Source organism: Papio anubis, chromosome 13, assembly GCF_008728515.1.
Source record: "Papio anubis isolate 15944 chromosome 13, Panubis1.0, whole genome shotgun sequence".
NCBI classification, from domain to species: domain Eukaryota; kingdom Metazoa; phylum Chordata; class Mammalia; order Primates; family Cercopithecidae; genus Papio; species Papio anubis.
This window is the reverse complement of record NC_044988.1, coordinates 11,811,669-12,088,452: the sequence shown is the minus strand read 5'-3', so window position 1 is coordinate 12,088,452 and position 276,784 is coordinate 11,811,669. Positions and strand designations below refer to the sequence as shown.

The following is a 276,784-nucleotide window of genomic DNA, read 5'->3' as shown; positions in this document are numbered from 1 at the left end:
TCCCATTGTCCCCATGTGTCATAGGAGGGATCCAGTGGGAGGTGATTAGATCATGGGGGCTGTTACCCCCATGCTACTGTTCTCATGACTGTGAGTTCTCACAAGATCTGATGGTTTTATTAGGGGCCTTTCCCCCTTTTGCTTGGCACTTCTCTTTCCTGCCATCATGTAAAGAAGGACATGTTTGCTTCCCCTTCTGCCATGATTGTGAGTTTCCTGAGGCCTCCCCAGCCATCCAGAACTGTGAGTTAATTAAACTTCTTTCCTTTATAAATTACCCAGTCTCAAGCAGCTCTTTATAGCAGCATGAGAATGGGCTAATCCATGGATCATCTTGTGAATTTCTTTGGTTCAGCAAGTTACCATTTATATTTGTATTTAATATTCATATTTTAATGTACCACTTTCCTATTAAAAAGGGAGAGGTGATGGAAAGCAGTGATGGAAAGTGGTCCTGGCCAGCTATTCATCAATACATGCTACCTTATGATTCTCCTGACAGTCTTAGAAGAGAGCAGGACAGACCATATTCCTATTAGATGATTAAATCAGGTAGCATTTTGGTACATGATAAATCATTTCTTTACATTATGGGCTCCCCATTGCTTTCAAAAAAAAGCATAAGAGGTTATCTTCATAATTCCTAGCCTGACACACTTTTTTGAGTCTTTACTTGTGTCTGCTCATGTCTTCTATAGTTACAAATGTTTCAGTTTTTCTCACAGTAAGTATCTAGGATTTGAGACAAACAAAAGCAATTGTGCAATTATAAAAAAATATATAAATAGATATATTGTGTGTATATATAGTGTGTAGGTATATATTATATATAGTGTATAGATAGATGATAGATAGATGCTAATATGTGAGTTCTGTATTCTATAGTAAGAACATTTGAACAGAGATGTGACTATGGGCAAAGATAAATGATCAATAAGAACTGCATCAGTAACTTACAATACTGTCTTTCCCAGAAGCAGCTAATATGCAGAAACTCTGGGGGAAAGTCTTCTAGTTAGGAGATCTTTTACTTTAAATCTTACATGAATGACTAAATAATTAATGAATATCATTTACCAAACATTTGTAAAATGGTTTCTGTTTTATATATATAAACCCAGTGTTTCTATAAATGTGAGAGATACTCTTTGACCAAGCAGTGATGAGGTAAGTTTAAGAAATGCTGTATCCCCTTCTTGGAGGCAGATGACATCTTTAACGAATAAAAGGCTCTGAGAAGTCCTATAGTAAATATGCTTTGCCTATCCTAGAATTTGTTGGAATTTCCCAAACATATTTGACCGTGAAACCCTTTTTCCTTTGCCATCTACTAATATCTTATGGAACTAGTGTTCCTGGGACTGTACTTAAGGAAGCTTTATGTCCAACTTCAAATAAGGAAATTGACCATTAGAGAGGCTGGGTAATGTACCCAAGATTTCACAGCTGGCAGGAGGCACAACTGGAATAGGTACCCAGTCTTCCGACCCACATCCCATGCCTTCCTGTGATAGCTTGTCCCTCTCACCTGCTTTACTATTAATAATAAAATATCCCAGTGAAAAGAAACCTATGAATCGCTATTTAAAATATATTTTCCTTGTTTTGGGATCTTTCATTTTTCAACTGAAAATGGGTCTGGTCTTGTCAATAGTCTAGATTATTAAAGAAAAAACAAGCTATTTATAAAAATAATAATAATAAAGTGCCTACATGAAAACTGAAAAAACAATGAGTGGGTACTTTTTTCTGAATATCATTAATTCATTAATTTTTCTTTCCTTTAAAAACTTGAATTATGAGCTTTCATTCAAATAATAAAATGTGCAAGATAAATTGAAATTTTACTTTATACCCCAAAACCAATCTTGAAACTATATAATGGCAAGAACCATAAGAAAAATCACTATGCAAATCAGTAGGCTTTTCTCATATATTTCTTACCAAATGGCTAAAATAATATTAACATCTTTGTAGTTCTTGTTAAAAAGAAAAGCAAAATAATTTTAAATACTAGTAAAACTCTTATGGCGTTCCTGTGACATACCAAGTACTTTATGTACACTATCTCATTTAATCCTCAGCATGACCCTGGAAGATACACTCATATTCCCATTTGAAAGATAAGAAAATAAAGGTTCTGGGAGTTAGTACAGCGCTTAGGAGCTCGGGCTCTGGAGACAGCATGCCTCGCGTGAAATCCTTCCTCTTCCTTCTAACAAGGTAAGGGTCCTTGGCAAATCACTAGGTTTCTCTGTGCCTCAGTGTCTTTTTCTGTAAAATGGGGATTATAATCCAAGAAGAGAAGTCATCAGGATTAAATAAGCCTCAATAAATGTAGATTCTTCTCATTTCCCCAGCTTCTGAATTTGCTATCTTGTAAATGCTTTCTATCTGAAGTCAAAGGCAGTCATATGAGTGACACTTCAGTCTGCTTCAACCAAATCATAGAACAAGCATGCTTACTTGGCACCCAATACCTGAAGCACATCACTTGTATATGCTGCAGGAAGCTGCAGTGCCCAGAGGCCTGGTTCTGAAACTGAGCTGGGATGCTGTGGACACATCCCTGAAACACCTGGATTACAAGGTTCTAAAACCACCAGCTTCCTAATTGCTTCAGATCCCCCCCATATTCTGCAAAGGTGTGGATCAACGGAGCACATGTCTGAAAACGTGGTCAATCCAAAAGCAAACATTTCTAACGAGAAAGGATGGAGAAGCTTGTCTTTGACATGAAAAAGTTTAATGTGCTTATTCGTGAAGCTGATAAGGAAGAAACAACAGAACAGCATCAGAAAAGCTGAATGTGACCACAAGGAAAATCCACTTCTGAAGAGCAAATATTGATTGAGCATATACTTGTTCAGGGCCTGGCGGATGCAAAGGAGAGTGGGGCTGGGGTTTTAAGTAGTTTGTCATTGAACTTCCCCCAAAACATGGAAGGCTGAACAACTGTGTTTCCTCCCTGAATCCCTCTAAAGTGACTATAAAAAGAATTTTTCAAACAGGAGGAATAAAGTAAGCTTAAATTCACCCTTCTCAGCTCACTGTCATCCTCTCTTTCAGCAAACGACCTCACATCACACTCCATGAGAACCCTGAAGCCATCAGAAAAAAACTCCCCCCGTCACCCCATCTACAATTCTCCCACCCAACATCTGTATGTGTCCATCCTCCCCTCCCTCCCTCTCTCCCTCCTTCCCTCCCTCCCTTCCTTCCTCCCTTGCTATTACAAAAATGAGCTGAGCTTCATTACCTAAGGTCACCCCCAATTGTATCTCCCCATGCTGGGAGCTACTCCAGGGAATGCAGACAATTCTCCCAGCTCCTGCTTCCTCATCTCCCCCTCCACTGGGTCATCCCATCAGCATACAAACAAGCTGTTTGTCTCCTTCCTCCTTCAGCCACTGTCCCATTTCTCTATGCAAAAGCACTGCAAAACTATCTGATACCTTATTTTATTCCAAGTCCTCTCCCTCCCCTTCTCTTTCAAACCCACACCATTCACGGTTTTCAGCCCACAGTCTTAGCATGGTGAGCAGTGCCATCCCTGTGCTCAATCCAACAACCAATGCCCTCCTTACCTGACACAGGATATGACTGCCTTCAGCTGGATGCATTTGCCTTCCTCTACTTCTCTAACACCACACTGGGAGTTCCCCACCTCACTGATCACTTCTTTCTCCGTCTCCTTTGCAGGTTTCTCCTCCCCATCCCCTAGAGAGCAGTCTTGTGCCTCTTCACTCCTCTATCCGCATCAACCCTTCGGGCCTCTCATCTAGTCCCGTGGCTTCCAATGCCTTCCCTATGTTCAAAACTTCCACATTTATCTCTACCATAGACCTCTCCCCTAAGCTCCAAACTGATAGCCAACTGCTTCTTTTGACAGCTTCACTCAGATATCAGACAGACATCCACACTTAATGTGTCCAAACCTGAACCCCTGATCTTCCCCCACAAAACTTGTTCTTTCACAGCCTTTCCATCAAACTGGTGACAACTCCATCCTTCCAGGTGCTGAGGTCAACAACATTGATGTCATCTTCAAACTCTGCCTGTTTCTCATACTCACAGCCAGTTGCTCAGGAAAACCCAGTGGCTCTACCTTTAACACAGACACAGAATCCACTGCTTCCCAGCACTCCACTGTCCCGCCTCGGTTCAACCATGCCCTCTCTTGCCTGGATTATTGTGATCACTTCCCAACCACTCTCCCTGCTTCCATCCCTGCTCCGTTGAGCAGCCAGCAGGACTGTGCTAAAGTCCAAGTCCCGTCCTGTCCCCACTCTGCTCAGGAACCTGCCAAAGGCTCCTCCATTCCTCCCGTAGTCAAAGACGAAGTCCTTACGATGCCTTCAAGGCCCTATCTCACCTGGGCCACCTGGCTGGCCTCATCTCCTCCTTCTCTCGCCTGGCTCCTCTGTGCCCCTCGTGGGCCTCCTCGCTGTGCCTTGATGGGCACGGGCGCCGCCCTCACATCAGGGCCTCTACACTGGCTGCCCCTTCTGTTCCAACTGCACTTCCTCCCAATGTTCCCAAGGCCTGCTCTGTCTCCTCCTCTGAATGTTGCTCAGATTCACCTTCATAACGAGGCTCTCTCAGACCCCCTACATTAGAACTCCACCTTCACAGCCTTCCTAGTCCATATTGACTGCTTGCTCTATTTTCCTATTGCATCAATCTATATTCTAACATACAATTATCTTTCTTTTTTCTCTTTCTTCCTTTCTGCCTTCCTTCCACAAATAACTGAGATCAGAAGGAAGGAAAGAATGGAGTGAGGGAGAAAGGGGAAAAATGGGACAGGACAGAGATATCAACACATTTTTGGAGTAGAAAGTAGACGAAGGAATGAAGAATGAGGAGCTATGCAGTTGAAGTGCCTGCAGAATGCTATAGTGAAAAGGACGGAGCGAGTTCACTTCATCAGCCCCCAGAAAAGTTCAGAGGTTAGCGCTTCAAGTACTTCTGAGGCATTCACTGTTTACAGAATAGTTCAATCACTTGATCACCTCCCGGTCCCAACAGTCCAGTGGCACCACCACCCTGCAGCCCTTCCATGCTGCATAATACAGGAGGTTTCTCTCTGGAAATAAAATGAATGAGAGTGACCACAAGGTGGGGGACATAGGCAGGGCGGGGGGCAGGGTGAGCAGGCTTGCTCCCTCCACCATCATCCCTTTCCCCACAGCAGCCACGGGCAGGTGGACTCCTCCACCTTCCAGGAATTGGAGGCTTCTTCCGTGGAAAAACTTCCACATGGAAGGGACTCACCGAATAATCAGAAAAACAATGGATGTTTAAATGATCCATGCTGAGGGAAACAATCTTAGGATAATTTCAAATTCTCAAGGATGAGAGGATTTGAAAGGCTAGTAAAGCTGGGGGGAGGGTGTAGTGAGTGTCACATATTTCAGACGTCTTAATAGAAAAGCAGTAAACTAGACAAGGGAGCAATGCCTAAAGAATCCTGAGGGAAAATTATCTTCAACCTAGATTTGAAACAAGCCAATATTTATTAAGTATGACAGTAGAATAAGAAAATCAAGCATACAATAACTCAAAACGTATCTCCCATGTACCCTTTCTCAGGAAACTCCTGGAAGATAAAGGGAAGTTCCTGGATTATTACTACACAGTGAGTGGCTAGGGCAACAGTGGGGCACTATGGATTGATCAAGCTAGAAAACAAGTGGGAGACTCCTTAGGAAGGTGGAGATGGAACTGATGGGTTATCTGTTGCCCTGCATTGTGTGGAGGTGCTATTGATAGGCACTTTACAGCAATGGTTGAGTGTTTGGGGAAGAATTTTAAACTGTTGTGTAAAAGCAAAAGAAGATTTTCAAAAAATAGATGTACAAAAAGGGGACATAATCTCAGTACACTAGTTGGCTCAGCAGGGAAAAACAGTTCAATAATCACTCAGATGCAAACGTAGAATACTAGCTCAACCTAAAACTGAGTTATGATTTTAGGATAGGGGAAGGATACAGGAAAGAGCAGGAACTCACCGTGGCAGAGACAGTGGTATGCGTTCACCAAACCCAGTTTCCTGCCTCACTGGACACACAGCTAAATGTCCAGATCCTCAGCAAATAGCTTGGCATCTTGTGGTTGAGTTCTGAACAAGGGAAAGTGGACAGAAGTGATGATGTGCCACCCCTTGGCCATAACATCTCTCACATTTAATCTTCTGTTCACTCTTCCTGTTCCAGAGAAAACTTGGAGGTCATGTGTTGAAGATGGTAGCATCAAAGGATGGCAAGAGCCTGAGTCCCTGAATGTGGGGAGAACAACTTTGTACCCTCCCTCAATGACCTACACTGAGAGAGAAAGAAAACTTTATTTTGATAAGCTACCATTATGGAAAGGTTGTTCATTATAGCAGCTAGCATGACTTATCCTGACTAATATACTCAACCACTTGTAATAGGGAGACAATGAAAAATCTGAAATTGACAAATCAAGAAATAGATGTTGAAGCAAATTATTTAGAAATATGTAGGTATGTATGTGTATATATGTATGTATAGACACACACACACATATGAAACATGTAAAAGAGTTCAAAGTAGTGCATTAGAGAAGTGGAACTGGGAGAAGAGAGTGGGATGAAGTAGTTGACTACTTAAATGTATGGATGAATAAACTTTGGAAGGTCAACCTTACTCACACTAAGGAATGTTTTTCTTTATAAGCCTAATGGCAACACTTAACTTTCAATTATATGTTGCATAATTTATATAAAAATATAAGTTATTGATTTAAAAGACAGGCTTCTAGGAAATGCAAATATGAGCATAGATAATTACAGAACACATAATATAAATACCCAAAGTGAAGCTTGGTGTTGTATTATGAGTGAACCACAGAAGTTCTTTGAACAGATCAAATACATTTGAGTACAATAAAAGTTGCATTCAATTTGCTTCCATTGTTCTATGGTAGATTTTGGGTATGATGGCTCATAGAGAATAGACATCACAGGAACGTTTTCTTTCCTTCCTTTCTTCCTTTCTTTGACTTTTTTCATTTCCTTTCTTTCTGTTTTTTTTTTTCTTTTCTTTTCTTTTCTTTTTTTTTTTTTTGAGGGATATAAGAGGAAGATGTTTTAAATAGTAAATGGAAGAAGGCCAAACATCAGAGCTCTGCTAGCACATCCTCTTCCTTTGTGCAAATTTTTTTAAAGCACCCTTCCTCGAAATACTTTCATCCATTGGAAAATGTCTTTAATATATTTATCTTGTTAGACTAAGACCCTTTGCTGACATCTGGTGGATATTCAAGTGCAAATATTCATACCTGCAAGGTGACTTGCCCCCATTAGATGTGTGATTTGTTTCATGCTCAACTCACGTTTTAAGCATCATCATTCCTAAAATGTCTGTTGACAGCCGTGGCCTTGTAGATCTTAGCCTCTCAATTTGTTCTGTCTCTAGCTCTTTTCTTGCACCTTCTCCTTCTTCTCCTTTTCTTTCTCTTTAGCCTTCCTGTTTAAGAGTGCCTCTCCTCTCAAAAAAAATTATCCCCTTCTTGTGCAGAGCAAAAGCCACAGTTTCAGCAGACACCTAAATCCTAAGAGCTTCACCTTCTACCCAGGGCTCTATCCAAAATTTAGACATAATTGCAGAGCCTGTTGTTAATAAAATAAACTACTTTCCACCTCAATCTAAATGTAGGCCACAATTCGGCATGACTTTTAGTGTAAGGCCTACACCATACAACAGGTGAGTGGTACCCTGAGGGGTGATCAAAAGAGAATCTCGCCCTGAGACTTGTGGCTCCACCATGAGCACCCCACCTGGAATGAACTCTCCTTGCTTGGAGCTGATAGTTGCCATGCCCATTAAGATCATGTTCGAGCCCTTGACTCAACCAGGTGCCAGAAAATCATGGGGTGTGCTTTCATCATCCAGGGAATCTGGGCTTCTTTTGCTGATGGTGGTTCAGAGCCCCTGATTCAGCTGAGTTGATTAAAAGGGAAGCCTTGCCTACTTTTTCTCTGCCCCTTCCTGTTCTGATTTACTCAAAAGATTGCCTGATACACATCTGGAAAAGGAAAACAAAACAAAACAAAAAAAACTTCAATACTTTATTCTCTCTGTGCTTCTTTCCTCTTTTGCCCTTTGTGGGAAATTGAACAAACCAGTCTATGATTTGAGAATATGATCCCCTTTGCCTACATGCATGGTTCGATACACCAATTCTCTGGATTACTTTCTAAAACCCATAATCCGGGGCTGGATTAAAAGATTTATCTTCAATGAATCCTTTTCTTTCCGTCCACCTCCCCTAACACTACTAGAGGGAAATGAGGTGCTTTCAAGCAGGCAACCCACTGTCAATGACTAGCCTCTGAATCATTTTGATTCTTACACATGCTAAACTATAAGACAAAATCAGTCTAGGAAACATTGTTTTGAAACCAAATGCAGTATAAATTCAAATGTCTTTAGCCAGTTTCATCATATTCTGTTGGGTTTGAGTCCTGGGAAAATTTTAAGGAATTCTGATAATTTAATCCAGAGAGAAGCTAAAGAAGGTAGGAATGTGTTAAAATACAAAAGGATTATTAAAAGGGTCATGCCATAATTTATATCCAATAAAATTAGCTTAACCTACAATTATATAACAGTGAAAGATGTTAAATGTATGGATGAATAAACTTTGGAAGGTCATCCTTACTCACACTAAGGAACGTTTTTACTTTGTTGCAAGCCTGCTAGAGGCAGGAGAATGAAGATATAAGCTGCTGATCTCCCTAGAGCCAAAAGATTCTACACTACTCATCCAACAAGCACTAATTGGGCTTCCCTGTTTGTCAGACACCCGTGAGGTATTAAGAGTACTAATATCAACTAGAATCCTTGCCCCTAAGGAGCTCACCATCTGCCGGTGAAATCCAGGTTGTGCAATGCATTTCTGCTGTAGCTTAGTTTATCCAACAGGTAAGGAAAAGTCAGTCCCTTAAGCTAAATTCCTGCTGATCTGAGATTCTCTCAGGCTCACCTGCCAATGTGAAAATGTGAGTGGCATTAGATTTAGCCCAAATCATTGAACACCAGAAATCTGTCCCCCTCCCTGAGAAGACCCATTGGCTCTCTGTTAACCAGCCAGAGTGAAAGGAAAGAGGATTTTTTAAGTGTCCTAGAAGTACCTGCAATTACATTACACACTAGGGATGATTTAGGAATAATGTAGAGAAGACATTCCAACCTCACATTGGAAAATGTAATGCTGATCTCTCTGTTCTGCAGCTTCAGTCGAGACTGTGTGTGACTGTTCAAGAACACAAGATTTGTAAGAAATCAGAGCTTCTGATTCTGAAAATCCAGACTGCATACATTAAAATGTGGAAATGCATCATATATTATCTGTCCTTCTTTGTCCTCTTAGAATTAAAAATATTAATATCATAATTAATGATAATTTTTTAGAATCTGTACCAGTCAGGCTTTCAGCAGGAAAGAGACAACACACTCAGGAAAATTCAAGAAATATAAGTAAAAGAACCCTTTAAGGCCGGGCGCGGTGGCTCAAGCCTGTAATCCTAGCACTTTGGGAGGCCGAGACGGGCGGATCACGAGGTCAGAAGATCGAGACCATCCTGGCTAACACGGTGAAACCCCGTCTCTACTAAAAAATACAAAAAACTAGCCGGGCAAGGTGGCGGGCGCCTGTAGTCCCAGCTACTCGGGAGGCTGAGGCAGGAGAATGGCGTAAACCCAGGAGGCGGAGCTTGCAGTGAGCTGAGATCCGGCCACTGCACTCCAGCCCGGGCGACAGAGCCAGACTCCGTCTCAAAAAAAAAAAAAAAAAAAAAAAAAAAGAACCCTTTAAGATTGCATGGGGAAACCACAAGAAATTGTGTGGTCCCTGGGGCTAGTGTCATTGACACTAGACACTGGGGACTCACAGGTGGACAGGAAGGAGTGCTTAAGACCAGAGGGAGAAAGTTATGTGAGAGGCATTGTGACCTGTCAGAGGGTACAGTGGTCCAACACAAGCCTGCAGGGAGACCAGGAGAAAACATACCCCAGCCTCATTCTCCTCCCTCCTTCCCATTCTCCTCCCTCCTTCCCATTGGCTGAGGCCAAGTGAAAGTGAGAGGACATGAAAGCCCATGTCCCCTAGCTTGGTTCAGCCATCGCCCCTGGGTAAAGAGAAGGGTAAAGTAGAGTTGAGAGTGCAAAGAAAACATCCAGCCCAGAGCCCGAGTCTCAAGACCAACATCCACTTCCCTAGAGACCCCAAAACAACTTCAAAATGAACTCAGTAGACCCAAGATAATTAGAAAACAGATGCAGCCAATTCTTAGTCCAAATTGGACCATCCTCCTGACCTACCCAGCTGCTGTGCTCTTTTTTCCTAGCCCTCTATCATCAGATGCCAATTGGCATCCTTAATAAATCATCTAATAAGATAAAGATATGGGTAACAATTTAGTAAATGCAATTAAGATGTAGCGTCAGAAGTATGATTCATGAATGGGAACTGGAGCATCAATAAAAATTCAAAATCATCCACTACTCTTTAAATATTGCTTGCTTGCTTTTCTTCTCATTGTTATATATTTTAGGTATAAAATACCTATGTATTATTTACATAGATACAGAAGATATTCTATAACAATAGGACAAGACTTGCCATTAGAGATCACCAGCTGAATACAAATAATTACCTTTGCTTTCTACCACATCCCAATGAAATAAAAGAAATACATATTACGAAAACAAATTCATAGCAATTCCCACCAGCCAGGGGGTGCCACCAGAAGACAAGATAATGATCCATGTGGAGATAAAGCAGAGGCGAGCAATTGATGCCAAACTCAACAGACTCAAGGAACCCGTCAACCCTAAGTCAACAGGGATATCCAAAACTTGTGAGGCTCGTCCTTCAGAACCTCTGAGTAATCCCACATCAGCAACAAAGGCCTGGAGAAGGAGCCTTTAGGGTGCTACATGCTGACAATTGGCTTTGATTTCTAAAATTGCCCTTCTGATGTGGCAGCAACCTGGGGTGGTTGCTGGGGGTCACCAAAGCTGACTGTTATAATAGACAGGTGGGCCTTGTAACCCAGAAGACTACCAGCATACCTGCCTCACCATGGCCTTGGCCAAGAGAAGAAGCTCACCGTGACAGCTGAGGGCTCTGGGACCCCACTGGGGACACCACAGTCACAAAGACATGTATGTCATCAGCAAGACTGAGCCTGCAGAGAATCCGGTTCTCAGGAACCCAAGTTAAGTACAGAGCCATGGTGGTGAAGGCATGAGCTGAATGTCAGAATGGTGGGGCCCTGGGCCACTCTGCTTTGGAGCACATTACAATACCTTTTAAAGACTGAATGGACTGCCGAAGGAACCATATCCTTCTTACTGTGTGAGAGCAGATCTGGGGCGCAGCCACAGCTGTTTAATCACATGCTTCTGGGCCTGCCGATCCTCTGTTACACCAGCCGGTCAGGGCTGCCACATCAAACATCCTAACAGCTAGCATCAAGCCCCAGAGGAACGCTGGGGTATCTGATCCACTAGCAAATGTGACTCTTAGAAAATTAGGGGACAGGGGATATGATGGGGGATTATGAGAATAATAGGGTAGAAGTGGCCTCAGGAAAAGATTGGTCTCCCTGCCACACTAGGTTAGGACTCAGACTCATCATAATACAGGTATTAAGGCACAAGTGACCTAATCTATTCTTCCAAACTGTTTTCATCTTTTACCTCTCTTGTATGCTACTTTTTTCTACTCCATCCCCTCATTAGAAGGAAGAAAGGAAGGATTATATGTGTGTATGTGCGTGTGTGTATGTGCGTGTGTGTTTGTGTAAAGGAAGGATTGCACATATATTTACAGCTATGTATCTTTGTATATATTCCCACACATCTTTATCTATTTATGCGTCTCTGATTTGCTAACTCAGCCCTTATTCAATTTCTTCATAATGCATATCCCATCAGAAATTATTTCCCTTTTCTAACAATTGCTTTCTTCTCCCTTCATCCCATAGTGGATTATAATCTCCATGAGGGCAGGAAGCTGGGCTACACTGGAGTGGGAGCAAAACAAGCCTCTGGGATGAATGGCCATGTCCCAGGCAATAAGATACTGGGCCTTGAGTCACTGAAAACGAGGGAGGGGGCTGTCAGACCCTAAAAGAAAGCCAGGATGCCCAAAGTGGCTACATATTCATTGAAAGGGTGGATGGGCAGGACATCAGCCAGAATCGAAAAGGACCCACAAGGAAACCTACCTGTCTCTCCCTGAGACTCTGTAACCTTAGGCCTGTTCACACAAGAATCTAAGAAACAAATTCACACCAGCTGTGGTGGCTTTGCAATACGTCCACTTGGCTTGGCTGGACCACACATCCCAGGATTCCCTTCCTTCCGTATTTCCGGTTAGGGTGGGCAACAAGTGACACACTTACGGAGCTTTGGAGGGCCAAAAGAAGCAGCCGCCATGTTGCAGCTCCCCTGCCTCTCATTCACCTGCTGGGTAACCTCTATGGCCTGCAACTGCTCCATCTGCCTCTGGACCCTCCTTCAGCTTCTCTGACTCCTGGACCAGGGGTATGTGTTTAGCTTCAGGACAAAGGGCCCATGCCACTAAGATCAAAGGCAAAGGGAACTAACACAGACTCCTGTCTGTCCTCATGGGCTCCCACTTGTACTGGGGCGTTCCAGATTGTCATTGGTCTCCCCCACTACACAGTCATCTTTCCTTTCCAACCACCTGCTGGACTCCAAGCCCCAGCATCAGAAGCAAAGACAGCAACCCTACAGAGCCTGATTAAACAGCAGCCACCACTGCATAAGGGCAGCTCTAGTAACAAATCACGTGCATGTATATGTCCTAGTTTTTCTGCTTCTCTGGTTGAACATTTCTTTTCTGCATTTGTCTCAGACTTAAGCAAATGCCTGATAGTGGCTTGGTTAGAAGATTCACAAAATGCCCCAAGTGTCACTAAAGCTTATGAAAATGGGCTTGGTTTATGTTCTTATAAAACAAGACGGTTTTTTTGGTTTTTTGCTTTTTGTTTTTAAGACAGAGTCTTGCTCTGTTGCCCAGGCTGGAGTGCAATGGCGCAATCACAGCTCACTGCAGCCTCCGCCTCCCACATTCAAACGATTCTCCTGCCTCAGCCTCCTGAGTAGCTAGGATTACAAGCATGCACCAGCACACCCAGCTAATTTTTGTATTTTCAGTAGAGACGGGGTTTCACCATGTTGACCAGGCTGGTCTCAAACTCCTGACCTCAGATAATCCGCCCAGCCTGACCTCCCAAAGTGCTGGGATTACAGGCTTGAGCCACCGCACCCGGCCAAAACAAGAGTTTCTGACAAACCGCAGTACCTCCAGACAACGGATTATTATTCAGTGCTAAAAAGAAATGAGCTATCAAGTCATTAAAAGATATGAAGGAAACTTAAATGCATATTACTAAATGAAAGAAGCCAATATGAGAAAGCCACATACTCTATAATTCCAACCATATGACATTATGCAAACAGCAAAATTATGCACTCAGTAAAAATATTCAGTAGTTCCCAGGGGTGAGAGGAAAAGGAGGGATGAATAGGCAGATGACAGGATTTTCAGGGCAGTGAAAGCACTCTGTGTGATACTAACAATATAGGAGTCCGGCAGGGAAATGCTGGGTAGAGAAGGGCGGGTTCCCGGCGACGGTTCCACCCTTGGGCCTGGGCCCACGCACCTAGGTGAGGACGGGCTTTTCTGTTTCGCACCCTAGTGTTACGTTTCTGACCACTCCTGGGCTCCACCATTCCCTCATCCTGTGCCCGTGAAAACCCCGAGACCCTCACGGGCACGCACAGAAGCGGCTGGACATGGAGAGGAACACACCAGCGGAAGGACACACCAGCGGAAGGACACACCAGCGGAAGGACACACCAGCGGAAGGACACACCAGCGGAAGGACACGTCCAAGGGGTTCAAAATATTTTCATAATGGGCGGGATGTGATCGGGCACCAAGGGGAATTTGGCAGGGGCGGTCAGAGGAGAGTCCAGCCACTGAGCCGCCTGACTCCAGGGAAAAACCGCCTTCCCACTCCATCTTCCTCCTGGCTCCCCATCCATCTGCTGAGAGCTACCTGCACCATTCAGTAAAACCTTGCACTCATTCTCCAAGCCCACCTGGGATATGAGTTTTTCGGTAAGCCAAGGCAAGAACCCTGGGATACAGAAAGCCTTCTGTCCTTGCAATAAGGCAGAGGGTCTAATTGGGCGATTAACACAAGCCGCCTACAGGTGGCAAAACTAAAAGAGCACACGGTAGCACATGCCCACTGGGGCTTCAGCTGTGAACTGAATGGGGAGTTTACATCTTCACACCTAGACACTGCCATGGGGTCGGAGCCCCACAGCCTCCCCATCTGCATGCTCCCCTTAGAGGTTTGAACAGCGGGGAACTGAAGAAGCGAGCCACACCCCATCACATGCCCTGCCAGGGGGACAAGGGAACGTTTACCCTTTCACTATAATGGTGGCTACATGTCATTACACATGCATTCAAACGTGTAGAATGCACTGCACCAAGAGTGAAGTCTAATGTTATCTATGGACTCTGGGTGATAATGATGAATCAATGTAGGTTCATCAGTTGTAACACATGTACACTCTGGTGAGGGGCATTAATAAAGGGGGAAGCTGTGCATATGTGGGGTCAGGGAAATCTAAGTCTTAAAAAAACACACAAGTCTTCTTTCCATTTCAGGAGTGGAAAGGCCAGATATATCAAGTATTGCTGCCTCAGAAGTTATCGTTTCACCAGAGAGAGAGAAAAAGAAAGAAAGAAAAAATTATTAGCAGAGATATTGTCTCTGGGAAATATTTGGCAAATATCAAAGATTCTAGTCTTGGCGCAAGTTGGCATCCCATCCTTCACTTCACACGCATCCTGTGGGACTTTGTCAGCTAATATGCTGCCCTCCCAACAACCAGAGGAAACACTTCTTCCTCACAGAAGGGCCCTCAGAAACTTCAAATACGGAGAAAAACATCTCAACAACAAGGATTTTAGAGGAAGTTTACAGAGGAAAAGTTTATGCAAGAAACAAATCCACTTTCATTAGGATCTTTGTAATATTTTTTACTAGATAAAACTCGAACTTCAAGCATATGCTCTATTATGGGAAAATATATTTAAAGATACAGAGAAACTCCACTGGAATCATAGTTGTGTTTGTCAGATACTTCTGAATTCTAAGCTATTTAGGGTTAAGATAATTTGAAAATATTATATTCACTTTTCACTGATACTACTTTTTTTAGCCATAAAAAGTAAAGTACAGCCATTTCAAAAATTGAGAACAGGCCAGGCATGGTGGCTTATGCCTATAATCCCAGCACTTTGGGAGGCCGAGATGGGTGGATCACTTGAGGTCAGGAGTTCGAGGCCAGCCTGGCCAGCATGGTGAAACTGCATCTCTACTAAAAATACAAAAATTAGCTAGGCTTAGTGGTGGGCACCTGTGATCCCAGCTACTAGGGAGGCTGAGGCAGGAGAATAGTTGAACTCGGGAGGTGGAGGTTGCAGTGAGCTGAGATCGTACCACTACACTCCAGCTTGGGCAACAGAGCAAGATCCTGTCTCAAAAAAAAAAAAAAACATTGAGAACAATGTATACTATATTTCAAAATGGTATGTTTGTATATTCTTCCAAATATAAAAACAAAAAAATGTATTTGTATTTACTTATAAAAAATTAGATGGACAATGGAGCTGCTCTTCAGAAATCTGTGCCTTTGGAAGAACACTGGGACAAAGAACATTTGAATGGTACCCAAGGCTGCAGAGAAGGAAACAGAAACCAGTGGGCAAATAAAGATAAGGCTGGGGCCGGGCGCGGTGGCTCACGCCTGTAATCCTAGCACTTTGGGAGGCTGGGCGGGAGGATTGCCTGAACTCAGGAGTTCGAAACCAGCCTGGGCAACACAGTGAAACCCTGTCTCTACTAAAAATACAAAATAATTAGCCGGGCATGGTGGCATGCATCTGTAGTCCCAGCCTCTCAGGAGACTGAGGCAGGAGAATTGCTTGAACCCAGGAGGCGGAGGTTACAGTGAGCCGAGATCGCGCCACTGCACTCCAGCCTGGCCGACAGAGCGAGACTCCGTCTACCAAAAAAAAAAAAAGATAAGGCTGGAAGCTCCACTATGAAGTTACTTGGACAGGAGTTGGACTTGCTAAAAAATGGAACACATCACACATCTGGAGCAAGTGTTTGAGACCCCTAAGTGAATGTACCTTGTGATGGGGCTTTGTGAACAGGGAGAATTTGAAGAAATTCTGAATAGGAGAGGGCACATCCAGAGAATGAGTCAAGGTAGGTCATCCTAAGCCTCACATCTGCTGTAGCGTATCTTCACAATAAAGTACATAGAAATCTGAAACTGGAGAGCATAATGGTTCAAAGCAGCTTTATTGATGCTAACAACAAACTGAACTTCAACATAAAGGTAATTTTGGCTTAGCAGGGAGGAAGCCATGCTGCGCACCACATGTGGGGCTCCCGTCTGCATGACCCCTGAAGTTATCAATGCCCATAGCTATAGCCAGCAATGTGACATTGGGGCCATCAGGTCACAAGGACATATCATTATGTGGGAACCTCCTTTATGGCAAGTTCAGAAGAGACATTTTTGAATTAACAAAAAGAGAGAACTACATTTTGAAGATCCACTTTGGGATTCTATAAGTGATTGCACTAAAAGCATTTTGAAATGACTTATCAAAGTGGATCCTGCTCCCAGAATCACAGCTAAGGAACTGCTCGGTGCCCAACGGCCAGCAGGCCATCCACTTCCTTTGGCGAGATCAACCAATGTGAAAGAAATGATTTAAGAATGGAAAGACAACCCAGGAACCGATGAGGAAAACACGGCAGGTCAAAAGAAGAGCAACCGCTCCATTCAAAGATGGTTGAGAAGCTACCAACCCGGGGAAATGCCACTGATGTCCTAAGACTTCAACTGAGGAAGAGCAAAACCAGCCCTCTTGTGAAAAGATATCTTCTGTGGTCAGTAAGAAGGCAAATATGGACAGAAGGCAAATATGGACAAGCAAATAAGGACCACATGTAGCAACCACTTTCTGTTGGGCTCAGTGGAGACATAGAGAAACCCCCTGTGACTTCAAGACAGAGAATAACAACCAAATGCATTATTAAATCAACTGCAATGCCCTGTGTAGAACCAAATAAGGAAAGTTCAAGGTTTCCTCCAAGGCTGAACAGTACAAGGACAAGCTATTCTTCCTTGTGCTAAAATGAGAGGATGAGAGGAAGAAAGGACAGGACTATTCTGAGCCTGTCAGCTCCACTGAGCCTTGTAGCTGCTTGCATCAATTTAAAATGAAAGCTATGGCTGGGCACTACGGCTCGTGCCTATAATCCCAGCATAGCACTTTGGGAAGCTGAGGCGAGCAGGTCACGAGGTCAAGAGCCCGAGATCATCCTGGCTAACATGGTAAAACCCTGTCTCTACTAAAAATACAAAAAATTAGCAGGGTGCCTGTAGTCCCAGCTACTTGGGAGGCTGAGGCAGAAGAATCGCTTGAATCCGGGAGGCGGAGGCTGCAGTGAGCTGAGATGACGCCACTGCTCTCCAACTTAGGTGACAGAGCAAGACTCTACCTCAAAAAAAAAAAGTAATTAATTAAATTTAATTTTAAAAATAAAATAAAATGGAAGCTCTTTATCTGCAAAGCAGCATGAACTGTATGTGGTGTTACAGCACAGTCACCAATGGGCCTGATAGCAGGCTACAGCCAGAATCAACTCAAGACCAATCACAGGCCAAAGTTGTCTAATGGACAGATGCCCTCAAAGCCATAGGACCAGTTGAGAAGACTCTGAGTTATACTTGCTCAGTTTTCCTGACTGTGACAGCTAAGTTTATGCATCAACTTGAATGGTCATTGACCATGAAGCGGTCAGCTTAAACATTATTTTTGGATGTGTCTGTGAGGTTACTAAATTACTTGTATATATCCAATTAAAAACAGATATTAACCCTGACCTTCATTCACTGACCTCCCCCACCCGCCACACACACACACACACACAAAATGAATTCTACAAGAGTGTGGTGAGATTCACTGCTCATGGTAATGTCAATCAGAACAAATTTTCTTAAAAGTAATGCAGTTATAGCAAAAGTCTTTAGGACATGCATATTCTTGGTACAGTCATCCTTAGCCTCAGTCTTCTCATCTGTAAAATGAGGACAATGATACCTCTGTATGACAGCTGAAATTCTGTATGCAGGCCATCTGAAAGCTACAGTTGCTTAATAAATGCCACTTCCATTTCTCTCTTTCCTCTGGTAAAACCCCATCTTGTTCACTATCCAAACAACAGCATGGTTAATACCATGGTTACCTATGTTATTATTTAGAGCTGTTATCTTGCAAAATGCACTTCCACATGGCTTTTAAACAAGGATGATAACCAGAGTAAGTCTGAGACCAAGAACCCAATTGCAATCACCTTATCAGACATTAAATTCATGATGTTTTTATGTGGTTTGATGTGTGTTCTGACCAAAGAAGCTAAGCAGGATACAGAAAATGTACCATGGCCATTTGTTGTGGACCCAGGACTGTCCCATGCGTGACTTTCCTTAATCTACACAACAACTGGCTAAAATAAAGCATTATTAACTCCACTGGATAGATGAAGAAACTGCAGCTCAGAGAAAATAAGTGGCTTGTGCAAGGGCTCAGAGGTACAGCCAGCATTTAAACCAAGATCTTCTGGCTCTAAGAAGCATCTATGATCTTTCTTCCAACATGCTACCCCAGGGGAACTCCTGCCTCCACCTCTGACCCAAGTACTCTCTGACCAAAATCAAGTAGAGCCTACAGATGTCTCTGTATGGCATCACAGAAAGGGCAGCGGACTCTTTTCATTCATCTTTCAACAGGTATTCATTGAGCATCTTCAATGTGCAGGCTCCATGATAGGGTCTAGGAATGCAGAGGTCACCAAGCAAAACCCCTGCTCATGACATTGACTTATGTTTTAGTTAAGAAGCCCGCTTGAGGTGAATAAGTGAATGTAATGAGGTAAGCACAAGAATTGGTTGGCCAGAAGATCCAAGGACATCATATTGGAAATAAGACCTGGTAGTGCCAACGCGGCAAAGAACTCAGCGTTGGAGGTCGGAGGGTCTATGCAGAAAAGCAGAAAGAGAAAAGAGCATTGGATGATATCAAGATTGTGAAGTAGGAAGCCCTGGAGCCTCCGTCCCCCTACTAACACACTGATTCAACAAAATTCACAGACAAGTTCCCTTCATGAGAAACCCAGAAGCTAATTGAAAGACAAAAGAACTACAAGACTGACAGTAAACAAATCACAAAATGGCAATAGTAAATTCATCCTTATCAATAATTACTTTAAATCTAAATGGATTAAACTCTCCAATCAAAAGATACAGTGGCTGAATGAATTTTTTTAAAGACCCAACTATTTGTTGTCTACAAGAAATTCACTTTGGATGTAAGGACACACAGACTGAATGTAAAGAGATAAAAATAGATATTCTATGCTGCAAATAAACAAAAAAGAGCAGGGTAGCTATATTTATGACAAACAAAACAGACTTTAAGTCAAAAATTGGCATAAGAGATAAAGATACAATGATAAAAGATCAATACAACATCAGAACACATAAATATATAAAGCAAACACTGACAGAACTAAATGGAGAAATAGATACAATAATAGTAGGAGATTTAAATATCCTACTTTCAATATTTTTGATAGAACAGCAAGTCAGAATATCAATAAGAAAACAGCAGACCTGAACACTACAGACCAAATGGACCTTAAAAACATCCAGAATATTCCACCCAAAACCAGCAGAATATACATTTTTCCAGCTCACACAGAAGTTTCTCCAGGATAGATGACATGGTAGATCACAAAACAAATCTTCATAAATTTAAGAAAATTGAGGCGAGGCATGGTGGCTCATGCCTGTAATCTCAGCAATCCCAGCACTCTGGGAGGCCAAGGCAGGAGAATCACTTGAGGCCAGGAGTTGGAGACCAGCATGGACAATGTAGTGAGAACCCCTCACTATAAAAAGAAAGAAGAAGAAGAGGGAGACAAGGGAGAAGAGGAGGAGGTGGAGGAAGAGGAGGAGGAGGAGGAAGAAGAAGAAGGAGGAGGAGGAGGAGGAGAAGGAAGAGGAGGAGGAGGTTCTGAGTCACCTTGCTGATGAATTGGGTATGTGACTATCAGCATGAGGGTAGGGATAAAGGAAAGACAGAAATCATGAGTGAGCTCTTGTGTGTTTACTTAAACAACAAGGTGCCATTAACTGAAGTGAGGAGGCCAAAGGAGAAACAGATGGAAGGATTTGATGTTGTCTGAGGTAAGTTTGAGCTGCTGGTGAGATATCCAAATGAATATAAGAAGTTGGTAGTTGAACTTAGAAGCCTTTGGTTCCTTGCAGTGTTCAGGGTTGGACTGGATTAACTAGGAAATGAGTCTAGAGAAGAGAAGAGGGTCTAGAGACAGTCTGGCTCCTCATTTAGAAAGTTAGAGCAATGATTCCCACCTAGTCTACCATGTAGGGTCTCCACTAGGATTCATTGAGGAGAGGGCAGAGCTCTGTTCTAATTTCAAGGATTCTAAGTTGCAAACACCACCCCACTATTCCTTCTTCTAAAAGGTAAGGAGGTTGGAGAGGAATTTCCGATGTGGGAAAGCTCTCCAATGACACTGGAAAGGTTGCTGAAGCCTCCACCCCCACCTCCAGGACAGGCTGGTTCTCCTAAGCCTTAGCCTCATTTCAACGACACTGAGACAACCAAAAATGATACCTGGTCTTCTTCCCCATCCTTCCCATTGTTATTGTGAAGCCCGTCACCCCTTCATCAAAATACATAGCACAGAAGAGCCCACTCTGTTGTTGAGATGCTCATGAAACCCTTGGGCAGTTGGCCTGAGAAGTTTGAGAAACACCAGTGCCTCCTTTTCTCGAACTGTACAGGCACATTTTTCTTCATGCAGAATTTCACATGTGGAAGATTTCACTTTGTAATTCCCAGATGTTCTTCTGTTATCTATGAGTAAGATAAATTCTTTTTTTCTTTTCTGCATGTTACACACACACACACACACACACACACACACACACACAACCATCCTTCCATCTAGCAGCAAAGCAGAAAACATTTTTTCATTGAATTGTATCTCTCCCCTCCTTTTGAATGCAGAACAAACATGGAAAAGTTTCAAAGGAATAACCCCTCCCAAGTCTATGATGTAAATAAAGAGGCGATGATGACGATGTACCCTGGACGCAATGCTGACCGCTCCTCACTATCACCCAGGGGGCAAACGCTGCCGGCGCAAGGCCAGCCACCTGCACTTCATCCACACCTCCACAACTTGTCCAGCCTTTCAGCTGCCTTGGCCTTCATCTCCCATCTTTCCAGTGAAGAAGATGAAAGCATTCATTCCCTCCCTAAGGATGATGTGGAAAGAGTATGTAAGAATCCACTGTGTGTGGCTGTGTGGTCGGAGTTACTCTAAAATGGAAAATATAATAATGGAAGTATAGAAAAGATGAAATCCTTGCTTTAGGAAAGAGGCTCCTTTGATCTCACTTGATGATTAAATAAATCAGTATCATCGACACAATAACAAGTGTTTCCTACTCCCTCAAAAACATTCTTATAAATATGTTGCATGAATCTATGTACCTCTGTTTACATAGACACACACATACTTCTACACAGTTACACATAGGAGGCTGTAGGTTGCATGTATAGTACACATGTACAAATCTTCTCAGAACTCCTACTGTGTGCCAAGGTCTATGCTAAGTGCTATGGACGTGAAAATGAATAATGCACAAAATACCTTTCCTTGTAGAGCTTGCTGGCTAGTAGTGGACACAGACTTCTAGACAATCTCAGCCTGCCTATCAAGTAAAACAACAGGCATTTTCTCAGATTTGAAGAATTTCAGAGGACAGACAGAACATCACTTTCTGGCAGAAAGTATAGGAGGCTGGATACTGGTCCCCAAAGATGTCCATGTCACAATCCCAAAGCCTGTGACTGTCATCTTGCGTGGCAAAGAGACTGTGCAGATGGGATTAAATTAAGAACCTTGACAAAGGGAGGTTATCCTGGATTATCCAGGTGGGCCCAAGGCAATCACAAAGGTCCTAGAAGAAGGAGGCAAGAGGATACAAGCCAGAAAAACAAAATGTGATGATGGAAGCAGAGGTTGGAGTGATGGGTTTTGAGGATGGAGGAAGGGACCACAAGCCAAGAAAGCAGGAGGACTGTAGAAGCTGGAAAAGGCAAGGACATGATTCTCCCCTAGAGCCTAGAAATTGGCCCTGCCAACACCTCCATGTTATGCTCTGACCTCCAGAACTGGAAGAGAATACAATTGTGTTGTTTAAGCACTAAACTTTGGGAAACTGGTACAGCAGCAAGAGGAAACACACGGGTTAGGAAGAGATTAGCAGTAGAGATCAGATTTAGGCTTTGAAAACTAAGTAGGAAGTTTCAGGAGGCCAACACAGGGGTGACAGGCGGGAGCACCCGGGCGTGGGGACCATGCAAGCAGTAGACAGAGGGTGCACATCCTGCAGCATCGCAGAGGCTCTGCTTTCCTTTGTCTTTTGTTCAGACGGTAGAGGGTAGTGGAGAGGAGGAGGATGTGATACTGAGTGGACTGTGCAAGGCCTTAAATGGGGAATATCAGCTACAGCCACAATAATGCTGTGTAACAAACCATCCCGAAACCTGTGGCTTCACACATCAACTACTATTACTTCTCACAAACCAGTGGTCCGCTGGGTGGTTCCGCTGATCTGAGCCGACACACCGGTGTGGCTGGGCCTGCAGACACATCTGTGGTCAGGAACATGTGGGCTGGTTGGTCTGGGTTGGCCTCAGCTGGGAGGCCTGTGGCTCTCTTCCCTATCTCTCTCACATTCTTTTAATGGGCTACCCTGGGTTGGATCTCTTGGTGGTAGCAGGGATGGAAAGGGAAGAGCAGAAGTTCACAAGCACTTTTTCAATTTGCTTGCATAAAGTTTGCCACACTCTCACTGGCAAAAGTAAGTCACATAGTGTATTGGTTTGCTAGAGCTGTCAGAACAAAGTACCACAGATGGTGGCTAAAACAACAGACATTTATTTTCTCACCCTTCTGGAGGCTGGAAGTCTGAGATCAAGGTGTCGACAGAGTTGGTTTCTTCTGAGGCCTCTCTCCTTCGCTTGTAGATAGCTGTCTTCTCCCTATGTCTTCAGATGGCCTTTCCTCCATCTGTCTGTGTCCTAACTTCTCTTTCTTTCTTTTTTTTCTTTTTTTTTTTTTTTTTTGAGATGGAGTTTCACTCTTGTTGCCCAGGCTGGGGTGCAATGACGCAATCTCAGCTCACTGCAACCTCTGCCTCCTGGGTTCAGGCGATTCTCCTACCTCAGCCTCCCGAGTAGCTGGGATTACAGGCCTGCACCACCATGCCTGGCTAATTTTTTTGTATTTTTGGTAGAGACAAGGTTTCTCCATGTTGGTCAGGCTGGTCTCGAACTCCTGACCTCAGGTGATCTGCCTGCCTCAGCTTCCCTAAGTGCTGGGATTACAGGCGTGAGCCAGCACGCCCGGCCTCCTAACTTCTCTTTCTAAGGACAGCAGTCATATTAGATTAGGACCCACCCTAATAACCTCATTTTAACTTGGTTACCTTTTTAAAGACCCTATCTCCAAATTCAGTCACACTCTGGGATACCTGCGGTTAGAACTTCTAGACAAATTTGGAGGAGGGAGGACACAGTTCAGCCCACAGCCTATGGCCAAGTTCAGAGTCATTAAGGGAGAAGAACGCCAAGAGGCATGGAGCCTGAGAGAAATGAAAAATTTGGCACCACTAAGGTCATCAATGTGCTAATGAAGAATTAAGAATTTTGATTTAGATTCATTAAATGATGGGAAGCCTCTAGATTTTTAGCTGAGGAATATAATGATGAAAATTGCATTTAAGGAAATTATCGTTCCAGATAGGTGTCCTGTGACACAGAACATGGATTTAAAGAAGATTATTAGAAGTGGATTCTAAATATCATGGCTCTGATCCAACATACTGATTTCAGTTATCTATTGCAAAGTGTCTCAAAACTTTGTGGTTTAAACAACCATTTTATTAGATCTTGCAATTTTGTGGGTAAGGAATTTGGACTGGACTAAGCTAGGCACTAGAGAGTTCTCTAAGAGCGAGAATGTGGGAACATGAAGTCTTTTTTTTTTTTTTTTTGAGATGGAGTCTCGCTCTGTCACCCAGGCTGAAGTGCAGTGGCATGATCTCAGCTCACTGCAACCTCCACCTCTCGGGTTCAAGTGATTCTCCTGCTTCAGCCTCCTGAGTAGCTGGGATTACATGCGCCCACCACCATGCCTGGCTAATTTTTGTATTTTTAGTAGAGACAGGGTTTTGCCATGTTGGCCAGGCTTTTCTCAAACTCCTGACCTCAGGAGATCCACCTGCCTCGACCTCCCAAAGCACTGGGATTACAAGCATGAACCGCCGCACCGGCCTTTATTCTTTTTTTTTTTTTTTTTTTAAGAGAGACAAGATCTCTGCATGTTGCCCAGACCAGAGTTCAGTGGTTATTCACAGGTACAATCATAGCACACGACAGCCTCAAACTCCTGGGCTCAAGTCATCCTCCTGCCTCAGCCTCCTGAGTAGCTGGGACTAAAGGCATGTGCCACCTGGATCAACTTGCAGTCTCTTAATGACTGGACTCAGAAACTGGCACAGAGTTAATTCAACTGCATTGTGTTGGTCAAAACAGTAACAAGCAAGATCAAGCTATTCATGTCTAAAAGCCATGCTTCCTTGGGAAGGCAGGGTGTGAGTAGCCGAATTTACATGTTATCTTTTCTTCACATATTTAAAAAGGGCTTTGAAAGAACAAGGGCAACATTTCGAAGCTAGGTGATAACTTTCCACCCAGAACAGCATCTGATGTGGAAGGCAGGCTTGGTCACCCATTCTCAGTCTTGCTGTAGATTCACATTCTAGAGGACAAGCCAAAATGCCCATGCACTGTACCCCGACCCAGGGTCTCCCAGCATGCGCTTCTGTGCGTTTGGGTGCAACCAGCAGTAGCAGATTCTAAACCCTCCCAGGAGTGGAAAGAATGCAAAGGGACTGACTGCTGGCCCTCTTCTCTTGTGTTGTCATTCTACTGGCCCCCTCCAACAAAGAAGCGAGGGAGAGTGCACTGTGCCAGCCCCTCCAGGCAGTGAGTGAGAAAGAATTGCCACCTGTTCCAAGCGAGTCTATGTGAATGTGAAACACCACTCGTGGAACGGTGAAGTGAGACCGGGAAGGGAAGGATGCCAAGAGGATGTGCTAGTGAGGAGATTGCCTCTGTGAGCACTGGGGCTCACTCTGGCTGGGGGCTTCCGGGGGCTGCTGTAGAGCACAGCGCTGAGTTGGCCCATCCGTAGAGTGGAAGTGGGATCTTGGCCTTGCTGCCCCTCTCCATCATGGCTGAGGGTTGTTCCCAGGGCACGGACTGCCTTGTACATCCAGCCTGCTCCATGCATGGTTCTAGCAGCCAGAGAAAGTCGAGGCAGAGAGTTACAGATGCTCATAGTAGAAGGGCAGGAATGGCGGGTATTCAGGGGATCCAGATGAGGCCCCAACAGCGTGTGCTGGAAACTCATATCAGGGCACCCACCTTGGACCTCACATCATGGCCATTTTCACCAATTACACCGTTGAGACATTTTTATCAAATAATCAAAATATGAATGTAGCATGGATGCTCAGCAAATAAAATACAATGAAGTAAATTCAAACAGTACAGAAATGTGTATAATCAGGGCACAGTGGCTCATGCCTATAATCCCAGCACTTTGAGAGGCCGAGGTGGAAGGATCACTTGAGCTCAGGAGTCTGAGACCAGCCTGAGCAACAAAGTGAGACCCCGTCTCTACAAAAAAACCCACAAAGATTAGCCAGGCGTGGTGGCACAAGGCTGCAGTCCCAGCTAGTCGAGAGGCTGAGGCGTGAAGATCACTTGAGCCTGGGAGGTGGAGGTTGCAGTGAGCAGAGATCACACCACTGCACTCCAGCCTGGGCAACAGAACAAGACCCTGTCCAATCAATCAATCAATCAATCAATCAGTGAAAGTACTATCATGTCTTCCTCCCTCTACCCATTCCACAGAGGTGTCCACTCTTGCAATTGTTTCTGTTTTAAACTGTTGGTTACAATCATCCTTCTAAATAATATACTTCAGAGAATAGGTCCTCATTATCCAAGAAAAATTGGCACTGGAAAAAAAAAGCCACTTAAAGTGAATCCATTTAAAACAGAGATCAAGATTTCACAGTAAATGGTGATTAGGAGATTATCTGGAAAACTGAAACTAAAATTATAAAAATGAAAGTATTTTTATTCAATAAAACTTAGATTATAATGGCAACTGTGCATTAATTCTTAGAAAGAGTAAAGAATAAATCAAGTATTTAAAGAGTGTGGGGAGTAATTTTTATACAAAATTGTACAATAGCAGGATGCATCAAGAGGGAAGGAGGAGAACAGAAGGAACTGACATTTCACACGCATGTTTCACACACTCACTGCTGCACCAGGCTCTACATATATTATCCCCTATCACCCTTACAACACCATCAAGCGTGAGTATTCCTGTTTTACAACTACTAAAACTGAAGCTCAAAGAGGTAAAGCAAATGATCCAGGTCATTTAGCTTATAAGTGGTAAAAACCAAGATTTGAACGCATGCAACTTGAGTCAACAAGACCCTTTCTGGGCACAGGCATGCAGAAGAGAATATTATGGCTAAACTGTGTCCTGTTCCCAAAATGTGTATATTATCGCCCCCCACCGCCACCCCATGTACCTAGAATGTGACTGTGTTTATAGAGAGGACCTTTGAAGAGGTAATTTAAGTGAAATGAGATCATACGGGTGGACCCTAATACAATTTGACTGTTGTCCTCATAGGAAGAGGATATTTGGACAGAGAGACACCAGAGCTACACAGGCATAGTGGAAAGGCCATGTGAGGACACAGTGAGATGGCCGCCGTGTGCAAGGCAGAAAGAGAGCCCTCACCTGCAATTGAATTTGCGGCACCTTGATTATGGTCTTCCAGCCTCCAGAACTGTGAGAAAAGTCATTTCTGTTGTTCAAGTCTGCAGTACTTTGTCCTGGCAGCCGTCAGGAACTAACATACAGGGAAATGGAAAAGGAAAGAAGGCAGAGGTGGGAAAGAAAAATAAGAGTAGAAAGGAGGAGGTGAGAAGAGAAGTATTCAATCTCAATTTACCTTGGGATTTGGGAAGGAGCTTGCCCGTATGAATGAGTGAGAGGAATACAACAGTGAGCAAAACTTTGCGAAAACTTCTTAGAACCATTGTCAGGGATGCCTCTCCAGTGAGCTGCGCATAAACACAAGCTCTAGCCACGCACCCACCGTCATCCCTCCAGGGCAGCCTCTGACTCCCAACAAGGAACAACCTTTGTGTTACCAGCACCTACATTCTCAATGTGACATGTTACCACCTCAAGGGAACCGTCCAAAGGAAATCCTATTAGATTCCTACTAAATGGTTGGGTTCAGTTTTTAAAAAGTTTCCAGATGAATAGTGAGGAAGTGGTTGTGATCTGCATGTTTTTCCAGACCTTGGAGTTTTTCCACCCTGGCTGCTTCTAGTTCTGCCTTCAAAGGGCCAGGGAGATGAACTGAAGGGAAGATAAGCTCCTTTGTCTCCATCAAAAGCAGATGCCACAAAGCAGGGAGCAGCACTCCCCACAGGGCCTGTCGATCCTTCAGTGTTTTACCGTTTTCCTCGCAGTTAAAGGCTTGTCAACTGGGGAGGGGTCCACACTGGGGGGCAGTGGCACCTGCCAAGGTATGTTTACAGCAGATGCTTAGATCTTGTTTTAATGTCATCTGATCTTTAGAGGGAGCAGAGCTTGAAAGAGTTTCTGTCCAAGGATGCAAAGAACTGAGAACCTCACACTAGCAGCTGAGAAAGCAATGTTTTGAAAGATGGGATAAATTGGTGACCACAGAGGAAAGTTGTTAGAGCTGGGGAAGGGCAGATTTTCTTTAACCTTTCATAAGTGATTCTGAAGTAACAGATGGAACAGGGCCGTCGACTGCATTATTAGTTTGTTCTGTTTTCGTTGTATTTCCCCACTCTGAGAACCAGGAAAACAGCCAAGCTTTTTCTTGGTCCCTGACTTTAGAGAAAGATTGTGTTACAGGGCAGACAGCAGGGGCTGCCTGCATGCCATTTGCTTCTTGTGTCCCTGAAACATGGCATCCTTGAAGAGGTGTCTCTGAGTTTGGGAACCTCCAAAACAGCCCCCTGGACAAGAACGTCAGTGCATAGAGTTTATTTGGGAGGTGAAGTCAGGACCAGCACTGGGGCAGGTAGGGAAGTGAAGGAAGACGAAGAAAGATCCCACTAGAGGGAGACAGCCAGTTATCAATGTGGGCAACTGGGGCTCAAGCCTGTTGGGAACTCTGGGAGACAGTGTAGACGATGCCCCTGAGTGATCCCAATCAAGAAGCAAAGAATCTGGGGTATTTATCCATCAAATCCCACATAGCATTTGTTGAGATTGCTCCTGGCAGGACATTGACTGCCCCGTCCTTCAGCCTGGCTGAGCAGGCCAGAGGGCTGCAGTGGCCAGAGGAGGGCAAAGAGCCCACATGGTCTTGCAGGTGGATGTGGACTTCCAGTGGGCTTTCAGTCAATGGACTTTGAGTCAATGGGCTTGGGAAGGATGAGGGATTGAGAAGGCATAGGTGGAGCACCGTAGTCTCTGCCACAGTGGTTGTGCTAAGAGAAGGATGGGGAAAATGCCTTCTAGGACCATGAGAAAGAGGAGGAGAATTCCAAAAATGAAAGGGTGATGATGAACTCACAGGTTTTGCAAGTAGGATTGTTAAGACCTAAGACTCATGCCTTCTGTGGACTTCGTGGAAGTGACAGGACTGGATTGGCCACCCAGTGTTTGCTTCCACACCTGGGGCCCACAAATTACTCCTGGAGCTGGAGTCTAGTCTCCTTACATGCACTTCACAACTGCCAATCAGAACAAATGCCCATCCAATTATAGTGGACATTCAACCAATCAGAATAGATTCCCAACAAGTTAGAACTGATCCTCAGCCAATCAGAACCAATGCTGGCCATTAACAATGAGTTCTGCTGATTGTACAGACCAAATAGCTTTAGCTGGGGGTAAACCCAGGCCTAAGCACAGACTTGCAGTCAGTGAGCCTGGACTTCAGCTTCCAGCCTCCACCTCTGTATCCTTTCCTCTCCCTCCTGTTATATTTCTTTCAGCAACCCAAAACCTTCATGTGGCCCAGTCCTCTTGGCTTCAGAATTCTCACAAAGGAAAGGCTCGTGTATCAGTCATTTACACCATAGTATAAATTCAAGACCCTAAAGCATCTAAAGAGTAAACTTCGTATCTGACTGTTGAAAAAAGACAGAAGCCCCAATGAAAAGACACATCCACAACAGGGATAGGTCTTTGCCCCTGAAATAACTCCACAGTAGCAGCCCACATGAGTAGGCTATAAAGCAGCCCATCTTACTTCAGTGCTTTTAGGGAGACTACTGCCTGCCTGTCCTCCCAGATGTGTCACAGCAGTTGGTCCTTGTGTCCCTCACATGTCAAAGTCTGATTTGACATGTCTGATGACCACCTTTGCTATCCACTCAGCTGCTCCTGAGGGCTCCATCCACTCACCCATGCATAACCTAATGGTCCGTGAGGAACTGCAGGCTGAAATGAAGCTGAAAGCCCTGCTTTTTACAGCCTGTGCCAGCCAGGTTTCAAAGAACATCATGTGATATGGGTTATGTGGGAGTTGGGCTGGAAGCGGCAGAGGTGAGGAGGGAGCCCTGTCTGTTCTTGCACAGCAGCATCTCTTGCAATGGCCCTTCCTTTCTGTACCTGCAGCCACAGCTCACCTGAGATCGCTTCTCATGGAAAGCAGCCCAAAATGCCCTTCATCAGTCTCCCCGTCCCACCCTCCAGCCACCAGCCACCACTTTGTTGGTGGATTTTGCTGCTGATTCCTCTTCTGAAAGCACAGCCTGAAGTAAGCCATTTCCTCCAGCAGACCTTCTAGTGGGTTCCCGCTGCTGGAGTCTCCTGGGCTGGGAGGATGACTAGGACTAAGGACTGCCCTCTAGAGCCCCTCGGTGTGGCTGTTCCTCAGTGTGGCTTCCCTAGGGCGTGGCCGGCGCAGGGTGGTGGGATTCTCACGTGGGGACTCAGGGCTCTGTGCGAGGATTCTCACCCTCAACGCGGAAACTGCAACTCCTTCACTGCCCCCACCTTGCAAGTCCCACAGCATCACTTCCACTGGACTCCACTGGCAACATACAAGTCACCAGCTGCGCGATTCAGAGGGAGGGGAATTCAACTCCACCTCTTGATAGGGAGAAAAGTGTGTGGCGTGGGAGACATTGTTGGGATCATCTTGGGAAAACAGAATCTGCCCCATAGCTCAAAGCCAAATAAAGCACTGGCTCTACCCAAGCGTGCCCACACTCTCCCAGGCCATGTTCATTACGCCCACCTGTGACCCATCCTTCAAGGCCCACCACAATTGCCACCTCCTTCAGGAGGCCAGCATCCCAGCCAGAAGCAAGCTCTTCCTCCTCTGCCCACTTACCATACTGCAGCTGCTCCTTCCGGCACCTACCCTCTTCCATCTTGCATCCTAGGGCATCTGGCCTGCCCTGGGTCCTTCCAGTCACGAGGACACATGCCCCAAACCTCCCTGTGGCCCCACTGTGTCTTCAAACTGCCCTGCCACATAATATACTCAAACCCCACACGTTTTCCCTCAGCGCACCATGAGAGGCCAGCAGAATCGGAACAGCGCGTGCTGGGGACGTTTCTGTCCGTGAAATGCATCTCTGGAAGGTTTATCAGCCTTTGAATATGGCCCCGGGCCCTGGCCCAGCCCCAGCTGGCAAGCTCTGGAGGATGAGCTGGATGAGCTGACACCGTCACTAATACTGTCCAAGCCCACATTTCCAGCGTGGCTTCTTAAATATGATGCCCTAAAACAATGTTCCTCAGCCTTCTAGTCCAGACAGACGTCGCCTGCGGGGCTGTGTGGGGCTGACGGACAGGCTGGCACACACAGCTCTTGGCTGTACAAATTCTGCCTGGGGGTCCTGTGGAGTCCAGGGTCTGTTGAGACATCTTTTCCCCGTGAGCAACGGCATTCACCTGCCAAATGTGGCTGCTTCACCTTCTTGACCCAGTTCAACAAACTACAGTTCAGGGAACCCAGTCCAGCCCCCTGCCTGTCTTGATAAAGTTTGATTGGAACACAACCTCGCCCATCCATTATGTATTGTCTATGTCTGCTTTCACTCTACCATGGCAGAGCTCAGTCGTGTGACAGACAAATCATACCACCTGCAAAGCCTAAAGCATTGCTATCTGGCCCCTCCCATAAAAGATTGCCCACCCCTGCCCTACACACTTGTAAATGACCTCACTGTTCCACAGTCCAGAGATGGGCTTAGGGAAGAAAGACATTCCCCATTGGCATGTCCCACCTCCTGCCCATTCAGTCTGAGACAGCCCGGGAAGACAAGCAAGGGAGGAAAGAGCTCCAGGAAGACCACAAGAAAGAGGCCCATGTTACAGTGGGTCAAAGGCACATCCAGAAGGAAGCAAGAATCCTCCTGGGTCCACCAGGCCACCCCAGCCTCTGCTTCTCCAGTCTCCTCCTGGGCAAGGTCCTTTCTTCTGCCTCCACTAAGAGCTGGGATTGGTATTGTATTCAAGGAAGACCCAGACAAACAGAAGGGAGAGGACATCAAGAAGCTCAGGAATGGCCTTATCTCCACACGGAGAGCCACGCTGCTGCTGTAAGGAAAGTGCACCTCCAGTCTGCCCACAAGAACTGCCCCAGGCTCACAGCCCTGCAGCCTCCTCTTAGCTAGGCTGGGGCACGGTCACTGGCTGGCCCAAAAGCTGGGTCCCAGCGTGAGATTCGGGGCCACCATACAAGGTTTTTGCTCTCTGGGATCCTTTCTCACCTCAGATCACTGCTGACACCCTTGACGGGTGGGAACCTGTAAACTCATTCCCCCCAGTGAACCACCTTCTAGGTGACTCTGCAAAGGGACACCTCTATCCTCACCCATCTGCAAGAAAGAAATGTGGACCCTACCCCAAGCATAGAATGGACAGACGCTTTTCCTTCTCTGGTGACCAGTGTGTAGCCGCAGCTTGCAGAATTCTAATTCATAAGACTTTCAACATGATGAGTTCCAAGAATGAATCTATCACTTGCCAGCTTCATAAACTCGAGCAAATTACTGAAATCTTCTGAGCCTTAGTTTTTTTATTTTATTTTATTTTATTTATTTGTTTATTTTTTGAGACAGGGTCTCCCTCCATTGCCCAGGTTGGAGTGCAGTGGCGTGATCATGGCTCACTGCAGCCTCGACCTCCTGGGCTCAAGCAGTCCTCCTACCTCACCCTCCCAAGTAGCTGGGAGGCACGCACCACCACGCCTGGCTAATTTTTGTATTTTTTGTAGAGATGGGGTTTTGCCCTGTTGCCCAGGTTGGGCTCAAGCGATCCACCTGCCTCAGCCTCTCAAAGTGCTGGGATTACAGGTGTGAGCCACTGCACCCAGCCCAGTTGTCTTTTTTTTAAATGGGACAATAACCCCAACCTCACATGGTTAAAGGATATATATGAGGCTCTTACTATGGTGACTGGAGCACAGGATAAATAAGGGCTTTGAACAAATGAACGATGATCGCACATGCGGCAAAGGAAGTCTCATTCTCTCACAGAACCCCTTGGGAATAGACCTAGTTTCTCCCCTTTATCCTGTCGCACTCAATTTACCCTTATTTATCTTCATATAAATTTCTTCCCCTTTCTATTCCATTGTCAAGGCAATAAAGAATAAGAAGGCATACTTGTAATTGAACTTACATTTACTTATTTTGAAATACAAAATTTGGCAGGACAATCCCATATTCCTGCTTTCTGTCTTTCTTACCTCAAACCAAAACCAGCCTTCATCTACAGAGCCAAATTTACATATGCCCCGTAAACATATCTGTGTGCACCTGGTTTGCATAAGGAGGTAACGAAATAAAAAGGTTTAAATACTGGGACTGAGTAGGTAACCACCAGACTCAAACCTTTGCTTTGCCATAAACACTGTGTAAGCTTTAGAGGTACGTGACCTGTGTAGATCTCAGTTTTCCCATCTGCAACCATGAGGGATTTAGACACAATTCTATTATGCCCGGCTGTATTATGGGATATATGATATGAGAAAAGGGTTGAGACAGAAGGACCTGAAGGATCTTTTTAGTTGGAGTCAATTCGCCATTGGTGAGTCAGAGCTGGCAGGCTCCCAGGCATCAGAAACCAATTTTTAATCTGATTTATTTGTATGTCAGTTCTCCTCCTTACTGCTCTACCCACTAGCCATGTATAATTCCCTGTGAATTCACTCTCAGTCATCCTTCCAAAGAAAATAAAGTTTTAAATAATCTGAAAAAAAAATCGCTGATTATCTGAAGTAATTCATCCGTGGGCATCAGGTTTCTTGGCAACATACTCCAAGAATTGGGACACTCAGGGGTGGTCATCTGTCTGCCACGGAGCCAATCTTATATGTGGCTAATGGATACGTGTATGCGCATTTGGTTTCCATAAGGAAGTAGCAAAATAAATAAGTATTATTCCCATGGCATCCTAAAAGTCATTTATGGAAACTTCCAGAAACCACTGGAGTAGGCAGGATTAGGCCCCAGTCACCAATCAGTAGGTCCAGGCCAAAAGCATCACTTACTCTTCAGAGCAGTATCAGGCCACAGACTGCCACCCTGCCCAGTCATCCCTCCAGCAGGTCACGGCGGCAGGAGAGCCCTGCCAGGGTGGTGAGCAGCCTCATGGGCGTCCGGGGCTTCTGCTGCCTTCCCCGCTGTATGGCTCATCCTTCCTGCTGTATGGGACAGGCCAGACTGGAACCTGAATGCCAGGCTTAGGACTCAAGGCCCCACCCCCTCTAGTCACTGCTTCCAAGACTGCAGCTGGCTCCCTGCAGAGAGGCCAAGGCTGAAACTCCATGACCGTCTCCTCTCGGGCCTCCCTGCAGCCCCTGCCTGCTCCCATCAACCTTCCACACTGCTCAGCGATGAGCTCTGAATTGCGTAAATGACCTGGTCACCCTGTTTAAAAATTCCTGCTGGTCACATGAAATTCAGTCTGCAGCACCATGGCATTCAAAGACTCAGCCAGAGCTTCCCAGCATCATTTCTATGCCACAGATGCCTTCCCTGCCACACACACACACACAAACACACACTCATGCATACAACACACACAGAGTTATAAACATATACTCATACCTGCACACACCACCATGCCCAGCGAGGTGGATCACACCTGTAATCCCAACACTGGGAGGCAGAGGCGGGCGGATCACCTGAGCTCAGGAGTTTGAGACCAGCCTGGCCAATGTGGTGAAACCCTGTCTCTACTAAAAATACAAAATTAGCTGGGCGTAGTGGCAGGTGCCTGTAATCCCAGCTACTTCGGAGGCTGAGGCAGGAGAATTGCTTGAACCTGGGAGCCGGAGGTTGCAGTGAGCCGAGATCACACCATTGCACTCCAGCCTGGGAAACAAGAGTAAAACTCCGTCTCAAAAAAAAAAAAAATCATTGAACTATACACTTGAAATGAAAGAAGCATATGATATGTAGAATATACCTGAATAAAGTATTTTTCAGTTCTGCAATTCATACGCCTGTATTTGAAGACCATTTTGTTTTGGCATGACTGTCTGCTGCTTTAGTAAGCCAATCAGGTGAACCACATACATCTGCATCTGATGACTACGGAAGGTTTTACAATAGAGATGCGGACACTTCAAATGCAGAGCTGAAACTGTAAATCCCACAAGACCTACCCAGAAAACTTATTTTAAAAATTGGCAGTCTCCAGTTTTGACTCACCTGCAAGATGTTCATATTTCTGTATATTGGGTTCTGATTTGATCAGAATTTTATCCTACTGTCTTCTGTCTTCTTCCAGAATCTCCTGGGGGCTGGGAGTGGGGCAGGGTGGAAAGAGAGTGAGACTCAGAACCATGCAAGGCAACCTCAGACAGCAACCCTATCAGTTTCCGCACTCCCCATCACCAAGCGCATAGTAGGAGCTCAATCTGTGCAGGGCTGAACCGAAGCCAGGGCATTTGTGTCTCATTTGGGAAACAGACATGGCCCAGTGCCGAGCACCTCCAAGCGGAGCAGCTGGCTAAACACAGCACCAGTGAGTCAAATTTGCGTTTGCAGGGGGAAACAAACAATTAAAGCAGATCAAAGGCTTGATGTGATAATTAGAAACACGCTCATCGCTGTTCAGAAGCTGCCGAGGCTCTCCACGCTCCAAGATGGAGAAAAAGCAGCAGGCACCGTTTTAAATCCATCCTCACCCTCTACCAGCATCCCTTGGATTTACTTTTATTTTTTTGCTGAGGGGGGTTGACGTTTCTGCTTGCCAGATTTGCAACCAAAGGATGGTCCCCTTTTTTTCTCAGTCTGTTGGCCTCCCTATATCCGTTAAGACAACTCAAAGTCCATGTCCTCTGGGAAACTTCTCCTGGTCCCCCACTGCGATGCTCACGGTTAGTTGTTGGAGCACATTCTGCATTCTGCTTTGTTCTCATAGCTGGGGGTGAGTCTGCCTGCCTCCTGGCCAGACTGTCAGCTCCATGAGGACAAAATGCAACTCGGCACATGCTCAGTAAGATGAAACACACGCCTTTGGCTATGTGCTGTGTATTCCCCTCTTCATGGGGCCTTCAGCACGCCCTGCACTGCTGTCGTACACCTTCAGCCTCCACTAGCCCCTTGATTCACAGAGGAAAGAGAAACATTTGGTTCTAATAGTCCCTCCGCCTCTAAATTTTTCACCTGTACCAGCTCTCGCCTCCTCTTTTGAGTGTGAAAACCCAATCAGGGAGGTAGATGGAGGTGTGGATTCTAGATCGGCCAGTTTGTTTTAAAAGTACACTCCCCAGAGGAGGCAATGAAGGGGCAGGAGTCACCCAGGCAAGGTGACTCAGGCGTATTAGTGGGTTGTCCAGAGCAAGGTGTATACTGCATAGGAATGCAGGGCAGATGTGAAAGCATCGAGTTTACAGAAACAGGGTATGATTAATACAGTAGATGCTGGCTGGGCGCAGTGACTCACGCCTGTAATCCTAGCACTTTGGGAGGCCAAGGCAGGCAGATCACCTGAGGTCAGGAGTTCAAGACCAGCCTGGCCAACATGGTGAAACCATGTCTGCGCTAAAAATACAAAAATTAGCCAGGCATGATGGCGCCTGCCTGTAGTCCCAGCTACTCGGGAGGCTGAGGCAGGAGAATCTCTCAAACCTGGGAGGCAGAGATTGCAGTGAGCCAAGGTCGTGCCACTGCACTCCAGCCTGTGAGACAGAGCGAGACTCCATCTCTAAAAAAGAAAAAGAAAAAAAAAATAGAGTAGATGCTTACAGTAGCATGTGAACTGTCTGTCCACCCATCCATCCATCTATCCATCCATTCAAATGAAGTGGAAAGAATGACCAAATGGATAGATGGATGGAGGGATGGATGGATGGATGGATGGACAGACAGCTCATATGCTAGTAGTTTCAGGTCATCTAGAGAAGTGACTGAAGCACTTCCATTTTCCATACTTTAGTTTTTCACATATTCCAAATATGAGAGAATTGGGATTTGTCCATAAGACAATTCTCAGGCAAACTTGAGAAATAACAAGAGTTTTCTCCCATAGCCTGGCTATGGTAGAGGTATTTTACAGGTGCCATTTATTCACAATGTTTTCTTCTAATTAGGGTTAAACACAAAATTCATATTATAGTTCTAGGGAGGGAGGATGGAATTTGCATTGACCATCCCAGAAAATGCAATAAAAAAGGCAATATTCTGGTTTTGAAGAGCTCATTTGTGCTGATGGAGTCCCAGATCTGGAGCAAGATGTCCAAGGTCGGAAAAAAATAGAGCGTTTGAGGGAACCCAGCCTCAGAGTGGGTGGCTTCAGAAATAGCTAAATTGAGACTGAAACCCCAAGACCCTGATGCCTAACACCTACCTCACCTCTCTCTTCCCCCTCCCTCTGTTCCCCCCTCTCTCTCCCTCTCTCTTCCCCCCCTCCCTCTCTCTTTCCCCCCTCTCTCTCTCCCTCTCTCTTTTTCCCCTCTCTGTCTCCCTCTCTCTTTTCTCCCCTCTCTCTCTCCCTCTTTTCCCCCTCTCTCCCTCTCTCTTTTCCCCCTCTCTCTCTCCCTCTCTCTTCCCTCTGCTACAAATACCGAATTGTAGCCACTGATTAACAAATGACTGATGATTTCAAACCGAAGGCAAAGACATTTCAAAAGGAAGCCACACTTTGGAAAAGAACAAAAATCGAACGCATCCCCCGTCTCCCTGTGGGGCATCCCCTACCTTGCTCTGAGTTATATGTGATTACAAGGAGATTTTAACTCTTTTAGGTTTGGCATCACCAACCTCATTAAAAACACTCTGCTAGCTTACATAATCAAAATTAATATAAATCCAAAAAGATATTTAAAAAATAAGACTACATTCTAAAACAGAAGACAGCAAACCACTGCCACAATGGAAATCCTATTTTCAATAATTTTTTAGTCTACCATTGGAACAGTGTTGGAAGACATTTGAGGAGCTCAGAAGATGAATGTACAGCCGAGTTCCACCATTCCCAAAAGGAAGGTCACGGGGGGCTCATGTAGCTTGGTCTTTAGCTGGAAGCTAATAAAAAGTGGGAAAATAAAACACATGACTGTAGTCAGAACAAGAGAGACGATACTCGGGTAAGCAGGCCAAGAAGTTTATTGCCTATTTCGTAGGGCCCAGTTCATTAAGCGTCCTACTGAAAACCGTGGTGGTTCCAAGTTCTAAATGAAGTGAACTCTGCTGGCAATGAACGATCCGGGTAACTTCAGACTAAACTGCCATTGTTTTTTCCGCAGGGCATCAGAAACAAGACTAAGCCTTGGAAACGTCGGCGACTGGGCACAGGGAGTAAGATCAGCATGCCCAGGCCCTGGTCAAGGGAAATTCATAACAATCTTGGACTCAGAAGACGGCTTCATCGGGAGCCTGCGGGACCCGTGCACCACCATCGTACTCTCTCCAGCCCCCAACACCCAAATCACATCTCCTGAAATGCTGTTAGCTCACTACTACTCACTTTCCTTGTGCTGGACAAATTGTGACAACAACACCGTGCTGGAAGTCACCAGTCCTGTCTTCTTTCTGCCCTGCCACTGCTCGTGTACCAGGGGCCTGTCACTGGATAAGTTTGCTAACTTGCAGGAAAATTTCCCATCAAAAACATTCTACCCCTTCCCTGACTCCCAGTTCTCTGCTTTCTGTAGGATCCCACATACAGCCAAGGCTGGGCTGAGCCAGGATGGCAAGCTTCTCAGTCCCGGGAGGGGCCGTCTAACTCTCACTCTCCCGCCACGCCGCTCCTCTCCTCTGACCCTAGGAAACAGTGGGCATCAGAGGGAGGGCTAGGGTCTTCACTGTCCTTCTCTTCTGGGATGCATGGCTTGTCCCTGGGTCCCATGACACAAATGCTCGTGGCAAAAGTCTCTCCTCATCCGTCTTTCCCCACATGATCAGTCCCTGAAGCAATACGGCCTCTGCATTGGCCCAGTTTTGCCATTAAACTGATCCTCTAGTCCCCAAATCCCAATTCCCATCTCCACTAGATGGGATCTATGACCTCTCTACCAGAAGAACTTTTTCTTTAATGGTTTCCTTCAAGAATTTTGATTTCAATCCCCAGCACTTGTTAAAAATATAGTCCCAGATGGTTCTGTTGCATAAACCAAGATGGAGACCCCTGAATAGAATCTCCACATCTTCTGTAGTAGCTGTTCTGTGGAAATACTACTCTACATATACTGGGTCAGTTTGACTATGCACTAGGCATTAGATGACATTATATAATTGTTGATAAATTCCGTTAGGTGCAATCAAAGTGTTGTAAGAGTACTGAAAATTTAAATGCCTAGAAAGAATAGCTAAATTATATATAGCAAAAGTAAATAATTGATCTAGATGGAGGATATATGGATGTTTATTGTACTACTATTTCAACTTTCTTCAACATTTAAACATTGTCATAACGGAAAGCTGAAATAAGAAAGCAGACAACCAATAAAATATTTCATATAACCGCAATTTATGTTACTAAGAAAAAATAAAAACTTTATTATATAAAGGTTTTCCATGTCAAGTTATGCTAATCATTGGGAAATCTAAGAGAAAATCACTCCAGAAAGTGACAAAGATTTGTGCCCTGAGGTGATAATGAGGGTGTGAAGCTGGGGTCAGCTTCATCAGTGGCAGGGGTGGGTGTCATTCACACAGACTTTGGGGAGGGCAGTTCAGGAATGTTGATCGAATGCATTTCTCCAGCAATTCCACTGCTAGAAGTTTACCCAAAACAAATGGGAAAACAAAGGGAGTAAGACATACACATGAGGATGTTCAACATAGTATAGTTTTTAAAGAAAAAAACAACCGGTAACCAACCGTCTCTCAATAGGGGGCTGATACAACTGCATGGTGGAATAATATTCAGCTATAAAAATGAAGGTATAGATCTCTATATGTGTACTTGGAGAGAACCCTATGGCTGCAAAAGGCAGGTCAGTTATAGACAGGCAGATAGATAAAAATCAAGAAGAAATTATAGTCCTCATGGAGTTCTTTTTTATTTGGTGTGTTGTTTAGTCTTGAGTGTTTTTATTCCTGGAAAACATTTAAATGACCATTTATTACTTTTGTAATTAGAAAAAAAACTCTAGCCATTTCCCTTTGGGAATTCAAAGGACACAACCCCGTCCAGCCAGAGTGAATCAATGTGGCACAGCATGTGTCATGTGGCCCCGCCTGTCCCCAGGGAGAGGACAGATAGCTTTGACAGAGTCCCCTTCCTGCTTAGCCACGGCTGATGGAACACATCCACCAGGGTGCCTTCCAGGGGCTGATGAGTTAACCACGTGTGCAGTCCTCGGCTTCTCAGAAAGAAGAGTACACACTGTTATGATCTTTCTCTCCAGGCATGCCAGCCTGCATTTCATAGTTTGATTGAAATTGTGCCATCCAGTCTGTCTCTTCACAAACAAATGGAATATTCTGAGCTGCCAGCATTTGGAGGCGCACAGCTTGCATCTTTTTATGAAGAAAAATAAACACTGTGTATCGTAACAACCAAGTCATGATGGATAAAACATGCCTGTGATCGAGAACCACTTGCACGGCCCACGCCACAGACTCGAGGCAGGTGGGGAACGGCTGGACAGTGATGGAGAACAGGCTGCGGGCGGCTGGCCGAGAGAGATGAGTGGGAGCCGCGTGTGGACGTGCCATCAAGGAGAACTCTCTTTTCTGGTGGCATCCCCGCCATTCCTGAAGAACGCAGGCACGTGTTGTTTACTCCATGGGTGACAATTAGTGGTGGCGTCCAGCTCCCTTTGTGCTTCCAGTCATTACTCAAATGCTTCAGACTTGTCCCATCTCCTGGACATCCTTAGGTTGTTTTGTGGACTGGAAAGAATTTTAAGCCACTCACATGTGATTTGCCAACTCATTCCTTTGGACAACTGCTTTTCATAGCCCCAGAGTCCTAGAGCAGTGGTGCTCAAGGCGTGGTCCCCGGAATATCAGCATCAGCGTCAGTCAGGGAACTTGGGAAACATGAAAATGCTTAGGCTCAGCCCCAGAGCTGCTTAAGGGGGATGGGCAAAGGGCAAAGAGCTCACGTCAAGTGAATTTACACCCGTTTACACACTTTCTAGAAGTTTCATCCAGTGAGCTCTACTTAGGTCTCTGGCCGGAATGGTGTCATATGGCCACTACACACTGCAGGAAAGACTAGGGAATGGAGCTTTTGCCTTGGGCCTGTTAGCATCTCACCAGCCCTCTGGACACACACACACACACACACGCACACACGCACACACTCACGTGCGCACACACACTGCACACGCGCACATACAAACACGCACATTAACCAGGGTCCTGTCAGCAAGAAAGGCAGGCAGGCAGGCTGTTGAGCAGGGAAGTGGGAGTGCCCGCCGCCGTTCTCCTCTGTCCCTACTTCATCCTTCCTCTCTCACTGTCTTCCAGCAAAGGACTCAAGAGAGCGCGTTCGGCGCCTGCGCGGCCAGGCCCGGGTGCTGGGTGGCGGCTTCCCGCGGGTAAACCCTGTGGGTCCGCGATCCCCGTCTGCGGAAGGCCAGGAGAAGGCAGTTCCCGCTCTTGTGTCCTCTCCCTTCCCGCATCCGTGGATAACTCTCCCCGCATCGGCCTCTCTCTGCTGACATTAGAAAGACGTCCCTACCCCGCGGCGAGCTTCCTTTACCCCCAAGAGCACTCCCTTTCTGTGTGCGGGAAACGCCCCCGACTCTGCGCGATCGCCCTGTGCACGCAGGAGTGACAGGCGCCCCCGCTCGGCCTCTCAGCCCGCCAGGGCTCGGCTTTGGCAGGCCCGAGGCTCCTGACCCGCCCTGAGGGACGGGTTGTACTTCCTGAGAATTGATGCTTAGTAAGCTCAAAAGCCCCAGAAAGGAAGTCTGCACAGTCCTTGGTGATCCAGTCAATTGTCGCTGCATAACAAACCACCCAGAACCGGTAACTTGAAACAATCACTTATTCTCTCGTATAGGGTTCAGGGGTTTTCTGGCCTTACCTGGAAGTTCTCACCTTACCTGGGGTCTCCCACGAGGTTGCGGTGGTCAGATGGGGTGCATCGTCTGAAGGCTGGGGTGCATCGTCTGAAGGCTCAGGTGCCTCGACGTGGCAGATGGCTCCCTCCCAGGGCAGGTATGGGTGCTGACTGACAGCTGAAATCTCCAGGGCCGGAGACTGAAGTGTCCGTTTGCACATGGCTTCCCCATGTGGCTTGCGGTTTTCACAGCATGGTGGCTGGGTCATGAGAGAGAATGTTCCACGAGGCCCACACTGAAGCTGGAGGGCTGCTTCTGAGCTTGCCTCAGCCAAAGTCCCAGCCACATCACATGGGTTAAGCAAGTTACTTAGGCTAGCCCAGTTTCAGGAGGCGTGGAATTAGACGCCACTGGTCAATGGGAACTTGTGGCCATCTTCAGTCTACCACACTTTGTTTCATAAATAAGGAAACTGAGGCCCAGGAAGGTCTAATCCATAGTCACTCACACTGTTAATGGCAGATTCTGGGCTGATACCTACTCCCCATCCACCCCTACCCCAGCCCCGCAATCTTCATCATTGTTGATAAAGGTGTACAGTAGTTTTTTTCTTATAAACACAAATATTATCATAATTAGAAGGGGAAAACCCCTCCTTTAGGTCAAAATTCCAGGCTTTGTTTTAGGGACTACTCATCGAATATAGAATTTTTCACATCGAATATAGAATTCTACTTTTCGAATATAGAATTTTCATCGAATATAGGGATCTTCATAAGATCCCTCCCTATTTCAAATGTGATAGGGATATGTGGCTGTCTATATAGATATAAAATTCATTCATAACAAATAAAAGCAGCCATAGCCTCCCGTGGCCAGTCAACTCAAAACTAGATCCTGGGGAAATTCTCAAATTATCTGTGACAAGTATTTGCCGAGCCTCTGTATTTTGAGTATTTTACCAAATACACCATAAAGAAGGTATCCCCTTGTGGAAGTTTGTACTTTAAGGCCAGAAACAGAATAGAATGGGTAGTGCTGTCTTAGAAAGCCTACTACCCCAAAAGATTCCCTCACCACATCCTTCCCGGATACTCCACTGTCAACCCGAAGCAATAGAATTTCTGCCAGAGTGTCTTCCTCATCATCTGTGTGGCAGAGACTTGAAGATATCCAAAAATCTTTCCTCCAATTTTTCCCACAAGTTTTATCTGGCCATATGGCTGTTTGCATAAGAACTCTAATTCCCAGCTGCTCATGCACCACATTCGGACCAATAGGAGATGCACTGAGGTAATGTGTGCAATGTCTGGACCTGGACCTTAACGGGAAGCAGTATAGCCTCCATCTCTCTTCTGCCTTTTCTGCTGGCTGAAATGCCGATGTTCCAGTCAGAGGCAGAACAGTCCTAGCAGACCCACAAGATGCAAGCCTGCTGTAAATGACAGTGTGACAGCCACTGGTGCTGCTTGCCGTGTTCAGTTCTCATTGCTCTGTGGGAACACCTGCAGGAAGATTTCTGGCCACTGAGTTGCATGTGTCACTTCCAGGCTCAACATTCTATTGCTGATGTAAGGCATGTGCTGTGGCTGCCAGAAATGTTACAGAGAGTGGCAGTTCCTTCAGCATGACTCTCAGAAAAGGACAATGCCCCTTTGTTGATCTGCAATAGACAGCTAGCACCAGGGAGAAATAAAACCTTGCTGTTTTCAGCCACTTAGATGTTTAGGATTGTTTGTTTCTGCAGCATAGCTAGGCTTTCCTGACTAATACACCAGGCAGCAAGATAGAAGTGTCTTGGGTCCCTAAAATCATAGCACCACGATCACTTCTGCACTGGTGGTTCTTTAGCGACCAAACTATCTGCTTGCCAATATAATCATCTTTAAGGGATCAAATTTGGAAGGTGTTCTGGCTCCTGGTGATTAAAAGGGCACCAGAAACCTGAGCTTTGAGTGCTGAGCATAGTTGAATGTCCAAGTTTGAAGAAATAGAGTTTAATCTCAGAAGGGAAATTCTGAAAGCCAGTGTCAAACCCACACTCCAGTTATTCCACCCAGCATGGTAAGGGAGCTGGGGTCTTTATTCATCAAATCCTGAGACTCATCGGTTGAGTGTGGCTCCTAATTTTTTAGCATTTCCAGCCTGATGTGTTGGCAGCAAGAAAGTCAATTTGGAAGACAGAGAAAGCCTTCAGGTGAAGCAATGTAAGTGCCGGCAGCATTGAAAATTGACCTGTGTGCACCGAGGAGGTAAGAGCAAGAAGATATAGACAAGGCTCCTCCAGCAGGTGCCATGTTCTTCTAGTTTCTCCCCCCTATCCTGAGCAGGAGCCTCTGTGTGCAGGTGCTGACAGAAAGAGCATCTACAATCCAGCAAGCACAGCCACATCTGAGTAAAAGCCCAGCACAGCCCAGACCCTGCTCCCCTTTCTAGCCTTCTTGTTTATCCTTTACATATTCTGCACTAACCAGGCTGAACATCTGTAGCTCATCCAATATTTGTGCCTGTCACTCTCTAGCCTTTAGCACATTCTGTTCCTACTGCTCAGAAGTCTCTTCTCTGGCTGCAGAGGATGAAATTCAGACATCACTTCCCCCAGAAAGACTTCCCTAGCCACTCAAGTCCAAGTGAGATGCCCATCTTCTGAGCTCCCTTTGCCCAGGTCTCCCAGTGTCCACCCCAGTTTACTTGTCCCCTTGCCCCTAAACCAATAACCCCAGACAAAATCTTGACTAGCAGATGAAGCAAGCAGGTCTGAATACTAACACTGCAGTAAGCAAGAATCTCATTCTTGCAAGAGGTGGACACTCCTCCCATGCCCACACAGCACCTTCTGTGAAATAACTGTCCCCAAGCACGTTGATCGCTGGATTGGCCATTTTTGAGATTCTTTCTTTCAAAAAAAAGAAGTCCCAGGGTGGTAGTTCTACATGAACAATAAACAGAAGAGGGCAGCAAGCTGGTCAATCTATAGGTTTTGTATAATGATAGAGAAATTACCATCCACCCCTTCACACCCCTCCAACCCAAAGCTGACCCAATGCTTCCTCTGCCTGGAACGGGAAGCTGTGGCTTCCTGCACCATGTTCTAGAAGCAGTGTCTTGTCTCGCCCACTCAGTGCTTCCTCTCTTCCTGCTGTCTTGGGAGCTTCCTGGGAAAGCATCATTTTCCCCCTAAAATCTTAAAATGATAATCAACTGCCTCCAGCCTCCCTATCATAAACAAATAAAGAAGAAACACAGATAAAGGAGCAAACATGAAATAAGATGTTAAAGAATACAATTCTCACCAAGAGCCCAGTGGACTCCCTAGAGCTTCCCGGGTTGCAGTGGTTTGAATGATGGCTTCCACTCCAAAATTCCTATTGAGACTTCATCTCCAGTTTCATGGTATATTAAATTATGAGGGCTTTGCCCTCATGAATGGAATTAGCGCCCTTATAAAAGAGCTTGAGGGAGCCCTCTCTTGCCCTTCTGTCCCTTCTGTTGTATGAGGACACAGCGTTTGTCCCTTCCAGAGGACGCAGCAATGGGATGCCATCTTAGGCACAGAGCATAGCCCTCACCAGAAGCCCACAGGCCGAACTTGATTTTGGGCTTCCCAGCCTCCAGAACCATGAGAAATAAATTTCTATTGTTTATAAATTGTCCATTCTGTGGTATTTTATTATAGCAGCACAAACAAAGGTATCTTTTGTCTGAAAATCTAAATTCTAAAAGCAGGCCTGGGTTATTCTGGGAGTATTTTTGGCCAAAGAAGGTTGGACCTGCCTCTATGAGACAATTTACAACCCCAGGTGAAAAACCCAATCCCCAGTGTCCCCCGCCAGTGCATGGACTACATCAGGGTCTCACTCATCTGGAAGTAGCACCACCATTTTCTGAAGAGAAAGAACTCCCATTCCCAAAGGGAACAGAAAAAAAAAATCACAGCTATACTCTTTCTGCCTCTTGACCACACATTCCTCTGACTTTCTTTCTTCTTTGTTTTTTTCCTTACTTGAAAGCGGTAGGGAAGAATTCGTTTGAGGGAATACTTGTAACATTTCTTCCCTAGCAAAAAATAAGGAAAAACAAAATATGGTCATAGAAAAACACAGTCAAAGGAAAGGAGAGAAGGGAATCAGTATTTGTTTAACACTTAGTATATGTGCCGTATTGTAATAGCTGTTTTTATCTTATCATTACCCACAATCTTCTGAGGTGGGTATGACCCTAATTTACAGATGAGAGGAATGAAAATCAGAGAGGTTCAGAAATTTGTCCAAGATCCACAGCAGAGGTAGAAAACTCTAGTATGATCACTCTTCTTTTTTATCGCTTTAACACGGCCAGCCATCTGCTCTCTCCATTGCCAAGTCCATCTGCTGTCTGAAGGCCTCACCTCCCCTATCACAAGCTCACCCAGGTTGATCCAGGCACCTAGTTTGCAGAAGCTTTCATGTCTATTTGACAAAACACAGGAAAGAAAGGCACTCTAGGCACAGTGTGAGCTGCAGAGCTTTCTGGAACAAAGGGTTTTAAACTCACCTTTTTTGAATGCTCTCAATTCTGAGAGAAACAAATAAAAACAAGAATTTTTCAGCTGTGGTCTGTTGGAATAGCTGGACACTTTTCTCGGCACGTGACACCATTTTCCTTCCAGACTTCCGTGATAAAAATAGCCCGGCAGACCCTTTGAACCATTGTCTTCCTGAAACACAATGTGGATTGTGTGTGTGTTTACCACTTTGAAGAAACACTGCGACATAAGCCATGCTGACAAGCTGTTCCAGGGGCCTGACTGACACACAGCAGGACCTGTACACTTGTTAGGCTTACACTGAGCAGACACACACACACAACACACACACAGATGCTGCTCTTACGGGGTCCAACCGTCCCACACTCAGCACGAGGCCCCCATTCTCTCTGGCCTAGGCAGGTAGGTCAGGAAGATGCCTGATCAGAATTGTAAGAAGCTGCCATCTTAAATTTCCTAACTGCTTTCCTGTCTGGGTGGACTTAGCACATCCCGTCTGTGGACTGTGTCACTCAGGTGACCTCTCTGGGCTCTGGAAAGGTGAGGCGAGTAGGCCTCCTCTGTCTTGAGGCCTTGACAAGGGCTCCCCCTTATAGTAGCACTTTAAATGGAGAGCTGGTTGCCGGAGAGGAAGTGAGGACACTCACTGTGCAGCATATTTTTGGGAGCGCAGGGAAAGGAAACAGACCGGTGTCCATGAGACTCACAGTATTAGAGCCTCTCAGACTGAAACATTCTGGCCAAGACCAGCTGCTCCACCCCTCCCCCAAAATCTTCAGATCAACAGTCACCAGGGCATGAAGCCACTTGACTAAGTCTCATAGTCACCTGTCAGCAGCCCCCAGCAAGGGCTCCACACCCAAGCCCTTCCCACATCTGGATGTCCATGGCTACCCCGTATCCACAGGAGAGACGGCAGGACCGAAAGGGTGGAGTCATGACTGGCCCTCCCATCAGAGCAGCAGCAGGGTGGCCTAAAGGTCTCCAACAAAAGTGAATCTAAGTGTTCAAGGTGTGTACCCTGTGGGTGGCAGTCACTCCTGCACTCCCTGTCAGCGTCCTTGGTCAGACCCAATGTACCACCTAGTTCAACTTTCTCTAAGCATCATCAGGCCCATGACCAGCAGGAAGTGGTGACCAGCAGATGAGCCTGCCTTTAGTCTAGTGCAAGGGCAAGTGGACCCCCAACCGGAGGAGTGTAGCCCCACCACCACCCCTACCTTCATGCACAGGCAGGCCCCAGGGCCATCAATCAAGAGGCAGCATGGCTGCAGACCACCACCAGCCTGCTGTCTCCTCCTGTGCCGCCTCCAGCCCCCACCTCTCCCAAGGATCTCTGGAGAGGAAGAGGAGCCCCATGTTTGAAGTGACCTTAAGGAGTATCTGTCTGCTGCTTTCTCTGCAATCGCTGCCTGCATCCTTGCATAGATGGGGAATGCACTCTTCCTTGGTCAGCTTATTCCACCTCCAGCCTTTTCCTTACTTCGACCTCATACTTCACACAGAACCTCCAGGGCCATGTGGAGCCAGTGCAATCCTTTGAACACTTGGACCTACCAATTGCGCTGCTCTCAACTCTATATGGATATGGGCATGAAACAGATTTCTTTTTCTCCAATGATTTTCTTCAGTCCTACCTTGTCAGATCTGCCATTTCCTTCCCTTGATGACATCTTGCAGATCTAAGCTCAAATTCTGTTTAAGCCTTATCTTCTTCCTTCCTCTAATACCTGCTTCAGAGAGATCCTAAATGTATACAGGGAGAGGGTCATGGTCTACCTCTGAGTCCTTCTTCTTCGGGGCAGTACTCTTCAGTCTATGTCAGGGTGAGGGACTGAGAGAGGAAAACCAACCACTGTTTCTTTAGTTGCTTGCGTCCCAGCACAGTCCTCTCCCTGCTAGTTGCCTCTGCTTCCCAGGCTGAGAGCTGGGGGCTAGATTTGGCCTGGCTGCAAACCTCCCTATTGGTTGGCACAGCTGTTGGCACCCCTGGGACAGGTGTTTCAGGTGCTGTGTGTCTGAGCCTCAGAAGACCCTGCCGAGCCCTTTGGAAGGCACAGTTCCTTGCAAGGGCAAGTGGACACCCCAGCCAGAGGAGTATAGCCCCACCACCACCCCTACCTTCATACGCAGGCAGGCCCCGGGGCCATCAATCAAGAGGCAGCATGGCTGCAGACCACCACCAGCCTGCTGTCTCCTCCCATGCCACCTCCAGCCCCCACCTCTAGTGCCCTCGGCTGGAGTCACCGGCATGGAGCCCATGGCCTTGCAGGAGCACTGGCCCATCCACTGGGCAGCAACTCAAGTGGGACACAGGAGAACCATCTCAATCCCAGCTGCCTTCCACAAGATGTCGCCCCTGGGCCCAGGGAAACTCTTGCATTCCTGCCTGCCTCACCTTTCCTTTAGGGCCCATCGGCATTTTGATCATCAGTAATCCCATATCCGCTGAAGGTGCAGGTGAGAACACAATTGGTGAAAACAGCCTGAAAATTCCACCTTTCTGACATTCAAAAGTGAAGATGGACAAAATCATGCCCAAAAAATGGCACCTTGTAGTGGATTCAAAACTGTTGGAAAAGGAGAATATGTGGCGGGGAGTGCTACGCAGTGAGAACATCCACATATTGTGAATAGCTCCGTGCAAATATGGGCACCAAAATTGGCTGAGCTAAGTGTTCCCCCTTGGGTCAGGCAACTTCCCTGACCACCTGGCAGTCATCAAGGACAGCACTGGGCTGCTTAACAATCTCATTTTATTACATTTTATCTCTTTTTCTCCAAAACTGAAACCAAACTATCACTCCACACTGAATATCAGCCACATGGAAAGCCTTAAAATTCAACCCATTCTCAATAATTTGACTTTTTTAAATGGGGAAGGTATATTGTTCTTATTTTCCTAATTCTCATACTCAATGGGGAATTGAAACAAACTTTTCATACACTTGCAAAAAATATATAAAAAGTATCACCCTGAAGCTGAAGCCAAACATCAAATGTTCAACTCAAGCATTATGAAAGGTTATCAGTTTTGCTCATGAAAGCAGTCACGTCAGTTTCATAAGCAACGTGTAGAACTCATCGCACGATAGCATGGCGGCTGGCATTTGGTTGTTTTCTGTTCTCTTCTTTTTCCTCCAGTTCCTCTCCACTGTATTTGTGTTCTTTTGAGCCCCCAAAATGACTATAAATTTAGCAGATTTAGCAAATTTAGCACCATAAATGTACTATCTCACAGTTTCTGTAAGTCAGATGTCTGGGCATAGCATGGTTCTGCTGGTTCTCTGTGTGGTCTCATAAGGCTAGAGTCAAGGTGGCACCCCTTTCTGGGGGCTCTGGGGATGAACTGACTTTCAAGTTCATTCAAGTTGTTGGCAGAATTGCCTTCCACATAGGACTGAAGTCCCGTTTCCTTGCTGGCTGTTGCCCAGGGTCATTCTCAACTTCTAATTGCTTTCTGTGGCTTGGGGACTCCTCTTGCATCTGTAAATCTTTCTGGCTGAGTCTTCCGCATTGAAGGGTTCCTGTCAGTACATTGGGCCCACCCAGATAATCCAGGGCAATTTATTCTAAGGTCATCTGATTAGTAACCACCTCTGACAGCGTGCTGGGCCCCTGCCAAATGTCAAAGGCCAAGGACATGGGCTTTGAAGCAGCCCGAAGGAAACCAGAATCTTCTCCGGGAAGAAAGCTAATGATGGGTATTCCTGGGTATCCCTTTGCTGATCACACACATCCCACCTACATCTCTTTTTTTTAGATTTATTTTTAACCTTCCTACTACCTGCTATGCAATGTTTCCCACCTCAGTTGAAGGTTGCACCTTCAGGTCCCCAAAACTGAGCATAAAGATTGATTTCTCTTTATTTCTTATGCCTCCATACACAAATCAAGTCTTGTTTTCACCTCCAAAAGATCACTCAAATCCCAAACTTAGGAAACTCCAGTCCTTTACCAAGACTGCATGAACTTTTCCTCAGAGATTGATGTGGTTTTTATTCTACTGGTCAGCAAACAAATTGGCTCTCTGTTTGAAAAGAAGACACTATTCTTATGTTCCCGAAGCTGTTTGCTTGAGAAAATAGTCCAGAACAGAAGCTGCAAGTGCCTCTGCTTACATGATATGCAGAAGCAGAAAAGATACATGGAAAATGTCTCCCAGGGCTTCTTTGAACCGTGTGAAAATTAAGGAAAAAGTAAATCAATGTAAATGTTAGGGTGCATTAGGCTACAAGTAACAGAAATCCCCACTAACAGTAGCCTAAGCAATAAAGTACAGAATAGGAAGTCCAGAGCTGGTTTGGTACCAATGTCAGTGGCAACAGGGACTCAGGCTATTTCTGTTCCACCATTCTCAACTTGTTTCCTGTTGGTCCTCATGTTCTCAAGATGGATGCTGCAACTCCAGGCATCACAACCACTTTCAAAGGAAGGAAGTAATAGCGTTGCCAGGTGCTGAAAAGGTGCCCTTTTTGTGTGTCTTTTTCTTTTTATCAGGAAGAAATATTTCCCAGAAGCTCTGCAGAAACCTTCCCGGTGTGGCCCATTGGCCAGAACTTGGTCCCTTGGTTACCTCTCTCTCTAAGGAAGGCTGGGGAAGCATTTGGTAAAGGGGAATAGGAGGCAGTGTTTGGTTTGGATCCATTACGATCTCTCCGAGGATTTACTGCCACCCTAAATAAAACCAGAATTCTGTAAGGAGAGCAGAGAATGTTTCCTGCTCCACCAGCTAAGTGCTATGCTGTGCAGGGATAGTATCTCACACTAATCAGTGAAACTCAAACTTATCTCAAAGATGGCGGGATCGTCGGGGACTGACGCCAGATGCCGCCGGAACCGGACTATCCACTTATCGATGGGTTGGCGTTTTGGGATCATGACATCCACTCAATGGATTATCGTCGATACCCGCCTGCCTGGGATCATGCCGCATCACGCATGCATCGTAATGCGCTTATCGTACCGCCAGCGCCTCGTACGTGCTCCGTACCTTGCGCGTAATGCACGTATCCGCAATGCTCATTGCTGCGATGCGCACTCATTGCACCACGATAACGTAATGTCTGCAATACTATCCACATGCCGCATGCCTGATGCGCATCGTGCGTGCGTATGTGCGGCCATTATCGTACGTGCAACTTCCCTTCCACCTTCCTTCCTTCCTCCTTCCCTTCCACTACCACTATCCACATACCACCTACAGTCCTTCCTTCCATTCCACATATTACAATACACTCATATATCTGTCTTGCAATGCATCTACACATAAACACCACATAAAACCACCTGCGTGCACTCCACATGCACCTTCCACCAATAATGCACCACCACCTGCCCACATATACCTGCATGAGATGAGACCACCCTGAGCTCATGTACACAACAAGGAATAAAAATTCAAGAGACTTTGGGATGGGAAAAAATGTCATTTGTTTCAAATAACTTGGTGAATAAGGAAATTCTTTTAATAGGCAATTTTTCTCAAGGAATGTGGCCAAATAGCAGGAATACACATGGCCCTAGAGATGCAGTGAGGTGGTCAGGAGCAAGAAATTCGTCCTAGTGGGGGCAAGTTGTGTTTGTCTTTAGGTGTTTTAGACTCAGGGAGTAGATAGCCCAGCTGAAGCCGCCGTCTTCCTCCTAGCGCCCTATTCACAGGACTAGATCTTTCTACTACCCCACTCGGGATTCAGCCAGCATCCTTGGATGAAAGCTGAAGACTCTGAGGATATGAGAGAATATTGGGGGTCTGGGGTCTCTGCACTCTGGCTAAGGGGTGGCCTGGGGCCAGGACAGGAGAGTGGGGGCACCGGGCAAGACAGACACAGAAAAGGAGGCCACTTCCCTGTGGGCTGCCCTGAGAAGGCCACACAGGAAGGTCTTGCCCCTTGCTCAGGCTCAGGAAGTGGGTGAGGCAAGCCACGGGCTCAGTTCCTACTTTTCTCATCTCCCTTTGAATCCAGATCTACAGGGCACGAGCACACTTTTCTGAACCCCTCGGTGAAGAAGTTTTCACACCTCAGCAGAACCCAGGTGCGCTCCCATTGGTGCACGATGAGCCAGGAGGAGGCCCAGCAGGTGCTGACCCAACTCGAGGGGGCCAGAGGCCAAGTCCCCCAACTGTCCTCTTGGTGGGACACAAAGGAGGCACCCTGCCTCACAGATGTCCCAAAGGTGAGCAGGATGTGGACCCTGGCCTGAAAAGAAAATGGTAGATTGTTAAGATACAAACAATGGGAACCCCTAGAACCTGACTTATCCTCCCTCTCTCCTTCTCCTCTCTCTCTTTCCCTCCTCAAACAGACTGTAAGGCCTCACTGATCCCATCTAATCAATCCATGTACATTGATTCAACATTTCCTTTCCCATCCCACTAGGAGGCTTCTAGAACTTTGGTTTGGTTAAGAGAGACAGTGAGCAGAGTTCAATGTGGGACTAATGATAGTAACAATTATTGTAGTAATAAGCCAAAGTCCTGCTTGGCACACTTTACATACTTCATACGTCAATGAATCCTCACTTCCACATAAGGAGACGGGTGCTCCGGTTTTCTGCCAGGGCAGGAATCAGTCAGCTATTGCCTGGACACAGCCTTGTAACAAACCACACCAAAGCTCCTTGGCTCTCAGCGAACACTTACGCCCATGTTCACGGGTCTGCAGGTCGACTCAGGTCCAACCAATCTAGCCTGACCTCAGCTAGAGCGGAGTGTCTCTCCAGACTGACTCTCCTCGGGGAGGAACTACTCAGCAAATTTATTATTTGGGAATTTGTTTGCAGTTCTGTTGAGAAGGAAAACGAATCGTCAATGTATAGAAGATCTCCTAACTACCCTCCCCAAACTGTGATTCTGTGACAATACTGATCCCAGCCTAGAATCCTTAGTTGAAATTTCAAGATTTATCATTTGCATATGCTTGTTAAATTCAAGAATGTGATGTCTTAGAAGAAGTGGTAACCTTAGTTTGCTAAATGATTACAGCTGTCTGCCTTCCTCTGGGCTTCGGGAACAGGCTGCCACAGGCTCCGGCCCCGCGAGAGGCGGGTCCTGTTTCTGCGAGCTTGGGGTGGATGTGTTGCCCGGGGGCAGCTATCAGCCAGAGGGAGATGGGGATCACATATGAACTCGTCCCCAAGGAGGGGAGTTGAGGGGCAAACCTAAGAAACTCAGCTGATTGTGGAATCAGAAGTGAAATCAGAGGTTTCTACCACTCCAATCCATTCCCTGTCTTTCTACAACATAACTGTAATCCCATTACTTAACTTGCTTAAGACCCATCCATAGCCCCCCACTGACCTGTGGACACAACACCATAGCATGGCTTCCAAGTCCTTTCATGAAGGGACCCTATTTACCTCTCCTCGCCTACCAGCCTCCACCCTCTGCTCAACTTGTTTTCTTTGCCTGGAATCCCTGCCCTTCTTCTACTCTCTCTCTGCCCCCATCTCCCCGCCTGCCACCTTTTCCCTGTGTGTTATAATCCCCACCTTCTTTAAGATCCAGCCCAGCCTCCCAGCATCACGACACCTTTCCCACAGGCCCATTTCGGGACTAGTCATTCCTTTGTTCCTACCTTGGCACTCTGTCCCTCCTGGCACATCATGTTCTGTCTTGCATCATTGTTTATGGAAACCAGGCCTATCTCCCCCATGGGACTCTGAATTCCTTGAGGATAAGGACCACATCTTACTCACTCTTGCATTCCTCTCCCCTTCTCTGCTGGCTTGCACATCAGTACTCCATAAAAGTTTGAAAAATGAATAAGTGAATGAATGCCCTACATGAAGAGCTGCCACACTAACCGGCGGGTTTTCTCTATGGCCCAGGCTAAGGGCAGCTGGTGTTTCTACTCCAAGAACTAAACAAATCATTTAGGCAACAGGAAAGAAAAACTTTCTTTTGTTTTTTGTTTGTTTGTTTGATAGACCTACAAACAATAGAAACTGTAACTTCTAAACAAAGGACAGGAACATTGAACATAAAATTTTGGGGGAAAATGTCAATCCTGAGGTACTATGCTACAATTCTGCAAAATAATCAAAATCTTAACCAGAATTTGGGCAATGACCTGACATTTTGCGCCTTTCAAAATACAGAATGTACCAGGATAACCACAGACCTGCTATCAGACAACTCGTGTCACTGCAAAGTCCATTACCAAATCCCATTTGCTCCAATTTCTCATTTCGCATGAGCTATCATCTTGCCGCTCTCCTGTGCCACCACTTAAGAGCCTCATTATTAGGAGTGGGGAGTACACATTTGGATGGGCAGAGTGTTTGCAATTATATTTTAAGGTGCTTCCTAAAGCTATAAAGTCAGAGCTCTCAATGGCATGATGGACAATGTAATTGTCAACAGACTACGAAACGAGTCTGAAAATAGAGTGAGCACTGCTCGGCCTAGAAGGATGCGCCCGTGGAGCAGACACATCCAAAAGAACTGATGGGGGCTTCGAGGAGCAGGGTCAGAAAGCTGAGTGGCCTCAAGCAAGTCACATAACCTCCTTGGACCGAATTTCTTCATCTAACAAAGACAGTGGGACGTGATGACCCCCGAGGGTCCTTTCACACTGGAAGTCTCTAGGGAGGAACAGGAAAATTCTACATTTGTTTGTTTCTCTGTTTTTCAGAGATGGAGTCTGGCTCTGTCACCCAGGCTGGAGTACAGTGGTGTGATCTCAGCTCACTGCAAACTTTACCTCCCAGGTTCAAGTGATTCTTCTGTGTGAGCCTCCCAAGCTGGAATTATAGACAACCGCCACCACACCTGGCTAATTTTTGTATTTTTTTTTTTTTAGTAGAGACGGGGTTTCACCGTGTTGGCCAGGCTGGTCTCGAACTCTTGACCTGAGGTGATCCACCCGCCTCAGCACCTCAAAGTACCGGGATTACAGGCGTGAGCCACAGCGCCCAGCCATAAATATTAAGTAGAATAAATGAGACAGCCAAATGGGCCACCAGCCACAGGACACACTACTTATTGAGCTGTTATTTTGTGCTGAGCTTTGTGCCTGACATCCTACAGTTGTAATTAAATCCACACACAATACAAAAACAGCACCATGATTGCCACTTCACAGGTGTGGAAATTCAGGCACAGGGAGATGCAGTGTCTTGCCCAAGGTCACCCAGCTGGCTAAGTAACAGGGCAGTGGGAGATGAACTCAGGTCTGCTAAATCCAACACCTAAGCTCTTTCAACTAAGTGCAACTCCCTTTTTTGTTTTGTGTTGTTTTGTAAGGCACTGAAGTGTTCATTATGCAAAAGTCTCACATATTGCACTCCTGTTACAACATTGTTGCAACTTTTCCTTTTCAAAAGGTTGCTCCCACAGGCTCCACTTACACAACAGTGTGACTCCAAGGCCACGCCAGGCCCTGTGCCCCTCTTGGTGATCTCCCTGATGAAGGGACACACTCATTTTCTCAAGCATATTACAACCCAGTTTCACCAGTGAAGATCACCAAGTGAGGACATGGGACTGATAAAGACTCAAAGGCTGAATGAGTCCCCAGGGGTCTGGTGAGGTTGCCCTTCTGGTGGCTCATTGACTAAAATGTCTCTGCTTTCTATGAAGTTTTAGGGACATTATTGATCGAAAATGAAGGAGTAATTCCTAGGTAACCTTCATCAAGATACTGTAGAACATCTCTTGCTTTCCTTCCTCTCCTTGTTATAAGTGCACATTGTGGGAATAGAACAGACTAAACTCCTGAGTTGTACCATTTTCCAGTAGCCAATAGGTTGCTGCTATTCGCTGAGGTCTCAATAACCTTATAGGCTGGGACTGTAATATTTGGTGATTTGATTAAATGGACATTGAGTGCTCTACCCAATGCAAAGTAATCCCACACTAGAAAGTAGGCCTGTGAAAAAGCATGCTCTGTCCCTTTGAACAGTTAGATAAATTCAAAGAGTCCACATTTCATAAGATTCCATGATTCCTCCTGCTGGGACAATAAAATAAATGTGCTGTGGACGCTGGTGAACACATGGGTGGTGCTGATAAGCGGAGAGGTTAGAGACTAGAACAAGCATTGGAAAGACCCACAGTGAATTTACACCTTTAGGTGTCATACCTGTCCCTTACAAATCCCCAGGCAGGTAGTTTTGATGTGCAATGGGGGCTATTTAAATATTAAAGAACTAAAGGTAAAATCTTGGTCTATTATATCTGGTTTCTACCCATTTGTCTTCCTACGCAGACCTCTAAAATGACACTATTTTAGACAAAATGGTACCTTACAAAATTAGGTAGGTAGGTTAAACAATATTCTTTTCCCTCACAATCATAGAAAGAGAAACCAGAAAGACGAAGAAAGGCCTGTACTAAACCATTACCTATTTTGTTAAACATAAAGTAAAAAAGACCCAAGGGTCTCTTTACTTTGAAAAAAAAAAATACAAAATGGTTAGAAATACAAACTGGATGTACCGCGTTCTTCCCAATCACCCATAAAAATAGTGATTTGGAAAATATAAGAATCTTCCCATGAGATAAAAAAGAAAATATTTCCATTAAGATTGTTTTCATAAGACACCCAGGAGAGTGCTTAATCCACATTAGATATGTTGTCAGTTTCAGCTCTCTCCAATCTCCTTAGGAACACTATGGCTTGTAGTGCTGAAACAGTTGCCATATTTTTCTAGTGTCATCAAAGTATTGATACAAAGCTGACTAGGCTGGCTCGCTTGCGCAGCCTGGCCCGGCCACGGCCACGGGCTAGCTGACTGTGGGAGGAAGCACTGGGTCGTTGGCAGGCCCGGCAAGGCTCAGGTCTGAGTTCCCACTCCGCTCTGCACTCACAGGTCCAGGTGAGACACATGCCTCTCCGACCGCCAGTTCCCTCGCACGTGAAGTGGAAATGCTAATGCTCTCTGTTCAATAGTGTTTTCGTGATGCTGAAATGAGGTACCTTTTAGGAAAGCACTTCCTAAACTTGAAGGGGATGTTCATATGCTCTTTATGAATCCTGTGTGATGAAAAGGCAGGGGGTGCAGATCCACTCAGCGAGTGGATGAAATAGCTTTGAAATGCATAGATGAATAATGCTAAGACTTCATCCCATTATATTTGTTCATGCTAGAAATTTCCAGCTTTGACTCTCAGTCATTGCATACTTGGTCTAATTGATATGGCCCAGCAAAGGGATCTCTGCTGTTCCTCAGCTTGCTCTCCGGGTCCATCTTGTTATCATGATGCACCATTAAAGAGGTACTCAATTTCAATATGAATATTCAACAATATTTGTGTCCGTCATTACTACTAGAGAGAACTTTGAAGATGCTGAAAAGCCAGCTCCTAGGACAATATTATCTCTGAAGAAAACAATGACAAGTCTCACCACTGGAGGAAATATTCCCCGAGTTTACAGCGGCGATGATAAAAATGTGGCTCATTTCCGGCTCAACATTGTTTTCTGGTAGACACAAAATAAAAATCAGTCGGTCGGACATGTGTGAGCGGACATCTGCTGTTTTTGCCTGTTCAGGGTCCTTTTGGGTAAAGGAATGCATCTTTTCCCTTTGGCTTCTCTTGGGACATTAGCTGTGGGTAGAGCCACACCTTCTAGAATGGAGACTACAGGTTGCTGGCTTTTCAGATAGGTGTCAGACACCTGTAGAACAGACATACCTTCACTAGTAACAAAACATTCAAGTAACTTAAACAATGAAGGTGGCTTATAGGTCCATATAACTGACACAATTTAGGGTTTCATGTACAGTTCAATACCGGGCTGAAATGATAAAGGACCCAGTTTCTCTCAATGCCTTGGCTCCATTCTTTCGGTGTTGGCCTGCCTCAGGAATGTCTCCTTTCACACTTGCCTGGTGGCTGTCAGTAGCCGGATCCTTCCTTACTGAAGGAAGGGGCTTGCTCTAGCATTGTCCTGATGCTCACTCTGCGTGGACTGGACTGGCTGACGTGCTGGAGTGGACATTTGCTGTTTTTGCCTGCCCAGTGTCCCTTAAGAACTCATCTCTTTGTTTTAACGCTTCTGAGGACATTAGCTCTGGGTGGAGCCATGCCTCTGGAATGGACACTACAGGTTTCTGGCTGCAGTAGGATGGCTTGCTGTAGGAGGATTGTAGGATCGCCATCAGCTCAGTCCCTGCAGTCAGCAGTGGAATGTGCCAGATGGCTCAGCGCAGGTCATGTTCTTCACCCCTGAAGTTGCTGGGAAATTAGTGAGAGATCTAAAACATTGGTGAAACAAAGGGGAGAATGGATATTTGGTAGGCAACCACATAAGGGTCCACTCCGTCAGGTAAAATACTTTAATTTTTATTTATTTATTATTTATTTAATTTGTTTGAGACACAGTCTCACTCTGTCACCCAGGCTGGAGTGCAGTGGCACGATCTTGGCTCACTGCAACCTTCGCCTCCCGGATTCAAGCCATTCTCCTGTCTCAGCCTCCCAAGTAGCTGGGATTACAGGCACGTGCCACCATGCACAGCTAAGTTTTTTTGTATTTTTAGTAGAGGCAGGATTTCACCATATTGGCCAGGTTGGTCTTGAACTCCTGACCTCAGGTGATTCACCCACCTCAGCCTCCCAAAGTGGTGGGACAGGTGTGAGCCACCCTGCCTAGCCAAAATATTTTAATTTTGGCATATAATCATGATGGTGGTTTAGTTTTTCCTATTTTTTCATTTCGTATGGCTCTTTGGAGGGAGAAGACTAGCAAAGGTAGGTGTACAATGGACATTTCCCTCTGCATTAAATAAAAATTAGACTCCTTTAAAGGGGATGTTTTCAGATTTTGAAATTTATCTTCTTACATGAAATTATACAATTCATCCACTCTACTTCAAGTGCCCCACATTCTGACAGAAAAAAGTGTAGATGAAATGTCAAACATTTCTAGAAATATGAGGAAAACAGGAGAAAGAAAAATCATACAGATGACATAAGGGAAAAATGGGAATGTATAAATAATTTAAGTCATGACACTGTAAATGTGTATGTAATTTGACTTTAGTAAATATTTACCGTTGAACATGAAAACAAGTTTCTAGTCATAAAACCCTCTACTTGATTACACTTTCAGCTAGAGAAAAATCTACAGAGAATCAAGCTACTTTCAAAGGTGCAGACATTAATTTATTAAACACTAGTCTTTTCTAATTTTCAGTAACAAACGTTTTTGCCTTTTACAATCTCTTCACATTTATCATTTAACAAAGATCTGTATGTGGTTTAAAAGCACATCACGAACATTCGGGAGATCATGCATCTTCATAACTGACCAGATGTTTGCTATTGCCTGCCCCACTCTTCTCAATGATGTCTTTGAGAGAGACAGTCCTACACTGGGTATTATAAAGGTCAATCTTTCTAAATAATCAGAACAAAATCTCTTTAGCCCTTTAAGGTTATCTGGGTTTGCAAATAGAAGAATACCACAAATCCATTTCCACTTCACAGGGATCTAAGTATGCATGCAAATGCACACACATGAAGAATGCTGTAGGACTCGAGTGTCAACCGCATCTTGGACTCCAAATATTACCCTGACTGACCTGTGTGAGGTCTGTATTCCACTGTAAAAGGGCCATTCACATGAATTTTGGCACTACAAAGCTAGCGAACTCAAACTGAGAAAATGTGTGATTATTCAATGCCTCCCAATAACCAGCCAAGCTGGAAGAAATGGTAGGATTTGATAGAGGGCACCGAGATTCGAAGAGTTGTAAACAAGGCTTGTGAAGCAGAGTGGGAAGAAGGAGTGGCCAAAGGTCACATCATTGTTCACGTACTAGAAAGCGGAGTATAAATAAAAGACTCCCATCTGCCCTGTATCAACCCAATATAGGTAAGTAAAAATGCTTTGTAAATATTATTAATAGTGGAAAACAACTGATGTGATGTTCGAGATTAAACCTTCAAAATACTCATTTTCATAAAGAAAATTAAACTTTCTTCTAGGTTTCCTTTTCTTCATGTCACAGGAATTTGAATACAGTTTAATCGGAGAAATACTTAATATTAACATCCTATTGTAAAAGTAGAGTAGCATTCTAATTAAAACATTGCTTCAATGGGTTTTTCCTAATGGAAAGAACTAGAGTTTACTTACAGCTAAACCTTCACCAACATAAGAGAAAAATTCACCAGTTTTCAATGAACGTTTTGTAAAGTATGTATAGGAAAACAAGGATTTATAAGGATACACTTATAGTTCCATTACTATCATTTATTACTGTATCATGCACAAAACAATTCCATTAATACATTTATTGTATTATCCATTTCAGTACTTATACTAATATAGTCATTTTAATTTGGATATTTGAAATTTAGAATAGATTCATTGCTGTTAGTGCACTATCTGAAGAGAATTCTAGGTTACTTATTTGTAATTAGGATTCAGACAAATGCCCATTTCTAAACACCACACAAAAACTAGCACAAGTGGCAGAGACTGATTCTACTTCCTATCTTCAAAAGACAATGATCGCTACAAAAAGTCAATGTGAACCATAGGATTTTGCTTTCTACCTTGCCTGAACAAATTTCATAAATTCAAGAAAGATCCTTGAGCTTTAAGCAGTTCTCACTCTTTGGGGAAAGGCAAAGGTTAGCAGCTCCTCTGCGGTAAGGACATGAGGCAGTTGTCAGGAGACCTGGGCTAAAACCCTGGCTCAACCCAAGTGCCCCTGTGACCTTACTTGACCTCCTTGATTCTACAAATTAGTTTGATCTAAATTCTCCCCAATGCTAATCTGCAGTTCACAAGTCCTATGATTCTCAGGAAGGTGTGAGGCTGGAAGAGCATATTGGATTATACTAGTGATTCTCAAAGTGTGGCTCTGCAGCATCACCACCTGGGAATTTGCAAGGAATGCAGATTCTTGGACCTCCACCCCGATCTACATAATCAGCAATCTGTGTCTTCAGAAGATTTGCAGAAGATTCTGATGCACATCACAACGTGAGAACCAGTGGACTAGACCAAAACTACATTTAAGAGATTCAAAGTTCCAAATGCAAGGTAAATGAAACAAATCTAAACTCCATCATCAGACTCAGTTTATCAGATCCCATCACTGCTGCACGACGTAGATAATTAATTTTCAGGACTATGGCATTGAAGACATCTAAACCACAATTTAAATACTGAATAATCTGAGAAAGAAATGAGGCCACAGAAGTAAAAATAAGGGCATTTTTAGCTATTAATAGTCAACAAAACTTAATTATATTTCTAACTAGGCATGTTAGGATTTTGATTTTATTTATTCTTTTTTGAGACAGTCTTGCTTTGTCGCCCCAGCTGGAGTGCAGTGGCTCGGATCTTGGCTCACTGCGGCAACCTTTGCCTCCCAGGTTCAAGTGAGTCTTATGCCACAGCCACCCAAGTAGCTAGGATTACAGGTGCATGCCACCATGCCTGGCTAATTTTTGTATTTTTCGTGGAGGTGGAGCTTCGCCATGTTGGCCACGCGGATCTCGAACTCCTGACCTCAAGTGATCCACCCACCTCAGCCTCTCAGAGTGCTGGGATTACAGGGGTGAGCCTCCGCACCCAGCCCTAAATTATTTTTTTATATTTTCAAAGCTATTTATTGTTTATGAAAAAATCATTTCCTAACTATAAAGAATTTCTCCTTCAATCTTGTGAATATTTAATAAAAAGTTTTATTCAGGCTCATAATGTATGCTAAAGTACTTCATTAATATAAAATATAATAATATGTGGTTAGGAATTTTTACACTGCTAACATAATAAATTGAAACATTTGAGTCATTCTGCACATTATAGTAACTGTAGTTACTTTTTACACATGACTATCTTGGCGTTTAATTTCTAATTTTGTAAAAGCCAAAAACAAATTCATATACAGCCAGTCCTCTATATCTATAGGTTCCATATCCACAGATTAAGCCAATCTCAGGTAGAAAATATTCAATAAATAATGAACAATTTTTAAAAAGGCAAATTTAAAAAACTGCCAGGCACAGTGGTGAGTACCTGTAGTCCTAGCTACTTGGGATGCGGGAGGACTGTGTGAGCCCAGGAGTTCGAGACCAGCCTGGTCAAAGTGTCCCATTGTGAGTCCTCATCTCTTAGAACCCACACACAAACACATACACTATATAGTATAACTGTTTACACAGCATTTATATTTATATTGTATTAGGTATTATAAGTAATCTAGAGATGATTTAAAGTATACAGGAGGATGTCTACAGGTTAAATGCAAATACTACCCCATTTTATACCAGAGACCACAGCATCTGTGGATTTGGGTATCTGTGCAGGGTCCTGGAACCAATCCAAGAATACCAAGGAACAACTAACTGTATGGACATAATCTACTGTATGGCTCCATAATCTACTCTCTGAAGAAGTGTAACTATAATAAAATATGTAATTGTTTTATACATAAAATATACAAAACAAAAAATTATAGTTTATAATTTTATAATTATAAATAATTAAATAAATGATTAAATACTTTCCTTGCTAAATTATCCTGATCTTTCCTAAATTTGGTTACCACACGAAGAGGACTAGGTCTACTTCACAGTCTATTTGATCTTTGTTTTCTGAGATTAGGAAGAATTAGGCTAGTGAAAAAGACCCCTTTTCAATTGCTCCATACTACGTTTTTAAACATGGCTCCCCAAACATCAAAAAGAATTGACACTGTTAATGAAATACTTTAAATATTACAAAGAAAAATCATTGATTTGGAAAACGCAAAACTCTGAAATCCATCTCTATCATTTCTTTTCAATTGTAACAGGTTAAAAACACTTTAGGAAAAAGTGAGGAGGATATGTGCCAAAACCTAAGCACCTGAATCCTGGCGAAAATCTGCAATGAGGTATCTTTTGGAGGTTGTTTTATTATATCAGAAACTTAGTTCTTAAAACACTTAGCCAAAGTCAATGGATTTGCTTTATTTTATTTAAAAATAAAGTCATTCCTGCAGAAAGAAGGCTAAAACCCAGGTAGGTATCACTACAAGAAAGGGTTTAGCCAGGCATGGTGGCGCACGCCTGTAATCCCAGCACTTTGGGAGGCCAAGGCGGGCGGATCATGAGCTCAAGAGATCAAGACCATCCTGGCCAACATGGTGAAACCCTGTCTCTACCAAAAATACAAAAATAAGCTGGGCGTGGTGACGGGCGCCCATAATCCCAGCTACTTGGGAGGCTGAGGCAGGAGAATTGCTTGAACCCGGGAGGCAGAGGTTGCAGTGAGCCGAGATCATGCCATTGCACTCCAGCCTGGGTGACACAGTGAGACTCTGTCTCAAAACAAAACAAAAACAAACAAAAAAAGAAAGGATTTAAATGTACTGCAGTCATCTAGGATTCTGATACCAGCATCAGCACGCCCTAAATCAATTCACTTCAGTAAGTCTAATAACACAGCACAGCTCACGAGATGCTGAATAAGCTCAACAGACAAATGCACATTTAACATCAGATCATCTCCTCACTGCATTTTGCAAGCTTCTTAACAAACTGTTCAACTGCAGTGATACACTTTAGGTATATCCATGAGGCAAAGTATTAGAGAAATGGGCTTTCAGATATATCTCTTATGATAGGTGTGGGTATACCTCTATCATAACAAAATTTAAGACTAGCATATTCAGCTTTTTTTTTTTTTTTCCTTTTAATGAGACAGTCTCACTCTGTCGCCCAGGCTGGAGTGCAGTGGCGCTATCTCCTGGGTTCAAGTGATTCTCCTGCCTCAGCCTCCTGAGTAGCTGGGATTACAGGCGCGTGCCACCACTCCTGGCTAATTTTTGTATTTTTAGTAGACAGGGTTTCACCATGTTGACCAGGCTCAAACTCCTGACCTCAAGTGACCCACTCACCTCAGCCTTCCAAAGTGCTGGGATTACAGGCATGAGCCACCATGCCCAGCCAACTTTCTTAAAAGCAACTTTTTATCACTGTGTCCAATTCTGGGTTTTTATCACATTCTCACAAAGTTCTATACATCAAATAATCTGAGCTGGTTAAAGAAGATGACAAAATGAATGCAACATTTAATACAGTTTTATTTGTTTAATTTGGTAAATGTAGAATGTAATGGTTTCAAGGCAAACCCTGGATTACTTCAGTCACAACCCAATAGTTAACATGATTCTGAAGAACAGTCTTATCTTCAATATCTACCCACTTCTAAACAAACACATCTATAGAAATCCATGTACATATATATTAGTTTTCAACAACTCAGGATTTTCAACAACTCTAAAATTTCAATTTTATATTCTGAACACACTTCAAAATTATCCATTTGATGCAGGATATAACCATAGGGAGATAAAAATTCATGCAATGATACTCAGGTTTTTTTAAAGGTAAATCCAATATTTGATCATTCAATGCTACATAAAGTGCACTGAATATCTAAAATAAAACAAGTGCCAATTTTATCATTAATTAATAACATATTTATTGTCTTGAAACCAAACTGGCCCAAGTTAGTTTTTGTCTTTTTGAGTCAGCTCTGTATAAACTCATTTCTCTCAAGTTTCCTGTGAAATAAAAACCAAGATATTCCATTTCTTCTTTGTGGTTAACAGGAGATGGCAGCGGGCTCAAGGTAGGTATGTTCTTGATAATTCAGAGTCAGAAAGTACTTCTTCTTGAGCAGAAGGTTCATAATCTCCTACATTTTCAGCCAACTCAATATCTAACTCATCATTACTTTCTGCACTGTAATCAACTTCTTCAAGGAATCGAGGTTCATCTTCATCCAAAACGTAAGTGGTAGGGCTGCAGCCAAAACACACAGACCATACAAGACTTTGTTAGGTCACCATACTGGACTAACTCTTTGATTCCAACATGATATAAGCTGCATTAACTTTAAAAATCTTATCCAAATGAACAAGTTGAGATTTATAAGAGGTGAAAGTTCCTTGTATTGACAATAAGCAGTGAAATGTGAATTATTAATTACATTATAAGAGTATCGACACATATCCTAACATTAGATAGCTTAAAAAAACAGTGAACTCTCTCATCAGGTCATTTCTTTGAAAGACTTCACCAATTTGCAAGCTAAGATTTATTTTTAAATTCTACTTTAGTCACTGTAAATCAGGCAAAAATAATTTCAACAGTCCTTACAAGAAACTGTGAGCATTTAATTGGCTTCTTGAGCAATGCACTAAAACCACTCACTCTAAGTCTATAAAGTGATTAGCTGCCATAAAAACAGCCCATGTACCCACCACCCGAGTTTCCGTAGGTCAAGAATAAAAATGAAAAACAAGTGAACACTCTATACCCAGATTAATACTTTCCCTAAGGACACAGAATAAGACATTTGCTTAAAAGCACTAAGTGCTTCTAAATATTTCATGAAGTAAGTCATTTGGGACTGAGACAACTTTTCCACTAGGTTCTGTAACGTATTCTTTCCTAGAAAAATATCACATCATTCCGATATCTCCCTATTTGTGAGATACACCCCCACACACACAATATCAAAGAAATACTACAGAAACATTTCAAAATCTCTAAGGTAGTGCCTAAAACTACCTTAATTTCATATAGATGTATATTTATTTATTTCCCACCTGTTTCCAAAAAGGATTTCCTATAACTGATGCATTTAAAACCTATAAAATCAGACAATGAAAAGGGAACAATAATCTGTTAAAATAAGAGAGAAGCAGATGTCATTAGGCACCTAAAATGAGAGAATTCATGCAACTGAGTATGAAATTCAGTCCAGATATCTGGAAGTTAAGGGGGGATGGGAAAGTTAATAGATTACATGGTTCTAATTTTCGGAGAAGTTTGCAAGACTTTATCTGGCAAGAGTACCATTTTTCCTATACTGGCTTTAATCTTGCTCATTAAAGAGAAAAATACATTGCAAAACCACCTTGATCTAATGTAGCAAACTTCCTCTTAAAAGTTCAGAGCTTGCAATATGATAGAGTAGTCCAAATAAATCAGGCTGAGTGGCTTGGAGGATTGTGTGAGACTCAACAACATACCTAACCCTCACAAGAACAATTTCAGTTTTTAATTTGCAACTAAAATATTTAGTATGAATCTGTTAGGTCTTTAGAGAAACAAGTTAGGTTAAAAGAAATGATTATTTGTGTTTTTTGTTTTTGTTTTGTTTTTTTTGAGATGGAGTCTTTCTCTGTTGCCCAGGCTGGAGTGCAGTGGTGTGATCTCGACACACTGCAACATCTGCCTCTGGGTTCAAGCAATTCTCCCGCCTCAGCCTCCTGAGTAGCTGGGACTAAAGGCTCCCGCCACCACACCTGGCTAATTTTTGTATTTTTAGTAGAGATGAGGTTTCACCATGTTGGTCAGGCTGGTCTCGAACTCCTGACCTCAAGTGATCTGCCTGCCTTGGCCTCCCAAAGTGCTGGGATTACAGGTGTGAGCCACTGCGCCTGACCTTATTTGGCCTTTTAAAATGACTTACCATGTTTCTTTTGAAATACAATAATTCATTCTTCCTCCTTGAGTTTGTATTTCAAATTCTCAGAGGAGTCCCAAGTGATTCTTAGAATAAATGGAAAACTAACTGAAGCAAAGAAAGGGAAAAGAGGGAAGGGAGAAAAGACAAATCTTCTCTTGCCACATACTTATTTTCTTTCTGGAGACAGTCATAACAAGAAGAAATGATAATGGAAATGTGAGGAAGAGACACATACTAAAAAGTTATGCACTGTGCCAGCACAGGGGCTGCGGAAACCACCCAGAACTACAGAGGCTGCTTCCAGATAGACAAGAGTGGCCAGCGTCTCCCCACAGGTGGGAAGAACACAAAATCCACGTGTTGGGTAGGTGGGCAGGGAAGCACGCACTGTTCAAGAGATCTATGGACAGCGGAATTCCAGCCTACCTTTCCCATCTGAAAACAGACTTGGCATAAGTGAAACTGGCTGCTGGGAGCCCAGCCACTGCACTGGAATCAGAGTAAGGATCTCGTTCTCCATGGGAAACTGAATATTAGAGAGTTAATCAATTTGAACAAAAGGAAAGCGTTTACAGAAAAAGCCTGCTCTTATAAGCTGAAGTCAGTGAGGAAACAGAATGACAGAAGTATGATTTAGGAGCAAGAAGGATGTCCAGGATGCAGCTAAATAAGCTCCTTGACAGTACGGAATCTTACAGCAATGTTTGTATCAGATGTTGATGTGCACTTTTAAGACAAAGTAGCACAACCTGGAAGGCAAGCACCTGGAAAATTAAAAGAAGCATCTTCACAAGAAATGCTCAGGAAAATAATCTGATCCTGTCAGTTCTTGATCTTGGCTCATCCATCATGTTGACTATGAGAAGAACTCTATTCATTTATTGAAATCACCCATTCTCGTAAGGGTATGGAACTGGTCCATTCCTCTGATTCCACTCCTATAACCCACAATGGCCCTAACATTTGACTCTTGTTTCTCCAGGTGCTAATAAAATAATGTTCCTAGCCACAGCTTCATTAAGGTCTACATTAGAGCTGAAGTATACAGCACACGTCGAGTTATTGTGATGGGCCGACCAGTGCTAGCTCAGGCACATCAGTCAGGCTGAGTGTGCAAAGAGGAGGAAGTTCATGGTGGAAAGAGGTATGCACAAGTGTGTGTAAGAGTGAGTATGTGTGAGGGGGGGAGAGAGAGAGAGAGAGAGAGAGAGAGAGAGAGAGAGATATCGGGGGATCTCGAAGGAGCTAGGGAAATAAATACTGAGACAGGGGAAAGAGAAAAACAGAAGATTACAATCCCCAACATTTCACTAAAACCAGCATTCAGACTGCTACTCCAATCACCATTTTCCAGTCCATTTTTACTAGCTCTTTCCACTGTGCTTCATGGTGGTGAAAATTCTGATACCCTTCTATTCTAGTTTGCTTAATTCCTTTCTGTCCCTTCTCAATGGTGATCATGTGCTCCTTATCCTCTATGTATTCCTCAAACCTAGGCACTGTATTTATAAAAATGCTTTCTTTTTTTTTTTTTTTTTTGAGACGGAGTCTCGCTCTGTCGCCCAGCCTGGAGTGCAATGGCCGGATCTCAGCTCACTGCAAGCTCCACCTCCCGGGTTTACGCCATTCTCCTGCCTCAGCCTCCCGAGTAGCTGGGACTACAGGTGCCCGCCACCTCGCCTGGCTAGTTTTTTGTATTTTTTAGTAGAGACGGGGTTTCACCGTGTTAGCCAGGATGGTCTTGATCTCCTGACCTCGTGATCTGCCCGTCTCGGCCTCCCAAAGTGCTGGGATTACAGGCTTGAGCCACCGCGCCCGGCCAAAAATGCTTTCTTAACCAACAGCTCTTATAAGTATCCCGTCTTTGAACAAGTTCATCTATTTTAATCTGTATTCTGATTACTTCCAAATCCAAATTTCTAGCCCCAACTTCTCCACTGAATTTCTGTAGATGCATAGACTTGCCAGCTGCATGACTGTCTCACGTGCACCTCAAATGTAGCATCTGGAGAACTCACTGTTCTCCCCAAGCCCAATCCTCTTCCAGTATGCTTGGTATCAGTCACTCTGAGAGTCATGCAAACCAGTTTACTATAAGCAAGTCTTGCCACTCAATATCCTGACCACTCCATGCCTCACATTTCATATTGCAAGCCTTCACCAGCACTGTTTCCCCTGCATAAGGTATTGATAGGGTTTGGATGTGTGTCCCCTCCAAATCTCATGTTGAAATGTAATGCCCAGTGTCAGAGGTGGGGCCTGGTGGGAGGTGCTTGGGTCATGAGTGGCTTGGTGCCTCTCATGGTAATGAGTTCTCACTCTGTGTTCATGCAAGATCTGGTTATTTAAAAGAGTGTGGCACTTCCCCCTCTCGCCATGTGACATGTCTGCCCCTGCTTTGCCTTCCACCATGAGTAAAAGCTCCCTGAGGCCTTCCCAAAAGCCAAGCATACTGTGGCACCATGCTTCCAGTACAGCCTGCAGAACCATGAGTCAATTAAACCTCTTTTCTTCATTAATTACCCAGTCTCAGTTTATAAGTACCCAGTTGCTACAAAGGAGTATCTTTATAATGGACAAATCCAGGTATACTTCACATCTTTCTTCCCCTAAATACTCTTATTGTTTCAAAACACAGCTCAGTCTCATCTTCAGATGTTCGTCCTTTAAGCTCATCTTGGGATATGTGTCCTTTTTCTGTATCCCCTTTGTACCTTGCACATTCTATCTGATCACTTTATGTATGCAATTGAAACTACTCATTTGTGTGCCTATCTTCTCAGTGTTAAATCACAAGCACCTGTAAGATCAAGAACTGTGACTTACCCATCTGAGTACCTCCTGTCAGCTTCCAGAAGGGCATGACACATTGCAGGCACCTCAATAAATGTCTGCTAAACTCTTTATGAAAAGCCTTGAGGTTGACAAGATCCTCAATTTTAATCCCACAGATTTTATTTAGTGAACAAACTTCAAGGCACAAGACCAATCACAGCAATTCATCTTTGCTTTTATTAATAATTTCAACGTATGTTTTGAGCACTTTACAACATAGGAAATGCTTTCATAGACATTATTTCCTATGATTCTCACAAAACCTTCACTTAAGAAAAAGACTTCAAGGTCACTTGCCCTATGTTTATAAAATAATCGCTTAAATAAGCAGATACGAGTCCAAAAATTCTTACAATCATACGAAAAAAAAGTCTAACCAGTACTTAATTATTTCCCATCATGATTACTTTGTTTTAACGCCACCATTTCCTTGCGTCCCCCATTTTCTTCACATAAGTTTACTCCTTTTGGCTTGTTCTGCTTCATTCTCTGACAGCTGCCCTGTGTACACCTGCCTTAACATCCATCCTTCTACTCTGAATAGACTAAGCCAAAAGCAATTAAGAAATATTTCATCTTAAGGAAAACAGCATTTTAGTCCAAAACCAAATACTGTCATGCTGCTTCAAGAAAAACATCGAAACTTTCACCCAAAGAGCCTTCCTCACAGGATGAATGCATTGAAATTCTCCGCTGTATGGTGTCATTATGATGCAGAAAAGGTTTATAATTTCAACTGATTTCTAAAGAGAACAGAAAAGGATTTTACTTCATGCAGATTCAGAAATTTTTCTGGCTACCCTCACATTAAGCTATTAAGTGTAACACAAAACTAAACCTAAAAAATTCACCATCTCCCTCAAATATACGCCATCTCCTTCCACGAGAGCTGATTTGACATCCAAGACACCAGAATGTAGACCCTCAGCTCCATCACCTACAACAGGCACAGCGAAAGCAAAACACTGCCCATGGAGTTGGAAATTCTGGGTTGTGCCTCTACTGTATTTACCAGTTGTGTGACCCCAAGCAAGCCATTTCCCTTCTCCGAGCACAGGTTTCTCAGTGTAAAGCAGAGATAACAATATCAGTCCTACCCATCTTACAAAGTTTCTGTGTTCATAATATGACAATAATAAAACCTATCTTGTTCAAGAAAACAATAAATCAACCTTTCTCAATTCCTAAAGAACCCAGGCAATGGCCTGTCTCAAGCCAATAGGATGAAAAATACTCCATCTACCTTTGCACCTCAGAACTCTGCACTCTGAACTCTTGAGCATAACCCACCTGTTTTAAGACAGCATAATAAAATACCACGGGGGAAAATTTTTGAAAATGATGCACAAGCAGAAAACTATGCCATTGCCTAAATTATCAGCATTTGTGACTTGCTGAGTGTGTCTGATTTTCTTGTATTGAAATGTCAGATTTAGTGTGAAAGAAAATCTTTCTATTTGCACAAATACCAGAGGATGTTTCATTGATAGAATTTATAAAATTTTATTCCTATCTTGTGAAAGATAAATACAGCATCTCCTAAAAATATCACAAAGTAAACAAAGTTATCCATAGAAAATGCAAGTAACAATTTCTGTCAGGCTTAAATAGCTACAGCATATAGACACACATGCAGACACACAGAACTAGCGTACCGAATATCCAATGAGAGAGTATGTCTATTTGAAAAAAAAATTTGCTAATTCATTTGTACTCTTGTTGAAAAGAACAATACAGTCCCTGACTTGTAATAGTTCAACTTAATTTTTTTTGCCTTTACAATGTTGTGAAATCATTGTTTTTTTACTTTCTGTATAATAATAAATTACTTGAGATATCCAACAGTTTATTATAAAACAGGCTTTGCCTTAGATAATTTTGCCTGACTGCAGGCTACTGTTTAAGTGTTCTGAGTATGTTTAATGTAGGCTAGGCTAAGCTATGATGTTTGGTAGTTAGGTGTAGGAAATGGTCTTTTAACTTCCAGTATTTTCAACTTACGATGAGTTTATCGGGACATAATCCCACTGTAAGTCAAGGAGCAGCTGTATCACTAAACTGGCTTTGGGAAGCGGCAATTAACTATGTCACTAAGCTCCAACTTATTTTGCCATTGATTTAAAACATTACTTACACATAATGAAAGTGTTAAATGATTAAATTACCCAAATTATACAACAGTATTTCAAAAATTGAAACCATTATATTCTAGTCATTTTGGTTATACACTTGGGGGACAGAAGATACAATAAAGGAACATGAATTTTAGAGTTAGACCTCAATCCAATTTCTGATTCTGACAGGAATTTCTAGATGGATGGCCTCAGGTAAATTTCCCTCTCTGAGCCTCAGCTGCACACATCCATAAAAGGATCACAAAACCATCTGTCTCTGATCATTCTCAGTAGAACATTAGAACCTCTGGGATAACCAACCTTTACAGAAATGGAGAATGAACATGCTCATCAGGGGTCCCAAGACCACCTTAGGGTTAGTGATTTGCTAGGATGACTCACAGGACTCAGCACACAGTCAAATTCAGTTATGACTTATTACAGTGAAAGGATACAAAGCAAAATCAGCAAAGAAAAAAAGGTGCGTGGGGCAAAGTCCAGTGGAACCCAGGCCAAGCAAGGGCAGCTGTTAGAGGCAGAGAAGTCATCAGAGCTTTCAGCAATTTCAAAGGATTGGAGGCAAAAACTGAAGTTCAGAGCTGCCAAGGTTCCTGAAAGAAGGGAGGTGCAGACATGTGACCTCAACACTTGACAGTTTTCCCTTAAAGACATTTGACAAATTTTTAAATTACATAGCAGAAGAGGCTAAAAACCAATGCATAAAGCAGCAAAACAACTAAAACAAAAAATAAAAAAGTGAGCAACAGAAATTTCTGGTAGTCCTGTGGTGCTGGGGAGAGGAGGAGCCTAGACCTTCAGTTGTGACCTCTGGAGGGCTACAGCTTTCAAGAGTGAACCAAGAGTTAAAAGAGGTTTCACACATTTTGCAACCCTACCTTAAGGCAACTCAGTGGCTCTCTGGACTGAGGCAATCTGCCCTACTCTAAAAGCCTACCAGAAGATAAAATGAATCTTCCGTGAGGGAAGATATCCACAGCCTCTGAAGTTTTTATACATAATACCTGGCATTTGACCTAATATTACCAGACATATTAAGAAACAGAAACAGGAAAAGTATTTCAACAGAAACAGACCCAAAGGTAGTTCAGTATGGGGTTTCTCAGGCAGGAACTTTAAATGATAACTATAATTAATATGTCCAAACAGACGATGAAATGAAGAATTTCACCATCTATTATCTATTTAAAGCGAATCAAATGGAAAGCCTAGAAGTGAAAAATATTTAACTGAAATTAAGAACTCAATTTTTTTGGACAGAGCTGGAAAGAGAATTAGTGAAGAAGAGATAGGTAAGTAGAAAATGTCCAAACTGAAGGGAAGAAAGCAAAAAAGGATAGAAAACTTAAATCTCCACATAAATTAAACCTGCTGAGGAGAACTGAATGTGGCAGATGTAACATTTGAAGAACTAAGGGCTGGGAATTTTCCAAAAACAATGACAGACTCAAATCACACATTTAGGAGGGGCTACAAATCCCAAGTAGGATAAATATAAAGAAAACCAACTCTCAGCACTCATAGCAAAATTGCTAAAAACCAGAGACAGAAAAACCTAAAAGCATCCAGACAAGACTCATTACCTTCAAAGGAGTAAAAAATAAGACAGTAGGCCAGGCGCAGTGGCTCCCGACTGTAATCCCAGCACTTTGGGAGGCTGAGGCGGGCAGATCTTGAGGTCAGGAAATCGAGAGCATCCTGTACAACATGGTGAAACCCCGTCTCTACTAAAAATACAGCAATTAGCTGGTTGTGCTGGCACGTGCCTGTAATCCCAGCTACTCGGGAGGCTGAGGCTGGAGAATCACTTGAACCTGGGAGGCAGAGATTGCAGTGAGCCGAGATCGTGCCACTGCACTCCAGCCTGGCGACAGAGCAAGGCTCCATCTCAAAAAAAGACAGTTGATTTCTCAGCATAAACAATGGAAGCTCAAATTCAATGCAGTGGTCTCTTTAAAGTGCCAGTGAGGGGGGCGAGGTGGCACTAGGGGGAAGACCCACTTAGAATTCTATACTGGAGATACAGTCTTCAAAAGTGAAGGTGAAATAATAAGAACATTTTCAAATAAATAAAAATGGAAATAATTTGTTGTAAGCAGACATGCACTAAAAGAAAAATAATCTTAAACCAAAACACAGAAATAGAGGAAGAAATGAAGAACAACGGAAAAGTAAATGTAAGTGAATATGACTAAAACATTAATAATGTGTAATTAGATTTAAAATATATGGAGTTCAGTTTAACAAACCCTAGGGCATACTTTAGCGTGGAAAGTGAGAGAACAGAAAGGATCAGAAAAAAATAACTATTGGGAACTAGTCTTAGTACCCGGGTGAGGAAATCATCTGTACAACAAACCCCCGTGACATGGATTTACCTATGTAACAAGCCTGCATATGTACCGCTGAACCTAAAAGTTTAAAAAATACTAATAAAAAATAATAAAATAAAATATATAGAGTTCAATTAAAATATATGACAATAACACAAATGGTGAAAAGGTGAGAATACATCCCAAGGTCCTAGCATTGTCTGTGAAGAGGCAAGAAGAGTACTTTTTATTATACGCTAATAAACCAAATATCCATGTTGTCATCTCTAGAGCACCAGTAAAAGAATAGTAAAAGAGAATGGAACAAGCTTATAGAGAGACAAAACTGGAATAACAATAAAATGTTTTGAATTAATCTCAAAGAAGGTGAGAAAAAAAAACATAAAACAAGTGAAACCAATAGAAAACAAATACAGTAACTTACAAGCTTAATTGTATTAGTAATTCATTAAATGGAAATGGAGTAAATATTTCAATTAAAAGACAAAGATGACTAACTGGATTATAAAATACAATTACATGATACATACAAGATTCCTATCTTAAATATAAAGAGAAAACTGGGACTAAAAGGATGGAAAAGATATATTATGCAAAAACTAACCAATCAAAACTAGGACAGCTACACTAATGCAAACCAAAGCAGGCTTTTAAGCAAGAAGCATTACCAAAGAAGAGACGTTTCATGATAAAGGGATCAATCCACCAGAATGATGTAATGATTCAAAAGTTCTACACATCTACTATAATAATACATAAAGCAAAAATTGACAGAACTAAAAGGAAAAGTGGACACATTCACAGTGATAGGGGAAACTTGAAAACATCTCTCTTAATACCTAATAGAACAAACAGACCCAAAAACCATTACAATGTGACAAATCTGAACCACAGATTTAAAAACTTGATCTTATCAGGAATATACGGAATGCTACAATCAGCAACAATGAAAGAATATACATTATTTTCTAATATGAATAACACTATGTATTCTTCCTTATGCTGATATATTCTCATTTCGAAGTCTCACTTATTGTGAGAGAAATAACTTCTTCCAAGAGGCTACCAAAAATATAAATATCCATAAATCTTTACAGTCATCAAATTCCTTATACAGCTAAGTCTTACAGACTAACAATCACTAATTTGATAGCTATTTACATCGGTGTAATCGTTCAGATAATAGATAAAATAAAAATGCCTTAAGCACAAAAATACTGTAGCTATTTGCTTTTACGAGTCCTACCAGTATTTCCAGCTTTGACCTGAAAGAGAAACACCTACCCCAGCAAACACGTGGTGCAGACTTAGTGTTGCATCAGATGGAATTTTTATTATACAACACAAATGGGTAAAATTAAAATGACTTTTGTTTGGTAATTACCAATAAATGCCCTGGGAATATATAACGTAATGAATATTCAACAATGAACATTATTGAAAAGAAAGTTCTATAACTTGGTAAACACAGAGGATCTAACATAAGCATTTATTTCTGATCCCCTCTTAATTACTACTATGATGACAGTAAAAAAAAAAAAAAACTTTTTTTTTTTTAAGGATAAATTCATAGGGAGAAAATAAATTCAAGAGGAGGTAATGATGAGACAGGAATAATACAGGGTGGTCACAGGAGAATAGAAAATTCCAGGCAGCAGTTTCACATAACTAGCAAAAAGAAACTGCTGAAATGGCTGCAGAAACTAGGGACTGATAAGACCCTGAAAAACCAGGGTGTGGACCTGGCTAAGACCAACTGGACCCAACACAGCACTGGAATTGACCTAGGTTTTACCTAGGACCCCATCATATGCTCATTAACATACTAAGTCACACACCCACCAGTGTCATGACAGTTCCAGGTACACCCATATTTGGTGTAAAAGTGGGTGGCACAGCAGTTCTGAGAAATCTCCACCTTTTTCCAGTTATCTTCACAAATATTCCACCTTTTGATTAAAGAAACCGTCAAGATAAAAGATAAAAATCCCAGACCCCACTGTGGGACTGTCTCTTGAGTATGCCTACAGTCCCCTTTCTTGAATGTGTACTTTTGTTTTGCAATACATCTCCGTATTTTCACTATTTTCTGACTCATCCTTCAATTCCTTGGCATGCTGGTGTCAACAGCTTGGACACAGACACTGGCTGGGGTCAAGGTCCCATCAGCATTTGGAGACCCCCTCCAGCATACCAGTATCAAAAGCAAACAAGAGATAATCAACAAAATGTTGGAAGATGGAGGCAGGTGGAGGCAGATGGGTGAAACTAATGGTCTTGAGTTCCAACTTCCTTCACTTTGCTAAGTACCTACAGTAGGGAGAGAAATCAAGGGGAAAAAATGCTGATTTACATTACAAAGCCCTAGAAAAGTTCAGCAATTGGAGACAGTGGTTATTTTTAACAAATGGGTTTTAGGGTGGAATTGAAAACAAGAACCACCTAAAAGATTTATAAAGAGGAGTTAGACCTTCAAATTCCCTTCTTCAGCCCATCTCCTATTTCACAAAGATGGGAAGTTGGCTTTCAAAAGATGCTTCAGAGAGGCTACGCACATAGGGCCAAAAGGGAGAAGTAGCAGAAGTACAATCCAGAAAATGGGGGTGCAAGTGGGGAGCGCAAGTCAAAGTCTGCTCGAAAGTAAAACCTATCGAGCTTCCCAAATGCTGGCTTATGCCCCGAAGGCAATATTTCTCAAAAAAAAAAAAAAAAATCCCCTAGGGAGTCTTTGTAGATAGATGTTTTTCCTAACTCCCACCCCTTAATTAATTACATCAAGTATTAAAAAGATAAATTTAATGTCAGCTAACACTCAGCTAAACAAAGAATGGGTAAATCAGAAGGTGGGTTAGGAAAGACATCCAGAAGGAAGCACAAAGAGATAGAAATCTATTTTCTATAAACAGAAAGGACAGAAATTTATTCATAAGAGAATAAAAGACACAGAGGATATAGTGAAAAGATCTAATGTAAACGTAAGTGGAGTCCCAGAAGGAGAGGTAATGAAGGCAGGAACAATGTTTGAAGAGAATATAGCTAAGAATTTCCCAAAACTGATAGAAGACAGGAAGCTCCAAATTTAAGAAACTTCAGGAACCTCAAGCAAAAATAAAAAGAAAATCCTATCTATGTATAAAGCTCCTAAATATGAAAGACTAAGAGAAATTCATAAAAGCAACTTAGCCTTAAAAGACAGACCATTTTCAGCCAGGCATGGTGACTCACGCCCAGCACTTTCGGAGGTGGGGGCGGGCAGATCACGAGGTCAGGAGTTCAAGACCAACCTGGCTAACATGGTGAAACCCAATCTCTACTAAAAATACAAAAACTAGCCAGGTGTGGTGGTGCGCGCCTGTAGTCCCAGCTACTTGGGAGGCTGAGGCAGAAGAATTGCTTGAACCCAGGAGGCAGAGATTGCAGTGAGCCAAGATCGTGCCACTGCACTCCAGTCTGGCGACAGAGCAAGGCTCCATCTCAAAAAAAAAAAAGACCATTTTCAAAAGGGCAACAATAAGACGAACAGCTAACTGCACATCCCAACAGTGGAGATGGAAGACAACAGAATCATATCTTTGATGTATTGAAAGAGAGCAAATGTCACCTAGATTCTCCAGCCGGTGAAAATATCCCTCACAAGTAAAGGTGAAGAGATAACAGTGTTCCTTGGGAAAAAGAAAAATGATCTCAGATAAAACCCAAAATGTAGGGAAAAAATGAAGAGAAAAAAGATCAGGGGTGGAATGTGTAGTGAGAGCTAATGACTGCATTAAACAATAATATCTATAAAGTTAAAAATACTCACAGTACCTGAAAGTATCTAACAACAGCAACAGGTATGTTGAGGGGGGTTCAATGGACTTAACAGGCTCTAAGAATCCTGTATTGTCTAAAAAAAGATAAAAGTACATTTTTTTTTCTTCTTTGAGAAGGAGTTCTCGCTCTGTCACCTAAGCTGGAGTGTAGTGGTGCAATCTCAGCTCACTGCAACCTCAGCCTCCCGGGTTCAAGCAATTCTCTGTCTCAGCCTCCCGAGTAGCTAGGTGGCACCTGCCACCACGCCCAGCTAATTTCCATATTTTTAGTAGGGACGGGGTTTCACCATCTTGGCCAGGCTGCTCTTGAACTCCTGACCTCCTGATCCACCCGCCTCGGCCTCCCAAAACTACAATTTTATGTTAAGAGTTTGATAAAGTGAGACTGCATGAAGTAACGCCAAGTGTCCATTAAAATCAGTTAAGAAAATAAAACCGATATAAATCTAAAATCAACCAATCTAAAAGAAAGAAAAAAAATAGGACAGATGGAACAAATAGAAAGCAAATAATAATCTGGTAGATTTAAACCTAAATATGTCAATAATTACAATAAATGTAAGTGAACGAAATGCTCCGATTGATAAAGAATAACTATATTCTGCTTATAAGACATATTTAAATTTAAAGACACAAAAGGCTAAAAACAAATAATAAAAAGATAGCTTACATACATAGTAACACTAGCAGGGTTAAGATTCTGTCAACTTTGTAATATTAACTCACACACTCAGAAGTTTCAAGCTTTTCCAATTAAAATAATTTTACAGATTAGTAGTTTTAAGCTCTGTTTAATTTACACCTAATTTTTAAATCTCCATTGTTATTTAAAAGACTAAACTTATCTTTCACCAAATAAAGCAATGGTGTAGAGACTAAATGGAATGACTGGTGACTTATTTTTCATAATTATCACAGATTCACTTTGAATAAGTCTGTTACCTTTTTCTTAGTTTATTTAAACAAACTTAAATGTTACATGCCAAAAACCTGATGGTTCAGTGTTGTAAAGAATAATTACATAATATCTGAAATTGGGCGAATATTTATATCCCCCTTCCCACCCCAATTCATATGTTGAAACCCTAATTCCCAAGGTGATGGTGTTAGGAGGTGGGCCTTTGGGGGGTGATTAGGTCACGACAGCAGAGCCCTCTTGAATGGGATTAGTGCCCTTATGAAAGAGACCCCATAAAGATCCCTCACCCCTTCTGCCATATGAGGTTACAGTGAGATGACCACTGTCCATCAAAGAAGCAGGCCCTCCCCAGACACTGAATCTGCTGATGCCCTGATCCTGAAATTCTCTGTCTCCAGAACTGTGAGAAATAGATTTCCGTTCTTCATAAGGTACCCAGTATATGGTATTTTGTCACAGGAGCTCAAACAAACCAAGGCAGAAATTGAATCCAAGGCAGAAAAGAATTGGGGGTGCTATTGTAACAAACATGTAAAAATGTGGAAGCAGTTTTGGAAGTGGGTAGTGAGTAAAAGCTGTAAGAGTATGGAGGTGCATGCTACAAAAGGGATACATGGCTGTGAATACCCATAAAGAGTGATTCTGATGAGGCTCAGAAAGAAAACAGGAAAGCTACAGAGAAAGCTTCAGACTTCTTAAAGAATACTTAATAATCCTGATAGAATGTTGGTAGAAATATGACAGTAAAGGCCATTCTGGTGAAGTCTCAGATGAAAATGAGGATATTTGGCCAAGGAAATTTCTAAGCAAACTGTTGAAGGTATGGCTTGGCTTCTCTTGATTGCTTATAATAAAATGCAAGACTAGAGAAATTAAAGATGGAATCGTTCATGAGAGAGGAAGCAGAACTTAAAAATTTGGAAAACTCTCACCCTGTTTATATTGTAACAAACGAGAAAGAGAGTTTGGGAAAGAATACCAAGGGTGTAGCCAAAGGACCAACTGATAAGGCATAAAGTCAGTCAAATAAACCGTGCTAGGAGCTACTGTCCAAGACAAGAAAAGAATGACCACCCTCCCCAACAGGCAATTCGGAGATCATCAGAGTGGTTTCAAAAGAGGAGCTGCCTGTGCCTGTAGGCTCGCAGACTCCACTCCCTGCAATCTGGCACCCTGCTCCTCAGCAGCACAAGGTGAGGCTCTGGAAGGTCCAGGTGTGGTACACATGCAGTGGTCACCACTGCAGAGGGTGCAGGCATTTGGCAGCATCCATGTGTGCTGTCTCTGCTGAGCCCCAGAATTCACCAGCCTGGAGAGCATGGCTACCTCCACCTAGATATCGAAAGTTATTGAAGGATGGAGCCATAGGCACACAACCCAGGCAAGGAACCACAAGGGCAAGGCCACCGCAAAGAGCTGCTACCAGGGCAAGGCCCAGCAAAGCCGTGGGGACAGGACTGCCTGGAGGCTTAGGGATCCAACCACTGGGCAGCAAAACTGTAGGGATGGAGCCCCCACTCGAGCATGTCCAGAAGGTGGAACAGCAGCCCCAGTGGGCCTGAAGAGCAGAGAATGCAGCTAAAGATCATTTTCAAGCCTTCAGGTTTTGGACATGCTCAAGAATTGTCACTCCTTTTTCTTTTTGGAATAAAAATGTCTGTCCTGTTCTTGTCCTCCCATTGTATTTTAGAAGCACCTAACTTGGTTGATTCCACAGGCTCACAGCTAAAGGAAAATTTGCCTCAGGACAAATTGTATCTTGAATCTCACCCATATCTGATTTAGATGACACAGTTATATGCTCCAATGATGTTTCAGTCAACGATGTCATGCATACATGACAGTGGTCCCAATTATAATACCATATTTTTACTGTGCTTTTTCTATATTCAAATATGTTCAAATTCAGAAATACTTCCAATTGTGTTACAATTATATATAGTATTCCATACGGTCCCATGCTGTACAGGCTTGTAGCCTAGGAGCAATAGGCTAGACCATATAGAAGAGGTGTATGATGGGCTATACCATCTAGGTTACTGCAAATACACTATATGATAGTCATACGATGGTGAAATCACCTAACAACACATTTCTCAGAATGTATTCCTATTGTTAAATGATTCATGACTGTACTCACATGAGTCTTTGGACTTTAAACTTTTGAGTTAATGTTGGAATAAGCGAACGCTTTGGGGCTATTGAGATGGAAATGACGTATTTTGCTTGTGAGAAGGACATGAATTTTGGGGTAAGAACAGGGATGAAAGGTAATGAACTGAATGTTTATGTCACGTGAGGTTACAGTGAGAAGAAGGCCACCTATGAGGAAGCAGGCCCTCACCAAACACCAAATCTGCTGTTGCCTTGCTCTTGGACTTCACAACCTCCAGAACTGTGAGACATGAATTTCTGTCATTTATAAGCCATCCAGCCTATTGTACTTCATTATAGCAGTCTGAGCGGACTAGGATAACATCTGTCAATGAGTTACTACTTATGTTGAAAAAGACATTTAATGTAAACATTTATTCTTATTGCTGCAGTGATCAAGCATATTTGATATACATTGCCTATAAATGAAAATAAATTAATTTATAACAGATACAGTATCTCGGGAAATAGTTAAAACCAAGAAGGATAAAACTGAATTGAGGGCTAATTTGTGGAATAACACGATCCACACTGCATACAGGTTGAATAAAGCAAAATTCTGGCAGGGAAAGATGGATTTGAAAGATTATAAAAGGGTGAACTCAACTAAAAAAAAGTTGGGGGAACTTGTATTCATTAACTTGATACCTCAGTTTCACATTAGGACCACGAAATAGATTAAAAATTATAAGGACAAAGAAGGGATCCAGAAGAGCACAGACAATAAAGAGAAAAGGACAGGGGGGTGATCTTAGTAAAAGTTAAGTAGTCTCCTAGTTCCATCTCTAATACTGTCATTTACCCTTTTCACTTACACTTGGAAATGTGGTTTCCCCTACTCTGATTCCATATTCCTCATTATGACCCTCCAATGCTACCTAATACTACCTCCTCAAGCAATCATTGTCCCTTATCCTCACTATTCTTATTGAAGCACTCATCCTCCTCTCAAATATAAATGATTCCAAACACTTTCCTTAACAATTTTCTTGCCTCCACCTTGCCAGTTTCAAAAAAATGCCCATACACTTCTTTCAGGTAAAATGGCATACTTTGTCAGTGGCTTTAAAACTCCCAAATGACTAAAGGATAAAGTCTAATGTGCTTACATGATTAATTAGGGCATATAAGACAGTGCTATTCCCAGAAATCTAATTCCATTGAATTTTTAAATCTTACATAGCTACCTACCTCTTATTTGAATAACTCACTGTGTGACTGGCACACACTGCAAGGTACCATGAATGGCACATTATGCAGTACTAAAGAGCACAGATACAGTCTCTGGGGTTAACTAGGAGTTAGCCAGGCAAAGTGTGAGCAAAAGGCTTCTCTTAAAAGTTGGTATTGAAGCCAGGCACAGTGGCTCATGCCTGTAATCCCAGCACTCTGGGAGGTCGAGGTGGGAAGACTGCTTGAGCCCAGGAGTTCAAAACCAGCCTGGGCAACATAGGGAGGCTCCCTCTCCACCAAAAAAAAAAAAAAGAAAAAAAAAAATTAGCATGTGTCTATAGTCCCAGCTACTCAGGAGGCTGAGATGGGAGGACTGCTTGAGCCCAGGAGGTTGAGGCTGCAGTGAACTATGATCATGCCACTGCATTCCAGCATGGGCAACAGAGCAAGACCCTGTCTCAAAAAAAAAAAGAAAAAAAAAACTGGTATAGAAAAGTACATACTTTTAGGCTCCTGTTATCCCTGTCCCAAAGACAGAGCAATGATTAGGTAAAATACAAATTAGGATGACAAAAGTGACACATATGCATATAGAAATAAGATATACATCTCCTTGGACCGGAAAAAGAACAGAATCACGAAGTCAGGTCATGGGTGTGCCACCAGGTCCAAAAGCAGGCAGCAGTAGCTCCTTCAAGGCAACAGAGAGGCTGAGAAAGTGCCCTACAGGCAGGGAGCTAAATTCAGACTTGTGAATGCAGCAGCTGGAGTTAGGCTTCCCACTTTAGAAAGGAGGCTGAGAAAATAAGGCTGAGACTTCTGCCTAAAGCTAAAGCCTTTATAGCATTGCAATTATAAAGTCAGAAAGACAGACAGAGGGAATCACAGCCAGAACTTTCATGAACTCAGTGACTTGTCCTGGAAAATCCCCAATCACTAAAGGATGGGAAGTCTGAAATGTATCATGCTACCATAAACTTGTGCCGGAGCCCTGAGCGGGCCAGGTAGAAGGAATCACAAAATCATTAAAAGGTTACGGGGAGAAGCTTGAAAGGCCTGGGAGTGGGGGACTCTTACTCAAAGTGAGCCTGCAAACTATAGGATCATAAGAAATAGTGGATGAATTTACCAACACAATAAAAATAAACAGCACAATCTACAAATGACTTTGAAAGTGCTTCGGGTCCTCAAAGAAGGAAAGAATAATGGTCATAAGATAAACAAGAAAATGCAAGGGCTGGGGTGCTGGCTCAGGCCTGTAATCCCAGCACTCTGGGAGGCTGAGGCAGGTGAATCATTTGAAGTCAGGAGTTCAAGACCAGCCTGGCCTACATGGTGAAGCCCCGTCTCTACTAAAAATACAAAAGTTAGTCAGGCGGTGGCACCTGCCTGTAATTCCAGCTACTCAGGAGGCTGAAGCAGAAGAATCGTTTGAGCCTGGGAGGTGGAGGTTGCAGTGAGTCGAGATTGTGCCACTGTATTCCAGTCTGGGTGACAGGATGAGACCCTGTCTCAAAAAAAAAGAAGAAAGAAAATGTGAAATAAATGCAGAAACAAAACAGAGCAAATTAGATGTGAAATACATAGTCATTAAAATAAAAATCTCCCAGGAGATAAATTCTGGAACTAGTTGGTGAATTATAAAATGCTACTGAAGAATTTACCTAGACTGTAGCAGGAAAAGGAAACATTAAAAAGTGGTTAAGAGATATGCATGGAGAACAGACTGAGAAATTTCAGTACAGGAATTCTAAAAGAACAGAATAAAGGGAATGATAAAGAAGCAATTTTCAAAGAGAAAGTGGTTGAGAACTTCAAAACTGAAGTCAAGAGTCCTCAAATTAAAAGTACTTATTAAGTGTCAAGCAAGATATATTAAAAATAAGTCTACTCCTAAACACAATGTACTGAAACTGAACCAGATTGAGGATAATAATACAATCTTAAAGAAGTGGAGACACAGACATTTTGGTAGAGAAAACCAAAAATGCAAAGACCCTAGAGTGACAAAGGATTGATCTGTTCTAAAATAAGGCTACTCAAGGTGTGGTCCACTGACCAGTGTGGTCCACAAACTCTTTGTTACTGGCCCATGGTGACAAAAGTACAGACACTGAAATGAAGTGTTCAGAAACCCTTATAACAATTTGACACAGAAATTATAGGTATGGTGAATCTAATAATAAGAAATTAGAGCTCATATTTGTATTCTTTGGGGTCCTCTCTTCCATTTTCACAGTATTTCATTCTCATCGTATTTTTACTCAAGTATCAGTACAGAAAAAGTTGCAAAACAGAAACTGGTCCTTTGCCATAGCTGGTTTAGAAGCACTGTTCTGAAAATTCAAGGGTGGTCAGTGCAGTTAGAATGATAAGGATACAAAGTGAGAGTAGGACAAGCTGAAAGAGAAGAGGAAGGTGTAGGTAGCTTATGTTGGACCTCAGAGACTCTGACAATGGATATATTCCATTACACACCTGGGACACTGATAATGGTTTCTAAGCATGAGAGTGACCAGTGCATGCAAAGAAGGTGGAGGATACCAGAAGTAAAGTACATGGGGCAAGACCAGTCAGAAGGTTACTGGAGTCGTCCAGAAAAAGGGTAATGGCAGCCTGGACTACTGTAATGGTAAAGGAGATGGAGAGAAATGAATGCTCTGAGAAATATCTTAGAAGAGAAGTCAAAAAGTTCTGGGTGATGGATTGGGTTAAGGGTAAGAGAGAAAGAGGAAAATGCCAAGAATAAGACATGAGCATCTGGGTGGACAGGGATGGCTAAGATTGAACAGGTTTGTTCTGGGAGCAGCAGTCACAAGCTGAGTTCTAGACCAGTTAGTTTTGTGTCCAGGTGTACATAAGCAAGTTGGAAGATGGATCCACAGGTCTGGGAGATTATAACTATTTTGGAGTTGTCAACATACAGGTAGAATGTGAAGTCACAGGAATGAACATCACCCACAGAAAGCAGGTAAGTTGAGATGTGGAAGAGGAGAAAAAGCAAAAGAAGATGAAGGAAAAAATGCTCAAAGGAAAGTTTATGAACACACCACCCCTGTTTCCCGCTCAACAAATAAACCCAAGTGACCTGTGTTAATTAACTATGGCTGTTGTTACCAAAGTAACTTTTATTAGTGATCACTGATGCAGAATACAACTAAAGGATGAATATCAACAGCTAAGAGAAGGAGGTAAGGATAAGAAATATGTACAACATCCCCCACATCACATTACCAATAATGTAAATAATGACAAGAATTTGCACTTATTCCTGAAAAGTTTCCAAGAGCAAGAAAAAGAACAGCTGAATGAATAAGCAATTACTATAAAATAAGATATTAAAATAATAAATAGCAGTAACTAAGGAAAAAAGCTTTGCCAACCTGTATTGGGTGGGGGAAAGCAGGCTTAAAAGCAACAAGTATACACCAAAGATCTGATCTGAAATTATAAAGCTGGCTAGTTTCATCCTCATCCCATAGTCAGAACCTCCCTCATCCCCCTTATTTACTCTATCTGTATTACATGAAAAACAAAACAATAACAACAACAAATTTACATTTAAGAAGCAGCGTAAACTGAATAGCAGTATGCTAGTAATGTGTCATATCACACCGGAAGTATCCACCTCAAAAAACAACTCCAGATCGCTCTGCAGCCGCCACTCTCCTTAGAGTACCACATTAGCTGGTGCTTACGTCACAGAAGTACCAGGCTACTATAAGCTTCTAAATGTTTTGAATTAATACATTTTTCATATAGGATGGATCATTTATCATTCCCTACTTAAAGACACACACAATTACTATTTCCTCTTCTGTAAAATCTATACTCATTAGCAAAGAACTGAACACTTGCTCCTCTGATGTTTTCTTCAGTCTTAACTTTTCTATGCTCCAGATAAGTCTTTCCACCTTACCTAGTCTAGAGTAGTCCCCTATTACCTGCAGAGGACAAGATCAAGACCCCTCTGTTCATGCCTGGAACTGTGGACAGTACCAACCCCATATATCCGGTTTTTTCCATCTGATAACTGAGACAGCTACTAAGTGACTAAGGGGTGCAGGGGGTGGGTAGAGTGTGTCTATAGTGTGGTTACGCTGGACAAAAACAATGACTCATGTCCCAGGTGGAATGGAGTGGGATGGCAGGAGACGTCACCACGTTACTGAGAACAACATGCAATTTAAAATTTATGAATTGTTTATTTCTGGAATTTTCCATTTAATGTTTTTGGACTGCATTTGACCACAGGTAAATGAAACCATGGAAAGTGAAACCAAGGATAAGGGGGCTACTGTATTTTCCACTGCTAACTTTGTTTCCTTCACGTTCAGCTGCTATTTTTTTACCAAACCTCATCTACTATTATCTTTCAAGCCCTACTCTAAAACCTAATGACTTGGGAAAAACTCTCCCAGATAAACCCAGACTTCACTCAGTTACTCTTTTTCTCCAAATGTCTATGTAATTTTTAACTGTTATTTCTGTACTCTTTTATAACACCATCATGCCACTTCACAAACATAAACTGTGCTTTCTCCATTATACTATTGGCTCCCCTCAGGACATGAGCTCTCATTTCCCATTTCTCCTACTTTTGCAGAGATTCTAGCTCAACACTGCCCATAATAGGTTTGCAATAAACATCTAAACATAACGACTCATTAATAGAACATCATTGGTCAATGAATAGCTACTACGTGACAGACACTGAGATTACAAAAATAATTTTTAAAAAGCTCCCTCCCTTTGGATTGTTGGAGCCTAAGCAGGGTGAGGAAGGCATCCGAGAGAGAGCAGTGAGATAGAAGATTAGTTAGTTACACACAGGAAGGTTGATCAAATAAGTAAAAAATATTCAAGATAATGACAGCCAGGTTTCTCACTGTTAAGGAAGGGAATTAGACATTTAAAATTTTAAAACTATACTTAACCCTTAGGTGTAGAATCAGAATTGAACATATCACTGTGAACTCAGAATTTTCAGGTTATGTTTGTCTTTATTTGAGCACGCATGTATATGCATGTGTGCACATACATATAAATTCATGTATGTAAATACTTAAATATATTCTATAGCTCTGTCCACTGAGAGGACTTCAGAGCAGTAACATCACAAAAGCAATAAATAACAACTAGCACCGAGGCTTACATATAAATACTGTTTTCCACCAAAAGGAATCAGGGAGCATTGAAGAAATGACTGATTCCAACACTGAGATAAATAACATGCAATGATGGCCTGGGAAATCCTGTTCTGCCAAAAAGCAAGGAAATCCTCAAAGACTGATGGGGACATATAAAAAACATACAGAAGTTTGAAGGGGCCAAATCAGGAAAATTTTGAGCATCAAAATAAACAATGACAGCAATAGATTAAAACTCACTGAATTAAAATTATAAATCATAAACTCAATACATACAAATATAAGATGAATAAATTAAAAGTAGGATGATAAAATGGAATACTGACAGTTTCAAAGTACGTGCCCATAAAAATATTTATTAATTATAAAAGAGGAAAAAAATAACTTCATAATGGAGAAGTTTGGCAGATACCATCTTAATTAAATGATCAAAGGGAACATCTTGAGTAATGGAATAAATTAAAACTGCGCTCTATGATAAGATGCAATGAGAAGCGCACAGTATCCGTGATAGTCTCGCCAAAGATGCATAATCTGAATATAATCATGCAACACAGACAAATGCAGATTGAGAACCTTTAATCCTCAAAAGTGTCAGGATACAGAAGTCAAGGAAAAGTCAGAAGTATGTAAAAAATTCATCTGAGATAGACAAAGAGGAATGATAGCATGGAGGAAAAAGTGACTAGTTTCCTACATCAATAAACAGGAGAAAGAGCTACAGTAAAATCTCAAAAGAAAACTGAATTTGTAATTGGCCATTATTAGTTGTTGTTGTCGTTATTTTATTTTATTTTATTTTTTGAGGCACGGTTTCACTCTGTCACCCAGACTGGAGTGCAGTGGCAGGATCTCAGCTCACTACAACCTCTGCCTCCTGGGTTCAAGCGATTCTCCTGCCTCAGCCTCCTGAGTAGCTAGGACTACAGGCACACACCACCATGCTTGGCTAATTTTTGTATTTTTAATAGAGATGGGGTTTTGCCATGTTGGCCAAGCTGGTCTGGAACTCCTGACCTGACCTCAAGTGACCCGCCCACCTTGGCCTTGCAAAGTGCTGGGATTACAGGTGTGAGCCACTGTGCCTGGCTTGGTTTGTATTTTTTTATATATGCAATGATAAGGAGGAGGAGCTCTTAACCGTTTTTATGCCACAGTTCCCTTAAAGACTATGATGAGGCCTCGCCCATGGAGCCTCACTCACTGCTAGCACATCAGTCTGAGATCAAATTCTGAGGCAGCAGCGAGGCTAGGGGAGGGGTGCCCACCATTGCTGAGGCTTGAGTAGGTAAACAAAGCAGCTGGGAAGCTCAAACTGGGTGGAGCCCACCACAGCTCAAGGAGGCCTGCCTGCCTCTGTAGACTTCACTTCTGGGGGCAGGGCATAGCTGAACAAAAGGCAGCAGAAACTTCTGCAGACTTAAGTGTCCCTGTCTGACAGCTTTGAAGAGAGTAGTGGTTCTCCCAGCACCGAGTTTGAGATCTGAGAACTGACAGGCCATCCACACCAAAAACCCATCGGTACGTCACCATCATCAAAGACCAAAGGTAAATAAAACCACAAAGATGGGGAGAAACCAGAGCAGAAAAGCTGAAAATTCTAAAAATCAGAGCGCTTCTTCTCCTCCAAAGGAACGCAGCTCCTCATTAGCAATGGAACAAAGCTGGACGGAGAATGACTTTGATGAGTTGAGAGAAGAAGCCTTCAGACAATCGGTAATAACAAACTTCTCCAAGCTAAAGGAGGATGTTCGAACCCATTGCAAAGAAGCTAAAAACCTTGAAAAATGATTAGACGAATGGCTAACTAGAATAACCACTTTAGAGAAGTCCTTAAATGACGTGATGGAGCTGAAAACCATGGCACGAGAACTACATGACGTATGCAGAAGCTTCAGTAGCCGATTTGATCAAGTGGAAGAAACGGTATCAGTGACCAAAGGTCAAATGAATGAAACGAAGCAAGAAGAGAGGCTTAGAGAAAAAAGAGTAAAAAGAAATGAACAAAGTCTCCAAGAAATATGGGACTATGTGAAAAGACCAAATCTACATCTCATTGGTATACCTGAAAGTGACAGGGAGAATGGAACCAAGTTGGAAAACACTCTTCAGGATATTTTCCAGGAGAACTTCCCCAACCTAGCAAGGCAGGCCAACATTCAAACTCGGGAAATACAGAGAACACCACAAAGATACTCCTTGAGAAGAGCAACTCCAATACACATAACTGTCAGATTCACTAAAGTTGAAATGAAGGAAAAAGTGTTAATGGCAGCCAGAGAGAAAGGTTGGGTTACCCACAAAGGGAAGCCCATCAGACTAACAGTGGATCTCTTGGCAGAAACTTTACAAGCCAGAAGAGACTGGGGACCAATATTCAACATTCTTAAAAGAATTTTCAACCCAGAATTTCATATCCAGCCAAATTAAGCTTCATAAGTGAAGGAGAAATAAAATCCTTTATAGACAAACAAATGCTGAGAGATTTTGTCACCACGAAAAACGCCTTGTTCTGAAGAAAGTAACAAACAATAAGAACCATTGCGCCAGCCACCGTAAAAACATCCCAAATTGTAAAGACTAATCGGCGCTAGGAAGAAACCACTGAAACTAACGAGCAAAATAACCAGCTAACATCATAATGACAGATCAAATTCACACATAATACAACTTAAATAAATAACTCCAACAAAAGCATAGACTAGCAAATTGGATAAAGAGTCAAGACCTACTCTCTCAGTGTGTTGTATCTGTGGGAGACTACCCCACGTGAGACACAAGGCCCAAACAGTGATGGAGAAGATCTACCAAGCAAAATGGAAAGCAAAAAAAAAAAAAAAAAAAAAAAAAAAAAAAAGGCAGGGGTTGCAATCCTAGTCCCTGATAAAACAGACTGTGTCCAACAAAGATCAGAAGACAAAGAAGGCTACATAATGGTAAAGGGGTCAATTCAACAAGAAGAACTATCTTAAATACATACAACAACACAGGAGCACCCAGATTCAGCAAGGCAAGTCCCAGGCACCTACAAAGAGACTTAGACTCCCACAATAATAATGGTAGACTTCAACACCCACACCACGCTAGACAGGATCATTCAGAAAGTTAGCAAGGATATCCAGGAATTGAACTCAGCTCTGCACCAAGCAGACTTAAGAGACATCTACAGAACTCTCCACCCCAAATCAACAGAATATACATTCTTCTCAGCACCACATCGCACTTACTCCAAAATTGACCACATAGTTGGAAGTAAAGCACTCCTCAGCAAATGTTACAAGAACAGAAATTAAAACAAACTATCTCTCAGACCACAGTGCAATCAAACTAGAACTCAAGACTAAGAAAGTCACTCAAAACTTCTCAACTACATGGAAACTGAACAAACTGCTCCTGAATGACTACTGGGTACATAACGAAATGAAGGCAGAAATAAAGATGTTCTTTGAAACCAATGAGAACAAAGACACAACATACCAGAATCTCTGGGACACATTTAAAGCAGTGTGTAGAGGGAAATTTATAGCACTAAATGCCGACAAGAGAAAGCAGGAAAGATCTAAAATTGACACCCTAACAACACAATTAAAAGAACTAGAGAAGTAAGAGCAAACACATTCAAAAGCCAGCAGAAAGCAAAAAATAACTAAGATTAGAGCAGAACTGAAGGAGAGAGAGACACAAAAAACCCTTCAAAAAAAACAATGAATCCAGGACCTGGTTTTTTGAAAAGATCAACAAAATTGATAGACTGCTAGCAAGACTAATAAAGAAGAAAAGAGAGAAGAATCAAATAGACGCAATAAAAAAATGATAAAGGGGATATCACCACCGATCCCACAGAAACACAAACTACCATCAGAGAACACTATAAACACTTCTACGTAAATAAACTAGAAAATCTAGAAGAAATGGATAAATTATTGGACACATATATCCTCCCAAGATTAAACCAGGAAGAAGTTGAATCCCTGAATAGACCAATAACAGGCTCTGAAATTGAGGCAATGATTAATAGCCTACCAACCAAAAAAAGTCCAGGACCAGCAGATTCACAGCCTAATTCTACCAGAGGTACAAACAGGAGCTGGTACCATTCCTTCTGAAACTATTCCAATCAATAGAAAAAGAGGGAATCCTCCCTAACTCATTTTATGAGGCCAACATCATCCTGATACCAAAGCCTGGCAGAGACACAACAAAAAAATATATACCTGAAGAACATCGATGCAAAAATCCTCAATAAAATACTGGCAAACCGAATCCAGCAGCACATCAAAAAGCTTTTCCACCACGATCAAGATGGCTTCATCCCCAGGATGCAAGGCTGGTTCAACATAGGCAAATCAATAAACATAATCCATCATGTAAACAGAACCAAAGACAAAAACCACATGATTATCCCAAAAGATGCAGAAAAGGCCTTTCACAAAATTCAACAGCCTTCATGCTAAAAACTCTCAATAAATTCGGTATTGGTGGGACATATCTCAAAATCATAAGAGCTACTTATGACAAACTCACAGCTAATATCATACTGAATGGGCAAAAACTGGAAGCATCCCCTTTGAAAACTGGCACAAGACAGGGGTGCCCTCTCTCATCACTCCTATTCAACATAGTGTTGGAAGTTCTGGCCAGGGCAATCAGGCAAGAGAAAGAAATACAGGATATTCAATTACAGAAAAAGGAAGTCAAATTGTCCCTGTTTGCAGATGACATGATTGTATATTTAGAAAACCCCATTGTCTCAGCCCCAAATCTCCTTAAGCTGATAAGCTACTTTAGCAAAGTCTCAGGATACAAAATCAACATGCAAAAATCACAAACATTCCTATTCACCAATTACAGACAAACAGAGAGCCAAATCATGAGTGAACTTCCATTCACAATTGCTTCAAAGAGAATAAAATACTTAGGAATACAACTTACAAGGGATGTGAAGGACCTCTTCAAAGAGAACTACAAACCACTGCTCAATGAAATAAAAGAGGATACAAACAAATGGAAGAACATTCCATGCTCATGGATAGGAAGAATCAATACTGTGAAAATGGCCATACTGCCCAAGGTAATGTATAGATTCAATGCCATCCCCATCAAGCTACCAATGACTTTCTTCACAGAATTGGAAAAAACTAAAGTTCTTATGGAACCAAAAAAGAGCCCGCACTGCCAAGACAATCCTAAGCCAAAAGAACAAAGCTGGAGGCATCACACTACCTGACTTGAAACTATACTGCAAGGCTACAGTAACCAAAACAGCACAGTACTGGTACCAAAACAGAGATATAGACCAATGGAACAGAATAGAGCCCTCGGAAATAACACCACACATCTACAACCATCTGATCTTTGACAAACCTGACAAAAACATGAAATGAGGAAAGGATTCCCTATTTAATAAATGGTGTTGGGAAAGCTGGCTAGTCATATGCAGAAAGCTGAAACTGGATCCCTTCCTTACACCTTGTACAAAAATTAATTCAAGATGGATTAAAGACTTAAATGTTAGACCTAAAACCATAAAAACCCTAGAAGAAAACCTAGGCAATACCATTCAGGACATAGGCATGGGCAAGGACTTCATGACTAAAACACCAAAAGCAATGGCAACAAAAGCCAAAATTGACAAATGAGATCTAATTAAACTAAAGAGCTCCTGCACAGCAAAAGAAACTACCATCAGAGTGAACAGGCAACCCACAGAATGGGAGAAAATTTTTACAATCTACTCATCTGACAAAGGGCTAATATCTAGAATCTACAAAGAACATAAACAAATTTACAAGAAAAAAATCAAACAACCCCATCAAAAAGTGGGCAAAGGATATGAACAGACACTTTTCAAAAGAAGACATTTATGCAGCCAACAGACACATGAAAAAATGCTCATCATCACTAGCCATCAGAGAAACGCAAATCAAAACCACAATGAGATACCATCTCACACCAGTTAGAATGGCGATCATTAAAAAGTCAGGAAACAACAGGTGCTGGAGAGGATGTGGAGAAATGGGAATGCTTTTACACTGTTGGTGGGACTGTAAACTAGTTCAACCATTGTGGAAGACAGTGTGGCAATTCCTCAAGGATCTAGAACTAGAAATACCATTTGACCCAGCCATCCCATTACTGGGCATATACCCAAAGGACTATAAATCATGCTGCTATAAAGACAAATGCACACGTACGGTTATTGCAGCACTGTTCACAATAGCAAAGACTTGGAACCAACCCAAATGTCCATCAGTGATAGACTGGATAAAGAAAATGTAGCACATATACACCATGGAATACTATGCAGCCATAAAAAAGGATGAGTTCATGACCTTCGTAGGGACATGGATGAAGCTGGAAACCATCATTCTAAGCAAACTATCACAAGGAAAGAAAACCAAATACTGCATGTTCTCACTCATAGGTAGGATTTGAACTTGAGAACACTTGGACACAGGGTGGGGAATGTCACACACCGGGGCCTGTCATGGGGTCAGGGGAGTGGGGAGGGATAGCATTAGTAGATATACCTAATGTAAATGACGAATTAACAGGTGCAGCACACCAACATGATACATGTATACATATGTAACAAACCTGCACGTTGTGCACATGTACCACAGAACTTCAAGTATAATAATAAAAAGAAATTTAAAAAAAGAGTCTGATGAGGCCTATAAACTCCTTCTCATAATACTTTTAAACATATAAAACAAAATAAATATGATTACAAAGGAAATCAATTATATGGAAATACAATTATCAAAATGTTAAAACATTTGTGATATAGTAGTATATGTGATTACTTTAAAATATGTGCTTTTCAAAATATATATACTCCCCTTAAAACAATAAGACCAGTGGAGGGTCTAATCATAACCATAGTTGTGAAGTATTAGTAAGTATAAATATATCTAAAGCACCGGTAACATGTCTGTTGACTATGTTAAGAATACATGAATTAAAACTTGAAAGGAGGCTTAAGTATCAGTGAGAACTGACAATCATTATATTCATTTCTATTCTTGTTTAGGAGGTACTTTGAAGGGTAGAGAATGCAGGTGATTATTTGTCTAAATTATCACATTTATGAAGAATTGAGTTCCAAGTAATGTTTGTCACACCTAAAACTACTATACTGATGTAACAGTGCAGAGCAATAAATTAACAAATTTGATGACAAGTTAATACCTAACAACAAAAATCATGAAGGTTCTATAAAATGAGACTATTCTTACCCATATACACAAAACTATAAAATGCTAATCTCTGGCATTATGATTAAGAATTATGATATGAAATTATCTGAGCCTATAACTTATCAAATTTGTATATACTAAATTTTAGGAGAAAAAGACTACCTATTTAGAAGTATATTTGGCAGACGCTGTTAAATTTTCAAAGGAATGCTAAATTAGCTGTTTCTACTATATATAACTAGAAGGATACTGGACAGCCATCTGATGTGTGTAGACATCAACAAAATCTTCTGAAATATTCCTGACTCTAAGCCCTCTTTCTCCTTTTTTTTTTTTTTTTTTTTTGAGATAGAGTCTCCCTCTATTGCCCAGGCTAGAGTGCAGTGGTGAAATCTCAGCTCACTGCAACCTCCACCTCCCAGGTTCAAGTGATTCTCCTGACTCAGCCTCCCAAGTAGTGCTGAGATTACAGGCATGAGCCACTGCACTCAGCTGTCTAAGCCCTCTTAACTTAGATATTAGCTAAGTACAATATTTCTCACATTGTTCATTTTGGGGTTAAAAGTAAACCAGCACAACCACTAAAAATATTTGAAATATATTTTTATTAAAATCTCATCCAAATATCAACATTAAAAGAATCAGCAGTATAATAATTTGGAATGAATATTAGATGTATTAACTTAATTATATTAATTCTAAACATGTTCTCGCCTGTCAAAATTTCCATGCCTTTTCTATGCTAAGCTATTTTAATGACGTCTAATAACATACTACAATATAATAAAAGAATAAACAACTTTGTCCTACCTAGTTACTTTGCAGCTTGATTCAATTAAATCATTTTCAAAGTCAAGCAGGCTGGAAGGCAGATTATACTCCAGTGGAGAGGTCAGTCTTTTCAAACGTAAAAGACCAACACAAAATTTTGCTCCCATCTCTTCCAGTTCTCGGGTACCAATCTGTAAACCCTTGAAATAAAGAATATTATGCATATAATTACAAAGTTTGCTATCTTCTGGATACATCTCAATGAAATTATATAAAAGGAATTTATATTAATAAAATTAAAGGGCTGGTACTTTGTATGGAAGTAGGACTCAATACGTTTAACATCTTAACAATACAAGATTATTCTAAGTCACAAATGAAACTGTCCTAAAAGACAATTTCTAAAACGTCTATTCTCTTTCACTATGATGCAAACTATTTTCACCATCACACTAGGGGGAAAAATACAGTAACACTTTGTGATTAATGTTACTTGTAGAATTCATGTGAGAAACTATATTTTAACAAGAGCTTGTTAGTATTTCTTGTAATCCACTACTTTGTATGCTAATGTTGAAATATTATAGTATTAAAATCAAGGCTCCAATATGTATACTTGAACAGTACTTTATAGATGCTTTTGTATGATAAGAGAAATTGATCAGTAAAAAGCAAATAAAGGTAACTGTCAAAAAAAAAGAATCAAATCTAAGCCAATGAAGTAGTGGTAAAATAAATTCCTATGATCCATGTCAATTCAGAATGCTCATTTCAAATTTTGCCTACTAAAGCAAAAAGAGTATTTTATCTTAACCTCCCTATCTTTTTTAAAAAATGGTTTCCCAATAAGTAACATAAGGTTTACCAAAAGTTAAATGTTATCACATAAAACCATAAAAATGGCCTGCAAATTAATATACTCATCATTTTTTTTCAGATATAAATAAATCCCTAAAAAAGGCAAAATTCTTGCACCTATAAAAGTTGCAGCTGTAGATGACAGCTGATATCAATTAGAGAGAAAGTATTTTAAAACAGCTTTTCAGTGACCAGACTAAGTGAGTTCCTATGGCACACAGTAACTGAAGAAAATGAACTGTAACAACTGTTACTTACTCTACATGAAGCACATGACTTTACAGTAATTTTTTAACTTTTCAACTTTTTGGTTTAAATAGTTTGGCCAACTCCCAAATATTCTAGGAAATAAGACCTAACTGACTTCATTAGAACATTCATTTGATCTTTTGATTTGTAACTTTTAGAAAGGTTATACGTGTTTCTGAATTAGTTCATAGACAATAAAAATAAAGAATACTTACATCCTAAAACTCAGTAAGATAAAAATATTGTTGAGGGTGAAAAAGACTGTTACCTAAAATATTATGAGACTCACATACTTATCAGCTAACAAGTTTAAGAGATGTTAAGTGTGTGTGGAGAGGTTGGGAATGTATGGGAGCTCTGTGTACTTTCCACTCAATTTTGCTGTGAACCTAAAATTGCTCTAAAAAATTAAGTCTATTAACTTTTTTAAAAGTATATGTTATGATCAAAATCTTGCATTTTAGACATTAAAGGAAAGCCCTGGCTTAGTAAGACACTTCTCTCAGTGAGAGTTTTAAATCAATGTATACATTATTTACTAAACAATATCAAAGAAAAATGAGTATTTATTAGGTATCCATTTTGTTTGTAAAAGTTTACATATTTATACATTAAAAACAAAAATGACTTGAAAAAATGATTTCACATTTTACATTTCAAAATATATCTTAGCTTTCTAAAAATCTGTGTTTTTAAAATGACCAAATTTATCAAAATAGAAATCAAAAAACATTTTTAAATTCAATGAAAGTCTATCAGTAGAATCCAAAAAGAGTGACAAAGCACTACTATTGTATACTATGGATGATTTCAGGGGTATCCAAGTCAGGTGTCCTGACAGCTTCTTTCTCCACTGCCCAGAAGCTTGTTTCAGAGACAGTGATGCTTTAAGTCACCTTCTGAGCCCAACTGCATAAGTCAACTCTTTAAGAATTAACAGTGTTTCCATAAATCATATAGCCCAAGGTTTTTCCCTAGAAATCACCTATATTCTTATAAAAAGTGATTCTCAAGTTTCTTCCCCATCCCACACACTTACTGAGTGAGACCCTTAACAACAGTTGTCCACTGAAGCAATGATCAGGTGCAGGGGCTGCAAGCTGGAGTGGTACTAAAGCTACATTTTCTCTCTCACCACCACCATGCCCTTGGTAAAACTACACTGACTAGAAGTCACTGTTTTTACAATATTCAGGGAGATCTCATATTACACTTTGGAAGATCACATTGTGATCAACCTAAAATTCAGGGAAGAGTCACTGAACAGAAAGAACTGGAATTTCAGTAAGTTCTACTTTACTACTACTCTTCTTATTTAAGTTCTACTTTACTACAACTATACTTATTTAAGTTCTACTTTACTTAAACATCCCTTGCAAAATCAATGTTATTTTCTTCCAGTTTGTTACAGACTGAAAAAGTCATTATTTAAGCTCTCCTAAAATATTTCACATCAACCATAATATGTTTACATTTTAAATGCTAACCAGTTAGATGTTTCTTTTCAAACACGAAGTTATAACCACCTTTATGTTGAGGTATATAAAAATCATTCTCAGATTCAGTACCCTCTTTCCCCATAACAAAAGAAATGAACAAAATGGAATGAGTGGAATAATTAGCATGACACCTGAAAATCTTTCTGTGCCAAGGCGAGACATAGAAATGCCCAGTTTTGCTCATTGCTTATCTAAAGTCCAACTCATTGCACATTAAGTCTTCAATCTCTAAAATTAATAAATCCAAAATCACCTAACATTTTACTAGTATTTAATTTCAAAAGTACAGTTTAAATTCTAATTATCTCCAGTAAAAGCCTATAGTACCACGAATGAGTAGTCTTAATGAAGAAAAACGTTTACTAATGGGATATGTATTTAAAAGTCACACATAAGGCCAGATGTGGTATCTCATGCCTGTAATCCTGGCACTTTGAGAGGCCAAGGTAGGAGGAGTGCTTGAAGCCAGGAGTTTGAGACCGGTTTGGGCAATATGGTGAGACCTGTCTCTATTTTTATTTTTCAAAATATAAACAAACAAACACATAAACAATAGCTACACATACAAAAACCTAAATATAACAAACCTGCTGCTTTTTAAATAAATATGATGTGTTTATTTTAAATGCATAAAAATATATTTACACCCAATAAATTAAACAATAGAAAATTTTTAACGTACCACTTACACAGGTTAATATAAATTACTAATGAGTAAATGTGTACTCTAATATGCTTGCTTAAAAATTATGAATATAAACAGACTCAACCAAGAATTTAAGGATCCAAGCAAGCTATTTAGTTCAGAGAAGTAAATGAACCAACAAAACAAAAAATTAAAACCTATTCTTAAGACTGCATATGATTCCATTATTACAAATTACATGTAACTCAATAAAACAAACATCATTTAATATATACTTAAAAATCACAAGACATATATGAAAGGAAAGTCTTCAAATATCTTTCGTGGTTAGAAAACCTAAGATGTTTTACCTTGTATTTTCCCTGATCACAGCCACATAAAGTACTCTCCATGGTATAACTTCTTTGTACTCCTATTTCCCTCCAAACTACAACACGTGCTGTGGATTCTTTAGATTTTTCCACTACGAAGCTACAGCTGCTCATGCAAAATGCTGGGGCAATATGGCTCAGTATCTTAGGCAATGTCTGTTAAAAACAAGAATGATGATGATAAAAATAAACCAAGAGGTAGTTTTTAATTTTAAATGTTTTTATTTTTAAGAAGTTTTTGATGAAAACACAGTAATCAGAGCAAAGCCATGTGGACGTTCTATTATATATCCCTTGCCATTCAAACAGCAAAACAATCCTCTTAACTAATTTCAAATTTTCTACTTTTCTAAACAAATACAGTATCCAGTTAGAAAACAATGGAAGAATCACATTCACAGTATAACCAGTAAGCAAAATAAAATTATTTGAGAAAATCATGTCTAAAAATACGAAAAAAATGTTTAAAGTGTGAAATTTAGTCATAAAAGACTAATTGAGATGTTTAACACTGTAAATGCCAATCATCCCTAACTTAATTAATAAAGCTAAGACAATCACAATCAAAACTACTGCCAAAGTTTTCTGCAACTGAAATTATTCTCAATTTCATCTGAAAGCATAAATATAGAAGTATACCCTGAGAAACTGTAGGGTCGGGGGGAAGGCTGTAACTAGAGAAATAATCCAACATATCAAACTAGCTTACAGACCTAAACTAAGTTAAATTGTGATACTGACACAGGAACAGATGCATCTCTAGAAAGAAAGAGAGTTCAGAATTAGAACCAAATGTATTAAACTTATTATTAGTAGAGAAAAGATTGATTATTCATTAAATACTGGTACTACTGGATAGCCATTAAGAAAAACAATCTAAAGTCACTCTTCATTAAATTAAGTTCTAGGTGGATTGAGAATATAAACTTAAAATTAATAAATATTTTTAAATGAAACTAGAAATAGTAAACATGGAACTGTACTTTTAAAACTTCAGAATGGGTCAGGCGTGGTGGCTCACGCCTGTAATCTCAGCACTTCGGGAGTCCAAGGCAAGTGGATCATGAGGTCAGGAGTTCAAGACCAGCCTGGCCAATGTAGTGAAACTCTGTCTTTACTAAAAATACAAAAAATTAGCCAGGCGTGGCGGCAGGCACCTGTAATCCCAGTTACTTGGGCGGCTGAGGCAAGAGAATCGCTCAAACCCGGGAGGCAAAGGTTGCGGTGAGCTGAGATCACACCATTGCACTCTAGTCCGGGCAAAGTGCAAGACTCCATCTCAAAAACAAACAAAAAAATGTTTAGAATGAAAAAAATCTTTCTAAGCCTCAAAACTCCAAAAAACAATTTATGAAATTAACAAATATGATAAAATTTTAAATTACTACACATCATAAACAAAAAATTAAAAAATATACTTGTAATATATAAAGAGGTTTTTTGTTTTTGTTGTTTTTGTTTTTTTGTTTGTTTTTTTGAGATACGGTTTCACTCTTGTTGCCCATGCTGGAGTGCAATGGCGCAATCTCGGCTCACTACATCCTCTGCCTCCTAGGTTCAAGCAATTCTCCTGCCTCAGCCTCCCAAGTAGCTAGGATTACAGGCATGTGCCACCACACCCGGCTAATTTTGCATTTTTAGTAGAGACGGGGTTTCTCCATGTTGGTCAGGCTGGTCTCGAACTTCCGACCTCAGGTGATCTGCCCGTCTCGGCCTCCCAAAGTGCTGAGATTACAGGCGTGAGCCACCACGCCTGGCCTATAGAGTTCTTATTTAAAAAACAATAACAATTACATGACCTGAACAAAAGTAAGCAGAAAATATAAGAAAAGACTATTTTAAAAGACACAGATCATAATTGGCCAAAACATAGGAAAACTCAACCTTATTTATAATTATAGGTATGCTAGTTAACAATCAGGTATTATTTTCACCTGACAAAGATGATAGTACAATGTAATAATGGTGTGGAAAAACAGTACTATCGTTCATGGTATTTGGTGGTATCAATTTGTACATTCTTTATGGAGGACAATTTAGCAATACTTATTAAATGACTATCAACAGAGACCACTAAGTAAATAAATTTGGGTACAATCTACAAAAATGACAAAAATGCACAATGGAAATCTTATCTGTTTAAAAGACTGAGACAGATTCAGACATGATGATCTGGAAAGATAACCAATAAATATTATCATGGGAAAAAGTTACTATGTAGTGTTTAAAATACATTAAAAGATAAAAACTGCATACTCTACTTGCATATCTATATGGATGTGCTCAGAGGCAAGTCTCACAATATACACGGTAAAACTGCCTAGTGTTAAGAGAATGACTAGGAAAAGATAACTTTCACTTACTTCTTTATATAAATCTGGAGTGTTTCCCCATTTTTTATATAATTCTAATCATTTTATTTATTTAGGAGAGGGGAAGAAGAGAGAGGGCACCCAAAAAGAAAATGTGCTTTGAAGTTCTGCTAAGAGCTGCAGTAGGTTACTGAAAATGTTTTTTGGAAAATAACCTAGGGCGCTGGTTTAGGCATAACTGTAGGAAGAGAGGCACTGTGACAGAATGGAAAGCACACAGGACTTAAAGCAACACAGCTCATTTCAGTCCTAGGCACACCATATTTTGGCCAAGGCCTCAAGCATGTCAACTGACTCAGATGTCTTAGTGGACTTACTTGTGTAGAAGGAATGATGATCCCTACCTACATCACAGAGCGTTGTGAGGCTGGCACAGAAAATTCATATGAAAGCTATAAGCACAACACTAAAAGCTGTAAGCACAATACCAATACGGTAATATAATTGTTACATGTTGGTCTATAGGTATAATTAATTCATCCATCCATTCAACAAATATTTACTTAATGCCTACTAAGAATCAGGGATACTCAGTCAACCAAATAAACAAAAGTCCTAATTTACATTATTGTTAGTCATCTCATTCAGGAATGATGATCTACTATCCATAATATTTAGCAATATTAAAACATCCCTAAAAAGCTAATAGTTTTGTTGAAGCTAAATTACATATTTCCATAGCATCATATGCTATGACGTTCACCTTATTGGAAGCAAATATATGATTTAACTTCAATTAAAAAATCCACTATGTTCCAAATTCCAAAATTTTTTTAATGTCAACATGATGCTCAAAGGAAATGCTCGATGGAGCATTTTGGATTTCAGATTTTGGGATTAGGAATGCTCAAACTAGCAAGTATAATACAAATATTCCAAGAAACAAAAAAAATCTGAAATCTAAAACACTTCTAGTCCCAAGCATTTTAGATAAGGGATACTTAACCTATAATAATAAATATTTGTTTTGTAAACCTTTTATTTTAAGCTAATTTTAAACTTAGAGAAAGGTGCAAAAACAGTAGAATTTTCATTTTTCTGTCACCCTTAATGTTAATATCTTGACTATAGTTCAGTATCAGAACCAAAAAATTAGAATTGATACAATACTATTGATAGACCTTATTCAAACTTCATCAGTTTTTCTAATGCCGCGTTTCAGGATCCTATCCAGAATCTCACATTGCATTTAGTTACTGTTCCTCTTTAGCCTCCTGCAGTCTGTAACAGTTCCTCAGTCTTATAACTTTAATAATCCTAACACTTTTGAAGAGTATTGATTATTTTTTCAAATGACACTCAATTTAGGCTGGGCGTGGCAGCTCACACCTGTAATCCCAGTACTTTGGGAGGCCAAGGCAGGCAGATCATTTGATGTCAGGAGTTCGAGACCAGCCTGGCCAACATGGTGAAACCCCGTATCTACTAAAAATACAAAAAAAAAAAAAAATTAGCTAGGAGTGGTGGTGGGCACCTGTAATCCCAGCTACTCGGGAGGCTGAAGCAGGACAATCACTTGAACCCGGGAGACCGAGGCTGCAGTGAGCTGAGATCGTACCACTACACTCTGGCCTGGGTAATAGAGTGAGACTCCATCTCAAGAAAAAAAAGACACTCCATTTATATGTCATAATTTTTTGTATTTTCCCAAAAAACATAAACACTTGCACTAAAAGGACAAAGCAGTACTATGATCTATCATCAGAAACATAGCACATAGCATTTATGTGTATTAGTCCATCCTTTCCCAACCCATCTGCAAAAAAAAAAAAAAAAAAGGTTCCATGGTATGGTAGTTGCCATCAAAAATGTCTTAATCACCAGAATCTAGGAATGTTACTTTACATGGCAAAAGGGGCTGTCCATATGTGATTCAGTTAAGAATCTGAGATAGTAAGATTATCCTGGATTATCTTAGTGGTCCTTGCCATCACAAGGGCTCTCATAAGGGAAAGGGGAAGGCAGCAGCAGGAGAGAAGAAGATGTAGCAATGGAAGCAGAGGTCAGATTTGATTCCTGGTTGAAAGGGACCATGACGCAAGGAACACAGACATGCTAGGGGTGTGGAGGAGAACAAGGAAACACTTCTACCACAGGGCCTCAAAAATTAATGTAGTTGATGGCACTTTGATTTTAACCCAGTGAGCCCTGCATTCGACTTCTGATCTGCAGAACTGTAAGTCAATTTGTTTTGCTATGTTTGTGGTAGTTTGCTATAACAGCAATAGGAACTAATATGATGATAAAATTATGGGAAATACTCCACTTTCACACATGTGCACACACACCCACATACACACCCGCCCCACAATGTAAGCTTCTTACGTTTCCTAAAGAAAAGAAACAAAGTTGGCTGTGTCTAATGCAATTATCTGATGTAACTAATTACACAACTACTGGTGAGAGGAGGTGTGTATGAAACACCTGTTAACATCTTGAGAAATGAAATTTGGGAGAAAAGTGCATTATTTACTCTAATTACAGCATCATCTTATGTTTCCTTTCACAACAAAATTCAAAAAATTAATCAAAGAAATTTGGGACGAGATAATTTTAATGAAAAAAACTGAGACCAAAGAGAGTTAATTTTATCTTTTTCTCTTTTTTTTGAGACAGAGTCTCACTTCCCCCCAGGCTGGAGTATAGTGGTGAGATCTCGGCTCACTGCAAGCTCCACCTCCTGGGTTAATGCCATTCTCCTGCCTTAGCCTCCCGAGTAGCTAGGGCTACAGGCGCCCACCACCGCACCCAGCTAATTTTTTGTATTTTTAGTAGAGACAGGGTTTCACCGTGGTCTTGATCTGCTGACCTCATGATCCGCCCGCCTCAGCCTCTCAAAATGCTGGGATTACAGATGTAAGCCACTGCGCCTGGCCAATTTTATCTCTTACAATGGAAAAACTCTTTTGCATTTACCTTCCCACATGTCTGTCTGCCATTCATCCAACAACTCACCTAACAACAAATACTTATTGAGTACTTACTATGAATAAGGTATCGTGCTATATAGTGGCAATGTTGACAAAATGAGCAAATCAGACATATTTGCTAGGCATGTGGCGCTTACTGAGAAACCTATTAATCAAATAACAGAAAACCTTACCATTATAATTCTTAAGTGTTATGAAGGAGACAGAATCCTATAGATGTCTGATCTGATTTCGTTTTGGGGACTAAGTGAGAATTCCCTGAGAAGTGAAGTATGATCCAAGCAAAAACGACTGGGTGAGGCAATGGTGGCAATGATGGTGCTGTTCCAGAGCGCAGCCTAGGGAAGGCTCTGTGCACATGCTCTTCATCTAGCTTTCTCCCATTCTCTGGGCCTCTCACTAGTCTCATTTTCTTACTTTTTTTCTATCTGGGTCTCAACTAAATATTCCCCTTTTCTCTATCACTGAGGTCTGCTAATCTACTTGGTTTCCTTTATTTAATGCGGTCTAACCTAATAAAACTCTATTTTCTGAAGGTCGTGTGGCAGAAATATTTGTTGACTGTTGACATGTTGGGCATTTTACATACATTCTTGGGCTCTCCCTCCACCTTTATCGTGGGCTTTGTCTCTCTCTTGAACTTAATTTCTGTATGCCTTCCTCTTTCATATATTCCTTTATTTTGGCAAGAATGTTGTCCAGCAGCTTCCAGAGAAAGGCTATTTGTGAGGTAAATTTTTGAGACTTTAGTGTCTGAGAACATCCTTTTTTATTTTCACACTTGCTGATGGTTAGAATGGGGTATGAAAATTACAGGTTGGAAATCTAGTTGAAAATTATGAAGGCTTTCCTCCACCAAGTTTTGCTTCCAGTGTTGCTACTGTGAAATGTGATGCCATGCTTACATGTAATCCTTTGTAGAAGGATCTGAAAAATTTGCAGAAATTTTTTCCGAAAACACACAAAAAAATCAATAGCTTTCCTATGTACCATCAATGATCAATTGAGGGGAGGAAGATATGTGGGGAAAAAATCCATTCCCACCTGCAACAAAATTCATAAAGTATTTGGGAATAAATCTAACAAACATTTCACACCTACGTGAAAAAATTGCATACTTTATCGAATATAAGACTTGACTAAATAGACACATAGGCAATGGTCACAGATAGCAACATTACATATTATTATAATAATTCTCTCCAACTTTAAATTCAAGGCAGCTCTAATGCAGATTCGAACAAAGTTTATCCCAAATGGATCCTAAAATTCACAAGTACAGAGAAAAAAAGTCAAACCAATTTTTAAAAGAATAAGAAAGGAAAATCTGCCCTACATGGTATCAATATTAATTATAAGCCTATAGTAATGAAAGCAACATTGTATGCAAAGAATGAAACAAGAATGGCCATAATAATAGCCTCACAATACACCCATATTTACGAAATAAGGTATGTAACAGATGGCGTCATCAAACCGACAGAGGAAGGAGGTACAGAGGAAGGAGGTACGAGCTAGTTCATGGTGCAAGCCAACTGGTATTCACAGAGAAAACAGAAATGGATCCCCACATCTCACACAAACATTAATTCCAAACAGACAAAAAATGTAAACACAAAAAAACTTTTAAAAATGAAAAATCTGAAACAAAAATGGCAAAATGTCAGTATTTATTGAATTTGAGTAGTTCATATATGTTGTTTTCTGTACTTTTACGCATGCTTGAAATTCAAAAACTCATGACTCATTTGTGATAATTACCCTGTATCCCGTATCTTCCACAACATCACATGAAGTTGCATTATCATTGGTATGCCACACTGTCTCTTTGATGCTGCAACCATACATAAATACGTTCTTCTTTCGGGAATGGCCATGATAATCACAATAAACCTTGAAAATACATATTTTAAAAATTAAAAGGCTCCAAGTTCGTATGTTGCCAAGTAAAGGTAGTTAATATCAAGCCAATAAACATGTAGGTCTGTGTCCCTTGGTCTTTTTTATTGTAAAAGAACCACCATTTAACAATTAGAACCAATGAAAGTAATAACACCTAGTTTGGGAAAGGATCTATAATTAATTCTAGAATTGCCAAATCCTTTAAAGGTCCTATATCACCTTTGTGTTTACTATTCACCGTTTAAAAAACAATACATTCCATTATAGTTCCAATCTACAGTTGTGGTGATTGCTGCCCCAAATGGCTGTGAAAACATTTACCTAATTTGGCCTGGAGCAATGGCTCATGTCTGTAATCCCAGCACTTTGGGAGGCCAAGGCGGGCGGATCACTGGAGGTCAGGAGTTCGACGTCAGTCTGACCAACATGGTAAAACCCCGTCTCTACTAAAAATACAAAAATTAGCTGGGCGTGGCTGTGGGCACCTGTAATTCCAGCTACTTGGGAGGCTGAGGCAAGAGAATTTCTTGAAGCTGGGAGGCAGAGGTTGTAGTGAGCCGAAATCACGCCACTGCACTCCAGCCTGGGCAACAAGAGCAAAACTCCGTCTCAAAAGAAAATAAATAAAAATAAAAAATAAATAAAAACAAGCAACAACAAAAAACAAGAAAATGCTCCTATACAAAAACACCATTAAGAAGGGTATGGTTTTAATTTAATTTTTAAGTGCATCATTTTAAAAAAAAATTAAAAATAAAGGACATGTCAATTTTACTCCTCTGCAAAGTTTTTCTATCTTTCCTAAAGAAAGATTAAATAATATACACACTAACATAATATACACAGGAATATACACAGGAACATTCTAATCAAAAGCTGGTAAGAACAGGAGGAGCATATGTATATAGTCCAGTCCAGTCATGCCTGGACTACATTTCCCATGTGTGTAGTAGAGACTTAACAGCTTCAGAGCTGACTAGAAAACTCAGAAATAAGTTTCTAGTTTGAGAATCTAGAAGATACATATTGTTACCTTAGCGTTGTTCAAACAGTGAAGTTAAATATCTAAAACTTACAACCAAGAGTTACCAATATTCATAACCAAAAAGGAAAAAAAAGAAGGCTTATGAGAATTAGAAACATTCAACCTTATAAAATTAAGACTACTAACATAATGGATTAATTTGACCTCATGATTATCACACAAGTGCTTGATAATAAAAAATGACATTTTATCTTTAACTATACCAAGTAAAAACAAGTATTGCTACTTACCAAGGGTAAACGCTTCACTGCAGCCAAGTATTGCAACAGCCCCTTAGCATGGTAAATTGTAGGATGTAAATCCGGATTTGGACTTTGCCACTGCCTATTCAAATCCTCTCCACTTAAAGAACAGCGATGACTACATGTACATACACACAAAGACAGAAAAACACTGGTACCAATAAACCCTTATATACACTTCTTAAACCCTTATATACATTTCTGGTTTAACTTTATGATTCTATTCCACTAAGCATTTCAAATAGGTATAGATGGTAAGCTCAACCAAATGCATACTATATTCATTATGTAAACATTTATTGAGTGTTTGCTATGTGCAAGCTTTTGTGTCACATGCATTTACCCGTGGTAAGTTTTCAGATTCATAATCAAAATTTTGAAAATATAGAAAAAATTAATTCTTAATTCCAGGGTTTTCTTCCATATTTTATAAAAATGTATTAATAATCACATTTTCCATTCTGACTACATAATAATTTATGTTAGCATGCTATATCTTGACTTCATCAATTAAAGTGCTATCTAGGTGCTTCTTCTGAGAAAGACAAGTATATGAAAAGTATACATTGTTGTAAAAAATCAAATACCTTTTTGTTTATGGGTTTTAAGTAGTAGAGCTATCATGCAAATAAGCAAATAATCATAAAGGGATGACAAATATAAATAGAATTCTAACTGGTCAATATATTTCTCAATTAAAAAGGGACATCGTTTTAGTTCCATAACCATAACATATTAAGAAGAAATTCTATATTTAAAAAATTCAGTAATTTCCTAAAATATGAGAAATAGTCATGCTACTTTTATTCAAGTAAGACATGTTATCCTCATCTTTGGAGATATTCATGACAACCAGACTAAATCCCATCTTTCAGAGTGGCACTACAGAGACCTTGTCAAATTACCAGAATAAATGTACTATACTAACTATATGCAGCCACCTCTTACAAAGTAATTATCTTCCACTATTCCCCCGCTAAAGAACTCCTGTCAAAAACTACGCCTCATATCAGGAAGAGGTTAGCAGATGGGGCTAACATTCCAAGAGATCCCAGAAGGATCTTAATCTTAGAATAATCTAGGTTCATGCCACTAACAAAAAAAATAAAGGAATATGAGAGGTATGAGTTAATCTTTCTTACAACCTGACATTGTGATTTTTCTAAAACAATTCAAGCATTTTATGAAAGCATATTCCCATGGATACAGAATTTCTCATAATTTCATACCGCTACTAGTATCCAAAATATATTTTCATTTAAACGTTTATCTTAATTTCCCACCAAAATTTTCTTTATTCTAGAAAAATCACTAAATTTGTTAACCTGGACACTGTTATTTCAACAAGTTTATACAGGACAACCGAAATGGTCTAGAATATATTCTATAACTATTGCTTAACTTACTTTCCATTGATGACACCATCTGGATTTAACATAGGGACAATTTTAAAAATATAAGATTCTCGTAAGCTCTGAGCAGTGGGGTTATTGCTCATGAGATATTCCAACGTTCCTTTCATAACCCAACTTGCATTAGTTTCTCCAGGATGTACCCGAGCAGACAAGAAAACGTAAGGGCGATTTCCTAAAGTACACATAAAATCTCAAATTAAAATGAACAGCTACTAAAAGTTTGTATATTTTATTTTGGGGCTTTAGAAAATATCTCTAACTCAATTGTGAATTCTGATATAAATTAATAGAACCCAATGGTGCATCCTACAAGCACTGCACTAGGCCCTATAAAATAAACAAATATAAAAACCGATAAAACCATATCCCGAAGTAGCTCATAATAGGACATAAAACAGTAAGTAGTATTTGATCCACTTATTTATTTCCCAGACTAATTTAACATGTAAAATTAGTTATTTAGTATAACGTTAATTTTATAAAGAACAAGTACTTGGGGGAAGTTTAAAAATATAAAACTATTTTTTCATAAAATCATGGGGAAAAGAAAGAAAATATAATTTCAGCCCTGTCTTACAGTTGCTCTGATAGAGAAAAAAGTTTATCTGCTCAGAGATTTAGCCTCCAAAATTTCACTATATACATTTAGATACACAAATCTAGAAAATAATCATTCAGCTCATCACTCATATTTTCATACACAATGAGCTCTGTTTCCTGAAAATACTTTGCCTTATCAAACTGAAACAGTTTTATTTTTATTACTACAGCTGTACATTCGAGACAATTTAAAAAAATATAAATGGCAGGGAAAAATGAGTAGCTATTCAGTGCCAGCTATCAAAACAATTGATAGGTTTCTGGTTGTTTTATTTACAAGTAAAATCAGTTCATTTCTAAATTGATAATATTATTACATGACCTCTTAAAATAATTTGTTGTATTCTACTTTGAATACAATTTCTAAGGATAGAACTAACAACAGTAGTAGCAAAAGAGACCTCAGAGAACATCTCATGTAGCCCCTTATTTTCAGGATAAGGAAACTGAAGCCCAGAGGTGGGCCCATGGCTAGCTAAACAATAGCAGGGCCAAGACCAGAGCTCAAGTCTTCTGGTATCTGTTCCTATTATCATTTCCATTATAAAATACAGATGAAGCAAATCAAAGTGGGTGAGAATGACTGCTCTTGTGAGTTGGGAAGACAAACTTACTGAAATGACAGATATGTTCATAATAATTAGACTCTGGCATTGCTGTTATAGTCACCAAGGGGCAGCTGTTTCCGGACAGGGTTTCACATAACACATCTTTCCGAAAATAGATTTGCTGAGGATTGTGTGCTGATTCCAATTTTTGAAGATGCATCTTGATAAAAATTTTAAAACAAAGTATACAATCACTTAAAAAGTCCCCATGATATACAGAAATAACGCATCCAGATCTCCACATAACTAGAAGTGAACCAGATTCTTAACCCCTTATCCAAAACCCTCAGGGCCAGATGTAATCTAAACATCAGTGTTTGGGAAACTTGAAAAAGGCAATACATTGTTTAAATCATTAATTATGCAGCCCCACCAACAGGGTCAGGGGTAGCAATCTGTAATACACACATTATTTGTGCAGCAAAACATATGAAAAATCACCCTAAGTGGAATCAATATTCTAAATAAATTCAGGTCAGGCTTTGCCTCCAAATGAGTTCCAAAAAACCTTTTGGTTTTCAAAGCCTTTTGAATTTTGAAATTGTGAGTGATAACAGACCTGTAACAGCAACAATCTAAAATTTGAAAAATAAAAATTATGTAGCACAAATTTTAACAATTTATTTTCCTGATTTCAAGATTAATATGGGTTTATTGTAAAATGTCTGACAGTGAAAAAAAAACAAAGAAAAATTTTTTTTAATGTTTTAAAAATTTAAAACATCCACAATTGTACCGCCTAGATTACCACTAACACGAGGTATGTAAGCAAAACCATGATTACACAAAGACTTTTATAATCTGATTTTATCACTTAAAAATTTATACATACACACAAACACATATATATTCATAATTATGAATACGATACCACATCATTAAACACGTTAAATGTGTATTTTTTGAAAATACAAGTTTTAATGGTCTTATGATGTGGTTATGCCAAAAATAAATTGTTCAATTCCCTATTTTTAGATATTCAGTTGGTTTTCAAACTTTTGCCTATGTTCTTTCACATAATCACTATTGACTGAGTGGTCACTATTTTCCAGAAACTACAGGGCATTGGGGATATGACAATGAATAAATGAACCCTACCCTAGGGAAAATAGAGAGTGCTGTGGGAGCCTGTAATAAGGGGAGGGGACCTTAGCCAAGTCTGGGCAGTCAGGGAAGGTCTTCTAGAGAAAACTACATTTAAACTAAACTCCAAAGGACGAGTGAAGAGGGCAGAATACTGCAGGCAGAAGGAAAAATATTAGGAAGACCACAAGACAGAACAGGGCTTTTCAAAGAATTCAGTAACATTCATTATAGCTACAAAGGTAAGAAACAAAGAATCTGACACAGAATGAAGGGCCTGGTAGACAGGTCTTTCCCAAAGCATAGTATACATACCACTGGTAATCGAGACAACTAAGTGATATGTAGGTAACCATTTTATAAGTTTAATAGGTATACATTTTATGTGAAACAAGTCTAGCACATTAAATCTTTCATGGATGTCACAGATATTAACTGAGGATGAGGATATAATTTAAATGATTTCATGGATATTAATTGAGGACAAGGATACACTTCAAAGAGTAATCTATTTTAAAGTCTATTTAAAGATAAATAATACTTCAAATAGTATGTGGATATGGCAAAAAAAAAAGGGGGGGATTATTAGAAAAAGGACAGGGTGAATCATGGTAAGAATTTTAGACTTCATACAAAGGGCAAGGGAAATCACTAAAGAGTTTTAAGCAGGGTATTTTGTGATAAGATTAGCTATAAAAGAACCCTTTGGCTATAGTCTGGGGTTTGTTGGAGGGGGTGGGGTAACTAATGAAGAGCAAAGCGGGCAAAACTGAATCCTAGGACACCAGTTACAAAGAGGCTGGCAGAAGCCCAGGTGAGAAACAATGGTCATGCCTGGAAAACATCATGGTAGGGGGACTGAAAGAAAGCAGGAGAATTCAAAACATACTAAAAGGCACAATCAGTAAAGAACAATAACATAAAACCAGGCAAATAAAAACAGTAAAAATATATTTTTATGTGCATTCTTATTTGTTTTCCTAGGATAAATTACCCAAAAGTAGAACTACTGAGCACAGAAAGATACATGAACATTGTACCTTTATGGTAGGTTGTAACCTTTATTAAAGTACAGTAAGTCTCATTTAAGGCTGTCAGCCTCATTTAGTCTTCTTAGGTTTGATCTCTCTTCTGCTCTATAGACTACGTTTTTCTTTCATTTTCTCCTCTCTAATAATTTGGGAGCTTGTTTCTAATTATAGTGTTCCAATTTCTTTATTGGTAAATTGATCACATCTTCATGATCCTTGACCATTAGAATAGATATTCTGTTCTGAGAATAAATATCAACCACAGTTGATATTTAATTGCTAGACTTGTTTGTTTAGTTTTGTTTTTTAGTTTCGTTTTGCCAATATTCAAAATCTCAAAAGGTCTCACACAAAACAACTCTTATACCCCAGATTTTTAAAAATCTGGATCTAGGTCTCCATAATAAAACTATTTCCTTCAGAAAAAGATCTCAATTTTTCCTTCAAAAAAACTCAAATTGCACCCACATTTTCCTAATATTCTATTTTCTATGAGATTCTGGTTAAACATGCAGAAATCTCACCTGGTTAAAATTCGTAAATTATGGAATCTTAGCTTAGAGAACTGTGGATTTCAACAAAAGATGGGAAGTAAAAATCATGTCAAAGTTCCTTAATATTTCTATTAAAAAAAAATAAGAATCACATTCCCATTTTACTCCTCAAGAAATATTGTAGTATTTTCCAAAATCTTCAACACTAAACCCTTTTCTTATGTTATGATATTTAACTAAACTTCATTTTCCTTATGTTAGAATATTTAATTAAACTCAATTTTCTTCCATTATCTTACACATATCCATATAATACAATTTAATTTAGAGTTCTTACCTGTAAAGTTGAATACGTATATGGATAGTGATAAGCAAAGTAGCAAACATCATCTTTATGTGGAAAACTGACAGTAAATGTAATTGTATAGTAGGATTTTCCCTTTTGCCCACCTGCAGCAACTGAACTTCTTGAGAAATGATTTCTACAATAAAAAAGCATAAAACATGTTCATTTCATCCACACAAAAACTGATTTTCCTTGTTACTTTTATTAAATAGAACTTCAGGGAAAAAAGAAAAACCCGAGTCTATAAAAAGTGTAACTTAAATACCCTATTAAAAAAAAACTTAGTACTCATAAAGCAGTTAACTGTTATTAGCCGATGACACTACATAACTTTTCACTTCTGAATTTACTAATTAAATGAGCTAATACTCTTCACGTCAAAAAAAATTTTTAGAACCCCATTCTTTGACATCCATACACATTGTTGAATCTAGAAAATGATCATCAGTGGCTGCTACAATCAAGAGAGGAAAGGCTGATGGACACCTTTACGTGGATGGATCAGGCTACAAGACCTGGGTTCACTAATCAATCTTAAGATTACAAAAAGAGAAACAATCAGAGATGATGATGTTTCCTGACATGATGCAATGGGAATTCATTGCACCACCTATTAAGTATTCTTGCCAAAAATCAAACCTGAAGTTGATCAAGCTTCTAGATCTAACTAACAGTTTATAGGAAACTGGTGAAACAGAAGTACTTGTTAACACCACAGGGATGCAATCCAGTAAAATCCAAATGTGAAAAACCCTACATGACAATCCAGCTTCTTTAGCAAAATGAGAAATGTAAAAAAAAAAGAAAAGGGAAGCCTATAAATTAACAGACTTAAGGGACATGTCAACAAAAATCAAATGTAATGTGTGATCCTTAGCTGGATTATGATTAAATAAAACTATAAAACACCATTTAGAGGCAATTGGGGAAGTTTCAACGTTGGATATTTCATCACAGTAAGAAATTTTCCTAATCTTTCTGTGTTGTGATAATGGCATTGTGGTTAGATTGTCTTAAACAGCCTTTGTCTTTTAGAAATACGTACGTAAGTATATATGGATAAAATACAGTATCTGAAAATGGCCTTAAAAATTCATTGTGGAAGTATGAGTAAAAGTTTTAATTTTCAGAATGTTAACTGGAGATGTGTTCCAAATACAGAACATCAGCTTACACCGTTCATCTTTGACTGTAAATATGTGATCTACGTACAGCAAGTTAGAAGAAAGTGCTAGAGGTCGGGTGCAGTGGCTCACGCCTGTAATCCCAGCACTTTGGGAGGCTGAGGTGGGCAGATCACCTGAGGTCAGAAGTTATTGCCAAAAATCAAACCTGAAGTTGATCAAGCTTCACCATGTGTTGATAATTGTTGAAAATGGGTGATGAATAAAAGGGGCCTCATTATCTTATTCTCTGTTTTTGTAAATGTTTGAAGATTTCCATAATAAAGTTTTTAAAACTATACATTACTTTCCAGACTCTAAATACTGCTGACATATGCTGACTTAAAGATGCTCTAACAACTTAATTTCTAAAATTCTGAATCATCTTGTATCATTTAAGCCATGAAATGAAGAAAAACCAGGGCCTATAGGTTATTTTTTCATGCACATAAATGTTCAAAGTATTTTCAAATTGATATAGTCTTCATTAATTTATGCACAGTATCTTGAATAGATACCCAATGACAGAGTGCTAAGGATTAACAAAAATGCAAAACAAGTTCAAAAACTAGTCCTTGCCAACTCTTTTCCCTCAAAAGTTTAACATTTAATTGGAGAGGTATTTATACTACCACATTATAGCTATATGGCAGTTTCTAGCTTATAAACCAGTGAAACATATATTATCTCATGTAATGGTGAAAAGCAGTTTTATTCCACTTTATAGATAAGACAAACAAGCATCACAGGACTTAGCTGACATGAAAAGTTATGGCACAATGCAAAAACAGATTTTAATCCTTATCATCTAAATGGACTTAGCTGACATGAAAAGTTACGGCACAGTGCAAAAACAGATTTTAATCCTTATCATCTAAATTTCAGGCCGGGCACTTTTGTTCATGCCTGTAATCCCAGCACTTTGGGAGGCTGAAGCAGATGGATCGCAACATGGTGAAAACCCAGTCTCTACAAAAAAGACAAAATTAGCCGGTTCACAACTGTAGTCCCAGCTACTGGGAAAGCTGAGGTGGGAGGATCACTTGAGCCTAGGAATGATGATATGCTCTTGAGGCTGCAGTGAGCTGGATCGCACCACTGCTTTCCAGCCTGGGCAACAGGGCAAGACTGTGTTTCAAAAAAAAAATTAAAATTAAAATTAAAACAATTAAAATTAAAATAAAGCTATCTCAGGCTTAAGGAAAACAACTAGAATAGAGTCATACATAGAAAGTGGTTAATAAATGTTTGTTGAATTGAACTCCACTTACAGATCAGGAAGTAGTAGCCAAAAGAAAAGACAGAACCTAAACTAAAAATATAAAAATCCTTGCCATCACCCCTTACATAGAAAAGAACAACTTGTCCTGCTACGATCATTCATTTTGCAATGTGAAAAAGCATTCCTTGATTGACAATTTCTAATGTGACAACATAAAGAAGCGTGAAATAAAGAATGCATTTTGAAAAACATTGTTTCATTCTTTAATAGTCTAAATAATTCTGCTAAAATCTAGCCAAGCACTGCTCAGGTAGCTTCACTCAACTTTATGAGAAACAGACAAGTGATCAAAGACTATTTTTATGTTAGTCTACCATTAAAAGAAGTACAAGATGTATTATGGTGCAGATGAATTACATATTACCTTTACTTCTGTTTCTCATTTATTTGCTATTCATTTTGGCAATAAGAGTAAGGAAGAAATCTTACTGAGATGAATCCCAAGGAAGATTTTCTTTCCCAGAAAATAAGAGTACTTAAGACCAAGTTTTTCCCAAAGCCATGTCAAAACAGTTTAATTTTAGAAGCCTTCTTCTAATTGATAAAACTAAAAAAGAGGGGCATTAGTGCCAGTTAAGCACAATCTAAAAAGTCAAAATTCACCATACAGAAATGTCAGGATTGAACTTAGTGAGGGCAGAAACAGGGGTGCCAAGTGGAAACAGCAATGAACATTACCTGGAAACATTTGTAGACACAGAGTAAAAATGAGAAGCAAGATACATGAGAATCCTCGAGTACTTAGAGGTGGAGCTGAAGAATAACCAAACTATTCCACAGAAGTAGGAAATGATTTCTAGCACTTCTTTGTATTTTATTTTATTTTTATTTTATATTTTATTTATTTTATTTTATTTTATTTTATTTTATTTATTTTTTTTGAGATGGAGTCTCGCTCTGTCACCCAGGCTTGAGTGCAGTGGTGAGATCTCGGCTCACTGCAACCTCCACTTCCCGGGTTCAAGCGATTCTCTTCCCTCAGCCTCCCGAGTAGCTGGGATTACAAGCACACACTACAATGCCCAGTTAATTTTTGTATTTTTGGTAAAGACAGGGTTTCACCATGTTGGCCAGGCTGGTCTCGAACTCCTGACCTCAGGTGATCTGCCCACCTCTGCCTCCCAAAGTGCTGAGATTACAGGCGTGAGCCACCATACCCAGCCTCTAGCACTTATTTCTAACTTGCTATAAGTAGATCACATATTTACAGTCAAAGATGAACAGTGTAAGCTGATGTACTGTATTTGGAACACATCTCCAGTTAACATTTTGGAAATTACAATGAAGTAAATATTGTGTGTTAATATAAAAAGGGAAAAACTAAGAGTTATACTTGATATCATAGGAACAACAAAAAGCCACTGCAAATTACTACTCGTAATTCCTAATTTCAGTTTTATTCAATAAAGTTTCCAGAGTTTTAAAGCTGGAAAAGCTGAGGACACGTAACTCTCTAAGCGGTGGAGACATGGCCTGGACCTAAGTTTATCTGCCTATACAACACATTTTATTTCTACTATATACACTCTGTAAGTGGATCTCAAGTTCGAAAGGATTTTTTAGAATTACTAAAGCATAGCACCACAATTCAAAGTATGCAATAATAACTCTACTGTTTCCTTTTACACTGAAACAGGATGTACTTAATACTGCCTTCTGTAAGCTGACGTTCTATTAATATTCTTAAAATACTTACTTATAGTAACAAATGTCAGTCCCCATACGAATCCACCATGGTCTGGCATTTAATGCTTCCTGAACCGAATACATGAGTGGTTGCATACCTTTGAAAGACAGAAAAAAGACAGAAAATTATTTTCAGAATTTTTGAATTAAAAATTAATCTTGCCTTTGTAGAAAGCACCAAACATTCAGGAAAGCAGAAATAAATTACATTTCAGTGTTTTAGTATGTATTTTAAAAATCTGATGCATTTCTTAAACATCCCAAGTCAATCAATTATATGCTTTTATTTTTTAGTTTAATAATACAGGATTGCAACTTTAGAGTGAAAAGTCATTAAACTCTTTTCTATTAAATTTTCTACATGAAATCAATTAAAGATAACATATTCCTTATAAAAAGTGAAACAGTCAAAACGTACGTAAAGACATAATGTACAATCACCCCTCTAACTCTCCGTGGATTTCCACCTACACTGAAATTAATGGGAAAACGCCACCAAAATGGCATGTTTGCTTTCTTCCCCACTCTTCTCCATGAGGTATGTGTTCGTAGGAGAGAAAAGGAAGAGGGACTCAAAAATATAAAGTATATTTTCTTGGGTATTCTTAGAAATATGTTTTCCACATGAACTTTAAAATCATCTTACCTAATTTCTAAATGATATACTAGGTTTCTAGATTGAACTGAATTAAATTCATGTTAATTATAGAAAGGCTGACAACTTTTATTGAGATCTGGTTTGACTTGTCTTAAATTCTAACTTAAGGATAGAGTCATTTTCTTTTCCTGGTACAGAATAATTTTATTAAACTTACCTGTGAGTATTTTTATAAGATTCTTTTTTTCCTTTCCATTTCTGATTGGTTATTCCCACAATGAAGCACTATTCATTTATTTTTTTATATTTATCTTAATATTCATGTTATCAAATAAACTAATTTTAACAGGTTTTTAGCAGTCTCATGAATTTTCTAGTAATATAATTAAAATATTTTATCACCTAGTATTTATATCATTTATTTCATTTTCTACTCTTACTACATTTAGATAAATTAAACCTCAAAAAAATTATGCTGAATATAGTGGTAAGAACAAACAATTCTTTTTCATGACTTGAACCAAAATGTTTTCCATTCCATGAAATATTTGCCCCTTTTTTGCAAATCAACTTTGTCATGTTTAAGTAATAAAAATGGCTAATGAATAATTTCTGTATGTGAGACACTGCTCTAATGGTTTTTACCTGTATTAAGTAGTTAAATCCTCACAACCACTTTTAGATGGTAAATGCTATTATTAGTCCCATAACTTGAGTAGTTTCACTATAATTTTTATTATACTTCAGAGTTTTAATTACTTTATCAAATGCCTTTTCAACATCTAATAATAGAATCAAACGGCTTTTCTCCTTTAAACTGTTGATTCAATAAATTATGTTGGTAGGCTTCCTATTGTTGAACTATCTTTGCGTTCTAAGAAAATGCTACCCTTTTAACACTATGTGACTAAGTGAACTAATATTTAGAATTTTTCCATCTAAATTCTTAAGATGATCTTTCTTATTTCAATTTACTTTTACCAATTATGGTAAAGGTTATACGAGCTTCAGAAAACTAACTTTTAAAACTTCCAAAGAATAAATAATAAAAGCATCATCTATTTTTTAAAGGATAAATATAATTCAGCTGGAATACCATATCAATATGGTGACTTATTAATAAACATATTTTTTAAAATTTCCTTTCAACAGCTATAGCCTCTTAAGAATCTCACTTTTTCCTAATCGCTTTTGGTATTTCCCTCTCTCTCTCTCTCTCTCTCTCTCTCTCTCTCTCTCCTGATGTCCCTAAGTTTTTGGTTTCTTTATCATGTTATATCATTTCTTAGAATTCAGTCCACTTTTTAAAAGTGTATTTCCAGGATACAACTAACGTTTAATTCTAATTTGGATGAGTTGCTTTCTAGGAAATCTCGGATTTCATCCTGTTACTTCCTTTCACTGGACTCCCAGATTAGTACCACTTTTTCTTGTATCTCACACCTCCGTCTCAGGTTTCAAATGGGATCCTAGTGAATCAAAAAATCAAACTTGTTGATTATATTATTCAAATTCTCTATAGCCTTACTTATTTTTGTCTTCTTGATATGTCAAATTCTGAAAGGAGGACTTTAAATTCTCATAAATGTTTTCTAATCAAGTTGTATTTCCTGGAGCTTTTTGCCCTGCTTATGTAGGTGCCATGTTGCTAGGGTTGTTGTGCTGTATAAAGGTTTACACCATCTTCAAGGACTGCAACTTGCAAATACAAAATATCTGTCTTTATGCAAGTCAGTATTTTTGACCTTGACATTTTAGTCTGACATTATTATTTATTTATTTACTTTCCGAGATGGAGTCTCACTGTGTTGCCCAGGCTGGAGTGCAAAGTTGCAATCTCGGCTCACTGCAACTTCCACCTCCCGGGTTCAAGCGATTCTCCTGCCTCAGCCTTCCGCATGCCACCGTGCCCAGCTAATTTTTGTATTTTTTGGTGGAGATGGGGTTTCACCATGTTGCCATGGCTGGTCTCAAACTCCTGACCTCAGGTGATCTGCCCGCCTCGGCCTCCCAGAGTGCTGGGATTACAGGTGTGAGCCACCGTGCCCGGCTGACTGACACAAATATTAACCACTTTTGCTTTATTTTAATTTCATTTGCCTAGTTTATCTTCGCCCATTCATTTTCAACCTTGTCACTGAATACACACACACACACACACGGTGGGGAGCAGAGGAGAGAGGGAGAGAGAGAGACAGAAAAACAGAGGGAGAGAGGGAGAGAGAAAGAGAGAGAGAGACCACACTAAACTGTGTTACTTTTAATATCTGACCTTTTGAGGGTACTTCACAGTTTATTCATAGTTGGTGATGATGGATATACATTTCATTGTATTCCCTACATCTTATTTTCTACTTCTGATATCAACAAATGCTTTTTTTGTTCTTCCTTACCATTTTATTTTTATTGGTTTGGTTGCATTGCTCCATATTTTCTTTTCTTCCTTAATCTGGAAGCTTTCTATCACGCTTTTCAATTCTACTTTTCCACCCTCATAGTCATGATTGATATTTTTCTAACACTATATTAAATAACTAAGCCATCCCACTGAGACAAGTTAATTTTCACTTTTCCTATATTACCCCCCCTTGTTCCAATACTTCTATCTTGAGACCTTTAACTCACATTGTTCAGAGAGAGATCAGATAGCATATTTCTGAATTACTGTTTTTGAGACAGACCTTCACTCTGTATATTTTCTCAATTCTTATAAACACTGACATGCAGTTTGCTGGCAGTGACAATTTACAGATTCTTCAAAAGACATTTGGATGTCCACTGGCTTCCAGTGCCACAGACGAGCAGTCCAACACTAGTTTAATTTTTTAAATACGCAGAAAAATACAGTGATTAAGAGCATGCAATCCACAACCAAACTTCCTGGGTTTGAATTCCAGCTTCACCACATACCAGACGCATGATCCTGGCCAGACTATTAACCTCTCTATGCCCCCATTTTCTTTTCTGTAAAATGAGGGTGACAACCTCACTGGGTTGTTTGTTGTGTGGATCACGTGTGTTAGCACTTGGAACAAGGTCTGGCATGTGGCAAATAATCAATGAATGTTAGCTGCTGGTATTATTATTATTATTTCCTTTTAAGTAACCTATTCTTTTAAAGTGGAAGCATGTTAAAATTTTCTCTTTCTTGAAACTCAGAAATGTCACTGGTACATATAAAATAAGTCTGCCTTCCTGATCCCTTCCTGGGATGCAGCGAGCCACTTCAATCTGAAGTTTTGACTCCTTCCACCCACATAAAACTCATCGTAACACAAAACTCATTATAATAGTTTCAATAGTGACCACAGGAGACAGAGGAGGGGCTTCAAGATGGCTGACTAGAGGCATCTGGCACTTACCTCCCCCACAAAGCAGCAGCAAAATAGTGAGTAGATCATCACACTTAAAATAGATCATCTAAGACAGAACACTGAAACTCAACCGAAACCTAACCAGAACACCTAACACAAGGAAGGAGAGGGAAGGCGGGCAGGCTACTTGGCCGGGAGCCAGGGAGGCTTCCCAGTACAGGAAAAGGGTAAGTGAGATTCTCAGTGGTCCACATCCATACTACAGACTCCTCCAGTCCTAGCCAGGGGGCAGCCCCTCCATCCTCGCAGGTCCTGAGACTAACACAGGGAGCTGCCTTGAGACTGCACGAAGGCATTGCTCCAGAGAGTGAGTTCACATGGGGTGTGACCTAAGCAGCAGCAGTACTGGCACAGTTTTGAGAACCCAACCCCCACTCAACTGCATCCTGCCCCCTGCCTCCCCAACCCACAGCCACCAATGCCACAGGCTGCTGCCACTGAAACCTCAGCAAAAGTCACCGGCAGAGACCCCACCTCCCAGCAGCAAGCTGTCATGCATTTGCAGGTGCCCAGAGGACAGGCTCCTCTACCCGCAGCCACCACCACTGCTGACCGCTGCCACTGGGGCCAAAGCACAAGTCCCTGGCAGCAACTCCATTGCCCTTGGCAGTGTGGTCACCCTACATTAACACACGCCCTGCAAACAGGCTCCCGGGTCCCCAGCTGTCGCCTGGGGCTGAGGCACACACTCCCCAGCCTGCCACTGATAGCAGCTTAGCAATCCCTAGCAGCAGGGCTGGGGTACATTTGCAAGCTCCCTGAGGGCAGGCTTCCCCAGCCCACCAGCTCTGCTGCTGCCCCCACTCAAACGCTCTAAGGGGAGTCTAGGGATCACCCCACCCATCCTCGTTACAGCCAAAGCCCCTATAAATCACGTGAGGGGTTTGAGGACAGGCCTGCCTGGCTTGGCTTCCCCACCATCCCCAACACCAGAGCATACCTGGGAGCCTAGGGATCGCTCAGCCATGTCACCCACTGCTGGCACCTGAGCATTCCTCCCAGGGGTCTAAGGATAGGCCACCTCACCTGCCACTACCTCTGCAGCTGGCACACCCTCACACACCACCTGCGGGTCTGGGGACTGGACCACCCAGCCTGTCACAGCCACCACCAACACTGCACACACTGCTTAGGAAGCAGAGGGTTGTCCCACCACTGGTCCTGCCATTGCTCATGCTATGCCTTCTGCTCAGGAGCCAAAGGACCCACCCACCTATCTGGCCCAAAGCTGCAACTGCCAGCATCTGAGAAGGCTGCATGGGGGCCCAAGAACTGGCCCACTTAGACCCACTAACACCAGTCATGCTGGGTCCTAAGGACAGGAATCTGGCCTGCTGTTGCCATGCCTGGTGCTCAAGGAATGGCCGACCTGGCACCCTCATTCCCAGCAAAATTTCACCGCAGCTGCCACGAACAACCACCCCCTAAGCCACTGAAGCAATTACAGAAACCACTGACACTGTTTACAACCAAAGACATCATACAGGATGTACATTACTGCATCCACCCAGAATCAAAGCCATAGTGCCCTACCCAGCCAATATCACAGACAGGCCTTCAGAAAAAAGTCCTCCCCATGAAAGTAAATTTAAAAAATTGGAAGATGCGACTGTTATATCAGATGTGCCAATAATAACGTAAGGACACAAGAAACACGAAAAAAAAAAAAAAAAAAAAAAACAAGAAAATATGACACCTCCAAAGCAACCAACAATTCTCCAGCAACAGATTCCAATGAGACAGAAATATATGAAATGCTGGAAAAATAATTCAAAATAATGATATCAAAGAAGCTCAGTGAGATACAAGAAAACACAGATAAATAATACAAAGAAATCAGAAAAACAATTCAGAAGGTAAGTGAGAAGTTTAACAAAATAGATATCATTTTTTTTAAAGCCAAACAAACACGGGAACTGAAGAATATTCACTGAATGACAGAAAAAAAATATATTAGAGATCTTTGACAATAGACTAAAGCAGAGGACAGAATTTCAGAACTTAAAGACCGGTATTTTCAAATAACCCAGTCAGACACAAATAAAGAAAAAAGGAATAAAGAAGAATGAACAAAGCCTGCATGACATATGGCACACCATAAAGCAAACACATATTCAATTTTTTGGTGTTCCAGGAAGCAAAGAGAAGATGTGAGAGAAAGTAAACCTATTTAACAAAATAAATAGCTGAGAGGCAGAACAAGGTGGTCAAATAGAAGCCTCCAGTGATTACCGCCCCCAACTCCATGCCCCACAATAGGAACACCGAATTGAACAACTATCCATGCAAGAAAGCACCTTTTTAAGAACCAAAACTCAGGTGAGCGATCATACCAAGGAAATGCACTGAAGAGGGCAGGAAAAACAATCTGGAATTGCTCACACCACCCCCACAGTCCAGCAGCAGTGGCCACATGCAGCAGAGAATCTGTGGGCTTCAGGGAGAGAACATGCAGTGACTGTGGGACTTTGCATTGGAACTCAGTGCTGCCTATGTCACAGCAGAAAGCAACACCAGGCAGAACTCAGCCAGTGTCCACGAAGGGAGTATTCAGACTGACCTAGCCAGAAGGGAATTGCCCATCCCAGCTGTCAGAACCTGAGTTCTGATTAGCCTCACCACCGCAGGCTAAGGCACTCTGGCGTCCTAAATAAATTTGAAAGGCAGTCTAGGTCACGAGGGTTGAAATTCTGGACAAGTCCTGGTGCTGCGCTGGGCTCTGAGCCAGTGAATGTGGGGTGCATGCGGCCCAGTGGGACACCAACCAGAGCAGCCAAGGGAGTACTCATACCACCCTTCCCCCAACCCCAGGAAACACAGCTCCTAGTTCCAGGAGAGGCTCCTTTCCACTTGAGAGCGGAGAGAGGAGAACAAAAAGGTCTTTGTCTTATAACTTGGATACCAACTCAGTCACAGTAAAACTGGGTACCAGGCGGAGTCCTGAGGCCACCATGACAGGCCCTAGGCCCCAGCTGACATTTCTAAACACACCCTGGGCCAGAAGGGAACCCACTGCCTTGAAAGGAAGAGGCCAGTCCTGGCAGGATTCATTACCTGCTGGCTAAAGAGCCCTTGGGCCTTGAATAAACATCAGTGGTACCCACGCAGTTCTCACTGCAAGACTTGGGTGAGACCCAGAGCCATGCTGGCTTCAGGGGGTGGCCACAGGGAGGTACTACTTTTGCTCAAGGAAAGGAGAGAGAACAGTAAAGGGGACTTTGTCTTGCAGCTTGGTCACCAGCTTGACAACAGTTCCAAGAGGGCTCCTCGGGTCCACGATTTCAGGTCTTGGCTTCTGGACAGCATTTCTGGACCTGTCCTGGGCCACAGAGGAGCTTGCTACCCTGAAGGGAGAGACCCAGGCCTGACAGCATTCACCACAAGCTGACTGAAGAGACCTTGTGCTTTGAGGGAACGTCAGCAGGAGCCAGGCAGTGGTCAACGCAGGCCTGGGATGGTGACGGATATGGGAAAAGACTTCTACATGAAGAAAAGAGACAGAAGGGTGGGAAGAACTTTGTCTTGCAGTTTGGGTGCCAGCTTAGCTGCAGTCGAATAGAACACCAAGTAGATTCCTAACATTCCCGACTCTAGGCCCCGACTCCTGCATAGCATTCTGGAACCTGCCCTGGGCTGGGGGAAGTTCATTGCCCTGAAGGGTAGGACACAAGTCTGGCTATAAAGCCCTTGGGCCTTGAGTGAACACATCAGCAGTAGCTAGGCAGTGGTTGCTGCGGGCCTTGGGCAGAACCCAGTGCTATGCTAGCTTTGCATCTGACCTAGTATAGTACCAGTGGTGGCGGCCACAGGGTTGCTTGTATCATCTCTCGTCCGGCTCCAGGCAGCTCAGCACAGAGAGACAGACTGTGTGTTTGGGAGAAAGTAAGTGAAGAGAACAAGAGCTTCTGCCTGATAATCCAAGAAATTCTCTTGTACCTCACTGAAGGCCACAAAGGTGGTATCTCCACAAGTCTGCAAGGGTCATAGTGTTACCAGGCTTGGATCCCCCTAGTGCAGATATGGCTGCAGTGACCAAAGATTTAGACCACAACATGCAATTCCCTTTGAATATTTGGAAACCCTTCCCAAGAAAGATGGGTACAAATAAGCCCAGGCTCTGAAGACTACAATAAATACCTAGCTCTTCAATGCCCAACACCAACGAACATCTGCAAGCATCAGGACCATCCAGGAAAACATGACCTCACCAAATGAACTAAGGCACCAGGGACCAATCCTGGAGAAACAGAGACATGTGATCTTTCAGACAGAGAATTCAAAATAGATGTTTTGAGGAAGCTCAGTGAAATTGAAGATAACACAGAGAAGGAATTCAGAATCCCATGAGATGCATTTAACCAAGAGATTGAAATAATTTTTAAAAATCAAGCAGAAATTATGGAACTGAAAAATTCAACTGACATACTGAAGAATGCATTATACATTATAGTCTCCTGGCAGCAGAACTGATCAAGTAGAAGAAAGAATTAGTGAACCTGAAGACAGGCTATTTGCAAATACACAGAGAAGACAAAAGAAAAAAAAAGAATAAAATGAAGTATGCCTACAATATCTAGGCATACGTCAGTATCCTCAAAAGGACAAATTAAAGAGTTATTGGCCTTAAAGAGGAGGTAGAGAAAGAGATAAGGTAAAAAGTTTATTCAGGCCGGGCGCAGTGGCTCAAGCCTGTAATCCCAGCACTTTGGGAGGCCAAGACGGGTAGGAGATCGAGACCATCCTGGCTAACCTGGTGAAACCCCATCTCTACTAAAAAAATACAAAAAACTAGCCAGGCGAGATGGCGGGCGCCTGTAGTCCCAGCTACTCGGGAAGCTGAGGCAGGAGAATGGCGTAAATCCGGGAGACAGAGCTTGCAGTGAGCTGAGATCCGGCCACTGCACTCCAGCCTGGGCCACAGAGCGAGACTCCGTCTCAAAAAAAAAAAAAAAAAAAAAAAGTTTATTCAAAGGGATAATACCAGAGAACTTTCCAAACCTAGAGAAAGATATCAACATTCAAGTACAAGAAGGCTATAGAACACCACGCAGATTTAACTCCAAGACTACTTCCAGCCATTTAATAATCAAACTACTAAAGGTCAAGGATAAAAAAAGGATCCTAAAAGCAGCAAGACAAAAGAAACAAATAACATGCAAAGGAACTCCAATATATCTGGTAGCAGACTTCTCAGTATAAACCTTACAGGTCAGGAGAAAGTGGCATGCCACATTTAAAGCACTGAAGGAAAAAAAGCTTTGATCCTAGAATGGTAAGCACATCCATTGAAAATGTCCTTCAAACATGAAGGAGAAATAAAGACTTCCCCAGACAAATAAAAGCTGAGGAATTCACCAACATCAGACCTGTCCTACAAGAGATGCTAAAGCGAGTTCTTCATTCTGAAAGAAAAGGACATTAATGAGCAATAAGAAATCATCAGAAAATACAAAATTCAATGGTAATAATAACTACACAGAATAATATAATACTGTAATTGTGGTGAGTAAACTACTCATATGTTGAGTAGAAATACAAAAAGATGAACCTATCAAAAATAATAATACAACTTTTCAAGACATAGAATAATAAGACATAAATAGAAACAACAAAAAGTCAAAAAGTGAGGGGGGAAGAAGTTAAAGGTATAGAGCCTTTATTAGTTTCATTTTTGCTTGTTTGTTAATTTGTTCGTTTTTGCAATCCATGTTAAGTTGTCATCAGTTTAAAATAATGGGTTACAAGATGTTATCTGCAAGCCTCACAGTAATCTCAAAAAACCTACAATAGATATACAGAAAATCAAAACAGAAATTTAAAAATATCACCTGAGAAAATCACCTTCACAAAAGGGAAGATAGGAAAGAAAGAGGAAAAGAAGAGAGGACTACAAAACAACAAAACGGAAACAACAAAATGGCAGGAGTAAGTCTTACCTATCAATAACAATGAATGTAACTTGACCAAACTCTCCCATCAAACGAAACAATCGATTAACAGGGTAAAGAAACAACCTGTCGAACGGGAGAAAATATTTACAAACTATTTATCCGACAAGGGATTAGTATCCAAAATATACAAGGAACTCAAAAAACTCAATAGTAAAAAAAAAATCATAACAATCTCATTAAAAAGTATGCAAAGGACATAGACTCTTCTCAAAAGAAGATATACAAATGGCCAACAGGCATATGAAAAAAATGTTCTACATCACCAATCATCAGGGAAATGCAAATCAAACTACAATGAGATACCATCTTACCCCAGTTAAAATGGCTATTATTAAAAAGAGGGAAAAAAAGTAACAGATGCTAGTGAGGATGTGGAGAAAAGAGAACTCTTCCACACTGTTGGGAACATAAATTAGTGTAGTCACTATGTAAAACAGTACAGAAATTTCTCAAAAAGCTAAAAATAAAATAACATAAGGTCCAGCAATCCCACTACTGGGTATTTATCCAAAGTAAAGGAAATCAGTATACTGAAGGGATACCTACACCCAGCCCATGTTTACTGTAGCATTATTCACAACAGCAAAGACATGAATCAACCTCAGCATCCATCAACGGATGAATGAATATAGAAAATGATATATATACACAATGAAATACTACGTGGCCATAAAAAATGAAATCACGTCCTTTGCAGCAACATGGATGGAACTGGAAGTCATTATGTCAAGTGAAATAAGCCAGGCATAGAAAGACAAATCTTCATGTTCTCACTCATGTGTGGGAGGTAAAAAAGTTGATCTCATGGAAGTAGAAAGTAAAATAATAGATACAAAAACTGAGAAGGGTGTGGGGCAGGGATGGGGGGATGAAGACAGGTTGGTTAATGAGTGCAAGCATATAGTTCAAGAAAAGAATTAAGTTGTAATGTTCGATAGCAGAGTCGGTGACGATCAGAAACAATATATTGTATGAGAGGACTTAAAATATTCCTAACATAGAGAAATGATAAATTATCAAGGTGATGGATATCCTAAATACCCCGACTTGATTGTTACACATTCTATACATGTAACAAAATATCACACATACCCCATAGATATGTGCAAATATTATGTATCAATTTTTAAAAGTTAACTATATAAAGAAGTGAAAGGTTCAAGTTGAAGTCAAAGGGCACTTTAGATTTGTCTCATGTGTTCTAATGTTATAAAAAACAATTATTCTTATATTACATTTAAAACATGTATTCTTATATCACATTTAAAACGATCATATGAAATTTTGGTCACAGTGAAGTTAGCTATATTTGGATATTCTGACTGTAACAAAAACCATTTGGACAAAGTTGCCCCAGCAAGAATCAATCAAATGAAACAAACTCAGACTAAATAAACCAGCCTATTCAACCTGATATAGTAATACAAAGCCTATATCTGAACAAGATTTATTCATTAGCCAAAGGATAAACCTTCATATACATGAAACAAGTGTGCTTAAAATTGTCCATTTTTTGTCTCAAATATAGATAATCAAAATATTAAATTGCCAGAGTAACATCCAATGGCACTAGCCCCTAATAATATCCAAGTAAAGGCCAAATTTTTATTGAGGACATGGTCAATATTATGTGCAAATACAAAGAAAGATGAGGTGTTTTAGGTCCTAATCATTAATGTACTATAAATCACAGATTTGTAAAATGTTGGAGTTGATGTTAACACCCTCATTTAACAGACGAGGAGAACAAGGAAAGTTTAAAGTGGAGCTCTCATCAACCTGAAGGCACTTATCATAAGCTGCATGTTATCTGCACTCAGTGACTCTATGTAGAAAAAAATACATGCTTCTAACATATCTAGCATTACAGCTGCAATTTCAGATTCAGATTCAGGTGGCTGCCATTATCCTCCAGTCTCAGAATTTGGTTTTTCATCCCAACCAAAGAAGAAATAAATAAACTCAATAAGTAGCACAAACAAAACCACACATGGCCCAGGCCTTCAGCATTACTAGAAGACAGAATATAACAAACTTTAAATTGTTTATAAATAGTAAAATGAGCGAAGATATAGAGGGCAGATGGAACAATAAAATCGGGGTTGAAACCCTTAAAGTAGATTTTAGAACAAAAAATATTTAATGAGAAAAAGGAGGAACTTTATAATGACAAAGTCACAATTCATAATGAAAATATAATACTTAATATCAATGCATCCGATAAGATCAACCTCCTACATAAAGCAGAAACTACAGGAGATACAAAGAGAAATTGACAGTGACATACTATTGATAATAGTCTTCAAAGCACCACTCTCAGAATAAGATGGATGAATTGAACAAGAAAACAAAACATAGAGAACCCAATAACATAATCAATATGGCAATTTTTACATCTAAATGTCAAATGTCTCATCCTGATACAGACGAAAAATATATCTTCTTATGTGAAGATATATTCTTTTATTTTATTTTATTTATTTATTTTTTTTGAGACAGAGTCTCGCTTAGTTGCCCAGGCTGGAGTGCAGTGGCGCGATCTCGGCTCACTGCAAGCTCCGCCTCCCAGGTTCACGCCATTCTCCTGCCTCAGCCTCCCGAGTAGCTGGGACTACAGGCGCCCGCCACCTCGCCCGGCTAATTTTTTGCATTTTTAGTAGAGACGGGGTTTCACTGTGTTAGCCAGGATGGTCTCGATCTCCTGACCTCGTGATCCGCCCGCCTCGGCCTCCCAAAGTGCTGGGATTACAGGCGTGAGCCACCGCGCCCGGCCGAAGATATATTCTTTATATCTTCTTCTCAATAGCACATGATACATTCATAAAAATTGATAATATATATGACAACATATTATCAGCAAATTTTAAGCAAAGATAACTTCTTTGCTTGGAATTTGATGATGATATATTAAGATATAAGATATAAAGAATATATCTTCTCAATAGCACAATACATTCATAAAAATTGATACTGTATTACATCACAAGGAAAACAACAGTAAATTTCACAAAATAGAAATATTACAAACTCTCTGATCACAGTGTACTAAAACTAGAAATTACAAACAAAATGAAAAAACAAACAGGGAGGGAACCCATGCAGGAGGATGGAAAGAAGACTGATTTGGGATATCAGACCCTCAATAAGGTGGAGGAAGGCATCTGTCCAAATAGACAATACGGAGACTGTTACATAAACTGGAATTGATCTAATAAGTTATATGGATAATGGGGCCCAAAATTATCTATCTTGGAGAAGAAAGTTGTAAATATGGAAAGAAAACAAGAATAAAGCCTGTGTTATTTGCTTGAAAGTTAAGGTATAAGTATAACCTCATGGCGTGTATGTGTGTTTGTGTGATTATATACACACAAATATAAACATGTACATTCAAATATGGAAACCACTACAAATGTGAATTTCTATGTAAATATTATGTAGGTACTAAATATACTCTCTAACTGTTCATTGAGATAGTTTGCTAATAACCCAATAGCAATGTGTATACCACGTGTACAGATCTTGGTTTTCAAGAGAATTTCTTTTTTTTTTTTTTTTTTTCTGAGACAGAGTTTCACTCTTGTTGCCCAGGCTGGAGTGCAGTGGCGCGATCTCGGCTCACTGCAACCTTCACCTACTGGGTTCAAGCGATTCTCCTGCCTCAGCCTCCCTAGTAGCTGGGATTACAGGCACCCGCCACCATGTCCAGCTAATTTTTGTATTTTATAGTAGAGATGGGGTTTCACCATGTTGACCAGGCTAGTCTTGAACTCCTGACCTGGTGATTCGCCCACCTTGGCCTCCCAAAGTGCTGGGATTACAGGCGTGAGCCACCGCGCCCAGCCAGATCTTGGGTTTTAAACACCATTCACGCCGGGCGCGGTGGCTCAAGCCTGTAATCCCAGCACTTTGGGAGGCCGAGACGGGCGGATCACGAGGTCAGGAGATCGAGACCATCCTGGCTAACACGGTGAAACCCGGTCTCTACTAAAAAATACAAAAAAAACTAGCCGGGCGAGGTGGCGGGCACCTGTAGTCCCAGCTACTTGGAAGGCTGAGACAGGAGAATGGCATAAACCCGGGAGGCAGAGCTTGCAGTGAGCTGAGATCCGGCCACTGCACTCCAGTCTGGGTGACAGAGCAAGACTCCGTCTCAAAAAAATAAAAAAAAATAAAAATAAACACCATTCACTACTAAAGCAAAACGGCACTCTTCGGAGAAATGGCAGATTTCATTCAGGGGCAGGGAAAAGCAAGATAGGCCTTAAGCATCTTGTTGTGCCAAAAAGCAAGGGCACCCATAAGGAAAGATAGGGATATCTCAAAAGGGCACACACACCAGCATGAATGGTATCCCACTGGCCAAACCATGGACAATTTGAATATCAAAATAAATAATGATAGCAGCAAATTATAACTCGAGTCAAATAGGAAACCAAGTCTATACTGATATGAATAAATTAAAATCTTGAGAAGGAACAAGATATTTAGATAGTCTCAAAGTACCTCAATGTAAAATACTAATTACATGTAAAGAGAAAAAGGAAATGTAGGAAAGTCACACAGCTAAATAATATTAAACTGTAAAGAGCACCCCAAAAGGTAAAAATGTATGAGGAACATTTGCAAGGGGGACTAATCCATTCTAGGGAGGCAGAGAAGTCTTGAATTAACTAACACGGGCAAAGGGTTGAGAATGTTACAGGCTAGACTTCAAAATTCTACTTTATTGCCTGGTTCCAAACATGTTCAATTTATTTAAGAAGGCAGTTGAAAATCCTCAAATATCTGAGAAAAACAAAGATGGAGAGAAAGTGAAAGAGAAGCTTGGTACTAAAATGCAAGACTGCCATCTAGTGGTAATTTCAGCAAATCCCTTCCAAGTAATGGGTGGTAAAACGGGGGTGATGGATTGAAACAGATAGCACTACTATTTATTGACATACATTCTCAAATTCAGTATTTCAAAGGCGGTATTCTCTTTACAATTAAAAATACAGTACAAAACATAAATATTTTTAAACTGCTTAACTTTAGGATCATTCACTTACGAGAAACACTAAGTATTCAACAGAATCACTTTTTAAAAGCTCAAAGAAAAGGGCAACTTGAAAGAGAAGCAACTGCCAGCCTGTTCCTTTCTGGAGACATTGCCAAAGAACAAGACCTCTATCGGGCACATTTTCTAGAATCCAACACTCAAATAGTCCCCCAATCAGCACGCCCCAATAAAAAAAAATTTTTTTTTTTTTTTTTTTTTTGAGACGGAGTCTCGCTCTGTCGCCCAGGCTGGAGTGCAGTGGCCAGATCTCAGCTCACTGCAAGCTCCGCCTCCCAGGTTTACGCCATTCTCCTGCCTCAGCCTCCCGAGTAGCTGGGACTACAGGCGCCCACCACCTCGCCCGGCTAGTTTTTTGTATTTTTTAGTAGAGACGGGGTTTCACCGGGTTAGCCAGGATGGCCTCGATCTCCTGACCTCGTGATCCGCCCGTCTCGGCCTCCCAAAGTGCTGGGATTACAGGCTTGAGCCACCGCGCCCGGCCAAAAAAAAAATTTTTTTACAGACAATAAGCTACTCTCCTAATTGATACTACTTCCTCATTTCAATCACGTATGACAATTAAACAAATACTTCCAGATGAAGACGTTTCCACTGCACATACTTTCTTTGGTCACAGCCCCCACCCTTACAATGAATTATTGCTTACAATGTTAAATTATAGTTTACCAAAATATTTTGGTCCCTTTCTTTTAATTCTGTTAATGTTAAGACAAACCAAGATTTGCTTTATGTTGTACTGACCTAACAAATCTAAAGATAAGTTTAATAAAATATTACATCTACCTAAACAGCTCCATAGCTTCTACTATCTTCCTAAATACTTATGAAAACATGGAAATAAAAAGAAAACTCACAATAGACAACTTCTCAGAATCTGGAAGGAATCTCTATTAAACTTAAGGCAGATGGAGCAAGACTGAAAAATCCAATGCAGAATATGCCTCATGATCTGTATCTTGAGGTTTAGGGGCTTTTTAAAAATTTTTTTTTTTTTTTTTTTGCATTTTACATTTTGGATTCCACAGCTAAAATAAGTGTCACACTAAATAAAAAATAAACAACAAAGAAGCACAAAAACAGAAAGCATAAACACCCAAACACCTCAACCATAAGAATTTTAAATAGGTCAAACTTGTCTATTAAAAGACAAATGGTCAAACAACAAAATCCAACCTCTTATTTATGGAAAAAAAGGCAAATATACATCAAGCAAATTCAAACCAATATAAAAACAGAATTCAAGGCAAAAAATGCTGAATGAGATAAATGTGATAATTTTATACTATTAAAGGGATATGCAAAAGGAACATGGAAAACTTACAAAATTCTATGTGCCAAGTAACCCCACATTAAAATAGAAAAAAATATTTTTTAAATGAAGGCTTGACAGAAACACAACATAACTGAGACTGTTGAGTATTTTTAAGTCTTAGGCAGATAGAGAAGACAAAAAATAAACAGCTATAGAAAGTTGAATAGATATATAATAAAAAATATGAAATAATATATTTTTCGGGGACAGAGTCTCACTATGTCACCCAGGCTGGAGTGCAATGGCACAATCTCAGCTCACTGGAACCTCCACCTCCCGGGTTCAAGCAATTCCCCTGCCTCAGTCTCCTGAGTAGCTGGGATTACAAGGTACGCGCCACCAAGCCCGGCTAATTTTTTGTATTTTTAGTAGAGATGGGGTTTCACCATGTTGGTCAGGCTGATCTCGAACTCCTGACTTTGTGATCCACCCACCTCAGCCTCCCAAAGTGCTGGGATTACAGGCATAAGCCACCGTGCCCAGCCAAATATGAAATAATAAGAAATCTCTCTATACATATTGGTCTCTACCCCCCAGTTCCTGGCACAGAGCTCCTAAAACCCTTGTCAGTTCCTAAGCAATGCAGGTGCCAGGAACATCTTTTGTTCTAATATTTAGTCTTTGACCCCACTCCCTGACAGAGAGCATCTAAATCTCTTAGAACTTCCTGGGTGATAGAAACAACTTCTATTCTAATGAGGCAGCTCTTGGTGTACTCCTTGATGGGGACTGGTCACCAAAAAGAACAAGCCATGATAAGAAGCTTGGAACTTTCAGCCAAACTCCATCCTCAAGGGAAAGGAAAGGAGCTAGAAACTGAGTTAATCATATCAACATGATGAAGCCTCCATAAAAATCTCCAAAGCACGGGATTCAGAGAGCTTCTGAGTGGTGAATGCATCCACACGCCAGAAGGGTGGTGCACTCCAACTCCATGGCGAAGAAAGCTCCTGTACCCAGGACTCTTCTGGACCTACCCGTTCATCAGGCGGTTCATCTGAATCCTTAAATCATATCCTTCATAATAAACGGGGAATCGTAATTCAGTGTTTCCCTGAGTCCTGTGAGCTGCCATAGCAAATTATCAAAGTGAGGAGGGTTATGGGAACCCCTGTTTGTAACTAAGTCAGAGAGAAGTATGGTAACCTGGGGACCCACTACTTTTGATTGGCATCTGAAGTGAGGGGCAGTCGTGGGAGACTGAGTCCTTAATCCTTGAGGTCTGCACTAACTCCAGGTAGTTTGTATCGTAACTGAATTGTAGGAAGGACACCAGTTGGTGTATGGAGAGTAGGAGAACTGGAATGTGTGGAGAAAATCCCCACACATTGGGCACAAAAGTGTTGGAAGTGGTGTGAGTAGTAAAAAGAAAAACATTTTTTTTCTCCTCACTAAATAATATATGTTACATTATGTTGCCGACAAAGAATGAATATTATTTTCTCAGTGCCCATGAACACAAAAACTGACCAGATATTAAGCCACAAAAAATTACTGCAAATCATAAATTCCATGCCAGTGAACAAAATGGATTAAAATTTGAAAGAATGAAAAAAGTCTTCACAAAAATAATACAACCAATTAAAATATAAACTCATGCCTAAATAATTCTAATCTAAAGGATACCAACATTGCATACAAGTAATACAAAAAATAACAAAGAGATCTTAATATTAAAATTTGGAAGGGGAATACAGAAGTTGTAATCAAGAGAAAATTCGAAACTTACTTTGATCAACAGACAAAAATAAATTTAGGTAAACCTACTAGAAGTTAGAAAAAGAAAAAAATCAACTTGCAGAGAGGTAAAGGGATAAATTAATAAGTATAAAAAATTCCAGGCCAGGCATGGTGGCTCACGCCTGTAATCCTAGCACTTTGGGAGGCTGAGGCGGGTGGATTGCCTGAGTTCAGGAGTTTGAGAAGAGCCTGGGCAACACGGTGAAACCCCATCTCTACTAAAATACAAAAAATTAGCTGGGCATGGTAATGTGCGCCTGTAGTCCCAGCTACTCGGGAGGCCGAGGCAGAATAATTCCTTGCACCCAGGAGGCAGAGCTTGCAGCAAGATCACACCACTGCACTCCAGCCTGGGCGACAGAGTGAGACTCCGTCTCCAAAAAAAAAAAAAAAAAAAAATTCCAATAGAAATAATGAATACACCAGCTTTTTAAAATTGTAAAACAACAAATTTAAGTTTTAAGTATCAAAAACTTGGAAAAAACTAAGCCAGAAAATAAGCAATATACATATTGCAGATAGCACACAAATTTCTGCTACTGAATTTTTAAAATCTAAATGTCACTTACCTAAAAATATATAATACAAATTATCAAGACTCCCTCAACAAAAAATAAAAAACTAGTCTAGACTGAGCTGTGGAAAACTCTGAAAAAGTTCAAAAGCACCCCCTCTTACCCAATTAAAGGGTACAAAATCAGAGAGTTTTAGAGGCACATTTTTTGCAAATTTCATTAAAACATATGTTATTTCAACTGCTCCAGAACATAGGGTGGAGAAATAAAAGCCTTTACATTTAAGTGTTCAAAGTCAGATCAGCCTCCTTCCAAAACTAGACAAAGATAGTTTCCAAAAAGGAAACTGACTTGTCTAACTTATGATGTAAAACCTTAAAACACAATTTTAACAAACAAAAATAGCTGCATCATAAAAGATCAATTCACACAGCCAAGCTGACTTATTTCTAAAATCCAAGGATGGCTTAATAAGAGGAATATTATTAACACAATACAACACATTCAAAGGTTATAGACTAATATGGTCACATTACATTTATTGATAAATGCAAAAATTTTTTTAAATCTGATTTTTTAAAAAATAGAAATTCTTTATTTCTATTTTGAGAAACAGAAAAATATGTATCTCAAAACAAGAATACGCTTAATGTAAATACTAGCAACATTCCCATTAAAGTTAAAATAAAATACAAGGATGCCCAGTGTATCCCTTTTATTTTAAACATTGTCAAAATTCTATTCAAAAACAATGAAAGATACACAATATAGCTATCAATCACAGAATTCTAGGTATTTATCAAGAAAATCCAAAGTACCAACTCAGAAACTACAAGAACTAATAAAAAGTTCAGCAAGAAGGTTGATTTTCAAGTAAATATATAAAAATCAATAGCTTTCTTAATAGAAACAATGTTTGAAAATAGGAGTACTCTTTCACAAAACTCTTTCATGACAGAAACAAAGGTAAACAGAAATATAAAACTTACAAAAAGAAAACTAAAAAACATAGGTGAAGGCATAAAAAAACTTGAATCAACAAAACAAAACATCATGTGCCTTAGTAGTAAGACTGGATATGAAAAATTCTGTCCCTCCCAAACTAGTCTACAAATTTAATCCAATGGAAATTTTTGGTATTTGATAAAATTATTGTGAATCATATTCAGAATAAACTATTCAGAAAAAATAGGTAGAAACGTCTGTAAATTGTTTTTGAAAAGAACTACAGGATGTTAGACTATATTTTAAAGTCAAAATAAATTAGAAACACAGTGGTACTAGAGCAACAAAAAACCCCCAAACATAACTAGTATGTAGGATCACAGATTATGAGAACCGTGGTGTTTCAAACCAATGGGGACACATGCGTAAGAGGTCAAAATAATTGAATTCAAATTCAAAAAGTGAGGAATTATAAGCAAGTTATGGTGACATTTTATCAATCAGGTTCTAATCTGTTTTTACTAACCTGACCATTGTAACAGCCAAAACAGAGTAACAATGTTTAATGGCTTCTGAATGATATTTCGTACCTTTCATTAGTGGACCAGGTATGCAGTTGTAAATGTGAAATGTCTAACAATTCAATAAATCCATCGACGACACTTTAAAACTCTTTGGAGAAAGAATGAATTTAGTTGTAGCTACTTAACCACTAAGAATAGGATTAAGTTAAATCCCAATTCACAGAAAATACCAAAATAAATCCGGATGGATGCTGTTAAATATAAACACTGAAAACATACTATCAAATGCACTTCAAAAAGGCTGAACTAATTTAATACTTCACCAGCACTGTAGTACCCATTTTCCCTAGTCTTCAGCAACATATGTTCATTCTCTTTGAGAAATGCAACTTCTAAGAATTCATGACAATAATCAGACACATATATGAAAACAAATAATTAAGGGTATCTACTGCAAGACAGCTTATAATTTTGAAATGTGGAGAAAGACTTAAATCTTCAATCTGTTATCATTCAAGTCATTTATTGTACCTTACTCAATAGAACATTACACAGACATTACTAACGATGCTGCTGAATAATATTTAATGGGCATGAGGAAATTTTTTTCACAAATTATTGTATAGTTTAAAAAAATGTAGTGTTACACACGAGCTTTCATACTATAATCCCAAATCTGTAAAAGAGTAAAATGTAATTTTAAAATTATATATGTGAACGTGAATAAGTTTAAGAACAGATAACGAAATGTTAAACAATGGTTCTTTTGGATGCTCCTTTTCCAAAGATTTTCCGTTAAACTGGTTTTAATTTGCTTACTTTCCCATATTAATATCTACTGTTTTATCATCAGAAAAACATGCATGTGTACCTGGCATACAGATACTTCTCTGAATTATAAACACAAATATCTATGTATAATAATGTTTATCTCAGCAATATTTAAAATAGAAAGTAATCAGAAACAACTGTCTTATAAAGAAAGGTTTGGATAAATTATAGTACTTCCATTGGATGTCTCCTAAAACAATGTTTCACAGGAATATTTAATAACCAGAAAAAAATGCTGATAACATAAATTTTGATTAAAATACAGAATATGAAATTGCATGGGTTATGAGACTTCTTTTTTAAAAATAAATGCATAACTATATGTAAGCAGAAATCATACATTGCATTATAAAAAAGGCTGGTAAGAAGCAACAAATGTTAAAGTGATTATCTCTGGATGATGCATTGTCAATGGTTTTATTTTTTTCTTAACACCATTCTGTTTTCCAAATTCACTACATAGTGAGTTTGGAAAGTGTGATATACATACAAGAATATCCAAAGGAGAAGGGGGAAGAAGGAGAGGAAATTTAAAAATAAAGCAGCCATCTGTCCCACTGCTTTGAATTAGCTTTAATTACAGAATTTTATTCATTTTAAAATTTCAAATGACACTAGAGGAATTATTTTATCTATCACATAAAGGTATAGGTTTTTTTAAGAAACAGAGAAGCATTGCTCCAAAACATGTATTTTTAATTTAAAATATTATTTTTTTATAAAGTTTAAAGTGCTAAGAGTTCTATTTTTAAGTGAATATAGTTAGTAAAAATGCAATCTAGTTGTAGCACTTCTGAAAATTATATTGACTATTATGTCAGGAATAAATATGCCTTTATATTTAACTCATAAGGAGCACCCAACATACCAACAAAATTAATTTAATTAATTGTTCTTTTCTCCTCTAAAAATATTATATAGCATCATTACAAGTTAAATAGAGAAATCGCTAGGTTTCTTTACTTATTTTGATAATACTTTGAATGGGTTTCAATTAAGGTAATTTTTAAAATTAATTGAAAGTTTAAGGTTAACAAATATTTCTGAGAAATATCACATTCCATAGTTAGTAGTTTAAAATCACAAAGGAATGTGAAATAGACTGCATCAAGAATATTCCTATCATTATTCACATAAATCCATATACTCGCTGAACTTTTAGTCAAAATATACATATTTAAAAGAATAAACATTTAAAAATTAATTACTTAAACCATTTAAAAATCTTAAAAAAGTGTTTATAACTAAACCAGGTATTATGCTACCAAGTCTTCCTACAATTATTTCATTAAATAAATGAATCTGATTAAAGCTTTTTTCATACATGTGAAGTAATTCTAGAGTATACAATATCCTATTTTCCACATAAATAATGACAATTGGGAACAACCTCTTCAACTGTTGAAAGCTTTAATTTTCAGAAATGTCCCCTTAAAGAGCATGATCATATTCGTGCTTTTAACAACTTAGAGGATTTAAATGAAATGGATGATAAAATATTTCATGTCTCAGTCATTAAAAGCTTTTCAATCTTTCCAACAAATGGTTGAGACCTTGGAGATTTTGTAACTTGTCATATATATGTTTCTTCTCAAGCCCCAGTGTAAGCTTTCTTGTATGCCAGAAAAAAAAAAAAATCTTTTCTTTTACACAAAAAGATTGTCATTACAACATTAATACTTGAAACTTGATGTTTCAATTTTAAAATGCTGATATTAAGTTCATACAAGTACGTTATTTTCCACAGGCATAATGTTTGACTACCAGGTGTCTTACAAATAATCCTTAGTTTTGTATATATTAAAGTACTAAACACAAAAACCTTGAATGAGGCTATATTTTAAAGATATTTGTGGGTACAACTCAGAGTTTTTTTAAAACGGTCTCATGAGACAAATAGTAGGGAAAACCAATGAAATGAAACACTAGTTCTTCGAAACAGTCAATAAAACTGATAAACCTCTAGAGTTAGACTGACAAAGAAAAAAAGAGAAGAAATTATCATTAGCAGGAATTAATTAGGGGCTATCACTACAGACCCTGCAGAAATCAAAAGGATAGTAAGAGAACACTACAAACAACCCTGCACATTGGTCCATTCCTAAAAAGCACCAATTCCTAAAAAGCACAAACTACCACAACTCACTCAAGATAAAAGTGATAATTTGAATACCCCTAAAACTATTCAAGAAATTACATTTCTAGCTAGGCGTGCTGGGTCACACCTGTAATTCCAGCACTTTGGGAGGCCAAGGCAGGCAGATCACTTGAGGTCAGGAAGTTCGAGACCAGCCTGGCCAACATGGTGAAACCCCATCTCTACTAAAAATACAAAAATTAGGTGCGTGGTAGCACGCACTTATAGTACCAGCCACTTGGGGGTCTGAGGCAGGAGAATCACGTGAACCTGAGAGGTGGAGGTTGCAGTTGGCCACAGACACACCACTGCACTCCAGTTTGGGTGATAGAACAAGACTCCATCTCAAAAAAAAAAAAAAAAAGTTACATTTCTAGTTTAAAAGACTATCAAGAAAGGAACTCTCCAGATTCAGATGGTTTCATTGCAGAATTCCACCAAAGTTTAAGAATTAACACCAATGCTACACAAGTGCTTCCAGCAAATAAGAGGAGGGAACACTTCCCAACTCATTTCATGAGGTAATACCATGATACCAAAAGCAGATACAGTACCAAACCAAACAAACAAACAAAAAAAACAAGAAAGAAAGACAACTATAGACCAATATCCCTCATTAGTAGAAATGAAAAAAATATTAACAAAATATTAGCAATTTATACACAATGACCAAGTAGGGTTTATTCCATTTTTTTTTTTTTTTTTTTGGAATAAATAAATCCCACTTGGGATTTGTTTATCCCAAGTCGGGTTTATTCCAAATAAAAAAGGCTCATTCAACATTCAAAAATCAATCAACATAATATACCATATTAACAGGCTAAAGAAGAAAAATTACACAATCAGATGTCACCATTGGAGTATACATAATAAACCTTTAGTTCCATTCAATTTGGATGAAATCAATCATTACACTTTAAAGGACTTGCCTATACAAGAGTAACTCTTTTTCACCAACAAAAGCTTGACCTATTTCAAATGTTGCATAATATCTGAATTTTGGGAACTAGAGAAAACAAGACACTGAAACATTTTTTAAAAGTTGATAATTTTGTTTAAAAAACTTCCCTTTTCCACAGTTAAGATGCCTGCATGCCATCTCAATTGGGAAGGAAAATTGTCTTACCATAATTAAACTGACTGTTGGACTTTTCACAGTTAATGATGTTAAACCTGTAAGCAACACCTGGCCGCATTCCACTGACTTCAAAGTAAAACCACTGATGATAATGATTGCTGTTTATATCTGAGTTCAGAATAAGATCATATTCATTTCTGAAAATAGAAGACAAAGAAATCTGATGAAAATTAGGAAAATATCTGTGCACATACAAAATGAGAAAATCTTAAGTGACTTACTTTCTAATTTGAATTACTTTGCGCAGATTCCCAGATTCAAATTTGGAGTTAAATTTCAAAATATCTCCCTCTTCTGGAATGGTGTAACTAAATAAAATTTTTAAATTAAATATATTAAAATACATTGCATTTAAATAGATGAGCAAAAATTAAATAAAATTATAATTAAAAATACATCACTACTGCCATATCACCTTCCTCATGATTTTTAAGCTGAAGCACAAAACAAGCACAATCAATACATTAAATGTGGATAACATTTATGGACAAACTTATCATTAGAGACTTGTTCTTATGTTTATACTGATACAGTAAGAACTTTTGCCTCACTGAATGCATGCCATTTCTAAAATACTTATTTTTATACAAAAAAGAACATTTTTAAAACCGCTGTGACCTGTACTGAGCAGCAATAATTCTCATAAACCACACGGTTCTCAGGTAAAAATATTATTTTGAAATCGAAGAGCTAAATTACCTATTACGTTATTTCATTAGCATGAAGAAGCACACGTATTAATCGTCATTTTACATACTGATTATTAAATAAGCATTTACCATGTATCTACTAGGTGCCAGATACGGTTTGAGACCCATGTCTGCCTGGTTCCCTGACTGAATGCAAACTCTTGCTCTTCTGGAGCCCACTCTCTAATAAGAGAAGACCAGGACTCTAAGATGCTCAGTCATTCTGTCCAATAGCACAGGTGTGCCACACTCAGGGTTCCTGAGTTTCCGCTTCTACCACTCTGCCTGTCTTATCTGACAAAGAATTATCAATGTTGAAATAATTAAATAAATAAGGTATATGTTTCTTCTCTTCTATAACAGTATTATTTCAAATGTAGTCATTAGCTTTGCTACAGCTTATAGTTTTATCTAACAAAACTTAAAAAAAAAAAAAAAGTGTTTTAGCCAGGCACGGTGGTTCATGCTTGTAATCCTGGCACTTTGGGAGGCCAAGGCGGTCAGATCACTTGAGGTCAGGAGTTCGAGACCATCCTGGCCAACATGGCAAAACTCTGTCTCTACTAAAAATACAAAAATATTAGCCAGGTGTGGTGGCACTTGTCTGTAGTCCCAGCTACTCGGGAGGCTGAAGCAGGAGGATCACTTAAGCCTAAGAGGCAGAGATTGCAGTGAGCTGAGTCTGCACCACAGCACTCCAGCCTGGGCGATAGAGTGAATGAGACTCCATCTCAAAAAGAAAAAGTGCTTTTTTCCTCCAAATACGATTGGCAAGATGTGAAATTTTCCAAAAATATTAGTATGTTGAGGGAGAGAAGAAAGCCACTGAGGGCTAATTGAATTTCTCATACGAGAAGGCAGCTGACTAAATAAGAGTCAAACTCAGTATTTGTAATTTTCATTTATTTACTTATATTTAAATCCTAAAATGTGATGATATCAGTGACAATCTTAAATAGTAAATGACTAACACATCAAGGATCACAAAAAAAAAAAAAAAATGCATTCCAAAGATTGAGCAGGCAACCTAAATGAGCCAATTATAAGCAGCGAGAGACAACAGGGTATGGGGAGGACTGTGGAGAAGGATCAAGCAGATGCTCCTTCTAAAGGGATGGTAACTTGTTATCCCAATGAAACGAAGGCTCAGTATTGCAGGACAAGCCAGCATTTCATGTAAAATATCCACTCTCCTAGTGAAAGTAATTTCAGTTCTTTAAAAATACAACATCACTGTGTAACCATTACCTTAAGCCCATTAAAAATCTACCTAAAAACAAACAAAATCTCGTGATAGAGTTAAGTAGGTAAACATGACTTGCCATTACCATTACATCCCAAAGGATGAAAACCTAATTAAGTCGCAACTAGTTATAAATTAACTATTTTTTTATTATTTTAAAAACTACCAACATTTTTCACAGAATATTTTTTTACCTTTTAGAAATAATACTAAAATTTTATAGAAAAACTCAAAACTAATAAAAGTTTATTAAAATCAAGACTTACTTTGGGTTATCTAAGTCATATACCACACGATCTATGATATCACTCTGATGTATTAGCCTTTCAATATCTTGAGCAATTTTTGTCCTGAAATCATAAAGGTTTAACCAAAATGTATTATTATACACTAATGTACAACTTTCTCCAAAATAAATTTTGAATGAAAAAAGTGTATGATAAAAATTCTTAAAATAAAAATGATAAATTCCTCTATCTACATATTTTGCATACAAAAAAATTAGCAATACATAACAAGACAAAAATCAGTATCAGAATCTGAGTTCTAGAAAATAACCACATAGAATACAGCCACAAGTCCAATCATTAAAAAAAAAAAAAAACCTTGAACGTCTATTTATGCCTTTCCTCATAGAAATGGTGTGGTTTCAGTATCTAACCCTTGGGCAAATAATTTTGTATACATAATAGCAGCATTACTAGAAGGTATAAAGATCTGAAAAGCCAGAGATTATATAAGAATAATTTTTTTAAAACCCACCTGTCTGGAATTTAGCTAAAATGCAATTGGCAGTCAGCCTGCATGTTCTGTAGAATCTCTCCTCTCTTTTATGGTGGCAAAGGAAAGGTAGAGGGAAGGGAAACATCTGTTTGAGGGAGCAGATGATGATTCCCTGAGCACGCAAAATTCTCTAGACTGGATCTCTCCCTGAATCACGCCAACAAAATAAACATTCACTAACTAGAAAATTCCTACAATCCCTGCCACCGTCCTAGTAGACAGTGTCACCCATAGAACCCACAATCTTTACCCCATCAATATTTAAGCAAACGAAGACAATGATCACCAAACTGTGACAAAACAGGTGACACCAAAATATAGCCAAAACAGAACAGATTTGGTTCCTAAAGCCAGACTGTCTGGAACTCCGGGTAGACTGGCCACAAAGTCCCGCTAGTGTTAATACATGGCTACTTCTCATGTAAAACTTATTCTTAAAGAGGAAGGTGATTACATGCACTGATTTAAATTTCGAGTTTGTTCGCTTCAACTGAAGATAAGTAATGCAGATTAGAACTGTGGCTTATAGATTTACTGAGAGCAGGGTGAGAAAGTGTACCAAAATAGTTTGTAACAAAATCTCAAGAATCCATTAAACACTGACAGTCTTAAACTTCAGGCAAATCTGAAACTAGTCTCCTGCACAAAGATACTTTTCCATGATTAAAGGATATTAACTCTCATATAATTTAGAAATATATGTAACAATATTACAGTATAACCTTAAATTTAAAATAAGCCAAGAACCTACGCTAATTGAAAAATTAAAAATTACCAGGAAAATATCAAAAGGTATGATAGTTAAACATACAAAAAAAGGGATATTAAAAAAATAAGTACAATGCAGCTGGGCACGGTGGCTCACGCCTGTAATCCCAGCACTTTGGGAGGCCGAGACGGGCGGATCACGAGGACAAAAGATCGAGACCATCCCGGCCAAAGTGATGAAATCCCGTCTCTACTAAAAATACAAAAATTAGCTGGGCGTGGTGGCACATGCCTGTAGTCCCAGCTACTCAGGAGGCTGAGGCAGGAAAATCATTTGAACCCGGGAGGTGGAGGTTGCAGTGAGCCGAGATGGAGCCACTGCACTCCAGCCTGGTGACAGCGCAAGACTGCGTCTTAAAAAACAAAAAACAAACAAACAAAAAAAAAGGTAAAGTGCTAAAACTAATCTTAATCTACTAAACAGTTAAGAATAATTTACTTTTAATTTTATTCTATAAAAAATAACTCATTACCGACACAGTAGTCTATCAGGAAAAAAAGATGTAGTATCAAAAAATCAAGCTGCACATTCTTGATGTAAGTTTAATGTCATAACTTTAAAATGCCAATTATAAAGAAACAAGCTTTTTTAAAAGCTCTCAATTACAGTAACACATAAATAAATTCAGAATTTACATTAACCAGACGGTCAACAGTGAACAATATGGCACTTTCACATACTCAAATATACCACATGAAAATTTAAGTGGTCAAGAATGGGTGAATGACTAAATATATCTATTTGACAGAATAATTTATTTAATTAATAAATAAGGTTGACATATGCCACAAATATGTAAAAATTAATTCACAAAGGTTTGGTTTTTGATTTTTTAGCAAAATATTATCAGAAGGCTAGTTTTAACAGCTCAGTTCCACAGTGATGTTCCATAACGCAAAACAGGGTCAAAGAGCTTGGGTCCTACAGGGGCCAGTAGGTATGAGAAATGAGTGAGGCTGACGGGCAGGAACTGTGGAAAACCAAGGACCACAGCCTCGGTCTAAAAACAAGCTGACTGCTGCTAGGCAGGAAACAGAGGTGAAGGTTGTTGACAACCTTCAAGAAACACCAGAAACTTGGACTTGTTTGGGAGATGTGGAAATCTCCCAAATTTTAAAGGCTGGCAATGGGTAAAAAAAAAAAAAAAAAAGCCCCTCTGCAAGTTAAGCCAAATCATGTGCAAGTTGAAAATAGCCTAGATACCTGTTTGTAAACCTCTAACACTGTATTTTGGGGGATATAATTGCCCATTTATATTAGACTAGATCTAAAATACTTGAGGGAAATCTTTGCCCTGCCCTAAGCCCTCTTTAATAAAGAGGAAAGGCGGGGCATGGTGGCTCACGCCTGTAATCTCAGCACTCTGGGAGGCCAAGGCAGGAGGATCACGAGGTCAGGAGTTTGAGACCAGCCTGGCCAATGTGGTGAAACCCCATCTCTACTGAAAATACAAAAATTAGCTGTGTGTGGTGGCGGGCACCTCTAATCCCAGCTACTCAGGAGGCTGAGGCAGGAGAATTGCTTGAACCTGGAATGCAGAGGTTGCAGCGAGCTGAGACTGTGCCACTGCACTCCAGCCTGGAAGACAGAGACTCCATCTCAAAAAAAAAAAAAAAAAAAGGAGGGGAAACAGCTTTTCAGACATGTATTTCTGTTAAGCAGATCAACTTTTATAAAAGAATGACAACTCTTTCTTCCTTTACCCCAGCCTCCTATTGAAATACATGGCTTTCCAGTCAAAACAACAAATATTCTAGGTACTCTCAGGGACTATCACCTCAAACTTACTGCCATTCAACACTTACCAAAGACTTGGCACGGAAAGGAATAATTTATGCAGGACTGTCTGGAAAATATACAGCCTATTCAGTCCATACTGAAAAAAATATGTGATACGTGGCCACCAGCAAAATTGTACATTGTTAGGTTTTCAACCAAGAGCAACACTACAAGAAATAATTTAGTAAATCTCATTGCTATATTTATTGTAAGAACATTATGGGAAATGTTCATCACATAACAGTATGCTCTGAGGTTCCATATTATTATCTGTATCTGCTAGAAAGAAGATTCAAGAGCATCTTCTTTACAGAGAGTATAACATATATATGTGATCAGTACACATATATGATCAACAGGATAGGCTCATGATATAGACCAGGGTTTGGCTCTTGGCTCTGCCATTTACCAGCAGCATAACTCAACAACCTTGAGCTTCAACCTACTCTTCTGTAAAATAAGAGAAATAAGAGCACCTTCCTCATAGAGCTGTTATAGTATTAAATGGCACACTTTATATGCATATATACACTGCATATAAAATGTTTGTTACTGAATTGTGTGTCTGGCCCACAAAATGCCTTCAATAAAAGCTATCTGCTGTTTTTGCTCCTATCAATACTCCTTCTAGTACTGCCTCAATTCCAGAAGTACCTGTGTTTTGCAAGCCATTCTGAACTTCATATAAGAAATCTACGGTTTTGTTTTCCTTATTTTGCCTTTGCCACAATTCTTTATCTACTTTTTAATTTAAAATTTCTGAAAAGGTAATATGCTGGCATTACACAAAATCAAGTATGACATAAAAGCATAAAATGACAAGTCTCACTTATTAACACAACCCGTATCTTCCATCCACATAATCAGGGAACTACTTTTCTTCCAGATTTTACTTGATGAAAACATAAATGTAGATTGCTTTTCCCTCTCTCTGATACAAAATCTAAAGTGTCATAAAACAAGCACCTTGTTTATTTCATTTCATAATACACCTTACAGCTCTATCAGGGTACAGGCAGTTTTTTGTTCAACCAGTGCACATTATTCATAAAAAGGTTACACCATAATTTATTTAACTAGTCCCTGACAGATAGGCACTTGAGTTGTATCCAATCTCAAACCAATTCTGCAATGAAAAACTTTGGATGCCACTTCACACATACACAAACTATGTGTGCACACAGGCATGTGAGATTTGAGATAAACAGATCTCACAAATTCCCAGATGTGGGACTGACATGTCAACGGAAACATGCATGTTAATCTTGATAGAATCTGTCAGATCGTCCTCTACCAGTGGTATTCTCAACTGACATTCCCACCCTTAATGTACGAGAGAGGCTGTTTTTCCATAACCTCATCAATAGAATGTGATGTTCAATTAGATTTTAGCCAATTTGATATGTGGAAAATGATATCTCAGTACATCTTAATTTACATTTCTCTCATTTGGAGTGAAGTTAATCATGCTTTTGTGCTTGTCACTGTTTCCTTTCCCTTATTTTTCATTTTATTTTCATAAGCGTAAATTTTTAATACCTTGAATGTTTTTTAAAACAGGCAATACATATTATATAAAATTATAATAAATTTATAATAAAACTTTTTTTAAAATACAGTTTTGGTTTTTTTTGTTTTTGGTTTTTTTGCCGGGCATGGTGGCTCACACCTGTAATCCCAGCACTATGGGAGGCCGAAGTGGGTGGATCACAAGGGTGGGAGATCGAGACCATCCTGACTAACACGGTGAAACCCCATCTCTACTAAAAATACAAAAAATTAGCTGGACGTGATGGCACGCGTCTGTAATCCCAGCTACTCAGGAGGCTGAGGCAAGAGAATCACTTGAACTGGGAGGCAAAGGTTGCAGTGAGCCAAGATCGTGCTACTGCACTCCAGTCTGGGCGACAGAGCAAGACCCTGTCTCAATGATATATGAAAAAACAATGGAAAGAAAATAAATCAAAATGTTAATAATGGTTATCTCTGCAGGATGGGACAAAAAGTGATTTCTTCTTACTCTCTAATGTTACGGACTATAAAAGCAGGAAAAAATGCTAAGCATACTTTAAAATAAGAGATGAATTTAATTTTAAATCCAACTTAAACCAAAAATATAGGCTTAAGTAATCATCAGTATGTGTTCACAATACAATTTTTTAAATGTTAGTGTGCTACGTACATTGAGATATGAATCTTACTTATAATGGACTGTTTCTCTTCCATTTGGAGGTAAAGAGATTTCTAACCAAGTTTTATTCATTTTATACTGAACTTTCTTTAAAACAGTGATTGCACATAAGAAAACTGTACAGTAGAAATTCAAAATAACAATCAGGATATTTTCACTGAAATAATTTAAAGGAGTCTAATGCTTCCTTTTTCTGAAAGTGATAAAACAGTAATTCTTCATTAATTCTGACATCATTCATTTACAATGCATTCAGGAAGGGACTGTGATAAGTTGGCAAATAATTCACAAAATGTCATCATTTGCTCAAAAACAAGATGCAGAAGACTAGACAAATAAGCAAACAAGAATTACCATCCTCAACGTATTTTTTAAAATAAGCATTTCTGAGTACTTTGGAAATACCTTTGACCTAAACTATATTTGACATTTTATCACAAATATAGAACCATAAAGCCTTCAGAGTAGCTACAGGGGTCAGCAAACTTCTCCTACAAAGAGCCGGGTAGGCTTTGCAGGCCACATGGTCTCTGTCACAGCCATTCAACTCTGCAATGGTAGCACAAAAACAGTCATAGATAATGCATTAAAAAACAAGGCATGGCTGCATTCCAACAAAATGTTATTTGTGGACACAAATATGAATTTCATATCATTTTCATGTGCCACAAAGCTTTATTTTCCTCTCAATTGTTTTAACCATTTAAACATGTGAAAACCACTTTTAGCTCATGGGCTGCACATAACCAGGCAGATCTGGTAGATTTGGGATGGATTTGGCACACGGACCACAGTACGCCAACCGTAACCTAGGCGAATGACCACCAAACTTTTTTTACTATGACCAACAAGAAACACATTTTAAAGATCACAAGCCTACAAAAGAGAAACAGAGAGGTGAATCAAAAAAATTATGAAACAACACGTAGCTGTACTACATGTGACACACTGTTGCGTTAATATTGGTTACTAATGAGCATCAATCCAAATCTGACAAACACTGATCTAATCTTTGCTTTTAAAAAGTTGAGAAAATTGGTATCTAGAGAAATAAAGTTATTTGCGCGCACACACATACACACACACAGAGTGGGAGAGTTAAGTCTAAAACTTGCTTTTCAGAGAGCATCCTGCCCTGCCCTGACAAGATATCTCACCACGCATACGGTCTCACCCCTCTCATCAAGTCTAACCCAATTATCCAAGCATTTCCGCTATACACATATGTTCTTCCAGTCTCACATTAGTGTTACTTGGAGGAACAAATAATTTTGAAGAGTTTCCTACCCATTATACAAAAATAATGGGTAAAAAGGTGAAAAGGGAGAGTGAAGGCTTTGGAATATGCACCTATTAAGATCCACACTGCACTGCTCACCATAACTCCCAAATAAACACTTGAAAAACTCAGTTGACCCCTGAACAATGCTGGTTTGAACTGCACAGGTCCACTTATTTCTGGATTTTCCTTCCCCTTTGCCCCTGCTGAGACAGTAAGACCTACCCATCCTCATCTTCCTGCTCCTCAGCCAGTTACTTAACAGGAAGATGACAAGGATGAAGACCTCTGTGGTGATCCATCTCCACTTAATGATTAGTAAACATATTTTCTGTTCCTTATGATTTTCTTAATAACATTTTCTTTAACTTACTTTATTGTAAGAACACAGTATATAATACATATAACATACAAAGTAAGTGTGCACTGTTTACATTACTGGTAATGCTTCTGGCCAATAGTAAGCTATTAGTAGTAAAGTTTTGAGGGAATCAAAAGTTATACTTGAATTTTCGACTGCACAGCGGCTGCTGCCCCAACCTCTGCACTGTTCAAGGGTTGACTGTATTTGCAAAGAATATGTAAAATTAGGAGGGGAAAGGCAATAACTTTCAAATACCAAAGTAATGTTGTCTATTATACAATCTGTAATCATTTTTAAATAAAAACACTTTACTTTTTGTAGTAGTCATGGCTAAGGTGATTAACATTATTGGGGAAGTCCTATACATCTAAGTAACATAAATAGAATCACATTGCTTTGTTGAAATATGAAATCTTCAGCCCCAATAATGCAATCATTCTCAGGACTACAACTTCGTAGTGAAATATGGTTATACTCCTGCTGCATGTCAACTATCTTAATACCCACAGAAATGCTGGCAAATATGGCATGAAAATGGAGGGACAAATATGATGAAAGGTGTTCTTTGAAACACAGGGTATACAAAGCAGTCAAACTTGGTAAGAGTCACCGCCAAACAATTATATGATGATGAGACTAGCAGACAAAGGTTTTAGATTGCTTCAGAATTTATGACTTATTTCTGCAGCAACAAATCAGAACACATCCCCATCAAGGTCATGAAAATCAATGGGAAAAAATCTCCATAGGGAAAGAAATCTTTGAAACTTCTGGAGAGACGTGGATCACTTGATTCTCAAAGGCGTTTTGGAGCCAGTCCTGCTTTTCTCATTGCAAATTTTCTAGGAGCAAATACAGGTAACAATGGAGTTGATTTTGTTTGGTGTTTTTTGTTTGTTTGTTTGTTTGTTTGTTTTGAGAAGGAGTCTTGCTCTGTTGCCCAAGCTGGAGTGCAGTGGCGCGATCTCGGCTCACTGCAACCTCTGCCTCCCGGGTTCAAGTGAGTAGCTGGAACTATAGGTGCCCAAGTAGCTGGGACTACAGGCACATGCCACCACACCCGGCTAATTTTCTGTATTTTTAGTAGAGACAGGGTTTTACTGTGTTAGCCAGGATGGTCTCAATCTCCTGACCTCGTGATCCACCCGCCTCAGCCTCCCAAAGTGCTGGGATTACAAGCGTGAGCCACCGCGCCCGGCCAACAACAGAGTTTTAAATTTCCAGGTTTTTTTGTTTGTTTCCTTGAGCTCCATCTCCTTTGCACTTTAACTTGCACACCAACATATCTATGTCTAAAGTACCTGTACCAACTGTCATCCACCTTTTGATTTCTTATCATGCTACTTACCTCACACTATCAAAAATGTATCTTAAAGCTTTGTTTTGGACTCAGTAGTATATTACACTGTACACAGGCAGTACGAATGTCAGTTACTTCAGGAAAAAGTCCTACAGATGGCCTAATATATGGAAGAAGCTGGACTCTAATCTGTACATTTGCAGGACAATTCTGAGGTCCATGTTTCAGAAACAAGGTGAGAAAACTAATCATAAAAATTAAGACACAGAAGGTTGGAGAAGAGTCACAGTAACTCCCAATATGTATAAATTCCTCCATCATCAGGATAGGCTCAGTCAGGGAGAGAGAGGAAGTGAAGCTTGGAACCATGGATAGAACAGTATTACCTGAAAGGTCAAGCAAGCCTGGCAAGGACAAAACCCAGTATCAGAAATAGCGGCTCAAAGAGGACAGAGGTCACCAGAGCTGAGAGTGGTAGTCCTCAATCTGCATGCAGACATTCACAGAGATATGACAGCTAGTCAAAGCCATCATGCATTTACCTGCAATACATCTACACTTAATTAAAACATTAAGTTTCTTTACATATTGATATATACAATCAAGTAAACAGAGTTCAGCACTGGTTATCGAATGTTGCTCAGAAGCACTGCTTGGCAGGGATATATGTCCCTTGCTAACATAAACAGGTAAAATATCTAAATAAGTGTCTTGACCGATGAAAGCTTTCACAACATAAAGTCCAGGAGAGGAAATAAGAGGGTTCGTTGGTAGTTAAAATTAGGGCTGAGAATCAGAGGCTTATACAAAATTGTGCCTCTTTTCTAAAATCCTTCTTCCTTCTAACCTTACCTCAAATATTACAGGCTAGTAAGAGAAAATACTTTCAGTTTGAGGCAATTTAATAACAAAATTTGCTTTCAGGGCTTAAAGAGCACTTAAAATTCAGGAAGTGCCTTCTGTAGTCAAAATGACATCTTCGACTTTGGAGAGATAAAGAGCCTAAGAGTTGATGCTGAAAAGAAGAAATACCAAGTTGCTGCCTGACTCTGACCCACTCCAGGTGTGTCCTTCAGATTCTTCAAAAAGCAGATGCCAAGGCACAATGAGATATGCTCCTGTGGGCCTCTCCTAAGGGGAAACTTGGAAGAGAACCAGTGAGACAGAGTTCATCCTCAATCACTGTAATTGTTCTCAGGGTTACAACCCCTCATCTCTATCCCTCACAATCGATTTACTTACTTACTTACTTACTTATTTTATTTATTGAGACAGAGTCTTGCTCTGTCACCCAGGCTGGAGTACAGTGGCACGATCACAGCTCACTGCAGCCTCTGCCTCTTGGGTTCAAGCAATGCTCCTCCCTCAGCCTCCTGAATAGTTTGGACTACAGGTGTGTGCCACCACACCCGGCTAATTTATGTGTTTTTAGTAGAGACAGGGTTTCACCATATTGGCCAGACTGGTCTCAAACTCCTGACCTCAAGTGATCCACCCACCTTGGCCTCCCAAAGTGCTGGGATTAGAGGGGTCAGCCACCGCACCCAGGCCCCAGGATTTCTTTAAATCCCTCTCACCCTCAGCTATCACCTCTGCAGGTCTTGATAACTTATCTGATTAAGCAATCCAAACTCTCATTCCTAAGCAGTGTGGCCCCCTGGGAATCATTCTCATTCCAAGGTGGCTGTAATGTGTCCATTCACAGTTAAAATTGAGGAAGGGAGTAGGCAACAGGCTAATCACTGGATTGCCTGTGTTCCACACATAGTCAACCCATTGCCACTGTGTAAACACAACCCTATCTCCATTAGCTGATCTGGGTCAATCACTTGTGTAAAGATGGTATGTTTTTCCCCTCACCTGCTGGTCTTAGACACAAGGAGTCCAGAGTACCCCACTGGCAACCAAATCTTGTTACATTGTACCCTGTGGTAAGACTGAGCCCACTTTGGGAGCAAGGACTTCTAACCCTGCAGAGCCCAGAGGTGGAGGGACAGAAAACAAAAAGTCCCTGGGTGGATACTGGATGCTACACTAAATAGGGCCACTTCTGTTTCCACCTCCTGGTTCCCAGGCTTGTGTATTCTTTCTACGGAACTATGCAAACATTTCTAATTTAGTGTATGTACTGCATGCTGCAAGATGGCAACCCAACCATGCAGAGGATTTCCTGAGTTAGAGCTTTGCATGGGCCTTTTGAAGGCCACTGTAGCACTCCATGAGGCCAGCTGCCTCTGGATGGTGCCAACTGTAACATGGTAGATGCCCTGGCACAGACCCACTCCCATACATATTTCCCAGGGAAGTAAGTCCCCCATTCTTGATGCTATGATGTGTGGGATGACACACCTGTGAATCAAGGGGCCAACCAGTGGCACTAAACATACACTAAGTTGCCAAGTAAAAATAATGAATTATATAAGATGCTACAGGTAAAAAAAAAAAAAATAAGATACAGTTATTTTCTCAAAGGAACTTATAGTCTAAAGAAAATCAAATACAGCAAGTTCTTCCTTGTTCATTACATACTACGCTTGTTACAAGGGTATACTATTTTTTTTCAGATACTGATATAAGCCATTATCATAAAATCTTCACCATAATCACCAAAACCAGTCCCGATGGGGTTTTTTTATAGACAAAAAAAAGGTATTTTTATAGACAAATATTCACTCGTTGGCAATATTTAATATTATTTGTAATATCTAACCTTACTCGGTAATATTTAATAACCTTAGTTACTGCTTTTATGAATCCCGTATTTTTATCTTATATATTTCCAATTAAAATTTCAAACTTTACAACAAAATAATACTGTCTATCTTGCTTCATTTATAGTCTATTTTTATTTTTTCAATTTTTAATTTTTGTTAGTACATAGTAGGTACACATATATATATTTATGGGGTAAATGAGATATTCTGATACAGGCATACAATGCATAATAATCACATCAGGGTAAAAGGGGTATCCCTCACTTCAAGCATTTATCCTTTCTTCCAAGTATACTCTTTTATTTTTTAAATGCACAATAAATTACTGTTGATTGTAGTTACCCTATTGTGATTTATAGACTATTTTTAAATCATATACTTAAATCAAGTTCAAATGAAAAATCTCTAAGTTAACAAATATTGCTAAGGTAATATTTATTCAAAGATTATTAAATAATCTGTTATTATATTTTGAGATTCAGTATTAACAGAAAATTTCTAAACTATCCAATGGTCAGGTTTATCATTCTGGCTTCATCTGAATAAGTAATAAGCTCAAGAAATAAAGTAAACCAACAAGGACAATTTCAAAACAATGCAAAATTTCCAAAGCAGAATTTAAAAATACAATAACTTATAGCTCACAGTAATTATCTTCCTAAATGCCCAAAGTAATTTTTTTAAGACTGCCTCATATCTTGACAATAGCCTCATTTAGAAGAGGGGAAAATATGCAACTCACCTCTGTACACCGTAAGGCCTTTCTAAAATAGGCTCTTTGAATGGAGGCGGAACGTGACCAAAATAATCGGGATAAGCCACTTCTGAATATTCCGGGACAGATTTTGTATTTTTCACAATCTCAATATAGAGGTCTGGGTCATGGAGTGTTGGTCCATCAGGTACTTCAACCGATGCTTGTTCTACTGATGAATTTGACTCGGTATCTTCATCATCTTCAGTTTCAACTCCAGTGCAGCAAAGCTTCCCTAGCTGAACTGTTCTTCCCTCAAACAGAACATTTCCACAAGTAGCCATGTGTGGACACGCTTTAGCACATGTAAGGACAGTAAGAGGAAGACTGCAGTCCTTCTTCACTTCTGCAGTAAAACCTGGGGCTGTTTGAGAAGGAATATTCTGCAATGTAATTCGGTCCAAGGCCTTTACAATATCATTGTTTAAACCATGGACTGATGAAATAGTTCTATTTTGATCACCTGGCTGCTGTTGTAATGTTCTATCATTATCTTTAGTATCTTCTTTTGCTAGATCCATAAAGGTAGACTTCTTTTCACCTTCATCTTCTTTAGAAGATATGTTTTCCTTCATTACAACTTTTCTTAAATTGCCAGAATTCCCAGATGTTTCCTCTCCTGCCGTAGGAACAACAATAGGACCACGTACTTTTCCCTCAAATACAAAAGGCTTTGGTTCTTTGGAGATTAAATCATAGTCCTTTGAAAATAAAAAATATGTTTAATCTTTTAACTATAAATATTAAAACATATTAACAAAACTAATACATTCATGTTGTATATTGTTTCAGACATTTTTGAAAATTTTAAAGGCAGATAAAACAGGGTTTGTTTTCATTTCACTAAAAAGACAAAATTTTTAACCATAACAAATTCATAACACCTACTTTACTTTTTCTACTATAAAAATAATGCCTACATGTCACAGAAATGTGGGAAATCTTAGAATTCTAAGTAGAAAAACATAAAGACTCCAAAATCCTATTAGAGACAACAACTAAATTGTTACTCATTAATTCAATAACATTACAGTGTCTGTTTTGTGCAATATTCATGAAGTCTCTATTTTGTGCCAAGCCTTGTTTCAAGCACTTAAGACACTTAAAAAACAACTCTTCCCTTTTGTAGCTTACATCTTTATAGGGGTAGAAGAGAGGACTGTCAATACAACAAGTAATAAATACAATATATATATTTATATAGAGAACGTCAGAAGGGTAAAGCGCTACAGAAAAAAAAAAAAAAGGAGGAGGGAGGGCAAGGCCGGGCCCGGTGGCTCACACCTGTAAGCCTAGCACTTTGGGAGGCTGAGGCAGGCGGATCACCTGAGATCGGGAGTTCAAGACCAGCCTGGCCAACATGGTAAAATCTCGTCTCTACTAAAAACACAAAAATTAGCCGAGCATGGTGGTGGACACCTGTAATCCCAGCTACTCAGGAGGCTGAGGCATAAGAATCGCTTGAACCCAGGAGGTGGAGGTTGCAGTGAGCCGAGATCATGTCACTGCACTCTAGCCTGAGTGACAAAGTGAGATTCTGTCTTAAAAAAAAAAAAAAAAAAAGGAGGGCAGGACACGCAGGACGTAATGTGGATTGGGAGTACCAAGAGAGCAGAGGTAAGTGGCAACTCTAAATGTCATTGGTTAGGGAGTCTCACGAGCAGATGAAATAGAAGCAAAGACTTTAAGAAGGTGAGGGTACCACACAAGGGGCCATTCCAGGCAGAGAGGACTACAGCACATAGCTTCCAGAGTGGAAGAATGCCTGAGGTGTTCAAAGAACAGCAAGGATGGGGTGGCTGGGAAAGAATGGACACGATGAATGCCAAGCGCTGGACAGCCTTACAGACTATAAGAATTTGGGTTTTTACTCTGAATGAGATTGGAAGCCATGACAGGGAAGAATGCCATGACATGAGATATTTTTGAAAGATAAGATCCTAGTGCAGGGTTTCTGAATGACAGCAGCCAACACTTTGGGCCAGATCATTATTTTTTCGATGATTTAAACAGATAAATAAGGTGCATATTTAAGTCATTTCCAAAATTTGGCTATTATACTGCAATAAAAATCTTTTTGCAAAGAGTTTTTGCTTTACTTATAATGATTTCCCAAGCACTGAAATAGAAGTGCAGAATCAGATATTATAATCAATTTTAATAATGCAAACTGACCAGAACACTAAACTCTCCAAAAACACTTGTATTAATGTATATTCCCGGTAACGATACATAAGAGTATCTCTTTCAACTGCTGTCTTCTTTGCCAACATTCGATACTATAGTTTTTAAAAAAACATTTTCTAACGTGGTAGATAAGAAATATTTTCTTGCTGCTATTTTACTTTGCATTTCTTTGACTACTAGGAAGCAAACACTTTTCTATACATCTGTTAATCAGCTGCAATTCTTAGGTAACTTTTTTGTTCCTGGATACAGGGTTTTCTTATTTTATGGTACAAATTTTCATGTTAAAAAATTTGTATACACATACATACACAAATCCTCCAGCTAACCCATTTTTTGAAAATTATTTTTCTGGATTTGCAATTGATCTTTTAATTTGGGTTAATTTCCTTATATACATCATGGAGTCAAAATGAATCTTTCATTGTGATTTATTCCTTGAATGTCCACTGTATATAAAGCAAGGATTCAAAGATGATTCACAGGACCCCCTGTACTATAGCTATGCCAAGAAGACAGTGGAAGCACTAAGGAGGGAATAGGTAGTTCTGCATTAAAAGGGCTAAAGGGGTGGTAAGTCTGCATTAAAAAACACATTTTGTAGGAAACATGGTAGGCTAAGTATCCACCCCACAGAACCATTTACAATTGTTACATATATTAAAATATTTTAAGTATGTCATTAAGTGGATAAGAAAGCAAGGATAAAGGCAAAGTTTCGAATGAAGAAGGGATCCCTATGTGATAAGCTGAAGACTGAAGCTAGCTTTCACTTTGAAAACATGTGATAAACCAGGTGACCTTGGGTTCGGATTTTCCCATCTCAAAGACGATGAAGGACAGGAGAAAAACCCTGAACTGGCATAAGGTAATTTTCCTCTCAAAAACATTAAACTCCAGAATGACATCTTCAATATATAGGTCCTAGAAATACTCCCACCACAAAAGGGGGGAAAAAAAAAACATAAAAAGAAAAGCCAACTGTCTTAAATTTTAAACCATAGCTCTAACACAGTGAAAAGTATCACTATTCACAAACTGGTATTAAAAGTCGGCCATCAAATCACACGGATTCATAGCCTGAATTCACATCACCTTGGTGGTCCAAAAGCCCTTGAGGATTCAATCTATAATGGTGACTCTCAAAAGCAACAGCTTCTGGAGTTTCCACATACAAAATTATAAAGAAGGAAAGAATCCTAAACATACAATTCAGCAAGGTAGAAGGAAAAAGAACCAAAAGAAACATCAGATATTGAAAAAGACCTACAAGAATCTCAGACTAAGAAATGACCATATTTTGTATGTTCAAAGAAATAAAATATAGAAAACAAGAATTAAAGACTTATTAAATGCATTTTGTAAGCTTTTTTTTTTTTTTTTTTTTTGGAGAGGGAATCTCACTCTGTCTCCAGGCTGGAATGCAGTGGCGCAATCTCCGCTCACCGCAACCTCCTACTCCCTGGTTCAAGCAATTTTCTCTGCCTTAGCCTCCCGAGTAGCTAGGATTACAGGTATGCACCACCACACCCAGCTACTTTTTGTATTTTTAGTAGAGATGGGGTTTCATCATATTGGCCATAGTCTCGATCTCCTGACCTCGTGATCTCAATTTCCTGACTTTCTGATCCACCCGCCTCGGCCTCCCAAAGTGCCAGGATTATAGGCCTGAGCCACCGCGCTCAGCCCCTAGTAGACATTTCTAATGACAGATGAGACAAAGCCAAAAAGAGAATTAGTAAACTGGCAGATAGTTCTAATGAAATAACCTGAAGGCAGCATAGAGAGGCAAAGAAAAGGAAAGCAGAAAAAAGAGGTTAAAAGACATGGAAGGGAGTAAAAAGGTCTACATTCAATTTGAATTGCAAAAGAGAGAGGGCGGAAACTAAATGCAGTACCTGAAGTAGAGAATGCAGTTTTTCCAAATCTTATGAGAAAACAACTCACAGAATCCAAATACAATAAATCCCAAACAGGATTTTAAAAAAGAAAATCCGCACTTAGTCAACATTACTAGGAAACTGTAGCATTAAAGCAAAAACAGTACATGTTAAAAGCCACCAAAAATAGTTTCTTGTAAAATAAAAACACACATTTACCATACATACCACCTATTAATTTCACTGATAGGTATTTACCCAAGAGAAATGAAAGCATATCTCCCCAAAAAGATTTTTGTTTGTTTGTTTGTTTTTGAGACAGAGTTTTGCTCTTGTTGCCCAGGCTGGAGTGCAGTGGCGCAATCTCAGCTCACTGCAACCTCCAGCTCCCGGGTTCAAGCAATTCTCCTGCCTCAGTCTCCCAAGTAGCTGGGATTACAGGTGCCTGCCACCATGCCCAGCTAATTTTTGGTTTTTCAGTAGAGACGGGGTTTCACCATGTTGGCGAGAATGGTCTTGAACTCCTAACCTCAGGTGATCCACCCGCTTCAGCCTCCCAAAGTGCTGGGATTACAGTTGTGAGCCACCACACCCAGCCACCCCAAAAAATTTTGTGCACAAATTGTTATCAACTTTACTCATATTAAAGTCCAATGAAGTCTAAAACTTCAGACATTCCAACACTCATCCACAAAGAAATTGTGGTATATTTCCACAATAAAATACTGCCAAGCAATTAAAGAAAGAACCACTGTCACGTGCAGTAACATGGATAAACCTCAAAAACACATGCTCAGCAAAAGAAGCCTGACCCTAAAAAGGAAACGCTGTATGATTCCATTTATAAGAAGTTCTAAAACAGTCAAGACTAGACACAGTGACAGACAGCAGATCAGCAGTCACCTGCACAGGAGAGAAAGAGACTTCAAGGGCCCCAAGGAGACTTTCTGGAATGACAAGAAATAATTCTGTCTCAATGTGTGGTAGTCACATAGGTGGATAAATTTGTCAAAACTCACTGAACTTAAGTGAAACTTACTGTATGTAAATTATAACTCAATAAAGTTGATTTTTAAAAAGTAGCCAGAGGAAGAGATTAATTTTAAGAATGTTTTAGGAATGTTTACAAAATAAAGAATGTTTACAAAATAAAGACACTTTCAGGGAGAGAGGGCAAGAGAGCATGTGCACAAGTGCATATCAAGTTCACGCCACTAAATGACAGGATCCCAACAGAAGGTCTGAGACACAAAAGGTAATGAAAATTTTTAAAGTGGTAAAAATGTGGGTAAGTCTACACTAAATGTTTTACATTTAGTAAAAAAAAAGCAAAGCAGTAACGACAAGCGGGTGGTTGTTTTATTTTTATTTTTATTTTTTTTTTGAGATGGAGTCTTGCTCTGTCGTCCAGGCTGGAGTGCAGTGGCCAGATCTCAGCTCACTGCAAGCTCCGCCTCCCGGGTTTATGCCATTCTCTTGCCTCAGCCTCCCAAGTAGCTGGGACTACAGGCGCCCGCCACCTCGCCCGGCTAATTTTTTGTATTTTTTAGTAGAGACGGGGTTTCACCATGTTAGCCAGGATGGTCTCGATCTCCTGACCTTGTGATCCGCCCGTCTCGGCCTCCCAAAGTGCTGGGATTACAGGCTTGAGCCACCGTGCCTGGCTCCAAGTGGGTTTTTTAAAAGCTAGAGTTAAGATACATAAAAAACCTATCTGACGTTACTGCTTTGCTTTTTACGTTTAGTAAAAAAAGTATATGTATATAAATATATACATATAAAAGTTGATTTGGGAAGTCACGGTAGTTAGAATACTCAAAGTTTCCATTTATTACTGTGGGAAAGAGGAAAGAAAGCTCCTGATTTACTTTAGACTTTGATAAAGATGTTGGAAAATCTAGAGTAACTAGAATTTTTGCTTATTTGTCAATAATCAAACTAATACTTTACATAGATACAGTTTATGTAAATTATACCTCAAAAAAGTTGATTAAAATAAAAAATAAAAAGACTATATGTACAGTTTTCAAACTAGTAATAGGTAAAGGTGGAGTGAGAGAAAGATAATCCAAATGAAGGCAAGAAAAAGAGATAAACATAAAGAGATAAAACTATTAAAAATAAGATTTCATAAATATAAATCCAAATACAGAAGTAATTACATGTAAATTATCTAAATGCTTCAGTTAAATGACAAAACTCAGATTTGGTATTTTTAAAATCCAACTATACGCTGTTCAAAAAATACACATCGAAGGATACTGAAAAGTTAAAAGTTAATATAAGTACATTAATTTTTTTTTTTTTTTGAGACGGAGTCTCGCTCTGTCGCCCAGGCTGGAGTGCAGTGGCCGGATCTCAGCTCACTGCAAGCTCTGCCTCCCGGGTTCACGCCATTCTCCTGCCTCAGCCTCCCAAGTAGCTGGGACTACAGGTGCCCGCCACCTCGCCCGGCTAGTTTTTTGTATTTTTTTAGTAGAGACGGGGTTTCACCGTGTCAGCCAGGATGGTCTCGATCTCCTGACCTCGTGATCCGCCCGTCTCGGCCTCCCAAAGTGCTGGGATTACAGGCTTGAGCCACCGCGCCCGGCTAATATTTTTTAAAGTGCTTTTTGTCTTAGAATCTTAGAGGTAAAGACAGTAACTTCATAATGATAAAAAGTCCAATTCAAAAAAGGAAGAAAACTCAATCTACATGTATATACAATAAATAATAACCCTCAACAAATATATAACAAAAAACCGACAGACCTGCAAAGAGAAACATACTCATAATCACAGTGAGAAATTTTTCCATTGTGAGAAATTTTTTAAATACTTTTCACAGTGATTAACAGAATAAGAATAAAGATCCATAAGGATAAAAGAGAACTTAACTTCTCAACACAACTAACAATCCTTCTCCTAATAGCAAATAGACAACTGTGACTAACAAGTGCAGAGTAATTTTCAAACACATAAGAAATAGTAACAAAAGTTGATCATATCCAAGGCCATAAAACGAGCCTCAAAAATTTTAAAAGGTTATGATTAGAAATAATTTGTCCTCTTATTGTACAACTACATGCTAGAAATCAATCAAAAAGATTTAAAATTTTTTATCTTTTTTAGAAAGCCAATTTTAAAAATTATCTTTTTTAAAAAACCAATGAATCAAAAAAACCGCATAAGATTCAGAGTAAAGATAATAAAAACATTAAACATCAAAATTACTGCTTATAAGATGCAGCAAAAACAGTAATTATAGGGAAATTCATAGCCTATCTATGCATGCATACATACACACCCATGTGCATGCACGCGTGCGTGCACACACACACACACACACAAAAAGAATAAGGCTGAAAATTACTGGATGTCTACCTTAGATGATAATGCAAAAAAAGAAAATAAAAAAGAATGAAGGCAGCAAAAGTCAAGACACAGCACTTTAAACATACTATTTAGAGATATGAGGATTAACTCAAAAACATACAAAAAGTAATTTCAGGATTTAGCATGTGGGAAAGGATTACCTATGTAAAACTATTTGACGCTTTAAACTTTTTCCATGAATAACTTTGACGAAAATTGAAAACCAAATTTAACATGAGGAAAACAAGAAAGAAAAACAAAATATAACAAAAGTCCACATAGTAAATGTCACCATACTACTACAGACGTATGAATAAAAGAACTGTGAAAATGCAGAATTTTGATACTTTCAATATTCTGCCATCAAGAAACAAGAGAAAATAAATCTATAATTGTCACTATGAGTAAATAAACATAGCTTTGAAAGCATGGTAAGGATGTTGATAATTACTTTAATAATACCATACGTTGCCTTCCAATAGCATTCATTTTCCATCTGGCCGCTGAATAGTGGCCTTAACACATCTGGAAACAAAGTGGGCAGCATTCAAGATTGAAACAAACACATAAAGTAATCTTAAGCATTAATGGTTGATGCTGAAAATAATATACAAATGAAAGTGGAAAAAGTCATAATTGAAATTAACTTCATTTATGTTTATTATCTTATGATCTACAAGAAATGGATACAAAGATAGCTGAAGAAATTTCTTTCAAACACATCCTACCTGGAACTAACCAATCTTTTTAATCCTTGAAAGCATGTCTTACATATCGCTGCTAAAATTCAAATACACACCTCAAAAAACAGAGCCTGAAGTATCAAATAATGCATTCCTTTGAAACTTAAAAATGACAAAGATAATCAAGTGGCAACACAATTACCTTAGAAATAATTTTTTGATTATGTCAATAAAAGACAATATGCTATTTCCCATTACATATGCTACAGAAATAGAGCTACTCTATATAAAACTTTACAGCAGAATAAACAATAAATTAATAAATGTGTACTACTTGAAATACCTGAAGTATCATCTTTTGCTTAAAGAAAATAAAAAGGAATAACTTAGTGACAAGCTCTTTCACTCAGACCTGTCTTTACAATCTGACACTGGAGAAGCCAAACTAATGGACAAGTTGGCAGGCTGTTCATAAAGTGCCATGTAGGAAATCATCAAGGTTAGCCTATTCTGGGTGACAAACTATAATTAGAAAACAAGGACTCTAAACATAGAAAGCAAGAATAATCCATCACAACCTAAAAGAAAGAAAACTCACTTGTAAGAGAATGAGAATCAAAGTCCTGGGCTTAATACCCAAAAATAGGTTACTTTTTTCTATTCCCAAATCAAAACTACAATGTGTAATCACATGAGAGTAGTGTCCCCTTAACTAAGGTTTGGATTTCCATGGTTTCAGTTACTGGAGGTTAATCACAGTCTGAAGTATTAAACGGAAAAGTACAGAAATAAACAATTCGTAAGTTTTAAAGAGTGCTCCATTCCGAGTAGCATGATATAATCTCACACCATCATGCTCCATCCCACCCAGGACATGACTCATCCTTTGTCCAGTGTATCCACAATATCTATGCTACCAACCTGTTAGTTGCTCAGTAGCCATCTGTTATCAGATCAGAAAAAACATAGTATATAAAGGGTTTGGTTTCAGGCATCCACTGGGGGTCTTGGAACCTATCTCCCATGGATAAGGGGGGCCTACTGTATATATTTCTTACATGGACAGAAAAAGTAGAATATACAGAAGAAATAGGCGATTTCTTCACACAATAATCGATTTCCTCCTCAAACCTTTTCCACAGTATTCTTCTGCCTTGATTTAGTAGTATTTGTTACTGCTGGTATTTTCAAGTGGTGCTTAGCTAGGCACAAATGTGTCACGAGAGCTAACAGATAACTGCTGTAGGTTGAATGGAAGAGAATCAACCTACACTCTTTCCCAAATGCCTCTTCCTGTCTTCTTTTTTTATTTTCTTTTGACAAATACCTTCTCCTTCATTCCTGCCTTGCTTCTATTACCCCTGATTTCAAAGTACCTTCTCAGGTACCTCAAATCTAGGGGGAATAACAAGATACCAGAGCAGGGAGTGGCAGGCAGGGCTGCAGAAGGTGGATAGTTGTTGCATCTTTTACGGCATCTAAGGCTTCTAAGTTCCCCAGGTGAAACCTGAATGATTAGAACCATGAAATGTAAACTCTAGGTGATAAATATTTCTTCTTTTTTTTTTTTTTTTAGACAAAGTCTCGCTCTGTTGCCAGGCTGCTGGAATGCAGTGGTGCAATCTCAACTCACTGCAACCTCCACCTCCCAGGTTCAAGAGATTCTCCTGCCTCAGAATTCGAGTGGCTGCAACTACAGGTGCGTGTCATCACGCCCAGCTACTTTTCTTATTTTTAGTAGAAACGGGGTTTCGCCATATTGGTCAGGTTGGTCTCGAACTCCTGACCTCAAATGATCTACCCATCTTGGCCTCCCAAAGTGCTGGGCTTACAGGCATCAGCCACCACACCTGGCAACGAGTATTTCTTTTTTATTTCTCATCTATAACCTCACAACTATAACCTCACAAGAAAGTATTTTTCTTTAAGCAACTAGAAATTAAGTGTACGAAATTTGGGGAGCAAAGGAAGGGCTAAACAAATCTTTAAGATTATCTAGTTCAAACTCTTTGACATTTTAAGATCCTGGGCGATTTCATAGATTTATCCAAGGAATCATCACAAAAGCCAGTTAAATGCCAACAATTCGATCAACTTGACTTGCCCTATAATCCAGGCTGAATAAAAAAACTATGTCCATTAAAGTGATGAAAAAAAAACTAAAGTGACAAAAAATGTAATAGTCCACCTTCCTTTTTTATCTTTTTCTTTTTGGAGACAGAGTCTTGCTCTTTCTCTAGGCTAGAGTGCAGTGGCACAATCTCGGCTCACTGCAACCTCCACCTCCCAGGTTTAAGCTATTCCCCTGCCTTAGCCTCCCGAGTAGCTGGGACTACAGGAACGTGCCACCACGCCCGGCTAATTTTTTTTGTATTTTAGTAGAGACGGGGTTTCATCCTGTTGGCCAGGACAGTCTCGATTTCCTGACCTCGTGATCCACCCACCTTGAACTCCCAAAGTGCTGGGATTACAGGCATGAGGCACTGCGCCCGGCCCATCTCCCCTCATTTTACAATTGCTTAACTGCAACTCAGGATGTTGACATAATTATTCAATGTCACTCAGAAAAGCAATGCTAGTTTCACTTTTTAGAAATGGAAAGAGAATAAAAACAGTGATTATCGACCTAAGCGAGAAAAAATAACTTTTTATTAAAATCAGTTAAGATGCTGAATTTTCTATATTTATACCTGAAAATCATCAACAAGCTCAGGGAAAAGGTGTTCATACATTTTTAGATCTTCTATTGTTCGTCCCGGTTCTTGCTGGGGTTTTAGTTTGTTAATATCTGTTTCAATATCATCATTCTGAAATGATAAAAAGAGTATGTTACCAGGTAAAACAAAATTTTTAAAAATTACAGAATACATTTTAGATTTGAAATGTTCCAAGTTATTAATTACATGTAATTAAAGAATAATTACTGAATAAATGTTGCATTAATTTTATCTTAAATTCAAATTTCCTTATTGCTTTGGGGTTGTTGTGTTATTGTCGGGTACTTTTGTTTTGTTTTTGTTGTGGTTACTCTAATATAACAGAGTATTTGGGCTACTGAAAACAGAAAAACTTGTGCAAAGATCAAGACTCCAGTACATCCTCCTCGTTCTCCCTTACTGCCATCATTTTGTTCATATTAAAGGGCAGTAAAACTTAAGAAGATTAAATTGGAAAACATACATATATATGATGACGGTGATAATAAAACAGCTAACATTTATTAAGCACTGAAAATAAATGAAGCACTATGCTAAGCATTTTACATATATTATTTAATCTATTCTGCATAAGAACATTATGAAATTACCCCCATTTAACTGAAGAGGAAAATGAGCTATGGAGAAGTTAAGTCATTTGCTGAAAATTACACATCTTGCAAAGAAAGGAGCCAGGATAAAAACCAGTTAGAGTGATTCTGAAGCACCACACTGTCAGCCAGCATGACACACTGCCCCAATACAGATTAATGATGACCACACACTCTTAGAGTGCATGGGAAATAAAGTTCCTTTAGAAAAGCTCGGTGTCACCATTCACTCTGTTTTCAGCGAGGGGAAAAGTTAGGAGTGGAACAAGAGCCAGAAATGATTTCCATGTCTCTCTAGGAAGAAAAGCAGGTGGATGTAAAGGAAAACTATGTCCTCAGAGAAACAAGATATGTACCCAGGATCATTGTGTTCTATACGCTCTTCAGAGAAGAGCTAATGAATTCCATGATAAGAGGGCAAATGTCAGCTTATCTACTACCCAAGCTATTTTCTAGGATCCTCAATGACTCTGGCCTCACACAAACTAATTATTATCTTTGTTATGGCTAAAGAGAGATAATAATACCATTTATTAATTTTCAATTGGTACTATTTTTAATTTTGTATTTACTTACTACCAGTGTAAACTACTTATTTTTCAGCCTAATTTACAAATTTATTTTACTATACTTCAATCCTCAAAAAACTTTATATACATGTATCTGACCATACTTAACACATATTAACTACTAGTTTAAAAGAAAAAACATACTATGTATTTCTTATTATTTCATATTCAGGAATTTAGCTATTATTTACATAGTCAGTGAAAAAGATTTTCCTCATTGCTATGCATAATATTGATTTTATTTAAATATTATCATATTAATCACTGTATCATTGTATAATTATTACATGAATATGTAATTTAATCTCTTTAAATTACACATTTATGAACCAATAATGTAATAATTTTCCTGTTTAACATCCAATAGAATACATAATGTTTCTAAAATAAAAAATAATTTACAAAGGTATTCTTTTCTCTAAACTTACTAGTTCAATATTTGATATCGTTTTGTGAAAATATGGTCTTACACAGGTGGCTCTTTATTTGGGGAAAAAAATAAAAAACAGACTTTACCTGTAAAACAGGCATAATGAGGAAAGAAAACTATAACACTCCAAAAGCTCAACAGCAGGGAATTTTGTGTCTTGGTTTAAGAAGAAACAGTAGTGAAGAACTACTTACAGACTCATCAGAAAAAAAACAAAACAACCTGCTACCACTCCTTAAAAGTTCTGCTAGTTAAGGAAGGAACAAAGAGTGCACTGGAACTTATATACGGTCAAGTTGTGGCTATCTGGAGATGAATCTTCGAGAAACTACCAGTTTCTATAAAGGCTCCAAACTCTGAAAAATCCGGGGCAAAGAAAATGGAATCACAGTAAAAAAAAGTTACTACCATAAGAGAACACAAATAAATAATATTCCTACTACAATGTAGCAGTTCACTTGAAGGATGAAGGAATAGGATTCAGATAAAAAGAGGAAAAATTGAGTAACGTCTAAATGTAAAGTCAATGAGAATAAGAGGCAGGGCAGCAGTAGGAAAGAAAAAGAAGATAATAAAGCTCAGCAGTCTCAAAAAGCCAACAATTCTTTAGTTCTTGAAGAAAAATTATCTTTTAGTACAGTATAGTGGTAAAGAGAGTGGACATTCCACTAGACTGCTTTCTGAATCCTGGCTCCACCTCTTATAAACTAGACTGAGAAGCTCTCTCTTCCTCTGTTTCCTATGTGCTTATACAACCTGTACTTACCTCATACAGTTGCTATGAGGATCTAATGGTTACTATGTATATGTAAAAGAGTTTGGACTAGCACAGTTAAGTGTTCAATAACAAAATGTATTTTGTTCTTATTACTGTAACTGCTGTGTTAAGATAAAGTAGGGAAAACGTGAGCAATCACTGATAGCCCAGTGAATAATACAAGCTCACAACTACATTTCCAAAGATGTCAATGTTATAAGACAAAGAAATCTGCAGAAACGTTCCAGATTAAAGGAGACTAAAGAGACCAGATAATTAAGTGCAGTACCTGATGCCAGGACACAGATGTAGTTTAGATTGGCTAACTTGACAGTTTCGTCAAAGCTTGCTTTGGTGATCACATTTGCTGGTTACAAAATTGGTTCTGTATCTATTAAGACAGAAATCTTCCAATATCTTCACTTCTATCTCCAAAGTGAATCAAATACTCAGTGTACCCCAATTTTGATAGTTTTGCAAGACAAAAATGGTCCAAACAGGCAAAAGTCAAATTAATCCCTCCTTCCCCACCAAAAAAAAAAAAAAAAAGGCAATAAGCTAAACAGCTAGCAAAAGAGACCACTTTTCTGCAGATGCTAGAGTGGTCCTCTCTCAATAAATAAAGCAAAACATAGACTTTCTAGGCTTCCAGAGGTACAATGAAACTCCGAAAACTTACCTGCCTCCTTTACCTAACATCTTATGTAATATGACAATAATTTTATATTTTCTCAATAACATTTTTTTCACTTCCTTGTTCAATTAACTGAAACCTAAGAAGCATTATGCAAACACTAATTCTCACAAAAACGAATCCATTATAGACTACTTTCCTACTGTTTTTGTATCCCCAAAAGATTGCTGACCAAGGGTAATAATGCATTTTGAAATAAGTTGTCACAATAGAGTTTCAGATCACTTTCCTTCAATTTTGTAGATTTCAAAATCTAAGGCAGAAAGGTTCGATAAAACCTTTCTGGTCAGAGAAAGTGAAAACAAGTTACTTTAAGGTCCTTTTCAGACCAGTGGATTTAAACCAATATCATCTACCCCTTTAACTGCATAGTCATCCACGGTAAAAAGATGTGGACAAAGTAAAACCTACAATTACATATATATTTATTTACCCAATTTTTGTTTTACAACTGTAGTATATCATTTATAAAGCTAACTAATTACAGAAATTTATACTAACCTTAAAATTTTGATCTAGGTCATCTTCATTCTCAGTTTCGTTTTCAGCTTCTACATCAATATCATCGTTGTCATCACTTTCATCTACTACGTCATCCACTATGATACAAAATGTGCTATAAGTAGGTCAGAGGTAAGCATTCTACAACATGCATAGCCAACGGTAGAATGTGACTTATATAAAGTATTTCAATCACCAAAGAAAAAGTAAACGAGATTTCTTATTTAAAATGTCTCTAAGGCTGTCCCAGCTATTGACAAACCAATGAGACAATATGAGAAAGTGCTTTAAAATTTGGAAAGCACAGTAAAGATGAATTGTACTAATGTTCTCGGTTTTTAAAAATAATGTCTTACGTTGCAACAGCCTGAATGAAACATCTTGTTTTCTATTTATTATAAATTTCAATGACTCACTTCATCCCTTTATAATTGAACCCCTCTCTATTTGTTTCAATGATGGTCATGTGCCACATACTGTGCTATGTGCTGGGAATTTTTTCCAAAGATGTGTAAATCGGGGTTGTCTAATCTTCTCGTTCCCCTGGGCCACACTGGAAGAGGAACAATTGTCCTGGGCTACACATAAAATACACTAATACCAACGATAGGTGGTATGCTTAAAAAAAAAAAAAAAATGACACACAAAAAACCTCATATTGTTTTAAGAAAGTTTATGAATCTCTGTTGGGCCACATTCAAAGTCACTCTGGGTTGTATGTGGCCCATGGACGCGTGTTGGAAAAGCTTGGTGTAAATATAGTTGCTTCCCTCAGGTAGCTCATGAGGTTAAAGAGCAGAAAGGAGTAAACATGTAATTATAGTACCAAAGATAAACACTAACGAAGCCATAAACTCCAAAATGCTATGGGAAAACGAGGAATGCAGTAACTAACTGTAAACTGCTTGGCGCCAAGGGGCTTGATGTTGACCACTTCACAGAACAGGTGATATTTAAGCAGTATCTTGTAGAAAGTATAACAGATTTCTATGTGAATGTAATGGTGGGTGATTTTGGCTTTTAAGAAGAGGAAATAATACTACTAAAATAAGGAAGTGAAATGGTATCTTTAGAAAATAACAAAAAGTATAACTAGGATGAAGAGTATGCTTATGAAAGTAATGAAAGGAAAATAAAGAATTAAAAAATGAAGGATGTTACATAGTAGGCCAAGTGGTTTTGACTTTCAATATTAAGAAGATAGGCACTGAGAATTTTCAAGACAAGAATGGCTTAATTCAATGTTAAAAGGTGAGAGAGAGCATATGGGTGGAGGGTGACCAACAAATAGGAAAAGAAAAAAAAAAACACTGTCCAGACCATTACAGCAGTAACAGGAATGAAACAAGAATATCTCAGGGAGTAGAATGTAAAAGGACATGGGACCATGGATGTGGGGGAGACAAGGGAAGAAGAGGGAGAGTACTTGGAGGATTCTCATGTAAAAAACAGCTTCTAAACAAAGTAGAATATATTTTGAAAAGCTATTTTTCCAAACTCTTTTTCACTTCCACTTCCAATGCGACTTACAGCAGTGATTAACTGGCCCCCTTAGTATTTGTTCACCTCCCCTTCCTTTTAGTAATTGAGCCCCTGAGTTTTAGCTATGGAGACTCCAGCCTCCCTTGCAGCAGTCATAGCCATATATATGACCAATTTTTGGCCAATGGTATAGGAGGCAAAGTGATAAATACAAATTCTAGGTCACATGCTTTAAAAAGAAAATTGTCTTCTCCATTTTTTCCATCCGCATCTTCCACATGAGGAAACCACATAGGAGAAGGTTAAAAACACAATAAAAACAACCTGTTTTCTTTGATAACCCAGTAGAGTCTACTGCCTAGGACCACCTGTCTATCTTCTGGACGGATATGTGGGGGGAGAAAAATTCTATGTTGTAGCAGGATAGCACAGGGGTTCTGGAAACAAAATACTTGAATTCAAATCCTAGCTCCCCAGCTTACTAGCTATCTGACCTTGAGCAAGTTATATCAATTATTTGTCTTCGTTTCTTTGTCTATAAAATGGAGATATCTACTCATAGTATCTTTGTGAGCATTACAGGAGTTAATATATGTAAAGTGCCAGGCAAAGAGTATGTGTTACAAAAATGTTTATTACTGTTGCTGCTTGAGGGACTGTGCTACTGGGTCTCTTTGTAACAGCAGTTTAGTCAACCCTAACTAATACAGGTACAAATATAAAAAACAAACCACCTCAAATTCTTAGAAACAGATAGCAAAACATAAATATTCGTATTTCACATGGTAACCTGGGTTGATTTATACTTATGCCCTAACAACAGTTGGTCATGGATAAACAAGGGAAGAACTGACATTTGGAAGAAGAGAAGGAAGAAAATAACTCCTAGGAAAAAAGAAAGGGATTGCATTAAGAAAATCCTACTGCAAATAGGAAAAATGACTGCTTGGAAAGAAAGGGAGAGGAGAAAATGGAGTTCAGCATCAGAGAGAAAATATGTTTTCAATTTTTAGTCAAGCCTTTCAAATATTTTCCTTTGTATGATGTTTTCCTTTGGGTTTATACTCCAGATGTGAAATGCCATATAGCTTAGAATATCTGAGACCTTCTCTGCTATTTCAAAGATCCATTCATTATACTGGTATCAATAATTAACAATATTAATTATTGTAACTAATCAAATTAAAACCAAGGAATATAAATCAAAATTCTTACTGGTTTTCAAAATGTCTTTGGCTTATTTATAGTAAAAACAGAAATATAGAAAACAAATGTCTATCAGTAGGAAACCAGTTAAATTATACTATGACTATATGATGTAGTCATTAGAACAGTCTGCACATTCTATAAGGATTGGGAAAGTACATTACGGGAAGTTTATTTTGTTGTTGCTATTGTGCCTATAAATGTGATCTACTTTCCCTTTATGTTTTCTAAGTGGTTTTTGTTGATGCATATATACACACACAGAGGAAGGCTATTGAATTTTATTCATTTTTCTTGTAAATAGTACTTTACTGTTCTTTTGTGTAAGCCATGTTTTTACGATTGATTTGCTTGGATTTTCTATATAGATAGTAATATCCTCCACAGACACTGATAAATTTATCTCACTCTTTTAATGGTTAAGACTTTCTTTTCCCTATTTTACTGACTTAGCTAGAGTTTTCAAAACTATGGTAAATAATAATGGTTGAGAGAGGCATCCTCTAACATTTCATTACTATTTATGATATTGGCTATTGATTTGAGTTAGATAATACTTGGATTGGTCAGGAAATATTCCTGGTTTCCTTAAGAAATTTTTCTAGACTGATATGATTTTTATGAAATCTTTTCAAGGTATTTACTGAGATGATCATTTTTGTCCCTTTGATCTACTGATAATACATTTTACTAATTAAAGTCTTACTATTACAATAAACTTACTTCCTTAAAAATCATCTTTACTTGGGCAAGGTGTCCCACATGTAAACAATACTGCTCAACTAAATTTGCTAATACTTTAGGATTTTAATATTTATTTTAATGAGTGACAATGATCTGTAGGTTGTTTCAGATTAATCTTAGCAGATTATGTTTTCAGCATCATGCTAGCTTCTAAACATTCCTTTTTTTTTTTTTTTTTTTTGCTCTGGAAAATAAAGCATAGGAAAATTTCTTGAAAGTTTGGGAGAACTAATCTATGAAGTCATCAACAACCGATGTCTTCACTAAAGAAGCTTGATTGCATATTCAATTTCAAGTTTTTTACTATTTAAGTCAATATTAGTTACTCATATTTTCCTAAAATATTGTCCATTTCAATCACACAGTGACCCTTGAACAATCTAAGTTTGAACTGTGCAGGTCTATTAATAAACAGATTTGCTTCTGCCTCTGTCACTCCTCAGACAGCAAAACCAACTCCTCCTTTTCCTCCTCTTCCTCGGTCTATTCAACGTGTAGACGACAAGCATGTAAACCTTTATGAAAACCACCTCCACTTAATGAATAGTAAATATGTTTTCCCTTCCTTATGACTGTTTCAATAACATTTTCTTTTGTCTAGCTTACTTTGTTGTATAGAACATAACACATGTAACATAAAAAATATGTATTAACTGTTTATGTTATCAGTAAGGTTTCTGGTCAACAGGTTACTAGTAGTTAAGTTTTGGAGGAGTCAAAAGTTCTATGCAGATTTTCAACTGCACAGAGTCGATACTGCTAGTCCCCAAGTTGTTTTAGGGTCAAGTGTGTATTCAAATGTATTCGCAGGAGTTGCCTTTAACATCTACTTGGACTGATTTAACCACCTCTATTTACTTTGCCACCAAGGTGGAGGTATATTAAAAACAACCACCAACACTGTTTCTACCAATGTCTTTCTGTTATTCAAATGATTATAGTTTTATCCACTTTTAGTATTTGGCACATGTGTTATCTAGCTTGCATAAAATAATCTTCACTGCCTCGTTTTAAACATTTTTTATTTTGTATTCGTGTTTTGTATTAACAGTAATACTCTCCTTCTCACCTCTTTTGGGCTAGGAAATAACACATACATATTTGCTAATCTGTTTACTTTAAAGCTTTCTATCCTGCTGTCTTAAGAGACTTCACATGTACCAGCTAGTCGGATTTTGTTTTTTAACCCAATCTGGGAGTCTCTTTCCTTTAATAGGAGTATTTCATCCATTTAGACTTATTACTGAAACTGATCTGCTTGTACTTGCTTAGCATTTAGTGCTCTCAGGATGTTGTGCACCTTTGAAATTTACTTGCTTTTACACAGCAATGATGGACCCCTATAATTTCGCATCAATTTTCAAAGTGTTCATCGTCTCCAAAGACCACCCATGTATTTCTATGGGTCAATGGACTCCTGTTTAAGGATCTCTGTTCCAGATGTTACTTCTACATTTGGAGAATATATATTTAGACTATTCATATAATTTTCATTTTAGAAATGCAAGAATAATATAATATTAGGAAATCTGTCAATACCAATTTTAGCTCATTCATGTAAACATCCACTTTATAATAATTGTATTATGTATCTTTTGCCAACAATTAGTTAACATGCTCCATAATAATACCATAACAACTATTTAGTATTATATAGTTAACAGATTATAATGTTTAATACAAATACTCTTAGGTAATGTCTACATTCTTGACATCTCTAACTCATCATTTGACTGGCTGGAGTAATATTTCACATAATTACTTCAGGAAGGGCATGTCATACTTCAGGAAGAATATGTCACCTTCACATATGGTGACAACTAACAAAGGTCCAGAAATCTTGAGTCAAAACCCTTTCCTTCAAATCTCCACAGATGCAGCATTTAACATTCAGAAGAGTAAGTATCAACATCGGCTTGATTCATTCATTCAACAAACATTAAATGTATTTATTATGTCCCACACAATCTAAAGGATGCTGAAGACAAAATGAAAAAAACAACAGCCCTATTGTGATATATATTTGATCTTTGTCCCAGGTTCCTGGCACACAGCTGCTAAATCCCTTAGAATTTCCTAGGTAGAGGAGCGTCTTTTGTTCTAATGATATGACTCTTGGTGGGCCCCTTGATAACTTCAGGATAGAGGCTGGTCACTAGAAAGATCAAGGCGTGATTAGACAGTTGGAACTTCAGCCCCACTCCTCAACCTCTGAGGAGAGAGGAGCTGGGGACTGATTTTATCAAAAATAGCCCCAAGCAATCATACCACATAATGGAACCTCCTTGAAAACTGTAAACAATGGTATAAAAGCTCAGAGTTTTGGCTGGGGGCAGTGGCTCACGCCTGTAATTCCAGCACTTTGGGAGGCTGAAGCGGGCAGATTACGAGGTCAAGAGATTGAGATCAGCCTAGCCAACAGGGTGAAACCCTGTCTCTACTAAAAAATACATAAAAATTAGCTGGGCATGGTGGCATGTGCCTGTAGTCCCAGCTACTTGGGTGGCTGAGACAGAAGAATCACCTGAACCCGAGAAGCAGAGGTTGCAGTGAGCTGAGATCATGCCACTGCACTCCAGCCTGAAGACAGAGCGAGACTCCATCTCAAAAAAAGGAGAAAACAACATACCACTCAGAGTTTCTGAGTTGGTAACACATCATGGTGCTGGGAGGGTGGTGTGCCTGGAGAGGGCACGGAAGCCCCACACCCCTTCTCTTATACCAGGCTCTATGCATCACTTCCATTTGCCTGCTCTCGAGTTGTATCCTTTATAATAAACCCATAACCATAAGTAGAGTGTTCCTGAGTTCTATGAGCCATTCTAGCAAATTACCAAACTTGAGGAACAGGTTGTGAAAACCCCCACCCCCATCAACTTTATTGCCAATAGGTCAGACATACAGGTAGTCCAGACTTGTAATTGTTATCTAAAGTGGTGGCAGTCCTATGGGACTAAACCCTTAACCTGTGGGTCTGTACTTACTCCAGGTGTTCAGTGTCAGAACCGAACTGAATTGCAGAACACCCAGCTGGTGTGTGAAGATATGGAGAATTGGTTGGTGGGAGGACAAAAGACACATATTTGGGGTCAGAAATGCTGCGAGTAAAAGAGCTCAGACCTACCCTTGTGGACTCACATTCTAGCTGAGGAAGGTAAATAATAACAAAGACTGTGAAACATATAATGAAGCCTGACGTGAGAAAATAATGAAATACAAAGCAGTGGCAAGGGTGCGTAGTCCCAGCTACTTGGGAGGATGAGGTGGGGGGATCTCTTGAGCTCAGGACTTCAAGATCAGCCTGGGAAACACAGGGGAAGGAAGGAAGAAAAGGAGGAAGGAATAATGGAAATAGAATGAGGGTATTTTCCTAGTATCTATACACTTGCTATTAGAACCCTCCTCTCCCATCTGAATCATGAAGGCTTGTCAGTCAAGGTAAATATGCATTTCTAGTCCAGTGACTCATTGGTCTGAGAAGCAGGCATAAAAGGAACCAAAAGAAAAATATAACTTCTCATTTGTTCCCATGTTTGGTGAATTTGCTGCACTAGAGGTCAGCTTCCTCTATCCATCAATCCAGACACTAAATAAAGAATTTGCGGGGGCATATCCTACCTCCTTCCTGGTGTTACTACTGGCCGCAGCACAGGGAAGCCTCACCAGCTTTCCACCAGTGAGAACCAGCACTTTAACCCCCACGATCCTACGCTGATATAGGAAAGAAAGGGATTCCAACTGCTTCCTGATTGTCCCCCCAAATTGGTGCTGACGGCACCTCAACTTTAGCAGAAGATAATGCATTCCTGGAAGTCTGATGCTGCTCCTGCATTTATTCACAGCTCCACTACATTTCTTGCATGTTCTGTATTTGTTCCATGCCCCTTTTACCTAGTTTTCAGATTTGGTACAGATGTTCTCCTGTAAAAGGCTGTCGGTGATTTCAAATGGAATGGAAGAAGGGTATCGGACCATTGCTTTTACTTAGCTTTCTTACTCATAAGTCCTAGACTTAGTCTTAGACTTTTCAACATTTTAAAGGAGGTTTCTAAATAATCCATTTTGATATTTTGTGTCAAACTGTGTTTTAATAATTACATATTTTAAAAATAAAAACGTAATAGTACCCTATGACATATACCATTAACAAATTTTTATCAAGGATAATGAAACTAATATAATTCCTTTAAAACTATTTTAAAACACTTGCTTCAAATAAGAATTTTTATATATAAAGAATCTTCAAATTTTTTTTTCAAAAAAGTAATCAACTGACAAGAAAATACTATAGAAATTCTATTAAAAGCCGGGACTACTTTCTCTTCTTCACTTTGGTAGATGTTATCAAAGAAATTCTTCTTCCCCACATAAATAAACTTAAACTCTTACTTCCTCTACTGTATACCTACAGTATAATATGGAAAATGACAAATAGTCTGCCTCAGATAATTTCATATTTTCATCCAAGTCAGTCATGTGCAAGTTTTTGTTAAGCATAAAACCATAGTAATTTTGATTAATTTTTTTTAACTTAAGAAAAAAAAATTCACTGAAAAGTTACAAATGTAAACCCAAACACAATTACCTAAACATTTAATGTTTATATTTTTACACTTTAAAAACATACATAAGTTGGGCCGGGTATGGTGGCTCATGCCTGCAATCCCAGCACTTTGGGAGGCCAAGGCAGACAGATCACTTGAGGTCAGGAGTTTGAGAACAGCCTGGCCAACGTGGCAAAAACCCGTCTCTACTAAAAACACAGAAATTACCCAGGAGTGGTGGCACATGCCTGTGATCCTGGCTACTCAGGAGGCTGAGGCAGAAGAATTGCTTGAACCCAGGAGGCAGAGGTTGCAGTGAGCTGAGATTGCACCACTGCACTCCACCCTGGGCAACAGAGCAAGACTCTGTCTCAAAAAAAAAAAAAAAAAAAGTACGTAAGCTATCAAATAATGTTCCTATGTGAAGCTTAATTATTTCACAATTCACATTTGCATATATACAACACATCCCACACCATTTCGCTTAATTATTGCCTCCAATTTCTTATATTTAAAGAAATGCTTAAATAAAATAAAATGTGAATGTTTATCATGTTCATTAAGGCCTTCCTTTGCTGAGGAGTTAGACATAAATTAAAAAAAAAAAATGACAGGGTCACATAATTCTAAGAATCTACAAAAAGCAGCAGTAACCCTGTGATCCTACCTTCAGGGGGTAAGCTGTAGAGCTGAGCCACAGGACCAGTCACAGGAATAACAGGCAACTGGAAATGAAAAGAACTTTTAATTGTTGGGAGTGGCAGTCGATTTTTTGGGAAACACTTCCTCATTATCAGACTGGAGGTATTGACAAGAGGATCCAGAGTCCTGACTGCCAGACATTCCTGTTTTTAAAAAAAAAAGAAAAAGAAAAAGAATGGTTTTGATGAATAACTGAACCAATTTTACTTTACTTCAAAAAGTAATACATTAATAATTTTCTAGAAACAAATATCTCAAAAACCAGTATTTTAACACAGAATAATTAAAAAATAGCTTTACTATTCAGAATTATCTATCTGTAAGTAAGAACCCCATGTGGCAAATTGAGAAGAACTTTTCCTTAAATATTTCACTAAGCAGAAATCAGTACCATCTTTGGAATGACTTGGGGGGACACTTAGCAAGCCTAGGGCATAAAATAAAAAAGATAATTTAAGGGAAAAGGGGGAAAAAAGATTAAGCAAGAAAATTTGAAAAGTGCAAGAAATTGAAAAACAACAACAACAACAAAACATGCATTTGACTAAACCTTCCTCAGAACTGTATCAGTTAGCATGCAATAATACCTCTCATAAGTTGGCTATTCACCTTATAAAAGGATAGCCTGAATTTCATAATATAAAGGTTTTTTGTTTTTTGGTTTTTTTTGAGACAGAGTCTCACTCTGTCGCCCAGGCTGGAGTGCAGTAGCGCAGTCTCAGCTCACTGCAAGCTCTGCCTCCTGGGTTCATACCATTCTCCTGCCTCAGCCTCCCGAGTAGCTGGGACTACAGGCGCCCGCCACCACGCCCAGCTAATTTTTTGTATTTTTAGTAGAAAGGGGTTTCACTGTGTTAGTCAGAATGGTCTCAATATTCTGACCTTGTGATCCACCCGCCTCAGCCTCCCAAAGTGCTGGGATTACAGGCGTGAGCCACCACACCTGGCTCACAATATAAGGTTTTAAGAGTCTGAGTACCATCCTGGTATCTAATCTGGAGAAGGGTTAAGGGACATGGGATATGAAACTGTCATATAACAATAGTATTATTAGTGACAATTGACATTTAGATGGTACTCTGATACACTGTAAAAGTTTCCATATACATTTTCACATCTGACCTGTCAAAACAAATGAGAAATTAAGATCAGAAATGTTAAGTGCCATAAACCAAGTCACCTAACTCTTCCTCATATATAAAATATCCATCAATGTCTATACTAGGAATAGTAAAAACAAGTGCATATGATTGACCTAGAAAAGAAAAAACTAAGGTAAACATAAAATATGTGTTCAGATATCTTAACTCTTGTCACATAAAAATAGGTTGTGTTTGTCATGTGTAAGACCAGGAGGGCACAATCAATATAACTGACTGATATTTTCAAAAAGACAGCTTTCTTTCTAATAATTATAGCTTTCTTTTAAAAAAACGCGGGTGGGGTTGCACTGCAACATCCTCATTCCCCATAGCTGACAGTCAACACAGATGCTGGAAAAGATCTCACTAAATATATTGTCAAAAATGTTTATGCTTAAAATGGCTGGCAGATCTAGCATTCCCAGTTCCAGGTTTCATTTTTATACCTTCTCTATTCAAAGAAGCCTCTATCCAGCAGGAAAACATGCACAACACTCACAGACAACAAAGCTGCTTCACAGGCTATAAAGGATCCACAGATACCTCATGAGAGGAGCATACAACACTGAGTACAGCCAACTACACATCCTAGAAAACATGGCTTCATGGAATCCCCTCTTGCTAAGTGGATGAATTTCTACTTCTTTCTTTTGCCTTTCAAAGAAAATTTCACATTGCAGAGCTGTGCACGGACCATTTCCTCCAACTCAGCCTGAGGCCACATGTGAGAAATAATGTGTGTCTTTCACTTTTAAGATTTTCACATGTGTCTTTTACTTTTAAGATTTTCACATGTGTCTTTTACTTTTAAGATTTTCACATGTGTCTTTTAAGATTTTCACGACTCTTTTACTTTTATTTTCACGTGTCTTTTACTTTTAAGATTTTCAAAAAATGCATTTATCATGTGTATATGTTTCTGAGTATTTGTACACTAATTCAGTTTTCTTAACAACCAAATCATATCATTAGTACATAATCAGGATAAGAAGAAGAAAATAACTCACTTGTGAAGTGTTATACAGAATTTTCATCCCATTGGCATCAATAAATGCTTTTCTTCCCAACTTGATGTTTGTAACACTTTTTAAACTCTGTAAAATTCCTTTCCGAATGAGCATGTTTCTATGCCGGTTATCATGGCGGTGCCAATCTACATAAATTGTTAAAAGCACTTGGACATATCCTCTGTCTACAGCTCTCCTGGCATTTGTTTCTTTAACAAAAGAAAATTGAGAAAGAATATTTTTTAAATGATGAGAGAGAGTGGTAGAATAAATCAAATTTAAAATATTACCTCAATAGTATGATGGATACTTATAATTTTTTTTCCAAAACAAATGACAACCACATATTTAAATTTTTTCTAACAAAACAAATATGAAGTTCCAGAGAGCAAATTACAACCTCTTCCAAAATCTGCCTGTATACTGTTTCACAATTTATAAACATCAAAATCTCTTTACTAAAATTAGAGGAACATCTTTTTAAATGCTTTTGTTTACTAACAAAAGCTTCATGTATTTTAAAATTTATGAATATACTGATTTTTGTTACACCAAATGAAATGTATAAGCTTTCTACTTGCTAGTTGTGAATGTGATTTTTAGAAGATCCGCTATCATTTTTATAATTTATATTACAAACTTTATGTTCCCACTGAAATAAACCCTATTGAATTGTAGCTTCTATTGCAAACTTTGTTTCCACTAAAATTAATTGCTCTAATTACTCCACAATTATATAAATATTCATACTAAAACAATGCTCATTTAAAAATACTTACATAACTTTTTTAGTAAATGAAATTTAAGGAGCATTACATGATTAGAGAATAGTGCTTTGTGGCTTTCTAGTCATTAGATTTTTACTGCAGTAAGAACTACACTAAAGGTTTTTGTAAATACTCAATTTTATTGGAGTAGAATTAACATATCCACGTTTGACCTAATTTTATTATTTTTAAAAGTATAGTATTTAAAATTATTAACCATAGGGTGTATTTTACTCAGATAGTGGCAAGGGAATCACATCAGAGCAACATACCAACTCACCCAATGCTACTCTGGCGGGTTAATTACAAGGAGCGCAAGATCATGTGCAATACCCATCTGAGGTGGTTTAATTACAAGGAAATACTAATCTTTTCTTAATCTCAAATATACCTATAAAATAACCACTAGGTTCACAGTATGGACACTAAGATAATGCAATAGTAAGGCTCCAATGATTTTAGTTGCCTGAATTATCACAGTTTCTAAATGTGCTAGTACAAACCTAAAACACAACACTGAGATGAACTTATTAATTCCCTTTCAGAACTACGTTCTGACATTAGGCAGAAGACATTTACTAGAGCTAGAGAAAAGATTTCTTAAGTGAAGGCTTTAAACCCTCTATTGTGTCTACAATAGCTAGTGTGCTAAGGCTGTGGCTGTTTACAAAATCACTTCCATTGTTTTGACCAAGAAAAGCTTCATACATTTTACATGAATATACGCTTTGTTTATACCAGTTGGAAATAAGCCTTTAGTTTACTAGCTGTGAATGTGATTTTGTTAAAAGCCATTATGATCATTCTAATTCCTATTACAAACCTTGTGTGTTTCCACCATGATTCCCAATAGCCTAAATGGTATTTATGAGAAATATTAAAATTCTTCATGAAAGATCAAGAAAGAAACTTGCCCATAATTCAAACACAGGTGCTGAGTGCCCCTTAAAGGAAGTGAACTGAGCTACATGCAATCTGTGCTGAGCACAATTAAAACATTAGTAAAGGGAACTTTATTCATGTATTCAGTGTACCAAACTCACAATTAGCCTATGTCTCTTCTTCCCTCTCTAAAATCTAATTGATCCTTTTAAAGAAAATGATTGCTCCTCCCCACCAAAACCAAAACAAAATTTGAAAAATAAATGAGAATGCTCCAAAATGCCATGATTTGTTTAAAAATATGCAGTACACTACTAAATTTTATTTTGCATCATTCAATTTTCATCCTATTTAGGGCTATGTGTCATCTGAAAATATATTAAATATAAACTGAAGTCATTCTACTTGTCAGTTACATTTCTTATTCTGATGGAATAAACAGGTATGTTTGCCCACCACCCTCGTTTGAAAAAGCAGGGAGTAAAAAGGAGACTACTAAAAACTGAAAATATTAAATTACAGTCATCATGAATTAATTGATTTCTATAAAATACTTGCAACTTATGAGAATTTTAGCTTTTACTAACTTAGAATTAATGACTTTGCTATCAGTGATCCTGAAAATTAGTAAGCTTTAATAAAACTTTAGTTTTAACAGCTATTCTAATCTACTCCAAATCAAAAGTATTTGCCCATATTAAGAATTAATCTTTATACAGTTTAAACTACAAACTCAGGACCCATCAAAGCAAAGCTAAAAATATCTTCTAAAATTAATCCACATGTGATCTTGGTCTAAAGCTTACCACATCATATATGAAAATAGAGCTACACAGCTAATCTAATTGAGTGTCATATACTTCATTTGAAAAATAAAGTTGTTAAATGAGAATTATATTATTTACTACTAATACCTAAGGTGATTTTTTAAATTTAATAAATCATTACCAAATATTAGATTTTTGATCATTTCATTATTTGCTATTATTTAAAAAAAAAAAGAATTCTGGTAATTCAAATGTAAGGGCAAGTTGGTCTCACCCCTGACAGACAGTTCTTGATGAGCTAGCTATTAATTATGTTTCCCTTGTGGAGGGTGGAATGTGGTGGGGACATACAAAAGTCACCCAGCCACCAACACAGATTGTTAAGACCAAATGTTACTGTGATTAAACAAAATGTTTATTTAATCAACCAATAGACCCCTGAAGCCCAATAAAAAAATATTTAAAATAAAGATACTCAGTATCTTGGAGAGAAACAATATATATAAGTACAGACGATTACTCTCCAAAAGCATAAGACATATCTACTCCAATGCTTCAATTCTGATAAGGAAAACAGTGCTTTCTTTTGTAAATGAATTAGGCTGTAAATGTATATTGTCACATTTTCTAAATGTTATGTAAACTTACATTTATGGCAGAAATAAAATTTGTAGGGTTCTAAGTTACTCACAAAATCAGAGATAGTAGTTGTTAAAGATATTTCTTATAGTAAAAGTTCAATACCATGTTAGCTTTACTTTCAAAACATGATACTTATATATTTTCCTCTACTAACGGATCGTAATGTTATCTAAATTACTTAGAAATAAGAAATCAATGTGCTTGACTAAATTATACAAATGTACTAAATAAATTATAGCTCAAAAACATAATATGGTATTAGTTATGATGCATAGCAACTACGCTAAAAGGAAAAATCAATTTTGACATTAGAATATTATAAACCAGTTTTATTACTATAGTCTAAATCTACATTTCCAGTTTCTTTAACATAGTAAATAGAATTCTCAGAAAAATAGTATCTAGTATTTCTAGTATTTAAAAACTTACTTGATTTTAGCAATGCAGCAAGAGTGTCTAAAGCAACCCTGTCAACACAACAAGAAAACACAAACAACAACAAAACTAGTAAAATTAATCTACAATAGTAAATTCATACAATCTTTTTCAATAAGTCATTATTCTATTATCTATTCCAAAGTTTATTCTTTTTTAAGTTAATTATACATGGTATTTCTCTGTATGCATCTCTCTCTTCAGCTTAAAATTGGATATGAAAAAGACTGAAATATCAATAGATGGGAACAAAAAAATGTTTTGAGAAAGAAAAAGAAGGAAATTAACAATGTCTAAGTTTTTGCCAGAAGTTAGATGAACGGAATCATTCATTAGCCTCTGTATCTGACCTGAGAGTTAACAAAGGAACCACTCTATTAAAAATCATACGCCGTGACTTGCAAAGGAATTAAAAACAAATCTTAACACGAGTTTATAACAACAAAATTCTATAGATATTGTAACTTTCTGACTTGAAAGTTATTTCCGTTCTATCGAGGTATATATCCTCCTATTTAAGGCCATAACAAAGGAAAAATATTTTGGAACTTGAAGGTTGGGGAGAAGTATGAGCCCTTACCATTTTTCAGCTATGACGCACTAAGATGAGTAAGAAGCCTAAGTAATATCTCAAAAACTCTTACTGTCCCTTAGCGGACAAAGCAATCACCCCCAAAATCGAAAGTATTTAAATTGTATTTGAACATAAATAGTCACACACAGTGAAATCAACTGCCATTAATCAGCTGTAAAAATACACATAATATCACCAAGGAAAACCTGTAATTCAAATCACTTATTTTTAATCAGTTACTGAAGAAATGGCACTTAATTTCAATAATTTTTAAAATGTAAGGCACATATTATGGTACCTCTTGGTAATACAGCAACAATTACAATTAATTTGCATTAAAATTGTGTATATTATGAAACAATCATTTCACTCACCATTAAGCATTTGTTGAATGCCTACTTGATAACCACAGTAGCAAGTTCTTCATGGTTATAAAATTAGAAAACAAACTTATCTCTTCCACAGATAATTTTACAATCTACATAATGTAATAAAAGAGCACACCTATGAAAAAACTGCTCAAGAAATTAAAAACAAAAAGGAAGTAATAAAGTAAAAGTTGCATACATCAGCAGTAAAAGGGAAGTAGCATGACTAGGTGTAAGTAAAGGTAAAGAGCATAACAGATTACAAGACTTAAGATGGGTAGGTAAAGTTCATAGCAAAATTTGAAACAATAATCCAGGACTAGGCACACGGTAAGTGCTTAACAAATGCCCAGTAAGAGGAAGTTCTTAATGGCTACACTTGCATTTACTGACAAAAATAAAGCAACCACGTAAATCTTTATAATAATGTTTGTAAAATAATAAATAAATTCATACCTGTAACTTCCTCAAAACAATGTGAAGTGTTGGTGAGTTAAAAGTAAACATTATAAAATTTTGTATTACATTTTCATTGCATTGAATTATCAGTAAGAAACTTTCCATACTTTTACACTTATGCAATAAAATGTACAGGAGAATATAAAACTATGAGAACAAGGATGGCTTTTAAATTGTTCAAAATTAAACACAAAACTAAATGAATGTTCCATATGAGACTGCGATTTATAAAAACTAAAATGGAAAGGAAAACTACTTCAGCAAGACCTGACAAATGCCAGACACTGTTACAGGTGCTTTATATATGTTTTCTAGTTTCCTTCTTAAAACAATTTTGTTCCACAGAACTGAAATATAACAGGCCTAGGGCCACATAAAATGTCAATGCAACAGAAAATGAAGAATGTAATTCTCTTGTTAAGAAAGGAAATTATGAAATCAGAAATGTCAGGCTCCCTTTGAGAAGGCTACCTGAACTTTCACTTCCAGACAAGATGGAGTAACAGAAACCGGATGTACCCTCTCATTTGATGTAAATTCTTTTTATGGACAAAATGGAATGGCTGTTTAAGATACTGGATATCAAGCAATGAAAGAGAGAGATCCACAGAAATGGCAAAAATGAGATGGGCCCTACAACTGCCCCAGCTTACTACACCTTGAGAGAGACCAACCCACAGCACAGGGAGATGGAACCTAGGTAGAGTCTGGCAGATCCCAAAAGTTGAGCAGATGAACTCCCTGACTGAGGACACAGAGGGTCCAGGGAGGTCAAGTCAATTAGAGTTCACAGGACAGAATACCAGAAAATGAGAGCTGTACAAAAAGAATGCTCAGGGATTTTCAGCGAGTTGTGTTGGAATATTCAGCAAAGTAGTGATCAGCACATGTGTGTGAAGTAACTACTAAGGATGGGGAAAAGCCATCCAAAAGGACTGGAGAACCACATTCAGTATTCATACAGGGCTGAGAACTGTGCCTGTTCCCACCAATCGCACTGGAAATCCTCGTAATTCATTGGGTAGAGTGCTCCTAAGGATTCTGCCTCAGTAGTGGGGAATAATCAGTCCTAAACGGTGCTTTGATTCCTTCTAACAAACGTGAAAAGACATTTACAGATCAAACTATTTCCAACTAACTTAACCACATCCCAGAACAAACCTCAAGAATATAGAAATACGAAAATATCCAGCACTCAACAAGGTGAAATTCACAATGACTGGCACTCAAAAATTATCAAGCATGCAAAAAGCAGGGAAAAAAAGACCCACGATTATAAAAAAAAAAAAAAAAAAAAATTGAAACAGACCTAGACCTGACATAAACATTAGAAAACATTAAAACACTTATCACAATAGTACTCCACGTGTTCAAGCAGAGGAAAGATTTAACATACTGCAGAAAGGCAGTTTTTCTGAAAAGCTACCAATTGATCCAGCCATTCCACTCCTAGATATCTATTCAGCAGAAATAAAAAATATATGACCATAAAAAGTCTGTGAATGCTTATATATCCCAATAAACATTCACAGCAGCTTTATATATATTTGTAACAGTCAAAAACTAAAAACAACTCAAATGTCCATTAATAGGTGAATGGATAAACAAATTACAATACAGCCATATAATTGTGAGTACTACTCAACAATAAAAAGGAATAAATTTTTGATATGTGCAACATAAGTGAATCTATAATGATACATGGAAGAAGCCAGATCCACCTCACCACGAAAAAGAGTACACACACTACGATTCCATTTAGATAAAATTCCTGAACTTACATGTAACCAAATCTACAGTAATAGAAGGCACAGCCATGACCTCTAGGGCCAAAAGAGACGCAAGGGAAGAACTACCAAGGGGCACAATAAAGCTCTGGGGGTGATGGAGATGCTAGCTTGATGTGGTGACAGTTTTTCACAGCTTTAGCCATATATCCAGGATCACATTATGATTTTCATGGGCTCCAGACGACTTCTTTGCCTTCATAGGCCCCTCCCTTCAAAAAAGTATTTAAAATTCATATAGCATTTTACAACCATGTTGGTGTTGGTATAAAGATGAATACACTAATATCACAAATGAAAACACTTTCTTCAGCCTAAAAGTTCATTTTTTATATGATTTTTAAAGAAATTAAAACATTTTTATGGGACCCTAGAAGTACTGTGCCTACCAAGCCTAAAGGCTTTAGCCCAGCCTATATGTTCATTCTCATCAAATTGTACACTTTGAATGTACAGATTTTATCATGTCAACTACATCTCAGAAATGTATTTTTAAAAACAAGTCAATGTAATATAAGAGAAACTAAGTAAACCCCTCTTCCTATGGTTACTCTGTTTAATTTCTACATGTTATAAATCTCTTCTATTTAAAAAGTGATTAAGAAAGCTGAGACAAAATATTTCCTCCCCAAGGCACTAAACAATCTGCTGATTAATCATGTTAAGAAGGTCTCAAGACTCACTGCATTACATGTATTATCTACAGTAAGTAGCAGACTCCACTTACCATTCAATGTAGTATGTTTCTTACCATTACTAAGAAGGCTTCTTTGTCAAACTTTTATTAGAGACTACCATGATCCATCAAAAACATTAACTTCTACATATATACATAGAAGTCAAGTTTTGTGAAAGACTATGCAAACTATGCAAAGTTAAGACACAGCTAACATAGAACACAGTGAAAGATCACAAATTGTGCTTACTGCTAAGTACATGCAGTTAAATCACTGTTATGGGGTGAATTGTATCCAAAGAGATATGTTGAAGTCCCAATCCCCAATACTCCAAATATGACCTTATTGGAAAACATCGTCATTGCAAATGTAACTAGTTAAGGCAAGATCATACTGGAGTAGGTGGACCCTTAATACAACAGACTGGTGGTGTTACAAGGAGAGAGAAGACAATGCAAAGACAGACACAAAAGAGGAGAGTGCCACGTGATGATGGAAGCAAAAACCGAAATGCTACGGCTGCAAGCCTAGGAACATCAGAGATTGCCAGCAAACCACCAGAAGCTAGGAAGAAGCAAGAAAGGATGCTCCCTTACAGGTTTCAGAGGGAGCACGGCCCTGCTGACAAGTTGATTTTGGACTTCTAGCCTCTGGAACTATAAAACAATAAATGTCTGTTGTTTTGAGCCACTCAGTGTGTGGACTTTGTTATAAGAGCCCTAGAAAACTAATACAGTAACTTACATGCAATCACTTACCATGAACTCACAAGACTTTCCTTTCTACAGCTGATTCTTTACTCAAAATTGTAAAAATCTTAGAGTGCTTTCAGAAACTCTCCCTACTGGCAGTTGTTACAACTGTTTAAACCAAATGAAAGTGCTTCTGACAGTTTCTAATCCTGAAATAGAACATCTTTTTCCTGTTGATGTTTATTTTTCAACACTGGAAAGCTGGGATATGAACCCAGTTCTTTCGGATGGCAGTTTCTTATTTCCAGTAGATTCAAAGATATAGTCAAGTTTGGTGCAAAGTCATCTGTACATTTTTACCAAATGTTATTTAAGAGTTATTTTTAGAACTTTACCACAAAGAAATCGCTGAAATTCTATAACATTTATAAGTCAGAGTAAATTAATGTTCCAAAAGAATTGTAAAATATTAGATTTATTGAAATGCATAGTTTGTATTATGTTAATTAATTAAAATTTCTCAGTATAAATAATTTATACTTCCTCATGTATTTTTCCAGTCTTCATATTTCCACAAAGAATACTACAAGCAACGATAATTCAAAAAGTAGTCTGTGGCTTATATTTAGGAGATGTGAAGGAAAAAAGCTTAAGTCCCCAGGTACTAGTGAAGTGACATCTACTTTCAGTTGTAGGGCAGTCCTTGCAATGACTTCCAAACCTATGGGGAAACTCAAAAAGATACAGTTAAAATAACCTCCTGAGTTGCTTCCTTCTAGATTAACAGTTTTAAATCCAAAACCTAAAATTTAAAAGGAAAGGAAGCATAAGCCTTCAAATATACCTCTTCCTCAATCTCAATCTTCTTCCCATTAAATGTGGAGCATTGTTTAAAGGGAGGAAGAAATACAACAGAAAGCTCTAGATGTCTGAGGTTTTTAGTTAATTAGAGGAGAGACCCTCAGATTACTAAAAATGATAAGAGATCAAGATATAGCAAGTTTGGTCAATGAATGGCTTGTTCTTTTTAAAGTAAAAATAAAGTAAAAGATTGCTTTTTCTTTTTAAAGTAGAAATAGAAAAATAATGAATAATTCATCTTTTCTCTGATGTTTTAGATCCACTGATTTCTATAAGGTTTTGGATATACCCCATGTGGTGTATTATAAAGATCCTTTTGAAATGCTCCATTTCATTTCCCCTGGGAACATTTTATATTAGATTTGATAACTTGGTTATAATAGAGCATGAAGTACATCTTAAGTAGGAGATCATGGACATTATACAAAAAATAAATTTTAAAATGCCGTACCGATTAAGGGGAAAAACAGCATATAAATGAAAGCATAAAGAATGTACTTTTAGTGTTACCTAGGAATCATTCATACACACACTACTGCATTGCTTACCTAAACTGTATTACATTAATACAGGCATTGTGCTAATTATAGGAATCATTTCATTACAATCTTATAATAGAGGTGCTAATACTATTACCATTTTACAGACAGGAAACTGGGGCATAATAAATTAAGTAACTTACTTACATCCTAGGGCCAGTAAATGATAGAGCTAACATGCAAATCCAAGTCTGTCTGCCTGCACAGCCCACTCTAAACCACCATAAGACGCTAATATTCTGTGTTACCGATTGTGATACAAACATTTTGTTTGCTTTGTTACATTTCATCAGATAGTCTGGGATTGTGTATAATTCTTACGCAGCTGTAACTATGCTGTCATCCCACCAAATGATATTTAAAAAATAATTATATGTGCAAGTAAGTTCCCAAAATATTTTAAAATATTTGACCGTTATTAAGAAGGGGTGAAAACACTGGAAATGTCCTGAAGCCTATTTGTTTAAGAGTAAAATCTAATCAAATAGTTCATGTGGACAAGTTCTGCATTACAAAAGATTCACAGCTAATAAACACAGGACAGAAATAAAATTAGATAAGTTATTATTTTCCAACCACTAATGAAACAACAGATATAGGCAATGTCATGAATGACTGCTAAATCACTGACTGAAAAGTGGATGGGGACATTTCTAACGGATAGATCACCTCAACTCAATGATCTTAAGTGACATAAAACAAAGTTGCCAGCTCCACCTATGAAATATTTTTGACCAAAAAAAAACCAAACCAAAATCCCAAATCTAATCAAGCCACAGTTTTATCAGTATATAGAAAACATAAGGGTATATAGAAAATGTAACTCATATGTTAAGTTATTCCAGGATATAGTCAATGTAAGCCAGAACATGGGACATTTTAAAAGACCTATCACTCAAGTCCTTCATCACATAAAACAAAACCAAAACATAGGAAGACTTTTTTTGATTTCACAAGATTATGAGACATAACAATCAAATATAATGTAGAGACTTAATTGAGACCCTGAACAAGCAAGCCAACTGCAAAAAAAAAAAAAAAGGCATTTCCTACATAATCAGAAAATATCAGATATAATGGCTGATACTTGCTTTAAAATACGCTTGGAAAAAAGAAAAACAGAAAAGGAAAATGAAATTAAAATGACAGATTTTTGACAGTAAAACTGGGTAACAGATACAACAGAATTCATTATATTATCCTCTCTACATTTGTGTAGGTGTGGAAATTTCCTAAATATAATGAAGACTAATGCATGTATCTTGTTTGGATTCTAAGTCAAACAAACCAACTAAAAAAGGGCTATTTTGAAACAACTGAAGAAAACCAAACACAGACTAGATTTTAGATTGTATTAAGAAAGTATCAGGAGAGAGAGGTGGAGGATCACTTGAGCCTAAGAATTTGAGGCTACAGTGAGCCATGATCATGCCACTGCACTCCAGCCTGGGCAACAACTCCATTTTTCCCTAAGGATACTGAATTCACAGCTGAGAGAGGGAGAAAGAGATGTGAAATTATTTTAAGCTTTGACAACCAAAAATGTGTACACTTAGTGATACATAGCCAAACTGCATCTCAAAAAAAAAAGAAATTAATAATTGTATTGGCTATGATTGTAGTATTCTGCTTATTGTTAAGTCCTTATTTAGTAGAATTATATACTGAGGTATTGAGAAAATAAATAATATTCAAAGAAAATAATCCAAGAGAAAATATCTAGGATCTGCTTATAGAAATACACACACATTTATGTACATATAAAACACCTGAGATTTCTTAAAAGTACCCCAGGAAAAACAAACAAACAAAAGTGTGGAGTGGAAATAAATGAAACAAAAATGGTGGAATGTTCAGAATTGTTAAACACAATAAGTAATTAATATAACTCAATATAATTAGTTTAATATAATATAAACTCTATTTTATGTATATTTTTAAAATTCCACAATAAAAAAAAATTTTAAAGAAAGAACTCTAAAATGGTTTAAGAAAATATTAAACTGTAACCAATAAATGAGACATGACTTTCATTTTCTGAGGCTGAAAGGCCTAGGAATGAATAAAAATACATACATACATACATACATACATACATACATATGTATATATACACACACACATAATGGATGGGGAAAAAGAATGATGTGATTTTGACAAAATAGAAATATATCAATTTAAGATTGTTCAGGTATTCATAAGAATGAAGAAGTCATTACAAGATTGTAAAATTGGGTGAGAAATATAGTAGGCACTCAATAAATGTTTCTGAATGAATACTCTAATCTTTTTTCCTTTTACCGTATCTAGAAATGTTCAGTCTCAGTTACTATAAACATTATATTCAATGAATTCAAAACTGTCCAGTTTTGATATATTTGTGAAGATTAAATTTTATACTAAAGAAAATCTTTATCATGATAAAATCATTATTTAAGAACTAAGAAATGAAATAACCCTGGAGACAATTTAATTCAACCTGCTCATTGTACATCTCAAGATAATGAGGCCCAGAGTAACAAAGGCTATGCCTATGTTTATATTCAAAACATTTACTCACTTTATAAGACTGGAATTCTTCTTACTAAATGGTCCAATGATTTTAAACATCAGTTCCACAACTCCATTTTTCCCTAAGGATACTGAATTCACAGCTGAGAGAGGGAGAAAGAGATGCGAAATTATTTTAAGCTTTGACAACCAAAAATGTGTACACTTAGTGATACATAGCCAAAAACATATACAAATTGTTTAGTAAATGTCAACTCAAGCCACTCTTAAAGTCCATCTAAGCTAACCACATGAAGAAATACTGTTTTTTGTTTTTGCTTAGTTATGGAAAGTGCAGGGAAATTCTGAAACAAGTTATATGCAAAAAAAAAACTATTATAAAAAAAATTCTTCAGTTACTCCATACTTCTCTAATAAATTTAGTGAACCTCACTGAACACCAGGTTATGGGGATTCCAAAACAAGAATAGCCTCTGACCTCAAAGAACAAAGTGCAGAGAGAATGAAACAAATAATTACTAAATTACTTTCAAAATTGATTAAGAATTGTAGACTATTTGGATTACACCACTGAGATGTTCCTAATTCAGAGCGAGACACAGACATTTCTGGAGAAAATGATGCCTAGGCTCAGTCTTTAAAAGTGAGTAGGTATTAGCTAGGACAGGAGTTGAGGTAAAGCAGTAGATGTGGCTCTGGACACAGGAATGATACAAACAGAACGAAGACAATGAACATCACCATGTGAGCAGTTACATATTGTTAAACACAGAGTATCAAACAAAGATACACAAATAGGAAGATGAGGTGGAAAAAGAAGTTGAGAAACAAATTATGAAAGGCCCTAGAAGTTGTTAACTCTTTTTTTTTTTTTTTTTTTTTGAAGAGGGGTTTTCCCTTTGTCGCCCAGGCTGGAGTGCCCGATCTCGGCTCACTACAAGCTCCGCCCCCCGGGTTCCCGCCATTCTCCGGCCTCAGCCTCCCGAGTAGCTGGGACTACAGGCGCCCGCCACCTCACCCGGCTAGTTTTTGTATTTTTTAGTAGAGACGGGGTTTCACCGTGTTAGCCAGGATGGTCTCGATCTCCTGACCTCGTGATCCGCCCGTCTCGGCCTCCCAAAGTGCTGGGATTACAGGCTTGAGCCACCGCGCCCGGCCAGAAGTTGTTAACTCTTTTGACTATGTGGAATCACCCAAAAGGAACAACAAATCAGATGTGCATTTTAAATAAACAGGTCAGAATTCAAAGAACTCTGGGGAAGCTGGTTTTGAAAGACACATTAGGAGGCTATGGTCTAGGTAACAGGTAATGAGGACTTTAATTAAAGCAAGAGTAGCAGGGAAAAAGATGAAACAATTTCAGTGTTTAATATGGAATATGCAAATAATTACCTAATCAGAAAACTGTGCTTAACATTTTTAATTCTGAACAAATGTTATTAAATATATTGTAGAACCAGGCACAGTGGCATGTGCCTGTAGTCCCAGCTGCTTGGGAGGCTGAAGCAGGAGGACTGCTTAAGGCCAGGAGTTCAAAGCCAGTCTGAGATATATAGCAAGACCCTGTCTCTAAAAGAAAATTGTTTAATAAACAATTTTTAAATTATAGATAAGCCGTTTGCTAGCCTTCTACTGGTTAATCCAATAAAATGCCACCAAAAATGTAGCTCCTAATATTTCGTAGGATGATCTTAATTTTCTCGTATCTGTTTATTACTCCATTATCCCTTCTAATTTCATGTCTATACTGTATTCCTTTTACCTTGACTGGAGTATTTGGTAGTTTAGTTGTTTTACTTTTTACATTTTGGGGGTTTTGTTGCATTGTTTTTTTTTTGAGATAGTGTCTTGCTGTGTTGCCCAAGCTGGAGTGCAGTGGTGCAGTCTTGGCTCACTGCAGCCTCAACCTCCTGGGCTCAAGAAATCCTCCCACCTTAGCCTCCTGAGTAGCGGAGACTGCAGGCACACATCACCACGACCAGCCAATTTTTTCCATTTTTTGTAGAAATGGCACCTCACTATGTTGCCTGGGCTGGTTGCAAACTCCTGGCCTTCAGTGGTCCTTCTGCCTAGCTTCCAAAGTGCTGGGATTACAGCCATGTGCCACTGTACCAGCCTATTTTATTTTTAATCCAATACCGTTGTTTTTTTTTTTTTAATCAACTGCTTTTCTATTTTCTAATGCATATTTTTCATTTTCCCTTTATTATTTCATTTCTTGACTTTCCCGGTGTTTATTTCTCTGTTCTTAACTTCATTGGTTAGGTATCTAATTCATTTATTTCCTTATGTTCTTTTTAATTACGTGTTATTTAAGTGTTCTAAGCTGTTTTCCACAGAGCACACCTTTAGCCATATTTTAAAGGTACTGATATACACACACAGAGACATATACGTAAGCTTACATATGTTTATATATTACATATATGTATATATGCAATATACACACATATCTAGCACTCTATCATTATTTTACAATAATATTCTACAGTAACATATATTCTGCAATTCAATCTTAGGTTCTTTCATTAACCACTTCAATTCTGCAATCAGAGAATAGAAAAAAAATCCACACCTCATGGTGTGGAACCTCGTGTTAGTGAGTGTGTGTGTTCTGGAAGACATTTTAACTGAGTCTCTCTCTCTGTGATCCCTCTTCTCTCTAGCTTCCTCAGAGGTTCCCATACTACTTATTTTCAGTTCTGCTACTTCCCTGTTGACTGCTGAAGAGAATCAGCTCCAGGTGACCATGCTACTGCATCCCTTCCTTTTCTGCTTTCCTCTCATCTGTGACAGTCCAAAGAGGCACAGGAGCTTTTCCAGCAGCCAATACCCTCATATTCTTCCACATACAGGCTGCCTACCCATCCTCCTCACTCCTATCCTTTATAAACTGGGGAAATTACTTAGAATGTTCAAGGTTTTATCAACTTAATCTTCTTCTTTTGTTGTTGTTGTTGTTGTTGTTGTTGTTGTTGTTGAAATGGAATCTTGCTCTGTCACCCAGGCTGGAGTGCAATGGCACAATCTCGACTCACTGCAACCTCCGCTTCCCAGGTTCAAACGATTCTCCTACCTCAGCTTCCCGAATAGTCAGGATTATAGGTGCCCACCACCGTGCCCGGCTAATTTTTGTAATTTTAGTAGAGACGGGGTTTCGCCATGCTGGTCTTGAACTCCGGACCTCAGGTGATTCGCCCGCCTTGGCCTCCCAAAGTGCTAGGATTACAGGCATGAGCCACCATGCACAGCCCAACTTAACCTTACCCCACATCACTTTTGTTGTGGTTGGAGTCAAGAGTTAAAATGAGCCATATTAAATCTTCTCTTTCCTTTTTCACAAATTTCAGAGGTTTACAGAATCATAATACTTTAAAATTCTTTTTGTGTAACTTTACAACACTGAGTCAACTAAAAGCCACTTAAATACTCACAGTTGGCAGAATATACTCGTAAAAGCTGAAGGCAAGGTAGAACCAAGCGATGATTCTGCAAATTCTGCTTGACCAAATTCAGGGTTATATTCAGAGCCCCATTAATTCTAGCCTTTACTCCAAATTTTTTATCTGTTTAAAAAAAAAAAGACAATTAATTCATGTATAACTTTTCTTTTCTTTTTTTTTTTTTTTTTTTTTGAGACAGAGTCTTGCTCTGTCATCCAGGCTAGAGTGCAGTGGCTCCATCTCAGCTCACTGCAACCTCTGCTTCCCAGGTTGAAGCGATTCTCCTGCCTCTGCCTCCTGAGTAGCTGGGATTACAGGCACCCACCACCACACCAGGTTAATTTTTGGATTTTTAGTAGAGACGGGCTTTTGTCACATTGGCTAGGCTGGTCTCAAACTCCTGACCTCAAGTGATCCACCCGCCTTGGCCTCCCAAAGTGCTGAGATTACAGGCATGAGCCACTGTGCCTGGCCCACATGTAAGTTTTGAATGAAACGATGATATTATAAATCAGTGATGTAAATTTTAAATTTATATTGTGAATTAATATTATGAAATATAAAGTTGGCCTGAAAATAATACAATTATAATCCTTATTTGTATTATTTTTCAAATAAAACATCCCTTTTATTTTAAAACATTAGTTGAAAGAACATACCAAGAAACAGACAGGGGGATAGGGCAGGAGGATGGAGGCCAGAGTAGCCCAACACTTAGACTGTCATAAAAAAAAACTGAACTGCTCTACTACACGTATACATTTGTCCAGTTCAACACATTTCCCAGAACACCATCAGAGAGTCAAGAGGAACAAAATCTAAATGTCCATTACAGCAGTACTTACTTAATATGAACCATATTCCTTTCTGACTTGTAAAAAAATAAAAATTAATTTAAAAAATGAACAGCTTATATATAAAATAATCTGGCAAACATTACCAAATAAATTTCTAAAGGGAAATAATTCTTAACACAGAAAGGGAAGAAAAGATGTTCTTAATTTTTATTCTTATGAAGAGATTAAAACAGTAAAAAAAAATTTAAATAAGAAAAACTTAAGAATGTTAAGATTTATTGTAGACATTGGAGATACAAACGGTGGCAGGGTGGGTCAAGGGTGAAGGTTGAAAAATCACCTGTTAGCTACAATGTTCACTATTCAGGTTATGGGTACACATTAAATGCCCAGACTTCCCCACTACACAGTACACGCATGTAAGAAATCTGCGCTTGTACTCCTTCACTATATAAAAATACAAATAAAAATGAATTTTAAAAAAGACTTAAGATTGGGTGCAGTGGCTCACGCCTGTAATCCCAGCACTTTGGGAGGCCAAGGCGGGCAGATCACGAGGTCAGGAGATCGAGACCATCCTGGCTAACATAGTGAAATCTCGTCTGTACTAAAAATACAAAAATATTAGCCAAGTGGCAGCCCCAGGCGCCGGCAGTCCCAGCCTTCGGGGAGGCTGAGGCAGAATGGTGTGAACCCAGGGTGAACTTGCGCAGTAAGCCAAGATCAGCGCCACTGCACTCCAGCCAGGTGACTGAGCAAGACTCCGTCTCAAAAAAAAAAAAAAAAAGACTTAAAGTAAATAGGACCAGCAAACAAAGAATTTTAAATCAAAATAACTCAATATTCCTGAGGGAATATTATCTTATCTCACTAGAAAAATAAAAAGAATAGAAAAAACACTCAAAAAATTACCATATAATGTCCTTGAATGACATAAAAATGGGAAACTAGGACAAACCATAAAGGAAATAGCCCAAATTTAAAAGAATATATAAAAGAAAATAAAGATGAACTAAAACTTAAAAGGGATATTAAAGAACTATTTTAAAAATCAATATCTTAATTTCATGAAAAGTAGAAGAAAACTCAGTTCTGATTAGAAGAGAAAGCACAACAATACTCATCAATAAATCAGGGGGTTTTAACAATTTTCTGCCAAATTATGGTTTTCTTATTTTTTCATTTTCCACAAAAATCTCAAAAGGGAGTCTTTAGATCTTAAATACAAGAGCTAAAGAAAAATAAGAGATAGCTAACATATTCCTTAAATAAACTAAATACATCTTTAAGTCTTAAAGCTTCTAATACACTTGGAAAATTAAAGTCACCTCAGGGTTCCTTTCTTTAAAACACCACCTATAAAAGCTACTAATTACTTATACAATACATAAAGACAGGCTAGAAATATGTATGTTAATAAATACACAAACTATGTACACATGCATCCTCATTTTTTCCAATAAGCATTTTAGCCAAATACTCAAAGTTTAAAACTCACATGTATGCCACAGGCAAAGGCAAAACTCTTTTTTTTCTTTTTGAGACAGAGTCTCACTCTGTCACCCAGGCTGGAGTGCAGTGGCACAATCTCAGCTCACTGCAACCTCCACCTCCCAGGTTCAAGCAATTCTCCTGCCTCAGCCTCCTGAGTAGCTGGGACTACAGGTGCGCGCCATCATGCCCGGATAATTTTTTGTATTTTTAGTAGAGATGGGGTTTCAGCATGCTGACCAGGCTGGTCTCAAACTCCTGACCTCGTGATTCACCCGCCTCGGCCTCTCAAAGTGCTGGGATTACAGGCATGAGCCACTGCGCCCGGCCAAAGGCACAATTCTAATAATTTAAGGAATTACTTTAATCTTTGTGCAAGGAGACAACTGAACTTAAGTTCTAGTCAAAGGGTGCCTTCCCTAGTTAACCTAAACTCAATCAATTTCTTCCTTTGTTCTATATCCTATTTTTCTCAATTTGCATTTTTAAATATTTCACGTGTCTTACAGTTGTAATAACTGGTCTCATAATTTTTCTATTTTTCTCTTCTTCATGGGGTGTTTTTTTGTTGTTTTGTTTTTGTTTGTTTGTTTGTTTTGTTGTATTTTTTTTGAGACGGAGTCTCGCTCTGTCGCCCAGGCTGGAGTGCAGTGGCCGGATCTCGGCCGGATCTCAGCTCACTGCAAGCTCCGCCTCCCGGGTTCACGCCATTCTCCTGCCTCAGCCTCCCGAGTAACTGGGACTACAGGCGCCCGCCACCTCGCCCGGCTAGTTTTTTGTATTTTTTAGTAGAGATGGGGTTTCACCATGTTAGCCAGGATGGTCTCGATCTCCTGACCTCGTGATCCACCCGTCTCGGCCTCCCAAAGTGCTGGGATTACAGGCTTGAGCCACCGCGCCCAGCCCTTATTTTTCTCTTCTTAAGTAAGATTGTAAGTTTCCTGAGCATTCACACTATGCAACACAAATATGACTATTAAAGAAAACAGTGACATATTTTACCTCCATGTTCTTCAAAACATTCCCATCCATACTCCTTCCTTCTAGCCTCAACAATACCCATATTGCATGTATCCTTTAGAAACACATTGAGAGGGCACATACACACTCCAAGACACATTTGTGACCCAAACATTTTTCTTTTTTCTACCACATGCAATAGAATTCCTCATAAATTTTGGATTCTCAGTTCTTGCAGGTCACTAGTTGACTATAAAAAAGCATTTCGGCCAGGTGCGGTGGCTCACGCCTGTAATCCCAACACTTTGGGAGGCCAAGGTGGGCGGATCATGAGGTCTGGAATTTGAGACCATCCAGGCCAACATGGTGAAACCCCGTCTCTACTAAAAACACAAAAAATGAGACAGGCATGGTGGCACGCGCCTGTAGTCTCAGCTACTCGGGAGGCTGAGGCAGGAGAATCGTTTGAACCCAGGAGGCGGAGGTTGCAGTGAGCCCAGATCACACCACTGCACTCCAGCCTGGCAATACAATGAGACTCCGTCCAAAAAAAAAAAAAAAAAGCATTTCATTACTAAATCTAAGAAAAAGCTGTAGAATTTTAGATTTTAAAAATCAAGTACTCTCCATAAGAAAACATTGGAGAATGCTTCTGGACATCAGTCTGGGTAAAAATTTATTTAGTAGGACCTGGAAAGCATAGGTAACCAAAGCGAAAATTGACAAATGAAATTACATCAAGCTAAAAAGCTTCTGAACAGCAAAGGAAACAATCAACAAAGTGAAGAGATAACTTACAGAATGGGAGGAAATACAGACTACTCATCTGACACTAGATTAATAACCAGAATATATAAGGAGCTCAAATAACAGCCAAAAAGAAAAAAAAGAGAAAGGATTTTTTAAACGGGCAAAAGATCTGAATAAATATTCTCAAAAGAAAACATATAAATGGGCAATGGGTATAGATAAAAACGCTCAACATTACTAATCATTAGGGAAATGCAAATCAAAACCATAATGAGAGATCATCTTATCCCAGTTAAAAGAGCTGTTACCAAGAAGACAGAAAATAATAAATGCTGGTGAGGATAAGGGGCAAGGGGGACACTCATACACTGTTTGCAAGAATCTAAGTTAGTACAGCCACTATGGAAAACAGTATGGGGGTTCCCCAAAAAACTGAAAATAGAATTACCAGATGATCTAGCAATCCTACTGTTGGGTATATATCCAAATGGAAGGAAATAAGTATACTGAAGACTATCTGCATTCCCATGTTTACTGCTGCACTATTCACAAAAGCCAAGGTATGGAATCAACCTAGGCGTCCACCAATGAATGAATATATAAAGAAAATGTGGTTTATTTACACAATGGAATATTATTCAACCATAAAAAAGAATGAAATCCTGTCATTTGCGGCAACATGAATGGAACTGGAGGACATTATGCAAGTGAAACAAGACAGGCACAGAAAGATAAATATCAATATTCTCTTTTATACGTGGAAGCTAAAAAAATTGATCTCATAAAAGGAGTGAATAGTGGTTATCAGAGGCTGCCAAGGGTAATGGGGGGCGGGAGATAAAGACGAGTTTGTTAATGGATACAAAAATACATTTCAATAGAAGGAATAACATCCAGTGATAACATAGTAGGGCAACTATAACTAATAATAATTTACTATATATTTCAAAATAGCTATAAAAGAAGATTTGGAATGATCCCAACACAAAGAAATAATGAATGTTTGAGGTGATGGATACCCCATGTACCCAGATTTGATCATTACAGATACATTTGTATCAAAATATCACATGTACCCCCCCCCCCGTAAACATATACAATTACTATGTATCCATAGAAATTTAAAATAACATTTTTAAAAACTGAGTAGTTACAAGGTGAGAGAATCATGTTACAAAAATAGTTCTAGATTCAACAATCATACAAATGAAATCCCTTACCTTTTGGTCCAATCTTTGCAAGAATAGAATGAATCTGTACCATTAAGTCCTCATGTGGGGGAGATTCTTTGCTGGCATTCATAAGTAACTGCAACAGTATTTGAGAACCACCTTTGGTGACTAAGAAACTCACTCTTCTACCTCCACCTAACAATAAAAAAAAAAATTGAAACAACAAATCCTCCCATATTAGGTATCATAACTTGTTAGCATTCAAGAAATGGTTAAAACTGATGACTTCTAAAATCAAACAAATACGGCCAGGCGCAGTAGCTCACTCCTGTAATCACAGCACTTAGGGAGGCCGAGGCAGGCGGATTCACCTGAGGTCAGGAGTTCAAGACCAGCCTAGCCAACATGGTGAAACCCCATCTCAGCTAAAAATACAAAAATTAGCCAGGCATCGTGGCGCACACCTATAATCCCAGCTACTTGGGAGTTTGAAGCAGAATCTCTTGAACCCAGGAGGCAGAGGTGGCAGTGGGCAGAGATCGCACCACTGCAGTCAAGCCTGGGCGACAAAAGCAAAACTCCATCTCAAGCAATCAATCAATAAAATCAAACAAATACCGTCAACATGTTTTGTTTAATCTCATTTATTTAGAAAATAGAACACAAAGGGTAAACACAAATCATGCTGAAATTCTAGGTTCAAGGCTGTGAAATACATGGCTATGGGGTAGTCTGAGGGATACTTGAAAAGATACCAAAAACAAAGCAACGACAACAAAGTATGAAATTTCAGTTTCTAAATTCCAATATTCAGAATAGCCTCTATAAGAGTATCAGAAAATTCCAAATAAAGTGAATATGATACATTGTTGATCACTGTTTAGAAACAGAAATTAGACCAAAGAAACAAAAACTTACCAGCTGACACCAGCTCAACAAGAATGCTTAAGATATTAAGTGTAGTTTGAAGATCTTTTGTGTTCTGAAATAAATAGTTTGTTTTATTAAAACATTGTAAACTTTTGATTCCCAAACTTTTGAATCCACTGGGAACTACCCATATTTTACAAATAACCTTTCCAATTTCTCTAGGAACAAATGTATTCAGGTTTTCACTATTCTTTCATCATTTCAGTCTGTTTCCTTCTGCCTTTAAGAATTTTTACAAATCATTTTTAGTTATTATATTACTTGCTTAATATCGACATTACTCCAAGAAGAATCATTCTGTCATTTGAATTCCTCATCTTTCTACCAAACAGATAATAAAAAGTAAATGAATCAAAATTTAAATGGCACTACAATGTATGTCTGGTGACTACTCAATCACCTAGCTGCCCTCTCAGAAGACGATCATGTTATTAATTTCTTTTGCATTCTGCCAAAGATAATATGCACATATAAAAGAAATCCATGTAAATATACATGTGCATACAGGTTTATTTCTCCAAATGGTATTGCTCTATAGGTACTATTTTGCACCTTGATATTTTACATATCAATAGATAAAGAGCTTCTTCTTTTTGAGGGCTACAGGATATATTCCATTATATGTCTATTTCACCATTGTTTATTTAACCAGTCATCTACCCATGAAATATTTAGGTTGCTTTTAATATTTTGCTATTAAAAGTTTCAAATTTAACTAAGGATATACATTTACACGTGGTAAAGTACATCTGTACAGTAAGGTAAATGCCTACAATTTCAAGTTCAAAGAATATGGGCCTTTATTTTAATAGATATTACCAAGCTGCTCTCTAGGAAATAATTTATACTACCATCAGCAATGCAGAGGAGGGGCTATTTCTCCAAGTTTGGACAACCGATCTCATAAGTGAAAATGTTTAAACATTGTACTTCGGTTTTATTTATCTTATTAAAAGTAATGCTCAATCTCAAGTGACACGTGTGTTTCTTTTTCTGAGAACTGTGCATAGCCTTTACATGGTTTTTGAGGGTTTTTGTTTGTTTGTTTTTTTTTTTTTTTTAGACGGAGTCTCACTCTGTCGCCCAGGCTGGAGTGCAGTGACCCCATCTCGGCTCACTGCAAGCTCCGCCTCCCGAGTTCAGGCCATTCTCCTGCCTCGGCCTTCTGAGTAACTGGGACTACAGGCGCCCGCCACCACGCCCGGCTAATTTTTTTTTTTTTTTTTTGGTAAAGACGGGGTTTTAGTAGAGTGGGTTTTACCGGTCAGGATGGTCTCAATCTCCTGACCTTGTGATCCACCCGTCTCGGCCTCCCAAAGTGCTGGCATTACAGGCGTGAGCCACCACACCCGGCCTTTAACTGAAGAAGTTCTTTACATGTCAAAGAAATTATATAAGCCAAAATACTTTTCCTCAGTTTTCCAAGTATCCATGGTGTTTTTTTCTACATCCTTTTGTTAATATAGTTGAATCTATCAATCTTTTATAGTTTCTATTTTTTCATACTTAAAAAAGCCTTCTTTGTTGTAAGATTATTTTTAAATTCCTCTCTCTTTCTCTAGTATTATTATTCCATTTTCCATGCTTAAATATTTGCTTCATATGGAATTTATTTGGGTGTGGAATGCAGGAAATCAGGATTCAACGTTACATTGTTCCAGATAGTTACCACTCTATTCCTCACTGATCTGAAATGCTACCTTTAATAAATAATACTAAATTCCCATATGCATTTTGTTTTTGGATTTTCTATTCTGTTACATTATAGTAGTAGTCTATCTATTACTCATGCATAATTTCCAAACTATTTTAATTACTGAAGACTTCTAATGTTCTTTGATATTTAATGGGGATAGTCCTTTCTCATTTATCTTCATTCTCAGAAATGTGCTTTATATTTTGCTGACTATGTCTCCCCATTTGGACTTTAAAAACAAAACGGTTAGGCCGGGCACAGTGGCTCACACCTGTAATCCCAGCACTTTGGGAGGCCAAGGCAGGCGGATCATCACCTGAGGTCAGGAGTTCAAGACCAGCCTGGTCAACATGGTGAAACCCCCTCTCTCCTAAAACTACAAAAATCAGCCAGGCATGGTGGTGTGCACCTATAATCCCAGCTACTTGGGATGCTGAGGCAGGAGAATCACTCGAACCTGGGAGGCGGAGGTTGCATTGAGCCGAGATCACGCCACTGCACTCCAGCTTGGGCGACAGAGTGAGACTCCATCTCAAAAAAAAAGAAAAGAAAAAAAATTTGGTAAAATTTTGGTTAAAAAATTTGGTAAAAGAAAGAAAAAACATGTTGATAACTTTTATTGAGATTGCTCTGAAGTAACAGATCAGTCTAGGGAGAAATGACATCTTCATGATGCTAAGACCTCCTATTGAAGAACATGAATTCATTTCTTGTTCTTAACATTGCAACTGAACAAAATACAGAATCCTGATTCTGAATACATCCTGTTGGTTCACCCAAAACTTTACACTGGCATAGAAATTCAATTATCATCAATATAATATAGTTAACCAATATGTGTAGTAAAATCACAAATGTATATCAGCTAAAACAATAAACGATAATTTTCAATGTCAACCATTAGTTTTAAGCTAAAGATTTATTTCCAGCTAATGCTTTATTTTCTATTACCAACTAGAATGGCATGTTAGGATTACAATTTAGTTATCATTACAATTGTAAAAGGGAAATATACTTCAACAGTCACCTAACACATATTAGAATATTTATACCACCATTCCAAATAGTATTTTAAAAACCTAAAACAAACTTTCATTCACTGGCTTTACCTCTAAAATAAAAATTGTTACATATATATATACACACACACACGTGTGTATATGTATGTGTATGTGTATATATGTACGTGTGTATGTGTTTCTGTGTGTATTTATACACACACATAGGCTTTTTCTTCTTCAGTATCGCTTGGCATTAGTAGTTACATAATTAAAGTGTGTCACTGATTTACCTCTAATGTTGACAGCAGAATTTCCATTCCTGTAGAACCTTTGGCTGTCATTTCTCTCCTTGTTTTTTCTGAAAAGTAGCAAACAATTTTTTTCTCAAACATACATTTTTAACAGTATGTATAGTTTTGTTGCATATAGCTAATAAAAATTCAACAAGCCTCCACTGGTACAGTAAACACTCTGACTTGGTTCACAGACATTCTTCCCTGTGATGTTGCTAATTCTACCGCATGTGGACTTCGAGATTCCAGTTAACACAGCATTCTTCACATTTCATCACAGCTCCTGTCATGAATTAGGTGATCCCTATTCATTCATTTAGAATCTTAAAATCGATAATATAGTACAGGTGCCAGAACTAGGGAAGGTAGGAGTCTTGCCTCATCTTCATGAGTAGAACTAGAAAACTGTTCATCAAAATGGGTGAAAATAAAAACCTACTACCATTTTCCAATGTTTTGATCGCATTAATACCTTTTTTTTTTTTGGAGATGGAGTCTCACTCTGTCACCCAGGCTGGAGTGCAATGGCGCAATCTCCACTCACAACCACCTCCACCTCCGGGGTTTAAGCAATTCTCCTGCCTCAGCCTCCTGAGCAGCTGGGATTACAGGTGTGTGTCACCATGTCCGGCTAACTTTTGTATTTTTTTTTAATTATACTTTAAGTTCTAGGGTACATGTGCACAACGTGCAGGTTTGTTACATATCTATACATGTGCCATGTTGGTGTGCTGCACCCATTAACTCGTCATTTATATTAGGTATATCTCCTAATGCTACCCCTCACCCCCCGCCTTCCCACAATAGGACCCAGTGTGTGATGATCCCCTTCCTGTGTCCAAGTGATCTCATTGTTCAAGGCAGCCCTGCTGCCTCCACCAAAAAATATTGAGTTGTAAAATAAAACACTGTTTCAAATATCTAATGTATCCTTGATATAGTATTTTAAAGGCCCCCGATTTAATATTAAAGCCAAATTATTTTTCAATATTAACATCACCACTAACAAGCCATTACATTTTCACCTCCATGAAGGGTAAAAAAACTCTCTTCCTTTGAAGACAGTATAATGCAGCCTCCCCTTGTTAACATTCACCACTGTTTTGTTTACGCCTCACACTAAATGAGAATTAGGTGTTCAGACTAACAGTTTTCTACTCTACTCCAAATTCTGCCATGATCTTGGGAGACTTCAATGCCAATGTAGAAAATTCATTCAAATACCTAGTTCCATAGTTTCTTGACCTCATAACAAAATCCTTCCCTCTGTGCTCCAATTCATCAACATTCTGGATGGCCATTCTCAGGACCTCAAACTGCTCTGCCTCTGATATCTTAACCTCTAATCTTTTAATTATGGACCATAACCTCCTAACATTTCTATTCATCTTTCCTTTATAAAGACTATATAAACCTCACTGTCATCTTTGTTGAAACTTCTTATCCAGTGCGAGGTAGCACTGTTTTCCCACAGTATCAGTCCCCTCCATGCTTAACTTGGATTCCAAGCACATCCACCCCCACCAACTTTCCCACCACAAACCCTGATACAGAAGTGAATCCCAAAAAGCTAAGTTCCCTACTCCTACATCAGAGTTAAAATAACACCACAATTTAAGACTGTTAATACCATAAAATTAATGAATTCCAACCTCACTTGGGAACACAAAACTGCTCCTTTCACTTATCTTAGCTCACATCCATCACCATGGGCCCTGCCATAGCCTATAGCTATTCCAACATTTATAGTAGCCCTCAATCTTTCCTCTCATTCTCTGGACTTCTCAGAACCTAAATTTTTCCTCATTAAAATGAAGCAAAGTAATAGTTAACAAAACATTTTACTAATAACAACCAAACTGTATATGCTCCTGTACCAAAATCCTTGACAGTCTTGCATTCCTTCTGCCAATAAATGGCAGAGAGGAGCAGGGAAGTGGAGGTTAGGAAGAAATGCCCCTTCATCTATGTTCTGAATTCCATCCTTTCTATGTTCTTATGAACCTTTATCTTCAACCTCTACCAACTATCGGTTGTTCCTCCTCAACCAATAAATACACTTTTTATTATTCCACATGCTTACCAAATCTTATTTTACCCTGCCTCCCCCTCTATTTCCCTCTTTTCTTTCTCAGTGAAGCTCCTCAAACAAGTACTCTATATTCCCTGTGATTATTTCATTTGCCACTCACATTATAACATACCGTAATCTTCCATCTAATCCTATCACTTGAAAAGTGCTTTTGTTGTGATCAATAATTTGTTAATAATCCAACCAAAAAGAACTTTAACTAACCTTCCTAACACTTAGTACTGTTGACTACTGCATCTTCCTTTGGCTTCTTTAAATATAATCCTTCCCAGTTATTATAATGCTGTATTCTTTCTTCAACAGCTTCAATTATCTGAATGTTAGATTTAGATTTACAGACAAGAATTTTAAAGCAGCTATTATAATAAATGACATTAAAGAAGTACACAATGAATGAAAAGATGGGAAAACACTGCAGAGAAATAGAAACTACAAAAGCAAAAGAACCAAGTGCACCCTTGAGAATAAAGAAAATAACACCTGAAATAAATTATCAGACAGCTAACTGGAAGAATGCATAGGAAAGAGGCAGTGAAACTGACAATAGAACAACAGAAATTATCCAACCCAAATAACAGAGAATTAAACTTAAAAGATACAAGCCTCAACAATAGCTGAAAAAAATACCAAAAATCTAATATATGTATAATCATACTTCCACGAAAATAAGGGAGAAAAAAATTGAGCAACCAAAAATGTCCCAAATTTGGCTAAAGATAGAAATTTACAGATTCAAGAATATCAGTGAATTACAAGCAGGATAACTATGAAGAAAACTACAGCCAGTCAAACTTGAAAAGCAAAACCAAAAAAAAAGTCCTGAAATCAGCTAGAAAAAAATCACATATAACATTCAGGAAAACAAAGATTCAAATGACAACAGAGTTCTCATTTGAAATTATGGAGGCCATAAAATGGTGGAAACACAATTTTAAGCACACTTTAAAATGCTAAAAGATGATGACAATGATGAAACTGCCAACCCAGAATTCTATATCCAGTAAAAATATCCTTCAAAAATGGTGAAATAAATTCACTGTCAGATTAAGAAAAAAAAAAAAAAATCTTCCACAGCCAATCTGAACTACTGGAAATGACAAAATTCTGTAGGCTAAAGAGAAATGGCACCAGACCAAACTCACATCTTAGAAAATAATAAAGAGCTTTCAAAATGGTAAATATCTCTGCAAATGTAAATTCTACCTTTTTTCTTCTTAATGTCTTTAAAACATACATGACTGGATAAAGCAAAAATTGTGTTGCAATGTATATAGATGTAGATATATATGACAATTACAGCTGAAGAACGGCAGAAAAAATTTAAGATTCTAAATTTACATGAAGTAACAATAATAATTCTAAGCAAACTGTGAAAAGTTAATGACATTTACTGCAATCTTCAAAGAAATTACTTCTTAAAAATGAAAAGAGGTATAACTAAAAAGCCAATAGGTAAATTAAAACAAAATTCTAAAAAAAAACCAAATAATCCAAAATAGGGTAGGACAGGAAGAAAAGGAATAAAAAACATAAAAGACAAAGAGAAAATAAAATTGCAGACCTAAATCCAATCAACAACTACATTCAATGTTAACAGACCAAATGCTCAAATGAAACACTCAGACTGTCAAACTGGTTAAGTATTTTTTTAAAAAAGATCCAACTATATGCTGTCTACAGAAATCATACTTTGGATTCAATGACACAAAAAGGTTGGGAGTAAAAGAATGGAAAAGACTGTATCATGCAAAACAACCACCGCAGGAAAGCTTGAAGGGTTATACTAATATCAGACAAAATAAACTTCAGACAAAGAACACTACCAGAGATAAAGAGAAACTTTCCGTAATGATAAAGGGGTAAAACATCAAAGACATAAAATCATGTGAACGCACTTGATTATCTTCACAAGACCCCCTTAGAGCCCTATCTAAATGTGCACAGTTCCCAGGACACAAGCCTCAGCTTTTTCACTCTACATCTCCTTCTAAGGAAACTTAATTCCACCCCTGTTACTTTAACTATCAATATGTTGGCTCTTAATCCTGCTCTTCATTCAGAACTTCTTTATAAAGCATAAGATGTGTAAGCAATAATTATAACACTGTATTGCTGGGATTCTAGTATGTATAAACATAACATGTAAATCAATAACAGCATAAGGAGTGAGAAGGAAATGAAGCTATATGGGGAGTTTTGATACTGACTGGAATTAAGTGCACCACAGTACACTGTAAAAAGATGCACATTTTAATCCTTACAGGAACCACTAAGAAAAGACCTACAATGTCTTAAAGTTAGATAACACAAAAGCAGTGAAAGAATGGGAAGAATGGAAAACACATGAAACAAAACAAATAGCAAAATGGCAGATGTAAATCCAATCATATTAATAAATGCATTAAATTGGAAGCACTAAAACACTCAGACTAGTTAAGAAGCAAGATCCAACAATATGTTATCTTCAAGAAACACACTTTAGATTTGAAGGTACAAACAGGTTCAAAGTAAAAGGAATGAAAAAAGGTACGATACGCAATGAGTAATCATTAGGCAGCTGGAGTGGTGATATTACCATTAGACAAAACGAACTTTAAGTCTAGAACTATTATGAGACAAAAAGCAATATTTCACAATGATGGAAGAGGCAAACTATCAGGAAAATGAAACAACTATAAATGTATATACAGCTAACAACAGGGCCTCAAAATACATTAACCAAAACCTGCCAAAATTAAAAAATAAATACACAATTTAATAACATTTTAACACCTCTTAATAATTAACAGAGCACCTGGATAGAAGATCAACAGTGTATAAGAGATCTGAACAACACTATCAACTAACCTGACCTAATTGATATGCATAGAACACTTCGCCCAACAACAGGAGAATATACATTCTTTTCAAGCAGGCACGGAACATTTTTCAGGAGAAACCATAAACTAAGTCATAAAACAAGTCTCAAGCAATTCCAAGAATTGAAATAATTCAAAGTATATTCTCTGGTCACAACAGAATTAAATTAGAAATCAACAGAAGGAAATTTAAGAATTCCTGAAATATTGGGAAATTAAACAACACACTTCTAAAAAAACCTATGGGTCAAAGAAAAAAATCACAAAGAAAATCAGAACGTATTGTCAACTGAATGAAAACAAAAATACAATATATCAAAATTTGTAGAATGTAGCTAAGGCAGTGTTTACAGGAAAATCTGTGGCTTTGAATGCCTCCAGTAGAAAAAAAGGTCTCAAATAATCTAGACATCCACTGTAAGAAAATGGCGTCCAGGCGCGGTGGCTCATGCCTTGTAATCCCAGCGCTCTGGAAGGCTGAGGCGGGTGGATCACCTGAGGTCAGGAGTTCCAAGACCAGCCTGGCCAACATGTTGAAACCCCGTCTCTACTAAAAATACAAAAAATTAGCCCGCTGTGGTGAGAGGTGCCCGTAATCCCAGCTACTCGGGGTTGCTGAGGCAGGAGAATCACTTGAATCCAGGAGACAGAGGTTGCAGTGAGCGGAGATCTTACCATTGCACTCCAGTCTGGGCAACAAGAATGAAACACTGTCTCAAAATTTTAAAAAAAAAAAAAAAAAAAAAAAAAAAAAAAGGCGAGGAAAGAGCAAATTAAACTCAAAACAAGTAGAAGGAAGAAAGCAATAAACAAAAGAAGGAAATCAATGAAACAAAAGGGAAAATCAATTAAACCAGAAGTTGGTTCTTTAACAATACAAAATTGACAAACTTTTAGCTAGCCTAGGGTTTCCTAACCTCAGCACTCTTGACATTTTGGGACAGATAATTCTTTCTTGTGGGGGGTTGATCTATATATTACAGAATGTTCAGCAACATCTCTGGCTTCTATCCAACAGATTCCAGTAAGCCCCACTAAAAAAAAATTTACAACTAAAAATGTCACCAAACATTGCCAATGCCCCTGTGGGGAAAAGTGGGGCAAACGCAATCACTCCTGGTTGAGAACTAATGAGCTGACCGAGAAAAAAGAGAGGGCACCATCAAAATCAGGAATGACATCCCCTACTCTATAGAAACTAAAAGGATTATAAGGAAAGATTAGCAACAACCATGGGCCAACAAATTAACCATTTGCATGAAAATAGATAATATAAATGTTTCTAGGAAAAAGCTAAAGGGAAATTGCAAGAGATAACCATGTTCACTGTACATAAGTAGTTAACGAGAGGCAAATTATGGAAATGTATAAGTTCATAGTGTGAATAAAATGTGTTGTAGGGGTTGGTTTTTTATATCATTTAAATACATAAGTAGTATATGCTTGTTGCAACAATTTAAAAGTGTCTGAAACAAAATTAGCTTACCTTATTCTCCTCCATTCCTATCCATCAATATAGCTACTGCTAACAATTTGATATGCATCCTTCCTTTTATCTTTTGGCCTGGCTCATACAAATATTACATACAAATATAATGGTTTATTTTATACAAAAAATGAGACTACACATATTTTATACAAAAATGAGACTATATACATTTACAGTCATATGAACTAAAGAATCTTGCTGTACGTAATATACTAAATTTAAGCCTCCAAGAGAGTGCATATAGTTACACATTTGAACTGTATGTTTCAATTACAATTGTTTTTTCAGTGTCTACAATAAAGTTTATAGGAACTCAGCCATGCCTGTTTCTTTATGTATCATCTGTGGCTGTTTTTGTGCTACAGGGCAGAGACTGTATGGCCCACAAAGCCTAAAATATGTCTATCTGGCCCGTCCCAGAAAACACTAGTCATTCCCTGTCTACAGCAGTAGCTCTCAATTTTAGAACCATCTGAAAAGCTTTAACAATAAGATTTAATTAGTTTGGGGTAAGCCTGGGTGTGGGGGTTACAAGAGTCCCCATCATAAATAATGTATTATTCATAATAGCTGCATAATATGACTATAAATTTCCAGTTTGGCTATATCAAAAATTATTCACACATTCTCTAAATGATACACATTTAAGTTGTTTCTTGACCTTTGGACATTACAAATAATGCCACAATGAATATCTCTATACTCTCTCTAACTAGCATTTTTATTTCAGTTAAAATATATTTCTTGACCGGGCACAGTGGCTCACACCTGTAATCCCAGCACTTTGGGAGGCCGAGGTGGGCAGATCACCTGAGGTCAAGAGTTGGAGACCAGCCTTGCCAACACGGTGAAATTCCATCTCTACCAAAAATATAAAAAATTAGCCGGGTGTTGTGGCATACGCCTAGCTGGCGTAATCCCACCTACTCAGGGGACTGAGACAGAAGAATGGCTTGAACCAGGGAGGTGGAGGTTGCAGTGAGTCGAGACTGCGCCACTGCAATCCAGCTCGGGCAACAGAGTGAGAGAGACTGTCTCAAAAATAAATAAAATAAATAAAAATAAAAATTATACATATATATATTTCTTAAAGTAAAAATCAAATACCAGGTGCTGGGTCAAATACCGGGTGCAATTTGTTTTAGTACACATTGCCAGATTATTTTCTCCAAGCTTGTAATAATTACTACACCTCCAACAGTATATAAGAGTACCCTCTCCCCGTGCCTTCAACAGCACCAGACATTGTCATTCCAATTTCTGTCAATCTGACTAGTGAAAGATATCTTGGTTGTTTTCATTAGCAGTTCTCCTGAACTGTAAGGGAGTAAAGAAAATTTCTGTACATTTCTTGGTTGTTTGCATTTCTTTTTTCAACTATAAATTCCAAACTTTTTCTCCCAAATGGGTAGCTAACTGGATCATCCTATAAAGGTTGGGACAATCTTTCACTACCAACTTATACTGTGTTGGTTTACACACCCCAAGGGACAGTATTCAGGAGTTAGACTCCAGTGGTGGCTGAAAAGGTGGGAAGAGGGTCATTCTCTGACAGAGGTATGGTTAGGAGTATTTTCAGTGGTAATGCTGGAGTAGGGGTTTCTAGGTTGTGACACAAAGAAGAGTCTACAGTGGTAGGGGCAATGGACAAAAGTGTTTATCTATAGGTCTGAAGGATTCATTTTCTTTTGTTTTTGTTGGGTTTTTTGTTTGGTTTTTTTGAGAAGGAGGTATTTCACATGACAATGCAGTGAATATACCTGGCACATTTAATTTTGCACTGATACAATGAACATCCTTGTTCATTAGTTGCCTTAGTTAATAAGTACAATATTTCCAGAGCCTGGAATCCAATACAGTGGCTTTCTTAATTCAAAGGTACAAGTATTTTAAATTACGTGAGAAACAATGGAGTGGTATCAACTATCCCCCAAATGCATGGGCTACATGGGAGGAAGTGATCAAAATAAATATAAGTGTCTATGAACAAGAAGAAGGGTTAATAGATACCGAGCTCTTGAAACAGTAAATGCCTGCCAAACATCTTATGTGAATGACCTAAGCCTCCAGAATAATGAAGTTTTTAAAAATTAAATAAAGATTATAATTATTGAACCTTAATTCTAACAGAAATACCTTTTATGTGCACTGTTAAATATTAAAGTAGCTGCTGGTTTTCTCTTATTTAAATCATGCACAGTTTTTAGTCTTACCAAAGTCCTTTTTACTATCTATTAAGATAATTACATGGATTTTATTTGACCTGTTCAGATAATGTTATACTGACACATTTCCTGATATTAAACCATCTTGCATTACTGAAATGTGTTCTTTTTATTTTTTATTTTTTATTTTAGATGGAGTCTTGCTCTGTCGCCCAGGCTGGAGTGCAGTGGGGTGATCTTGGCTCACTGCAAGCTCCGCCTTCCGGGTTCACACCATTCTCCTGCCTCAGCCTCCCGAGTAGCTGGGACTACAGGCGCCCGTCACCACGCCTGGCTAATTTTTTCTATTTTTTAGTAGAGATGGGGTTTCACAGTGTTAGGATGGTCTCAATCTCCTGACCTCATGATCCACCCACCTCGGCCCCCCAAAGTGCTGAGATTACAGGCTTGAGCCACCGCGCCCAGTGAAATGTGTTCTTTAACAATGATATTCATATTTCCATGTATAGACTTAATTCCCTAATGTTTTATTTGAGCCTTTTCACATTATGTTCCTGAGTACAAAGTCAATACTATTTGTGTACTCCGTCAGGGTTTTGAAATCCATTTAGTACTATTACCATCATAAAATATAAAAATAATGTCTAATTACAGAGGACATTTATAGAACATTTTAAACATTCTTTTTATATGCTTCTCATGTAAATCTCATGACAATCCCATGATATTTGTGACCTCTACTTCAGAGATGGTATAGCTACTATACATCCTAGAAATTCAATAACTTCCCTAAGGTACCCAACCACTAAATGGTAGAGCTTGAATCTCAAAGTGAGGACCACAAAATAACCAATATTCTATGCTACTTGACATCTGTTTGCCAAAAATCTGTATCAAGTAGCACTGGAATTCGGTATTGTCTGTAAATTGGAGGGTGGCAATCATACATAAGTGAAATTGTAATCATTATTAGAAACAATGCTTTGAAGATCAATTTCCTCCAGAGTTACTCAGTTTTCTATTCTTGAGTCAATTTGAGAAAGTTTGATTCTTTTTTTTTTTTTTTTTTGAGACGGAGTCTCGCTCTGTCACCCAGGCTGGTCTCAGTTTACTGCTGAGACCTCCGCCTCCCAGGTTCCAGCGTTTCTCCTGCCTCAGTCTCCCGAGTAGCTGGGACTGTAAGCGCATGCCACCACACCCAGCTACTTTTTGTATTTTGCAGTACAGATGGGGTTTCACCACATTGGCCAGGTTGGTCTCGAACTACTGACTTCGTGATCTGCCCACCTCGGCCTCCCAAAGTGCTGGGATTACAGGTGTGAGCCACCGGGTCCGGCCTGAAAGTTCAATTTTTGTGGAAAATCAACCATTCATTAGAAGTTTGAACATTTTTAGCATCCACTTTTAAAGAATTAAAATAACGTTTCAAAAACAAAGAGATCAATGTTTACCTTGACTCTGAGCCAGATGAAGAATTTTTGATGTAACATATCGGGCAGTGTCTGATTCTGAAGGTTCAGCATTGATCTTCTCCAGCTGAGCCAGGAGTCCCACGATCCTAGAATTATTGGTAAGGCTAAAAAGAATATAGGGTTAGTTAGGGCACATTCTAAATTGATGGTGTAAATTCAATACTATAATGATCACTGTTTAAAAAATAATTCTATTCTTTTAAAAACAGTAAGCATTTACACGTTGCACTTCCTTACTCTGTTCTATAGTTTAATATTGTTAAAATTCTACTGACTTAAGTGAGAAACACATTCTATTTCAGAAAATCACAAATCACAAATATCCCTTCAACCCTGTTCAGTAACCTTACATCACACCTGGAAAGTTCACCTTTCCACTCTCAAAGACTTTTTACACTTACTCTGCTCTCCTCAAAACTCTGATAATCCTTCTTCCCATCCCACTCCATTCTCAATTAGTGCCCTGCTTCATAACTGGTACAAATCTAGCAAGAATACACTCACTTTCCTGTCACCAAATCCTTAAGCCTACCTATCCTCCACCTATGTTCTTTCTTCCCTGTTTCTATTTATCATACAAATATTTGTACATAGGCTGGGCGCTGTGGCTCACACCTGTAATCCCAGCACTTTGGGAGGCCGAGACGGGTGGATCACTTGAGGTCAGTTCGAGACCTGCCTGGCCAACATGGTGAAACCCCATCTCTACTAAAAATACAAAAAAATTAGCCAGGCGTGTGGCACATGCCTGTCATCCCAGTTACTTGGGAGGCTGAGACTGGAGAATTGCTTGAATCCAAGAGGCGGAGGTTGCAGTGAGCTGAGATTGTGCCATTGCACTCCAGCCTGGATGACAGAGCAAAAAAAAAAAAAAACAACTGTACATATGGTACTGATCTTGGTATTGTCAATATAGGTGTAAACAAAACAAGCAAAAATTCCTACCCCGCATAGAGTGTACATTCTTATGGTGAGAAACAAGTCAAATAAGTAAATATGTACATTTTATATGTCAGGTGATGGGAAGTACTATGGAGAAAAAGCACGTTGGGGGAATAAAAAGTGCAAGGAGAGAGAGACAGTTTTAGACAGCATGGTCAGAGAAGACCACTGAAAAAGTACCATTTAAGAAAAGGCCTGAAAGAAGTAAGTGAGTAAGCCATGCAGATGCCGGCAAAAGGAGCTGTCCAGAACAACGGAGGCGCGAGCTCCAGGATCCCCAGGCAGGAGCAAACCTGCTAAGTTCTATGAACAATGAGGTGGCCAGTGTGGCTGGAGGAGACAGTGAGGAACAAGGTCAGAGCTGGGGGTAGGCATGGGAGAGAACAGAGAAAAATAGCAGATTGCTTAGAGGCTTGTAGGCCATTTTAAGGGCTTTGGCTTGTACAATGAGTGAGATGGGAAATTTCTGAGCAGAAGAGTTACATGTTCTTACTTTTAACGGGCTCTATTTGGCTGGTACATTGAGATTCAAAGAACAATCCACTCATACACTTGCTCCCAGTCCCTTTCATTCTCAAAGTACTTGCTTTGTCTTTCAATTATACTTTCTCTGATCCCTCATCTATCTTTCCCCTTCAATTAATCAGATTTGTAGGTACACAAGTATGATCTAGGAGCTCCTACCAGCGGTTTCTCTGATATTCCTCCAAAGAGAAGTATGTACTGCTCTCTCCGTTTCCCCACATATTGTTCACTTTTCAAACCACCAGGTTGCCTTCTGAACTCCTGAGATCTCCAAAAAGCCTCCTGTGGTCACTTCTAATCCCAACATATTCACATCTCTGCACCACACAACCCAGTTATCTCCTCTTTTCTTAACACACTTTCTTCTTTGGGATTCAATGACTCTATACTCGCCTGATTTTCCTCCTCTTGCCCCTTCTTTGAGATCCCCTCTGACACACCTCTAGACACTGACGTCTCCCCCAGCAGCTCTGTCCCAGGCCACTTCTCTTCACTCACTACACTTTTGCCTTGAGTGATCCCATCTAATCCCACAGCTCTAATTATTATCTGTATGCTGCTTGGCTCCTGCGTTCAACAGCAGCCTCAACCTCTGATAGCTTCACCAACCTAACGAGCCCAATGTAAAACTTCTGTTCCTCCTCTCAACCTACTCCTCCTCCAATCCTAACCTTCTCAAATTCACATGAATTCAGTTGCTCAACATAAATATCTAGACTCCCTTTTCCACACTGCAACGTAATACAAGCACTATCTCTAAAACACCTCAAATCCATTCACTTCTCTCCATTTCTACTATTACTACCCACATCCAAGCAATCGTCATTTCTCACAATCTCGTGACTAGTCTGCTTCCCTTCTTGTGCCCAATAATCTGTTTCCACACAGTAATTTTTTTAACTTTTTATTTTGAAGTAATTATAGATTCACAGGAAGTTGCAAAAATAGTAGACTGGTGCTTTGTAACCTTCATTCAGTTTCCCCAATGGTTACATATCACATAACTATAGGACAATATCAAAACCAGGAAAACTGACACAGTTGCTTTCCTGTGAGGGCCTCATGGGCAGCCTGTACTGGCCCTTGGGTGCTCAGGGGCCCCTTGTTTTATCTGATTCTTAAATGTTTGTTACCACAGAAAATAAAACAGAGATACAAAAAAAAAAAAAAAAAAAAAAAACCACTAAGGGTACCTGAAACCCTTTCAGAAAATGTGCAAGGCCAAAGACAATTTTCATTAAAATACTAACATATTATTTACCTTTGACATTGTGTTGACATTTGCACCGATGGTCCAAAGGCAATGATGGATAAAGAGTTGGCATTGCAGCAAAATGAAGGCAGTGACACCAAACTGTTCTAATAGTGCATTTTTCACTGACCAAAGTTTTCACTGACTATTTTCACAAATTCACCATGAATTTGTAGTTTAAAGAGAATGCCAGCTTTACCCATGAGTGTACATCATCTTAATATTCTGTGTGCATAAAAACATTTCTGCTGCATATTGAAATATGACGGTTATCTTGGAAGAAAATACATGCAACTGTCTCAATGACAAGCTAAACCAGCCACTTTTTTCCACAGAACATCATTTTTACTTCAAAAACACGATGGACAAACAATGATTATTCAGACTGGGATATTTTGCCAGACATTTTCTTTTTTTTTTTTTTTTTTTTTTTTTTTTGAGACAGAGTCTTACTCTGTCACCCAGGTTAGAGTGCAGTGGTGCAATCTCGCTCACTGAAACCTCCGCCTCCCAGGTTCAAGCGATTCTCCTGCCTCAGCCTCCCGAGCAGCTGGGATTACAGGCGTGAGCCATTACACCCAGCTAATTTTTGTATTTTTAGTAGAGAAGGGGTTTCACCACGTTTGCCAGGCTGGTCTCGAACTTGTGACCTCAAGTGATCCACCCACCTTGGCCCCCCAAAGTGCTGGGATTACAAGCATGAGCCACCATGCCTGGCCTTTGCCATTTTCTTTTCATGGAGATAAGCAAAGTGAGCCTGTCACTTCAAAGGAAACAACTAATAGATTTGTTGCTGATGATAAAATTTGAGCTTTCAAGCAAAAATTGGAATTTTGGAAAACACTGATCTACCATAATGACCTTGACAGTGTCTCAATATTTAAAGAATTTTCTCATAAAATCAATGGTGATATTAACAAATATAATTTTTTAATATTGTGTAAAAAAATGTGTCAACCCAGTTCGGCACAGTGGCTCATGCCTGTAATTCCAACACTTTTGGGAGGCCGAGGTGGGCAGATCGCTTGAGGTCAAGAGTTCGAGGCCAGCCTGGTCAACACAGTGAAACCCTGTCTCTACTAAAAATACCAAACTTAGCCAGGCGTGGAGGCACACGTTTGTAATCCCAGCTACTTGGGAGGCTGAGGCAGGAGAATCGCTTGAACTCAGGAGATGTAGGCTACAGTGAGCTGAGATTGTGCCACTGGACTCCAGCCTGGGTGATAGAGCAAGACTCCGTCTCAAAAAAAAAAAAAAAAAGTATCAATCAACATTTACGAGATTTGCATAACTAAATCAGTACCGAATGACCAATGCATGGTGTTACAAAATCAGACATGGGTAAAAGAACTATTTTAAGTGCAAGATAGACCAACGGATTTTAATGTAACAGAGTACAAAAGTTCACTAATATGGTTTCAGATTCCACATCGTAACTAACATTTCAGACACTACCACTTACCAAGTTTTAGTGTAATATCAAGGAATATCAATTTCAATTTGAATTTCAAATAATATGGCTTTATTTCCAAAGCACATTTTCATTTAAAACTGTTTGTTCTGCATTTTAACTATTATTTTTGCTTTGATCACATTTTTACTGCTTTTCTCCAAATAGTGAACACACAATTTTATTTTTCTCCACCATAAATCGAAGGACAACAATCTAAAAAGGCTACAAAAGTACTCCTTCCTTTACTATGTATTTCTGTGTGAACCCAGACATGTTTCTTCGTATCCTTCAACAATACAACACACACAAAAAATATGTACCTGTATATATATTTACAAATAACATGTAAACTCAGAAGCAGATAAGAGAATCTGTTTTCTATTAAGCCATACATTAATAAGGTCTGCAAAAATGTAATAAAACATGCCACTCTTCTTACCAAATCTATTTTGTTTAGGAAAGCACAGTTATTTTTAATGCAAAAACATTATATGTTATGCAATGGGTTTATTATTTTTAAATGAGTTGATAAATATTTGTAATATGATAAATTATGGGTTTTAATTTGTTATATGATAACTATCAACAGATAAAATAATCTGCATGAACAAAAGTTTTTTGGAGTATCATTAATTTATAATAGAAAAAGGGTCTAAAGCCAAAAAGTTTGAGAACTGCTCTCTTAGGCTTATCTTGTACATGCAGTGATCTTGATCTGGTTCTTTTTGGTGAGAAACGGTATACAAGTCACCACAATCTGTGTACTAGAGAGCAAACACATCTTCTTAAAAATTTCTGTAACCCAGATTTGAGAGAAATTCACATTCACAGAAACCAACATTCTAAAATTTAATAACTGATCATTTTGTTTTTCATTATTTTTCTTTTAAAAGATCATGTTATTTTTTTCAGCAGTTAATAAAACATCTATTTTTAAAAATTCAACATAAAAGAATTCACAAACATACAAAACACACTGAATAGAATACAGGTCCTAAAATTAAGAGCTTGCTTTGCCAGTAACCCTGGCCAGTTAAAATTAATTACACCAATTAAAATAAATTTACCACTATAAAAAAACGACTTGCATCTTAGTGATTCCTCTGTGAAAATCATGCTTTTTCAAATGATGGATACATTTTTTAAAGGCAAATAAATGGAAATAAACAGTTAAATCAATTTATTTTTATTTTTATCTACGGAAGGAAAGTGGAACAAAATTATATTCCAAGCTACTTTCCAACTCAGTTCTAAAATTTGTAAGACTGTTGGTTGACACTAACGTTGAGAGTCAGAGGGTGAACACCAGAGGGCAGCTCTGCCATTTGACTACATTTTGGGTTTAGAAAATCTGAGGGTGGTGGGATGCAAATGAAAGAAAGCTACTAATGAGCAATTTAAGATACTACACTGCAAAGCAGAAGAATGTTAAATAAAGACACTTGGCGGGGGAAATGTATCTTCCCCACCTAACCCTTTCCTTTTTTTTTTTTTTTTGAGACTGAGTCTGGCTCTGTCGCCCAGACTGGAGTGCCGCGGCGCGATCTCTGCTCACTGCAAGCTCCGCCTCCCGGATTCACGCCATTCTCCTGCCTCAGCCTCCTGAGTAGCTGGGACTACAGGCGCCCGCAACCACGCCCAGCTCATTTCTTTGTATTCTTAGTAGAGATGGGGTTTCACCGTGTTAGCCAGGATGGTCTTGATCTCCTGACCTCCTGATCCCCCACCTCGGTCTCCCAAAGTGCTGGGATTACACACCTAACCCTATTTTTAGATGCATCAAAATAAGGCTGAGACCAACTTTGGGAGGTTCCATTTGTAATTGTTAATGTTATGTATGTAACAGTGAGAAAATTATGGAATTGAAAAAATGATCAATGTGAAACACATCAAATCAAGTTAACTTCAAATGCATATTTTTAAAAATAATTTCATTTATTTATTTTTAAGAGACAGGGTCTCACTATATGCTGCCCAGGATGATCAAACTTCTGGGCTGAAGCAATCCTCCCACATCAGCCTCCCAAAGAGTTGAAACCATAGGCACATGCCACCACACCCAGCCCAAATAAATATTTTAAGGACATTATCACTCAAGTACTTGTTTCATTGTATTGGTCTCATGCTGCTTTTGATTCTTTGAGTTTATATTCAATCTTGGAGCTATTTTCCTAAAAATATGAATTTTCTTGAATATTGCAAAAGTCCCAATGATAAGCAGATATTGTCTCTGCAACAAATAATTTCTTAAGTAAGGGCAAGGGATATAAAACCTATATTCACATTATAAATAAATTGCACTACTTTTTCACCTTACAATGTAAATCAAATGCAGGTAATAAAGACTTCCTCATAAATACAGTTTTAAAAAAGCAGCAAAAAAAAAACCATAAAAATATACAAAACTTTTAGAATTACGCAGGATGCATGGTAGTAAAACAGTTTCAAACAATATGGCTTTATTTTCAAAATGCATCTTATCTTTCAGAAATTTCTGCTCAATTATAACTATTACTCTGGCTTTAATCACATTTTTACGTTTCTCTCCAAATATTAAACATATAACTTTGTTTTCCTCTACTTTATGTGGAATAGATTTTTTTTTACCATAATACAAATTAAAACTGAACAAATTTTAAAGTACTCATTCATCATTAAATCACTTAAAATAATAAATCGGTTACATAACATTTTTATAAATGGTATCTGTATTTTACCAAAAAAGAAAAAATTTAGAGAGAAGAGCGGCAGTGTTTTACATTACTACAAATCTCTTTTAATGTCTGGCTCAGTAGAAGACACAGTCTCATACCTACTTCTGCATTCAATCTGTTACAGTATCACACATCATGAGGCCTCTGGAAAACAGCACTTTATACTCATGAGAAAATGAGCGCGAATAAAGCAAATCATCTCTCAGTACTACTATTAAAACGGTTGTGACCGCATTCCTCCACGGCTAACACCTTGAGAACTTCTGGGCTAGGTTATACTGCCAAAACGAACAACTCCACAATCCCCTTGGCTTACTCAACACAACGAAAGTGTAATTCCTGCTCACATCACACGTACAGCGCAAGTCAGCAGGAGACTCATTCAATGACATAGGCTGCCAGAGATGTTTTCATATTCGCAAAACCAAGAGGAAAAAAAGAGAGAGAGAGATGTGGCAAATAGTGCACTAGCTCTTAAAGCTCTCACCTGGAAATGACAAATATCACTTCGGTTCGTTTCACTGGCTAAAGTAAGTCACACAGCCACAGATTAACCTCAAAAAAAAATACAATACAACCCTGCCAGGTGCCCAAAAGGAGAACTAAAATATATGTGACCAGCCCTTGTGACTACCACACTAGGCATAGCCGTGTATCCAAGTCCTGGCAAGTGAGATATAGGCAGATAAGATGTGAGCTACTTTGCAAGTTTTGCTTTTAAGAATAAGATGTGCATCCTTTCTGCATTCCCACTGGCTATGATAGAGTGAGACCAAGAGAAAACACCTGGGACCCAGAGATAGAAGTCACATATTCAGGAAAAGCAGAGCCATTCTGCCACCCTTGAACAAACCACCTCTAGGTTAATAAAATAGAAATAAGCTTGAATATTTAGCCATTGTATTCTTGTATTCTGACGTATCTATTACATCAGCTTAGCCTATATCTAAACTAATACATTGCTATATATATTAAGCACTTTTTTTTTTTTTTTTTTTTTGAGACAAGGTCTTGTTCTGTCGCCCAGGCTGGAGTTCAGTGGCACAATCTCAGCTCACTGCAACCTCTACCTCCCAGGTTCAAGGGATTCTCGTGCCTCAGCCTCCAGGGTAGCTGGGATTACAGGCATGTGCCACCACGCCAAGTTAAGTTTTGTATTAGAGATGGGGTTTTACCATGTTGGCCAGGCTCGTCTTGAACTCCTGGCCTCAAGTGGTCCACCCGCCTTGGCCTCCCAAAGTGCTGGGATTACAGGCACAAGCCACCACGCGTGGCTTGCTTTTTTTTTTTTTTTTTTTTTTTTGAGATGGAGTCTTGCTCTGTCACCCAGGCTGGAGGACAGTGGTGCGATCTCGGCTCACCACAACCTCCGCCTCCCTGGTTCAAGTGATTCTCCTGCCTCAGCCTCCCGAGTAGCTGGGATTACAGGCGCCCACCACCATGCCCAGCTAATTTTTGTATTTTTAGTGGAGACAGGGTTTCACCATGTTAGCCAGGCTGGTCTTAAACTCCTGACCTCAGGTAATTCACCCACCTCGGCCTCCCAAAGTGCTGGGATTACAAGCATGAGCCACTGCGTCCAGCCAACTTTTTATCTGAACCAAAATATATGTTTATAAAGAATTACATCAATTACTATATTGTAGGGGTGATCAAACAGTCCACATCAGGAACACCATGAACACAACACAATGTAAAAACACCATAACAGAGGACAAAAACAGACTCTGACAGATTGCTTTATAAATAAGGAAAACAACCTCTCCAAGTCCCCATAACCACTATTCCACTCTCTACTTCTATGAGATCAACTTACATATACTACCTTTTACCTGTCTTTACCAATAGGTCAATTAGGAAAGGAAAAAATGTGAATTCCTTTACGGGAACTGCTTCACCTGTTTCCAAAGGTTAGCGTCTGCTTTCACGACTGTATTCCAGATATTCTCAAATGTCTGTTTTTATTTCCTCTTTGACTCGGGTTGTTCAAGAGAGTTTTAAATTCAAGGTGAACAGGCTTTGTTGTTAGAAGCAGCCTGATTCTTTTTGCCCCATATAATTTTATCTTTTTACCTAGCTACCCAAAAGACTACCTTTAAGGTCCAAAACTTCTCTAGAATATGTTCTGCTATCTAGCATATGTCCTACTCTGCACAGTTTTCTCTGACACAGCCTGTGTGTTTTAAGTCATCATTCTTCCTTCTCCCTCCCAGCACTCAACCAGAAGTTTTCTTGATACATTTCTAAAAACATAACTTTTAAATAACACATTCTATTCCACTGTTTCCGTTCCTTCCTTGGAAATTACACTTACAAGTATACTGGACTTCTTTTGCCAGTCTTCCACATCTAACCTTTTATCTCTAATCCCTTTAATCATTTGTTGACATCTATTAAATTGTGTTCACTTTTTCCATTACTGTTCTTCGTGTGTTTTACTGTGCTTTTATAGCATCTATCTACTTTCGTACTGCTGCTAATTTAATTGTCCTTTCTGTGATATTTTCTCTTCTGTTTTAAGTATTGCCAGTTCACATTTCATCTCTTCCTGCTGACTCACAATATCCTCTCTCAATGTATCTGTTTCTGTTTTATGATCTTCACAGAGGTTACTGCATCATCAGTTTTGCTATTTTTTAATTTATAGTGAAATATTTCATAAGAATTTTCACCTGCTTCCTAAAAATGTTATTTCTGGTAACAACTCTCTGTTTCTCCCTTTTTTTTTTTTCTAAACAGTACCTTTTAATTACTCATGGAATGAGCTGAATTTTCCTTGATCGGTAACTTGTATAAGTTCCTATAAAAAGATGGGAGGTGAAGGAAGACCAGGGTAGCATTTCAAATTAATTAGGTCTCACAACTGAATGGCTCTCTCCTTCGCTGCCACAGAGACAGACTGCTTTGGGTACATGCTGTTGGTTTACATAATTGTTGAATAGCCTGTCTGATCTGCTTCTCTGAACCAGTCCCATCCATGAAATACTGTTCTCCCATCTCTGCACAACCCAGATACAGTGAGTTGTCGAATTGCTGCAAAACAATTTAGGGTCCACCCTAAGCCTTCAACAAGTATATTTTTGCTGGAGCTTTCTGAGATCTGCTATTCTGAGCCCTCTGGTCCCTACATGTACTTATCTTCACTTCCTCCCAAGTGGCTTCTGCCCAATGTCCCAGTTGCATTTGGCAGCCTTTACATGTATTGCTGAGTCTGCAGCTAATGTTTCCTAATCTTGCCAAAAACTGAATTTTCAAAGAATCAGGCTGTTTAGTCCTCCTAGTTTTCTGAGTATTTTAAATAATTTCCAGGAAAAGATGGGGAAGACGGAATTATTCAATGATATTCAAACTGGAAGTTTAGACATACAATTTTTAAAGGCCTCCTGGCTCTTGTGAAGTGAACGGATTACATAAAGGAATCAAGAGTAGAGGCAGAGAAGTAAGTAAGGAGACTATTACAGTGGTCTTAGAAAGGGATGATAAAAGCCTAGTCAAGGTAGCAACAATGGGCATGGAGAAGTACATAGACAAGTGATTTACTTTTAGTGATAGATACAAAACATAGTATTCATGATAGCCTGGATGACGAGTGCTAAACGAAAAGATTGTCAAGGATGACTCCTAGATTTACGGCTTGCACTTGTGCATAGTTAGAATGTCATTTCACCGAGTCAAGAGTAACACTAGAGGATGAAAAGATCTGCAGAGGCTCAATTTGGGGGAACACATTATGTGGGAGACAACTATTAAACTCCCAGGTGGCAATACTTAACAGGCATGGAGATACAGAGGGACTGGTCTCCACTACAGATGACATCTAAATCAACAGGACTCAAATAAGATTGTCTAAGGACACTGTATAGGTTAAAAGGAGAAAAAGTTTAGGATGAGTCCTGAGGACTATTTAGAGGTCCTACAGAGTAAAAAGTCCCATAAGTAGGTTTAGAAGCAGTGGCGAATGAAGTGGGAAGAAAAACAAGAGACAATGGTACCACGGAAACCAACTGAAATACGTTTCAAATAGGAGGGACAACATCTAAAAGAAATGTCAATTTCTGATTAGAAGTTAAATAAGACAGAAGCAAAAATAAAATAAAACAAATCCACTAACTTACCACCTGAAAACTAAAGGTGGCCTTGGGCTTCCATATCCTACCAATATGGAAAGACAGGAAATAAATGAGGTAAACCAAGTACTTGCCCCAGCTTACAGCCTTGACAGTTTCAGGCAATGTAAGAAGGCAGAACCCAGACAGCCCAACAGAATTCTTTAGTTAAGGACGTAACGCTAAGAGGCCAGGAAAACCATCGTGGCTAGAATTCCAAAGAGAGACGACCAGAGGAGAGACAGCTGCACAGAAAAAACTCCAGAGACCTGCAGAAAGCCTCCCTCAAATATACAGCTGAATATAGATCAGTGCAGGAGTGTGAGGAAACTACCCAAGACTAGGAAAAAAAAATCATCAGAAAGGATTCAAAGTAATACTGCTAGGTGATCACAGGACAGGGAATTGTGTCTGTTTCCACCAAGCAAAATTTTTAAATCTCATGACTAGCAGAGCACTGGATAGAGTACACACAGGGGTCTAACCTCAGTAGTAAGGAATAATTTAGTCAGATGGACTGAGAATAGCTCCAGTCCCATCTAACAAACATTAAAACAAAGACTCAAAAGATTCACACTTTTTTGAAGTAACTTAACTGCATCCCAGAATAAGGCTCAAGAATATTTAAAGAATACAAAAATGTCCAGGACAGCAGAAGGTAAAATTCACCAATCAAAAGTTACCAGGCATGCACAGAAACAGGTAAGTACAATCTATAATGTGAACAATCAAAATGAACAAAGAATAGATACAAACATTATAATTAATAAGAATATCAAAATAAGTGTTGTAACTATATTACATGTGTGCAAAACTAGTCACTTAAAAAATATTAAAAAGACCCAAATCAGACTACAATGTCTGAAATGAAATATACTTTGTATGAGAAAAACAGCAAATTTTATGTGTCAGAAAAAAAGATGAGTGAACTTGAGGATACAGCAATAAAAAGTATCCAAAATAAAAGAGAGAGAAAAAAGAATTAAGAGAAAAAATTTGACAGGGCAGTGATCTGTGGACCAACTTCAAGGAAAGATATATACATTTAACTGAAGATCCTGAAGAGAGACAGAAAAGAACAGAAATATGTAATAAAATTATGGCTAAAATTTTTCCAGTTTTGATAAGCTACACACAAGAAGCTCGATAAACTAAAGGCACAAGAAACATTAAAAAAAAAAAAAACTTATATTGAGGGACATCATAATCAAACCTTCCAAAATCAGTGATTTTTAAAAGAAAACGGGAAAAGCAGCCACACAGCAAAAGACAGGTTATACACAGAAGAACAAAGATAAGTATGACAACAGAATTATGTCCAGAAAAAAAGCAAGCAGCCAGGAGCAATGGCTCAGACCTGTAATCCCAGCACTTTGGGAGGCTGAGGCAAGAGGGCAGCTTGAAACCAGTAGTTCTAGACCAGCCTGGACAACATAGCAAGACCCTATCTCTGTTCTTTAAAAAAGAAAAAAAAGAAGTAGAAAATGAGTGATAAGACAATGATACTATATATTATTTAAATTTCTCTGAAAGATAATTATTTAAACTAAAACGAAGTACTGTGCTGAGTCCATAACATATGTAATAGTAAGCGTATGACAAACAGCACAAACACTCTGTCGCCCAGGCTGGAGTGCAGAGGCGCGGTCTCGGCTCACTGCAAGCTCCGCCTCCCGGGTTCACGCCATTCTCCTGCCTCAGCCTCCCGAGTAGCTAGGACTACAGGTGCCTGCCACCTCGCCCGGCTAATTTTTTGTATTTTTAGTAGAGATGGGGTTTCACCATGTTAGCCAGGATGGTCTCTGTCTCCCGACCTCGTGATCCGCCCGCCTCGGCCTCCCAAAGTGCTAGGATTACAGGCGTGAGCCACCGCGCCCAGCCTATGGAAGGTTTTTATCCTATGTAGGAAGTGATGTATCACTAAAAGATGGACTATGATAAGTATACTAGATGTATAGTATAAACCCTATAAAAGTCACTAAAACAAAACGGAGTTCTAGCTAATAAGGAGCTAAGCCAACCAGAAGATGAAATGGAAACAGGAAGAAATACTCATTAATCTAAGAAAAGGAAGAAAAGGAGGAAGAAGAGAACAAGAAATGAAATACATAGAAAATAAATAGGCCAGGCACGATGGCTCACACCTGTAATCCCAGCACTCTGGGAACCAAGGCGGGTGGATCACAAAGTCAGGAGTTCAAGACCAGCCTGGCCAAGATGGCGAAACCCCGTCTCTACTAAAAATACAAAAAATTAGCCAGGCGTCGTGGCAGGCACCTATAATCCCAGCTACTCGGGAAGCTGAGGCAGAGAACTGCCTGAACCCGGTAAGCGGAGGTTGCAGTAAGCCAACATTGCGCCACTGCACTCCAGCCTGGGTTACATGGCGAGACTCTGTCTCCAAAAAACAAAAAAGAAAAGAAAAGAAATAGTAAGATGATATTTTTTAACACATTAAATATAGAGGATCCAGGACCAGGCACCGTGGCTCACGCCTGTAATCCCAGCACTTTGGGAGGCTGAGGCGGGCGGATCACGAGGTGAGGAGATCGAGACCATCCTGGCTAACACAGTGAAACACCGTCTCTACTAAAAATACAAAAAAAAAAAAAAATTAGCTGGGTGTGGTGGCAGACCCCTGCAATCCCAGCTACTCAAGAGGCTGAGACACGAGAATGGCGTGAACCCGGGAGGCAGAGTTTGCAGTGAGCCGAGATCGCCCCACTACACTCCAGCCTGGGTGACAGAGCAAGACTCTGTCTCAAAAATAAATAAATAAATAAATAAATAGGATCTAAAATCCTCAATTAAAAGACAGAGAAGGGTAGACTGTATATTAAAAAAAAAAAAAGCAGACACATACACCTTGCCTACAAGAAATGCACTTTAAATATAAAGATAGAAATAGGTTAAAAGTAAAAGAACAGAAAAAATACATCATGCTAATAACTAACCAAGTCAACTATGGAACTAATGTCAGTAAAAACCTTTAGAAACCCCTCAACAAGCTTCTAAATAACCCATGGATCGAAGAAAAATCAAAAGGGAAATCAGAAGTTATTTCGAACTGAATGAAAATACAGTATATCAGAATTAGCAGGATATCACCAAAACAGTATTTAGGGGGAAATTTACAGTAATAAATGTCCACAGTAGAACAGAAATGTCTAAAATCAATGACCCTAGCTTTCAATGTAAAAAATAAGAAAAAAAGAGCACATGAAACTCAAAAGTAAGCACAAGTCAGGAAATAATAAAAATTAAAATAGAAATCAAAGAAACATGCAAAACCATAGGAAAATCAATGAAACCAAAAGCTTCTTCTTTGAGAATATCAGTAGAACTTATAAACTTCCAACCAGGCTGATCAAGAAAAAAGACAAAACACTAATTCCCAATATTAGGAATGGAAAAGTAACATCACTATAAATGCTAGGCAGTAAGAAGATAAAAAAATACTTCAACAACTTTATGCCTACTAAATTGGACAACATAGAAGAAATGAACAAATTCCTTGAAAGACATTAGCTTCCTAATACTTTCATATGAAAGTATTTGTTTCCTACTACTGCTGTAACCAATTACCACTAACCTCACTGCTTAAAAACAACATGCACTTATTATTGTATTACAGGCTAGAGATCAGAAATCCAAAACCAGTTTCACTGGGCTAAAACCAAGGTGTAAGAAGAAATGGTTTGTAACATGTTCTCACTCATAAGTAGGAGTTGAACAATAAGAACACATGGATACAAGGAGGGAAACATCACACACTGGGGCCTGTTGGGGTGTGGGGGGGTAGGGAAGGGATAACATTAGGAGATATACCTAATGTAGGTGATGAGTTGATGGTGCAGCAAACCACCATGGCACATGTATACTTATGTAACAAAACTGCACGTTCTACACATGTAATGCAAAACTCAAAGTATAATTTTAAAAAAATAATAATTTTTTAAAAAGAAGAAGAAGAAATGGTTTTTCTAGAGGCTCTAAGGGAGAATCCATTTCCTTGCCTTTTCTAGTTTCTAGAGGTCACCTGTATTCCTTGGCTCATGGCCTCTTTTTTACATCACCCTAATCTTTTGCTTCCATCCTCACATCTCCTACTACTGACTCTGATCCTCTTGCCTTCCCCTTAATAAAGACCCTTATGATTACACTGGGCCCACACAGATAATCTAGGATCATCTCTCCATATCAAGAAGCCCAATTTATTTATATCTACAAAGTCCCTTTTATCAAGTAATGTAACACATTCACTGGATCCAGGGATTAAGGCATGGACATCTCCTAAGGGACCATTATTCAGACTATCATAGACACAAATTACCAAAACTCACTCAATAAGAAATAGAAAAACCTTAATAGTGCTATCTATATCTATTAAAGAAAGTGAATTTACACTTTATTGTTTGTTTGTTTGTTTTTTGAGACAGAGTCTCACTCTGTCACAGAAGCTGGAGCGCAGTGGCACTGTGTCAACTCACTGCAACTTCCATCTCCTGGGTTCAAATAATTCTCCCGACTCAGCCTCTCAAGTAGCTGGGATTACAGGCATCCACCACCACGCCCGGCTAGTTTTTATACTTTTAGTGAGACGGGGTTTTACCATGTTGGCCAGGCTGGTCTTGAACTCCTGACCTCAGGTGATCTGCCCGCCTGAGCCTCCCAAAGTGCTGGGATTACAGGCATGAGCCACCGTGCCCGGCCATGAATTTATACTTTAAAAACTTGCCACAAAGAAAATTCCAAGTCAAGGTGCCTTAACTGATGAATATTACCAAACATACAAAGAAATAATATCAATTATATACAAACTCTTTCAAAAAAACTGAAAAGGAGGAAATGCTTCCTGATTCCAAAATTCTGTGGCTAGTACCTAATACCAAAACCAGATAAAAACATTACAAGAAAAGGAAAAAGCAGCCCAATATGCTTCATGAACATAGATGCAGAAGTTCTAAACAACCCTTTAGCAAATCAAATTCAATAATATATGAAAAGGATAATAACAATATATCATGATGAAGTAAGATCAATCACAGGAATGCAAGGTTGGTTTAATATTTGAACATCATTCAGTATAATTCACCTATTAATAAACTAAAAGAAAAACCTTGTAGCCATCTCAACAGACAGAAAAAGTATTTCACAAAATCAGACATTCATACTGGATAAAAAATTCTCAGCATACTAGAATATAAGAGAATTTTTTCAGCCTGATAAAAAGCATCTACAGAAACTTGGTTAACAAAATGCTTAAAGGTAAAAGAATGCTTTTCTCCAATGATCAGAAAACAAGATAAGGATATGCACTGTCACCATTTTTTTAGTGATACCTACTAAATGAGTTCATCCTCCAATGTCATTCAGCTGTTCAATAAAGGTTATCCAGGGTAAGGACTTCGTCTCTTGGATGTGATGGAAAAATTTAAAGTGAGGTAAAGACATCTCAGGTATCAGCAAGAATGTGTAATAATGGACAACAGATTCTATACTAATAAAAGAGGAGGAGGAAGAGATGAATGAGAGAAAATAAAAGTGAACAGAGTAGAGCTCTGGGTGAGGTAGAACTCTTAGAGAACAGATATTTGAGCAAGTGAGCTAGAAAGATAACAGATTATAGTTGGAGAATGAAAAGAATAAATTAGTATTTTGAAATGAGAGTTTTTCTAATGATAAGATTTAGGGCATGACCACAATGGTAGAGAGTGAAGTGTAGAGAATATTTCTGCTGCTTATATTTCACTAGATGTGCTTCTTTGATTTAAATCGCCACTTACTGCCATCTGCCATGGTCTTTAAATCTGCCAATCTAATCTAACTAATTAGAATATTTGTTTAAATTCAGCAACTCTGAATATTCCACTAACCCTCAAGCTACCCTTGCTTCTTCAAGCCCCTATCACACAATAAACACCTGTTTATGAGTACCTTATTTTCAAATTCTATACACCTCAAAATTTAACACTTCACTACACACTGGTTAAGTCACCATACTGCATTTGTTCAGATATTCTTTATCAGCTTACAGGCTTTGCGTAAAAAGAGAATAGGGCTTTTTTTTTTTAGAACATATTCAACACTCATTTTCTTCAATACACTGTATTGTGTTATATTCATGTTTTTTTTCTACTGTCACAGATTTAGTACCAAGCTAGGTACATAAAATTTCTCATAATTGAGAAATAAATCAAAAAGAGGCAAAGGAAAAAAAAAGAAATCAAAGAGTATCTACAGAAGCCTCTAGAGACATGAAAGTACACAAAAGATGACATGAAAGTACACAAAAGATTTTCTGTGAAAATTGGTGAGCTCTCATCAAATTTGAAGAAAAAAATTCAAAACAAAACCTGGAAGTATTATTTCTCCCCGTTTTTCAGACCCTTAGAAGACATTCTTGTAAGTTCTCTGACACAGTCTCAATATGCCATACTATGGGAAGGGAGCTTTGACCCTTTTCTATCTATGTCAGTTTGCCTTATTGCATTCAGCTTTCTTCACACAGCAATATGACAAGTTTTACTAGAAATTATAATTGCCTTTAGACAAAGACTATTTGCAGTGATTCCAAATTAGTTACCCTACAACAAAAACAAAAACAAAACAAAACAAAAAATATCCAATAAAATATACTTCAGGAGAAAAAAATTTTAAATGACCTTAGGAGCCAGAGGCTTTCAAACTAAAAGTAATTTCACATTTTTATGCACAACGATCTAGTAACTTTAGATAGTTTAGCTAATCAATAGAAATAGCATTATTTGTTTGACCTGATGCAAAACAGTAAGGCATTTTTTAAAAAGATCCTTTTAAAAATACAAATAATGCCTAATTCCTTTCCTATAGAAATTACACAAGTATGTGACTAAAATGAAATTTGGTATGATGTATTACATAGTTAATAACTGCAAAACCTAGCAATTTAAGGAATAAATCTAACCTAAACAGTGTGTATACTATTCATTATAAAACAAATATAAAGCATACCTATGAATGTAAAGTTTTATACACGTAACCATAAGAACATTGCAACAAAGCAGAAACTTTCACTACCAATATTAATACACTGTTAATTATGCCGAGCCAAATACCATCTAATCTTCATAGCCTTATGATAATAGCATTATCATTAAAATAACTGTACAGATGAGAAAACTGAGGCTTCACAAAGTTACACATTTTGCTCATGGCTGTATAGCCAAGACAATTTCAAATACAATCAATCAGAATTGTCTTTCAACTGAAAGAAATAAAACCAACATTAAGACAATTTCTTGATATTTAAGAACTTTAACAGAGATGATACAGTGTGCTTTAACTCAGGAATCAGTTAAACTTTTTCCTTTTTCTTTTCTTTTTTTTTTGTTTGAGAGACAGTCTTGCTGTGTTGCCCAGGCTGGAGTGCAGTGGTGAGATCCGGGCTCACTGCAACCTCTGACTCTCGGGTTCAAGCGATACTCCAGCCTCAGCCTCCCAGGTAGCTGGGATTACAGGTGCCCACCTCCACACCCGGCTAATTCTTATATTCTTTATAGAGACAGGGTTTCACCATGTTGGCCACACTGGTCTCGAACTCCTGACCTCAGATGACCCACCCGCCTCAGCCTCCCAAAGTGCTGGGATTACAGGCGTGAGCCACCGCACCCGGCCTAAACTTTCCCTGTAAAGGGCCAAGTAGTATATATTTTAGGCACTGTGGGCTATCCAGTCCTTGTCATAACTACTCGAATTTACCATTTTAATGCAAAAGTGGCCACAGACAATATGTAAATGAATTAGCATGGCTGTGTTCCAAAAAACACTTTATTTATAGATGCTGAAATGCAAATTGTATATAATGTTCATGTATCACAAAATACTATTTTTTTTAACTATTTAAAAATGTAAAGACTGGCCTGGCACGGAGGCTCACACCTGTAATCCCAGCACTTTGGGAGGCTGAGGCAGGTGGATCACCCGAGGTTAGGAGTTCGAGATTAGCCTGGAGAACATGGTGAAACCCTGTCTCTACTAAAAGTACAAAAAATTAGTCGGGTGTGGTGGTGGGTGCCTATAACCCCAGCTACTCAGGAGGCTGAGGCAGCAGAATCACTTGAACCCGGGAGGCAAAGGTTGTAGTAAGCTGAGACTGTGCCACTGCACTCTAGCCTGGGCAACAAGAATGAAACTCCGTCTCAAAAAAAAAAATGTAAAAACCATTCTGAGCTCACAGGCCATACAAAAACAGGAGGTGGTCATAGTTTGCTGACTCCTATTTTAACTGAAAAGTTAAACATTAATAAATATTTTTAATTACATAAATATACTATCTACTTAAACACAAATAATACTTTGTCAAGTACTGAGTTTCAAATAATTCTGTCATACATTATTTCTGTAACTTATGCATACTGATATTTAGAATTACAGTACCTTTTCTCTGGTATCACTTTTAACTTGCTCATCTTGAGTTATTTCATTTCATAATTGCAGATAATCTAAAAGAAAAATGTTAATGACATTAAAAACTTATAACTCTTTTTTCTATACATTAGATATCACAGAAGCCATACAATGGAAAGTTTTCATTATGGGCAACACAAGATAACACCAGAAACAAAAAGAGAACATTTGAGTGCTATGCACTTCTGCTGGGTCACTTAAGAATGCAATGTATGACTATTAAAATACCTACCATCAGCCAGAAAACTGTTATCAAATACCTAAAATCAGCCAGGAAACTGTTAATAAAATCAATTTTTTTTTATTGATTTTGATAACAGTTTCTGCTACAAAAACACAGAAACCTAACATAATGTCATTTGCAACCTAATGTTAAGATCTTTTGAGACAGTTCAAATTATCCTTCCTGTTCTAATACTCTTCCTTAAAATACATAAACCAATCACAGCATCCTGTGATTAGTGTACTTACTGTACACCATTCACACAGTAGTCAAATACTAGTAAATATGTGGTATTTCCATATAAGAATATTTTCAAATTAGTAAAAGCTTCTATGCACATCTTCCCTCAAACAATAGGTTTCATTTTTAGACATCATACATGTTAAAACAACCTTAAATCTCAATTCACACAATTTTCATAAATCTTCAAGTTTATTTTGCAACTATTAACCCAAAAATACTCTAAATATCTTTTAAATACCAATGCTTACTGAAGCAGAATTTTTTGGCATCACTAAAAAGTAGAATAACTACTGTGAATTCAAAAAGTTAATCACGGCTGGGCGTGGTGGCTCCCGCCTGTTATCCCAGCACTGTGGGGGGCCAAGGCGGGTGGATCACCTGAGGACAGGAGTTCGAGACCAGCCTGGCCAACATGGTGAAACCCCATCTCTACTAAAACTACAAAAATTATCTGGGTATGGTGGCAGGTGCCTGTAATCCCAGCTACTCAGGAGGCTGAGGCAGGAGAATCACTTGAACCCAGGAGGTGGAGGTTGCAGTGAGCCAAGATCATGCCATTGTACTCCAGCCGGGGTGACAAGAACAAAACTCTATCTCAAAAAAAAACAAAAAACAAAAAACAGTTAATCACATACTTATGAAATATTTAGTAATGTCATATTTAAAGAGACAACACACACATAAAAAGGGTAAACTTCAAATTGTTTAACTTAATACATTTAGAAGATACTCTGATAAAGTAGAAAATATTCTGGATGTTTTTCTTCAATAACAGAACTTTTCAACAAGACATACATAATTTTTTTTTCATTTTCTTAACTAAAAAAGGGAAATATTTAGAATTGTGTACAAAAAATACATCAATTGTTTTTAAAGTCAATGAGAAATTCTAAATTGTAATTTTTGTTTTACTCTTTTTTAAGACACACCTACAAAATCAAAGTAACTTTTTTCTATTTCTAAATTAAGTAAAAATCACTATATATCCACAGGGAGAAAAAAATCTTATGTGATTTCAAAAGCACTGTTGCTGCCACAAACAGAAGACACTATGAATACACTAACAGCACATCTCATGAGAAGTTCCCTGTGGATTTTATTAGAGGTGATAGAGTTGAAAAGAATAATGGTGAGCACTATTATCACAGCCAACTCTATTTCAACAGATAAGAAATGATTTGAACTTGCAGTTCACAGTAAAATAAACCACAGGCATTTCTCTCCTCTTCCTCTTGGGACTAGATTACAGTAAAAGTAAAGAAATAAAGTTGGTTCCTCTCAAGTCCTTCTGGCGTTACCAAAGTGAACAGACCCTGAAGGGGGTCCATAGGTGGGAAGTGAAGTCAGTGCCTCAGTTGTCTGTGTGTGTTTTGTGCCTTATTCTTTTATCATGCAAAAAAGGAGAATACTGCAGTGAATGAAGTGCATTTTAGCACTGCTTTTTCTACTGTAGTTGGTATTTGAATGAGATGACAATGGAAGAGATGAAGAATGAAGCTGAGGCCATTTCCATGTTTTATATGCCCTTCTATGCAGTCATGTATCCTGTGTTTAATGAGCTAGAAGGAGTAAATCTGCCTGCAGCTCTAGAATGAGTAAATCTGTCTGCAGCTAGACACCGAGACCATTTTCATTATGGCTGAAAAAGACAATGGTAAAATGTAGCTTCATCATAATCTCACACTGAAGACTTTTTGCATCATTTTTGCTATTATCATTCTAAGAATTACAAGTCAAAAGAATCTATACCTTAATGTGTCATTATATAACATTCCTTAAAATAATTGTAGATATTGGTGTTGTTTCTGGCATTTTAACTTGAAAGTGATATACTGCAAGATAACATTTAAGAATATTTGATGGCAAATATTCAATATATGGTATATATCTGTTAAACATCTCTTGAAAAAATGCATATATATGTGTATATATATGATCAGAATATCAAGACAACATGGTGTAATGTCTTAAAAAAACTTCTAACAGGAGCTTATTATAGCAGTTTATCAAAAATAAAGGGCCTGGTGCAGTAGCTCACACCTGTAATCCCAGCACTTTGGGAGGCCAAGGTGGGCGACCTGAGGTTGGGAGTTTAAGACCAGCCTAGTCAACATGGTGAAACTCCATCTCTACCAAAAATACAAAAATTAGCCTGGCCTGGTGGTGCAAGCCTGTAATCCCAGCTACTCAGGAGGCTGAGGCAGGAGAATCACTTGAACTGGGAGGCGGAGGTTGCTGTGAGCCAAGATCGCACCACTGCACTCCAGCCTGGGTGACAGAGCGAGACTCTGTCTCAAAAAAAAATGAAAATAAAGCAACAAGAATTCTGAAGAAGGGAGAGAGGAAGGAAGGAAGGTTGGTTATGTTTAAGCCTACAGTGACAGAAAAGAAAACTAAGGGGGAAGAAGGAACAGGTATTCTGCTAAGAGGAACCCAGGAAACTAGTAACCTAGCACTCGGAAACAAGGACGACAGAGGAAGACTACAAAACGGGGCTAACTAAAACTTTGGAACTGCAAATAGTAACTTCTTACCTCTTCCATATCTTCCATGCCCTACCACTGTGGAACATGCTCAGCAGTATCAGGCATCTAACCCCTGGCAAATAATCTTCACTAAAGAAACAGACAACTTCAAAGAATTCTGCTTTCTAGGCTTAAGAGTCCCCCATGAAAAAGGTCAGCTCTCAACCCTATTATCCTAAGGCAGGCCAGTGTATCCCTTACAGTTCACTTTTTATTACTGAAGCCTGAAGCCAGAACACTTCAGAATAAGTGAAAAATCTTGCGAAAGCTTGTGCTGATTACAATATGGTGTAATAGAAAGTGCAGGCACCTAGAAGCAGAAATGTTGCATTTCACCAAGTTTGTGGCTTTGCCAAGCAAGAGTGATAAAGCAAGAGAGGGGCAGAGGAACTGAGAATGTATGAAAAAAAAGTGATTATAAAAACAGAGCTCGGAATTTAGGTATAATCTCCTCTTTCCTCTTTATTGAATCATTTTCATCACCATAAAATCAAGATATTTCTGTGTCTTAGGAAAAAAACTTTCTCACTCCTATTCCCCCAATCCAACTACTGTCCCATTTCTCTCCTTCTGAAAGCAAAGACTTGTTTATGCACACTGTCAACAAGCCTCTCTTCCAATCCTCTCTGAAACACATTCCAATCAGACTTTCCCCACCCCACTCCACCAACACCATTCTTCTCAATAACCAATGATCTCCATGTTACTAAACCCAATTGTCAATTCTCAGTCCTCATCTTATTTGTCCTATCAGCAGCATTTGATAAAGCTGACCACATCCTCTTCTTGGAAATGCTTTCTTCATTTGGCTATATACTTTGTTTCCTCCCAACCTCACTGACCACTTCTAAGTTCACTTTAATGGAATGCCCAGGGCTTAGTCCTTTCCCTGTCCTCGCCTAACTACAGTCACTTCCTTGGTGATCTCATCTAGTCTTGTAATTACTCAACATTTCCACTTCAATCTCTAATAATATTACCAACTCAACACATACAAAACGGATCTGACCTTCCCTTCCAAGTGTGCTCTACCCTGGCTTTCCCATCTAAGTTAAAAACAATTCTATGTCTCCAGTTGCTCAATCCAACTTAGCTTCATCCTTGTCTCTTATCCCACATCCAATACAACGGGAAGTCTTGATAATTCTACTTTCAAAATATATCCAGAATCTGATCACTTTACCACATCTACCATGGTCAAGTAAACAACGTCACTAGTCTCCCTTCTACCTCTGACGCCCCCTACAGTTTATTCTCAACACAACATGCTTAGTGATCCTTTAAATACACTGGGGGATAGAAGAAGGAAAAAACACCTTAGGTAGATTTTTGTCACCACTCTGCTCAAAGCCCTGTGCGGCTACCCATTTCAATGACATAAAGGACCCTAGGGGAATACCCCCAGTCCCTACCTCCCTGTCTTCATATCCTACCTACAAGTCTTCTCACTCACTCTGCTCTGGACACACTGCACTGAGTGGGCCTCCTTGCTTTCCTCCAACATGCCAGGATCTCACTTTAGTGCCTTTGTATAAGCCATTTCTTTTGCCTGGAATGTGCTTCTGCCAGATATCTCAATAACGAACTCCATCACTTCCTTTGCTGAAGTAACACCTTTTCAATACAACCCATCCCAACCATCCTATTTAATATTGCAAACTACCTCCACACCCTAGCATACCCATTGCCCTTGCTGGAATCTACTTTGTCTTCTTCCAAAGCACTTACTGCCTTCTAAAACACGATGATTCAAAAATAACTGAACAGGCTGGGTGCAGTGACTCACATCTGCAATCCCAGCACTTTCGGAGGCCAAGGTGGGAGGACTGCTTGAGCCCAGGAGTTCAAGACCAGCCTGTGCAACATAGCAAGAGCCCTTTTCTACAAAAATAAAAAAATAACCAGGCATGGCGGCATACACCCGTAGTCCCAGCTACTCAAGAAACTGAGGTGTGAGGACCACTTGAGCACGGGAGGTTAATGGTGCAGTGAGTTGTGTTCACACCACTGCACTTCAGCCTGGCAGACAGAGAAAGACCCTGTCTCAAAAAATAAATAAAATAAAAATAACTGAACATTTTTGCTATGGTCTGAATGTTCATGTGCCTCTCAATATCCATATGTTGAAATGCTAACCCCCAAGTGACAATATGAGAAGTTGGGGCCTTTGGGAGATAATTAGGTCATAAGGGTGGAGGCTTCATGAATAGGTTGAGTGTCCTTTTTTTTTTTTTTTTAATATACTTTAAGTTCTAGGGTACATGCGCACAACGTGCAGGTTTGTTCCATAGGTATACATTGCCATGTTGGTTTGCCACACCCATCGACTCATCATTTACATTAGGTATTTCTCCTCATGCTATCCCTCCCACAGCCCCCCACCCCCGACAGGCCATGGTTTGTGATGTTCCCCGCCCTGTGTCCATGTGTTCTCATTGTTCAACTCCCACTTATGAGTGAGAAGATACAGTGTTTGGTTTTCTGTCCTTATGATAGTTTGCTGAGAATGATGGTATCCAGCTTCATCCATGTTGCTACAAAGGACATGAACTCATCCCTTTCTATGGCTGCCTAGTATTCCACGGTATATATGTGCCATATTTCCTTAATCCAGTCTATCACTGATGGATATGTGGATTGGTTCCAAGTCTTTGCTATTATGAATAATGTCACAATAAACATACGTGTGCAAGTTATTGCCTCAATTCAGAACCTGTTATTGGTCTATTCAGAGATTCAACTTCTTCCTGGTTTAGTCTTGGGAGGGTGTATATGTCCAGAAATTTACCCATTTCTTCTAGATTTTCTAGTTTATTTGCATAGAGGTATTTATAGTATTCTCTGACAGTAGTTTGTATTTCTGTGGGATCAGTGGTGATATCCCCTTTATCATTTTTTATTATGTCTATTTGATTCTTTTCTCATTTCTTCTTTTTTTTTTTTTTTTTGAGACGGAGTCTCGCTCTGTCGCCCGGGCTGGAGTGCAGTGGCCGGATCTCAGCTCACTGCAAGCTCCGCCTCCCGGGTTCACGCCATTCTCCGGCCTCAGCCTCCCGAGTAGCTGGGACTACAGACGCCCGCCACCTCGCCCGGCTAGTTTTTTGTATTTCTTAATAGAGACGGGGTTTCACCATGTTAGCCAGGATGGTCTCGATCTCCTGACCTCGTGATCCGCCCGTCTCGGCCTCCCAAAGTGCTGGGATTACAGGCTTGAGCCACCGCGCCCGGCCCTTTTCTCATTTCTTCTTTATTAGTCTTGCTAATGGTCTATTTTGTTGATTTTTTCAAAAAACCAGCTCCTGGATTCACTGATTTTTTTAAGGGATTTTTTTGGTGTCTCTATCTCCTTCAGTTATTTCTTGCCTTCTGCTAGCTTTTCAATTTGTTTGCTCTTGCTTCTCTAGACCTTTTAATTGTGATGTTGGGGTGTCGACTTTAGATCTTTCCTACTTTCTCTTGTGGGCATTTAGAGACGTAAATTTCCCTCTACACACTGCTTTAAATGTTTCCCAGAGATTCTGGTACGTTGTGCTTTGTTCTCATTGGTTTAAGGAACGTCTTTATCTCTGCCTTCATTTCGTTATTCACCCAGTGGTCATTCAGGAGCACGTTGTTCACTTTCCATGTAGTTGTGCAGTTTTGAGTGAGTTTCTTAATCCTGAGTTCTAATTTGATTGCACTGTGGTCTGAGAGACAGTTTGTTGTGATTTCTGCTCTTTTGTATTTGCTGAGGAGTGTTTGACTTCCAATTATGTGGTCAATTTTAAAATAAGTGCAATGAGGTGCTGAAAAGCATGTATATTCTGTTGATTTGCAGTGGAGAGTTCTGTAGACATCTATTAGATCTACTTGATCCAGAGCTGAGTTGAAGTCCTGAATATCCTTGTTAACCTTCTGTCTTGTTGATCTAATATTCACAGTGGGGTGTTAAAGTCTCCCATTATTATTGTGTGGGAGTCTAAGTCTCTTTGTTGGTCTCTAAGGACTTGCTTTATGAATTTGGGTGCTCCTGCATTCAGTGCATATATATTTAGGATAATTAGCTCTTCTTGTTGAATTGATCCCTTTGCCATTATATAATGGCCTTCTTGGTCCCTTTTGATCTTTGTTCATTTAAAGTCTGTTTTATCAGAGTCTACAATTGCAATCCCTGCTTTTTTTGCTTTCCATTTGCTTGGTAAATCTTCCTCCCTCCCTTTATTTTTAGCCTATGTGTGTCTTTGCATGTGAGATGGGTCTCCTGAATACAGCACACTGATGGGTCTTGACTCTTTATCCTATTTTCCAGTCTGTGTCTTTTAATTGGGGCATTTAGCCCATTTACATTTAAGGTTAATATTGTTATGTATGAATTTGATCCTGTCTTTATGATATTACTTGGTTATTTTGCCCATTAATTCATGCAGTTTCTTCATAGTGTCGATGGTCTTTACAATTTGGCATGTTTTTGCAGTGGCTGGTACCGGTTGTTCCTTTCCATGTTTGCTTCCTTCCAGAATGTGTAGGCAGGCAACCTGGTGACAAAATCTCTCAGCATTTTGCTTGTCTGTAAGGATTTTATTTCTCTTCACTTACAATGTTTGGATTTGGCCTAGATGAAATTGGGTTGCAAATTCTTTTTCTTTAAGAATGTTGAGGCGGTAGCGGTGGCTCAAGCCTGTAATCCCAGCACTTTGGGAGGCTGGGAGGCAGGCAGGATCGAGGTCAGGAGATGCTGAGACCATCACAGCTGTAGGGTGAGAAACCCGTCTCTACTAAAAAATACAAAAAATAGCCCGAGGCCGAGGTGGCCCGGTAGCCTGTAGTCCCAGCTACTCGGGAGGCTGAGGCAGAGGAAGAATGGGCGTGAACCGGGGCTGAGCTTGCAGTGAGCCGAGATGTACCCACTGAACTCAGCCTAGGCGACAGAGTGAGACTCCGTCTCAAAAAAAAAAAAGAATGTTGAATATTAGTCCCACTCGCTGCAGCTTGTAGTGTTTCTGCGAGAGAACTGCTGTTAGTCTGATGGGCTTCCCTTTGTGGGTAACCCGACCTTTCTCTCTGGCTGCCCTTAATATTTTTTCCTTCATTTCAACCTTGGTGAATCTGACAATTATGTGTCCTGGGGTTGCTCTTCTCGAAGAGTATCTTCGTGTTGTTCTCTGTATTTCCTGAATTTGAATGTTGGCCTGCCTTGCTAGGTTGGGGAAGTTCTCCTGGATAATATCCTGAAGATTGGTTTTTAACTTGGATCCATTCTCCCCGTCACTTTCAGGAACACCAATCAAACGCAGACTTGGTCTTTTCACATAGTCACATATTTCTTGAAGGCTCTCTTCATTTCTTTTCACTCTTTTTTCTCTAATCTTGTCTTCTTGCTTTATTTCATTTATTTGATCTTCAAACACTAATGTCCTTTCTTCCACTTGATCGAATCTGCTATTGAAGTTTGTGCATGCATCATGAAGTTCTCGTACTGTGGTTTTCAGCTCTATGAGGTCATTGAAGGTCTTCTTTATACTGTTTATTCTAGTTGGCCATTCATCTAACCTTTTTTCAAGGTTTTTAGCTTCCTTGAGATAGGTTAGAACATGCTTCTTCAGCTCAGAGAAGTTTGTTATTACCAACCTTTCTGAAGCCTACTTCTGTCAACTCATCAAACTCATTCTCAATCCAGTTTTGTTCCTTCGCTGGCAAGGAACTGCAATCCTTTGGAGGAGAAGAGGCACTCTGGTTTTTGGAATTTTCAGTTTTTCTGCTCTGGTTTCTCCCCATCTTTGTGGTTTTTATCTACCTTTGGTCTTTGATGTTGGTGACCTACAGGTGGAGTTTTCATGTGGATGTGCTTTTTGTTGATGTTGATGCTATTCCTTTCTGTTTGTTAGTTTTCCTTCTAACAGTCAGGCCCCTCAGCTGCAGGTCTGTTGGAGTTTGCTGGAGGTCCACTCCAGACCCTGTTTGCCTAGGAATCACCAGCAGAGGCTGCAGAACAGCAAATATTGCTGCTTGATCCTTCCTCTGGAAACTTCATCCCAGAGGGGCACTCGCCTGGATGAGGTGTCTGTCAGCCCCTACTGGGAGGTGTCTCCCAGTCAGGCTACATGGGGGCTTGGGACCCACTTGAGGAGGCAGTCTGTTCGTTGTCAGAGCTCAAATGCCATGCTGGGAGAACCACTGCTCTCTTCAGAGCTGTTAGACAAGGATGTTTAGGTCTGCTGAAGCTGTCTGCTGCCTTTTGTTCTGGTATGCACTGCCCAAAGAGGTGGAATCTAGAGAGGCAGTAGGGCTTGCTGAGCTGCGGTGGGCTCTGCCCAGTTCAAGCTTCCTGGCCTCTTTATTTACACTGTGAGCACAAAATCACCTATTCAAGCCTCAGCAATGGTGGATGCCCCTCCCCCTGCCAAGCTGCAGCATCGCAGGTCGATCTCAGACTGCTGCGCTAGCAGTGAGCAAGCCTCCATGGGTGGGGGACCCACCGAGCCAGGTACAGGAGGGAATTTCCTGGTCTGCCGGTTCCAAAGACTATGGGGAAAATGCAGTAATTGGGCAGGAGTGTACCGTTTCTCCAGGTACAGACTGTCATGGATTCCCTTGGCTAGAAAAGGGAAATCTCCCGACCCCTCGTGCTTCCCGGGTGAGGCGACGCCCCGTCCTGCTTTGGCTCACCCTCCATGGGCTGCACCCACCATCCAACCAGTCCCATTGAGATGAACCAGATACCTCAGTTGGAAATGCAGAAATCACCCGTCTTCTGCGTCAATCTCACTGGGAGCTGCAGACCAGAGCTGTTCCTATTTGGCCATTTTGGAAGCTTCCTCTGGGTTGAGGGTCCTTCTAAAAGAAACCCTAGAGAATAAGCTCTTCCCTCCCACCATGTGAGCACACAGTGAACAGGCACCATCTATGAACCATGAAACAGATCCTCACCAGATATGAACCTGCCAGTGCCTTCATCTTAAACTTCCCAGCCACCAGAACTGTTAGAAATACACATCTGGCCAGGTACGGTGGCTCACGCCTGTAATGCCAGCACTTTGGGAGGCTGAGGCAGGTGGATCACCTGAGGTCAGAAGTTCAAGACCAGCATGGCCAAGATGGAGAAACCTGAACTCTACTATAAATACAAAAATTAGCCGGGTGTGGTGGTGGGCACTTGTAATCCCAGCTACTCAGGAGGCTGAGGCAAAAGAATTATTTGAACCTGGGAGGCAGAAGAATTATTTGAACCTGGGAGGCAGAAGTTGCAGTGAGCCGAGATCACACCATCAACACAGTGAGACTTTGTCTCAAAAAAAAAAAAAGAAAAGGAAAAAAAAGAAATAAACATCTGTTCTTTATAAGCTACCTACTCTATGGTATTTTGTTATAGTAGTGCAGACTAAGACAACTTTGAAAATTGTCATTAATTAATAACCAGTGATACATGAACCTGTGTCAAAACCAATTTTTGAGAGAACAGTTTATTTTTATAAACTTACAAATGCTCAACATATGCCACATCATAACACATACATTAACGCCATGATCTACTTTATCCCAGACCCTTATCCATTAATCACCATTGTTTACTGCAAAAGCAACCAAAATAGATTATTTCCTCAAGGTTGTGGGGAAAATGTGGTAAAAGTCCAAGGTTCTTGACATAGCCGCATAAATACTCACATGGTATAATATCTAAGATTTCACTGGCCACTACTTGACTCTTTTTATTCACACAATAACACAGAAAACTTATTTAACAATGTGTTATGTCTATCATCTTATCTCTTTCCACTGGAATTAAAGCTCCATGAGGACATGGATCTTTGTTTTGCTCACTAAATGCCGCCCAAGTGTCTAGAAGAATGCCAGCACACTGCAGGTGCTAAATAAAATTTTTAATTAATGAATGCTTTTAAGTTTCCTTTTGAAAAAAATTTTACTACACAAACAAGCAAGAAAGTCTTCCTTTTTAAAAATCCAGTAATATGGCAGATATGGTATACTGGCACACAGTATCTATCCCAATTTCCCTCTACTGTGCCTTCCTATACCACAGGAACTTGAAAGTTTAAAAACTAAAAAGCATTTCCCAGACTCCCCTGCACCCTGCAGCTACACTTCCAGATGTAACTGAAGTCTACCAAATTCGTCACTTGTGAGAGATTTAGAAGATGAGCAATAGCTGCCTGCTTATAGAGGAAAGCACAGACACAGGCATGTTCAGTTTTTCTACGACAAGGTATTCGAAGAGGTCCCAGAGTACAAGGCAGGGATTCTCAACCTGGAGTCCACAAGATATTGAAGATACCGCTTGAGTTCTTTGAGAAATCAGAAATTTAACAAAAAAAATTTTTTTTAATTTTTTAACTTTTGTGCATCAAGCAATGAAAGTATTGACAGTCAATGAACAACCTCATTAACAATTGTGTTAGAAATTAGCCGGCTGGGCGCAGTGGCTCAAGTCTGTAATCCCAGCACTTTGGGAGGCCGAGACGGGTGGATCACAAGGTCACAAGATCAAGACCATCCTGGCTAACACGGTGAAACCCCAATACAAAAAAAAACTAGCCGGGCGAGGTGGCGGGCGCCTGTAGTCCCAGCCACTCGGAAGGCTGAGGCAGGAGAATGGCGTAAACCCGGAAGGCGGAGCTTGCAGTGAGCTGAGATCTGGCCACTGCACTCCAGCCTGGGCGACAGAGCGAGACTCCATCTCAAAAAAAAAAAAAAAAAACATTAGCCAGGAATGGTGGCACATGCCTGTAATCCCCGCTACTCGGGATGCTGAGGCAGGAGAATTGTGGTAGTGCACAGTAAGACCATGTTTATTGGGATACAGTTGTCCTTGATAACTGGAGGTTGCTACGCATAGGGGGAGGATGGTAGGGGGCTAATGAACATCAGCCTCTCCCTCTCGAATTACCTCCCTAAACCTCCCTCTAGGCACCGCCAACTGCCTGATATGAGCAAAAAAGTTCTACAAGTGTAATGGAAAATTGGAGAGAAATTTTGATTCTGATGAAAAGGCCAGCCACAGTGGCTTACACCTGTAATTCCAGCACTTTGGGAGGCCAAGGTGGGAGGACTGCTTGAGCCCAGGAGTTCGAAACTAGCCTGCACAATATAGTAAGATCCCGTTTCTACAAAAAATTAAAAAATTAGGCCAGGAGCAGTGGCTCACACCTGTATTCCTAGCACTTTGGGAGGCCGAGGCGGGCGAATCACCTGAAGTCAGGAGTTTGAAACTAGCCTGGCCAACATGGCGAAATCCTGTCTCTACTAAAAATACAAAAAAAAAAAAATTAGCCAGGAATGGTGGCACATGCCTGTAATCCCTGCTACTCGGGAGGCTGAGGCAGGAGAATTGCTTGAGCCCAGGAGGCAGAGGTTGCAGTGAGCCGAGATCATGCTACTTGCACTCCAGCCTGGGAGACACAGCAAGAGTCTGTCTCAAAAAAAAAAAAAGAAAAAGAAAAAAATTAGCCAGTGTGGTGGCATGCACCTACAGTCCCAGCTACATGGGAGGTTGAGGTAGAAGGATCACTTGAGCCTGGAAGGTTGAGGCTACAGTGAGTCATGTTCACGCCACCGCACTCCAGTCTGAGTAACAGAACAAGACTCTATCTCAAAAAAAAAAAAAAAAAAAAGGTTTACACCTTGCAACTCAGTTACCCCCAATGTCTTGCTATTTGGTACAAGCTTTGTAAAACATGGACAAAATTACAATGGAATTATATCATGAAACTTTAGTCTTGTGATTTTTCTCAATTAGTTTTTTGTTACGGTCTTATGTCTTATACATTAACATCTGCGTTCTACAAATGCCCGATAATCCAACATGGTAATTTCTGAGGATGAAGTGTGAGAATAGGGCCAAAGGAAAATTCCAGCAAGGTTGGTAAAGAACGGTATCTGGTGAGTCATTTCATGGCACTAGTACATCAAGAGACACATGAAACAAGTCCCTCTTTACAATGCAAACTACGTAACAATGGATGTACACAGGGCTGCACTAAGTTTTCCCATACCGTTTTGTGGTGCTTGTGGAAAACAACTTTACAAATACAGCAATGGTTTCAGCAAAATTCAACAGACACTTAAATACAAATTACATTCATTTGACAAGTTAAATGTCAAATGTAATGGAATCTCAAAACACACTGAATATTTTGTTTAAAAAACAAAAATCGGTGAAAAGGCTGAGGCAGCAAGTTACATAGTAGTTGAATGTATTGCCCAGCAATGGGAAAGTCACACAATTGGTGGTGAGAATCTACTATAATTATAATAAAAAATGTAAAATTACACTGAGCAAAAGATCAGTAAAATGTTTATATGAGATACAGAAAAGAAACTGAAAAAAGTTCTACAGTACATGTTGAGCATCCCAAATCTAAAAATCTGAAATCCAAAGTGCTCCAAAATTCAGCCAGGTGTGGTGGCTCACGCCTGTAATCCCAGCACTCCAGGAGGATGAGGCGGTCAGATAACCTGAGGTCAGGAGTTCGAAACCAGCCTGGCCAATATGGTCAAACCCCATCTCTACCAAAAATACAAAAATTAGCTGGGCGTGGTGGCACGCACCTGTAATCCCAGCTACTCAGGAGGCTGAGGCAGGAGAATCGCTTGAACGCAGGAGGTGGAGGTTGAAATGAGCCGAGATTGCACCACTGCACTCCAGTCTGGGCAACAGAGGGGGACTTCGTCTCAAAAAAATAAAAGCAAACCCCACTTCACAACACAGTGTTTTCTTCACAGAGAGATGCTGGTGTCAAAAGCCCTAGGAAAGGAAATGTTTAAAGTTCTAATTGAAGTTCCAGAAAAGTATTAACTTATATAAAAACCTATTCATTCAAAAATGTTTAAAGAACTGTGTAAAAATATGGATGAAGAGCACATAAATCTACTATATACAGAAATACAGTGGCTTAGCAGAAGAATTCTCAACAGGTGTCTAAGCTGAAAGATGAATTCCAGGAGTACTTTCGCAAACACAGCGGACCAGATTTTGCCAAGTATTTTGAGAATGAAGAATGGCCCAATCTGCAAACATTTGTTATCACATGAAGTAACTGAACAACTCTCCGCGAGACCTTAGAGAAAATATTTTTAAGGCCAGTTGTGGTGGTTCACACTTGTAATCCCAAGTGCTTTGGGAAGACCAAGGCAAGAGGATCACTTGAGGCCAGGAGTTCTGTACCAGCCTGGGTAACACCGTGATACCTCCATCTCTACAAAAAACAAAAAAAAACTTAAAAAATCAGCTGGGCATGGTAGCATATGGCTGTAATCCCAGCTACTTGGGAGGTTGAAGCAAGAGGAATCCCTGAGCCCAGGAGTTCAAGGTTGCAGTGAGCTATGACTGCATCACTATATTCCAGCAAGACCGTGTCTCAAAATACACATTTTTTATATATATATATATAATATGTAATATATATTTTACATATTATATATGTTTACTTCAAGTGACAAGATTCTTGGGGAAAAAAATCCTGTGATCAAAAAAAGGAAATCTTAAAATGTTTCCATTGTTTCTTGGGCTTGAGAGTAAGAATGTTTATCTGCAAATCTCAAGTTTTGCTGATATAGGAGAAAAATATTAAAAAGGAAAAGTAAACAGTATTTCCCTTTTCTTTTCAAATAAGTGTAAGACTGAGGAAGGAACCCTTTCTCTGAATCTTGTGCTCAGGCTGAGAACTTAACTTTGAGGAGGAGGAATTTGCTCTTCCTCCTCATTGATGATACACTCAAGATGAGATTTATGCTCTTGATTATACACTCACGATGAGATTTACTGATCATAAAAATGTGATGGATTTCCCTGAACCAGCAATGTCCTGCCAATCATAGGAAAGTAATGAACATTTAGCTGCAAGTTTTCAACTTCTTAAGTTTTTTCTTATTTAACAAGCACCTACAGCAAGGAGGAACTGTCTCATGTCAGATAAAAATCAACATTGTGAATGCTTATTTCAAATTAAACAAAACAAAAATAGGTTTCATGTGAACAAGATGAACTTCATTCTTTTAGTTTCAAAAGGCAATTTTATTATATATGTTAAAGCCTATAAAAGATGAAAAAAAATCAAAACACATACAAATATTTTGTTAACTTGTGGACCTACATTTCAGCCTCACCATGCCAATCAGAAAAAAAAAAAAAAAAAGTTAGCTTATTTCAAAATCTTACATAAATTATGACTTGGACTATATTTTTATTAGTATCATTTTGGCTTATGGTTTTTAATAGCTTTGCTATTTGATATTGTCAATAATTTTCATGGTGTATTAGGTGCAAAAGTAATCACAGTTATTGCCATCACTTTTAATGTTAGTTGTACTTTTAATTAAAAGTAATGGCAGAAACTGAGATTACTTTTGCACCAACCTAAATAAATAACATTAATTAAAAACAGCTAGTAGTAGCATACAGACAAACATACAGACCAATGGAATGAAAGTTCAGAAATAAATTCATATATCTATGGCCAACGATTTTTGACATGGGTGTCAAGTCCATTCAATTGGAAAAAACAGTCTCTTCAACAAATGGTGCTGGCCAAAGAATGAAGTTGGACCCCTACGTCACATAACATACAAAAATTTACTCAAAAGGGATCAGCAACCTAAATATAAGTTAAAACTCTTAGAAGAACATCTGGGGGCAAATCTGCATGCCTTGGATTTGGCAATGAATTCTTAGTTAGGACAACAAAGGCATGAACAACAATAAAAAATAAATAAATTGGACTTCATCAAAACTAACAACTTTTGTATATCAAAGGACATTATCATAAAAATGGGGAAAAAAACAAGTGTTAGGATGTAGAGAAACTGGAACCTAGGTATGTTGCTGGTGGGTGTGTAAGAAAATACAACTATTGTGAAAAACAGTTTGATAGTTCCTCAAAAAGCTAAATGTAGAATTACCATATGACCCAGCAATTCCACTCTTAGGTATATACCCAAACGAACTAAACACAAAGACTTGAACAGATACTTTACGCCAATGTTCACTGCAGCATTATTCACAACAGTCAGAAGATAAAAACTACCCAAGTGCCCACCAATAGATGAATAAACAATATGTAGTATCAACATACAATGGAATACTATTCAGCCATAAAAAGCAATGAAGTTCAACATATGCTACAACATAAATGAACCTGAAAACATTACACTAAGTGAATTAAAGGCCTAACTGTAACACCTGAACCGTAAAACTCTTAGAAGAAAACACAGTGAACAAGTTCCGTAGCACTGGTCTAGGCAATTTTTTGTATAGGATCTAAAGTATAGGCAACAAAAACAAAAACAAATGGGACTATGTCACACTAAAAAGTTCTGCACACCAAAGGAAATAACAAAATGAAAGACAGCCTATAGGTTGGCAGAAAATATTGTGCCAGCCATACATCTAAGACATGTGGCTTATCTCAAGATATAAGAGGTTAATATCTTAAATATATAAGAAACACAACTCAGTAGCAAAAAAAAAAAAAAATGGATAACCCAATTTAAAAATCAGCAAAAGACATGAATAGATACTCTTCCAAAGAAGGTATTAAAATGGCCAACAGGTATATAAAAAGGTGCTCCACATCACTTATCAGAGAAATGAAATTCAAGGCCACAATGAAATATCATCACCTCACACCTGTTAGGATGGCTATTATCAAAAAGACAAGAGACCTAAAAGTTATTTCACAGTTCCTCCAAGATACAAAGATTTAGAAAAGTTGGGGCAGTCACTAGCAGGCAGCTGGTGCACACCAGAATGGGTCCAACATGGTTCTACAGCTAGTAAGCATAGTCCGAGGTTCCTGATCACCACAGCGTCCTAACCTCAACTGTTTCCAGATTCTGAAACAGCAGTGTGGTTCCAGAAATGAAGCTCTAGAAGCAATTTCACAATTAGACCGGAAGTTTCCTAATCACAAAAGAGATAACTCTCTTGGTTTCCCAGTTCTGTGCTAAGATGTGAGAGTTGTTCCTTAAAGCTCAACCTACTGTCTCTTCAGATCTCCCAACTTAATTCCTCCTACGTAAGCCACTTAATGCCTATGCCAGATAATGATTTATTGCCCCTCATCTCCCAATTCACCCTTTTTGTCTGCTCTGTGAAAATGGATATGTGCCCTTTAAATATTTTTTTATCTGCCAGTTGACATGACATTAAGCTCTGTCAGTAGAGGGCACCGGAAAGGCATTGCAAGGGAAAAGAATTGTGCTTCCTGGTTCCAGGGCATTCACTTGGCTCCAGTAGGCAAGACTTTTCCAGGGCCCTACTCCTTCAACAAGGATGGTTTCCCCACCACCAGGCTCCTCAGTATGTGCTCTTTTTCCAACAAGAGCCTAGGTAGTTTTGTAGTAGAGGTCTCTGATGAGATACCTCTTCATAAACAGCATTCCCTGGTACCCTAAGGGGCAGATTTCCAGCAAATTCCACTAGTGCTGTACCATAGCTTGAACTTGCCCTTTGACAGAGCCTGGACCGTGCCCTTTCCAATAAGATCTAGGTTCATCTGGAAGATGGAAACGCACTCTATCTTAGTCTTGGGATAGTCACTGCTCCTTATATCTGCTATTCCTATATTCTTTAGCATTATCTTTACTTCTCACTGGTAAATATCTTATTACTCCAATCCCCTGTTATAGTCAATAATTCCTTATATTATTCTTTCCCTGCTAAATTACTATGTGGTTTCTGTCTCCTGATTGACCCCATACTGATACATTCCAACAATTCTTTAAACTATTTAGCAGCCTATGGTAAACCCTCTCTTTGCTTAAGGGAGAGTGGTTCTTTCTCTACAAGTGTATCTTCACTGTTTTATTTTTAAACGAAGGATTTGGGCTGTGGAGTGGGAAGAGAATAATACAATATCCTCAGAAATGAAATGAAGTTGTAACATCAACTTTTTTAAATTAGGAAGTGATACTAATCATGTATAGCCAGGGTCAAGATTCATTCCTAGGTCAGCCTATTCAATACTTTTAATTGGAATATTAACTTCATCTTAGAGTACTACCATTCCTGTTATGCCGAACTGCTATTTTGAAACTTAGCCTACAATGAGATACACTTCACAACCAATAGAATGGCTAAACTTTAAAAAGACAGATAATAGCAAGTGTTAGCAAGGATGTGGGAAACTGGAACCCTCACACATTGCTGACAGGGATATAAAATGGTGCAATTACTTTGGAAGTAGTTTAGCAGGGTTTTTTTTTGGGGGGGGTTGTTTTGGGTTCTGTGTGTGTGTGTTTGTTTTTGAGACAGGGTCTTGCTCTGTCACTCAGGCTGCAGTACAGTGGCACAAACATGGCTCACTGCAGCCTCAACCTCCTGGGCTCAAGCAATCCTTCTGCCTCAGCTGGGACCACAGGTGCCTACCACCACCCACTTAATTGTTTTTTTCATTCTTTGCAGAGAAGGGGTCTTGTCATATTGCCCAGGCTGGTCTCAAATTCATGGGCTCAAGCAATTCTCCCACCTCAGCCTCCCAAAGTACTGAGATTACAGGTGTGAGCCACCAAGTTCAGTCCAATGATTATGTTATATTTTAGTACAATCTGCAAACAGGCAAATTGACTTCACCTATTTTATTGTCATTAATTTTATCAAAGAGTATGAGTAAGAGTAAACCTACAAAAAGCTTATATATCTTTCCCGAACATGCATTCTTATCAAAACCAAACAAATCTGTAAGGTTCACACACTACTCCACAAAAGATGTTCAGACACTTATAAAAGGTCTACTTAGTTTTGCTTTGTGACATTTCCATTTTACTATCGAAAAATGAGGTAGATTTGAAGAGCAGAATCCCATTACCCTTCAATTATTAAATGATTTGTTTAAAAAAACTATTCCTCCAACTCAGATTTCAACTATTTTCAGACTTAAAGCCAAAATTTCTAAGTCTGTATAGGTGATAAATGAGATTTAAAATCTTACCTTGAAACACACATTTTTCTCTGCCTCTAACCTATGACTGTGACCCATTTTTATGAAGAAACCACTATAACCCAAAGTCAGCTCCAGCTAATATCCCAATATAAATCAAAATATACAAAATATGAGGAATAAAAACAGCTATATGGCATACAAAAAACAAAGAACAGAAATAAGCCCCTAGTAAAGGGATTAAATTTGCCAACCAAAACATAAAGATTGGCAGAATAGATTTTTTTTAAATGATCCAACTGTATGTTGTCTGCAGAAGACTTACTTTAGATCCCACGGCACAAATACATGGAACGTGAAAGAATGGAAAAAGATATTCCATGCAAATAGTAACCAAAAGAGAGCAGGAAGGGCTATACTAGTATCAGACAAAACAGACTGAATCAAAAAAGTTTACAAGAGAAAAAGTATATTATATTTTAATAAAAGTTCAACAGAGCAAGAAGATAAAACAATTATAAACATTTACACACCAACAAAATATATGAAGTAGTTACAAATCATCAAAATATGAGGCAAAAAGTAACATAATTAAGGGGAGAAATACTTCTATAATAAAAGGTGGAGGCTTAATACACCATTCTCAATAAGGAAAAAAATAACCGGAAAGAAGTGAAGAGAGAGGCGATTTGAACAACACAATGAATCAACTAGATCTAACATATATTTAGAACAAGGTACTCAACAACAGAATATGAATTCCTCTCAAGTGCACATAGAACATTCTCCAAAACAGGCCATATATTAGGATACAAATTAAGTCTCAATTGATTTCAAAAGATATTTATCATACAAAGTATGCTCTCCAACCTCACAACAGCAATAAGTTAGAAATCAATCTGAGAGGCCGGGCGCGGTGGCTCAAGCCTGTAATCCCAGCACTTTGGGAGGCCGAGATGGGCGGATCACGAGGTCAGGAGATCGAGACCATGCTGGCTAACACGGTGAAACCCTGTCTCTACTAAAAAATACAAAAAATTAGCCAGGCGAGGTGGCGGGCGCCTGTAGTCCCAGCTACTCAGGAGGCTGAGGCAGGAGAATGGCGTGAACCCAGGAGGTGGAGCTTGCAGTGAGCTGAGATCCAGCCACTGCACTCCAGCCTGGGCGACAGAGCGAGACTCTGTCTCAAAAAAAAAAAAAAAAAGAAATCAATCTGAGAAAGAAAACTGGAAAATTCACAAATTTATGGAAATTAAACAACACACTCTCAACCAATGAATCAAAGAAGAAATCACTGGGTTAATCAGAAAACAGAGACAAAAGAAAGCAAAGACACGACAAACCACAACTTACAGGATATAGCAAAATCAATGCTAAGGAGAAAATTTATAGACATAAACACATTAAAAAGGAAGACAGCTCTCAAAACAACCTATCTTTATAACTAAGGAATGAGAAAAAGAAGAACTAAACCCAAAGTGAGCAGAAGGAAGAAAATAAAAAAGACCAGAGCAGAAATAATTAAAATGGAGACTAGAAAAACAATAAAGAAAATCAACAAAACCAAAAGTTGGTGCTTTGAAAAATTAACAAAACTGACAAACCTTTAGCAAGATTTAAAAGAGAGAGAGAAGACTCAAATTACTAAAATCAGAAATGAAAGGGGAGACATCATGACCAATTCTACAAAGGCAAAAAGGATTATAACAGAATACTGTGAACAACAGTACACCAATTGGGTAACGTAGATGAGATAAATTCCTAGAAACACAAAACCTACCAAGCCTGAACCACAAAGGAATAGAAAATCTAAATACCCATAACTACTGAGGAGATTTAATCAGTAATTAAAAACCTCCTTACAGGCTGGGCGCGGTGGCTCACGCCTGTAATCCCAGCACTTTGGGAGGCCAAGGTGGGTGGATCACAAGGTCAAGAGATCGAGACCAGCCTGGCCAACATGGTGAAACCCTGTCTCTACTAAAAATACAAAAATTAGCTGGGCGTGGTGGCACGTGCCTGTAATCCCAGCTACTCAGCAGGCTGAGGCAGAAGAATCACTCGAACCCATGAGGCAGAGGTTGCAATGAGCCAAGATCGCACCACTGCACTCCAGCCTGGCAACAAAGAGAGACTCCATCTAAAACAAACAAACAAAAAAACCTCCTTACAAAGCAAAGCCCTAAACCTGATGGCTTCACTGGTAAATTCTATAAAACATTAAAAAAAAAAAAAAAAAAGACCAGTTCTTTTCAAACTCTTCCAGAAAAGTGAAGAAGGAACACTTACTACCTCATTCTATAAGGCCAGCACTGCCCTGATACCAAAGTCAGACAGATGCTACAAGAAAATGACAGACCAATACTCTTTATGACCATTAATGCAAAACTCTTCAACAAAATACTAGCAAACCAAATACAGCAATGTGAAGGCAAATCAAAACTACAAGATACCACTTCGCAGCCATTAGGATGGCTGCTACCAAAAACAAAACAAAAACAGAAGATAGTAAGTGCTGATATGGATAGATTAGAATCTTTGTGCACTATTGATAGGAATATAAAATGGTGCAGCCATTATGGAAAACAGTATGAAGGTTCCTTGAAAAATTAAAAATAGAATTATCATATAATTCAGCAATTCCACTTCCAGGTATATACTCAAAAGAACTGAAAGCAAGGTCTTCTTTGGGAGGCCAAGGCAAGTGGATCACAAAGTCAGGAGACAGGGACCATCCTGGCTAACATGGTAGAACCCCATCTTTACTAAAAATACAAAAAAAAAATTAGCCAGGCGTGGTGGCACACACCTGTAGTCCCAGCTACTTGGGAGGCTGAGGCAGGAGATTCACCTGAACCCAGAGGCGAAGGTTGCAATGAGCCGAGATTGCACCACTGCACTCCAGCCTGGGCGACACAGCGAGACTCCATCTCAAAAAAAAAAAGCAAGGTCTTGAAGAGATGTTGACATACCTAGATTCAAAGCAGCATTATTCACAAGCAACTCAAGTGTCCATCCATCAATGGATGAATGCATAAACAAAATCTGGCATATGTACACAACAGATTATCCAGCCTTAAAAAGAAAGTCCTGACACACAGTACAACATGAACAAAGCTTGAAGACATTGTGCTAAATGAAATAAGCCAGTCACAAAAAGATAAACGCTGTATGATTGACTCCACTCATGTGACATACTCAGAGTTGTCAAATTCATAGCAACAGAAAATAGAACAGTGCCTGCCAGAGAATGGACTATGCGGGAGGGGAGAGTAATTGTTTAATACATAGAGTTTCAATTTGAGAAGATAAAAAAAGTTCTGTAGATGTACGGTGATGACGGCTGCACAACAATGTGAATATACTTGATGCCACTAAACTACACACTTCAAAATGATTTAAATGGTAAAGTTTATGTTATATATGTTTTACCATCATTTTTTAAAATGAATATTTTTTTAAAGACCGAAATATGAATCTTGTGTTAAAAACTGGGGGAAAAAGTTGTTTCAAATGTAAATAAAAGTTAAAATTAATGAGATTAAATTAAAAGGTGAGAGATTAGTTTTCACCATGCACCAAAAAGGAGTCTAGAAAGTGCGTTGACCATAAATTAATAAATCTAAAGAGTTCTTGTAAAAATAATACTTTTTAATTCACTAAATTCTATTATATGTAGGCAGTGTTCAGATTTTTATTAACATTATCTGACCATAAATCCCCCTGGCTGACTTTATTATTGTTTTTAATCCCTCTATAACCAATATCCTTATAATCTTCATAATTTTAAATCATTTTCCCCATAAGGAAAAATGTAAGGCAAAGACAGCAAGTACCTGGCATTTCTCCACAGGGCAGCTCATCCTCAGCATGAATTAAGTGAGAAATGAGCAGGGTTTAAGAAGGGAAACCAGGTCACTTTTTTTAAGCTTATGAGTTAGATATTAGTGGAGCTTTTCACATTGTGCCTTCACTGTTTAATATTTACATTCCCAAAATGTTAAATTTGAACATTTATACAGAAATGTACAACAGGTCTGACTTTTGTTTTTAGATGGTATTAAGATTACTAATACTATAATTCCATTGCATCGGCACCTGACTAAAACCATTAAGAAACTTTCTGTGAATAACCTTTACTGTACTTCATTTTGTATGTTAAAATATTTTTCTTTAAATTTTTTAATTCACACAATAATCATATGTATTTATGAGGTACACAGTGATCTTTTGATATATGTAATGTATAGCAATCAGATCAGGGTAATTAGCAAATCCATCATCTCAAACATTTACCATTTCTTTGTGTTCAGAGCATTTGATATCCTCCTGGCTATTCGAAAGTATATATTATCAATTACAGCCATCCGATAGTGCTAGAGAACACTGTAGAGCTTATTCCTACTATCTAGCTAGAATACTTTTTTTTTTAATACAGCCTTTACCAGGTCCCAAAGCCTAAAACAAAAACAAACCAGAGATTGTCACTACCACTTCACTTCTTAATCAAAGGTTTGTGAGAAATCCTCTTTAAGATTTAAATCCAAAAGTTCTAAAAGCATGGTGCATGGGCCCCTGGGGTCCTGACACTCTTTTAGGGGACCCACAAGATGTGTGGTCCCCTATTTCTGTAACACTATTTGTATAATACTAAAATTTAAAATATTAAAATTACTGTCATCTTGGACTGAATTAAAGTCACCATCAACCACCAACAATTATAAAACAAGAAAAAGCCAGCCGTGGCTCACGCCTGTAATCCCAGTACTTTGGGAGGTGTATGCGGGTGGATCACAAGGTCAGGAGATCGAGACCATCCTGGCTAACGCAGTGAAACCCCATCTCTACTAAAACCACAAAAAATTAGCCAGGCATGGTGGTGGGCACCTGTAGTCCCAGCTACTCGGGAGGCTGAGGCAGGAGAATGGCGTGAACCCAGGAGGCAGAGCTTGTAGTGAGCTGAGATTGCACCACTGCACTCCAGCCTGGGCAACACAGCAAGACTCCACCAAAAAAAAAAAAAAAAAAAAAAAAAGACAAGAAAAAGTCAATGTCACTTAAGAATGTCCTTGAAACAGTAAAAATTATTAATTTTTACACACCTTTTAATGTGACAAAATGGGAAGTTTGCACAAACCATTTCTGCTACATACTGAATTATAATAACTGATGGTTGTCTCAAAGTAAAGTGCTTTTGTAACTGAACTGACAGCTTGAACTAGCCTCTTTTTTAATGAAAGTGACTGAAAGAATGATTGACAGACTATGGTTATTCAAATTGGAATATTTTGGCAGAGGTTTTCTCAGAAATGAATAAACTGAGCTTGCTTGTCACTTTAAGTAAACAAGTCACATTTGTTGCCAATGATAAAATTTGAGCTTTCAAGCAAAAATCCGAATTCTGGAAAATTCATATCCACCATCGTCATGTCAAGACCTAAACAGCTTCCCAATAATTTGTCTCTAACAAAATGGGTGGTGATATTAACAACCATAACTTTCTTTGACATTGCATGATGAAAGATGTCAACATTTGGAAGATCTGCGTAACAATGAACCAATATTTACAAATGACCAAGGAATGATGTTACAATCTCAGGAATGGGTATAAGATCCATTCAAAGTTCAAGCCAATGGGTTTTACCAGAGCATGCAAAAATCTACTTACATGATTGCCCACTGCATCAACCTTTAAGAAATTGCCACTTACTGAGTTTTGATATAATACCAAATAAGAATATCCACAATTATCTGAAAAGGCTATTAAAATGCTCCCTCCCCTGGCCTCTCCACCCTGTTCAGCCATTACCTGTGTGACACTGGATTTTTCTCTATATGTACTTCAACCCAAACAACATACTGCAATAGACTCGATGCAGGAGCAGATATGATAATCCAGCTGTTTCCCTTAAACCAGACAGATTTACAAAAAAAGTAAAACAATGCCACTTTTCTCACTACCTTATTTTTTGTTTAAAAAAAAAGTTGTTTCCATTAAAAATATGGTGTTTATATTAACATGTAAAGAGTTTATAATTGTCATTTTAAGTGAACTGACAAAACAATTTATATTTCTCTTTTCATTTACAATACAGTAAACATAGATAAATTCACAAAAGCTTTTTGGGGATCCTCAACAACTTTTAACAGTGTAAAAGGGTTCTGAGACCAAACGTTTGAAAGCATTTAGAGTTTTAATATTAGACCTCTGCAAACCAAGAACAAGTATGTAAAATCATACTGGAGGGAAAAAAAAAAAGTTCCTAGGAAAATTATATGAAAGCTGAAAATGAACACAATGTCAAATCAAAACTGACCTCACTCTATATAATATCAATAAAAAAGAAAATAAAGAATACTTAGATAAAACTGATTTTGTGTGCCCTGGAAACAACATACAATATTCTGATCAAATAAACACGTATGTACCTACCAATATTTTGACAGATTACATTTTTGATAACGGCACATTATGGTCAAAGAAACACCCAATCACAAACTCAGAAACAGATGATTAAAAGATTAAAATAGCAGCCATCACCAACAGGAGGGACACAATCCAAAGTTCCGTCAGAAGGGACAAACAGGGATATATCAGCAGCTCTCCAGTAGCATCCCAGGGCACCCCGCTCAGGGTCTAGCTGTTCTATTTAAAACTGACTTACATGTTTCCAAGGCAGGACGGTGAGACTAAGCTCTCATTTAACCCCAAAGGAGCAAATGGGTCATAGTGGAATTAATCTGCACTAATACTGCTCCATCTGCCAAAAGTCCTTTTTCCGCTTACTAGATCCCTTTGAAGACTGAGGAAGAGCAACGGTAATAATAGCAACATTTCCTAGGCACCAGTTACTAAATGCCAGGCACTGTGGGCTAAGCACTGTACATATATTAATCACTTAATATTTGAGAATATCTTAAGAGTATATACTATTATTATGTCATTTTTGGAGCACGAAAAGGACAAATAACTTGCTTTAAAAAAATAAATAAATAAAAATAACTTGCTTAAAGTAAAGCCAGGACCCAAACCGAGCCATCTGGCTCTGGGGCCCAACCGCTTAGCCACTACACTAGAGTACACAGGCATAGTAATCAACAATAATATCTGAAGTTTAAAATTCAGGGCCCACCCTACACAATTTCGGTTGTTTATACTGAAACCCATTGCCTAAGGAAAGCTCCCATCTTGCAGACGGCCCTCTGACAGGTGCATCAATTGCTATTCACGCACTGTTCAATTTTCAGATAGTGGAGGACTTCAAGCAAGAAAAGCAGATTTGGGAAGATGAATACTTTGGATGAGGTTTAAAAAAAATAAGGCCAGGCCGGGCGCGGTGGCTCACGCCTGTAATCCTAGCACTTTGGGAGGCCGAGGTGGGCAGATCACCTGAGGTCCGGAGTTCAAGACCAGCTTAAGTAACATGGTGAAACCCCGTCTCTACTAAAAATACAAAAAAATTAGAGCCAGGCCTGGTGGTGTGCACCTGTAATCCCAGCTACTCGACAGGCTGAGGCAGGAGAATCGCTTGAACCCAGGAGGCAGAGGTTGTAGTGAGCCAAGATCACGCCACTGCACTCCAGTCTGAGCAACAAGAGCAAAACTCAGTCTCAAAAAAAAAAAAAAAAAAATTCAGGCCAGGTGCGGTGACTCATGCCTGTAATCCCTGCATTTTAGGAGGCTGAGGCCAGTGGATCACCTGAGGTTGGGAGTTCGACACCAGCCTGGCCAACATAGTGAAACCCTGTCTCTACTAAAAACACAAAAATCAGCTGGGCGTGGTGGTGCGCGCCTACAATCAAGAAGCTGAGGCGGGAGAATCGCTTGAACCCGGTAGGGGCAGGCTGCAGTGAGCCAAGATCGCACCACCGCACTCCAGCCTGGGTGACACAGTGAGACTCCGTCTCAAAAAAAAAAAAAAGTAGAATACAAATTACAAAATTTCATAACTCTTGGACCTCTTTTCCTTCTGCTAATGGAAGTAAAACCATTATTATATAGCAGCCTAGCTACACTTTTCTAAAGAGAACAATGCCTCAATTCAAGTCAATTGGAAAAGCTTTATAAAAATTGCTTCTACAAAAGTTTAAATTACATTAATAGATTCAAATGTTTTGCTATGTTGGCCAAATACGAGGGTAGTGTTAAGCCTATCCACTTCATTTCCAAGTTCAGAATGAGTCTGCAGTTGTAACTATGTGATGAATCAATTCAAGGCAGAGTTTCGTGATCATTAAAAATGAACCTATAACTTCACCATAGAATTTAACTCAAGAGAAGTGGAATGGGAAAATGAACAAGTCATATTAGAACTCTGCCTGCAGGATGAGAAGGAGCGGGTATGGCACGACTTATTATCTCGCAGTAATTCTACATAGGAAATACTTACAGATCTTTTAGAGTTTTGTTTGGTTCTGACATTTGGCACATGTTTTAAAATAAGCACCATTTAAAGTTCCTTAAATAAATCACTTCTTTTTTGGCCTACTGAACTAAAAACATTCCACAATACAATTACAAAAATAACTTTCTGGTTTTCCCAGACAACCAGTTTATAAGAATAATTCAGAGGTTCACAAAGGATAATTTGATTTACATAAAGCTTAAAAAACGGACATAAAAGGTAAGTGAAAATGAGTGATTAAGAAGACTGTTAAGGTCCTTTCTAACCACAAATTGTCATGAATTGTAATTAAACACAACTACAATTTTAAACACCTGAAGGAAAAAACCCAGCTAGAATTAATACTGCCAAAGAAAATTTCCGCTACTTTCAGGCACTTGAGTGAGCTATGTTAAAACGGGAAATGGGCTTTAAATTATCAACATTCACATCGATTACACTATGATGCATGAAAACTCCATTCTACAATGAGTAAACGCCCAGGAAAGGAACCCAACCAACTCCAATTGCCCTGGTGCTCATAAGAGGTTTATACGGCACAAGGGGTAAAATTACGGTAGAGTCGAGCAAGTCTTTGGGTTACAGGAGTCCTTGAACACTTGCAATTGAGAACCCGCAATTCAGGAAGGAAGACACTAAGGAAACTCTGCACTGTCATCGAGGGTGATCCGATTCAGGTTCAAACCAAATGCTCAAGGCGACAAGTTGTAAACAGAAGACACACTTCAGCTCAAACCACCCAGGGAGAGGAAGCAAACCTGCCCATCGCCGATGTCACAGCAAATCCCACCTTGCTGGCGCTCAGCCGGGAACCCTAGGATTGCCGAAGCACAGGGGCCCGCGACCCGGCGGCCGGCTACCACCGCGGAGGAGGGGCGCGGGGCTGGGCGCGCCCGCCCCGGCCCTGCAGCCCCTCGGTTAGATTCCCCGCGGCGCCGCGAGCTCGGGCCCGAGAGAAAGGGCAGAGCAGAAGGGGCGGCCTCCGCCCAGAGACCGCGCCCAATACCCTCCGCAACGACTGGGGCGGGGGTCCACCGAGGGTCCGGGGACTGGGGAAGGCGTTTTCCAGACCCAGCCAAAGCCCCAGCCCGTCAGGGCTTTCCCTCAAGACCGAGTGCTTTCCCTTCAAGCCCCGTGAAAGACATGCGTTACACAACCCGTCAGGTAAGGGGCGCAGGGATCCGGGGTCACCCCTCCTACCCCCGGGCGCCGCCGCCTGCATCTCCCGCGGCCCGGGGACAGCAGAGGGACGGACGGCCGGGACGCGCGGACGGCAGCGAGGCGCTCACCGGCTCAGGATGGGGCGCTGGCGGGGACCGCGAAGAGCCGCAGCCCGGCTGGGCACCTGGATCACGGCGGATCCCTCGCCGCCCGCCGCCGGGTGTTTTCATACAAACCCCGGTGGCAGGCGAGGCGGAGGCGGCGGCGGCGGCAGCTGCGGCGGCGGCGCTGGAGGCGGCGGAACCTGCCCGCATCCCGGGCAACGTCAGCGCGGCGCCCCGCCCACCGCACGCCTTGCCAGCCGGCTCCCAGCACGCGCAGGGAGTGGGGGCGGGGCGTACGAAGCCACGAAAGGGGCGGGGCGCAGCGCACGCCCCCTTCCCGGCGCGTCCCCTGTTACCCCCGTGCGCGCTCCGCCCCGCCCCTCTGCGCGCCCGACGGGAGGGAGCGCGCGCGTGGGGGCGGAGCGTGAACGGGAGCGGGAATTAGGGGCGGGTGTTCCGCGGGGTGCCGGCGCCTTGTCCCCAGCAGCCCCGGCCACCGCCCCACCGTACCGAACTGCGAGCGACTCCCCACGTTCTTCAAGTCACCTTTCTGTACACTCCCAACGAGGGCCCCAGCCTTTTCCCGGAACTAAGCCCGCGCCCACCCCTTCCCCCGCCATCGGTCACTCTTAGGAAGGGTTCTTAACGCTCCCCACCTGATCCCGGGGTCGCATCAAACGCTGGGGACTGCGGTAAAACTTTGACCTTTGCTGACCTCAAGGAGGGTCCGTAATAAGAGGCTGGAAGGGACATGCTGTTACTACAGTCGGGCTCCCAGAAAACAACGGGATTGCACCTTGTGGCCAAACCTCGGTAAATTGGATGCCTGGTGCTGCAGCGAACAAAATAGCAGGCTAATTTACTGTTTTTTAAAAAGGTGCCTGCATATAATCAAAACGGTAATGCTAAGTTGGATACTGAAGGCAAAGGCGGAATGTTTTATCTGAGCCAGAGTAATGTGTCAGAGAAATTACTAATACACCCCCTTCTGTTTTGACTGTATTTAAGTGTACTGTAATGTATTGCAAATAAATACTGACATCATTTACTTTTTCAAGATGCACAAGATCATGTTTGCTACTGTTTATGGTAAGGAATGTAATATTACTACTAGATAAGGGAATGCATTGAGAACTGTGGGATTTTTGTTTTGTTTTATGATCTTGTTCCAATAAAATTAAGCAGGTGTGAAAGCAATTCAAAAAGTAACCCAAGGTACACCGCAATGCTTCTTACAGTTTACCCTTGGTAGATGTCTTTATTCAGATGAACAAGAAACTGCCATTTTGTAAACATCGTAGTTTCCTTCATCGTGAGCACTAAAAGATAGGTTACGGTATTTAAAATAATTTTAAAACAACCACCACCCCAAACCACCCAATCGGAAAGGTATTATCTGAAAATACCCAATAATAATGTAATAATTTTACAATAATCCTAAAAATACATGTAATATACCTGAAACTTTTCTTAAAGAACATGTTTCTAAATGAGTCAACTTGCAATATAGGAAGGTATTATGTGGATGTGTGTGTTTGTGGAATTTGAATCCCACTTTCACAAGCACTGTTAGCATAGTTTGATGACCAGGACACAGACCCAGGAGATTAACAGACACAAGATAAACAGCAGTGTTACGTTGCTTTGAAATGATTCCAATCACATAGTTTGCCACAAGAGTGAGTGATTTATGTTTTGTGGTAATTAAGAACTTAGAGCTACTCCCCCACCTCCTGGGAATGTGACATCACTCTTCATCAGATCCCACATGTATGAAGTTGAAATAAACTTCACCTCCCCTAGCTAATGTGACATTACACCTTATCAAACACCATATATAAGTTACTGACTTCAACTACAGGATTTCAAAATACATATAAACTCAAGAATTTGCGAGATGCTTTCAGAGCTCAGCGGGTGACAGATTGTAAGCGCTGTCCACCACTTCCCTAAACACTACCGGCTCAGGCTGCAACAGGGCCACATCCTGTTAGCCTTTAAGCTTTGAAGCCTGTCCACCAACACTGGCACCACCCTGTAGCATCGTGGGACTTTGCATATCCTCACAGATCTCCTATATGTTGGACACCATCTCTCCCAAGAACCTCAACCTCCAAAAGGTAAAGGTACACCTCAATTGTTTTATTTTGATGGAGTCTTGCTCTGTCGCTTCAGGCTGATACTGTGCATGCAAACTCGCTCCACTGCAAGCTCCGGCCCCGGGTTCACGCCATTCTCCTGCCTCAGCTCCCGAGTAGCTGGGACTACAGGCGCCTCCCCGCCTCACTGCCTCGCTAATTTTTTTCTATTTTAGAGACGGGCTTCCACCATGGTCTCATCTCCTGACCTTAGGATCCACCCGCCTCGGCCTCCCAGTGTTGATTACAGGATGCGGAGTTTCACCAGCCTGCCTTTTTTTTTTTTTTTCTTTTCAAGACAAGAGTCTCACTCTGTTGCCAAGGCTGTAATACAGAAGTGCAATCATGGCTCACTGCAGTCTTGACCTCCCAGGCTTAATGAATCCTCCTACCTCAGCCTCCCACTGAGTAGCTGGGACTACAGGCACATGTCACCACATCTGACTAACTTTTTTAATTGTTTTTGTAGAGTCGGGGTCTCCCTAAGTTGCCCAGGCTGTTCTCAAACTCCTGGGCTCAGCAGTCCTCCTGCCTTAGCCTCCCAAAATGCTGGGATTACAAGCATTAATACCACACCCACCTCAATCTTTAATTAGACTTTACTTTCCACAGAGGTCTGCTTCAAACTTAATTGAACAACTAGATTTTAATAGTTTTGGAACTCACTATGTAGTTAATATACATCGTCTATGGAGTGTATTCCCTGTGAAATTATTCCCTTAATTCTCTGCCTCTATACATTGTGAACCTAAGAAAACAAATTATCTTCATATGGCAATAAACCATGTTGACGTAGGATTTTTTTCTCCTTAGCTCAGCTAGATCAAGGTTCTTGTCTCAAGACCAGGAAAAATTGGGTACGCAGCCATTTGAAGAGTGAGTGGAGTAGAATTTATTAAGCAAAAGGAAAGCTCTCAGCAAAGAAAAGGGTTCCGAAAGCAGGTTCCCAGTTGCCCACTTCACAGTTGAATACAAGGGCTTTTACATGCAAGCTGATGGGGCTGGGTTCCCTATTTGTATAAGGCGCAAATTCCTGGTGGCTCCACCCCATTCCCCCAGTGTGCATGCGGGCCCTTAGTCCACTGTAGGCATGTTTAGGCAAGACGCCTGTGTAAGTTCCCTTATCTGTACGAAACACGGATGGGAGGTTCTCTGGGGACCCTTCCCTTACTCTCTGCCTAAAGCAAGCTGGCTGACTCCTTTCAATGTAATTCAGGAAATCATACTTTTATCTCCCTACTTTGAACCATACAGAACACAGAGCTAATTTCTATTGATCACTCTTTCCACAGCGTCTTCAATAAACCTTATCATGATACATAAAACTAAATGTGAATAGCTGATATAATCAGAATTGGGCTATATAATGGAATTCATTTAACTTGGATTCCTCTATTCAGTCTAGCCTTGTAGGTACTCAATAAATGTTTGCCTGTTTCATTTTTGGACTAATCATGGGGAGAGAGAGGTGAACACTGGAGCCCAGCTATCTCTTTCTCCTCTTCTGCCGATTTCCTTATCTCCATGCCTTTCATAAGGTAACATAGAAAATGCAACACACTGTATTACAAAACTCTGTAGTCATAAGGCTTAGAACAGTCATGGACCTCTCAAAAAGTCTACAGCAATTTCCATCTAGAACATAAATGTTAGGAGAGCATGATTGATCATGAGGTTTCTGAAACATAGCTGGTCCTCTGGAGTTAGAGGATTGATTGTTGTAACTATTGAACAATCAACCATTTATTGAGCACCTCTTATGTACCAGACAGTCCTCTTGAGATCTTCTGAGGAATTAAGCAAATGATAATGCTCAACAAAAGACCTAACCACTGCCTTGTGTCAAACTAAAAGGTTTACCACAAATAGACCACAGAACAGAATGTAGTACCAACAACCAGAGCTGAATCTAAATGAATGCAGCAAAACTGGGAAATGGAGGGAAGCAATCTGGGATTTCACACAATGAATGGTTCTGATGCAAAATCTTTTACAGTGGCAAATGGTTTCCATGGTAAACTGTGAATGATATGTAATTCAGGGTCAGAAAAATTGAACTTAAAGGCCAGGCGTGGTGGCTCATGCCTGTAATCCCAGCATTTTGGGAGGCCAAAGCAGGAGGATCACTTGGTGATATAGGAGTTAAGAAGAAATCACTTAGGCAGATAATGAGAGTATGGGAGCCCTTGGTAAGGCTTTTCTCTTTAATGAAAAGCAGCCCCAAATCATTTTCTAACAAAGAGCAGCCTGTAAGGTCGAGCTGCAGACATAGACAAGCAAGCTGGGAGCTTGCACTGGTGAATGCCAGCAGAAACTCGGGGATAGACATGTTCAACATGGCAGCCCCACCCTCCCTTCTCTTTGTCAGCCACTTGTACAGTAAGAAGCAGACAACATGGTGCAGATCAACAGGAAAGCCCATTTGCAGAATAAGATTAGGGTGGGGAGACAAGCCTTCCTTTTCCCCCACCCCCACACAGTATGTAGACGTCATACCTGATGGAACCAATGTGTGAGCCCTATGTAAATCAGATACTGCCTTCTCCAACCTGATGCCTATAAAATCTGCTGCGAGCCACCTCCTCACCCCCTCTTCAGACATCTATCTTTCCCAAGAAGCTGCTCTCCTCTCTCCTTTCTTCTGTCTATCAAACTTTCCACTACTTAACCCACCCACACATGTCTGTGTCCTGAATTCTTTCTTGGCGCACAACAACGAACCCCAGGGTATATACCCCAGACAGTATAGGCATATTATTGGAACCAGGAGTTCAAGACCACCCTGGACAACATAGCGAGACCCCCCAACTCTACAAAAAATAAAAATTAAAATTAACTGGGTGTGGTGGTGCATGCCTGTAGTCCTAACTACTTGGGAGGCTGAGGCAGGAAGATAGCTTAAGCCCAAGAGTTCAAGGCTACAGTAAACTGTAATCACACCACTGCACACCAGCCTAGGCAACAGAGCAAGATTATGCCTCTAACGAAAAGAAAGAGAGGGAGAGAGAGAGAGAAGCAAAATTGAGTTTAAAGATCCATACTTATAAACCACTACACTCTCACTCACATTCTTCTTTTTTTCTTTTTGTTTTGTCAGATGAAGTTTCACTCTTGTTGCCCAGGCTGGAGTGCAATGGTACGATCTCGGCTCACTGCAACCTCCACCTCCCAGGTCCAAGCATTATCCTGCCTCAGCCTCCCAAGTAGCTGGGATTACCAGGCATGCACCACCACGTCCAACTAATTTTGTATTTTTAACATAGATGGGGTTTCACCATGTTGGCCAGGTTGGTCTCGAACTCCTGACCTCAGGTTATCCACCCACCTCAGCCTACCAAAGTGCTGGGATTACAGGTGTGAGCCATTGTGCCTGGCCACCCTCACATTCTTCATTTGTGAAGTGGAACTTAAATATTCCTGCCAAATCTAAAGCTTTAAAATTTGGCATACCCTTTGATTCTCTTACAGGAATTTATCCTAAAGACTGTATCCAAGTGGCATCATATTACCTAACTTCAAACCGTACTACAAAGCTATAGTCACCAAAACAGCATGATATTGGTATAAAAATAGGCACATAGACCAATGGAACAGCATAGAGAACCCAGAAATAAAGCCAAATACTTACAGCCAATGGATCTTCAACAAAGCATACAAAAACATACAGTGGGGAAAGGACAACCTATTCAACAAATGGTGCTGGGATAATTGGCAAGCCATGTATAGGAGAATGAAACTGGATCCTCATCTCTCATGTTATGCAAAAATCAACTCAAGATGGATCAAACACTTAAAACTAAGATCTGAAACCATAAAAATTCCAGAAGATAACACTGGAAAAATTCTTTTAGACATTGAGTTAGGCAAAAACTTTCATTACAAGAACCCAAAAGCAAATGCAATAAAAAACAAAGAAAAATAAATAGATGGGACTTAATTACACCAAAAAGTTTCTGCACAGAGAAAGAAACAATCAGCAGAGTAAACAGACAACCCAGAGCGGGAGAAAATCTTCACAATCTATACCTCCAACAAAAGACTAATATCTAGAATCTACAGAGAGCTCAAACAAATCAGCAAGAAAAAAACAAATAATCCCATCAAAAAATGGGCTAAGGACATGAATAGACAATTCTCAAAAGAAGATATACAAATGACCAACAAACATGTGGGAAAATGCTCAACATCACTAATTATCAGGGAAATGCAAATCAAAACCACAATGTAATATCACCTTACTCCTGCAAGAATGTCTGTAATTTAAAAAATCAAAAAATAATAGATGTTGGTGTGGATGTGGTGAAAAGGGAACACTTTTACACTGCTGTTGGCAATAGAAGTTAGTATAACCACTATGGAAAAGAGTATGGAGATTCCTTAAAGAACTAAAAGTAGATATACCATTTGATCCAGCAGTCTCACTACTGGGTATCTACCAGAGGAAAATAAGTCATTATATGAAAAAGACACTTACACATTACACATGCATGTTTATAGCAGCACAATTCACAGTTGCAAAAATATGGAACCAGTCCAAACGCCCATCAACCAGTGAGTGGATAAAGGAAGTGTGGTATATATATACCGTGGAATACTACTCAGCCATAAGCAGCAACCTGGATGTAGTTGGAGACTATTATGCTAAGTGAAGTAACTCAGGAGTGGAAAACCAAACCATATATTCTCACTTATAAGTGGGTACAGCATACACTGCTAGGGTGATGATGGGTGCACCAAAATCTCATAAATCACCACTAAAGAACTTATCCATGTAACCAAACACCACCAGTTCCCCAAAAACCTACTGAAATGAAAAGGAAGGAAGGAAGGGAGTTGGGGGGAGCAGGAAGGGGAGGGGGAGGGAGAGAAAGAGAAAGACAAAGAAAGAGAAAAAGAGAGAGAGAAAGAAAGAAAAGGAAAGAAAGAGGGAGGGAGAAATGGAGGGAGGGAGGCAGAAAGAGAAAATGTGTCTGAATTCAGTGGCTCACGCCTCTAATCCTAGCACTTTGGAGGCTAAGGCAGGATGATCCCTTGAGTCCAGGAGTCTGAGACCAGCCTAGGCAACATAGCAATACCCTGTCTCTACAAATTTTTTAAAAAAATAGCTGGGTGTGGTGGCATGCACCTGTAGTCCCACCTAATCAAGAAGATTAGGCAGGAGGGTCCCTTGAGCCCAGGAGTTTGAGGCTGCAGTGAGTTATGATCACCACTGCACTCCAACCTGGCCAGTGGAATGAGACCCTGTCTCAACCAAATAAATAAATAAATAAATAAGAAAGAAAGGAAGAAAATACTTGAGTCCTACTTCTACATATAAACCAGAAATCTTTTCTTATTCATCACTGCAATTCATATGCATGCTTGGATATGCACAGAATATCATTGAAAGCTAAATAAGGAACTGATATAGTGGCTGCCTCTGAAGAGAACTGGTAGGCTATCTGGTGAAGGTGAGAGGGAGACTTATGTTTATTGAATACTATATCATGACTTTAGATTATGTCATGTGTACATAGTACCTGCTTGACTTTTTAAAAATTTACTTGATTATATTTAAATTTGAAACTTTTAGTTTAGCTTTTTTTTTTTTTTTTTTTTTTTTTTTTTGAGATGGAGTTTCACTCTTGCTGCCCAGGCTGGAGTGCAACGGCGTGATCTCCACTCACTGCAACTTCCACCTCCGGGTTCAAACGATTTTCCTGCCTCAGCCTCCTGAGTAGCTGGGATTACAAGCATGGGCCACCATGCCCAGCTAATTTTTTTTGTATTTTTAGTAGAGACGGGGTTTCTCCATGTTGGTCAGGCTGGTTTTGAGCTCCCAACCTCAGGTGATCCACTCACCTCAGCCTCCCAAAAGTGATGGGATTACAGGTGTGAGCCACCGTGCCTGGCCATGATTTAGCTTTTATTCAGCATTTTATATAGGGGAAAAGCTTTTCATGTATAGATTAATCCACAGTCATTTCATATGGTTTGGCTCTGTGTCCCCACCCAAATCTCATCTCAAATTGTAACCCCCGTAATCCCCGCATGTCACTTGAGGGACCTGGTGGGAGGTGCTTGGATCATGGGGGTGGTTTCCCCCATAGTGTTCTTCTGACAGTGAGTGAGTTCTCAGGAGATCTGATGGTTTCTGTAAATGGGAGTTTTTTCCTGCATGCTCTCTCTTTTCTCTCTCACGCCATCATGTAAGATGTGCTTTGCTTCCCTTCATCTTCTGCCATGATTGTAAGTTTCCTGAGATCTCCCAGTCATGCAGAACTGGGAATCAATTAAACCTCTTTCCTTTCTGAATTACCCAGTCTCAGGTAGTATCTTTATAGCAGCGTGAGAATGGACTAATAACACATGTACACAGATGAGGAAACTGTTAAAAACCGTCAAGAGTGGCATTACATTGTGCACTCAAGTTAAAAACAGAAATTCCTTTTGAAAAAGTCATGCGTAGGCCAGGCACAGTGGCTCATGCCTGTAATCCCAGCACTTTGGGAAGCGAAGGTGGGCGGGTCACCTGAGGTCAGGAGTTCAAGACCAGCCTGGCCAACATAGTGAAACCTCGTCTCTACTGAAAATACAAAAAATTAGCTGGGTGTGGTGGCAGGCGCCTGTAACCCCAGCTACTTGGGAGGCTGAGGCAGGAGAATCACTTGAACCTGGGAGGCAGAGGTTGCAGTGACCCGAGATCATGACATTGCACTCCAGCCTGGACAACAAGAGCGAAACTTCGTCTCAAAAAAAAAAGAAGTCATGTGTATATGTATGAATATATATATTTGAATAAACAGCTAGCATATATACCAAAAATAATAACAACTATCTCTGAATGTGGATAAGTGATTTTTTATTTTCTCCCTTTTACTTTCTTAATTTTCTAAATTTTTATAAGGAACATAGGTCACTTTTGTAATTAGAAGGGAAGCCAATTTAAAAGATGAAATCTTCCCATGAGTTAAGCCCAGCTGTCCTGATTGATTTATTTTCCCATTTCCTTGCAGCAAAAAGAATGTTTCCAGCTGCTACAGTTAAGAGAGAGCTGGCCGGGCGCGGTGGCTCACGCCTGTAATCCCAGCACTTTGGGAGGCCAAGGCGGGTGGATCACAAGGTCAGGAGATAGAAACCATCCTGGCTAAGACGGTGAAACCCCATCTCTACTAAAAACACAAAAACACAATTAGTCGGGCGTGGTGGCGGGTGCCTGTAATCCCAGCTGCTAGGGAGACTGAGGTGGGAGAATGGAGTGAACCGGGGAGGCGGAGCTTGCAGTGAGCTGAGATTATTCCACTGCACTCCAAGCTGGGCGACAGAGCTAGACTCCATCTGAAAACAAAAACAAAAACAAAAAGCTACCAGAGAGTTTGGCTTGCTGATTACACTAATAAAAATCCCAGACGAGCAATTCTTCTTGTCTTCAATATGGTTAGACAATAAATTTGGCTTTTTTCAGTAGGTGCATCTGAACATTATCAGTTGATTGAAAACTAATTGATGTTAACTGAACTCATGAATGGCTGAATTATACCCAGGTTAATAACGTATTAAAATAAGGGATGTGCTTTTCTGGTGAACAAACAACTCTGGCCCATCTTCAAAAGTTATTTGTTATTGCTTTATTTAGCAGCGGTATGCTTTCTTCAAGCAACTGTGTTTTGTTTTGTTTTTATGGACAACCAATATATAACAGAAAATGAAGCTGCTCTGATTGAAGACAGACGACAGACCTGCCCAGTCTCAAGTTCTCCTTCCTTTCCCTTCCCCAAGATGTTCCCTAAGAGGGCTCCTCAGAATCCCCAAGACTTCAAAGAATGAAGTTTAACACCAACTCATCTGATGATACCAAATGGATAAGCAGAAGGTTGTTTGGTGAACATAGACCTGAAGCAAACAAAATTAGAGGAATACTAAAATCCAGATTCTGGGAGATGGCTGATGAGTTTTTCCAGTTCCACAACAGTGCATGCCTCTCTGAGAGATAGGAATATACATTCCTGATAGAAAGAATCACTCTGCCTTCAACAGTGCTAAACAATAGTGGGCTAGTAAACCAGCTTGCTGAAAACAAACAAAATAACCCAAAAATCCCTGGTCTACAGCAATTTGGCCTTTTCTGTGGTGTAAACACTCCCACAGTGGTCTATCAACAGAATTTAACAATGGCTTGCAAAATTCCCGAATATTTATCAGTTCTTGTAAACCCTTACTAGCTGACTTTAGCACACACTGGCAGAAAACCCCTAACCAACTCTTATTATATGTGTCCTCCACACAGAACCCAACCTGCTGTTTCTTCTTTATTTCTTCATACACTTGGGTTATAACATTGCCTATCAGGCTACAGCTTTCTTTGGGGATGTACTTGCCTCGGTAATAAATCTGGATCAACTTTATAGGAGTTTCCTGAAACTCTAGCAATCACATATCTACAAACCATCTCTGGATGGTTTCTGTAAAAGGCAAATTGATTTGTCATGTGTTAATTGTTACCGGCTTTGTTCAGAGAGCAGCCAGATAATAAAAGCCCCATTATTTATTGACAGCAGTGATTTCTTACAAATTATAGACATCCCTCCAGCATTGTGATTATTTCATACCTAAATGTCTTTTCTTCCCTTATGAATCATGCTGCTGTTTCTTCCTGGAAGCCAGATGGACTTTTTTTTTTTTTTTGGAGACAGTCTCACTCTGTCCCCTAGGCAGGAAGGGCGATCTTGGCTCACTGAAGCCTCCTCCTCCCAGGTTCCAACAATTCTCCTGCCTCAGCCTCCCAGGTAGCTGGAATTACAGGCACGCACCACCATGCCCGGCTAATTTTTGTATTTTTAGTAGAGACGGGAGTTTCACCATGTTGGCCAGGCTGGTCTCAAACTCCTGACCTCAGGTGATATGCCCACCTCAACCCTCCCAAAGTGCTAGGATTACAGGTGTGAGCCACCGCACCTGGCTGACAATTTTTAATAAATGTTTTGTCCACATGGCTCTGGAAGAGCTGGACCTGGACAAATAACTGGGTTAGTCGAGTTTTACTGTTTTTCATTCAGTGCCCTAGTTTATACTGAAGACCGGGACGACCACTTCTGCTTTCAATAATAAAGCAGCTCCTGGTTCAGTTTTTTGAAGAGTTGTGTAAGATCAATTCACACTTTGTGCAGAATCACAGACATTGTAAAACATTTCTACTTATCTTCTAGGCAATACTAGCTAGCACTAGTGACTGATATGCTTTAAAAAAAAAAAAAAAAAAAAAAAACCTTAACTGCCTCCCAAAATATCTTTACTACAGTTATATCAAGTTGCCTAAAATCCTCAGCCTAGCAGTCTCTTGTTTAAGGTAAATTACAGTTCTCCGGGAGATTTTATAGCTATGAAATATTTAACCTATGAGGGAAATACCTTTGCAGCTAAAAACACAATTTTCAGATATTTATGAATTCAATGAAAAGGAAATAAGCCACAAAAGATAGATTATCATGAACGAATGGTTTAGAGTTTGAAAGAACAATATGTTCGGGCTCTGGGCCAAATGAGGCACAGAGAGGCAACGAGCTTCGAAAGTATCAGAAGCAGTAATGGGAGGTGAGGGAGTGGAAGACAGATTTTAATTCTGTGACTTTTTTCCTACTGCTGGCTTTGGTTCTAGCACATACGTGATTCTGGAAAATAAAGCATAGTGTTCTCTTTTCTAACTAAAGTGCTTTCATTTCCATTGCTATAGCAGCTGAAACTGAAAAGTGGATGGCACCACTGTGGAAACCTACCAGTCCAGTCCAGAGCCCTTTCTTCTATGAATCAGCAGCAATCATGAGTATGAGTCAACAGAGTACTCCTGGAAAGTCACCCGTATGTAATTGGATCAGGTATCACCAATGATTACAGAAGATGAAAGGAGATAGTAGCAAAATGAAAAAGAAATTTGACCTGAGGCATGCAGCCTGAAGCAACTGGAAAGGCAAATCATAGTATGTCCAGTTAGCTCTCCAGAAAACTCCCTTATAGCCAGGAAGGGTTTAATTTGATTAGCAAAGGGCTGCAGGAAAAGGCCATGTGAAACCTTGAGGCTGGCTAGGTATCCTGAGCTCCAAACCAGATTAATTTTGGGAGATTTATCATAATTCCCTTGCTTCAGCACCTAAGCCCATCCTGAATAAGCTTCCTGAAACTCAAAAGAATGCTGTGCCCCGCACCTTGTGTTTCTGCATGTACCTTTGGGTTCACTTCACTGCTGCCCCCTGTATCCCTTCCTCCCCAGCTTCCCACTGCCTGTCTACTTCACATCCTTATTTCACAGACACAATCTAATCCTTCTGTATTTTTTTTTTTTTTTTTGGAAACGGAGTCTTGCTCTGACACCCAGGCTAGAGTGGTATGGCATGATCTTGGCTCACTGCAATCTCTGCCTCCCAGGTTCAAGCTATTCTCCTGCCTCAGCTTCCCGAGTAGCTGGGATTACAGGCACCCGCAACCATGCCCAGCTGATTTTTGTATTTTTAGTAGAGACGAGATTTCACCATCTTGGCCAGGCTGGTCTCAAACTCCTGACCCCATGATCCATCCACCTCGGCCTCCCAAAGTGCTGGGATTACAGGCGTGAGCCACCACGCCTGGCCTCTAGTCTGTCTTTTGCATTCCTCCCTAAGCGCTCCTCTCCCTGCATTGGCCTAGCACATCACTCCCAACAACTCTCAAATTCTACCCTCCACGGTTTAATTGACAACTGGAAGAGCATCCCCTACCAACTCCCTACGTGACTGCTAGATGACCCTCATAGTGCCTGTCAGCCTTGTGGACAAGACCTTGGAAATTTCTCATTTTACATATGAAGAAACTAGACTCAGAGATGTTAGTAATGTACTCACAGTCACAGAGCTAAAAAGAACAACAATAGTAATTGCTATTATTTATTACCATTTGCTGAAACTGTGCTGAACAATTTACATACATTTTCTTAGAATGAGAAACCTAAGGTCAGTTCTGGCTTTCGAATGTCACCCCCAAATATGCTGCTGCTTCAGCTTCTGTATGCTAATTAGTTAGAACTGAGGGCTTTGAAGGAAGAATAGGAAGTTATGAAGAGGGAAGAAGGAAATGGGAGTGGGAAAATGGAATGGAGGGCTTAGCAGCCAAAAGGAAGAAAATGAACAAAGGATCAGAGTTGGGACTAAGAGCTTTCTGAAGGACTTTACAGTAATAAAGAGGTGCCATCTTGATGTGAGGAGAAAGTCAGATTCTGTATATGCCCTTGGGTAAGTCTTGTCACTTCTTTTTTTTTTTTTTTTTTTTGAGACAGAGTTTCGCTCTTTTTGCCCAGGCTGGAGTACAATGGCATGATCTCAGCTCACCGCAACCTCCGCCTCCTGGGTTCAAGTGATTCTCCTGCCTCAGCCTCCCGAGTAGCTGGGATTACAGGCATGCGCCACCACCCCGGCTACTTTTGTATTTTTAGTAGAGACAGGGTTTCTTCATGTTGGTCAGACTGGTCTTGAACTCCCGACCTCAGGAGATCCACCTGCCTCGGCCTCCCAAAGTGCTGGGATTACAGACATGAGCCACTGCGCCTGTCTTGTCACTTCTAAGACTTTAGGTCTCTCTTCTGTAAAACAAAAGATCTGAAAAATAAACAAACAGAAGGGCTGGGCTAAACAATCTCTAAGGTAGTTTTTTGGGTTTTTCTTGTTTGTTACTTGTTTGTTTGTTTTTGTTGTTTTTTTGTTTTTGTTTGAGATGGAGTTTCACTCTTGTTGCCCAGGCTGGAGTGCAATGGTGTGATCTCAGCTCACTGCAACCTCCACCTCTTGGGTTCAAGTGATTCTCCTGCCTCAGCC

At 39.3% G+C, this 276,784-nt stretch overlaps 1 protein-coding gene across 1 annotated transcript; it reads right to left on the bottom strand.

Annotated features, from left to right (window-relative positions):
• Window positions 1–64,390: 64,390 nt before the first annotated feature.
• Window positions 64,391–263,056, bottom strand: AGTPBP1 (ATP/GTP binding protein 1). The gene is given in 26 exon segments (XM_021927597.2): window positions 64,391–65,134; window positions 95,327–95,487; window positions 98,890–99,066; window positions 105,974–106,105; window positions 107,390–107,519; window positions 108,808–108,988; window positions 110,031–110,184; window positions 112,970–113,114; window positions 117,120–117,207; window positions 141,225–141,373; window positions 141,458–141,544; window positions 143,435–143,518; window positions 155,090–155,802; window positions 165,896–166,012; window positions 169,464–169,561; window positions 178,107–178,284; window positions 180,291–180,499; window positions 183,778–183,815; window positions 192,301–192,394; window positions 195,686–195,817; window positions 200,913–201,059; window positions 201,783–201,846; window positions 204,782–204,849; window positions 214,840–214,964; window positions 262,855–262,896; window positions 262,898–263,056. Coding segments are annotated over 26 exon segments (3,834 nt in total). The 5' UTR covers window positions 263,041–263,056; the 3' UTR covers window positions 64,391–64,956.
• Window positions 263,057–276,784: the final 13,728 nt, after the last annotated feature.